The 246,580-nt window shown below is 48.3% G+C and overlaps 2 protein-coding genes across 3 annotated transcripts; both read right to left on the reverse strand.

The window, feature by feature from the left end:
* Positions 1-18,012: 18,012 nt before the first annotated feature.
* On the reverse strand, positions 18,013-232,446 carry ARHGEF9 (Cdc42 guanine nucleotide exchange factor 9). Of its 2 annotated transcripts, XM_068408402.1 has the most exons (13): positions 232,162-232,446; positions 205,943-208,674; positions 197,498-197,645; positions 192,572-192,672; positions 81,508-81,687; positions 71,990-72,181; positions 64,783-64,962; positions 62,114-62,346; positions 57,370-57,499; positions 48,954-49,085; positions 33,396-33,639; positions 32,630-32,698; positions 18,013-21,846 (listed from the first exon to the last, which is right to left on the reverse strand). In XM_068408402.1, the coding sequence occupies exons 2-13, from the start codon at positions 208,604-208,606 to the stop codon at positions 21,665-21,667; spliced, it is 4,455 nt and encodes a 1,484-aa protein (XP_068264503.1). In that variant the 5' UTR covers positions 208,607-208,674; positions 232,162-232,446; the 3' UTR covers positions 18,013-21,664. The 2 variants fall into 2 exon arrangements, with proteins under 2 accessions (XP_068264503.1, XP_068264504.1); XM_068408403.1 differs by lacking the exon at positions 48,954-49,085.
* On the reverse strand, positions 131,520-131,699 carry LOC137667664 (uncharacterized). The gene has a single exon (XM_068408649.1). It carries the CDS (start codon positions 131,697-131,699, stop codon positions 131,520-131,522), a length of 180 nt encoding a protein of 59 aa, XP_068264750.1.
* Positions 232,447-246,580: the final 14,134 nt, after the last annotated feature.

A 246,580-nucleotide genomic window follows, 5' to 3' on the forward strand; every position in this document is an offset into this window, starting at 1 on the left:
TTGGAGATCAGATGAAATGAAAGACCTGAAAATTCCCATTAGGGAGGTCTTTGGTTTGCTGAGGGATGGATATTGAGGGGACAGGGTGAACCCTACAGCAGGGAGGGAGGGGTGTCTACAGCTCTTTATTTAGGTGTCTGTCCTGGGTGTAGCCATATGCTACCCACCTCTGCTGAGTACAAAGCACGGAAAGAAACACCTTTCTTCAGACACAGTGTGAGCCTCAGCTTATCCCTAACGGAGCTACAAGGATGCATGGGAACTCTGCATTGCAGGAAAAGATGGAAAGCCAAGTCTCTAAGAAAGCCATGGAGCAAAACTCAGCTCTTCTGGTGTGGAGAATAGCCTGGGGCAGCATGGGTGCTGTACCCAGACCTGCGTGTGCTGGAAATGCCGGAGAAAGGTTCCCCTGCTGACTGCAGGGCTTGATCTTGCCAAAGTCTGTACAAACTACTTGGTGCTCCATGGCAGGGCTGGTCCTAAAGAAAATACCACAAGCTAAAACCATCCAAGGCTGGAGAGCAGAGTGAGAGCAGCTCGTTGGAGTCGAGAGCCGCATCTCCTAAATGTTAAGGGGCATCTCACAGGAGATGCTTAACAGACGCAAAAGGTCACCGCTGCCCAAGCTTTCAGTAAAACAAAGGCCAACTATTTTTAACTTCATTTCAAGTGGGAAGCCTAAAGCCATAAGCTGGCCTGGTTGCAGAAGGCCTACACTTGTGTGATAATCAGAGCTGTATGCCTAATGTGAGCCTGTGACTGCATTCGCTGCAAGCTGTGTCCAAAACCTGTTCTGACCTCTGCTAACGCCGTGACACCCGCAGCTGCACGTGGGGCCTGACCTCGTGAAGTCCTGCAAGCACTGCACTGAAAATCTGCTCCTGTCTTGGAGAGTTACTGTAAGAGAAGGCGAGGTCATGAACCAAAGGTGGGGGTTAACAGAGAGAGATGTAAATAATTTGCGTTACTTAGTAGTGCCCCATCTTCAGCTGTCCCCTAGAAATGAGTGAAAAAGCAAGAGACCGATTGCCAGGCAAAGGGGACAGATGCCATAAGATCCACAGCAAAGGGATCTTGTGTTCTGCTTGGAGAATCCAGGGCTGCTTAGACATGTCCTCTACAGGACATGAAGCTTTGACTCCAAGGCTATTTTCAAAAATAAATATACATATTTTCTTTTTAAGACAGATTTACAGAGACCATGTTAATGTACCTGCTGGCAGGAGTATAAGCATTGACAGGAGAAAGTCTGCATCTCTCTTTTGTATGGCTCTCTTAGCCTGGTGTTAGAGGCAAGAGAAGCCAAGTTCTGGTCCTGGATCATTTCCTGACGTTTCTCAGTGCTGCTGTAGAAGGCGGGACTGCAGATGTAGGTCTCTGTTCATACTTGTTTATGGTATTGAATAAAAGCTACCGTGACTTCTTGGTGAACTTCATGAACCCAGCAGACTCTGAACATCATCTTGGATGGGTAAGCAGCGCCAAAGTTGCACCACCCTGTCTGAAAGTTCAGCTTGTCGTCCTTCTGGTGTGACAAAGCTGTGTCAAGAAGAAAAAAATGCAAGTTTGGGCCTGCCTTATTCTTCCTGAAATAGTGCTGCACACCTCCAGCATAGTCCTCTCTTTAGCACTCTGCATTACTGCCACACGCTCTTGAGGAAACCAGCATGTGCCCAGGTTATCAAAAGTGTACTGAGAACACACATACACATTTTCATCTCATCTGTAGGACTCTGTCCCCCAGCTGTTGCAGGTGCTGTGGAGGTCGATGAGCAGGTATTGCTTACGCTTGCCTAGAAATTCCTGTTGAAGAACAGTGACGCTTTGGGAATCTCAGTACAGGACCAGCTGTTTGGGGATCCCAAACTGCATCACGATGGAGGTATTGCCCTCATTTTTCTATCAAGGCACAGAGATGTTACGTGGTTTGTTAGAAGTCATTATAGAGCTCTCAATGTGGGAGGCTCCTGGTCTTACTCTTTCAGAGTGAGGCTTAGATCTGCAGTGAGGTATTTCTGATAAGGCCCTTGGACAAATTGCTGAGAACAAGATCCAGTCAATAATCAGTTTTAATTGTTTCCCAGGCTGATTTATGTACTTGTTTCATGTGCACACACACAAACCCTGATACATTTGATGTTGTACTTGTGGTTGTCTTGCAGTGAAGACTCAACATTTTCTGTATTCAACACAGATTAAATATTTAATATTTTTCTTCAAAACTTTGCAGTGAGAGTGAAATTAATATTTCTCACCTCAACTTCAGAGCAAGCAACCAAACCTCTCAGGGTCCATATCCCAGAGCGTGCAGATCAGCCTAACCGCAGCAACGGCAGTGGAGTTGCAGGAGTGATGCACCCTTGCTTTTTCCACCAAACCCACAAGAAAAGACAGATCAAATACTTCCTCCTCCAGGTTTGCAAGGACCAAGACCTATCCATGGCTATACCCTCATGTGGAGCCTTTCCTGTATTTTGCCCTGTCCATCATAAAGCACCACACTAGGTGTTTGTACCTAACAACCTCCCTCTGCTCTTTGGCAGAACAACCTCACAAACCAAAACCAAGCTGCATTTCCATAGCGTCCTGCAGCGCACCCTCACTGGGCGTTTTCCAGGGCTGGCCATTACAATTAATAATAATTAAAAGCAGTACAGAGCAGCAAGGGGATAAACGCCTGTCTAAGTTAGTTTCAAAGCTGTTGCAGATTGCACGCTCCAAATCACAGAAGGGAGCTGATGCCACGGGTGAGGAGCAATGGTTAAAAAAGCTCTGGCTGCTTCCCAGAGAGCTGAAGTACTAATTAGGGCCATGGACAGTCAGCTAATTCAGACCTTAATGAGCCCTCAGGGACTGCGAGATAACAAAAGCTCAGATGGGTGCCCCACTGCGCAGCCTTGAAGCAGGGCTGTTTTAGTAATAAGAGCCTTGACAATAGAAGTAGCATCAACGGGGTACATGCAACGGGGAGGAAACTGTGGCAAAGGAGCCTGTGAAATGTGGACAGTGGAGGCAGGCCCAGCCTCCTCTAATGGCAGATTTCACCCGTTGAAAAGCCAGATGCACATCAGCAAGATTTGAGGTCTGTAGTGAAAGCCCAGAGAGTTGTGAAATCGGGTTTAGTCCTGCGGTTGCAAAAGGAATTAAACCTGTCCAAAGCAGGACCAAAGTCTTCCTCTTGCTTTGAGGACTTCAGAGTGGGTCCTAAATTTCTTATTTAGGAAGTTACTTTTTGATTTTATTTTGAATTAAAAAAAAAAAGCCACGGTGCCTTTCGTATCCTTCATTTTCTTGGAAAGCATCTTTTGTACGGGCATAGCAAGGATCTGTGTGTGCACCCACAGAGGGGCATGTGATCTGCCCTTGTCACGTGTGTGGGAACATGGATAACATCTAACACAGGACGCTTCCGTGCCTCTAGGGTAGAAACCAGATGTAAGGCAAAAAAAAAAAAACCTGCCTGTGTGCAAAGGTGTTCCCCCCTAGTCCTCCCTCTGGCAGTGAAGGGCAGGATCTGGCCTTTAATCACAGGTTTCCACAAGGGCTTGTGCCTGTCTGGACGTAGCACCAATTATCTCCACATATAGCCTACCAAGAAGTTAGGGGTAATTGACACAATTTTGCCTCAGAGCTCATTTATAATGAATTAACTTTCAACTTAATTAACTATTTCTCACATTTTTATCCTTTCTGTCTCCTTAGTAAGCTAAAATGCTAATTGTGGAGCAGATGAGCATAACGTGAAGCTAGTTTTCAAAGAGGGTAATGGAGAGGAGGAAATCTCTGTACATGCGATGGGTCCTCCCTGACGAAGGAGCATTAGGTCTCATCTAAGTTCCTTTCCCTCCCCATTGGTCCTATTTTTATATACATGGGTTACATTATACGCATGTGGGAATCTTCCTGAGGTTGTTGCAATTCTTTCTGTAAAAAAAAAAAAAAAGGCCTTTTTTGCAGACTGCTTCAAACCTGGTCTTTCTGGGAGCCCGGGAGCCCCTTCCCCGATGTGTAGCTGCTGCTCCCTGGTCGCTGAGGTGCTGAGTCCATCCCATTCGGCACTAATCCTTTCAAAATATTGTATACAATTTTCTTTTTATTTTCTATTACATGTATCAAAGTAGGTCTGTGCTAAACCTCTGAGTATCAAGACCCTGCAAGAGAGAGAGCAAGAAGTTAGGTGTTCGCTCACCTGGAAAGGTCAATCTGGCCAAGGGTAAGAAAGGTTAATTTGGTTTCCCTGCTAAAATTAAGGATGGTGCCTTGCTCCTTGCCCTTGTTTACGCAGCTCAGGAACAGCTCCCTGCTCCGTAAGTCAGGGTCACACCCTTCCTCTCATTGCCGAAGTGTTTCCTGAGAAAGTACAACCTGTCCCCTCCCTCCGCCGCGGTGATCAGAATAGCTGGGGGAAGCTCTGCTCCCCTGTGCCCGTGCGGGAAGCATCACTCAAAGCTGTGACTGCAGGTGGTCAACAGGTCCCCCCCGAGCCACACAACAGCCTTCCTATCTTCTGAAACCTGATTAAATGAGATCTTTATTTCATTAGATCCATATTTTGCTATTTATAGCGATCTTTGTAGCTACGTTCTGTCTTTTGCATCACATCAGCATTAACAGCTTTCACCCCTTCAATATCCCAGCCAGGCAGATGCGTTGTTTGCTGCTACCCTCTGCTCTGCTTCCATCCTCCTCCTGTGCTGCAAAGCGCAATGTGTCCCTCCCACCCACATTAAACCTCTAGTGTTTACCTCATGGGCAGTTTCTTTCCGATGCTCTGGCTTTTTGTGCTACTGCAAGTACAAATGGCTGCAGCATTGCCAGGAAAAAAGTGCTTATTTTTGGCCTACTGAACTTAGTACCGCAAAATAATGGGGTATGTTGCAAATTGTGACCTTTTAATCATTATTTCTGGCATGAAATCCTGAGGTTGTTTTTGCTAATATTCTTGATATATGAACCTTTGAAATTTCATTTTGCAATCTAAGATCCTAAGAAGAACATAAAATAGTACAAGGTTGGTAGGAGCTGGGGGACCTGCAAGACAAATGCAGATGTTTTCCTTGTCATGTAGCGAGTCTGTCTCATTTGCAGAGCTTTTGCTTTAGGAACTATTTTTAGACCAGATATTGCTTACTCGCTAACCTGTTTGCTACAATAACATAAGGGTATTTGGTTTTCTCGTTGTTGTTTTGAGTGAAACGTGCTATGTCATGCAGATTTGTCAATCAGAATTCCCCAGTGACTGTTCTCCTGAGACACCACCTTTCAGGAAGTAGCTATTGGAAGTCTCTTCTCCCCCATTCCCAGCTTCCAAACAATTTAGAAGAACTGTGATAGAAACTACAAGAGTCTTAATCAGAGATGAAGAAATTAAACACCACTGAACACCACTCACTCCCCTTTTCCCCTTCCCACAGCTCTACCTCCTACCTCTCCCATATCAGCTCCTGTCTCCCTCTGAGTTTAGCACGCAGCAAAAATGGGGACCTAAGGGTAATGCCTGGATGGAGAAGGGAATTCACACACTTTTATGCCTGTGTGTACTCTGATCCTTGACTCTGGGATGGACAAGGTATTGTGTTACTGCTGTAAGAGTACGTGCTTATTCTGGAGGTCTCTGCAGCTGCTTGGCCATTGACTCTTGGCAGTATCTTACTCAATGCCATAGAGAGAATGATACTTCCATCTGTATGGTAGATATGATGTATGTGTCCACTGAAATGAAAATAATATTATGTGATGAAATCCCTCTGGATTCTCTGCATCTTACTTCCAGCTGAAATACAACATTTGTGGATGCTCCACTGGATGAGTTTGATCAGGGTATCTAGGTGGAAACAACGCTCTTTTAAGCATTGAAATAGGTTTTTTTTTTTTTAATATAAAATCATAAATATGAGAAGACAAAAGACGCCCACAAACCCCAAAGCCGCATGTCTGTAAGAACCATGAAGCAATAACCTTCTGGTTAAGTCAGGCTTCCTGGCTCCCCCCTAGCAGTGAAATACATGGAGGGAGGCTGAGGAGTCAAATGGAAAGTGAAGGGAAATAGGAGTCACCAGATATTTTGCAGCCTTGTCATTAGAAAACTGAGTAGGTGGAAGAGGTGGGTTTGGATTAGGAATTCTTCATCCCTCCCTGTGCTGAGCTCCCTGCTCCCTTTTCACCTCTGACTTACTCAGTGTAGAATTCATTACTATGACAGTGATACATTAGGCCAGCGCTGGACAGATATTTTGCCTCTCCTCCCAAGCCAGTCCTCCTTCCTTCCCTCCTGCTCCTCAGCTGCTTTCTTTGGCAGTGTCCTTCTTGCCATGTTTTGGGCAATAACAGGGCCCAGAAGGTCTTTGGTATATTGGTTCCCAAGTGGCACCCCTTTTCCTTGGGTTTCGCCAAGTGTCTCATACACGTGGTGAACAAGCCCTACTCTGTGTTTTCCCTCCTCACCACTGTTTGATGGCCATTTCCTGGGACAACAACAGAAGAAAAATAATTAGCAAAGCTCACAGCAATAACAAACAATGAAAATCTTTGCCCTCCAATCCGACTCTTTGGCATTATCAAGGAGAAGAAATGGGAAATGGTAACACTCTTTAATTCATTAATGTGTTAATTGATTTCACAACAGTTGTTTGCAGCCACTTAAAGTAGTCTCTCTCCTCTGCTTTTTACAAACTGCGAGTACAAAGCATAAGTATGGAAGACAGGGCTGCCACTTGCCCAAATAAATGAAAATACTGATATAGCGTAAGTTGCCTGAAAGCAAAAAATCAAATTCTTTCCTGTTCTGCTGAATTTGGTATGCATCACAAATACCAATTTTCTGCATTTCCAGTACTCTGTGAAGAAGAAAAGGGCAATCTTTTTTCCCCAGTAATAACAAACACCTAAGGGGCAATCAGAACAGAACAACAGGCAGCAGCCCAACTCGGTGAATTTACTTTTTTGTCAGAAAAAAACCCTCATCAATCTGTTGTCATAGATGAATGGTAGTGAGAGAATTGGGACTCAGAAATGCAATGGAGTTGTTGTCATACCGAGTGTGTCTCCTTTCAAAAACACTTCCAATGGTATTTATTTTTTGTATTGATTTCAAGAAGCTCTGGCTACAATACAGGTCCTCTTTTGGCACGAATACTTCTCTTGGGAATATTTTCCAGGTGTCTTTTCTGAATGCAGATGTATTGTTGAGAAATCCAATCAGCAATGCAGCAGACAAAGGGAATGGCTTCAAAGGTTAACCCATTGTAACAGCTTGGCATTACTTTCTTGGCATCTTTGCCTGGCCATCCTAAGCCAAAGATGCTATTGCTCTCGGGAGAGAAGAACCCTTCTTCCCCCGCTTTCTCTCTAAAAGTCTAACGCACATCCAGAAGATAAGAATGAGGCTCCTAGAGAGAGAAAAGAGAGTGCTGATTGCTCAATTTGAAAGAAAACAAATATGAAAGAAAACAAATTTTATTTGAAGTGGAGATGGGCTTCAATAAAAAAGGGAAGGGACGTGTCCTCCCTTAGTTCTGATGGAGACAAGGCTGGGTGAGCAGGCACAGCACTGACTGGCAAGGGGTGTTTCCCTCACTGAAATGAAATCTAAATTTGCCTTTCATGGGTGGTCTCCCCTCCACATCCCCCCAGGTATTTTTTGCTGAACAGCTGTCAACGAGCTGGCCAGTTTGGGTCATCTCCTTTGGTTTTGAAAAGCAGTTTGAGGCTGAAAGGGGGCTGCATTCAGGGCATTAAGGGTCTTTCTAGCTGAGCATGAACCATGGACCATGGACCAAGGTTGTTTCTTCCCGTCGCTTTCCAACGTGTTTCTCTGAGCAGTGTCAGAGAATAACCTGCGTTGACGAGGATGGAAGGACTATGAAGTACTGACACTTGTGATTATTGCTACTGTGAGGCTTCCAACTATTTAGGGTTTAGGAGGAGTTCAGACATCTGAAAATGCATTATCTTAACATTTGGCAAGATGAGAATTTGGAGGAGAGAGTATTAAAAATTTGCCTTTCATTAACACAAGCTAATTAAATCATTTAGCTAGCACTTTCAGTACTGAGAGCATGCAGCCACGGACTATTTTGAGGTTTCACTTGTTTTTCTGCCAAGTTCTAGTCTCCATTTTTGAGTGGGAACTAAGGGCTTTTGGACAATGATGTCAAGCATCATCCACTGGATCTGCTAATTTGTGGCTAGATTGTGCAACTCTTACCCAGCCAATGCGACTAATTTTAGCTGTGCCTCGCAGGGTGAGTGAGGGACGGCTTTGCTTAAGCACAGGCTGGAGGAACAGCCCCAAGCACCAGGATTAATTGTTTAAGAATTTAGTACAATCATGAGTAAGGCTCATATGATGTAGCCCTTTCTTTTAATTCTGTCTTGGTAATGTGAACTTTGCTGTAATCAAGGGTTTCCTGAGAATATTATTTATAATACACTCAGTTCCTAAAAACGTTTTATTTCTCAGTAGCAGAACCTCACCCCTTCTGTGGTTTCAGCACACAGTCTGGGAAAAGGGGCTTCCTCCTGGTTTGTTGTGGAGTCCTCTCTTCTTTGCCATTATCCTTCTCACATCTTTGTTGGATGTAGACTTTGTTTTCCTTTAATAAACTTATTTTTAGCTCTATAAAGAAGAGAGCTTGGTGAAAGGGAAGAGAGAAACCTGCAACAAAATCTGAGAGGACACTTAGTACTTCGTGCAGAAGTCAAAAAAATGAAAGCAGAGTTTATACTATGAACAAGAGTGTTGAGACTAGATCCTGATGTTTGCCTGATTAATTCCGAGGAAAATCCCCCATAGACGTCAGTGCGCTTTGCAGGAGGCTCTTCCTGCGCCGCTGCTGCCAGGTTTGGTTCAGTTCATCTTCAGTGGGGCTTGGCCTGGTGAGAATAAAGCCACAACCCTCACAGCTACGGCCCGCAAGGCACACAGTTTAACACACGGTATTGCTCTCTGACCGCAGGACCCTAGAGCTGGGGTGCAGTATTGCTAACAGAGACCTTTGCGTGGAAGAAATATGGGGGGAAACCATTGTTGCAGCCCAGGGAATGGGCAGAGGTGGGCCAGGGACATGGATTTGATCTGAAAGGTCTTTTCCAACCTGAATGGTTCTATGATTTGTGCTGATTCTCAGCAGCTCATGAGAGGAGGTTTGCTCAGTCTCATCCCTTCCATTAAAACCGTTATCCCGAAGGGAGTCCCATCCTAAGGGAGTCCCATCCTAAGAGAGTTCCCATCCTAAGGGAGTTCCCACCCCAAGGGAGTTCCCACCCTAAGGGATTTCTCATCCTAAGGGAGTTCCCGCTTGCTATGTACTTTGAGATGCAATTTTCCCTCACTGCTGTCATTTTCTTGTCATAGCTCCTAACTGATTGCTCAGTGCTGTTCACACATAACACCAGAGCTCAGGTTTTATTCCTGTGAGCAGGAGCTTACAAAGGTCTTTCGCAAAGTGCCACGTGCGTCAGCAGCTCGGTACCGCCACGTCCATCGCTCCTGGAAATGGTGCCTTTTCCCACCATCAGCAACAGCAGTTTTATCCTCTCTGCCTGGCTCACTGCTAATTTATAGAACTCATAACACGTCTATGCCTGCCCAGGATGGCTTGATGGAAACTCAGCTACAGTGAGAGGCAGAGTGAGAGAAAAATGCTGAGGAGGAAAAGTGGGAGAGAGAAGAGCCCCTGTACCATAGCGAGAGATGGTTTTTAAGGAGGGGGCTCTGCAGATGTTTATGGAACCCTGCCCCAGGTCTGGAAGGACGTGCACAGACAAACGCTTGAGCAGGGGATGCGAGGAGGCACCATGGTCCAGTTGGAAATGGAGAAGGACAGTGATTAATGCAGGACACGAGATGATGGCTAGCAGGGAGTGGGCTGGAAAGGAGCCAGCGAGGGGAAGCCAAGAGCCCTGCAAACCAAAGGGCCCCTTATCGCGCTGCTTTCTCCAGCGAGAGGAGGTGAAGTGAGCAGGGCTGGCACTGCCTGGCCAGGGCGGTACAGGGCTCTCTGCACCTGCTGGCTGCTGGCACGACGATGAAAACAATGGCAACCACGAAGAGGAATTATTAAACGCAAAGAGAAATTATTAAAACCAACAACAGCTGAGAAAGGGCTGCTGTGCTCCTGCCTTGGCCATTGCTCCCAAGACATTTCAGAGATGTCCTGTCTAGCTGGCATCCAGGCCCCATCAGACTAATTTTGACTTTAAAAGAGCTCTAATTATGCCATTTACTGCCCTCTCAATTGCATTTGAATAAATCCACAGGACCCAAACAACTAAAGGTAGGGGTGTCCGTAACCCTTGCTTCAGCTTGAACCTTAACAGCTTGTACTCCAGCACCTGGGCAGCGGGTAAGGTGAGGAGAGGTCTGGGGGGGAAGGAGAGGTGAAGCAACGAGTTGCAGTGTGTCCCCTGTGCCGGGCAGCGTCAGGACACCCCTCACGTCTTGGGGTGCTGATTTTTCTCATCACTAAAATGAAGCGGGGGGGCACGTGTGCATGCGCACGGAGCCCAGGCACAGAGCTTTCCCAGTCTGTGCTGGGCTTCTAGGCACCGTTACACGAATAGCAAGGAATAATGTCACTGGAGGAAATGCTGCTGTTTAAATTACTCGCTCGTGGCTTTGTTTCAGCCCTTACAACATTGCAGAACTAATGGCCAGTCACTAACATTACAGCAACGGCCTTGTCATAAATGAATGCACATGCTGAGCTTTGTTTCTGTAATGTCATCGTGCTGGCAGATAATGAGAAAGAAGAATTTTTGCCTGTACATTGGAGCACATGTTAAAAATCAGAAGTAGAAAGCAGAGGAGCTTGTGAATCACCTCCCTGATGGAGGATTTACAACTCTCAGCACTGGTCAGAGCAGGGAAACACAGGGCGATGACACAAGTCTGCATTTTCTGAACAAGCTGTACTAGGAAGATGTGTCTGGGAAGCGAGAAGGCAATGAATTAAATACAGAAGGAAATAAAAAAAAGCAAAAGGGAAAGGAAAGAGAGGAAGGAGAGGAAGGAAAATGAGAGAGAGGGAGGAAAAGAAAGGAAGGACGGGCTGGGGACAGGCGGCTTTGTGCAGTTTGTAAGCCCTCGACCTTTCTGTTCCCTTCAAATACTGCTGAGATTTCTTAACACTGGCATGTGGAAATGGTGTCCCCTAATACACCACCTTAGTCTTCCAGGCTAATCATTCACCAGCTTTAGTGATGAACTCGGGAGCCAAATAATAACAACGCTTCTTCCAGAGCAGCTTTAAGTTGATACGAGCCGTAAGTCAAGGGGAACAATTTTTTAAAAAAAAAAAGAAAAAAAAAATCGATATATATTACTTAGACGAGTGTTACTATGTCATTAATACCGCCTTCATCTGCTAAGTCTTTTTACAGCCCACTTACTCTGCAATCTGCCTGCTGAGCGCTCTGCTAGACCGGACAGGGACAGTAACTGTGTTTTTATGATTTTTATAAAAACGGTGTTTTTATGCTTAGTTCCACTTGAAGGGTCTCTGCCGCAATGTTTGGATAGAAACACTGCAGAGACAGGGTTATTTATTTAAACCATCTGGTTCCATTGCACGAAGAGAGCCCATCACAGTATTCCTGTTGGTCTTCAAACTCTTGGCACACCTGGCAGTGGCTGGACAGGTTGGCAGATGCAGAGCAGATCCTGCGGGTCCAGACAGCTCGTGCCGGTTTGGTGCAGGTATAAATAATGCCCATCACTGAGGGCAATATACCCTTCTTCTGCTGCCCTCTCCGAATTTCTCATCCTCCAGCCTGGGAATAGCACAGGAGTTACAACCGGAGGGGGTGGAATTCAAACTGGCATTTCTACAGCAGTTTATATCAGCTTTTCTCTTCCAGCAAAAGCTTTTTGCTTGTGTTTGGTGCAGGATAAATGTGGTCTTTAACCCTCTACATGACTGGATATTACTGACATGCCTTTTCATGAAAAGCCAAGAGAATTACAGAGCCAGAGCAGAAACGAGTGCTGATCAGCCTGCACAGCACTCTCCCTCGAGGTTGTTATCGCTGGCTTCTTGGGGAGCTGCTATTCCTGACTGTGAAACATCCCCATTAGCTCCTGACCCTGCTTCTGGTCTCTAACTCAGAATGGGTCTGTCTGGGGAGCGTGAAGGAACACTTTACCAGTGAACGGGGGCTTTGGTGGGTGCTGCCTCTTGGGTATGTGCGCTGATTTCTTTGTCACCCTTCCCCTCTGCAGGAGAAAACGTGACCACAGTCCCTGCTCCCTGAAATGATGCAGTCCAGTTTCCCACGTGTGGGTAAATCAGCAGGGTCAGCACGCCCAAGGTGCCAGAAGGGGATGGGGAAACCCAGCCGCCTGCTTCCCTTTGCCAGGTAATTGTCACCCCCCCCGCTCCAGCACAAAACCACATCGTATCTGCACACACCGACTTGCTCCTGCCTGTCCGGGGATGTCCTTAACGGAGCCCCTGGGTAGCACTAAATTATGTGCGAGGTTGAAACCACTCATCTGTAATCAGGCAACGAAATCAAACTTGTTTAATGGTGCATCCAGACAGTAAAAATAAGGCCCGTGTAAGTGCGCCAGCAACACCGATAACACCAGCAGGACACATCCTCGAGCAGTCTGGCTGCGTGCTCGCGTCCCCGGCCAGCACGGCCTGCGGTGGGCAGGCCACACGCCGTAGGCAGCCCCTTCCTTCTCTGCAGCACGCACAAAACTTTCTTGCTTTTCTCCATCGGTTTCCTTTTGCCCCCGGCACTCCTCCCGGCGCCTGCCGAGCGGGCTGCGAGTACCGCAGCGGGGATCTGGGCTGGGGCAGGTGCTGGATACGGACCTGGCGTGGCAGACCCCCTTTAGCATCATCTTTGCAGTCAGCGGCAAACAGCAGGTGCCTCGAGGCAGCACTTTGGCAGGACCAAGCGCGGTGGCTTTGCGGGGAGCCTGCACGCTCGCAGTCCTTAGAGAACGGGCACGAACCATCCTGGGAGCAGAACCAGAGACCACGGCACCCGTCTCGGCTCTCACCACAGCTACGAGTATTTATTGTATTTGCTCCTATTTTCTTTTCCTGGTCCAAAGACTCTGGATTTCCTTTGTATAGCGTGAAACCACCGCAGCAGCAGGGCTGGCCAGGAACTCCGCTCTTGCTGCCCTGTATCTGTGGGGGAAACTTTGAGGAAATCAGTGCGTTGGACACATATTCCCTCAAAAAGCAGCCTGTAGGATAAGGGCTCTGTCAAGGCAGGTGGCAACAGGGTTACAGCTCCCCTTGACCGGACGAGAGAATAACCTTCCCTGTTCCTGACTCACCTTGTGCGTACACACAGCACCCACCACGTAACGGGCACCGGTGCTTTTGCCTGTTGGAGTCGGGCTCTTGGTGGCTGCCACAGGCTTCTGTGTCACTGGGGTGTCCCCTGGGAGTGCGAGGGCACTCCGCAGCTGGCCAGGGACACCAACACACCTTGGCTTCAGCCAAACCAGAAAATAAATTGTCAAATGATGTGGTTTAGGTCGGATAAGGCAGCAAGTGACAGATTTTTTTTACAACTGCGCTATTAGTGTGATTTGCACTGGGGAGTAACTGATGGTGGAAGAGCTGTCAAATGTCCAGGTCAGCCAGCAGCGAATGGACATTAAACCGACCTGGGCAATAGGGCTCAACAAGGCTCTGCTCAGACTGCTCATCTGGACAGCCCAGCTCTCGCCCAGGATGGAGAAACAGCCCGTGACAAAGGACTCTGAGACAGCGGCTCCCACTTCTGTACGTGCCTGCCTTGTTCAAACCTGCTGCTCTCTTCACACTTCTGCGGGGTTTTTGCAGTGAATGTGGGATGGTATCACCCCAGCCACACAAAACCTGCCTGAAAAATTGCTGTCCTTAGGAGGAAGAGGCATTTCCTCTTAAGCAGCTGAGCTAAACTCTTTCCAAGCATTTCCAGGCTGTATCAGCCCAGCCACTAAACCCATGGATCAAGTACAGCTTTCAGTTACACCTGCAATAAGCAGGTCATGGGGGTTGGTCCGATTTATACCAGTTTAGAAAAAGAGTCATGAGTGAGATTTTTTTTTTTTTTTTTTTAACCTCACACAGTTCTAGGGAAAAATCCCACTGATTCAAAGGAGGCTCTGGATGGCTGTCGTAGGGGTGAGTGGAGCCCTGGCCCTGCTGGCATGGGTGATGGCTGTCACAGGGCAAACTGGGCTGTGGGCAAGGGCCACCTTCTTCCTGGTGTCCTATGAACCTGCAAAGGCTTGAATGCACACATACACCCCTCTATTTGCTTCATGAAGCAAAGCTTCATAGCTTTTGTAAAAAAGAGAAGCAAATATACCAATATATCCTCTTAATGCTTCTCCGGATGGAAAAAAAAAAAAAGAGAATAGAACTTCTCTTCTGAAGTAGTTAACTTCCACTGACTTCCAGGACCAGGCAGGAAGACACTGCTGAGTCTCTTGGGGCCTGAATTCTCAGAGGTTATTTATAAGTCAATTTAGTACTATGGTTTGTTCTGAAAAAATCCAGATCCTAGCAAAAGTGTGCGTCTGTTCCCCTCCAGCTGTACAATGGGTATAAAAGCCAGACAGGCTCTAGCTGTGTTCGTTACGGCTCTCTGCTGTTATAGCAACAGGGCAAGACTGCGTGTGTGTATGAGGGTACAGCCCTCATCACCCCTCGAGATGCCATCACCAGCCCTTGTCCCCAGCTGGGAGCTGCAGAGGTGGCCAGAGGTGACACACGCTTGACAAGCCCCAGACCACAGCACTTTTTCAAGCACTGATGGTTTCTTTATGAGGTAAATATTTCTGCAAGGGTTTAACTTTTTAATATATTCTCCTACATGAAAAATTAAAAAAAAAAAACCAAACAAAACACAGTGTTTCTGTCTTGGAGATTTTTTTTTTGTTGCTGCTGTACTGAAAGAAGAGGGAAGCACTCTGTGTCTCTCGGACAATGCACGTGCCACCAGATGGGCTTTGGCTGGTGTGTCGACAGCAGAGCTGCTGGAGGGAGGTTTGGAAAATAGGGCTGGGGGGAACATTTTTGAGCCATTGCTGCTGCACGGCTCAGGCAGGGGGAAAGGGCTGAGCACAGAGACCCTGCCAAATAGGTAACAAATTACTGTGGCTCTGAAAGGGGAAGGTGCAAAGCTTCACCTGGATGCATTTTTACCTGGAGAGAGCTGGAAAAAAAAAAGGGCTGTGAACATTAAAAGCATTTAAGAAATACCATGTCTCTCTTTTCCATAGCAAAGGTAAGAGATTCAGACAAATAAACAGAGTTTTACAGTTTGTACCTGCAGTTTTGGGGAGACTGTATTTGCAGTTAAACAGCTCGTGTCCTTCCTTTGCAGGGAAGGATTGCAGCACTTCGAAAGGCTCTCGAAAACACCAGTTATTCCCGCTGCACCCCCAGCAATGCCAGGTCCAGTTTGCTCTTTAATAACCCGGCACAGCTGGTGCAGCACATGCTTTGGAGGATGCTGACCTGCTACTGCACTTAGTGCAAAACCTAGTGCTGCTTCTTAGCTACAGAATAACAAGACAATTTATTGTTTGGGCTAGATTGGGATCTGTAATCCCAGCACCAGCCATCAGATTGAAAGGCTGAGGCCTTAAAAAGGAAAAGCTCAGCTGTAAGGCCATGGATATACACACACGGATAAACCAGAGCTGGCTTTGACGTACAGAGTCCTTCACACAACATTCCCGTCATGTCACAAACAGATCAGCCTAAAAGCTTTACCCATTCTGTTACAGCTCCTGAGGAGCCAAGGCCTGGCTCTGCCCACAGAGCTGCCAGCTCTACACACCATCCCACGTACTGACGTGCCCTCGGCCACGTGGCTCCATACCTGCATGGGCAAGTCCCACGTACTGACGTGCCCTCGGCCACGTGGCTCCATACCTGCATGGGCAAGTGAAGGAGTGTGATGGACCATCAAACCAGGCGGAGCCAACACGGATGGTCATTTTAAGGTCATTTCCCTACTGCTCATCGTTCATTCTGAGGGCTCAATTCTGTACTTGGACACGTACATAAGAAAAGCTTTGGTGCCAAATGGTGGCCTTCGGCATGTGTGCCAGTGACTGTCTGCCTCAAGGCCTCAGCCATCAGCTGGCTCCATCTCTCCTGGTGTCCCTGCTGCTACCTTGGAGGGGCGGGGTGGGCTGTTACCCAGAAATGTGGCCTAATGCATCTAGTACCCCGCAAGACAAAGGAACTTTAAACTGGGTTTCTTTGGTTTTTGTTTTTGTTTTATGCAACCAAAAAGTTCATCATCGTAGCTGGCTGAATGCCGGGTGGCTGGAGAAAGCTAAAAACAAACACATACTGTCACTAAATGCAGTGCCTAAGTTGACTATCACTGCAGGCTCAGGGTGTTCCCGGCTGCGGAGGGCTCGTCTCTCCGGCCGCCGCCAGGAAAGCTGGGGTGGGCACACATTGCAGGGCCATGGAGGGCATTTATGGCTTCTGAGAAAGCTTTGGCAGCGCTCTTACTCCCAGCAGACATGCTGGGTGACTGGGTTCCTTCCCCATTCCCTCTTTGTCGGGGTTTTTTTTGTACATTACACACCTTGGGCAATGCCTACTGCTCGTGCTCTCCCTGCCTGCCCTCTCCTTCCTCACAGCTCATGTTTGCAAAGGCAGAGGGGAGTGCAAAATTCTGGCAAATAACTTCTTTGGTGTGAAAAGACAGCAGTGTGGGTAGGAGAGCGGTTCTTCAAGGCGGGGTTTGCATGTAACTGCATTTTGGGTTTGCTCTCCCCAGCAGCATGTGCGGAACTGGCGCTGTGCCAACCCTCGGTGACGCGCCGCAAGAGAAATGGGAGCATCTGGACAAGCGAACCCCAGCACGGCACCAACGGCCTCTTCACTGAAAGCAATAATGTAAGCAAGAGGAAAAAAAGCTTGGCTTGGGGGATTGCTGAAGCAGTAGGCAGATGTGAAGCTGTGATGTTTGAGGGCTGGGTGAGCCTGCTCCTGAACCTGCTCAAGCTCTGGCCCCACAGCAGCCTTCGGGCTCGTGGCTTTGCCTCTAGCCTCTCTCTCTCTTTCTCCCAGAGCAAAGCTGCTTGGGTTTCGCATTTTTTTTTTGTTTAATTCCCTTGTCTGACTGGTTGCCTGAGATAAGTGGGCTGGAGACGCGGTCAGTCCGTGTGCCAGCAAAGCGGCCATCACTCACCCAGACGGGCACCCGCAGGACAGACAGGGAAGAGCACGAAGTCAGCGTGGGCACTGACAGCGTCGCTCTCAGGCCGCAGTTATTCACAGCCCCTCTGGGCCTGCGTGTTTCTCCACGTGCCAACAGGCATCGCTCCCAAGCACCACTGCCTCTGGCTGCCGTGGTGCGATAACCCCAGGGCCCTTGGCTGTAGCTGCACTTTAGGGCTATCTACAAACAGCTGCCTTACCTGTCAAATGCCACCGGGTGCCCAGAGCGAGCGCTTGGCCTGTCAGGGGTGACGCACCCGCTTCCTTCTCCGGGTGGGCACTTGCTCCCTCCTCGCCACGGGAAAACCAAGGCAGGGACCTGCTCATCCCCTCTGCAGCGCGTGGCCAGGCTCCCTCCCCTTGAAAACCCACCCCCTGCTCTACTTCCCCGTGCTCCGAAACGTGGCTCACAACATACTTGTGATTAGATGTCTGGCTGGAGAATTCGGCTGTCCAGGCTTGGGCTGGAGCTGAGCAAAGTTCAGGAACAGAAAGCAGTTTAAACCCACGTTTCGCAGAAGACTTGAGCCGAGCTCCACTTAGAGCAACCCCTGCCAGCACTTGCAAGGTGGTATTTTGTCAGCGTTGAACCTCCAGTTCCTCGTGAATCATTTCACTCAGGTCAGATGGAGGACACAAAGCAAGGGGGAGGTGGGAGATTTCCAGAACAAACCTATTTTTTGGTTACGCACGAATGTCTCGGTGTTGACAAGCTGGAGCCCCACCCCAGCGATCTGTGCTCAGCCTTTGGGACAAGAGGGAGACCGCTCTGAGGAAAATGATTTAAAATGCCTTCAGATGCCTTTTCACTTCTTTTTATTTAATTCCATAAATATTTTCATAAGGCTCAGTGTCTTTACAACACTTTTTTTTAAACACTTTTTTTTGTTTTATACACACAACTTTGACACTTGTTTGACAGGGTCAAACAGTCCAATATAAACAAAATAATAAAACTGGCAAGTGCGGATCAGCTGGGTTACCAAAATCCTTTTTTTTTTTTTTTTTTTTGCTCTTACTGTTAAAACCCCAAAAGCACTAAAATATCAGTATTTGGCTTCAAACTAGAATTTTAAAAACCTTTTTTTTTTTTTTTTTTAAATTCTCTGCTACAAGTCCCTGTCATCATAGTGCCTTTAAGTTCCTACAGACTCTTCTTTTCTTCTTAAGGAAAAATAAGCTTGGTGATGCCATGCAGAACTTACAATAGCTACTAAATATACATGTTCCCTGAAATGTAGCTGCAATGAAAAGATGACAGAGCATAAAGAGAACAAAACCAGAAACCCAAAGCACCACAGTGTACTATCAATAACATTGCAATGGATGGCCGGTGACCATCCAGAAACTGAAACAAATTTCAAATATATTTCTCTATGTATTATTTTTCTATTTACAACTGTTAGATGCACCTAGGTTGGTTCTTGTTTGATCTTTTTGGAGAGGGTGGGGAGGCGAAAGTCTTGATTTTAGATCCTCTGTTCTAGGGTCAGGGTCAAGGGGTAATGCATGTCATTTACCTAGGGAAGAGGGTACTTTTATTTTTTATATATATATATAGATTCAGCCAGAGAAATACCGTAAACATGTAAGTTTGTTACAACTCTCTTGTTTCTGCATATGGAATGTAAGTGGGTTCCTCCTGTCTGGCCTCGAGCTGGAAGGCTGCATCAGATGCTCAGTCAACATCCCCCCAGCGTGACCGCGGCCGCGCTGCTCCCCACGCGCCGGCCCGGCCCTGCTCCCTATCAGCGGTGGGGAAAGTGGGGCCCAGTGCTGGTTCTTCTTTGTGACAAGGCTCCATCTCTTGCAGCGCCTCGGCAATTGACGGAGGGGAAGAGCTTTCCGGAGCGCCGTGCCCCAGAGCCACGGCCCCCTCCCCTCCGGCGCAAAGGCCTGCGCGCGCTCTGCCTGCCGCCCGCTTCGGCGCGCGCCGGCCGCGCTGGCGGGGCTCGGCTTTCCGGTTAAGAAAGAAGCTGCGAGTCCAACAAGTGGCCTTGTCAGATCAAGCGAGTCTTGGTTTATGATGCAAATAATGGTGTGGCGGTGGTGTTTCTTTTTTTCCTAGTGCTGAATACTTAGGAAGCATCTTCTCATAAAAATTATGGATGTCTCATTCTCACTCTCTGAGGCACAAAACAGTAAATGAACAGGCTTAACTAATGTGCTTGTTATTTTTTTCCCCTAAGCAATTAAAAAGGCAAAGGAATAAGTGAAATTTTCATCATGTTGACAGCAGTTTGTAATCGCTCGTTCTTTCTCTCTCTCTCTCTCTGCATCTCTCCAGCCATTCAGAAATAATAAAGCATTTCAGTTTAACTTCTGAGAATCCATCTCATTCACTTCTTTAAATACCCATTCTGTTAGAGAAACAAAACAATATTTGCTACATATTCAATATTCAAATCTGACCATAAAAATGCAAAGATACAAAAGAGCATAAAAAGAAGTTCTGATATAAAACTGGGTTGCCTCCTATTGGGGATTCCCGGTGTCACAGAGGGGCCACTCCTCCTCTCCAAAACATGCATCTGGCTTTGCTGTTTATTGATAGTTTCTAGATTACTGCCACTGCCTTGTAATATGCCCTGAAATAAAACAGGCTCCATGGAAATACTGAAATCACACTCTCTGCTCTTCCCATTCGCTTGTATTTCTTAGGGGAGAAAAAAAAAAATGTATGTTCACTTTCGTTGGCCTGGGGTGCTTATGTGGTGTATCAGATTGAAAAGAAAATGATAAATACCGTGATCAATCACTTCATCCCACATTTTCAAAGCAGCTTGCAGAATAGCTCTGCAACGTTTTTAAGTTCATCTAAATCTGGTTAAACAGTCTCATTTGCCCTAGGAAAAAAAACCATCCTAGTGCACAATGATTTGTTTTACAAGCTTAAACATAAGCTTTTGCGCTTGCAAACAAATGTACTTAAGGCTGAAATTGTCGGAATTGTCTTTGAAAATGGAGCTATGAATCTCCAGAGGGAGAAAAAGAGAGAGAAAGAGCCCTGGAGAGTTGAGCTAATCCCTCCAGAGCCCACGGGCACCGATACACCTCTGCTGACCCACTGGAGCCAGGTAGGTTAAACTGATGGCTGGTTTAGATTAGGTCACGGTCAAAGGGCTAAACTTCTCAGGTCACAACCATCTCCTTCCTGAAAGGCAGTTCTCAACTCTGCTGCAGCACGGGTGCATTAAATGTCAGGGAAATACTGGCAATTAGGGAGGCACCGACCCTCCGCTAACGGGTCACTCGGGCACCTCGGGCTCTGCTCGGGAGGTCAGTGCCCACGGGGATCTTATGGGCAAGAGAGCAGGGCAGGCAGTGGAGCTTGTGGGATCCCTGCTCCTGCAAATGGCAATTAGCGGGTCATTAACAGTACTGGGCAGGCGTGAGCGTGGTGACAGGATGGGACCTTAGTTCCTGAAGAAAGAAAACTGGCCATTTGTGGGAGCCTAATAGCCAATTTTCCTCTAGCTGGGATGGAGGGCGTGGAGCCGTCAGTTTTAAAGCTTTTATCTTTGCGTGGAAAACAAAGATAGGAGCGGGCTTTTCAGAGTCTCAGCTTAAAAAGAAAATAAATCAAAGATAACCCCACAGAAATAAAACTAAATGCAAAAGAAATAAAAGCCTCCTGATGTTCTTTTCTCAGTGTTACTCCAAGTGTGAACAAATCACACTGAATTGAGAAAAAGACAGCGCTTAAAAAAAAAGAAAAACGCAAAAAAAATAACTGAGGAAAACCCATCTCTCGCTTCCTAAGTAGCTGATAGCCCTTCTGCTGATTTTCACCTGCCCACAACAAAACAGTTAAAGCCAGAGAAATACTGCGCAGCAGAGCATGGTGCACAGGGGAGCACATCCAGACAGGCACGAGTCAGACCAGAGGATGCAGGACAGGGACGGGGTCGATGCTCTTCATTGAAATGATCACTCCGGGGACAGCCAAGGAAGGGACGGAGAGGGAGGGAGAGGGAGCAGAGACCTCCCGGCACTCCAAAAAACAAACAACCCCCCCCCCATAAATAAAATAAAATAAAATATACACCAATGTAGTCCATGAGGAACTTCGATGACGAATTCACACAAGCGAGAAAGCATTCTGGGATGCCAATGACGACTTGAATGAAAATGAAGAAGAAAAGAAAAAACAAACAAAAAAATGTCCGACCAATGGAATAAAATAAAATAGGTCACATGGTTAGAAATCATTGGTGCTTCCTAGTGTCTAGTAGCAGATTGCTTCCCAAAAACAACAAAAAAAGTTTTTGGTCCTTCTATATATATACATATATGTATATATATTATTATTTTTAAAATGTGTGTATATATATATACGTATATATATTTAGTTGCAACAGTGCTTCTCCGAAAAAAGGTCCATCTATAAATATAATTTTGCTTCTCTTTATTTTTTAATTTTAGTTCTTTTAAGTTAGAATTCTCCATCTCTCTAGGTATTATTTTTTGAATGGTGTTAACCTGCTGAAGTTTTGCCAGAATGGTGCCTGGCTGCGTCTGGGTTCGGTGAACTCGAAGACCTGGGGCTGGGATATGCCATCTGTCACCATGTATTGTCCCTGATTTAATGGATCCTGGGGTGGTGGGTAGGCTGGAGGAACCGACTTGGAGTAGCTCACACCTGCATCGATGATTGGGGGGAAAAAGAAACAGATCAGTCAAAGTGCAATCGGGTCAATAGTCTTTCTTCGTCATGCTCTCGCTTCTTATCGCTTAATTACCAGGGTCCCAAACAACAGGGAGGCGGGCTAGAGACGGCAAATCTACGGAGGAACGCAGCGGCCGCCTAAACTCTCGGCTCGGAGGCTACCTGCACTTGACCACGAGCTGAAGATTTGGGAAAGATCCATCACTTCTGTATCGGCAGAGTTCTGCCTGCCCTCATGGAAAAGTCCTCTGCGATCCAACGAGGTGCAAGCGTGGCCAGGCCACACGCAGGATCAGTCTGCTCCGACGACGGCACACAACCGCATCGGTCAACCCGCTGGCAAATTTAACACTTGCTGTTTCCAAGCTCGGTTTCACCCTCCCTCCCAGCTGCCTATCCAAAGGGCAACTCGTTATTTGCTTTAGGAAAGTTTGTAGGACTTTTCCATAGGGTTAGTTTTTAATTTACCAGCCTGGTTTCAGCCAGAAACGGCTGAACGCAAGGCAGAAAGGGCTGATTCTGCTCCATCCAAACTGGCAGCGATGGACGGACCGGCAAAGCTACGCTTTCGGGCTCTAGAGGCGTAATTCCCGCATGGGTGTCACAGCTCCTGTGCAGGAACGGGGTGAGGGGACGCTGCCCTTGCAGCTTGCCCACGGAAAGGGGGAGCTTCAGCACGCTGGGACCTACGCAACCTGTCGTGAAGGATGGTGTGGGAAGGGCGGCTCTGGGTGAGTGGGACAGAAGGGAGGCATGTCACCACCACTGTGTAGGCTACAGGGAATGGTAATATGGCTACTTCTGTATTGCCTTCCCCGCAACACCACTGATGAGGGACAACCCCTCCTTCAGCCTCAGGGTAGCGTGATCGGCTGGAAACCATCACTCCAGAGAAGGGCAGGAAGGGGGGAGGAGCAGGGCTCGGCAGGAGGCTGCTGTAAGCTCTGGCCATCTCTGGATCCCCCCTGCTGCATGCAGAACTGCTCTTCCTTCTGCGGGGAGGGCAGCCCCGGCCGCAGGACGGGTGGAGGCTTCGCGAGGGCCATCTCAAGGCCATTGCCTCCCCTGGTACCCAAGTAGATCAGTGTCCTCATCTGGAAAGCGGGATGGCATCACCCACCTACCTCACACGAGGGCTGTGAAGCTAAATTAATTAATGTTTGTAAAACACTTTGAGATCCTCAGCTGGGAAGGTGCTAGAGAAGGCAAAATATGGTGATTAGCACCCAGGTACCACAGCAACGTGTGTAAAAGAAATGCGACTCTTTGCATTCGGTTAGCGGTCCCTGCCCACACCCAAACACATGCTCTGCGGGACCAGCGCCGGCCAGCCCGGGCACAGGAAGGCTGCACACACTCGGGTGCTTACAGACGAAGGGAAAAGCCTCACAAAGTGCACTCACAGAGCTCCTCAGACAACTTTTATACGTTGCCGCATTATAATTCAGGACCTCTTTTAGATACAAAGCTATAGCTTTAGGAAAGAGAATTAATTCGCTTCCCCTTGCTATAGAATTTACCAGTCAAGGGTTGTTAAAATCCTCAAAAGGTTCAGACCAAATGGAGGTATCATCTTGACTATGTCTAACTGATTTCTCCTGCTTTACAGCAAATACCATCAAATCATGGAGCTCTCTGTCCACTGCAGGGAGTAACCAAGATCTTTCGTTTCAGTGGACAAAAACTGCTCCATGATTCATACTTATTAACCTTTAACAACTTCATCACAGTTAATATTTCAAACTTGGTTGACAAGAACAACTGGGAGATGTTCTGCATTCGTATCTGCGTGCTGGAATATAGTTACTCATCCACGAGCCTCCTACGCTGTCCTTCCCAAGCTCTTCTCTCCCACAGAAAGCCTGCAGAGCAGAGTGCAACCCTAGAGCCCTTGCTGTCCTGCGGTCAAACCTGGACACCGTCATTTCTAGGCTACCTGAGACAACTTCTGTACCATCCTTGTTGGCAGGGCCCAACTGTCAATGTGAATTTACCACACTATGTGACTTAAGCCAATGACATCCCATAAGGGCAGAGCGTGGGCTTGAGCTCATCTCTGCCCTACCTCTTCCATCCCTTCTTCTACCACTGTCCTGCTCCAAGTTGCCTTGGTCAATGTGTGGGCAGTGTAACCAACTGCAAAGTCTGCTCTGGAGGGCAACTCTAGCCCTGAACCCATACAAGAGTGTAGACATTCTCCTGGAGGCCACCAGCCTTTAGTGCCTTGGCCACTTTCCCCAGCAGAGACTGGTGAGGAATTTTAGGATCTGTGGGAAGGTTAGGATCTGGTACAGGTCCCTTACATGGCGAGAGTCGGGAAATATATCTTCTTCTGTCTTTGACTGACCCAAAGAACCAGGAATTACTTCAAAGGCAAGTAGTCCTTGTGCCACCAAGATTACTAACCAATGTTCTACAACACAAAAGAGCTGCGAATCTAAAGCTGCTACTAAGGGACATACAGCAGTTGTTTCTGGCTTTGGAAGACCTTAAAACCACATTGCTTTAATGACATGGCCCAATGTCTTTTGCATCCTGTGGCTGCAGAGTAGCAGTCAGCCTTGGGATGCATCCGGTCTGCCAGGCTGAGCTGGGCTGAGCTCTTTACTGTCTCTAAACCAATTTGTGGAGGGTGAACTAATGTATTTTAATCATGATACAGAAATGCTAAGAAATCTCCTGGATCAGCAAAATGTTATGCACTTGGAAGGCTGAAGAGTAGAGAAAGGACAGTCTGGCTGAAGTCCACTGATGTTGATGGAGTTACACTGCAAAGAATGTAATCCATAGTCTGTCTTCTCCAAAGAGAAAAAGGCAGACTCCCCTGGCCAGATCACTACCAAACCCCATTCAGTTCTTTCCCAAAATAGCCTTTTTGGTCCAAACTCTTGAAAAATGTCTATCCTTGCTTGAAACCTACCCATGCACACACTGCCACCTCCCTCAGTAAAGCAGCTCAGACCCACACTCCCAAAGCTGTTTGCGTGGCCCTGCTCGAGGATCTAGGCTATTGGCATTAACATCTAAGCTGGATGAACGTCAAAAGCTCCTGGCTGGTTCTACTTGAATAAGCAGCCGAAGGTTTGCATATTTATCATATTTCTCAAATGGCCTCCATGGCCTGAATGATCAAGACTGCGGATCTCAAAGGCATGCATAATTACCATGTGTTTGTGGGCAAATAAAAACATCTCTGCTCTGCCAAGTCAGGCTGACAATTCCGTACGAATACATTTTCTTGTGGAACTGTGATACAGCACTTTGCTTGAGGTGCCCCAAGAACGGCTTTTTTGGGACATACCCACATTCTTGACAAGGGGGAATGCAGGAACTGGGGAGGGGAAGGAAGGAGATTCACCTGATCTGCACATCTTCAAATCCTGAGAAAGAGCAATTCTGGGGAAAAGCATGACAGGTTGGTATGTTTCTGTTCAGCTCTGAAGCCGTTTGCTCCCCCATCAGAACTTGGGGCTGTCGTGCAAAATTGCCTCGAGGGAGTTTTTTTTTTTTAATATGCAAAGCCATAACTCCACAGCAATTCAACAGAAAGAAATGAGTAAAGCTCTTTTCCAATACAATTCTGGGCTGAACAGAATTCAAAGCGCAAAGGGAAAGAATCAATAGATCAGTCATGATTTCTAGACCCGGCTGCTGCGCTGCCTTTCCAAGGCGTAAGAAAGCAGCTCGACACCAATGACCAGCCTTGGAGCTCCTTCTGCTGGTTCATGCATAATTCTGCACTGTAGCACAATCTAGAGGCTGCAGCTGCACAGCGAGATCGTTCAGCAGGGTGGGGGTTGTGGAAATCTGCTCAGAATGAGAAAAAGAAAACTCGAGGGTTTATAATTTGGCTAGACAAAACTGGTAAAGAGAGATGCTGCGCTGTCAGCTGAAATCAGGTCTTTTTTTAGCACTAGGCAACGTCACTTGGAATCTTTTGGATTTCTCAGCTCAGAAGAAAACAAATAAAAAGATTAAAAACTGTCTCTTTTTTCCCTTCTAGCTCTTTTTTTTTTTGCAGTGTCTCTTCTATTGAGGTTACAACCCGACTTCAGTAGCGCTTGACGATGGAGGAGCATGCAATTAACTCACAGGCAATGCACATGGACACGTGCAGACAGACCCAGGGACGGTATCGCAGGACAGCTACATTACATTGCACCTTTCCAGAGTTAACACAAAACACACACAGAATACACTCAGGTTTGCCTATATATAACCACGGAAACTTGCCTTACAAGCTGTTTATTCCATCCTCAACCTTTAAGATTTTAGCTTATGCTTTGATCAGGAGCTATTGCACAGGCTTTTTTCCTACCTAGCTGTCTAGACGTCACGCTGTTCGTTAGCCAGAGCTGAGTGGCAGACAACAAAACATCAACATCACCTTTCTCCGCTGGCTGAGTAGAGGCTGCTGGTAGGGAAGGAAGCAGGGCTGCGCTAAGGAACCTACATCTCCCTCTGATCCCCAACAGCGGCTGAGCCAACTTGAATCTTTCGGGAGCTGTGCTCAAAAAAACCCCATATATTCCATTTCCTCCTGAATACTATAACCCATACGCAACATGGGGTAGCCAGGAACACACCTCAAGAACAGTAACTGCTGTACGGTTAATTACTCCTGCAATAGAAACAAATTTAATTAAAGAAATAAGCAGTAATGGCTGAATGGGTACAACCCTTTGCCCTTCTTCAGCACGTTTCAACAGAGGATCTCAAAGCACTTCACCACCATTCCCCTGGTTGCTGTTACGTTCAGAGTTAGCAAACTATGCTGTGTCTGGTATTAGTTCTGCTCCCTGATTGCAGACCTAGTTTTTACAGCAAGAGGTGTGGATGGCAGCTGTGACCAGGGAACGTCTGCCTCCGAAGGACTTCACTGGTTTACACTCCCATGCTGAACTACCCGACTCAAATTGTGTCACACTCGCCCAGCTCAAGAGGAATTTAAGTGGTGCATTAGCCTTGGCTCTTCACACAGCCAGGGATTTTACTCAGCGGCCTGGCAGAGGTAGATATCACCAGGGATGGTACCGGTGAGGAGGACGTGCCTTAGCTCCCTTTTCTAACCACTAGCCCAACTTCTCTGTTTTGGAGGAAGAGGGAGGGAAAAGGGCCAACTCCAGGTTGAGAGATGCAACAAAGACTAATCTTGTGTCCTGGCTGTTCCACAGCCAGCCACAGTATCTACAAACACTGAGGTAACCTGACCTTCTTGAGTCTATTATCAAGTCTGTTACTGCAACCCGATGTCATTAGACTAGACATTAAGATAACGATTCCTTATGTGATAAGCAAAAGCTAAGCGAGGCAAGATGGAATAAATGATACTAGGACTTTATCAATTGGAGCCAGGTGAAAACTAATTTATCCCATCGTGTATTTATATAGCATCGCTCTCTTCCAGCATTCTGTATGCTGATAGCAAAGATCACCCTGTCTGTTTTGTTGATAGAAAGAGATCAGTTCATCCATCACTGCCCTGAAATGCAGCCTCTTCTGGGGAGCTACACTGCCCCTTACCTAGAACACCTCACCAAACCGAAAGTGCAGGAGTATCTGGGCTGACAAACTCATTTCAGTTGGAATCTCAACGTGACATTGATGTCAACGTCTTGGCTCTTCAAATGAGGGCCAATGGAAAACCCAAGAGGCCCATTTCACATCTCACCAAAACACTCCCCTGGAGAATTTGCTCAGAACCATGTGCCCGTTGCCGAGTCACCGGCACCATCCTTAGAGGTCTCACAGCCAAGGATTTGTTCATGATTTGCCTTAGCTTGTGTATCTGACTGGATCTCAGATGATACCACTGACACCAGCTGGGTTACGAATGCCTGGAGTGAGAAGCCATCTATCTGTACTATCATCAATGAGACCAGTGCTTGTGGACCCAAAGCACGAAGCGCTGGGGCCAGCCGCAGATGGGCACGGCGTAACGCTTGCGTTCTGGAGGCTGTGGGTAGGGTCTGTATTTTACAAGCGATGGGATAAGCTCTGTGATTTCTCTGAATCTGTGGGGAAATACCACTGAGAACGTGATTAGCTCCATTCTTTCACCTATGCTGTGGGAAGCTCTGTGAAAAAAGGGAAGTGACCCTGATTATCCAAAAATGCAAATGCCCCTCTTTGTTTTGAAGTGTTTTAAAGTCTCTGTGTTGCTCAGACTCCTTCAATCCCCCCGAGGCTATGCCTACATGTGTGAAGAGGATGGGGAAACATGTCAGGGCCACGTCAATCTTGGCAGCAACGAAGATGCAATAAAACAGGCTTAAACACTCAGGAGAACCACAGGAGGTACCTGCAGACCCTGTTACCTGGTAATGCCAGGCCTCGGCAGCTGGACGGAGCCAGCACACGTACGCTAACACGCAGCCATCTCGCTCTGCTACGGGACTTGCTGGGGAGAGCTTGAAGCGCAGAAGTGTGAGAAGTCAGAGAAAAGCTGTTGGGTGTGTGGGTCAGGGTTTTTACGACATAGTTCACCATGAGCTCAAGTGATCAGAAAGGAAGAAATTAGCAGGAAAATTCTGTGACTCAGGGTGTTTTACTGCAGGCCAAAGCACTTCATGCTGGCTGGTCGTTTAACCCCTGCTGGGTTTGCATAGCTGAGTATTTATGGGCAGATTTAATGCCAGCATCCTTCTAAGCTCAGGGCTAGGGGTGGTGGTGATTGAATATATGTTGAATATATGTTTCCCTCCTTCCCCAAGTCCCAGACCACCTTGGGGGGCTAAAGACTTGTCTGGGGTGAGGGCATCTGCTTTGGTGAAGCTGTGGCACAGTGCAGAGGAGAACACACAGGACAGAGAGAAGGGCATGAAGGAGCTGGCTCATAGCATGGGTCTGAAGAAACCCTCCCACCCTGCACTAAGGTCACTTCTTTAAATTTGAACAGACATTTCATTTTCCGAAATGGAAACACTAGTGGGAAACAGTGCTTTAAGAATGGGGTCTGCTTCCTGGGCACTGGAACCTCTAATCCCCCCGACACCCTGGCTGACAGCTTCGAGGAACAGGAGCAAAACCCCCTTACGTGTACACGCTGTCTGGCATGGGGACAGGCGTGGAAAAAGCTGGGGATCAGAAAAGTAACCGAATGTTTCTGAAAGCTGCAAACATTTGTGGAGGGGAGATTAGAAGTGACCAGTGGCACAGAAGTCATCGATGGACAGAGGCACTAAAGGAGCCTTCTGTTTTCAGATGCTTAGAACTGGCAAAAGTACCCTGCCTAATCCTGTGCCTATGTTAAGGATGGACTGGAGAGCCACAAGGGATCCATTTCCAAGGGAACTTTAGACTTGTTTCCACAGCTCTAGTCAATAACGGGCACAATTCTGGAAGCGCAACTCGTTGCAGTGTCAGTGCAGGCAGCAAAGGTCCTCAGTGGCACCTGGACTCATCTGCAGAAAAGCTGCACACTTGACTTGTGGCTTAAAAAGGGCTGTGGGGTTTTTTGTTGTTTTTGTAAGTCAAGACAAAGAAATTTCTCTGTTACTTTACTATTTCCAGGAGACACCACACTGAATTCTATTCCCAGTTACCACACTGACATTGAAAGAAGCTAAAGGGCAGTAACCGAGAGGGCAAAATCTTGAACAATCAATGCAAAAAGAAAAAACCAACACCGAACAGCCCTGTTCTCTCTCTGTTGGTAGGGAGCAGAGCCAACACTACCCATTTACTTTATGTCTAATGGACTTAAAGAAGGCCAAAGATTGGTTTAATGCTGTCTTAAGGCATCTGGTCTAATATCATTACGTTTTGCCCAATCCAATAAGTAGTGCAAATCCCAGTATATTGCTGAGATCTGACCTCGCGCCTCATTAAATCGATTTGGGAGGGAGCCCGGCACCGCACGCCTGCGCAGGAGGGGGCTGCTGCCGGGGGGCTGTCTAGTGCCCCGAGAGGACCCTCATCTTGGGACCAAAACCTTCTCAAAACACTGCGAGTTGTGGTCTCTCTTAACCACCTGGATAAAGTTTCCATTAGTTTAAAAATCAGAGTTTTAAGGTTTCTTCTGCTACCAGCATCTCTCCCTCGCCTGTGGTAGTTTAAACGCTTCCTTATCCACACACGCCAGCCAGTGCTGGAGTGATGCTTCTGGGCGGTGTGGTACAACAAGGCATGAAATAAGTGGCAGTTTATACTATTTGAAAAATGTTTTTCTGCTTCACCTCTAACAAAGTTGATTGCGTTTTCCATTTCACCTCCTTCACGGCTTTTCTCTCTTCCTTAAGTATTCTGTGACAGGGAAATTACCACGGTTTCCCATTTAGGAGGTGGATGGAACAACTGAGATAATCTAGAAACAAGTCTGTAATAGGCATCCGCTGACACAGGAGCAGGGCTCTCGACACGGCAGGTCGGGCCACTGAGCTGTCAAGCCCTGTTGTAGCCACCGAGACCTGTCCTGCAAAGTCCGTAAATTCAAATGAATAAATAGCTCAGTTGAACGAGGTGGAACTATTCCTACTCCTAAAGGGCTTCACTGCTTTCCAGGTATAACTGATGCTCCAAAACCAACTTAAAGCCCCTTCCACTGCTCCTGGCATGCTGTGGGAGGCTGCGTGGGGAGGGCAAAAGCAGCGACCTCCTGGCAGAGGCAGACCCGTCTGCCTGCTCCCAGCCCCAAGGGCTGCACCTCAGACTCAGCCACGCAGCCCCGAGTACCTGCCAAGGTCTCTGGCAAAAAAATCATTGGCAATATATGTAAAATGCGTATGACAAGGTTCAAACAATCAGTCACTAAAAGCCAACTCTCAGAAATTTCCTCCTACCTCCCTCTTCTGAGCAATGCCACCAGCTCCCTGCTCCAGCAGCCCTGTGCCTCTCTTTGGGTCTTGGGCACGAGACAAACCACAGAGTAAGAAAACTAAGAGTTTTCAGCAAAATATTCAGTGCTGGTACTTAATTAATCTGAGACTGGGCTATGATTTCCACAATGTAGGACAAAAGAAACAGAGCTACTAGTTTAATGCCCCTATTTGTTGCTTTTCAGATTTCATGTCTTAATAAGAAAACCAACCAGGCTTCTCTTGACGCTCGGGGTCTGCTGAACTGAATTTCTGTCTGACTCGAGGGCTTCATCTCATAAAAAGAACTGCCAGTGTTACAGCATAAGCTCATTCTTCTTAAAAGAAATGCTGACTGGTGTTTTAGGAGCTGATTAATTTTATAGTCAGAGAAGTCTAAGATAGTAGCCCCTCCTTTTTCATCTCAGAGAGAAAGAGAGAGAAAGAGAAAGAGCGAAAACAAGAGAGTAATTGCCGTGTAAGAGGTGATTACGGTCAGGCATGTTGTATTTGTCAGGATGCAAGTCCAGTGACTGAAGTGGGAACACCGGTAGGCATGCTCAGGCACCTTTGAACTGTGTCACTGAATGACCGAACAATACAATTATTAATTAATTAATGCCTTAATTAATTAATAATATGATTAACTGAACAGCAAATAATAATCTAAATTGTTTTTGTCATGGCCACCATGCAAGTCAGATTCTCTGATTTTCCAGTTGCCACCATCTCCGCGGTCGCTCCCGTGCCGAGGGACAAGCATGCTGGTGGTGAGGGGTGACCGAAACCGAGCTCGTGACAGCGGCCGCTACTGCCTCAACTACGTGTACCTTGTGTAAGAGACGTGTCCCTGGGCCCGTTGTTGGGTGTGTGCATACTTTGAGCTTAGAAAATCTGGCCAGGAGAGTTTTTAGAGAACATCTTAGAAGACAACATAGGAAGTTAGTAGAGAGGAGAAGACTAATGACAATGGAGAGACGCAGCAAACCAAGGAGTTTACAGTTGGCCTAGCAAACCACTACTGGACCAGCAAAGCCAGTAGACAGCAAACAGGTGAGGCAGAAAGCAAAGAGCTCCTTCAGCTTTTGCAAAAAACAACCCAGTGCCTGTACAGAGCGGGGACAAATCTGCCTGGAACTGACCACAGCCCAGAAGTGAGGAGTTCTCTCAAAGCCCGTTTATAGGCCTGGCTGCACCGTGGTACTTTGGTAATGAATCGATACGTCTACGACTTTGTGAAGCTTTGGAAAACTTGAAAAATGACCTCTCTGACCTTCCCTCCGTATTTAGTATTTCAAAACCTGTAGCTGCAAGAGTTATTGCGAGAGATAATTAACGCTGGCTGTTTTGCCAGTTGAGACTCTGTTTAATATCCAGCATGGCATTTATTAATTGGCTGTAGCTTGCCTGGGTGGGGAAATGAACCTGACATTAGAGAGATGTAATGTCTTTACTAAGATACTTTATTTCCTAGAGCTGATGCTACTGTGCTGTTCTTTAAAAGTTATAGGTAGCCCCAGGAAAGATGAGCGGCCCCTTTCCAAAAGCAGGAAAGGGGTAGATCCCTCACCATCTCTGGTATTTTAGCCATCTTTCTTTGCTAATGGGAGACTTTGGGAATTAGCAGAACCCCTACACATCTCCGCACTCACTCCCATTTCAGCCTGAGATAAACAACTGAGAGAGATTTCTGCCCCCAGGGACAGCTTCTGGACATCAGACTGGAGACACGAGATCAAATTCATCTCTGGTGAAATCCCACTGGCTTCAACCACATTAGACCAGAGATTAATTTGGTCCACAGATACATTAAGAAAGGATACAAAGCACAAACGGTATTTTATAAAAAAAGAGAAAGGGGAGGGGGAAATTCAAGGGGGACGCTGGATCCTAACCCGGCAGGATTCAGCCCAGCCCGCTCCACCCTCACATCACCAGGCACAGTGCATGTTGCCGGTTACCTTTTTGCTTACTGACTTTCTTTACTGTCATTGCCGCTTGCCGCTTTTGATTCTCAGAAATTTCAAAGCCTGGAAAAGGGAACACGGCAAACACAATTCAGAAGATTGCTTACAAAGCCTCTCTGTCATTTGGGGAGGGGGAATGTTCTGCACTGTTTGGCAAACACGGACCGCCCTGGGTGGCAAAGCATCACCCACGGGCAGGTATTTTACTGAAAAGCAAATCTTCCTTGAAAGGGCAGGCCTCTCTATAATCTCACTTGTGCAGGGGCTGCGTGAAAAGTAAGATTAGACCCGTTATTATTTATACAGTATCATAAATATGCCCAGTGCTTTACAGCTCAGCGACACAAACTGAGCCTGAACTGACGCTGGTTACAGCCAATTTATGGGCTGACGCTGAGGGAAGGGCACGGCTGGTAAGTCACTGACTTCACCGCCCTCCCACCCTGCGTGAGACATGCTTAACCAGAGCAGAAATGATGTAGCCTGGAGACTCTGAAGTCAGATGGCCAAAGACTTCCTTCTCCCACAATACTCACAGAGGTCCAGGCTTCAAGCTAGGGGCAGAATTTGTTCATTGAGGGCCAAAAATACCAGTAACTGAATTGGAAAGAGACCTATTTATGACTGTGAGAGCAACCAAGGACATTTGAACAAGGTTGAACTGTAATTCTACTACAAAAAAATGTGGGCTTCTCCAACAGTTGGGGCTAAATTAAGCATTACCAACAATCACCTTTCAGATTCATTTCATATTCCTCACCTATCTTTTCATCTTCCTTTACCATCTTCCTTTCTTCTCTGAAAGCTCTAAGCCATCGTAACTTCTCCTCCAGTTTCTTGGCAAAGAATAAGTGCATTTCCTCAGTCTCCTTGTTATGAAGTTTGAAGGCATTCTTCATGCTGACATTGAAGTCATCATCTCTCCCGTCTTCTATATCCACCACTTCATATTTATCCATGTCTATGCGACCTTTGTAATACAGAATATCTCTTCGTATCAGATCCTACAGAGAGAAAAGGAGAGATGGGTTGATCGTAAGATACCTACAGAGCCTGAACTCAGCAGGGAATTCATGGGAGAGCTGAAGAAAAGGAAGAAGTGATGGTGAAACCCCGTCAGATTCTTCAAGCCACATCTGCTGTGAACACATTTGTTGCTGGCTAAACAAACAGGATAGATCACAGGCATAAAAGAACAAAATACAAATCCTCATGCTGCAAAATTTTGCTTGTAGGCATGAAGAAATGCCTTTGAGTAGGTAACATACTTCCATCACTTTTCATGATGGGAAGGTCTGTTCCATAGGATGAGAAACTGGACAATACAGGCCACTGGCCTGAGGGGATTCCTGTGCTGCGAACGAGGCTGTGGACAAGCATAAATCTTGAGAAATCAGCTCGGGCATGTTTAGCAGTGCAGACTGAGTAGTGCAGATCTCTCCTTTCCGAACACATGCTCAGGGTCAGGAGAGATGGGTCTCTGCCCCTTCTCCTTGGAACCCATTTCCCATTCATACACAACCCATTGGCGAGTGAATCACCCTGATTCTCAGTTCAAAGAACTCCTAACTCTGTCCCATTACACCCTGGTTTTAACCTCTTGATCCAGCTTAAATTTTTTTGTTTTCCCTCCTTGATGTTTACAACCTTTACAACCAAACCTGTCCATCCTCAGCTCCTTTCTATGTTGATTATTCCTGCCCCTCATTCTTCAGCAACAGCTCATTTCTCGGTGTTGGGAGGGGAGAAGAAAAATAGTCGTCAATTAATTTTTGAGAACACCCGCAGCTCCGTGGCTGTCGGACGTGCCCAGTGCAACCTCCACCCGTGCTGGGAGCAGCCGTGCAGCGGTGCTGGGTGTGGGCTACCATGGTCCCCGCTGCCGGACCACAGGGGGCACGTGTTCACGGCAGCTGGGAGGCAGCAGGAGGTGGAGGCGGCACTAAAAAAAGGTGTTTTGAGATCTGTTGTGTCAGCTGCTCAATCACAGATGTGAAACTGTGAATGCTGATAAAGTGTAGTAAAAACCAGATTATTTCCTGGTTTTCTCCTTACCCTCTTCATACTTATTTTGGCTTTGCCCATGAAATTTTGTACTGCCTTTACTAGAAACTATTCCTGATTTATCCTGGTGTAAGAGGAGCATTGGCCCCACATCTCTATGTCTTTATAGGAACAGGTAACAAAAAATGAGCATCGTAAAACAGAACGTTAATTATATAGTCATGACCACATAAGGTGATTCAAGTGACAAGGCATTTAAAAAGCCAAATTTAGCAACACACAATCAAGATTTCCTTCCTCTATCCACTCTCAAAACCCCATATTTAGGTGTATTATATTAACTTAAATACTTTTTGATTTTTGAGAGTGCCCTAAAGATAAACGCTATATCAAAGGATTTAAGAGGAAAAATAAAATCAATGTACAGCATTTATTTACTCAAATAAGATTTAGTAGCGAGGTTTTTTTAAAGAGAAGCAGTAGGTATTATTTTAAACAAATCATTCATCTCAGAAAATAAATTGTAGATGATAATTTTTTAGCAAACTTGCTCATAGATATGCCAGACAGTATTAACGATCATGAGACAGGGCACTGTCCAGCAGCTCGTAGTCTTTAAAACCTGGCTCCTTCCTCTGGCATGCTCTAGGGGTGGAAAAAATCCACTAATGTATTGTACCAATATCTTCCTCTAGTACGTAGGCTTTGAGCACTGATGCTGTCCAAAACATAAGAAAAGGATATTTTAGGCTGAATATGACATAGAAAATATTTTCTGTTTTGTCCCAACTCGGAAAATTGCTTCTTTCCTCCCCCTCTGCGCCCAGTGAAGTGCTGAGAAAAGGCTGTGAGCATCACGCTGAAGTTGTTCCATTAAATCAATACTGTGCACTGTGTTTAAGTTTGAGGCTTGGACTAGTTCTTAGAAATAGCATTTATCTTCACCACATTCTCAAAAAACTTGACAACAAATCTCACAGGAAAAAAGATGTGCTCCTTAAATGAGCTATACCAGCCACGGTTCTTCTTCCCAGGGAGAACCGACTCGCTGCTGATGAAAACTTCCAAAACACAACACCGAACAGACTGTCCTCGCGAGTGAGACGGGTGAAGGGGGATCAAACGTACTTTTCTATGCAATATTCATGACTATGTAGAGATTTGTTCATAAAAGGTCTTACAAGAATAAACAATCACAAGCCTCCTTCTCACCTGGCTCTGAAAATACAAGGCACTGTGCATCAGCTTTTTTCTTACACGTCCTAAATACATTTTTTCCTCTCTCATCTCTCTAATTCTGATCTAGAAAACATTACAAGCTACCTTTAATAGCTAATGCTAAGTCATACAGAATCATTCAGGTTGGAAGAGCCCTCTGGGATCATCGAGGCCAACCATTGCCCTGACACCACCATGGCAACTAGACCAGGGCACTAAGTGCTATGTCCAGGCTTTTCTTAAACCCCTCCAGAGATGGTGACTCCACCACCTCCCTGGGCAGCCCCTTCCAATGGCTAATGACCCTTGCTGAGAAGAAATGCTTCCTAATGTCCAACCTGAACCTCCCCTGGCGAAGCTTGAGGCTGTGTCCAACGCTAGTTGCCTGGGAGAAGAGGCCAACTCCCACTGCACTACAACCTCCCTACAGGTAGTTGTAGACTGCACTAAGGTCACCTCTGAGCCTCCTCTTCTCCAGGCTAAACACCCCCAGCTCCCTCAGCCGTTCCTCGTAGGTCAGACCCTCCAGACCCTTCACCAGCTTGGCCGCCCTCCTCTGGACTCGCTCCAACACCTCAACATCTTTCTTGAAGTGTGGGGCCCAGAACTGGACACAGGATTCAAGTGTATGTTTTAACAGCTTTGTGCTCTCATTATACTTCCAGAGGACAATCCATCGGGTCTGGACATGTCTGACTGAGCTGCTCCACACATTTCCCCTCCGAGGCTGCAGCAGGAACGATCGCTGCCTCCCGCAAGTTCAGTCGCCATAGCAGATTAATAACTGGAACTGGGTAATTTCATTTTTAATGGGTGAGGCATTTCCTACTACCACATCTCCTTTCTTCTCTCTTCTTGCCAACACTCAATAAATGGATATTATTTCCCAACCAACTAAGTTTTAACACCCATAGTTTGGGAAGCATAATAATTATTTTATCACACATGTTCCTACAGCTCTTAAAGAATCACATATATTACTTAAATCCTTAGTGAAGCATGGGCATCTTCACATGCACTTGGCTTACACTGTAATTGATTTCAATAAAATTTAGGAATTAATCCAGGCTACATGAGAGATGTATAGCAAACAAGGCCAAACCCCGTTTTTTTTAAGGAGCTTTTTATGCATGTGGACAAGAAAATAAAAGTTCAGGGAACATGCAGGCAGCGAAAGCAACACTGGCCGCTGGGACAGGCTGCTGCTGCTACTCCTCATTATCCCAGGGATAACATACGAAACATTTAGGAAGAAATTATTAAGCTATAGAATTTACCTTCTTTTATATGCTGGCTCTATTAGTACAGGATTATATATTACCCTGTCCATATTTAAGGCAGGATGACGACTAGCTGCTTTACACTGTCCAGTTTTGAATGGCATACAAAATTATTTTTTGTAGTTAAATCAAGAGCAAGAAAACAGAAAAGGACAAAAAAAGACTCTCAAAACCTGATCAGTGGGGAAAGGCCAAAGAAATGGAGCTGTTTAATCTAGACAGGACATAAATAAAAGGGAATGTGCTATTGGTATTGCAATAAGTGAAAGCTGCTTCTCTTCTAAGGAGGCTACCGATCAATTATTCTCCATTTTGACTGTGGCTTGGCTTAATTTACCACAAGGGAGAACAGGATTAGATACTTGCAAAAAAATCCTTCTAGCTATAAGAGTAATTAAACACTAGGACAGACAAAATAGGGAAGTCTTGGGACAGCAGGCCTTGGAGATCTTCAGAAATAAGGTTAGACAAACATCCATCAACGATGATCTGAGGATACTTAATCCTGCAAAGGGAATAGCTGATCTCCTGGGGTCCCTCCCAGCTCTGCATTTTGATGGTATCTAAGAGAAAGGTGACAGATGGAGGAGAAAACGGGATGAGAGCAGGTGGGATTTGTAGGGATTTTGTGGGGGTTTGGGAGAAGCCCTGAGGCGCAGAGCGGGACAGCAGGCACGAGGAGCGGTGACATGAACCCGCGGTCCCTGCAGCCAGCACCCAGGTTGCCTTGCGTGGCTCTTAAGGAAATTGATGCATCTGGGTCGTTTGCACTTATTTGTCTAAATATGATCTTTTTTTACCCTACAGCTTCTATGATTTGCTTTTCTTTCCCTAGCTGAGGTTAATTAAGCTCTTCTGAATAATGCTCTGCAGTCTGTTCACGTAATATGTACGAAGGATTCACAAGAAAAAGATGAAGCTAAAAAAAGTAACAGTTGATGGGAGCACAAACCAAAGTTTTGACACATTATGTAAACCTACCACAATTCTGCTCTGCATTCGCCTCGGCGGAGGTTTGCAGCTGCAGTGCTTGTGCCCGAGGTAGCGCCTGCGCTCAGGGGACGTACCTGCCTGCGTGCCCTGCTCGGGCCATGTTCTCCTGCTCTCACTCCCAACATCCCCATTTCACTGTCCCCTCTCTGCAGCGGGGAGGTGACTTTCTCTAACTGTGCTTGAAAGAAAAAGATCTCATTTGTGACCATCGTAAGGAAACCAAGGCTGAACTTCTACTGGAAAACCTGAAGATCTGAAGCTGGGATGGGGCTTCCACGATGAATTATGCACCTACCCCCACCTCACCGCAGTGGATATAGATATCTGTAGGAAGGATTGCACCTGTAAATCAGACTGTTCAATAACTCTTACTATTAAATTGACTTGTCTTCAGTACTGCTTTCTCCTCCTGCTCTCTAGCTTTAATCACTTTTTTTCTGCCACGAGTACCCCAGGCCGTAGCTACGTGTGCCAGGCACTGCCTTTGCATGCTGGGGTTGTGCAAGACCCCGTAAGAGTCAAACCCTCCCGTGATGCTGCGGAGGAAATATAATATTAATCACAAGGAGGGGAATCTGCCTGTGCAGTCGATTGCTAGTGCAACATGGCATTAGAATTAAAAGGTATTCAATGGCTTAAGTGGCACACAGCAGATGAGGAGGACATTTTCCCCTCCGTCAGAGGGCCCGGCTGAGCACCTGAGAGGACGTGGCCCAGTGTGTGTGTCCCAGGTGATTTGCTCCTGTTAGCTTCGTGTGCAGCCACCTTCATGCATTTGAGAAACTACTATTTATTTCTTAAAGGGTGGCGTGGCAAGGATGGATGGGGAGGTCTTAAACAAGGGTTATGATTTTAGGATGGCACATTTTTTTCAAGTGCTATGGTTTACTCTGTGTCACACTCTACTTCTCATGCATAAAACAAATCATCTGTAAAACACAAGTGGAGAAAGAGCCATTTCCAGCCATGAGTCATTAGATCCCTCTTATGAGCTGACAATATAAAAGATGCCAACCACAGAACAATCCGTTACAAGTTTCTCATTGCACATGTAGGTTATTGGTCCTCCTGGTTATCAGAATCCTGCATATTCCAGTGGCAAAGTGGTTTCAAAACGACTCGGGGAGGAATTACGCGCTCTGAGTACGTGGATGCAGCCAGGTCTTGTGAGCGCAGCTCCCGAGGCTGGCAGACTGGCTGCGGGCTTTCGGGTGCAATGCAATTCCTCCCTCAGTCCTTCCCCAGCTCTGTAATGGGATCATGATATTTGCTTATTTTACAGGGCAGCTGGGAGCTGTAAATAAGTAATCTGGGAAAGACACACTGAAAGCCTTTGATGGTGGATCTTTAGCAGCCCAAAGCCTTGTGAGAACAGCTCAGCGTTACTCATGCTCCAGGGCTCGTGGCTGGCAGCCCGCGGGGAGGCAGGGGGAGGCTCTGGCAGATGCAGCCCACGGGTGGCAGATGTGACATTGCGCAGTTCCCTCTGTCCCTCCTGCCAGGCAAAGGGTGGCCTGAGCGCTGCGGGGAGGTGACATGCAACAGGGTGGCTCTTCTGCTGGGGATCATCGCTCCATCCCCACCCCAGCTTTACAGAAGATTACCCCAGTAGAGGACTTCTGAGGTATTTTCCTCTTGCACTGAGCATGGGTGACAGCGCAAAGTCGCATGAGGGGCTTCTCCCCTCACTCCTCCCTACCTAGGATCACAGAATCACAGAATCAATCAGGTTGGAAGAGCCCTCTGGGATCGAGTCCAACCATTGCCCTGACACCACCATGGCAACTAGACCATGGCACTAAGTGCCATGTCCAGGCTTTTCTTAAACCCCTCCAGAGATGGTGACTCCACCACCTCCCTGGGCAGCCCCTTCCAATGGCTAATGACCCTTGCTGAGATCATGGCTTGGAGTGAGGAGTGTCACTGGTAAAGCAACAGCCCTTGCAAGCGCTTGTGGGGCTGGAAGGCCGAGAGCATCACACTGCATACACACAGATAAAGCAAAGCCAGGGCTCGCCTGAAATGACTAATAACTGAAACATAACACAGACAAGGTAGCAGCGTGCTCAGTGCAAAAAGCAGCGAGCCCTGCAGACTATTTTTGCCCAGAAGATGATGTGGTCTTCAGGTACCAAAGGAGAATGGGAATCCAAGGATGAGGCTGAAGAGAGACCCGCCTACAGGCAAGCTCTACAACTTGGTGAAGAGTTGATGTTGAAACAGTTGATGAATAGTGAATAATTGATGCTGAAATTGGGAAAAGACTAAACCAGGGTCCACAATAACTGCCCCCAAACTCCAACCCATGACTTGGAAAAGGCAGAGGTTTGGAAAAGGCTGAGTTGGCTTTCGCACTAAGGTGCAGGTCTCGGAGCCCTCTCTGATGATTTCTCCGTGACCTGGGCAGTGACTGCAGAGCAGAATGGAAGAAGCAAAGGGAGCGAGCAGAGTTTTTCCATTTACTCCTGAAATTTGTCCTGATTTTCCTGCCTGCCTGCTCTCCGCCTTCACCCTGCCCAGCCTGCCGTGAGCAATGACAGCATGGCACGCTGCCACTTCGCCATGTCTTTGGGTCTCTTTAGTCATACGGGCTTTCAATGTTCTTTGGCTTTTTTAAAAAGATTCAGAGCCTACATTTTAAAAATCTAATCTACCTTAAAGCGACCCTTTGAAGAAAGGAGCCCAGCCTGCTTTTCATGAACAGCAAAGGGACAGTTTTCTGTAGCATTTGTTCATTTAAGTCAACCTTACTGTGGGCTGGATTTTAAGATAGGACACTTACACACCATTCCCATAGACCTCCCCGGAGCTGAGCACATTGCAAAACTGGGCATCTCTTCTGACCAAAGGAGACCCTAAAACTCAGTGAAGCCTTTTGAAGGGTCTGGAGGGTATGACCTACAAGGAACGGCTAAGGGAGCTGGGGTAGTTTAGCCAGGAGAAGAGGAGGCTCAGAGGTGATCTTAGTGCAGTCTACAACTACCTGAAGGGAGGTTGTAGCACAGTGGGAGTCGGCCTCTTCTCCCAGGCAACTAGCGATAGGACAAGAGGACACAGCCTCAAGCTTCACCAGGGGAGGGTCAGGTTGGACATTAGGAAGCATTTCTTCTCAGCAAGGGTCATTAGCCATTGGAAGGGGCTGCCCAGGGAGGTGGTGGAGTCACCATCTCTGGAGGGGTTTAAGAAAAGACTGGACATGGCACTTAATGCCATGGTCTAGTTGACATGGTGGTGTCAGGGCAATGGTTGGACTCGACGATCCCAGAGGGCTCTTCCAACCTGCTTGATTGATTGATTGTTTGAATATTCTTGATATCAGAAAATAAATCTAAGCCCTGCTAGGCGGTTGGATGCCAGAGACCGGGAGCTTTGCTGTCATGCTATCGGACACAGTGGCTTGGGCTGAGCCAGCCTTTCAGAGCAGGGAAATGGGGTCTGCACCTGAAAATGCGATGAGGGACGGATCGCATTAGAAACGGGGGGACGTAACACCACCTCCTCGACACAACCTCGGCCGCTCGCTTCCTACCACAAACTTCCTAGAATGGGCCAAGTTGTTACAAGTTTCCCCAGGGCTGCCATGGGCAGAGAAGAGCCGAAGCCTCTGCAACATCACTTCACATCGCTCCTCCTCGCACAGGGACAGCTGGGCTGGGGAGGTTGGCACGTTCCTGCCAAGTTACTCATCAGTGTCTGTCTCCTGAGTTTGGAAAGAGACGTTTGATTCATCCTTGTCAGCTCCAGGAAGCTGCAGTGTGGGATCCGAGTGGGGGAGGACTGAAGCTGAGAGCGTTTATGTGGAAATGCTATTTTTGTTTAACGTATTTAGTGGAACATCAGTGGCATTTTGATGCCGTGTTCCACCTCAAGCCCAGTCACATCGGCTGCGAAGCAGTGAGGCGAGGGCGAGCGCACTTCCAAACAACTAATAACAGGAAGGGACGGGAAACCCTTCTGCAGACACGTCACTTGGCTTGTCTGGTCTCTCCAGTTTGGTCCCAGGGGCTTAAAATTGTGCTGCTGAAAGGCCACAGCAGGAGAGGGTTAGATTTTCAGCTCTTGTGGGCCAAATTTACACCCACTTCACTTATGAGAGCGATAAATTAGGCACAGAGTATATTGTATAGCATCTGGCATATCTGTGTGGCTGGATGAGTAGGCTAAACCTGCTCCCTACCCAGAAAAGAAATCCGACTGCGAAGGACTCTAAATTCAGCCTGTTCTGGATTTTACCATTGAATTAACAACTCACAACCTAAAGCCCTCTCCCGCCCTCCTCCAGCTGGCTCCTCCAGCTCACCCTGATGTTTTTCTCCCGACCCCTCCTGCGTCCCAGGACCCCTCTGCAGCCTGCCCTTCCCTCCCTGCTGTCGCCCACCGAGCAGATCCCTGCAAAAGGGTCACCCAGCAAAGGCATTCAGGGCTATTCTGACTATTAAAAGTAGTTTTCTTTTAATGAATATGTTATATCTGAAAGCTGAAGTACTTTTTCATAACGTTTTAATACGTATCCTGTCAATTGCTGGAATTCATCCTTCGTGTTCAGCCAAGGAGACTGACAGGAGGATCAAACTTCCTTGCCATGCTCTACAGTCTGGAGCCACAGAAACCTCTTGTCTGCAGACAGCACCGACCGATCAGCTGGGCGTGAACGTGGGGCTGTGGAAACTTAAGCTGTTCCTTAAAAACGTCATCTTACGCTTTGCTTTGGGGCTGTGTGTTTTCTTTGGTCACCTTCATGCCCACCTTACACTCTCTTACCAGCTCAAAGCACACCTTGCTGCCAGTGCAGACATCACCGAGGCTCTACCAACCCTCTGTCTGAAAACAGCGAGACCCAGCCCGAGCCACCGTCCCACCCTGCTGCAGGCTGGACCCAGGCCTGGCCCGCAACACAGCGCTTCATGGAGATCTGCGCTACTGAGAGGAAAAGAGAAGGGGTGGGAGGTGCTGCGAAAGTCACACTGTGTTCCTTGTGGGTCAAAAAACCCACTTGAAGTAATTAGAATTGTCCCCGTGCTGCTCTGTGTTTGCAAACAAGACCTTCGGCTGGCCCTGTGAGACCTATTCAGCCTGTAATAAAAGCAGGGCCGTTGTTTTGGTGCAAAGATTACCTCAAGGTTTTAACAGAAGCGAGATGGGAACTAGACCTTCTTATACCAAAAGGGCTCAGAAATGTCTCTTTTATCTTCCCATTTAGAAACTTGAACTGCAATGGGGTTTGACAGGATTATTTCATTTACTCTATCTCCTATAGCACAGCTATTTCTGGCTGACTGTCTGGCTATTGCTATTAAACTGGTCTCATTTTGCTTCTCATCCAACCTGCTTTGCTCCGAGAGCTCAAGGGAAGACAGCAACAGCAATAAACCACAAGCTCCAGTTTGCGTTGCCTCTTGATTACAAGCGACACATAAAGTGCAAATGAAAACTCAATGTGTTTCGTGCAGTCACTGATCTGTCTGTGCTGTCAGAAAGCAGTAAACACGGAGCCCCATCAAGGACTGTTCGACTATTGGTAAAAGAAAAGCATAATTTGGTGGAGAAGCTCTGTTAACCCTTCACACTTCATACCATCATTTCCAGCCTAATGCCACTGCGCTCTCGAGGCCGCAGGGGAAATCCAAACCATTACCCAGCACAGAGAAAAGAAGAACCTCATCTCTTATGTGATGAGCACCTCGAGCATCCCCCAACATAACAAACTATGATCATTATTAATACTGTGTGTCACAGTCCTGGATGGTAAGTACTATGATTTGCAAATTTAAAGCATCTCTATGTCAAACTCTCTCAGCTTCAGGGTGGTAAGAAAAGTAGACCCTGTGCCTTTAAGGCAACATCTTTTAATGCTACCATCATCAAGGATTGACTTCATTTAATAGGTAATTATGGTTAGCATACTAGAATATGTATTCTTCTTTCCTGATTATAGACATATGGTAGTTCAAACTGAGGCCAGTGCTTGCTTCCTACATGGTTTATTCCCTCCTTCCTTTCCAAAAGGCATTTTTGCATTAGGGCAACCAACCGGCAGCCTCTTGGGAAGAAAGCACCACTCTGTCCTCATGCACACTGCCATGACCCAGCCTCTGGTTCAGGAAACACAGGCAGAAAATTCAGTAGGAGAGTTTGACATTAATCCAGTAGCTGAAAGTTACCCAGCTTTGCAAAGAAAATCTAAACAGTGAGCAATCCCAGGGGCTCTTTATCAGGAGCTGTAGACATCCAAACTACCCAGTGCTCCCCTTTTGACACAGGCTCTGGAGATGTTCTGCAGTACCTACCTACATCCACTGGTATTTCAGTATTCAGTTTATTGAACACTGCACGGCCATTTCACCTGATTAAACTGCTCACTTCCTAGCACCAGAAAATAATTCAGTGGTGATATCAGGAAGTGACCAGTACTGGCCGTGATGGCAAAATCTAAGCCACAAGAGATTGATTTGTAAAGCTTGGAAACCAATGTTATTTGTGAAAATTTCCCCACACAAGTTGCTTTGCAAGATGTTTGCCAGAAAGGAAAGCTGGCTGCCGTAGCGTCAGCTGCCCACCTGCTGCTACTGCTCGTGTTCATGCAGCCCTCGCAAATCTTAGGGCAAGTTTCCTGCTTGGAAGAAAGGCTTAAATATACCCACACGGGCAGAGATAACATCTGTCAAGCGCATTTGAATGCAGCCGTTTGTAATTACTCATTTTCACAAACTAGGTCTCTGTCTGAAGCCCTGTCAGTTATCCCCGACGTGGTGGTCATGGAAATGTATTTGGGATTTCCCAGTCTGAGGCAGTGGCAACCAGGGAAGGGTTGAAGCTTTGTCCCTGGATGTGACCAGTGCCATCGCTCCTTTCCTGACAGCTGAACTATATTAATGACTAGTTCATTATAGTTATATTAATATAGTCATACAGTTCAATATAGTCATATTCATGACTATACTAATATCTGGTTCCTTGCAAACAAAGCATCACCCAGGTAATCACCCAGCTGCCCATATGCCCATTTGCAAAGACAGACCCTTGGCTCAGCTCACACTGCAAAAAGCCCTTGGAAAAGTTCTCAGAGCTGCAGCCAGTGGGAAGACAACAAGGACGTTCACGTTCAAGGAGCTGCTCCCACCGGCAGCTCTCAGTTCATCCCACCCACCTGCTGAGCAGCAGATCACCTTTATGAGACGAGTGAGCAATAGGATGCAAGGGGGTGATTCCACCCTGCAGAGATCTGTGGACACCCACGATTTCAAAAGGCCAGGCAGATGCTGAAACCTTGCTTGAAATGCTTGGGAACAACTAATAAATACAGTCAGTGTTGATCAGTAAGCCCCTGTCTGTCACATCCCTGATGATCTGCTGCAGGCGTATCAGGCAGGGGAACAGCTAGGTGATAATCTCATGAAGAATCACCCTGAGAGTTATCTTCCCTCACAGAAATGTCTTGGCCAGATGTCCAACAAAAAAAGGCCCCATAACCTTGAAACATTTTCAGACATCAACAGAAAGGGATGGCAAAGCTTCCGGAAAGCAGACAGGGTTTTCTTTGGAAATGTGTTAACTGCCACTGAAAGCAGATAGCTGGATACTAGAAATATCACCACAGCCAACAGACCTTATTCCTTAGGCACAGGCAACACTGGAGGGATCAGCAGGAAAAAGAAACACGGTAATTCTTGGTAGCATACGACAGGAGTCCTGCTGAAACCCTCCTAGGCCATCTGCCTGTATAGCTGATGGAACAAACGTCATCCAACATATGAAAAAAAGAGATGTTTTCTGAGACTGAGGATTGTGCCTTGTCTTTAGAGCCACATAGGAATTATTTCATCTTCCACTGCACGAACCAGCAAGCAGGAACCTGCCAGTCTTTGCAATGTGAGCCCACTGCCCAACAAGTTTTGCAAACAATGGAGTTCAAAGGGAATGACAGAGAATATCAACATCTGCAACTGTCACAGAGCTTGTGATACCGAACTGTATCTGGTCCATCACGTATCAGCATCTGTCAAACCACAGAATCCACGTGCATTACTAGGGGATTCAAGAGCACAGAGCTGTTGCAGCTGCAAACATGTACCAGATAACTGCAATGGAGATCTGGAGGAGTGGGAGATCTTGTTTGAAATACATGCATGTCTCCTAGAGCCTCTCAGGATATCGAGCATGCTTTTGTCAGACTAAAGTATCTGTGATATATTTAAATACAGAATTGGTTTTAGTTCCTTATTTCTATTAAAAATCTCTTTTGACCAATAAAGAGGTAAAATTCAACCATTATAATTCAAAAATAAATGTATTCTCAAATAGATTGTGTCATGATTAAGGATGTATCATACCTACTAATTTATTACATCTGAAGAAAACCCACATGTACAGATTTCCTGAAGAGGAAGATTCACTGAGATGTGCCATCCTAAGTGGTACCAAAGCTGAAAATTTTGAGCAGGCTCACTGACTGAACAAACTTCATGCAAAACATAGGTCAGGCTGTGCACGAATTTTCTCATTGCCTGTGTCTGGACTAAGAGGGGTGCTGTTCAATCTGCTGCTTTGGAAACCTCTAAACCTCCCTTCTGGACTCAGACAATGCCAGTTCCCTGAGGGTTTGTTCAAGTAGGACACGAAAGCATACCGTGAGCTCACACCACTCTCAAGCACTTTTAATTCCCATGACTGGACCAGGCTGTGCTGCAGATGACCCCAGGACACGGTGCTCTGCCCACCCCTGGCCAGGTGGAGCTGGAGCACAGACCTGCTGTCTTCTCCCTGCTCCTGGGGATGTGTGGGTCATACTTCATCTCCCTCAGAGAACAATTTTAAAGTATAGGGTGAAGAAGGCTGGCCCCAGCTTCCCACACCTTCACATAACTGGTGCTTCACTAAGAAAGCCCCAGGATATAGCGCTCTGGCTCTAAAGCAGGTTATCCTCCTAGATGGTTGCTTCTTGGGATCTGTAGCAGCAAAGCCTGACACAAGGGTCAAGACAACACAGGCTATAAATCATTCAGATTCATTTTATATCGGATGCGTGGTCCCAAAATGTGAGCTAACACGCCTCTGAATTCCATACTCAGACAATCTTTCTTAACAATGTTCAAGGAAAACATTGTCAAGATGGGAGAGTCCAGCTGCAACCCCATCTCCCCTCATACCCCAACACTCTGAATAACAACTGCAGTTTGATGCTGGAAAAAGAGACGCAGAAGGAGAACCTACAACGAGGTATGAGCCCTGTGCCCGTGACATCAGGCTCACCAGATGAGTTATCACCCTCTGCCCTGTCCCCTTAAAGCTCAGTGGGGACACTGTCCCACAAGACCTCGGCTAGTGGCACAAGAGCCTGCCAGATCCTGACATGAAGCCAATCTCTCTGCCAGGAAGACCCAGACCACCGTGCTCTCTCCGAGACAGCCAAAATCTGCTCATCCTGATGACCATGAAATCCCAGCTCTGATTTTCCCGGGAGTTAGGGGAACACTCGATACCTCTCTGGACCAGACCCAGCTCAAGCCAGACTGGATGCTGCCTTATGAATCGGAAATTCAGGGTCACTACCAAAGTGTAGGAGGCCAAGATCAAAAATTAAGCCCAGCTGCACACTTCCAGGCTCATTTTGACAGTTCTCTGAACATCTGACTTTGTTATTGTTGCTTTATGATTTTTTTTTTTTACGGAGCCGGGAAAGAAGTAAACAGCACAGCAACAAGGAGGGGAAAAACAAGCACAAACATTCCAGAAGGCAAAATTTCAGTCAACCATGACTCAGGAGAAGAAAGTGCCACCCACTGCACAGGCCGCAGCTCCATGTACCTTGGCAGCGGGCAGTGATGCCGCCGTGAGTCAGGAGCCACCCACGCCGCTCCCTGCGGCAGGGCACCCCTCGAGGGCTGCCACGTGGCGTGGGTCACGTCTCACTCAGCCTTTCCTTAGCGTATGAGGTGTGACAGGAACACAGCCCTGCTGTGTTTGGCCAGAGAGGTCTGCAGCTCGCCCTTGCTCCCACGTGAAGCCGGTGCAGGGGACTCCCTCCGCACTGTGGAGCTGCACTGAAAACGTCAGTGAATCCCTGTCTGTCAGCAGACAGAGGCACCCAGGACTTATGTGCTCTGTCACTTCACTTCCCACAGCTGTGAAGGTAACAAGCTGGGATCACCTTCGCGGGATGCAGCAACACAGCTATGATGCTGCTGCTGAACACAGGCGCTCCGAAACACAGCTCACCTGCTGCTATTAACACCCCACCACGTCAGCACCAGCATTCTTCGCTACCTTCTTCCGCCTTCACAGTGGGTTTCATGGCAGAGATACGCCTTATAAAAACCAGAACAGCAGCTACATGAGGATGAGGCTTAAAAAGCATTTCACCAAGTGACAGCACATACACCCTGCCACAGACCAGGCTGCTGCCTGCTATTTCTTCAAGAGGCAGCGAACATCGTTTTAATGCAGTAATTGAGTTGTCTGCCCAGGTGCCAGGCTTCACAGTTCATACAGAAATTCTAGGGCTATCTGATCCCAGCTCACACGCTGCAGCCAAAACCCAAAAGCAGAAGTGAGGCAACAAGCCAAACGAGGGTACATGAGAAAAAGGCACGAAAGGAACGAGTGGAGGCTGGGTTTGCTACGAGCATAAAAATCTCTCTATCCTGGTATACTCACCACCCTCTAATTCAGTATTTCTAGCACGTGGCTTGCCCTTCCTCAGTGCTATCCATGTCCTCTTCTGCATGTGTAGCAAACAGCCACCTTGCCCTAAAAAACACTTTGGACTGGAAAGCCTGTCCGCAGCATGTCCTTAGCCATGCTGCTCTCTCCCTGGATGTCCTTACCTTCTTGCAGAGAACCATCTGGTGATCAAAGAGAAAGAAAACACGCTGCTGGTTCCGTCCATAAGGGTGGTAAATCCAGGACATCTCTCCCGTGTAGATCAGCTCTGAGCTGCGGTCCAAGATATCGTCTCCCTAGAGGGCACAGAGAACGAGGCCGAGTGAACCGCCGCTCCCAGACAGGGCACTGGATATGGTTCTCTTTGCAGGACAGGGAGGAGCAACAATTAAATCAGATTTTGGCCTTTCTGCAGCTCTCAAAGCCACCCTGTCTGACTTCAGACCAGAAACTGGAGATAGGGGATAATTCTGAAGGAAGGGAGATAAATGACGTAAAAGTGTGGGCACTCGAGGCATGGTCAGCGCGGTTCGCATTGCAAGGGCAAAAGAAACAGCAGAACTGCTGCTCCAGCCACCATCCCTGTTCCCCCCTCTCCAGGTGCCACCAGACCCCGGATCTCACTGCAGGTGCCGGTGGCATCCTGAGAGCGAAGCCCCTTCCCCCTGCCCACAGCAGAGCCACTTTGTATTCAGGGTAGCAAATTCCCTGGCACCCCCTCCCTTTAAAATAGCATCCCAACGCACATCCCCTCCTGAGATCTCAGACCAAAGTCATCTACACTGGGGTATCAATTCCCCCACCCGTGAGGCTGCCAAAACTCACCCCTCCAGACTGCTGCCTCTCTTCCCACTCAGTCAGGCAATTACAATCCCTTCTCCCACAGCTCATTAGAGCTCCCCATCTCCAAGAAGCTGTCAGGACCACCCCGGCTCCTCTGGCAGCCCTCAGCCCCCCCAGCTGGCTGCCAGAATGCCCTCACCCTTTCTCTGCCTCCGGCTAACGCTTGTTTTCCTCTTCTATTTTTTTTTAAGGATTCATGAGCAGATGGTCTTGAAAACAGAGCGCTCGCTCTCCCACTCTCCGAGAGAACAAACGCAGTCACCCTCCGCTAATTGGGATGAGCTGGACTTTTTAAAAAGTTAATTAAAATCTATTTATTAAAAATGGGTGAATTCACCACCACCTGCCCTGTGGGCATCTCAGTGTATCTCACTGGAACACGCAGAAGGAACCAGGATGACTTCAGCTAAAAGGTGAGGAGCAGGGTTCAGGAGCAAGGGAGAGCAAAGCTTTGGGGTTTTTTTTCTTTTGGCTCTGAAACGAGTGCAGCTCTGGCTTTGATGCCAAACTAGAACCAATTTCTAGGACAAGACCACCACAAAATCTCAGCAAACAGCTTGCAAAGGTTCAGCTGGCCTTGGGGGGCATCTAGATAGGACACGCTTCTCTGGTACCGCTTACACTCGTAGGTGCCAAAGCCAACAGTCATCCCCACTCCTAATTTCATGGTGAGGATTTCAGACTGCTGTTCAGGTAAATGTGTAATTAACCTCTCAGCATTGATTGGAAGCGACTGCCTGAGTCCCTGGGCCCTGTGACAACAGCAACTTCATTAAGTCACTGCATCATCATGCTGCAGCACAGACTTTCAAATCGCCTTAGCAGGTATTTATCCACCTCTCCATCTCACTTGTGTGGCTGCGGGAGCTGAAGGTCTAATTAGGGGTAACTTCCCGGGAACACAGAGGGTCGTTCCCCGGAGGGATGGGCTGCGCATCGTGGAACGTCTCAGGAGTGTGGTGTCAGGGTCCGATCTCAGCCGTGGTGCCTCCTGGCCAGAAACCAGGGACCAGGCGCTGCTGTGACAGCTCAGGTACACACAAGCCCTTGAACAAGAAGCCTCTGAAGAAACCACACTGGCTCCAGAAATCGTGGGCTTTCCTGGCTAAACAGGAGCTTATATGAAGAAGATTCATACAAGCCTATGGAAGGGAGCTTTTATGAGAGGGGGCGAGCCTAGAAGAGGCTGGCTGCTAAAAATAGAAAGCCAGTTTTGTCTTTTACTCCTGTGGTAGCATCTCAAGCCGGAGGACACACAGAGGACTCTGTAAACACTTCTACTTGATTAGCTGAATCCAAACTGTGTGGTCCCTGCAAGCAATATAAACCAAAAAAATGCAGATCTGAAATGATAGGATTTGTACTGCATTTTTTATGTTGGGAAAACAATTTATATATACAGTCTATAGGCTAGAAATAGATGATTTCCAACGCCAGGTTAGCAAATTTGGGAGTACATATCACAAATAGTTTTGGACTAGCACAGGCTGGCCAGCCTTCAGCCCCCAAGAGCAGCATCTCCATGGCCCTGCCTGTTCCTCAAGCCCTCAGCTGCCACAGCAACACACCAGCGTGGTGCAACGAACCTTGAAAGGCATTTTTCCCTGACACGGTTCCACCACCCCTCTTTGAACAGCATGAACTGTCTTCTGCTCGTGGAGCAGCCCTACCAGGGGGCTCACGGAGTCACTTGCAGGGTGGCAGGCAAGGAGAGAAGCATTTGTTTTTCTGCTCCACTGCTAATGACTGCCCCGACATGCCTCGATACTTGGTCCTCACTTGAGGTGGGCTTGCCACAATGCCTCTCCCAGTCCTTCTCTAAAGCCAGCCCTAGGCCTGGATCCCTTCATTCCTACACAAAACTAAGAAAAAAATTTCTTTTCCATTTTTTTCCAAGCAAGTCCTGGAGAGGCTGGATCATCCATATCCTTCTGTAAGTTAAGAGAAATACTGCTTAAAAAGGAAAAGGCTGGACTTCTAGTTACTCTGAACTGGCAGATGTCCTCCTGCCTTCAGCAGAGCACAGCAGCAAATGGCCAAGAGAAGACTCGATGACCTCCTGAGGTCTCTTCCAACCCCAGTTATCCTATAAGCCTACAACAGAAAACCTCAGCCCTCCCAGCCTGCATCAAGGGTTGCACTGTGCATCCTGCTATGTACAAAGGGCAGCAAAAAGCAAGCTGACCCCTCTTTTCTTCGTGCAGCCACAGGCAGAGTCCAACTACTTTGCGCACAGTAATGGGAGCAGAAGGTCACCCAGATCTAGGTGGACGTGTGCTTCACGCTCCCTCGAGCTTGCCAGCGCTAGAAGGACATGTGTAGTCCTAGGGCTAACCCTGACTGTTGCAGCAGAGGGTCAGCTCTTCTGCTGCTGTGGAAAGATGTCGATCATCAGCTCCCCAACTAGGCTACAGGTGACCACCACTTTCTGTGATGAGGAAATGGGAGGAATCAAGGGGTTTTCACTAGTGTCATGAAAGAAATGCTGTTGGGAGTCCCAACGTAACAAGGGCAGGCACAGCGCCGTGAGCTGCAGCGTGTCACCCCTCCCAGTCCGCCCCACTCCTCCTTCCCACAAGCAATCCCTGAGCAGACACTGTCCCAAGCTCAGAAATGCTCATCAGCCCGTGGGACCCGCTCCCCTGCGCCCGAGCCTACCTCCCGACACGGCTCCTTGCTGTCACTGCTGGGCACAAATCCCCTCTACTAGTTAACATGCAGCGAGCAGGGCTCTCTTCTGCCTGACACTGCTGTTCTTTAATTAGAGACTGACAGGCTGATTAGCACTCTGGGCTACAGAAAGATCAGAAAAAGGAAAGTGAGAGAAGCGTTGTCCTTTTCATCAGGCTCATTTTTTGATACCTTCTGTTGCCGGGTGGGGGGGGCAGGGAAATAGAAGAAGAAAAAAAAAGAAGGATCAGTTTCAGTCCCTGATGTGATTTTTTTCCCACGAGGATTTCTCATCCGGCTGTCCTCACTTTGAAAACACTACGTTTGTTGCACGCAGCGTTTTTTTTAAGTCATTCTTGGATTCAATAACGTAGTATTAGGCTGAGGCCAACTATTGTATATTACATAACGAAGGGCACCAAGTCTTGATTTAAAGGACCCGTAAATAACAAGAATGGGAAGATGTTTAAAAGGACAGTGTTCATTATATTTCTCCATTATATGTATTTTTCCCTTCATGTAAATTTAATACTCTTGAAACCTGCCAAAGTGAGAACCCATGGGAATCTTTGGTAGAAACATCTAAATACCTCCCTAAACCAATCTGTTTAAATAGCAAGTGAAAATTAACCCAGGCTGATGAGCAAGGCTCACTCCTGTGCCAAACATCCCACCACTGGCTCGGGGACCTCCACAGATCCCCTCCCAGGGAACGGGTACCACATCACCTCCCTCCTCCAAGAGGAACCTGCTCTGAAAGGGGGGAAAGCGCTGCTGGCAGCTGCCACGAGGGCTGGAGAGGGAGCCTGAGATGCTGCAGGGATTGCTGCTTCATTTTGGTTTGACTTGGTTCAGGCACAGAACAGACTGAGGTCTGCCCAAGCCCAGAGCTGGTTTCTGTCTATGTGGGCACTCAGCACGGGTGCAGCTGCACCCCAGGCTGCGGTGGGCACCGCAGTCATGCCCGAGCAAAGGGCCAGCAGGTCCCTCCATGCAGGAGCCATGAGGACAGGAGAGCGGGGGCCATGCTCCTGCGATGGCCGTCCAGCAAAGCCTTCGCAGGAGCAGCCAGAGCACGGCAGGCGGGGAGGCACCGCTCCTGCGCTCCCACCGCCTCAGCGCTGTGCCTGGACACACAGCACTGCCCAAAGCGGGGCTTGCAGGGACACAGAAACGATGGGCTTTGTGGAAATAAACTCTGCATAGTACTGGGGGGTGTGTGCATATATCTAGATATTACCCACTAACCGCCGAGATGTGTAACTCAGAGGGCAAGAGCACGAGAAGGGGCTGAGCATGTAAAGGCTGCCCAGGATGGGCTCCGTCTGGCCCCTCTGAAGTCTGATCCAGAGGAGACTTCGCAGGCTGTGCTGAACCTGCTCCAGCTGACTCTGTGTGCTGGTTTTTCCTGCCTGCCTTTAAATGTCACCGTTTTGATCTGAGGGCATTTAACTACGAGTAAGGGGATGACGCTGAGTGAAGGGAAATAGAGGTTGAACATCAGGGAAGACTTCATAAGGACGAGAGCTCTCAGACATCGAAAGGGCTCGGCAGGAGGGGGTGGAAGCCCTACATTCTGCGCCATTAACAACTGAAGGGACAAAAGGCACTAGAAAATTTGGTGTAGGCAGGGGCAGCACCTCTCGAGGGCTGTTTATATATTGGAAATTCAGGTTATAAAATAAAGAAGTGAGTCATACATGGCACCAGTCCAATCCAGGCTCTTCGGTCAAGACCACGTTCCTACGAATTATACAGGAACACATCTCAAAGTGATTGGGATTATTTCTAATTTACAGCAGTCAGTGAGATCAGAATCTTCCCTTAAGATTCTGCTCGGTCATTACTTGTATAAAGCTGCCAATAATTCCTTAAGACTTCACGCCCTGGCTGCCACAGCACAGTTATCTGCTGCCACTAGAGCCAGGTCACCCCTTCTTGGTCCCATTCACGATTTAAACCATCAGACCCTGCTTATGTGACTTCTTGGAAAAAAAAATGTGCTTAACTCAAGGATATTTGCATTTTTCAAATGCTGACCCTGAAAAATTCATCTTCATGGGGCCACGCAGAAAATCTTGAGGGATAAAAATGGTTCCTGAAACACACAGGCACAACTCCATGGGATTCAGTAAAAACCCTTCTGCTTAAATTAGCCAGGAGATTTCCCCTACTTTTTCTATTTGTATACATTCCATATAACACCCTCTCCTTGCAAGAAAATGTGTACACACACTTCATATACAAGAACATTTCAAATATTCACTCACTAAATATTTTGTGTTTCGTTTGGATTTTTTCTTCTGCTTTAAAAATCTTTTTCCAACATCTCATTGCAAAACATGGGTAAATTTAGAAATGAAAATGCAATTTCAAATTAGAGTCAACATTGTTAGTCTAGAGATGTTGAGGAAAATCAGATATTTCTCCAAAAGAAAGATTTCAATGTACTTAAACTTTTATCCTTGGTTGCTGACAAAATAATTCGCCAAGTGCGACATACAGTGGAAACTGGGGATTATCCGTGCCGGCTGAAGAGCTCAGGAAGCCACTGTGACACACGGAGGGACAGCAAGGGGCTGCTGGGGGGCACAGGCTCTGATCAGAGCAGGAACAGGGCCACAGAAAGATGGGAAGGGGATGCTGTGGGCTCCTGTCTCTTTCAGTGAGCACTTGATATAAACTGCATAAGCATTTGTAGAAGCACAGAGGTGACAGCAGGTCACACTCTCAGTAGAGTGTTCTCCACCGAAGATGCACTGGGAGTCGTGGTCTTCTGCTCTGACCCAGATAAGAAATGCATGTTCCTCACAGACTGGAAGAGGCGAGGGAGACATACCAGGAAACCCCTCTTCTACTCCATAACACCTACGTGGAGAAGATGAGGGTCTGAACCGCCACAGGCTGGGTAGGAAATCAACCCTGAAGGCCTGTGTCCTGGGAGACATGTCCTATAGACAGACGTCAGCTGAGTGGGGTTTTGGAGGTTAGCAGCTTGGGTTTGCAATGCCTGAAGAGGGTATCTGCACAGATCTAGGACAGATCTAACCATCTGGCACTGCTTTTGCTTTCTCCTGCTCTCTTCCTGCATTATACTATAGTTAACTTCTGAGTGTTTTGGGGTTTTGTGCATCCTTCTGCCCATTACATGGACATCTGTGAAGTCAGAGCTGGATCTGATGATTCAGAAGTTACTTTAGAGGAAAGAATCGAGCAGTGAAGTCCTCTGTTGGATCTAGCTCTCATCCTCTAGTGTTCTCATCACAACTCTAGGCCTCTTCTTGAGCCAAAATACAGAATAAAAATGGCAAGAAAGGTGTTTTCCTTTGAATGGGGGCAGTAGCTGTATTCCCATCGGATCTCTGAGCGGTAGCAACAGCAGGTTTTGCTGTACTATGAGAAGCTGAAGGATGTTGCTGCAATATTGTGCTTAAAATTTGGAAGAGTTGAAAAAAGCCTGGAAGAATGATTTGGTAAGTTCCTGAGGACAGGATGGAGATAAAGAACAGGTACTGCTAAGCAGGAATTAATTATGAAGGATACGGCTAAAGCTAAGCAGGAATGAATTATCAAGGATATGGCTAAATAAAAATGAATTATCAACTGAGCTAATGGAAGAGAAAAAGACACTGCTATTCCATAGATCCTCTGTGGAGGTCACCTTGGCTTTACTCTGACACATGAATATTCACTGGCTTGGAATTGATCCGTCCTTAATCTAGATTTATTTACAATGAGGGTCTGTGCATTTCTTACAAATGACACCCATTAGCTCATCACATGGAATATACTGAAGGCTGAAGATATATCGGATGGTCCTGTGCCTCCTTGAGAGCAGTTTTCTAATTCTGAAAATGACTCTGCGTGTCAGTGAGAGAGAGGTTTCTTCACCATAAACAACAATAAAACAATCAAGCAAATAATCTGCATTCTCTGCTCTCACAGCCAGTCATAATTTAAGGACCAGCGATAATTGCTGCATTTATGTTTTGTCAAGAGAGCCAGGGTAGAATCCAACCTTCATTACAGCAATGAAACTAATTCCATCACGAAAGATACACAACAAGGTGAGGCACCTGTATTTCTCTCCCTCTCCTCCCAGCTCTCCTAGATCTTTACCAGAAAAAAAAATAATTAAAGGATTAATACAACTTTCCCATATACTAATTTACATAGTATGATCTCATTGACTTGAATGTGGAGTTATTCCAGATCTTCATGACTGTGAGGAACAAAAAGGCTGCTCCATCACTCTAACTATCCACTTGCTAAACACGTGGATCGATGACAACACAGAGAGGGATTTAAAAAAACATTTGTCCTTGGTCTGCTTCAAAAATCCTATTTGCAGGTTACATTCACACAATGATTTTTAAAAAATCGAACGAAAAGAAAAGGAGAACATAATTTTAGTATGGCTTTTTTTTTTAAACATATGGCAAAAATGTAGGAGACTGAAGGCCTGCTAGTGAGGAACCCCTCTGCTCACTTTGCCTTGCCTGTGTTTCTCAGCTCCTTAATTATACCATCACTACAGGGTTGGTTCAGAAATACCTTTAAGTGGGTACTCATTGTAAATGTGCAAATAGCATCTCTAACCTCAGCTTAATGTAACCTAATCATGAAGCAACCACCAGAAGAGTTTTCTCCATTTTCTTAACCTGTCACCATCTCCAGGGCTTTTTCCTCCCTCTTTCCCTAACTTCTTCCCCAACGACAAAGCACAGAGCCAGAATGCACATAAGAGTTTGATCCAGATCTCACTTACTCCCAGGACAACAGCACTGCAATGGCAAAGGTTACTCCAGATTCCTATTGATGGAATTGGAACTGGACCCTAGATTTTCTTCAGAGTACCATTAACATTTTACACCGTTAGTACCATCTCCAAAGTCTGTAAATATGTCTTCTCCCAAGTTGAATCCCAGTTCTGGGGTCTTATCCAACATATATCCAGACCATGTTGTGTGAAATGAACTACATGGTCTAGGATAATTCCAACAACTGCAAGGAATTTACTTTTTCCAGGTTTATAGCACTTAAATGAGGGCCAAGCAGGTGCTGTACCTCCCATTCCAGAACGGAGGCCTGCCACTGAGCTATCTTGTCGATGTTCTCCAGTCTCCGCTTCCGCTCGTTGATCTGCAGAGTCACGTTCCTCATGACGGCGAGAGCAGCAGCCACATATCTGTAGTCACTGTCAAACACAAAAGGAAAGTCCATGAAACGGAGCCTGATGCGCAGTGGAAATGCACAGGAGTCTATTGTTAGCAGCAGCACAATCTCACCATCCTTTTAGAAAGAAATGCAGGTAAGACTTCCCACTCACTATTACGATACCATATTTTTTCCATCCGCAATGTCCTTCTGGATCATCACAAAAGAGCAGCTTGCTTGAAACTGAAATGGCACGTGTATGAGACAGAGAAACCAGCCAGCTCCTCCGCTGGTTTGCAGGAGGGGAGCCCAACTGAGCACAGGCTAGCCTCTACCAACCCAACACACACCAGCTGTGGATACTGCTCTTTCAAGGCTTAAGGTGCTCAGCACAGAACATCTTAAAGGAAACTGAGTATTTTTATAGCCTATGTCTTTGGGTCTGGATTTTTCCATTTTTAAAATGGATATTAGAAAATATTTTTCTGTCAGACACAAGGCCGGAGCCCCTTCCAAGCCGTAAGGTGACTCCAAAAGTGCCACAGAGCATTTATCCCGTGGCATTCACTCTTACTGCAGATTTCAGGTGAGCGAATCAAAGTGATTCTGGTTTGTTTTTTTTTTTTCCTGGATGGGCCTGTGAGTGTAATAACGCAGAGTGAAAACAGCTTCCTGCCAGGGCCAGCAAAGATGATGATCAGTCTTTTCAAAAAGTGATGCTGAAATCAATGCTATTGATTCCTGCCTTGTGCCTTCTTTTCCATTCCAAGGAACCTTAATGTTCATTTCAATCAGGAAGACAGACAAGGCCAGCTGCCATAATGCCACCATAATATATTATTAACTTAAGGGTTGATATTGATTGCTGACTAATGAGAAAAACTGCGATCTTGGGCAGCTGCAGGGGGAACAGTTTTATTGATTATTGCTAAGAATTGCACTGGTGACAGCCAAAATAGGGGTGAATGCTGTGAATTAGATCCATTTCCCCATGTGATCCAAACAGGATAAATATTAAGAAACAATCACAATATGATATACAACAGAATATTATTTGTTATTTTGCCATCCTTTCTTGGATGAAATCTTGAGATGCGTTTTCAATTTTTATTTAATTCCTACGTCAAAATTCTAGCTAAGGTTAAAAAAAAAATCCTACAAATTCCAGAACATCAGGACTGGTCCTTCAACAAAGTAAAGGAGAACAGAGGATGGGCTGTCTGACATATCCATCATGATACACAATGAAGAATTTCTTGTGCCTTCCTTTGTGGGGCCATCTGTATGAAGTGAGCACCTGGTTGTGTAAGGGAGGAATGGAGCTAGGCCAGAGAGACATTAGTCTGGGCTTCAAACCGTCTGTGAGTTCTTGTAGGGAAATAGGTAAGTCACTGTGGCCAGAAAGGATCTGCAGAGGCAGAGAGAGGTGTAGGGTTTTGAGACAGTCACTAATAATCTCCCAGCAATTATGCTTATGCAAAGAAGGGAGGCTGATGTCAGTCCATCCATTCACACAGTCTCCTTTCTCACGTAACATGTTCATACGCTCTTAACTCCAGCTCAGTTCTGCAGCAGGAATCCTCAGGGCACCAGCAAGTTGCATGTAGCACCTTCATATATTTCATATTAAGCTGGAGTAAATCCTTAAGAGGTGAACAGATGTGGCTTTGTGAAAAACTCAAATGAACCAGTCTCAAAACAAGAAGCAACTGAAGGGAGCCAGGCTCTGAAGACACCCCCATGCCTGCCTCCGTGCGGAGTGGGCCGGTGCCAGTCAAGATGGGTTTTATCTTGGTAATGCTGATTCACTGATTCTAATGTTCTGTTCGAAGAGAAAACCCCATGCATATTTTTCCTTCACGCAGTAATGAAGAAAGAGTCATGACTGAACTTTTTGGGCTCCTAGCCCATGTCTGTGGCAGAGCTGGCAAAAACTTAGAAGAAAAATAACAGAATCAAAGCATTTGGCCAGTGAAATAATAACAGGATAGCATTAACTATGAAATTAAGGTAAATAAATTGTTTGTCAATTATACTGGGGCTGCAATGACCTCTTTTCCAGTGCTCAATCAGAATTTTGCCAAATATCACAGGCTAACTTGGGGGAGAGTGGTCACGTTTCTGGTTTCAGCTCTGTTGTCCTGACCTGGTTACAGGGAAGATCCACAGCTCTACAAGTACGATATTAGTGAAGAGGAAGGCGGGGGGGGGGAGAAAAAAGAACAGAATGTCCCCTGTTAGATGAAGCCAACATATTTGCTTTCACTGGGACTCCTGGTCCTTTCTGAGTTTTGCCTTACCCTGTAAATGCTTCAATTGATTTTAACAGTATTTTCTACATATTAAATTCTAATCACAGTGCCTAAGAGACTCCTAATCCATCCAACGATGAGCCTGATCTCATTATGAGTATTAGTCCACTCTATAATTTTCTAGCTCCTGTTTCAGACTCGCAATCCAATTGCGAGCACTGTCGAACTGCAAGTGCACGAGGACAACTCGCCGCCTGATTAATGGGCCCAGCTGAAGCTCCCCAGTTGGCTTCTCAGCTTCTCTTCTTCATAGCTGACCCCGACGGTATCCCAGCCTGCAGGTATCTGGCTTTTCCCTGCATCTGATACTGTCACAATATGACATTCCCCAAAGATTATTTGCTTTTCTGATCTCAGGCTTTGCTCATCTCAGCCCTGATCCCAAAGCCAGAATTATACGAGCAAAAAACATTTGTATTTCAAGCAGGCGGCCAGGGCAGCCTGGGTTTTCGGCACAGCCCCAGTGCAGAATCATCTGGTGGTGAGGAAGACACGCTCTCTGTGCCTCACTTTCCCCACTGGTGGCATTAAGCTTGTCTGGGATGGGAGCTGGGTTGCCTGGAGGATCGGTCCCTCCCAGGGTCTTTGAACGCTTGAATTGGGGGAGCTAGAGCACGGGGAGGTGTGGTAAAACCCACCCCATTTCTGCGTTACACCACCATTCCTCCGTGAGTCAGTAAGCTCTCCAGGGCATGCCTACACCATCAGAAGCATGCCAAGATCCAGGGCTGAGCTAAGGCACTGCTCTTTTGCTGGCTCTCTGTGCAGGCACGAGCTTCCTATATGCACTGTGTTACAGCTGCAGGGGGCTTACTCTTCACTGATGCAACACAAGCAAATATAATCCTGCTTTCCCTTTTCAGAAAATGAAGAAACGAGAGAAACGAAGTGTCCACGGCCATGTCCTATCACTGACACAATCCAATAAAAGAGCTCTCAGTCTGAATCTACTAATTATTGCTTAACCACAGGAAAGGTCCAAGTCTCCTCAGAGTACGACTATATCTGATTACTTAACAACATGTTGATTTTAAAGCAACCCAAAGGAAAAAGGAATGTACTCCCCAAAATAATTCAACCCTGGTGTAATCATGCTGTCCACATCCCCTTTGGTATTGCTACCAAATAGCTCAGAGAAGGTCACTTTAAACACAGACCTCTTCTCTCTGAGGCTGCTCGTGTCTTCCCATCATAAAGCCGCATCCGAATTCACACTGTAAGTAGTGTGGGGACAACCCATGGCTGGTAAGGAAAAAAAGCCACAACAGTTGGGATCCTAGAGCTGGTTTCTGATACCCTAACGTTCCCATGAGTCCACTCCAAGTTTGATTCGGTCTCGTTATGAAGGGAAAACCAGAAATTGGATCTGGAGCCAGATGCATGTCCAAATCAGTGATTTTGAACTGGGCATTCAGCTAGTATGAATCAAACTCGTGAATCAGGTCAAAGCACATCAATGCATCTCTCTGCTCATATCACGTCCCTCTGCACTTCTAGAGCTGGGTTTGGGGAAAAACAAAAAATCAAACACTTGCAGAAGTTTCTGAAACATCTGTGGTCTTTTTGTTCTCTGAAGCGCTTCCTTTTAAATGGGTTTTGGAAAAAGAAAACTGGCAAGGCAGGAGAAAATCTGCTCTTAGGGGGCCTCATTCTTCTTTCATCTTATTTTTATAGCAGTATATCACAAGTGATACCATAGGTACTATTCTTGATTTACACTAGGTCAGGGAGTCAGGTTGATTGCCCTCATCAGCAGATGAGATCTCAAAAGACATCCTGGAAATTTTGGGGAGTAACCAAACTGCTGGATGCTCCTCTGAACCTAAACCCAATGGCAAAATGGGATGGAATCAGGCTGAAAAGCAGAGCAGGTTCTGAATCCTCCCCAAATGTGACATGGTGGTGTCAGGGCAACGGCTGGACTCGATCCCTGAGGTCTCTTCCAACCTAGTTGATTCTGTGATTCTGTGTGATATTCAAGTTTGAGTTGCGGATCCTGGCCCTCTACTTGCTACGTGCTGAGGTCCTCTCCAGGATACAGGAATGAGCCTTTCTGACCACTGAATGCTAATTAGGTAATTTTTCTAGTGTAACCGGTAGCATCAGAAAGTACATCCAAGGGTAATTAGTTCACATGTCTGATTATAGCAGAGATGAGTTTGGCTCCGTTGAGAATCAGCGCTTTGAGAAGCTTTCTAACTGTCTGCTGAACCTTTGCCCTGCTTCAATTTATACAAGATGTCATGAAGAGAAGAGCTGGACAGAAAAAAACCCGACCCCTACGTGTGTGCAGAGGCCATGTAAAGCAAAAACCCTCCCCACGTAACGAGAGCCGGGCGTACCTGTGGTCCTGCGCCGTGTACTTCAGTAGCTCCGCGAGCTGCAGCGGGTATTTGCAGATCTTCTGCACCGGTGTCAGAAGGAAACCGTCTATGGCAATGTCAATCATCTGCTGCAAGAGGCGACACGCTTCAAAGAAATGCTGGTACCTGCTGTCTTTCATCAGCTTGGAAAGCTCCATGCACGCATCCAAATGGTTGTTACAGTACTCCGAATAGATCCAGAAGCCGTCTTGCTGTGGGAGGCAGGAGAAAAGGGATGCACACGTCAGACCAGGCCTGCGAGCAGTCCACCACCCAACTTGCCAACAAGAACACATGACAACTAAAGGAGAAAGAATATCCCAATGAGCAGGAGGGGGAAGGACTGATCCCGAAGCACTTTTCCTGCTTGGAGGAGGTGCTCCGTGGTCACTCTGGGGGAAAAGGGAGGCAGAGAGGGACCCGCATGCTGACACATCGCTGAGGTCTCTGTAGGTACAGGCTGTGTTGAAGTGAAGCTCTGCACAGGGTTGTGGGTGTTCTCAGTTTCTAATTGTGCAGTGGGGTTTTCTTTATAAAAGGTAAAGGTAGAACCAAGCAGAGCTCTGGCCTTTGGTAATACAAGAAGACAACCTTGTTATTTCTAGAGCTCTTTCCCTGAAAGTTCATGAAGCACCTGGCAAGTGTTTAGGTGCTGGGTACATGTGAAATTCTCCTAACCAACAGGGACCCCAAGGCACCAACCACTGTGTGGTTTTCCCCAGGACCAGAGAGAGCCAGAAAACACCAAAGACTGGAAAAACAAAGAAAAATCCCTCACACATGTGCCCACCCTCCCTTTGCACTGGTCTGACAAGTCTTTTTGTGCGAATTTTGTTGGAATCTCCTTTTTCTGCCTTCACTGACCACAGATGGGGCCATGGCAGTTTGTCACCATTAACTCAGGCTTGATTCATCTGGGCCACGCAGACAAGGCAGTAGGAAGGTCAAAGACAGATTACACTGGAAGGGAGAGACAGACACCAACTGACTGCCCAACATCATGTATTAAGACTGTAGTTGAGATATAAGCCCAGATGTAAGCCCAGGTGTTGCAGGTCAACAGCCCGAGATGCTACATCAGGTTGTGGCCAATGCCTTACAAACTACAGAAAGGACAGATTCTTTTTTTTTAAAAATACACTTGACCAGTAATTCTTATTTCTCAGTCCCATAAGGGCCCAAATAACCTGCCTTTTGGGGAACAGGGGAGCCTGGGACCAAGAGCCAAGCACTGACACCTCCCTTCCTAAAGCAGATGAGGAACAAAGTGCTTTGCAGACTCATATAACAGGAGCTTAATGTCCTCATCCCTCAGTTTCCCCAAATGGCTACACAGGGATAATTTACCAGGAGTTTATTAGCCAGCTTTCAGCCCCTGCCTGATGACAGATAAGTGTCAGATATTCCTCTGAATAACAGCAGTAATTCGTACTATTGTCACTATAAATGAATTGACAGCACAGCCTCAAGACATGAAGTTTTAGCTACTGATTCTCACCAAGATTTCTTCCATCTTTTTAGCACAGAGCTGGAATATGATGCTGCTTTGGAAGCAAGCAGCAGAGATAGCAGGCTCTGATAAAAACGAGCAACGTTAACGCCGTCATGGATCTTCTCAGAAAGAAACCTGCTTTTCAATTAGGAGACCAATGATGCTTATGAGACGCTGTGAACCTTTTCAGGGATGCCCTGCTGAAGTTTCCTGAAGGTCTATCACGAATTTCTCTCATAAGAAGTGAACTGTTGCCAGCTCAGCCCTGACTGTCAGTAACGAGGTAACAGTACAGATCTGCATCCCGGGCTGGAGTACCTCATACGTAAGCTCTGATACAGCATTTCACTCTCCCTAAAGGAAAGCCTACAACTGCAGGACTATAATTTTCTTGACGTTTCCTGACATATTTACAACACTGGCCAATTTACCAGCTCCTGTAATACGTGGCTTATGTAACAGTACGATGGGCTGGGCAAAAGCCTCCAGGACTGTATCGTCAGCTAAAACGTCCTGTTCAGTGTGCACTGAGTGTGAGCAAGTATCTGCTGCCCTGTTGCCACCTGGGCAGCAAGGAGCACAAGCTGGCACCTCCCCACCCTGCCCAACGCCTCCGCAGGGGAAGGCAAATGAAGCTGCGTGGGTTTTTCATCCCTTGCAAATCCGTCTCAGTGCCACAGCCAACAGCCCAGGCATTTGCTCTCCTCTACATTTTTTGTGTAACACACAACTAAGGCCTCTTTTTACTTCTCTGGACTCTCTTACCTCTTCCAACCTTCTGGTCATCCATGACCTGATTAGGATGGCCTGGGAGTGGGTTTAATTCATATTCTGAAGAGCCAAATAAGGTGGGGAGTAGGTGAGGGGCATTATACCTACATAACGTAAGGGTGGATGTGAAAAGGTGTTGGGATTCCAACGTACTGGGGGAGTTATCCAACTATATGCTTCACTTTGAATTCTCCCTGCACTTACATCTCAGGAAGCAAAAGGAAGGCCATGGGGTATTCTGTGATGTGTAACTAGAACAGTACTGATGTACACAAGTTATTCTGAGCAGTTCTTGCCTCCTGACTTTCTCTGCTATTGCTCTCCCATCCCCCTCCCCAAGAAAACAACCCTAAAACTCGCAAACAAAAATGCCAAATGAACTTACGTGTTCAAGGAAACATGGTCCAATTTCACTGAGATGGGGGTCCTCGTTGTTGTACTGTTTCTCCAAGTCCCGGACAAAACCCATCTGAAATCTGTAGATATCTTCGATGTTACCAAAGATGATCTTTAGCTGTTCATCACTGAACATATCCCTCCTCTTCCGGCACTGCTTTAAGTAACCCTGTAAGAAGTAAGACAGAACAATCCATAAAACAACCCAAACACTTATACTGAGGCTGCTCCCAGATTTTTCTTGATGAAGGAGCAAGTAAACACAAAATCCACTTGTTACAACCTAACAGTCTCCATCAACTCCTGTCTATGAGTAAATAGACAACAGGCAATACGCAACACATGCCTTGAAACGCTACACGTCCTTTTTTGACAGACAACATCTCATTTGCAACGATGCTCCCACTGCATCCTACAGCAGACCCACAGCACCTCGCTTGCTCAGAACACACCAGATGCAGCAAGCACAGGGCTTCACAGCCTGCCCCAGGAGATGCTGGAGACAGCGTGTGTACAGCGCGTTGGGAGGACGGTGCTGGCTTCTGCTTCAATGTCCTTCAGCATTTTGCATGAATCGGTTTTGCAAAGGAAAGGTTCCCCAGAGATGTCAACCAGCACAGCCTGAAAGAGCTCTGTCCCTACCTGTGCTGCAGGGAACTGCAAAATTTGGCTGATAGCTCCAAAAGAGGTGTTACAGCGTTGTATGCCTGTTCCTTCAAAAACCACTGCCTTGCAATACCCCAGATCCTGGGTACCTCCTACAAACATGTTTCCGTGTCCTCCTCAGTGGCACGTGGCATTACAGAGCGCTGCGAGGGGCTGTTTGCTCATCTGCCCACCCTGATTTCTCCTTTTAGCCATGGTAATCAAGACGGGGAAGCTGATAATCATGATGAGAAATACTCTGTTACTGTGTGGTTGCATGCCCTTGTCTAGGAAGGGGGTATGGGGGGTGTGACCATCCTAGTTGTATCAGCACCAAGTGAAATGTTGAAGGAAAACACCCTTCAAGCGCTCCCTGACTCGGGAGGCAGCGTGGTTTATCCCCCCAATTATTCATCTTCCTGAGTCTGAGACAAAAGCGGGAGGGCTGGGAGTGTCATGGCAGGGCACCCCAAAGGCGACGCAGTGGGTTGGGCAGGTGTCTTGGCTTGCCCGAGCAAGGCAGCCACAGTGGGGGCAGCCTGAGCTGCTGATCATCCATTCCATCAGCACAAACACGCTATTCCAAACAGTATAAAACAAGGGAGATTTTGTTCTCCTGTTTTCTCAGCTACCATCTTTCATTGCTTTTCTTCCTTTTTTTAAGTGGGACCAGAGGAAAAGGCTTTGTACCCTTCTCTGTACGAACATCAGGCTCCCTCACTGAGTCTATAGACAGTAAAGTCAAACGGAGAAAGAGAGAGGAAGAACTAGGACGGAGAGGGTTTAAGAAAATTCTCCACCATCACAGAATGAATCTGCAGTAGATTTGGAAACAATTCAGATCTCCTGTATCTCGGTCCAGTGCAATAACAAAAAGATCCTCCTTGCTTATTCTTCATCTGCCCATGATACCCATCAGTGCAAGCACTTCTCTGAAGACCTCCTGACCTAAAAAGACCGAGTGGATCAATATTCTGGCACGAAGCATAACACACCAAGTCCTGTCTGCCTCCCTGTTCTGCTGACCCTGCCTTGTCCATGAACTCGCCATCCTGGTTTCAGCTGAAGCACGAGGACGTCTTCAAAAATGCTTGCCTGAAGCACATGTGGTCCAGGGGACGAGGTGACACACGGAGGCTCTGGGGGCCTGGGCTGAATTTCTGGCTGTGCCACCAACCTGTGTGACATTGAGCAAATCACTCCATCCCCCCTGTGCTTTGCCTGTCTGGACAATTTAGACTAGAAACTTTGCAAGGCCAAGTATCAGAGGCTATGCTGGCCTGGTCTGGACTGCCACCCCTTGACTGAAAAGAAATAACATGGAGGTCACCATGAGATGACTTTGCCTACCTTTATTATATAGGAAGGGAAAAAAATCAAGGGAAAAACTGCCAACAGCTCCAGCTGAACGGCTAAATTTGGGAGCTCTAGATGCTTAGTCACACAGACGAACCGCCAGCTGGTGACACGCAGCTGCTGGTCCACAATGCAAACTATTGGAATGCTGTAATAAACTGTCCTTCAGCCTCGCCATGTGGTTCCTGGGAGGGAGAACTTCAAGCAGATGAATGATAAATGCAACTTTGGCCAACCTGGCAAAGCACCAACCTCTGCGATGTCCAGCTTAGCTAGAAGGATGCTGTACCCTGAATTTGCTGGCTCTTTCAGCTGGGAAGCCTGGGTTATGGAATACCTTCTGCATTTACTAAATCTAGGTCTCTCTTCTTCCAGGAGCTCCTTGATGACTCACTTCCCTGGGTTTCCCTCTCTCATTTTTCAAGGCCAGGAGGAATGGGAGCAGGCTGGTTCCCACGTTGCAGGGCAAATATAAATTCAAACTAGCAGGAATAATGCAGAATATCTTCCCATGCTGCTTTTCATGTTTACCTGCTTATTTGAGAACCGCTTTCAAAAAAAAAAAAAGAAAAAAAAAGATGTGCACCTGCCCACGAGGTCAGGCTCTTCTTGGTGCTAGCAGTGCTGAATGACTGCCGCAAGCCGTCTGCGTTAGGACCTCTGCACGCTGCAGGCTGTCTGCGAGCCAGCCTCCCCTCTCGCATACTGCTCTGTGAGATCAGTCACTGGATGATTTATGTGAACATCTTTCAGCCCTGGGGTTGCTATTGGCTGCGACTACTGTCTTGAATATTCCCCGTCCTCCTTGTGCTGGTTCATCACTTTGCCTGAGTGACATGTTTCAGGGAAGCTGAAGCAGCACATTTCTGTACAGGCACCTATAAAACCACGGGGGAAATAGAAGAACGCACGGAGTCCCCAAGCCTCACTCTCTGTCCAGCTTGGGCGTTTGGATGGTCGGTTTCCAGCACAAGCCAGCAAAGGGGGGACTCAAGATCTACATATAACACGCAGCAAGAGCCAGCTAGAAAGCTGCTGCATCATTTTTCCAGTAAATTTACTTCTGTTACATAAAACAATGTCATCTTCCTTCTGCTCATCCTGTCAGGTTTGCTCAGAGAAGAGAGAGCTGATTGATGAGCAGATGTTGGAGAGTGTTTTGCTCAATGAATACCTAAAAATAGCTGTCAAACTGTCTCTCTTTAAAGTACTTTTCCATGTAGTCCCTGAAGTATAGGCCAAACTCAGAAAGTAATTGCAGGAGGTTAAGTGCTAAGTTTTCTCCACCCCAGAATGGGTTTAGAGACAGTCAGGAGAGGTGGTCAGTCCATCCATCCTTCTCCTTGTCCAGCTGAGAGCAAGGTGAAGGAGAGAACAAGGAGATGACAGCCGCTGCAGGCTGTAACTTCAAGGGCAATCGTGATGATATTCCAGTTTCTCTCCATGTCTGAGCCAGTCTGGGGGAGACACTGTCCTGTAGACCATCACCAGCACTGGTGGCCCAGCGCCATTTGAACTATCAAAATACTGTTCTCTAGAGCAGTGCTCACAGCATCCAGGTGAGCGTTGTGTTGATCTGCACATACTGAGGATAAGCACAAGATCAAAGTTGACAATGTTTGAATTGAAAAGGCAAACTAGAGCCATGATGTGTGGTCCCAGGCAGTCAGGACTCTAAAGCACTCACTGAAATACAACAAGTACTGAATGTCAGGCACTGTGATGGCACTGGAGCCCACGAAATAAAGTCCTGCAGGAACACAAGCCTGTTCCTCAAAAGGGCAAGAGGCACCCAGCTCCAAAACAGAAGAACAAGGTGTGCACAAGCAGGCTGTGACAGACAACTACAAACCGCGTGCTGGGGGATACGTGTGTGTAGTACATATATCCCGACTGATCCAAAGAGCTTTCTGCAGAGCCACCCTCCAGTCTGGTATCCCCGCATGAGAAACATCACACAAAGGGGCCAGCAGCTCCTCAGATGTGGTCCTCTGAAGGAGAGTCACATTGCTGCTGAGAAGGTTTTATGCTACTTCGCTCTGAGGCAGCACAAAAAAGTGTTTTTTCTCTGTCGCCGAGTCAGGCTAACGCCATGCAGACCACGTGAAAGCTTGTCCCATCAGCTCTGCACAACAGACTCAGCTTGACACGCTAAGATGCAATGAGGATGTTTTCCACGCAGCATTCAGAGCTGTCCTGGCACCAAAGCAAAGCTTAGGTGGAATCCAGTCAACATCATTAAAAAATAAATTCAAAGTGAAATTACTTGGAAAAGAGCAAAACACAGCACTGGAAGTTGGCTGGCCTTTCTGACCTCCCACCCCCACATTACTCATAACACGGAGGTTTCCTTTCATCTCCCAGTTGCCTCACTGTTGCCGTCCAAGCTCTGTCACCGCTCCCTCCAACACCTCCTTAAATTTAGCCTTGTCTTCCTAACCCACGTGCAGGTCCGAATCCTGCTCGTTTCTCAAGGCACCCTGCTCTTTGTAGCCCTCCTGTGCCTTGCTCTTCCACCAGCACTGCCCACCGCACGCCGCAGCTCCAACCACCCACTCATCGCAGTAGCTGTCCTGACCGAGCACCTCGGCTGCTCTGCCGGTGTCCCCAGTGCCACATCACGGACAGACCCTGTGCCCTCCTAGGATCAAACCCCAGGCACAGGGGGACATCTTTGCAAGCCCAGAGATGGCCATGGGTACACGTGGTGCTTTACAGGACAGTGAGTGAGCAGCACTGCCTGCCAGTCAGGCTGGCTATTGCTACCCAGTATAGAAGTCTAGTTTTCAGTAGCTTATTATTTTTCTAAGCTTTAACTGCTAAGCCTGAAATTCCTATTGCTGCCTATTTCCTTAAGGCTAAATTAATTTTTCTTTCTTTTCCCCTTGGTGATATTTCAGAATAATGATCCATCCACTCCTGATCATGCAGTCCAGGGAAAACTCCACATTTTACCCCTAATAAAAGTCTTCACAAAAGTGTTTCACCAAGCAGCGGTCAAGTCCTTCATACTCTAAGCAAGGGCCCAGCAGCAGTAGTCGTCAGGACAGTCTGGCTTTGCTGTGATGAGGAATTTCCCCTCCAAGCCAGCTGCTTCACGCAGGTCTTGGCTTCTGCAGGTGATTTTCATTCTGGTGCTGGCTAGCTTGTGAGCTCCTGCCTTGGCAGGCCTAGTGCCATGGGTATTATGAATAATAACACGGTGTATAATAATATAGTAGCAGGTAGTGGAAATGCATCCTGAAGCAGAAAAGAGCAATTGGAGAGCTCTAGATCACCTAGCAGGGGCTACGGTCCTCTGATACCAGCCACACATCCTAAGGTGCCTCACTGGTACGAGGGTTTGCTATTCATTACAGCTCAGCAACAAGAGTATAACAACACACTGCTAAACTCAGTACTAAATCAGGCTCAACCTTCGCCACCCAGCCAGAACTCCTCTTTCATCCACTCCAATATGTCATATTGCTGCTGTTTGTCCTGACACCTTAAAATAAAGAGCAAAGGGAAGAGGGGCATTTGCCACTGTCAACAGCACTTCTGCATCTCAGCAGCAGTTGTCTCGTGTCTACTTGTTCTTCGGCACAAATAACACCCCTGTACAAAGTCATCCAGTAGCACTGGGAGGAGCTCAAGCTGGCCCACATCTCTCCATCTCCAGCCCCCCTCCTCTTACGCACAGAGTCACGGCACTGGGATGACCAAGCTGCCTCCGAGCCTTCTCAGGGCAAACGGATCGCTCCGATGTAACCGAGCACGAGGGAGCACGAGGAGGCTCTCTCCAGCAAGGGACAGCCCATCCTTCTGCAGGTGAGAATGCCCATTTCAGTCCTCCTCCTTCTTTAAGAGAGGCAGCTGAATCACTTCCTAGTGCTCTACCTGGAGGTAAGATTTATCCCCTCATCATATAGAGCAAGACAAGAGCCTTAGAGATCTCTTTCATATCTGGGATGTATCATGAGGTGCTGTAAATCAATGTTACCCCACAGATGTCACTGAAGCTGTACCTATCTGCACCTCCTGAGCATCTCATTTGGCAAAAGCATGGTGACATGGCTGGGAAATGCAAGTTAAGGTTTATTTAGTTTTTCAACAGAAAAGTGCAAATGCAGGAAAAGAAATGATATGTGGAAGAGTTCCTACAGTTCTCCCCTTCTTCAACACAAAGCCCTCTGACTGAAATAGCACAGTAAAATTAAGCTCATTTGTTTCCAAATTGAAATCCCAAGACTCTTCCATATTTGAAAAGCGTCACAGATGCTTTTTGGATGGCTGCTTTGCCTTGTCAATAGACAAGTAGCAAGTATGAAGGGAGGAAGACATTTTCCTAAGCAGAATTCACAAGGGCTTCAGCACATTGACTCTGCAAAGACTGGGCACAGGCTCGCTAAATCCTGAACACTCAGAGGAATGAGCTGAAAGCCATGGACTTTGATTTTAGTGCTAACAAACTTCTGCATCTTAGCGATAAGTATACGCTCTATACACAAGGCCCAAGTTGTCCTGCAACGCTCTCCGGCGCAGCCGTGCATTCTCCTTCTCAAACACCCAGCACCACGTCCACTGCACTTTGGGCTTAGCTTGTGCCACTAATTCTGTGTGCTGCAGGACAGCAAGGGGCTGTAGGGGTTAATCTTAACATAATGAAGAACCACCAAGTTGAGGATGCAAGGGGTCAGTCACCAAAGTTCATTTGCTTGCCGGTTCCCTTACATCAGATAAATGTAACGTACTTCCCATGGCGAAAACACTTTGCTCTCAGTCTCATGGTAAGAAAAGGCAAATGGGGGCCGTCCTGAGCCAGGGGAAATTGTGAACCCAGTGCGAAAGACACAGATGAAAGGGATAACTGATTGGTTTAATTACAACCTAATTTCCTCAATCACAAGTTCAAAAGTCGATGGCATTGGATTTTAATTGAGGACTGCTTGAAGGATCTCAACCTCATCATTTTTTAGTCAAAGAGGCATGGAAAAAAGGTCAGAAAATTGTGCTTTTAGTCAATACAAACTAAAGGTAATTATCAGATCCAGCAGAAAATTCTCACAAGTATCAATACTTATTGACAGACGCCGCTCCTCTATCAGACACGCCACTCAAACACACTGCATCTTTTTCCCCCATCACCCAAGGACAAACCCAGTCCTCAGCTCTCAACAGCCCATCCCATGTCCCACTGCAGCACCCCCATGTACCTCACAAATGTCCTTGAGGTGCTTGATGTAGTGGCGCTCTGTGCTCATGATTTCATTGATGACGTTGGCTCTCATCTGGTCTCGGTTCTGAACGGTCCTGCCGAGACAGAGGCAGTCGGCACTGGGATCCAAATGGCCATTCTGCACATCGCTGGTTCCCTCCTCCACTCCATCTTCTTGGTTTACCCATAGCTGCGAGGAGAAGAGGAGAGAGCAACAGGCTTATTCATAAAAGCATCAGGAAGCCAATGAGTGAAAGAATTTCTTCTCAGGAAGGGTCATTAGCCATTGGAAGGGGCTGCCCAGGGAGGTGGTGGAGTCACCATCTCTGGAGGGGTTTAAGAAAAGACTGGACATGGCACTTAGTGCCATGGTCTACTTGACATGGCGGTGTCAGGGCAATGGTTGGACTCGATGATCCCAGAGGGCTCTTCCAACCTGGTTGATTCTGTGATTCTGTGGTTTTGCAACTTCAGCTCTCAAATCCTCTGTGCTGAGAAGGAGCTGGGCTGCGTTGGGGCAAGGGAAGGCTGCACCGAAAGTGTTAATTGTGTCCTCTGACCCAACACCACCACTCCGAGACAGATCCTCTCTGCTTCACTGATCTGCTCGCTCCAACCGCAATGACGGTGTGCTGCAGGCGACAGTAAGGTGGGAGAGGCAAACTGGGGATGACACTGTTTTTTCCCAGTAACTTATTAAATGTCATATTTAGTTGATTTAGACAATGCTGCCAAAGGTCTTATTTTAGCCCAGTCCACAGTCCCCTGTAAGTAGGGTGTTCACTACGTTTTAGGACACACGTGACTCCCAAAAACGCTCTCCTGCCTGAAATGCTCGACCTCCGTTGCTGCGGATAACAGCTGAGATACTACTAATGGAAAAAGGGCTCTCTCCTCCCCAGCTTTTCCAACCCGCACTGGACACAAATGCACAGATGTACCTCCCTCCCAGAGCAAACATATATATTTTTTTTTTATAAAAGAAACTTCAAAACTCTCATTTTCCCCAGTTTCACCTCATCTCCCCAGTCTTCCCTGCTCAGGATGGGTGGCTGCCACCCCTGTGAAGCTCCTGGGGGGCTTTCCACAGAGCAGAGAGGGGACTTCAGTTCCCCGGCAGCTTGTCCGCTCTGCTGCTCACTTGGATTTCCAGAAGTCTCTCTAGGCTCCTGTCCTGTCCTCCTCAGCAATTAGGGGCTGTGGCTTGGCACGGACGGGGGTTTGGGATACCAGCCTGAATTACTTCATCCAATCCCACTTTTTTTCAAAGACTAAACAACAGCAGCTGTTCAGCAATCATCAACAACCCTACAATAATAAATCAGCCTCCAGTGCCTTTTTAAACACCTCTGCAATGCAAAAAAAAGCATGAGCTCTGAAATAATACGGCACTGTGTGGGTCTGCCCCACACCATTAGAGAGGTGGAGGGTGCCAAACAAGGAAGCCTGCCCTGAGAACCATTTCAAACCCTTTGTGTTAAGAATTAATTAAAAGAAACCAAGAAAAACTACAGGGAGAAAAAAATTAAGTTGCATAATGCTAGTCCAAAGTGATGTTTCACGCTGAAAGGCCACCCTACATGTGGAGAAGAACAGGCTTATCAGGAGGCTCACAGTCCTATTTCAAAATTCAACCCTAATTAGGAAGTCATGACCAGCTCCTGCATAACATAATAATTTGTAGAGGCAGATAAAAGTAGAATAGTCAAATAAAAAAGCCCCTTTTGCCTAAGGACTCAGTCCTGGGAGCCACAGAGAGCTGATCATTTCATTGTGCTAGTTAATATTATATGTGATTTATATAAAATCTGTAGAAATGTGATGTATCAATTTGCAGCTATACCCAAATGGTGCATAAAATCACCAAATGGCACCGTTCCAACATTAGCTGACCTGTAATTATTATATATTTAGACTGCTGAATGCACACACTGTATATAGAGGACATTTTACTTGAATAGGCACTGAGGGCTGATAGTCTCATAATAATCAGAAAGCGTGATAAAACAAACATCTTACCAGCCATCTGGATTATTAATCTCCTTCCATTGGATTTCACAAGGACAAAACTAGCAGATAATGTGTCATCCTGGATTCTATCTCACTATTAAATAATGTGGCGGATTAATGACTCGGGCAGACCCTTCCAGCGAGCTGTTGCCGTTCCGCTGAGTCTCTGCTCACCAGCGACTTTATAACAGACACCAGCGTGAGCAGCCCAACCTTCACCAAAATCTGGTACCAGACAGTGGTATTACAGTGTCGTTAGCCCTGTGACAACGGCCAGGGAGTGCAGGAGACTCCAATAACCCTACAGAAAGGTGTAGCGAGGTGGGGTCGGTCTCTTCTCCCAGGTAACAAGTGACAGGACAAGAGGAAACAGCCTCAAGTTGCCCCAGGGGAGGTTTAGATTGGAGATCAGGGACAATTTCTTCCCCGAAAGGGTTGTCAAGTGTTGGAACAGGCTGCCCAGGGCAGTGGTGGAGTCCCCATCCCCGAGGGGATTTAAAAGCCGTGTAGATGTGGTGCTGAGGGCCATGGGTTAGTGGTGGGCTTGGCAGTGCTGGGGTAACGGTTGGACTCGATGGTCTTAAAGGTCCTTCCCAACCCAAACCATTCTGTGATTCTGTGACTGTTTTACCCACCTTGCCCTGGTGCTGCTCAGCGAGCCGCAGGGTTTGCCCCCTCTCCCTTCCTCCCCAAGCTGGAGGTTAGCTGGTGCCGTGCCCTTGTTTCCAGCCACACGCACTGCATTGTGTGCATGCTCTGTTGGCCTCTACACTGGATTAAAAAGATCACTTGCTTATTTGCAATGAAGCAGGGGTCGTGGTGCAGAGCTTTGCATAAGTAAACCAGCGTCAGTCTCTGCGTGTCAATGCAGTGATCCGGGCACAGCCTCTCTCTGCCCTCAGGAGGAAGCACAAGCTGTCCTGGGCTCTCCCAGGAGCAGACGCTTCTCCCTTCCCTGCCTTCAGAGAGGAGGGGAGGACCTGGCAGGGGGGAAGAGGCGCAGGGATGCTGCCTGTCCTCCCAGCAGCTGCCCCACTCAGCCCCGGCCCCGTTGCCCTTCTGCGGGCAGGCTGCAGGCACAGGGTAAGCGTGGGACTGTGGCTGGGATGCTGCTCGCTGGGAAACAAAGAATCACAGAATCAACCAGGTTGGAAGAGCCCTCTGGGATCATCGAGTCCAACCGTTGCCCTGACACCACCATGTCAACTAGACCAGGGCACTAAGTGCCATGTCAAGTCTTTAAACACAGACTATCTTCTCTCTGTATCCTCTTCCAGGACAAGGAACAGGCCATTTGGCAGTAGAAGGAAAGGCAGTTGAAGCAAGTTGGTTTTCCCCCCTGTGGTCCTACCACTATTTTCTCCCACAGTCTGAATCTTCCCTTCTGTAATCTGGTTCCAGCCTCACTGTCCTTCGCTTCGCTCCGGTTCACGGGCTCATTGATACCTTCTCCCTCCCTCCTGCAACTCCCCAGCTTCAGCAAACCCACTTCCAGCTCTTCCTTCCCCTCTAAAACTCTCCATTCCCAGCCTCAGAAGTTCCCTTTACCCAAGGTGAGAAATACTCTTCACTTATTTCTGGAAAAGGAGAAAACAGCGTACTCTATAGGGACAGCTTCAGACCCTGTATCCATGAGAGGTGAACAAAAATGGCTCCAAAGAACTTGCCCTGTGCTCCTTCCCTCTGTTTCCTGCAGACTCCCATGGGCTGGAGCTCCACCACGTAGCGTGTAGCAGAAGCTGCGTGGACACTGTAGTAAACTGGATGGGCTGCACTATACCCACCAAAATGCTGTGAGTTAGGGCTCAGCCCTCCCCACCTCCTAAGAGCCGAAAGCCCCCGGTGCGTGGTGCTACGTGTGACGCACAACAGGGAAGAGCGACAGCTCAGCTGCTCCGGCAGCTCATTGCAGGAACCCTGCCACTGCGTCCTTCAGGGGAAGGCTCTTTCCTCACCACCGGTTTGGCAGAGCACAGGGAAAGGGCTGCCAAGATTTGTGCCTAGTTTGCCTCATCCAAAGAATGGCCTCAAACCACTGGTTTTGCACCTGCAAGCCAGCTTGTACGGGGAAGGGCCCAAGCTCTGGCATTCAAACCGTTGGGGATCTGAGGGGTGCTGAGCTGAGTGGCACGAGTTGTCACCATAATGGCAGCTGCAATTAGCACAGGCAGCATTCGGATGCTAAAATGCCGCTTGACTTAAAAAAAAAACCCAACTAACCCACAGTTTGTCTGCAGTGCACCCTGTCACTGTGGAGTGCTGCTCACGCTGCATGCGATACCTCTACCAGAAGCTATTTTTATGCTGGATTTGCCCCAGGAGAATAAAATCTCCTTTACAAGGCACTGACTGCAGCAGCCACTGCAGCACACACCGTTGGTTGTCCAACAGGTGAACGCTACTTCATTTTCCCCAGAAAATCTCACGTGGGTGCCACTGCGATTGGCGCTGAGTAAACACAAACGCAGTGGCTGCAGCGGATGGAAAAGCAGGCGAGGGATGTGCTGTTGTATCAAGGTCCCTACACACACAATGAGATTTTAAAGGAGGGGGAAAAAAGCAGCCAGGGCAGTAAGATGTGGCTGGCTCTTGGCACAACACCTGCAACAGAGAGCCCAGTCACAACTCCTCCGAACAGAAGCCGAGCCCACCTACCCAAGGAAGTGTACGAGCTGCTGGGCACTCAGGCATTTAGAGCCTCCTACCCAACAGTGCCTTAAAAGCTTACACCGATTTATCTAGCGCTTCTCCTTCAGCAGCAGAAAATAAAGTGGGTCAAAGGCAGCTTTTCAGCAGGAAAATGAATCTAAAATTACAACACTTGGGGGAACCTGGGCAATGATGAGAGAGAACCAGGAGCCCTGCCACACCGATCCACCCCTGCGTTTTCTCCTATGTAAGAGGTACAGACCTCAAAGCATTTACACACCATCTTTGCTCAGGCCTTTGGAGGACCGTTACCCCTCATTTCTGCACAACTCAACAGTCACCGGGCACTACGAGAAGTTGTGGTAAAACCTCCTCAACCCCAGATCTGCTCTTTAGCTTAGCTTAGTAAACGGAAGGAAGAAAGAGTCATCACTGTTGAGGTGAGAAGAAATGTTTTCTGGAAACTCAGTCTGCCTCTTGGCGTCCAAAGAGATTAAGGAGAGCTTTATAACAAAATAAATCCCCTTCTCTGCCCAGGATGGCTGCATTCTGCCGTGTCTCTTTGGAAAGGTTTCACAGCACTAAATATCCATAAGCTTTCATTTTTTTATTTCTTTTTGAGTGGAAATATGTCAGAGCCCAACACGATGCCATTTGATCGCCTGTGTTTGGAGTGTTTGAATCTCACATGGGCCATTTTGGAGACTTGATGTTGGGCTCTGCGATCAAAACTTTGTTTTGAGACTTACTGTGTTTTCTGAGGGAGACCTTAGGGTACGACAATTGATCCATTTGCAGTACTGGAGTATTATTGTGTGCTGTAAATCCCTCCCTACAAACACTAAGCCTATTTTTTTGTGCAGATGTGGACACTGGATGTGCTGGTATGCAAAAACTAATTCGTACCACGTCATGTAAAGACAGCCCAAGGCTCTGCCATCTACACAGGAGAGAGGAGAAACAAGTAGCACTACAAGTATATGAAATCCTATTTAAAAGTCCTGCTATTTTTTTCCAATTGTACCTCCCACCCTCTCAGACCCCTAAAAGTTGACAGGATATTCAAAGACACTGTGCAGCTAATCACAAGGCTGATGGTTGCACCCTGGGCTTGTCCAGCATGCTCACTTGATAACGTGAGCTAAAATACAACATAGATACCTTCCTCTGTCCTAAACCCAGCTCATCATTCACCTTTAAACCTCATTCTGGAGCTTCCACCTGCCTCTCTAATGACTTCGGGGTTTTCATAACTTTCTCCCTGAGTGCAGCAGCTTCCTGCAGCAAACCATTCACCATTGCTTACTAGCTCCAAATTTTACTTCTCTTATGTTGTGCTTTTTCTCTTCCCCAAAAAGCATCGTTTTATCATCCAGTTTCTCCTCGAAAGTTCCTGTGCTCCCAAAACTCTACATCTTTCCTCTCCCCACCCTTCCTCTAGACAAGTCTCAAGCTACTAAGAGGATAACAGCAGGTGTTATGCATGGAGACACCAATTCCTGTACGTGCAGGCAATTCAAGTGCAGATTTTGTTTGCAATCCCCCCCAACTATGCATGTAAAAAAGGCCAAGGGAATCAGCAGGTGACTGTCTTCCTCTGCACTTGCAAATGTGAATTTTTCCTGCTATGAGATTCTGTGAGTGCCAAAAGCTTTGCCAAAGACTTTCATATGATCTGGCTGGAGAGCAAGAAGTGTCAGACGTCTCATTGTAAACTAGGTTTCCAGTCCAGTTTTGTCCTCAGAAGTGATCCAAATGACTTCTAGAGGAATCTGACTTTGCAGTGATCTGCTGCTGCACCCCCTGTTAGTACCTACAAGAGACCTGCAGTCTAAAATATCCTGGAATTAATCCTGTTGGGTTTTATACCTGTCTGGTCTGTCCCATCATCCCTTACTTGAACTGCTTTTCATCCTCTGCTATGCAACATGTTGTTCCCTTTTCCTCATGTACTTGCATAAGAGAAATAAAGATATAAAGGAAAGCAATTATTTTGCAAGTAAAACTAGAACCACCCAGGCTAAATCAGGCAGTTTTCTGGCATCATCTTAAAAAAGCAGGGCTCAAAGTACAACAGAGAAAAAAACAGCCTCCTCATTATGGAATAGTGATCAGCTGCATAAGAAATACAAGATAAAAAATGGAGAGGAGAGCAAAGTGAAAAGCGTTCAGGTTAAACGGTCCTTGACAGGACCCTGAAGGAGCATAAACCTGCCGCAATGGTTCTGCAAGCAGAAGAGGGGTTACGGGCCCCTTCTCTAAAGGCCCCAAAGGCTTTGCAGGCATCTGGTTCAGATTACTTACCGAGAGAGACAGAGAACGAAGGGGGCGGCGGGGAATAGGCAAGAATAGAAACGAAGAGGCAAGCAAGCGACCTCAGCCAAGAGAGGAGAGGAGAACATGTCAGCCCAAATGGCAGCTGTTTTCTCAGCGCAGGCCGAGCGGCGAGTGGGCTGCCCCGCGGCCCCGCACCGCGAAGGGCTGCGCGGAGAAGGCAGCTCTGCTTTGTAAACCCGAGCGGGGCATCTTCCCCTTCAGCCTCCCTTGCAGAGCTGCGGGCAAACTGTGCCAGAACTCCGCTTGCATATTTTTTGAAATGCCTGGTACTTATTTTTAAATATTAATTATCATTCATGGAAGCAAACCCATGCAGTTTCCCCCCTTGGGAGCGCATCATTTGGGCCCAGGGCAGGTGTCTGGTCCCAGCCCGTGCTGAACAAGTGTCTCACAGATGGAATAACCAAGCCGGCCCCTCGCAGAGCTGATGGAAGGATTGATTTAGTTGGAATAAAGTCAAGCTGTGGGGTTATGACGTCAGACAGAATGGGCAAGAAGCTTGCCTGGTAAGGCCATCACGATCCTAAGCACCAAGGATGTTGTTCAGACATTTGTGTACAACAGTCTGACATTCATTGATTCCTCTCCTTTTGTTTTTCCCAGTTTCTAAAATAATCCTCCCAGCCTTTGAAAAGCGTAGGGAGAGATGGAAAGTTCAGCCAAGTTAAATGATCCACGGTTTTGGGCCTTAGAGTAAATGGGCTTGTTTGTTTCATTGTTTGGTGGGTTTTTTTTAGAGAACAGGATAGCACAAAACAAAACTGTTATTAAACCTGCCGTGAACAGTATGTTTACAACATCACACAAAAAGGATATTGAAACTTTTCCCCTGAATCACAAAACAAAACAGCACTGGTCAACACACCAAAAAGTTAAACTGGCCCAGAATATTTCTGTCTTCAAATTAAGGAAAAATAATCAGACAGATTTTTCTAATTCAGCCTTTCCAGCCAGTGACACAGATGAGATGTGCTAGCGACACAGGTGAGAACGTTTGCTGCAATAAGATCATCATCTTGATCACACCTGATGCAAATCACAGAATCACAGAAAATCCATTTTCCAAACTCGTTATCTCCCATGGCTGCAGGGTCAGACTCACTGTGTCCTATTCAACAAAGCACTAAACACTACTTGGTATTCTGGGCCAGAATAACAGCATAAGCTTTTTCATGTAGGCAGCCCAGGCTCCAGTTCCAGTCACTGATCTCTTGCTCTTAGCGCTGGTCAGACCTGGGAGAGACAGAAGAGCTGCATCATGTGTCCCACAGAGGAAAAAAACTGTGCACTGGGTAGGCAGAAGCAAGAAAAGGTCTGAGTTCCCTTAGTGGTGGCCATTGTACAGCATGAGGAAACATCAGGTCATGCATTTAAACGCAATTTTCCTAAACCATATGGTTATTTCTCTGGATGAAGTGATGTAATCAAACGGGGGTGCTGATGATGCAGGGTTGTCCAAAAGAACGAGGGTTCAGAGGGAGAGCAAGACTGGCAGAGCACCAAAGCAAACGTTGCATCTCCTTGGGATGCAGCATGGTCTTCAGCGTGCGTTTCAGAGACAACAGTCTTCCCCTTGACTGCCACGGAGCTTGTCAAATTGCCTGGGAGGCTCAAAGGAAAGGGCCATCTTTCACACAATTTTACAAGGCAAAAGAAATCTTCATTTCTTGAACCATATCCCCTAAGCTTCTAAAACCATTAAATCTCTGATCCTGCCTATCGAACCCTGCGCAGAAGGGAGAGGAGAAGGAAGCGCACGAGGTCAAAGCCGACGTCTTGACTCCCTGAGGAAGGCTTGAGAGCACCCAAATAATGTGGCAGGAGCTGACGACAGCAAAATGGGCATCTTCTTGTCCCTTTGCTTTCTTAATACATACTGAGCAAAGAAATTAAGTGCTCAAATCCTTCTTATTTGTGAAAGGCCAGATCGCCAGTGGAGGTGGCTGGGTACAGCAAAACCTGCTGCAGCAGGAAAACAGAAACAAGCAAAACGGTTCCTTGTGCCCTTAAAAAAATAACCAGAGCTGGTCACAGACTAATTAGTGAAGTAATTTTACATGCGCTGAAGAGTCAAAACGAAGCACTGCTTTTGGGAAGAGGGGGGCTGAGACCTCCCGGTGTGACACGCAGACCAGAAAGCTCTTCCGAATGTGGGTTGCTTGTAGCTGGCGTCAACTTTTAGGCCCCACCAAACCATCTCCTCACAGCCTGCACAATACTTAACCGGTTTTCCAAAGAACTGCTTAAGGAGAGAAGCTACAACATGTTGAGAAACACAGCAAAGGCCACTCCATATCCCAGGAGAATAAAAAGCAGAGCCAATACCTATTCCAGCCTCCCTCTACCCCACTCTCATTTCTTTTGAAACCTTCTTCGCACCCCTTTTTTTCAGACAGAAAACAGACCCCCTGGAAATAAGCATCAATGATAACAACCACAGTAACCAGTTCAGTTCATTGACCGTTCTGAGCAGCGCCAGCAGGGATTGATGGTAGCAGTAAAAAGAAGAAAGTCACTCACCCTCACAAAGCTGGCGGGAAACCATCCTTCTTCATCATCGATCTGACCCCACCACCAGTCCTTGTTGGAAGCATCCAGGACCTTGATAACGTCTCCTGCTTTAAATGCCAACTCCCGGTTGGCCATGGTGACGTGATCCCATACTGCCTCAGCACTTACAATAGAACCACCACTGATCAGCTTTAAGAACAGAAAAGGAGCAGTCAATAACAGCTCAGGTCCCCAACGCAAGCACATGCACAGCAGCAGCACAGAAAAAAGCACTCAGCCAAAGCAAACCAATTCTCCTCCATTCCAATCCATAACAATTTCACCCTCACGGGGTGTAATGCAGTCTGTGACCATCCCCACAGAACGTTCTGCTCCTAACGCAAGGGACCTTCAGCACCCCTCAGGTCCTACACTGGGAAAAGTGACCCCTCGCCTCTCACGCCACGCTGATGAGCATGCACATCTACCACAGTACATGGCTTTCAGGTACAATTCCGTTAACATAACATATAGCTGGGAGCTCTCAAAAATGGCAGAACCAAGCGACTGTGTCCTGCAAAGGAATTGTTGTTTCACAGTAAGTTTGCTCAGTTAAAAGATCAAACGTCAGCTCGAGACTCAGAAGGCTTTCCATGCAAATCCAAGCAAAGCTTGCAAACATATTTAGAAGACTTTTTTTTTAAAAAAAATCCAGAGTTCAGTATCAGTTTAGTGCTGGTGATGTACTGACATCCCTTCCTTTTGAAATTTTCAAGCTACCCAGCAGATAAGAAGGGCGCCGTGGCACCCCACTGACCCGGAGCACAGCCCAGCTCCACGGCACATCCGACCCTCGCTCTGCCCACAGGAGACCTGCTGTGACAGCCTTCGGGGTGCAGGTACCTGCCCACTAGAAACTGGACTGAGGTCAAGCTGGTGTCCGGCAGGACCTACCGAATGTCCCCCCACGTGGAGCACACGGCTACCATGGACCTCACCCCTTCCCATTTTCATTGCGAGCCACCTAGTTTTTTATATATACAACTGCTGCTCAACGCTTGCAGAAAGGACTCATCCGAACACTGATGCTTGTGCATCCACAAGACAAACCATCCATCCATGCCTAGGACACCCGCTGCTCCTCAGAATGACAGTCATGTATTTTTTAACAGAATGATAAATTGTGTTTATGTTTCGCCCACTGCAGGAATTCTGCACTGAACTGTAAGACTGCCCGAACAAATACAGGCTTTACCTATATGCTTATTAGCTTGTCAGAGCCATCCTGAACCTTGTTCATTAATTCTGCTGAAAACGCGCTGAATTTGCACTTGGGTTCGCCTTCAAAACAGAATTTCAGCTCACAAAGAAAGAGCTCAGTGCCACAACCACTACAGACCTTCCACATGGTCAGCCTTTAGCAGCCACAGATACCCTTTCCATTGAGGCAAGCCATACAAAGCGTAAAGACAACAACCCGTCGCAGCGGTTACGTAAGTGCAGAAGCACTAGGAATGGTTAAGAGTGCTCTCAGGGCTCTTTTGGGAGTTTGGCTTACCAAAATGCCTAATAACTAACTATTAGTTATAATTAATATCAACTATATAGTTATTAACTATATAACTACCTAATAACTACCTGCACAGTAAGAACGTGCAGCAAACCTTCTAGCACTGCTGCAGGGTTCTCAGCATAAATGTGTAAGAGCATCCAACTCCCTACAGGCAATTCAGTCAACAGATTAAAGGATCTGATTTACCATTTTCCTTGAACTGACTTTAAGAAATCAAGCTCCTTAGGTTTATGACAATTACAGTTGCAGTTTCAGCTCTTCAATTATTAGTCAGTTGTACAAAAAGCAGGAAGATCTAAGAGAGTCTAACTTGACACTTAGTGCCTCTCATCCTCAAAGCCAAGGCATACCTAGTCAGCAGACCTCTTGTTCCTGCAGTAGATAAAGTAAAACAATGTTCCTCCTACTTGCATTTTGACAAATCATCCTTTCTAACTCAAAATCAGCTGTAAAGAAACACGGCTGCTTTGTATATCATATAGGGTACCTCTACGCACGAGCCTCACAAGATCACCTGAGAGCAGGCAGAGGACAAAGGCACGGGTTAAGAACAAGCTCTCACTGAAGAGCCAAGCAGTGGACCTAATCCATGTGCTGAACTTATCGCAGAGGGCATCTACTGTGTTAGCGTGGATTTATCTCACGTTTGGGCTTTTGATACAGAGCTGCAGGGAGCTGGGCACCGGAGGATCCCATCTAAACTAGTGGTAGCTGAAGCCAGATGGTGTAGGACCCTCCGTTCACCCCAGCTCTGGGCCCTCACTTAGCATAAAGGCAGCTACATCCGGAAAAATAACAGTGATAAAGATTGATTTCTGATTCCAGTGCAACAACTAAACGTTCAACCCAGATAGTGACATGTTTCAGTGCTTCCTCACACTTTGTGTCACACCAAGTCAAGGCTTCTAGATGCTTTCATAAGTATGAATCAGTTCAAACCACAAAGAACCCCAAGACATCTGGAAGGAAAGAAGGCTTCACAGATGAAGACAACCTCCTCAATATATTCAAGACCAGTTCACAGTCATCTGTTCTTCTGCAGGACTGAGCTCTTCACCATCACTAGTGTTCCCCTCCTCTGCTGTATTTATGGACACTGTCCCTCCTCGCCCCAGCCTGTGGTTTCCCAGGTTAAGCAAACTCTGCTCTTTCAGCCTTGTCTTGGCAGACAGCTCTTCCTTCCCCTGAGCATTTCACCAGCCCCGTTAGGTACCTAGGTATTTTGCCTGCATCTTTCTTGAACACAGATGACCAGAACTGTAAATACTATTCCCAAAGAGACCTTACCAGAGGTTTGTGAAACAGCATGAAATATTCATTACAGTGTCACAGAAATCTTGCAGTAATACATAACATCTCCCCCTTTCTCCTATGGCTGCCTCCCACCAGTGGCTCATTGTGATCTTGCATTTAGCTTGTCTAAATAAATGAAGTAGAGTACGTTCTCCTTGTCTAGAAAATGCATTTTCTTGTCAAAAAATAAATCAGGCTGGCCTGACACTCGTTTGTTTTGTTAATGCCATCGGGTATTTTAGTCCCTTTTTCACTGATGACGAACCAGGAACGGAGCTATTACGCAGAAGCCGCGTTTCTGCTTTTTCTGCTTCAGCTGCCATAGATGCTGTCACCTCACACACAGGCAGTTCGGGGCACAAACTGCCACAGAAACGTCACCAAAACCAAACTTCAGAGGGATTGTGCTTTAGAGCCTCCCAGCCTCCTTCGCAAAAGGTGCATTTCCAAGCCTGAGGCACAACATCCCAGCTCCGAGGAGCACGGCTTGGCCAGTGGCAAGGGCTGGTCGGGACTTGCAGAGGGCCAGGAAAGCAGGGGGGTCTGCTCGGCCTTTTTCTGCCATCAACGCAAAGATCTGGAAGGTGCTTTCAGTGGATGTCAGGAGCTGAGGTGGCTTTGCAAGGTATTTCTTGATACTCAAGGATAAAGGCTGTAAGTTCTTGGTTTTCACTTAGTGCCACCAGACAGAATAAAGGCCCCCTTAGCTTGTCCTTTCCAGCCCCTGGTCCATATTGTTAGCCCAGGAAAAGGATCCACATGCCAGAAGCAAGCAAGCCTTGGCCTTCCAAAATACAAATACAGTTCAGCCCGTGAAAAAAGGACAGCAGCAGGATGGCAGAATTCGAGTTCCAGCCATCGCACATGCTGGGTCCATTGCGAGAACGTCAGAGCCTAGAATTAAAAGATCCAGTTTAATTTATTTTTGCAAGACATCTTGCTGCATCTGTGGAGCCAACTGACTTTCAGGGCAGGGTTACAGAGACAGAACCTGACATCTGCAGCAGCAAGAGATGATGAACTAGAGAAAGGTCAGGATAAAATATTATTTTTCTGAGAGAATTCAACATAGGAGCTCTTCACTCCAGAAAGTTCATGTCTCTCAGTTTAAATCTAGGTCTTAGCACTGCGGTCAGGCACACTCAGCCAAAGACCTTGAAAGGGACTTATCTCCTGAAATTTTAGATGTCTACCACACAGCATCTGAGACAGTCATCTGGACTCCTTTATAACCAGTGAAGAGAAAGAGACACATCTGGAGGGTGATTCATCTCGGCTATTTCAGTTGCCTACCTTTGAGTGAGGTGAATCATGCCCTAGAAATTACTATTTCTCTGTTTAATTGGGTGATGCAGAAGTTTCCGTTTCCAACAACTTACGTTCACCCCATCTACAGTTTGGCCATCGCTAAAAAGGGGTAACAAAGAACTGGATTTAACAATGATCACAACAGGAATAGTCAAATATTCAGTCACACTCTCCCAGACACAGCAGTTTCTCAGTAAGCAAGGGTTGTTGTAAATAAAATCATGTTCTCTGTGCCCACCAAAAGAATTTACAAAATCTCAGCCTTGTAAATTTACAATAATGAGGATTTAGATATTCGGGGAAAGCGCCCTACTCATAAGAAGAGGGAGGCAGCTAGGAGAAATGCAATAGGTGATAATGTACATTTGGCTTTGACATACCCTGGAAACTGCTTGTCCTCCAGGTGAAAGTCCTAGATCCCACTAAAATCAATTATTCTTGTCAGTTGGTTGTTCAAACTAGAGTCCAAAGAGAAAAGTTCCTCAACGCTTTCACCATGTAACATCAGTGCAGGAGAAATGCCCAAGAGCATTTCTTAACAACAGACCTGAGAACAATTTTTACTGTTTTACGGGAGACTTCAGAGCACTGCCAGCCACTCGCTGTCTGGGGTGAAGAATAAATCTTCTCAGTGGGCAGAAGATCAGATTAACTACTGGGATGTTGAGCATAGTTTAGGAACCAGAGTCACTGTTCATCATGGGTCCCTCTTCACCTCCTAGTAAACACCTGGTCATGGCCAAAGGTAAGTACCAGGCCAGACAAATGAGGGACCATTTCTATGTCCCAGCATCACAAATAAATTTACTTAATGAGGAAAAGAAAAAGGGAATAAAGACAATGCTCTCTCTAATCACATGCACAGCTGACATTTCTGGAACACACACAAAGAACAAGAACATGGGGTGTTACCACTGTATCGCCAGGATGGCATCAGCCTTTCCAGGGATTTTCACTACAGGTTTCCAAAGCACTCTGTAAATCTCCAATAATTCAGCCACAAACCCTCACTCTGAAGACGCTCGTTTAAGACACTCCTAACACCCAGGTACAACAGGTGAACGCTTCCACAACAGCAAGTGAAGTCAGCGGAAAGGAATTAAATCATTCCTACTTATGTCCATGTGGATTTTCCTGTCTCTTCTACTCTGGTGTTATTTCCAGGATGGAACGTGGCCACTGGAAATACTGAATTACGTTAGAGGTGCTGCCAAAATAAAATGACAACAACAACAAACAGTAAAAAAAGGCTTTCGGAGGCCTCTGCAAGTCATGACCTCCGGGATGCAGTGCCGTCAGCACGTGCCAGCTGAGAGCTCCTGGCCCTGGCACGCCACAGCAGGGATGCTGAAGGCTGTACCACAGCAAACACATCGCGGGGCATCATTGCAAAACCTCTGCTGAGCTCACCTAGCTCTGACTGTCCTCACTCATGTCAGGAAAGCTCAGAAATGTCTATCCGGTGAACGATCCCCACTGTCTCCTCCTTCCCTCCTGCCTTCCAAAGGCCTCAGCCAAAGGGGAGGGATTGTCGTTAATGCCACGGGGGCAGCTTCCAAGGAAAATAAGAGAGGAGCTCAAATGTGGTAGTTCGACTCTAGAATTCAAGGCTTTTTCCTGGCCATGGCTTTGTGGTACTGCTATCAAGACAAAATAACTCTCCCTGCCAAAGTAAGCAGGAAAATAAAAATAGAAGGAATAACAGGAACAACACGCTGTTACGTGACAGGGCAGAATCGCTCTGCCTAACCCCACTACCAGAGCAAGTCCGCATGACCCAAAGGAGAGGAGGGGACGGGGGATGCCAGGAAAGACCATCCTGTGGCAGCAGGTCCCACACACCTTGTCAGCCCCTATCTCACGGTCTGCATCTATAGCACACCCTGATCAAAAAGCCCAGGATCACCGCCTAGGATGTTCTCCTAAAGTACATTCCAGAAAGTGACCTCTCAACCAAGGTTTGCAACTTCTTCCAGGCTACTGCAGGGTTTCAAACTATCAGCCATGATCCAGCTGTGTCACTGCAAAGGGACTTTGCTCCAGCTCTACAAGATGGGGCAGCTTGGAAGAAGAGTTGGGGAATGGGTGAGCCTCTGCCTCTGATCCATCTGGTGCATTCTCCCTGACTTTGCTCACTTCCAAAGCCATGATGCACAGGTGGAGGCCAATATCTGCTCCTTCAGCAACTGCCCGCAGTGAGGCGGCCGAGTACAAAACACGTTTTAGTGAAATCAGCCCCTATTGCAAAATTTTGCTAAGTATTCCCAACTAATCAACACTTACTGGCTTCTTAGGGGCCAACCTGAAAAAGAAATCAGGGACTTATGGTTCCTGCAGACTGAAACGGGCACAAAACAGCAGAAGTCTTTTCAGGGGGATGATTTGGTTTGAGGCTAGGCCACACAAATCACTAGTATGTATCCATACTTCTTCCAGGGATAATTGTCATTAGATGACAAGATTCTGCCTTGAGTTTCCAGCACAGAGTTTCTCACTAGTCCAAAATTCACTTAATGAAGAGCCACCTTCCTCCAAAAAAACAAAGAAATCTACCACAGATCACCATCTCCTTAGAAAATTCTAAGAACCTACAGAGTTTCTAGGACCACGGCCTCTGGGTAATACGAATAATCTTAAGGCAGGGATATACTTCTCTATTAGATCGTTTATGAGTGCATTAATAGAGTTATAATAGTTAAAAAAAAAAGCTCTGGGTAGTTCCCTTTCAAATCAGCATTACATAAACTATGTACTCCTCCACAGCAGGAACAGGGAGCAGGCTGTGAGGGGGAGATGGAGAAACGTGGTGAGACTATGCCATTTCTTCAAATTGCTCTCGTACCGACATGCCCTTTATTCAGGCAACATAAAAGCACTGTAAAGTAACAACAGCATTTCCCATTGTATTCAACAGGCCCTTCCACAACGGCAGCAGCCAAAACATCTTCAAACAAGAACATACTGGAGCTGGCATTCAGAGCAAAGAAATCAACGCTCAAAGTAACCCCAGTAGAACAGGAGATGCAAACGACGCGCAGACCCCCACCCAAACGAGAACAGCACTTTGCTTCCTGTGTTCCCAGAAGAATGGCACCTTGCACCGCTTTACCCTCTTGAGGTTCAGGTTGGACATTAGGAAGCATTTCTTCTCAGCAAGGGTCATTAGCCGTTGGAAGGGGCTGCCCAGGGAGGTGGTGGAGTCACCATCTCTGGAGGGGTTTAAGAAAAGCCTGGACATGGCACTTAGTGCCATGGTCTAGTTGACAGGGTGGTGTCAGGGCAATGGTTGGACTTGATGATCCCAGAGGTCTCTTCCAACCTCATTGATCCTGTGATTCTGTGTCTCAATTGCATCGCTCCCTCACGAGCAGTAACGCTTACAACACGCATCGACAGGGCTGTTGATCATGGAGCCATTTATTGCAACAGCAACGCCATCAGCTTAAAGATTTCCCAAGGAGGGCATTTATAGCTCGCTGAGACCCACTCGTACGTCCCCCCCCATGAAAACCACGTATAGGGTACGAGCACGGGAGCGGTTTGATGGGGTGCTCACCTGAGCTGCGCAGACAACAGAAGCTGCAGCCCATGTTTCGGTCCCACATTTCGCTGGTTTTCACAACCAGGGCAGGTTCGCTCCGTTGACGGAGCAGACAAAAAGGAGGCATACAAGAAAATGTCACCCCATGCCATCATGTTGTACTTCTGCTCTTGTATCATCTCCCAATAGTCCCTTTGATTGTGCATTTATTTTTAAACCTCTCGTCAGAAGTTATACAAACTGAGTAACGCCAAATCATAGTGAATTCGCCGCATGGCTCATTCACAAAACAAACAGGAGGGCATCTCCACTTGATTTGCTTATTCTCTGAAGAGGTGCAATCACACCAAGGTTAAGCACGAGGCAAAGAATTTCCCTTTCTGCTTTCAAGCCCTTTGATGAATTTGACTAATGGCTGGATTTCAGCTGAAAGAGGCTGATGGGCGTGAGCGAGCCTCCGATATCCCCATATTCTGGAAAGACCGTCACACCTGGTTGGAAGCTTTATATATGTATCTAATGGTGGAGAATCAGTACAGACTTACAGGTTCATTAGGACCGGGTTATTATATTTTTCAGTGATTTAAATTTTCTTGAAAAGATATCACCTGGCACACGTGAAATCACCTGACCTCATACAGGGTACAGCAGTAGACTCCAGGGTATGGTATTAGTGTTATTTTCCACCTTAGTATGGTTATTGTCCGTGTCATTCCTATTAATTATAATAGCTGCAACACAGAGCAGCGTACGGCAACTGGAGAGCTGCGAGTGCCTACAAAACCAAGGCAGCAATGAGGAAAAGGCCCAGTAACAAGACAGAGTTACCCCAATAAAGCACTGCCCATGCAGTGTTTAATTGGCTCCGGAGCACTGACATATGTCACCGTAATTGCTTTCCAATCCCTTTTGCATACTGGGCACATTAAGCCTCCCCTTGCCTGATGACCTATCTTTCACACAGAGTAATTACAAATAACCACTAACCATAATCTTTTAACTCAGATAAATGATGAGATCAGTTCTGGGACTCAAAAGTTTAAACTGCTCCGGGGAAAACAGCCCCTTTCGTCAAATAGAGCCAGAGCAGCTCACGGTGCCGGACTCACTCGGGGCCAACACAGGCCGGCAGCGGGAATCCCTCAGTACAGCACATGAAAACCAATGTGTAAATGCTCTTCAAGATCTGAACCTAAAACACCCATGCAAATCCTGGTCTCCTGATCCCAGAAGGGACTCCTCACGTTCCTAAACCAAGGCCATAACTGCCTCAAAGACCTAGAGTTGTACTGGAAACCCTTCCCGTGATCAGAGGGCCAAAGCTGGGCTTTGGTTTATGCCCAGTTTAACCTGCCTGGGCTGAGATCGCCGTGTGCTGTGCGGGTGGGGGAAGCAGGCAGGATCCCCAGCCCAGCCCCGCCGCAAACACCAGGCCAGATAACATCGGAGCGTTGTGTACAGACTCGGGGAAGGACTGATACAGTTCTGTCAGTTACCCAAGGTGCAGAATAACGCAGATATGCAAAACGGATATTATGAAATATGTATAAACTAGGCTCTGGGAGTGTACAGCGAGGGGCCAGAGGCTGCTGGGGAGCCCTGAGCTAAGGGACCAGCGAAGAGGTGCAGCACAGAGCGCTCAGCTGCACGGGATCATCAGAGCATCCCTATGCCCGGGGTGTAGCTAATCCACACCTCAAAACCCATTCACGGATAACCAAGACTTGACTGGAAATGTCAGGAATGCCACATCTAGGCTCACTGTACCCAAGAAGCCTGTCCTTATTGAAACTGGAAAGCAAAGGACTTCTCTCCCACGGAGCGGACTGGCTGACTGTAGGCAAACCGAGTTCATCTGAGCAACAGAATAGTTCTTGCAGTGAGGGAAGATAAAATTCTAATTGCTCTGAGGAAGGCAAGAGCACTTGATGGTTAAGAGATTATCTATTTTAAAACGTACCCACCTGTTACTGTGGGGCATGGGAGTTTCCAAAGCAAAAAGGAATTAAGGAGCAAATTACACAAATTACTCCCAGGGGATTGCATTATTCAGCACAACACAGCTACCCACAAAGGCACACAGATCTGCTCATCCCAGACGTGGGGTCTTTACCCCTGAAGCTGCAGGAGAATTGCCGTCAGCCACCACGAAGCTGGTGACGCACAGCTAAGCCGTCCCAGCTCTGCTTAGCGGGGGGCAACGGCACACAGACAGGCACATACACCGTGTGTGGCAACTTCTCTTATCTAGAATCAGGCATTCAGAGTGAAATGAATAAAGTGACAGCCCCAGAACTAATGAAACTATAAGTAGACACTTTGTGCTACAAAAGCTGACACAGTTGGCCAGGGTCTAAAAATCGTGAAAGGAAATTAATTCAAATGTAGGGCTGTTAATACAAACCAGAAACATTATTCCTGGATGGCCAAGTACAACGAACAAGCAGCAAGAGCCCCTTCGTGATATTAATCACTGCAATGTGTTTTAAAACACCTTCTAAAAATGAAGCAGATGCCTGGATTACGTCACGTTAGCCCACAACGTATTAAAACACATCTTCACTAATAGACTTAATAATGCATAATTCCCATATATTGGTATTGTAGTATGAAGCCAAAATGATAACATTTAAAAGAAAAAAAGAGATTTTTAGTAAGTGATGAGAACTTGGAATTTAAAAGTAGTGGCTGTTATTAGTGCAAATCAGTGCCCAGGCTGGATTAAAGTCCAGATTAATGTATTACACTGATTACATTCACCACTCAGGCTCCTTGTTTGCTGCTCTGATCTCTTGATTTCTTACTGTAAGTCACTGCAGCTCACGTCTAATGCAGGCAAGGAGTGGCTTGTTGGCAGATGAGCACAAAGAGGGGGATGCCATCTACAAATTGTTTTGCAGACCTGATCTTACAGAAAAGTTTAATTAAATGCAATCTCAAAGCGAGCAATGGCTGGAGAAACAACACATGACCCTCAGAAACCACCCCTGGCTTCAGGTGACTTTGCAGGGGTACTAACAGCCCTGGCTCAGCCGGCCGACTGCCAGTCGAGCCAGCAGAAAGCGGAGCCTGTCCAGCCGCTCTTGTGCAAACCAAGAGCCATCCAGTGAAAATCCCATTGCTGCTGTCTCAGGCAGCAAGAGGAAAAACCAGGATGAGCACCCAGAATAAGAAATGGCCAGACAAAGCCTCTGGCCCCTAAGTTATGATCTTCAAGAGAATTATTCCAGCAAAAATGCAAGTCTTCCTCGCATCTTTCAATATTAGAGCACCTGGACCAAAAAGCAGCAAGAGGTATCCTGAGCTCAACAGAAACACCCGGGAAACCAGCCTCTGCTGGCCCCAACCCCACACGTGCAATCGATAACATGCAGTAAGACAGAGCTCGAGTCGTTATAGCAACCACATCCTGCATCTACACCTCACCTTTCATCCGTGTCAACTCCCGAGAGGGCAAACAGGCAGGACTCAAAAGTAAGCGACGTAAAGCAGCTTCTCCCCTTGAGACGCTTGTTGAGCCAAACCCCGTGGTGTCCTCTGGCTCTCCAAGCCCTGGGCTCGCAGCCTGGGGTCGGCACAGCGCCCTGGCTTGGCCTCGCCTTCCCAGGCCGAGCATCTCTTGCTACACGCACTGCATCACTCTCAGATTTCAAAAGCATTGGATATACTTAGTGCAAAGCCTGCCGTGACCACTGCTTTTGGGGAAGCGGCTCACAGGGCGATGGAAGGCTGAGGAGTGGCACAGCGGGGTGTGTATCACAGCAGGTACCTTTGCTCCCTTGGTTTCAACAGGGAGACACCAGGTACCTCACACGATGTTCTTACTCCCATCTAATTGACTTTGCATGACGGTAGTTTTTTCCCACTAGAAGCTCAACGGACAATCCTGGATGTAAAGGCTGCCTCGTCAGGAAGGTAATAAATTGATGCTCGTTAAATGTGCGCAGCTCTTGCAGATTGTCATCAGACCCTGTAAGCCTATTACATGGATTGGCCAGATCAGTACGGGGATACGCAGCCTTCCACCTCTAAGCTCCTTTTCTCCATTCAGGTTAGGAATGAGCCAAAGTCACTGGCTGATGGCTTCTCAGATTTTATGGAAAACTGCCACGGCCAAAACCTCCTCTTCAAAGGAGTAGTTCAAAGCAGACAATGCCACAACCCTCTCCCTCAACTGGACAGCAGCTTGGATCTACACTTCTCAGTCTCTAATTAGAACAGGGTAGAAAGCCCCTAATACCAGGTCTTTGTGCAAGTTATCAACACCCATTCTGAAACATGAGTTATCGCCACGGCCTCCTGGGCTGCGCAGGGACACGGCAGCTCTCCCCGTGGCACAGCGAGAGAGCAGCCACGAGCATCAACGTGCTCCCTCGCCGCCCACCTCCCATCGCCGCAGCCACGCACGCCCAAAGCGCCCCGCACCGCACCCAAACCCCCGTGCAGGGGGGGCAGGAGCTACGGAAGCCCTGGAGCAGGTAACACGAGCTTTGCCCAAGCACCCGTTAAGAGCGAGTCAAGCCATTGCCATGTTGTTTCTTATTCTAGTTTGTCCAAAATGCTGCTGCCAAAGCACAGCGGAGAGCAAGGCGCGACGTGCGGTTGGCTCCACCGCGTCAAACTGGTGTCTTCTCTCCGTTGTTGTATAACCAGCCCCTTCCCCTCTCTCCAGGTCACGCTGCACAAGACACCTGGAGTCCCCCCCTCTCTGTTCCACCTATCCTGTTCATAAAAGGCCACATTTGCTCTCTAGTGTAACAAAATTATCACCTGGATGGTGCTGAAGGAAACGGTTACGTACCAAGATAATTCTATCCAAAGCCTAGAGGGCAAAGTTGTCACAGATGAAATATCCTTGTCTATTATCTGTTGGCAAACGCAGCACATAATGGCAGCCACTCAACTTAATGGCTTACATTCCAACTCCTTCAAATGAGCCCATCACCGCTGTATGTAATCACAGTATGTATTTAAAAGTATAATTTCCATCCAAAAAGACCATAGCTGGAGCAATATGACTCATACGGTTCCCTGCGCATCAGAAAGCATGTCATGAAGACGGGGAATTTGTGAGCCAGTTGCCATCTGTGTACAAATGGGGCCACGGACACGGTTCTTCAAACCGGTCAATGGCAAACTCCCCCCGACATCAACGGCAGTTTTGAGGCTGCTGAGACCCGAAAGCCAGGCCCTTTGCCTCTGCACCCAAGAGAACAGAACCGTTCCCTGAAGCTCTGAAGTTTGTGAAGTAAAGGGATACAAATATCAGAGAGAAACGCAATGGAATTAAAAGGCTTCTCTCCCCATATACCTATTCCAGCCCTTCATAGCTGAACAGTTATAGCTGCAAACTCGGTTTCATTTCTGCCATAATAAAATCATCTCCGCAGCGTAACTAGTGTGTTCACGTTAAAACGGGTCCAAATGCATGGGAAGAGGCACCCACACATGATTTGTTTTTCAAGACAATGTGATGTTTTCCCTGGCTAATAGATTCGATTCATTAAGGAACAACAAGAGCCAAGCAAACTCCCTGCAGCAAACGTTTGCTGATTTTAGCAGCCTTTCCTCCTTGGTGAATTACCCCTGAACAGACTGCTTTTCACATTGGTTTTTTTTACCTGCTATGATTTGACAACCTTTTTTAATCCGAGCTGGCTATACATTGCTTACAAACTACCTGTTCTGTAACTACTGCTTAAAATAGTGATTATTCCTAATTTCCTTAATGGATCAATTAAGTCACCTGGCACTATTCTGTTCCTGGACTGGAGGACTATCACATTCACACACAATTTTGAAGATAGCTGGATTGAACATTCATGTGAGCAGATATTTGCACTAGGATTTGCAACACTATCTTAAGGCAAACATCTGAGTTGTCTGAAGGGGTTTTGAATGAATAATTTTCTGCATTATTCACCTACCTCTAGAAAGAACGCTCCATCTGTTCATGGAACGGTTCCTTTTTCTTACTTAGGTAAAATGAAGGTCACACAAGTGAAAGAAAAATTTGCACATCCCCAGCACCCTACAACCATATACATCTCCACAAACGCACGCGTACCTGGTCAAGGTCATTAACCAGTCGAAGAAATACATACAGCTGTCAGGTTAAGCGGAGTGAGTAATCACCTAGTGCATCATTGCTGCGACAAGCACCCCAGGACACAGGCTGGAGTCAGAACATGTCCTTCGCAATTAATCATTAATCAGGACGTGTTACGACAAAGTCGTCAAGCGGCAACTCTAAAGGTGAACCAAAATGTTACTTTTAAAACACCTACGCTTAAAACAAAAAAAGTCAACTCTCAAATCGGAGAGGAAAGGCAAATGGAGTGTATATAAAATCCCTACCAGCCTCTGGGTGGAAAACATCCAGCTCATACCAGGACATGATTCACCCCAGAAAAACCAGCAGCAATACAGCTCATGTGAAGCTAATCCCTGGCTGCGTGGGCTTTGCTGGTGTGGAAGATCTCCCCTTTCCCTGGCCTGTCCTGTTTCATTGACCTGGGGCCTGGAGTGAGCACTGGTTGCTTTGTATGAAAATAACAGGGCACTGCTTGTGCTGGTCCTCCCTGGGTCCCCGCCCAGAGCGCCTGCTTGGGCTGGAATCCCTGTCCCCTGCATGCTTGGGGTGACCATTAGAAACAGAGTCACTTATAGCAGCCAGATAACCCTCAACCCACGTGCTGAGCACTTACGGTCATGGTTAGTACTTGAGGGAGCACGTTAAATGCAAGTCCTGCTCTGGCTTCAGAGTTCAGAAAGGGTACTCAGGAGCACAGGAGGATCACGGACACCCAGGCTCATACTCTGAAGAAAAGCAAACTACTTCTCGGTGCACATCTTCAAAGCAATCTAAACTTTTCTTATTTCCCCATAATACTCTTCTGCCTAATTGTGTGTTGAGCACAACCAGCCTCGTTCATCCTGTAAGGCTCTGTCCTTACTCAAGCAAAAAGTGACACCAAAGTCAAAATATGAGTGACAGTCCAGGGAGGTTGCTACACAGGTACAGACAGATGTGAGGGTGCATGATGACAGCCCAACTTGGATTTGGATTGAAACTTGCCCAAATGGAGTTGTTGTGGTTGAGGTTGTTAAGAGTCCGTTAGCCCAGATGAATTCTCATCCAAGGATCTGCTCAGGCTCAGCTTCAGCTATACTATGTATTATTTGCCTGGTAAGCAATCTACACTCAATTACATCCACTATATAATTATTATTCATTTCAGAAATAGGTTTTTCTGACTCAGAACACTTAAAGGATGCATTAAAGGATTGTTACTTCTAGAACAGAAATTTTCAGAAAAGAGACCATAGAATGAGGGTGGGAGATTCTGACCCAATGGAAAATCTCCAACCCTTCTCACAGTGATTTTTTTTTTTTCAGCTAAAGAAACAGGAGTCAAGTGTCTGGACTTCTCCCAGACATACTGCATGGTGGGCAGCTCGTAGCAATTGCATCATGGAGCAGGCAAGCATGGCAAGGTGATAACAGTGATGGGGAACGATGACTACACATAGGGAAGACGCGTTGTCTAAACCTACACGAAGCAATGACGCTACTCCTAGAAAGGTGGTGAGCAAACAGGCAAAACGTAAATGCACAGGCATGGGCTACAAGGGGTCTGGGATCCACCCGGGGAATTCACAGGGTTTTTGCAATTAACAGGGCCACATGAGATAACATTAATTGGTAGTGAACTATGCTCACATCTCTGGAAGAAAAAAACTTCAGCTAAAGCTGTTTTGACTAATTGCTGAACACAAGAGCATGTACCCCTCACTGCTCTGCAGCCCCTTTAATTTCTCTTTCCATCACTGGAGCAACTTCCAAATATTCCCAAGGCTTTAAAAAATGCTATGGCAAGCCCTGTCTGCACTATCTAATCTAGCATCATTAAGAATTGATACCGCTTGTTAAAAGTATCCAAGATGTTCTCTTTGGGAAAGTACTCGGTGAGTACCCTCTTGAAGACATCTGGTAAGGAATTTTTACTACTGGCCTAGATATGTACTCCACCTAGAAGAATTAAGTGGTTCTAAGGAGCTTTTAGTCTAAGTAAATCCTCATTTAAACAAGCCCTGTGAAAATGGATAGGAGCTCCGATTGCCTGATTTGTTTTTGTTTTATGGTCCACTCAGAAAGAAACAGGAAAGATGTAACGTGATGTGTCTCTCACAGGTTTCCATTGCTGCTGCATACCTCACATCTCATTGCTTTTCCCTCCCATAGCATTGTCATGGAAATAATAAATTATCCTACTCCCACAAATTTTCACATTACTACTCATGGCCAGCATTGCTCAAGATGGCAGCTGCCTTCATTCAAAACTGGAACAGCCAGAAAGTGTATCCAAAGGGACTGACCATGGTGGCAATACATAGAATCACAGAATCACAGAATCAACCAGGTTGGAAGAGACCTCTGGGATCATTGAGTCCAACCGTTGCCTTGACACCACCATGTCAACTAGACCATGGCTCTAAGTGCCATGTCCAGTCTTTTCTTAAACCCCTCCAGAGACGGTGACTCCACCACCTCCCTGGGCAGCCCATTCCAATGTCTAATGACCCTTTCTGAAAAGAAATTCTTCCTAATGTCCAACCTGAACCTCCCCTGGCGAAGCTTGAGGCTGTGTCCTCTTGTCCTATCCTACATATGGCCAAAGGGTGCGATGTGCAACAGTGCAAGTGGCACAGCAGTCAAGTACAATGGGAAAAAAAAACCTTCTCCTTGCTATTTCCTCCGTAATAGGTGGAATCAGGGAGAACCTGGACATCTCAAAACCATAGAGATTTTCCTTGGGTTTATGTTTGGACAAGGAGAGAAACTGAGACAAAGCTCAGGTCCAGCTCAGAGGAGTTTGGCTTTGAGGTTGTGGTTCAGCTGCACACGGAGACAGGAGCCCTCTCTCATCAGCTCCCCACTCCAGGGACTTTGCTGTTTCCTTGCCAGTGAAGCATCTCAGCTGGTGGGAGCTCAAACAGTAACAGCACCAACGTAGGAAGATGAATTCAGGTTGAGAGACTTACAAACAGGCAGGAGGTGGCTGGTACAAACCCAACTCTAGAGCAGGTCAGAAATCTCAAAGGTGTGCTGGGTGGTTTCACAGCTCAGGTCCTGTTTTTTTTCAGACCTAATACCTGATAGCAGAGCCTGCCCAAAGTCTGTTACCGCCTCATAGGAAAGTATGTCATTGCTACAGTGACACGATGGAAAAAAAAATCATTTCCCCTCCAGACCAGTCGCAGTCCTTGATAGCCTGGATCACAGACTGAGTTTGCTGCCACAGAGGCTTAGGGATCCTGCGCTGTAGCGCAAAGCAAGAAAAACCAAGGGCAAGAAACTAGAAACGGGGCCAAATATTTGCTGCAGTCTTTGATACCTTTACGTCTTCACTGCAATGTGGAAGACATTATATTATTCACTAACATTCCCTGATGATATCTAAGAGGAAAACCTCGCAAATATATCTGAGAACTGAGAAATAAAGCTAATAAACAGGAGGCAAACTTATTCCAAACCCATATTCAATGGAAGAGATGCTCACAGGGCAAGGAATCACAGGAGCAACAGCGGCAGGAAATCAAAGAGGAGTTTGAAACGCACTGAAATGAGAGCAAGATCTGTAAGAAGCTGTAACAGTCCCTCCTCCCATGGCGTGTTCTGCACGAAGCAACTAATTTCAGAAAGATATTGACAGCGTGGGAGGGATTCAGTGAAAAGCAACAAATTTTATCAGAGGTTCTGGAAGGATTAATAGCCAGAAAGAGAGTAAACCTGTTAGAAGCTCAGCTAAACTACCATTTCAGAGCCTGTGCTAACACAGTTTAAATAGTTCCAGGAGAGGTATTATTTATCTATAACAGGGAGAGCTCAGAGTTCAGTTCCTTCCATTTTCGGGTGATGACATGGGATGGAATAGTAGGATCCTCTCCATAAATGCCTGGCTACGGGACTGGTGCTACAGGCAGGGCTTTGGCTCCTTTGATAATGGCTGGTTTTATAAGACACCAGAGCTGACAGTAATACATGGGAAAGGTTTATGTCGTAGGGGCAAAAGGGTTCTGGGATAGGAATTAGCAGGGCTCATTCGGAGAGCTTTAAACTAGATTCGAAGGGGGATGGGGTTGTAGCTGGCCTTGCACCACCGGGGCAACGCTCTAGTGTTGAGGTAGACCAGGGATCTTTATCCCTAACACTCTGTGAGTCTGAGATGGAGAAAGGCTCCATTTTAACCGTCTAAAACCCACACACCAACAAAGGATTTAAAACAAAGGATCTACAAGGTGAAGAAGCCTTTGACCAAAGAATAAATTGAACAACTTTACCCCAAAGGAGGAAGCAGCACCGGAGCTGCAGGAGGGCAGGAGGGCAGCAGGCACAAGCGTAGCCCTGCGAGTCTGCAGCAGTAGCCAAAGAGCGGGGCAGGATGGAGGAAAGCCTCTCTGCTGTTGCCTCTACAGCCTGCGGGAGACCTGAACCTCTCCCAGCCATGAAGAACTTTGGGTGTGGATGTCTAATAGAAAAAATTTCCCAAATGCAAGATTCGCAGAAGGGGACCGTGGATGTAGCCCGACGGTGCCAGCAGCTATGTCCAGCTGAGAGCTATTGCACGATGGGCTCAGCAGATGAACGGGCTCTTTTACGACTCTGCAGTCCAAGGACAGACCACTGACAGTCTCCTTGGTGATGTAAGGCAAGGACCAAAATCAACCCTGATGTTTACAGTGGGTCCCGTGGTGGTCTAAATAACGCACTGATATACTCAATGCCATCTCTATGGCACCGGCGCTGTCATTAACTGGGCTGTGACAGCACGAAGACAGTGTTATTGCAGCCCAACAGCAGCACTGCCACAGCATTAATATCTGTTCACACATTTCAAATAAGAAAACACTCTCAGAGTGCCCAGTTCTCCAGATGCGCTCTCAAATCTGTCTGATTTTAGAGAACCCAAATATTCTTCCTTTGTGAACTGCACCACATGGAGCAAGGCAGGAAGCCTCACTCCTCTGACCCCAGCACACTGACCCCCCAGGGCCAGGTCTGCCTCGCTGCAGTGGCAGTGGAGATGCCACCACCTCGGAGACCTGCACCCCTCCCACCGCAGCCCCAGCCGCCTTCCTGGAAGTACCATGGTGCTGCTGAGAGCTCGGGGCAATCTGCCACAGTAACTCCCTCCAATTCTTCCACCTTGCTGGGCTGAAGGGCCTGTGGCTTTTTGGGTGTGCAGCCTCCCCTTTTCCACCCTTCTGAGAACCTACTTTTCCTAAAGGTATCTAAGTACTCGGACACATTCTCTTTCTCTCCTTAAAAAGGCAAAAATAATCCCATCTCCATTATTATTTATACTCCTTGGAAATGCAGCTCCTCAAGCAACTCAAGTCAGCAGCCAATTAAGTCCAGAGATTTGTGGCTGTTTCAAAGCAGGTCATTTCAATACCCAAACCAGCCTTAATTAAATAAGAGTAGATATAAATACTACAGAATATCTCAATGAAGGTGTCTGCACTACCACTAGTGTCTACTTACGGTGTTGTTTACACTATATAAAGCCCCCCCATGTCCCTCCTCTTTGGGTCACCTGGTGTTAGAGGGGGAACTGCGAACATTTTTTGCACCGAAATTGAGCTGGGGGAATTAAAAGACAGATCGTGTGCTGGTGTCAGGTTTTGACAGGTTTGCTTTGAGTTAGCAGTAGCTATCTAGGGGGAAGGGAAGGTGTGCCTTGATGCAACATGCCTGGTTCACAGGGGCAATCACGTGAAGAGAAAACAAAAGTGCTTACTTTTCTGGGAGGTTTGGACACTGGGAACACCTTTTCAAGAAGCTCACGTGTCCATGCAAAGCCGTTGGCATGGCTGCACGCAGGCTTGGGGGACCTGTGGGCATCCAATGGACCTGCGCACGTTGTCATCTGGGCAAATGTGCGTAAGGACAGTTTTCCCAGGGGAGCACAGATCTGTCACCGAGAAAGGCACAACCCTGCAGTGCCCAGGCGCTGCCGGAAAGCAGAAGAGGTCGAGATGTCATGACAGAATCTCTTCCAATCTTTCACCCTGTCCACCGTTCTGTAAAATGAGGGGAAAGGCAAATGCCTCGGGGCTGCTCGGGATGGCAGGATCCCACGGTGCCCTGGCCACTGTCCCTGCTCAGTCACAGAATCACAGAATCAACCAGGTTGGAAGAGACCTCTGGGATCATCGAGTCCAACCATTGCCCTGACACCACCCTGTCAATTAGACCATGGCACTAAGTGCCATGTCCAGTCTTTTCTTAAACCCCTCCAGAGATGGTGACTCCACCAGTCCTCTGCTCCGCCAGCCAAGGGTACGCACCACAGCAGGCAAAGCCACAATTTCCCCCAAAACTGCCCCCCCGTTGATAACCCCAGCAGCTGAGCAACGCCCCAAGCGTTCCTGCCGATAGACCCGGCTGCACTGGGGTTTAAAAGCCCCAAGTGGCAGCAGTCAGAGAGCCCAGGACCTCTCGGTGATGAAGGCAGCAGAGTGTTTGGATGGGCTGGGCAAAGGACAAGCCTGGCAGTACCACACAGCAGTCGAATCCTCTGGACCTTGCACCCGCCTCCATCCCAGGGCTGCTCCTGAGCAGCCACGGAGACCAAGAGCAGCAAGACTGCGCAACCTTCCACCTCTCTGCTCCCTTCTCCACCAACACAGGCACTAAGGCAGCCTTTCACCGCTCCCCCAGCCCTGGGAGGTGCCATCCAGCAAACTCAAGACCCTGCCAGTTTGCAGGCTCTGGCCGGGGGTACAGCGGATTCCCAGGGCGCAGGGAGCTGGTTAGCAGCGTGGTGCCCTCACTGCCAAAAGTGAAGTCATTAAACAGCACCTAAAATACACTCATTATTTCCCTAACACTAGTTTTCCGTGTAACAATCGCTGCAGTCACAACAGGACGGGAGATACTCGCAAGATCGCTGGTAGGATGATAAGTCTCCACCAAACTCCCTGTTAGGTTGTGGTCCACGCAGTGCAGAAGTTCGTGAGCCACTGCTCCATCTAGTTAAAACTGCAGGAGGGGAGGATTCAGGAAGGCTGAGTACAATTATCCAAGTAAGAATTTAGCCACGACACTGTGACTTAACCCATTACCTTGTGCACAAAGTGCTAAAGGAGTTTAATTGCCGCCACTGATGGGAATCTACATCCGTGACTCATCTCCAACACATCAGAAAGTTGCTGGTTTTCTCACTCCTGATTTACTTTTACTGATGTGCTGCCAAGGCCACCGCTTCGGTGGTCAGGACCACGCTGCGAAGCTGCATTTGGTTCTCTTTCAAATTTCAAAACAATCTATGGTTTCATTTGGGCCAGTCTCTTAACAGCTCCTGCCCATCTCCCATGTGTGCTGCTGGGGGAATCAGAGCAAGAAAGAGCAGAGTGGGTTGAAATTTGGGAGGAATTATGAGGAATTGGGTTTCTTTCTGACATAAACTAATATAGTTTTAAATGTAAATTTTCTGATTCTTTCATGCATTTAACTTCTTAATTCACTCAGCTTTTATTTAATCTTTCAAACATCAAAAAAATGAGTTAAAATGTCTTACCGGAAAAAAAGGAACAAAAAAGCACAACCATTAGAGTTATGCTCTTAAGACATTTTTGGGGATAATTTTTTTCCTTCTGAAATGCAAAACCCTTTCCGAATGGTGAGAAAGATTTCAGTGTGAATGCTGCAAGGTCAGAATAACCGAGACTTCTTTTTCTTTTTCCCAGTTATTCTCCTTACAAGCACCGAGCGTGCTCACACCCCTGCTATACACCTTCAGAGGGTCTATTCAGAACTCTTCTTACCATAACAATCTTGTCAAATTAATTCATCATTAAGGACAGATTTTTTTCCCCTCACTATTGTGCATTAATTAGCAAAAGGGTTGCCATGGAAACCCAGCAACGGGAGTTAACACCACAGAATTTACCACGTTGGTAAAACGTGGACTAGAGCCCTGCAACAGGTGCCACAACAAGCACCAGTGCCTGGGGTACATGTTGAAGCCAGATTTGCTCCTTTGATGGAGTCTTTGACATCTCTTTATGCAATAAAAGGTGCAAAAACCCCTACAGACCTGGACATTAGGACTAGTTATTCCGTGTACGAGTCTGAGGGCAAGCTCCCATTTTCCTGCTGTTTTAGCAATACAGTTTTAGGACACTGGTAGGAACCAAAGCGAAGCAAAAGAGGTTGAGCTGAGCAAGTATGAAAAAGTTAGGGCATGTGATCAGATCCAGGCACTCATTTTCAATAGTTATCAATAAGCCATGGCCAGCTTAAAGCCTGTGGCCACTAACTGCTCACAGCAGCTATGAGCCATGGTGGTAGTGGGGCTGCACTGGAGGGGTCCCAAACACACCCTCCAGTTGCCATGACTCTGCCTGGAGGGATCTCCGCTCTCGAGCCTCCATCCTTCTGGGTTTTTACCCCTGTGACACCCTAAGGGAGGCTGCTCCACCACCACCTTCCCGCCTGATGCTCAGAAACCACCTTCTAACTAAGAGCCTGCATTTTGCTGTGATCACCCAATACCTTCTCATTCTTTCACCCTTCATCTAGGCAGCTCTGCCCAGTAAATCTTTGTCCTTAGAGCATTTGTAGAGACCAGCTACGCTCCTGCTCAGTCACCACTTTGCCAGGCTAGACAAGGCGCTCTGCAGCTCCCCCTTAACAGACAGATCCTCCATTCCCCCGATTGTCCTTGTCCCTGTTCCAGTTTGAATTCATTTTTGTTGAATATTGGCAATCAAACAGTCTAGTCCAAGTGAGGTTGCACCACTGTCTGGTACAGCAGCATTAATCTCTACTGGAAACTCATCTTCTAATACATCCTTGGATCCTACCTTGCTTTTTTATGGCCACATCCCACTGTCAGCTCTTTGATTACCCTGATACAGCTCAGTTTCCTTCCTGCACGCACGACAGAAGGCTGCAGCAGGCACTGCTCTTCCTGGGAGCCACATACTGCTCTCTGTTGTCGTGTGCTGCTGGTAACCTCCAATCTGCTGTCTGGTGATTCGGTTACCCTGGTAATATTCCATATCCTTCTCCGCTAATATAAGAAGCAGAAAAATTCAAGGCTTAAACCATCTCTTTAAATAGTCAGTTTTCACTCTCTGGGTAAAATTAGACCCACATCTCAGCACCAGACCAAAGAAAGTATTTCAGAAGCAGAACAAAATCACAGCTTCCCCCAGCAAACAAAACCTGCAATAAAAGCCGGGATTTGTCCACACCTTGCTGAGCCAGCTCCCGAGGAATGCAAGACCAGGCACGTACCAGCAGGTCCCCTCAGTGTGTCAAACCAAGGCAAATTCCCCCTCCCACACTTACTGGAAGAGAAACAGTTTTGGCCATTCCAGCCTCTAACATACCAGAGACCAGGCAGAGCCCGGCCGCTCAGAGCCACCCCGCTGAATGCACCATGCTGAGCACGGCCACCTCCCCACTCCCCCTACAAGTGCTTCACTAGGAAGGAGGTAGCCAGATATGGCTTTTTTTAAACCTTTTTCATCTTCTTTCGCTCCAGAGGGATGCACATGGCTCATGCCAAAGCTGCCTGGACAGAGAACAGGGAACCTGCCCTGAACCTGCTTCTACAGAAAGTCCTCTTGCTTCACACAGAAGCAGTAAGAGGTGTACTGGAGCTGTGGTGTCCCACTAGTGATGCACAACAATCCCACCTCAAAACACCTCCTCCAACTCCAGGACAGGAGTTGTTCCCTGTCTCTGTTTAGCCCGCACCCAGGGCTAAACAATAACCAGTTGTTCCATCACACAATCTCCCCTCCCCAGATGAGAAAGGGAACTGGGAAAAGGAGGGAGACTCTCGGGTTGAAATTTAAACAGATTTAATAAAATAAGAAAACCAATACTGATACTAATACAAAAGACACGAAGTTATACTTAGCTCCTAGAGTGGTGGCAAGTTCCTCCAGAGATAGTAACCGTTGAGAAGAGAGGAGGAAGAAAGCAGAGCAAAGAGCCCCCAACCCCAGCAGCTTCCCCATTTATAGTGAACGTGACGTTAATGCTATAGAACACACCTGTGGGCCAGCCTGGGGCAGCTGTCCTGGATTTACCTGCTGATGGCCTTGATCACCAGCCCACAGCTGGCCACAACTGAAACCAAACCTAACAGAAAATTGATTCTGTAATTTCATCCCCATGAAACCAGGACGTTCCCACACCGGCAGATCCTTTCCTACTCACACCTCAGCTTCAGCAGTTGCTACAGCTCAGCACATCTGTGCAACAAGCACTATACCTGTAACATCTCTGTATTTGAAAAAAAAAAAAAAGAAAGGGACGTTCAGGTTCACAAGAGCAGGATACGTGAGGAAGTTCAGCCTCTCCATGAGTATCCACATTAACAAAAGTGAATTTGACAAAACCATTGAAGAAATCAAGCTGAAAAAGACACCCGCTGCCACGTTTCTCCATCCCTCCCCATCATTTTAGCAATCCACCCGCAGAAATTTTTTCTCATCTTGAATAAATAGTTATTTTTGCATTTAAGGAAAGACGGAAACATTTTCCATACTTTCAAACTTTCTCTGGCATCCCCATCAAGCTCAAACCCTCCTCAAAATACCCTTCAAACTCCAGGGAAAAACATTTGTGGCTTGTGCTAAAAGCTCCAGAAACCTTCTTTCACAGGCTGATGTTTCTTCAGCGACTCACTTTCCTGTGAAATAATTCAAGGACCCCATAAAGGCATAAACATAGCGAGGAACAGAAACCAAGGTTGGTCTCTGAAGCCCAAGTGAAGGGAAAACCTGAAACGAGAGAGACTCAGCTTCCAGAAAGACAATCTTTTGTCAGAAGAAACAGTCAACGGGACCTCCCAAGCCCCAGTGCACATTGGTCTACCTTAGGTCAGAAGAACACGAAGCTTTCATGTTGCATAGTCAAAGTGAAGAGAGCTTTCCTCCAACTGAGGGCACTAGGCTGATTTTATGTTGAGGAAGGCTTAAGGTCAACACATCCCCATCAAGCTCAAATTGCTGTTTCCTGAATTAATAGTTCTCAGTCCAGTTTCAAGTAGACAGGAATCCAGAAACCACCAGAAGAGTTGGGAAATCAATGTCAAGGCACTAGATTTCCCAATCTCCAATAGATTTTATTCTTGGTTTATATTGAGTGTGAATGAGATCAGGATTGGGTCTTCTTGTCCCAGGGTAGGATTGGGTTACCTACTCCTGCAAGACTTCTGGTAAAGGGAAGAATATTAGGGGGAGACCACGAATAAAGGGAAACGAAGAAGGTAGACAGGTCATCCAAATTTGGAGAAGGTACAACTATACTTGGATAATTCCCAGACATTTCTGTGATTACCCAAGCCAAATTTGATTCTCCCCTTACCGAATAAAAGAATAAAAGCCACGTGCAGTATTCCATACTGAAAAAAGGAGCAATAAATAATAAACATGCACAGGCAGCAAGGTCCACGTACATGCACTACAAATCCTATACACTCCCATGCAAACATATAGGTACACACCCACAGACACACACTTATGCAGTCAGCTCTATCCAGATGTTTTAGACTATATAATCTCCATAAGCGATGCTTATGGACTTTCTAACACAGACAGTACCAATGATCTTTTATAAAATTCTCTAACTTTGCTTAGCGGTTTGTGCAGGTGTGTGGTTCTGCCTCTCAAACCCAACGCTGGGTTAACCCAGGGCTGACAGTATCCACCAGCAAAACTTTGCTCTAGACATACTCCACCGCCTGCTTTGGAGCCAGTTCTGTGTCGCATCCACCGAGCAGCTACCCCAGATTGAACTGCTGTGATTGAGGCCAGGACCTGGCCCAAAGGAAGGGGCAGGGAAAGACAGGCAAAGGTTAAAGCAGAGAAACAAAATGTGAAGAGGAAAGCAGAAGCTAGAGGGGCCTTCAACTGCAGTTCAACACTGGTTGGGATCAAGCGACCTGACACATCACAGCTGGTTTGGTTCCTCAGCAGGGATTTGAGGATCTGCATCCAAAGAGAAATCCTCTTCCCTTGGGTAACCAATGAGAAGCTGGTCAGTTGATGGATCAGCTTGGGCCTCTGCAGGCTCTGGAACACATTTAAATGGGGAAAGGCCTATGGCCTGTCATCCTCTTCTAGAGGAGTGATTTTTGCTCGTGCCTCTAACCTGAAAACGTTAAATATCACCAAAACCAACCAGCCCTAGGAGACAAAGCACATGCCCGGGGAGAGAGCACCAAAACACAGATGAAGGTAACGCAGTGCAGCAAAACCAGCCATGTGCCCCAAATAACCTCCCTTCAGCCCTCCTCAGCGCTGCCTTAACGATTACTTCTGCTTCTGTGTCTTTTTGAGATTTATTGAGCGTGCCTATCAACCTCCAGGTGCCTGCGCTGCAAACGTCCGGGATAAGAGATGAAAAACCCTCCTGATCCTTCCTCCAGGATTTAATCCCTCTTCATTTTGGCCAGATTGGATGCTCTGCCAGTTTATTCTCCCCCAAAGCCCCCAGTCTCAGGCAGGCACAGGCAGAGCGCAGACGTGATACCACCCCAGCTCCAAGCAGCAGCTCAGCTGCGTGCCAACAGCTCTGCAGCTCAGACACTCTCCTTATCTCCCCTCTCCGCTTAGTGCTCTTCCTACGAGTCTTTTCTCCAGCAGCTTTAATTTAAGCACTGCCTTGCACCCGAAGATGTGGCACTCTTATTGACAGAGCTTTATTGGGAACGCAGATTTGTACTTCTGCATGCAAATGATTCAAGCGTGCAGAAACTTGCTTCGGACACTGCTCTGCGAGGCTGCTCTGAAAATGTCACTGGAGAGGATCTAAACTGGCTAACTCCACCAGCTCCTCCCTCCCTAACGCTACCAAGGTGTGTGCAATGCTACTTTCACCTCGATGAAAACACTCGCAAAACAGTACATCCATCCCAAAGATTTCCAGTCTCGAGGCAAATGCCCCAGTGCTAAGCCATGAGGCAGCAGCACCGTGGCTGCCTCTGGCCTCCCTGGGGCAGCTCAGAGCAGGGCTGCAAAGCATCACTCGGCATCACTTGTCTACAGTTTCCCCCAAAAAAACCCCCAAATTTCTCTGTGGTGCCTAAAGGGCGATGCAGGGGTCCGTACACGGCGCGCTGGGATCTCAGACTACCGACCTTAGTGCTTCTACACACTTTACAGCATCTCATCCCAAATTCCTTGCTTCAACCAGGACAGGAACTCCTTTTCCCTAACAGCATGGATTTTTAATAGAAATTAAGCTCAACACAATGTAACCTGCCCCCCACACCCTCTAACTTGCCCTTCTCATACTGCAAATCCAGTACAGCAGGATTTAGGAGCACAGGGCAATCCTAAGAACGCTAAAGGAAAATAAAGAAACTGAAGAAAAACTAAAGAAACTAAAGAGAAATGAAAACGAAAACTGGATTCCCCCAGGTGGACAATAAGGAAAGCACCTGCTGTCCATGGGGAAAACTGCACGTGCAGTTCCTTCCGCTGCAGCGCCCGAGGCAGTAACAGGGGCTTTTAAATCACTGTTATCTCAACCATCCCCTTTTTATTTGTGCCTTGTAGAAGGGAGGTTTCTTTCTGTTATTTTTAAACGCTGCTGCTCGATACCTTAAAGATTACAACCCTTGCAAACAAGCTGGCAGACCTAGGGCTCCCCACCAGCTGGAGCTGCTGGCTGGGCAGGCGCAGGAGCTGTGCCCGATGCCAGCTCCCAGGGCCGCCCGAGCCAGTCCTCCTGCGGCACAGCTCAACGGCTCCTCCTGGAAAGGTGCTGCCTTTGCTGCAGCTCCACTTCTCATCCTCAGCGCTGGAAATAACACCAGACTGAGAGGGACCCAAGGGATATTTTGCAGAGAAAACCGTGGGCAGCTGATACGTCAGGGTAATTCTTGAACTGAAACCTGGAGGGACTTGCCGCTGCCTTTGCTTTTTTGAGTGTTTTTTTTTCATGACCTGCATGAAATTCTGTTTCTTTCAGTGGTGTTTTCTGGAAAATTAGCAACAGAGCTTTGCTCTGAGCTTTTAAGCGTGTGTTGATTCCATTAACTTGCAAACACTAAGAATTTTTTTGCGCGTGTGCGTGTACACAGGCACCAGTGCACGTCCCTTGTTTCTGAAAGACTGCAAGCGGGATGAAGATACCACGACAGTAATTACTCAGTCATCATCCATTCACTATTTAAGTTTACGTAGAATATAACGAGGGCCCCAAAGGAACGGTGCACACCCCCCAAAACCTCTCTGCCACCAAGATCAAACACCTCAGTTGCTTTCTTTCTCTGTGTTCATGTCACAGAAAGGCAACCACCTTTTTTCTGCAGCAACTGTAGGTATTAGCCACATGCCTGGCAAGTGGGACTAGTGCAGCCTGGCAGGAGGATTAGCATATTAATGAACCCAGAGCAAGCCAAGCTCAAACTCAGCTGGGGGAGGAGGAAGGACAAGGAGACAGCTGGGATGGACAGTCGGCTTGGTTGTCTGCCAAAAATGTTAGTCTTGCGGTGGCTCTGGTGAGTGACACGCCAGCCTGCGAGCACACATCCTCCGTGAGAGAGGAACAGAAAGCACCTTGATCAGGGCTAACTGCAGTGTCAGACCGATCTTTCCCATTCTCCATCACCCACAAGACCTCACAGGGTGGTTTGCCACACTCTGATGGGAAAAGCAGCTCTCCTGGCTGCTCAGTCGCCTTTGCTCCCCAAACAACCTGGCCAGCAGATTTTGCCTGGTTGGTTGGGTTTTTCAAAAGCGTAATTTAATCCCTGCTTTCAACCAAAGATAATCGTGCAGGAGCACAGCTCCCTGGGACAATCTGGGATTGGGCCACTGGTTCCAGTGCACGCCGATAAATCCCACGGCCAGCGCAGATGAGTTAACCTGTCGGTGAGGAAGGACACGGGGGTTTGCGCAGTGCCAGCATCCCCTCCTAGCCTGACACATCCTTTTCTCTCAGGAATGCATTTCTGCCCTAAACAAGCTTCAGCCCAAGCCACTTGTTTTGACGCTATCTTCCAAACACCTTGACATAAAGGCTCATGGATGTCAGGAGAGGATGTTATCTTAACTTACAGGTAATGTGAGCGGTGCCACTGCGTTTCCTACCCACGTCCTTCTGCAGGCAGCCTCACGGCGTTACTGACAATACCACCACCCGCCCAAGCAGCTGCAGCTTCAAGATAACCATATGTCAGACCTGAGGTGGAAGTCACTCTCCCTTCTTACGTATATCAAGATACCTCTTGAATTTCTTTGGTTTAAACATGCACCAGTCCTGAGCTGTCATTAGAGGTTGAAGGCTGCCTACTCTCTGGCTTTGCAAGGGATGAGCCTCAGGGACGAAGGGGTTGGAGGACGAAAGTAGAGTTATTAGTTCTCAGTTCAGGCTCAACTCATCAGTAAGGCACTATTAAAAAGAGGGAGATGCTGTGTGACCCCAAAAGAAACTCACCGTTCTGCACTGAACAGCAAAGAGTTATTTATCAATGAGAGAAAGGTTAAAAGACTGAACGCTCCTGTAGCACCCTACTCTCCAGCCTCTCTAAAAGCTCACTTGAGCTTCGTGCAGGAGAAAGGCATCCACGTTCTCATTTCATCTTAGGAAAAACGATGTATTAAAGAAATGCAGTAATATTGATTCCGGTTGCTCTTCCAAAGTGCCACTGACATATGTACGTACGAGGACTGGTGCTCACCCTGCAAACACGCAGAGCTTTAGCAGCAGAAGGCACAAAGCAGGACAGAGTGCAGGAAACTGAGGATTCCACTTGCAGATGCCATAGTAGCAGCATCCCCTGCCTGGGGCGGCAAACTGGGCAGATTTAATTTGAAAACAAGATAAAAGACAAACCTGGCATCCCGGAGAAGGAAAAATCACAGTGCCACAGAACTCTGCTGCGGACTATTTCTTAAACAAATCAGTTCTTCTGATTTTCAGACATAAAGCATTAAAAATTCCAGCTATAGAAAAACATCTCTACTGCTGGATTTCAGGCTTGCAGCTGACATGCTTTGGACTTGGTCTTCACTTTAGGTCTGGTGCAAACACACTGCCACCCCCGAGATGTCAGGTAACACCAGCTGGCAAACAACGGGTATGTCTCCTCTTTATCCACAGGGTTTTGTATGCCCTGAGACTCCCAAATAACAGTGTGTTTTGGTATAACGGCCAAAAATAGCCTTGAAAATACGCAAAGACGGACAATTTCTGACCTTCTACAAAATATTGTAGTTACGACATTTCACTTTGTTATTCCAGCCATGGACAAATGGTTCTGATAAAATATCTGTCACAAACTAGTCCCTTATGCTCAGACCACAACAATCTCTTTCTTAGCAACTAAAAGGTTCAGTCAGACCATTATGAACTTCACTCTAGCCAGAAAAGAAACGGAAGAGCTGGAGCACCGAGGCAGCAGCTATTCTTGTTAAATTGGCCTCAGTTTTTCAAGTATCCTGTTGAACATTATAGAGGTCATACCCCTACGCTACTATGAAAAAGTAAGAACTCTCTAAAACCCGTAGAGCTTAGGAAGGAATGCTCTATTCCCAAATCACCTCAAATGTTTTAACGGAGTGTTATGACTTTCACAGTTTTACAGGTCCAAAATACTAACCAAATAAAAAGTCTATTTCTTCCAGATTTTTAAGCTGCAATTTTTACAAGGCCAGAAGCACACACACAGCTCCTGTGAACCAGGGAAGCCTCAGCCATTATTAGCTTTTATCAAAGATCCAGCCGTCATTCCCAGCTGTCGGGTTTTGCGCTTCCTACGCACAAGACTCCACCGTTTCCCGTATTTACTTAGTGCCATCTACTTTTTTCTGCTTTCCTACTGTTCTAAGCCCTTTGTATTCTTGAGATAAAACCTGTCCCGAAAAGCTAAAATAACCCATCGCGGGACCCTTCAAACTTGACAGCAACAGTTGACAAACCTTAGCATCAGGTGTGATCATGCTTCCTGCTTTCCCTTGTCTTTATATTTTCCATAAATCTCCTACATGCATGTAGGTTCATATATCCTGTGAAGCGTGCTCTGAATTGGTCAAAGTCATAGAATCATGGAATCGTTTGGGTTGGAAAGGACCTTTAAGATCATCAAGTCCAACCGTGACCCCAGCACTGCCAAGCCCACCACCAACCCATGTCCCTCAGCACCACATCTACACGTCTTCGAAATCCCTCCAGGGATGGTGACTCCACCACTGCGCTGGGCAGCCTGTTCTAATGCTTGACAACCCTTTCAGTGAAGAAATTTGTCCTGAGATCCAATCTAACCCCCGCCCCCAGCACAACCTGAGGCTGTTTCCTCCCGTCCTGTCATTTGTTACTTGGGAGAAGAGACCAAGGAAGTGTTCAACCTTTCCTTCTTCTCCCTCTTCCTGCCCTTATGGACACGCTGTTGTTTCGCTGACAGATTGAAGTCCTGCGACACGCACACAACATACTGTGCCTGCAGCAGCCCAAGGTTGTGCCACACCAATTTACTGATAGATCACACACAGAATCACACACAGAATCAATCAGGTTGGAAGAGCCCTCTGGGATCATTGAGTCCAACCATTGCCCTGACACCACCATGTCAACTAGACCACAACAGGCAACCTCTTGGGCTCAAGGCAGCTCAGTCTTTGGCCTTGACAACTATATCTTCAAACAGGGACATGAATTATGGTAATGGTGGTGGTGGTGTGAGTATCTGTTTGGTCAGACTGAAGCTGCAACATTCCTTGGGGTCAAACAGCAATGCTTTCCAGACACCACCAGCCAGGGCTGGATTTACACTTCTCATCTACTGTGTGTTAGGGCTGTAAAATTTCATCTTTCTTTCCGTGCTGCCCTTCCCTTCCAGATTAATTTTATTAACAGCTCTTTTTACGGGCACTATAAAACACTGTTCCACATTGGGGCCTCTTTGAAGAGGACAAATTTCTACACAGATCTTCTGTAATCCGAGGGTCACTCTTCAAGCACACTCCTCATTTCCCTTGGTTTTTCTCACTGGACATGCATCCTCTCTTTGTCCCCTTCAAAGGAGGTCCAAGCAATGACACAACTAGTCAAGTATTGAAATATCCCAGCTGGTTTCTCTGAGGTGCACATATTGCACCTGATTACTCCCCAAATGTAAGCAAGGATGCTGAGGAGCCGTGGCCTGCAGGTCCCTCGTGTTAGCTCAAATCACCTGCTGGAAAACCTAAGCGAATGCTGCTTTTTTGTCATTTATACATTACTTTCTCCACTCACGTTCCACAAATAAAAACCAATGTCTTATTTTCCACTGAATGACAGCACTGCTGTTCAGCAAATTAATAAAATAACTCACTGGCTCTGTACGTTGATTACTCCCTCTCTCTTATTATGAAAGAAAATGTCAAATCCTCAGACCATTAATTTGAATCTTTCAGAAGCATTTGAGCAGTTTAGGAGCAGTTTCTCACCTCTGAAACAACGGGCTCGCACGGGCTGCTCCACACACAACCCCAGATCTAATTTCCGATTTCATCACAGCTGCAAACCAAATCCCACAGGCTGACTCCCAGCACAGCCTGGTTTCAAGCAGCGAGGCCGAATCTCCGCTGTCTGGGACTGAAATTGCTGGAGAACACGCTATCAGATACAGAGACTTTTAGGCTTGATTTTCATCTCGATGCTGCACCGCGAGTACCTAGCCGTCCTAAGCCTCAGCAGCGAGCCCTCCGCTCGCACCACCGCTATCTAGCAGCCCCCCGCTAAGGTGCTTAGGAGGCGGCCAGCCCTGCGGTGCCGAGGTGGCAAATACCGTGGTTAGGATTAACGTGTCGGCGCAGGGCAGCCCTAAGCCCCCGCACCGCTACCTGGGCTCTCCTCTGCAGCTGCTTCTCCGCTAACAGCAAAGGCACTCGGCCATTTTTGCTCTCTTTGATCTGCTCTGGTCCACTCTGCTCCTCTCCCCGGCACTGGCTGTACACAGCCCTGGCTCTCTGGCTGAACACATTAATGAACTTTCCACGGAGTGCTTGAATCCTGCCAAGTCAAAGAGGACGCTTTACAGAGAGCAAAGCGAGACCACGCTGGTGGCCAGGGGCTGTGTGGCACCGTCCTGGTGCCCAGCCCCGCTGGCTCCATCCACCCTGTGCCACAGCTCCTCCCAGAGAAGCCCATCCTCTAGGGAGAATTTTACACGAATAAAACGCTTCTCTTCTTGCTTTCCAAGCGCTCTGCTTCACTAAGGCACTGCACATTTTCTCCAAACCGCATACGTGCACACTGCTACATGTTTAGCATCTCGCTCCCTCCTCCTCTCCCTCTCCCTCTGAATTTTTCCTACCTTGTTTTAGCCAATCGTACAGGGGAAAATTCTAGCCTGAGCTTCATTAGTGTAAGATATAAAAATAGAAGTACATTATCTCCTGTAGCTCTCTCATCAGCGGCATGAAGGTAAAATAATTAAATGTTTGTCTAGTGAAAAAAAAACCACGAGAGACTGAGTTTGTGCTTTTCTTGAACCCGAGCACGGAGATTTAGGGTCTCTTGTGGTACCCAGACTTTGCCCTCCCCCCTCTCCCTAGCTATAAAAATGCCTGATGATGATATCTCCCCTCCTTCCCTCCTCCTCAGTTCAAAAATAAACACATGAGGAGACTTCAATTTCAGGAGAAGCTGGCAAAATGTCTCTGCTGCAAAGCACAAACCTCCAGCAAATCCCCTTCAAAACTTTTACTCAGATCTCCCCAAATCCTGCCTGGCAATTCTCGCAGCACCTCCCAAAGCTCTCCAGAGACAGGAGAGCCGGAGGAGCAGGCGTGTGCCTGCGTGGACCAAGGTCAACACAGGAGATGTTCAAAAAACATTAGTGAGTTGACTTGATCCTTCATCAAAATACTTTTTTGCTTTCCTTCCTAACACTTCACTGCCCACGACATGGCAGGCTGAGCCGATGTGACAAACTGTCGAAACACATTTTTTTTTTAACAGAAAAAATTAAACCTAGACTTCAAAGGTAAGACTGGCCCCTTTGAGTCCCTCTATCATATGTGACATTCCTGCTGGAAAAACCAAAGGGCTCTGAGAGCAACTTGCTCAGAACAGGCTGCAACGAACTGGTTAGAGCTCCAGCTGCGGCGACACGACTAGCAGCAGCGATCTCCTGGGTTCACGTTGTCTTTTAAGCCCACGTTAGTTAATAAAAGTAACCACAGAGATGCAAAAGCACCTGAGCATTTGTCAATCCCCAGACACAAACCTATGATAAGATGCTGTTTATTGATTCCGTAAACAAGCAAATATTACCTAAATCGTTCTGCTGGCACTAGAAATAATATCTGCTACCAGGGAAAAAGGACCACAAACACCATCATTTCTAACTCTCTAAATTCTACATTGTGGTTTATCACTGCTATTGTATTAGTAATGACCTATTTACCACAAGGCTGTTGAGGGTGTCAAAGCCAAAACGCCTTCATGTTCCCTGCTGGCGTCTGAGATTGCTATTGATGAGCTTCGTGACTTGATGTAAAGGAAATGAGCCGAGTTTAAGGCTACTGGCACAGTTTGGAAAAATGCCAGGGAATTTTTTAGAGAGAGTCTTCAAAGCAACAATGAAATACCATGGATCTGAGTCGGAGTGGGCAGGCATCTCCCGGGTAAATCTGTGAGCAGCAGAGGTCTGTCGCTGTACATGCAATAACCGTACACATAAGACACTACGTAAGAATCCCACGTGTCCAAGTTCACATGCAGTAATGTGTATATAGTCGGTTCTCTGCAGCTGCACACAACTCAAGATGTCTGGTGTGCACAGGGAGTCACCTTTACATGGCTCTGTAGGTGCATGATTACACGTCCACACAACCACAACGTCTGTGTGGGTGATTTCTGATGTGTGTAGCTGCAAGTCAATGCCTTGTTGCACACTACGTGTGTTTGCGAGCACGCAACAGCCAATAAGCATTTTATATTCTTTGCTTTTAATTATATAAGGTAGTAAAAAATAGCCTTTCCTTGGGTTGGATGGGTAGTGAGTATGTGTAGAAAGCACCTTCCAAACACCCTGGGAACACACAAATGCCTGGCCATATTCATTAACACAAACTCCAAAGAGACTAAACCTTTATGTTTCTCTCCAGAAACTGCTGCATATTTACCATTATTTAGAAATGATTCTCCTGAAAGTAGAGTGGATAGGTTTACATTATTGATATCTTATTTCAATACATGATAGTCTAAGATGAAAAATTAAAATCTGATAGCAACAAGAATCTTGTGGCTTCTTAACAAATTACGAAAGCTCACAAGCTTTAGTTGACCGAGAATCTGGTTCGTGGTTTTGAAGGTCTTGGGGCCCACTTCCAGACTCCCAGAATCCCTCCCTGGTGTTTTCCCCCATTAGGTCCATCAGGATTAGCAAGAACCCTGGAGTTTCAACTCACAGTTCTTAAATGGCTGGTGCTGCTGCAGGTAAAGAAAACACGGAAAAAACGTCTGTTCTGTATTTATGCATCAGCGTAAACTAGGGAGAGTTTATGAATAAGCAGCACAGGATGGGACAGGATTATTTAAGAACTAAGGCTTTTTTTGTGTTAGAAGAAGAACCCAACGCTCTTGGTAATGAATATAGGAACCTTTTTAAAAATAAGATATTGAGGCTGCTGGAGACAGATAAGACTCTACAGCCCTGTCTCTGTAGCATCCCGGCTCACCAAATACTGCCTGTGCTTTCTAAGGTCATCCATAAATCCAGAGGACTTCTGACTACACTACAGAGATCAGGAAGGGTTGGAATAAGCTATTGAACTGCCAAGATAAATCCTTTTCTTACAGCCAAATCCGGCTCTATCAATCTTTCAAAAGCAGTAATCAAAACACTGATTCCAGCATATGAAATATCTCACTTACTTGTTTCTCCTTCTTTAGGATCGGTGCCAAAATCAAGACTTATTTGCAACATAAGCTCCTAGCACCTACAACCACAGCCTAGGCTGGCCTCACCACCAAACCAAACCTCGACCTTTCACTTAACCAGTCTTTTCAGGTTCACAAAGGTGGACACAGGACCCCGTAGCCAGAGTGGTGGATGGGACTGACCGGCTTGCGAGTCTCCAACGCCCAGCTTTCTAGCACACTCAAACTGGCAAATCCTACCATCTGCTTAAAGCTTGAATCCACTCCAGCTAATAATAATAAAATAGTCCCTTCCTCTCTGCTTCAGTGTTACCAACAGCCCATTTCCAGAGCCCTACTTGTGAATCCATCTGTCCTTGGGAGGTCTCCTGCTCCTCTCTGCAGTTATCATTAGAATAAACTCTATTTTGTGCAAATCCTGCTGGTGCCGCCCCTTCATTAAGCCTTGCTGCCCAGACCTGCCTGCGGTGTGAGGGAATATATTTGCAATTCAGGGGGCTCTTGTGCTCAAAAAAACCAGATTTGAATCACCTGTTCTGCTCAAAGCCAAGAAAGACTGTTCCCTTGAGTACCTGTTTCTCCAATCTCATGAGAACTTCCCACGTGAAGGTACTTCAGTTATTTCCAGCAACACAAATCCACGGCCTGGTGTGTTACATTTTCTGCATGTTCTAATTTGTCTTGTCTCCAGCCCCAGTTTCCCTTTTTAACACCATTCCTGTATACGTAGTTTTACCTCCTGCGTTGTATCCTTCTCCCTCTTCCATTTGCACTCTCTCCATTTGGAAAAGCCTGTATCTCCCCTTCCCTCACCTCCTTCTCAGACTACGGACGGTTTCTCTGCAATACAATCTCTTCAGATTCATCCCAACTTGGTAAATCTACAGCAAACCCTCCTTCTATTTCCCTCTGTTGCTCAAAGCCAGTAATTTAAACATGAATGCATTTAATACCCTGTCAGCAGAAAACAAGGCCTAGAGACCGCATCTATCACTAATGCGAAAAGACTCACTGGCCAACCCACGCTGCACTGTCCCACGAGGGAAATCTCCTCCTTGCCCCAGCAGGGAGGTCAGCGTAGCTCCTGCTAAGTCACAGCGTGCAGCACCATCATTCCCCACATGGGATGGAGCGGTGACAGATACGTTTCCTCTGGGCATGAAAGGACAGTCCCAGAGAGACAAGGCGAGGGGGACACACTTGGAAGTGAGGAGGGAGGTCAGAGGAGATATTGCATATCTCGAGTCGATTGCTTATGTTTCGGGCTATTCTGTTGAGAAATCTTTCTAAGAGTCTGGCTGTCAGGGAGATCTCTAATTTCCTTGGATTTCTGTCTCAGACCCTCGCCTGTCTGTAAACCTGATTTCCAACAGATTGCCTGACCTTTGAGGAGCCCAGTTTGCCTCCTGGATTGCTTCTTGCCCCACCACTTGAGTCCAGCTCCCAGGACTGCACCCCAGGCAGCACAAGAGGCAGGAGGAGACCAAGTCTAAAGGGACGTTCTGGAAGCAGCCAGCGAGTGGTTAGCTCCTCGAGTCCCCGACACACAAAGCAGAGGCACTTAATCTGCACAACTGAGAGCCAAATTGTGAGCCTGGGTAAGCAAGAGCTCACAAAAGCCCATGGCAGTCAGCGTGAAGCAGAGCCTACCTCCCAGGAGGAGTGGGATGCTTGTCCCATGCGACAGGGTGGCTTGGCAGCAGAGCCCAACTCTGCATGGACACACGGCTGCTTTAGTCTCAGCATGGCACTTGCCAAGAACTGGATTCAATGCAAATCACTGTCAGCAGCCCTGAACGCTCAAGATGGACAAGAAACAAGATAAAACCTCCTTCACAAATGCCATCAAATACAAGAGAAAGGTCAGGTGCACCACGCTGGCCTTTCAGGAGACTGCTGGGAATGACACTGATGGCATCTGTTAGATTCAGGACGTATTTCTGCCAAGACAAACGTACCACACCCAGGCTGAGAGTATATATGGTGAAAGAGAAATACAGACGCTTAGGCAGCTCCAATGCCTACGCTGTACAACCTGATCTAATGTATTTAAAGAGGTGAACAGAGTAAATAGCACAGCATGGCCCCAGCCCTATCGCTCACACAGAAGTATTGTCCAGGGCAAACAGGAGTTCCCGGTGTGTGGGCAACAGTCCATCCTGACCACCTCAGTCTAGCCTAGAAGATATAGCATGGTCCTCTCCAAAGCGGGGTTATCCTACAGAGACCCTGGCACTTCCATCTTCCAAACCCCCGTGCTCCCCAGTACAACCACCTCACGGTGCTTCTCAGGAGACAAGAGGGAACATTCAGAGCAGAGAGCCCCAGGACACCCCACTTACTGCCCCACCTGCCACACAACCGGAGGGCAGTTTTCCCATGGCCGCTCCAAGGAAGAAGGATTCAAATAAACTGTGGAAGGAAGCTGAAAATAACAATCCAGAAAGCTACAAACATCTGGAAGACCAACGCTTTGCTCTACAATCTGAACTGATTTCTTGCCTCAAATAGATTTCTAGATGGATTGCAATTAAAATGAATTATACAATGCTGTCAAAATGTTACTCGTTTCCGTTTCAGATTTTATTTTTGCATCTTTGCTTTCTAGATCCTTTCGCATTTCAACAGCCACTCCTTGGATTTTAACTATCTTTTTCTTTCCACTCTTCTTCTGACCAAATTGCTCTGCATCCATTTTTATGTTTTATAACTCCAAGGATTATGCTATTGGTGGCTTACGCAGCCTCGTAACATTTCCCTATGAATAGCTGGTCAGTGGTGAAAATACCCACCCTGAGCAGACTGCAGCTGCTGAGAAAACTCACGGAGACCTCTGAGCGTTTCTCAGAGGCAATTGTTTTGTGAACCCTCAGGATACCCTTGTCGCATGCCTCCAGGACATAAATTTCCATCTGTTGTCCTGATTCCTGCTCATAAGCCACAGAGAGGGAGGAAAATGGTGAGGAAGGAAGGACTACAGGAAAACAGCTTTGCTTTTCTGAAAAGCTTGTAAACCAAGTCCAGCTACCGCTGAAAAGGGCAGTGCTACCATTAGCCCCACTCCAGCCATTTGCTGGCCATTGCTGCACAGGGATGGACATGAAAACAGAAAGATAGAACATGGGATTTCCAGCCAGGCCAGCAGTAGGAACGTCAGACATCAAGCCCAGCCCTCAAGAGCATCAGGGTTGAGTTTTACAGATGCACTGGGCTCGTACCAGCAGAGCAGTCCCTTTGCACTTACGCTATACAACCTTATCTTGTGGGGATAATACACAAAACTGCCAGTAGTCCCAAGCCTTTGATCTTCGTTTGACTTTTGAGGGTTTTCAGGCACCCATTTCCACTTTAAAATAGAAAAAGTGCTTGAGTATTTACATAGCAGAAAGGCTTTTAAGTAACCCAGCTTCAGAAAATATTGTTAAGATGCCGGAATTAAGAGTGTCAAGTATTATTATTATTATTGCTTGAATTTCATCCTGAGCTGGGAAAAAACCCACAAAGGTAAAGCTGTCTGCAGTAGAAACAGAAAAGAAAAAAAAAAGGGGCAATAAAAGAAACCCCAAACCCCTGCTAGTGCCGGTGAGATGTTTTCAGCTGTAGGGGAACTGTTCAAAGGAACAAGTGCAAGTCTTTCACGACCATCTGAGACTAACCCCGACAGACATCTCCTGCCAGGTTTGACAAAACAGGAGGCAACGTGCCCCAGGGAACAACCTTCCTTTGGGGAGAGGACGGCCAAACACAGAAGCTCTAAAAGGAGAGATGTGGGAAGCACGAGGTGAGCTCACGTCACTCAGACAGCACTTCCAGGGGGATCCCACCACCCCGAGCAGGGCCGGGCTGCCTCGGCTGGCTTCTGTGCCGTCCCTCCGTGCACCGTGAGCCTCTCCTGTGCCTTATTCCCGGCGATGAGGCGAGGATTATCGGTTACCCTGAATGGTTCTGCCCTGGAGCTCACGCCATGAAAGATGGAAAAGCTACTACTCCAAAGCTACTGGTTTTACTTCGTTATTTCTACTTAATGCAGATTAATTTCTTAACTGCACATAAACACCACAAAAGGCTTAGAGGAACAAAAAAGCCTAATTTGGATCAATTAATAACAGAGAGCAACTGTATTATTAATGAGTAACGATTGAAGGCTGTAAAGAGGTATAGAGACCTTATCTAGCTGAATGCTGTTTAAAACAGTGAAAATAATAAGGATGCAATCGGATGTCGCATATGCAACATATTTGAGGCCAAATTAATCTTTGGTGGAACCCTGCTGACCTCATTTGGCATCTCATCTCTATTGGGAACTCAGGTGGAATTCAAGATGTTGCTTTTAACTAAAGGAGGGAGCAGCCTGGGTGGGAGCTCTGGTCTGCCAGTGGCCTCCTGCAAAGCCTACCTCTTCCTCTCCCCTCTGCCTGCCAAGGGCAGAGTGAGTTTTCCAGCAATCCTCGGTCTGCTATAATCCCACCTGCTTCAAATACAGTACTTTTCATCCTCAGCTGTCACAGGAAAGGGCAATTTCCTTCTGCACATTTTACAGAAAGAGAAACAAAGATGTAGGAAGATGAAATGGCCTCTGCAGCATCAGCCATGGGGCTGCAGAGGGGCTGGAAGTGGGGGGCAGTTCCCCCAGCCCCGGGAGCACCCTATCATTCCCCAACTGCCCCAAGCACTGGGCACACACCCAGAGCTCAAACCAGGCTTTTGAATAAAATACAAAGAGCTCTGATGGGTGGTGGACTGAAGAGCACATCCCCTCTGCTGAGCTCATGAGAATTTCCTGGTTATAGCAGAGATTTTTGTGGTTTTAAAAATACAGAAGATTTAAATTCTCTTGTCTCCAAGCATCTGAAACCCACGAGCTAATGGGGGTGAAGACACAGTGCTCTGGATAAACAGGTTATTCTGTCACCATCAATTATTGTGTCTCTCTCAATTTTCTCTACAGCGTGTGCCTCAGACACTGTCCCAGACAGGGCACGGAGCTACTTGCACTCCTGTTTCAGCCAGCATGCAATTCACTGCCTCCTTGGGAAGGCTTTGATATTTTAAAACCACAACAGAGCTTTCTCTTTGCTTGAAAGGCAACCACTAGCTTAGCCCCAGCAGAAGTGTTTGCAGTGCCCTGGGAGATGAAAGCAGTTCAAAACCTTTCGTTTTTATTGGGCAAATTAAAAATAAACAAACAAGTCCTTTTCTTTTATTCCTTTAACTCTGGTAGTGCCCAGTCCCCTCCTAGGCTCATCCTTCAGAAATGCAGGGATTCAACTGAACAGCCTGGAATGAAGCCTGGCATTAGAGATGGAGAAACTGAGCCACGGCCCTGTTGGGAGGCCAGGAGCACCCAACCGCCGCGCTCTGCTCGCTGCCCCGCTGCCGCCTGTCCCCCACGTGTGCTGTGACACACAGCACCCGCTGTAGCCCAGCATGTAGGATTCACACCCTGACGTTACTGCTGGCTGACGTGAGCCAGACCCATCTTACTTGGTTTTTTGTTTGTGCTCCTTGGTCTCTCAGTAATCCATGATGCTCCCCCACTCCTGTGAGGCTTAGTGAACAAGAAGAAAACTGCGTGTCCTCTCTCGTCCCCTTACGTTAAGGCATATGATAGCACGACCACCTATGGGACCAGACAAGTGCTCTTAGGGCTGCAGAAGGCGTTAAAATGGTGTTCAACCCTCTCCGAACTCCACCCGCTGCGCCTACGGCAGGCACAGCCACCCCAGAGCCGTGCCAGAGCAGCAGACGGGGCTAAAAGTGGATGTTGACTTCACTCTCCCAGTTGGGTGTAGGCGGTGGAGGTGGGCGGCCGTGAGCAGAGGGGAGGCGGAGGGGGCAACGTTTATTTCCAGCTGCACTCATGCGTGGTTGCTCTCAGCGCCGAGATTTTATAGAAAACAGCAGGAGGTGGGGAGTGGGGGGAACCAGAAAGGAAAATCGCGGCGTCTTTGCAGGAAACATGTTAAGGAAGAGGAGAAAAGTCATTATCATCATCACAGCCCTGAGACTCTGCTATTGTTACTGTGGCATTTAAAAACATAACAAAACCCAAGGCTACTGGGACTACAGTTCTGCATCAGACCCAACCGTGTACGAAGGAAATCAGGCCACTTGACCGAGAGGCACGCACCGACGCGCGGTACCAAAATGATGTTAAAGCTGCTGCTCGCAGAGAGCCTGCCTTCCAACAACTTGCAAGGTTCTCTTCGCTCCCAGAGATTATGTAACATGTTCCTGCCTGCTGCTGACTCATATTTTCCAAAATATATCTAGGAAGGAAAACATATGCACATGTGTTTTAATCTATACGTTTCCCTGTATATGTAAAAAGAACTATACACGAAGATGCACAAATGCCTGCACACGCATGCACACGTGTGCACGCTGCCGTGTGCGAGGATGAGAGAGAGGGACAGCCTGGCATCTGCTCTCAAAGCACACGCTGGAGAGAGATTAAACCATCACCATTTTCTGGGGCAAAACGCGGCAACTGTTTAACACAGGGAGTGGAGGAGGAGAACAAGAAACCAGGAAGCTACAGGGGGAGATGGCAAAGAAAGAACCACCAGGAAGGTGCTGCCTACAACCTCCAGCCAAACCCGGGCATATTTGTTCCCAGCCTGCAGGTTTGTGAGGTTTAGTTTCTTTGCTCTGCGTGCCTGTGTACTTTTAATTCTTTAGGAGAGACTTTGAGAGGCTTCTGCAAAACCCTCGGCGTCCAGGAGATGGGATCGATCTGCTGCTGGGCATCAGATGAGATTCATCTACCCTGGACCAGAGGAGACTGAAAATCTATCCAGATGTCAACTCCTGATCACAAAATCAAGGCAGACGCTCTCCCCTGATGACAGCTGACTTTGCATGTGTGCAACACTAGAGTAATACAATCCTAATTTAATACCTAAAACTACACCAGAGTCAACTGCCATTTAAAGGATGCTCTTTCTTATTTTACAGAAACTTTAAAACATTTCATTTGGATTCAAAACCTCTTCTATAATTGTTACTTTTTAATTTAGTTCTCACAGAACTTCACAAAAGACCAAATATCCAGCGTGCTTAAAAGGCTTTGGAATAAACCTTAAAAACAAACATTAAAGATTGATAGCCCTTTTCCAAGATTACACTAAAACTGACTGAAGCTCAACTAGATAAGGAAAGACAGTTGCATAAAATTAATCAGCACCTTATCAAGCCAGGAAGAAAGAATTTTAGATAACAAGTCTTCTCTAAATTTGGTATCAGAACAGAAACTGCAGTGCACAAGCTATTAAGAAAACCTTGTCAGATATACTGAATACAATACAGGAGAGCAGAAGCACCAGAAATAACGCAGGGAACGTGGTCCACAGAAATCCTTTGAAAAAAACTGTTTTCTGATAATGCCAGCAAAAGCCTGATGGTTTTTTTTGAACGGAACAATTTTACTTGACAAAACTTTTCTACAGATGTGCCCAGCAAATGAGCCCACTGCTTATTGGGGTAAAAGGTTGATCCTCAGGGTATTTCTCTAAATTTCTACTTGTGGGGCTGAGGCCAGACTGCATTTTTTCAATCATAAGAGACCCCCCACACACAGTTAGGGTCTTTGCTACTTGAAGATCCTCATAGTTCGGCTGATTCCTCTCCCGGCACCTTTCCAGTGTGAGCTGCAACCGCTCTCACAGCCACGAGCTGCAGCTCACAGATCCCAGGACTGGCAACAGCCAAGCTTAACCCTTTAGAGACAGACACCCTTGGGGCAAACATCCCGAGAGCTGAGGGGGAACTGATGCAAACCAACCCACCAGCAACATCCAGGGAATTTTACTTGAGGACTGGTGAGGCCGAGTCTGCTTGCTGGTGGTGCGGGGCACAGCCAGGATGCTCAGGTACGTCCCTGCCCGTGTTGCAAACCCGGTGACGATTATCCTCATCGTTCCAGGCAGGACGTGCTCTGCAAAGGTCACCACAGGAGGCCGTCGGGGAAGCAGATGTGGGGACAGAGGCCGTGGTCTTGAGAGGCAATAGGACAGTCGGGCACGCTGCTTTCCCCACCAGAAGCAAGTGGGAAGGACCACTCCATCTCTAGTCCCCCACAGGCCCCGTGGCAAAAACAGAGACTCCCCAGGGCACGCGTGGCACGGCAGCAACGCGGCGTGGTGGCTTAGCTCGAGATGGAAAGGATGCCGCAGCACACACTGCCTGCGCTGGTGGTGGGGCAGGAAGATCATCTAGTAACAATAAATGACTCGGAAATTAACTTTGGGGTTTATACAGAAAAAAAAAAAAGGAAGAAAAAAAAAAGACAGGCTGTGAGGTGGGGCTGCCCTACCCCGGGCGGTGGCAATGGGGTGATGCCATCTACTGAGATGCTTCACCCCTGTGGTCGGCTGCCTGCTCTCACCCCAGCACCCAACGGGGCCACGACTGTCTGGGGTGCCAGCCCTGGGCAGGTCCTAGAGGAAAGCAGCAGGGCCAGAGAAACAGCTCATCCCTCGGAGACTGACACAAGATCGCGAAGCGGCTTGCAGTGCAGCCCCTGCTTTACTCAGCCGGAGACGCTGCCTAAGACAGAAACCCCGTCACTGCCAGCAGTCTGTACGTTATATGTGTCTCAGCTGATGCGAAAGAAGGGGCAGGTGCTAAACCACACGGGACCTTCCACACGGGCACGGACAGACCTGTCTGCTACGCTGGGAGCTCCAAAATCCCCTACAAGAGATCCTTCAGCAGACTGCGAGCAGCTCCCTCCACGGCTCCCAGCCCAAGCCTGTCCCTCTGACACCACCCAAGGTTCAGACAAAACCTGCCTGCCCACGCTGCCTCGCCGAGGAGTACCAGGAGGCAGCACAGCCAAGCAGGCAGAGCGACCCGTGGGCCCCCGAGCTTTGCTCCGGCTCCCAGCTCCGCTACTAACCCCCACCCCGCCACACGCCATTCTCCGACCACCACGTGCCTCAGTTTCCCCGGCTCCGTGCGGGGAGCAGGGGTAGCTCCCGAAAGTAGCACACTCCTGTAAAATTTTCTGTATGAATAAACCAGAGCCAGTTGAAATCCAGATCTAATTCTTTAAACACCTTCATGCAGGTGCTTCTTCACTCCCTAAGGCCCTCTTTAATTTGGGTGGTAAAACTTTCAGGCCTGCCCAGCACGTTCATCAACAGGAGGGCTCTGAGGGCTTCTTGCCTTGAGCTCAGATGTTCTAGCGAGCACGCTCTCACCATGGTGTTTCCGACAGCGCGGGAGCAATACTCCACAAAAACTGGAAATAAGCAGTCGAGGCTGCATGGTCCTTCGCTGGTGAGGAGGACAGCAGGGTTAGGGACAACCTGGCCATCTGTGAGCACTTTCACATTAACACTCATTTCCACTCAGGAAAGAAATTCAACCATAACTGATAAAATGAAAAAAAAAAAAATGATGGTTCCTCCAGCAGCTCTTCATCCAGGAGTGTCTATTTTTAGCGAGAAGCATAAATCACTACAGCTTGCCGTCTACAACAGTTCCAACAGGCAAAATCCAGCTACACACTGTTGGGCCAACATGGGCACACACGCACGTCGTCCCCCTGTACTGCCAGACCCCACCACTGGACCAGAACGACAGGACCTACAGCTACAGGACGCTGCAGAAAGGGAAGAAATAGGAGTTGATCTGTCTTGGCTATGCCTCTGTAATGGGTGATGTTCCTCTTCTACAACTGGGGAAGAGGAGCTGCAAGGTGGCGAAGGAACGTGCCCAAGGTCGTACAGTGAATCAGTGGACCCAGCAGAACCACCCTCTGCCACCGCTGTAACCCCTGAACAAACATCCTCTTCCCAACAGGACAATTATTACATAATTATTAACATGAGGGAGTTTTCCTCAAGCTTCCTAACTTCTGGTCATTGGAGATTCCACATAGAATATCAAAACAGCTCTCATAACATTTTGCTGGGAAATACACATCGAACACCATCCTCACACCCACTCCAGGAAGATAAACATTGAGAATGGCAAATCTAGAACCCCCCTCCTCAGCACAGATGCATCATTAACAACACAGAGCACACACCGATACAACACAGGCACGACACGTACTTCCATGCAAGCAAGCACTGTACACAGAGCACCACACCTCCCATCCCAACCAGCATTCACTAAATACAGAAATCAAAGAATGACAACAAAATGAAGGGAACAATACAGAAGAGGCGTTCTAGTCACAAATTAAAACAAAACAAAACAAACTTACATGGATTTTTGGCAATTTTCCTTCAGACATTACACACAGCAGCTGGGCTGTGTACTGAATACCTGATCCAAAAAGAAATACAACCACATGATGCAAACAGATGGGGGCAGGAGGCAGGTGAACATGCAGCTCTGAACAGCACTCGTCTACGGGGTGAGGAAGCACCTCTGTATTCCCCCAGGAGGGCTCCAATCTGGGCAGATCTTCACTCACTACAAAGCAGAAGCAAGTGCTGCGCTGCTGCCATCCCGGGGGCAAATCCAAATGGCAGGACAGAAAAGAGCCATCACGTCAGAGACCTCTGAGCTGTCCCGTCCCCCTTTTAACTTGTCATGTGAGGTTTAAAACAGAGGTGGGAAGTATCCAGGGTGGGGGAGGAAGCCTTTAAAAAACCAAAAGGAAGCCCTCTTATCAGCCTTAAAGAGAGAGCACGAGAAACACGGTGAACGCAGGACGAGCAGGGATCATCCTGACACGTATGCTTTTCCTGAAGCACCCGAAGAGGGCGAAATGCCCCCTTCCCCAGGGCGAGAAGGGTGCCTGAATCTTTAAGACGGCGGATTGCTGCTCAGGAGGAACGGACTTTTTATGGACTGTGTGAAACGGGGTTGCTATGATACAGTCAGAGGCATTTTCATGAATCCTGTGGCAAATAACATTGAATCCTGCTTAAGCAGACAAACAGCAAGGCAGGTCTCCCATCACCCGGCCTCAGCAAATACACAGGAGCAATCACTGAAAGAGATTTTATGCATTATAAATATGCTATTTGCATACAAATGAGTATTGTTCCTTTGGGGCCGTATTTTCCAGAGGGTCAGTGCTTTGATTTATTTAAAGGAATGATCCCTCTTCCCCAGCCCTGGGCTTGAGCATCCTCACAAACATGAAGAACCCCAGGTCCACAAACAGGGGGGGGGTTACAGGGCCAAGCTCCCCCCAGGAACCCAACTGTGACCAGCCATACGCGTGACCCGACTCGTCCCACGGAGCTTAAGGAGAAGGGAAGCTCCACTACACGTAGATATTTTACAGTGTGCAAATCACACCCTGAATTTTGCAAGCACACTCACTTACGAGCACAGGGGGTCTCCTGCAAGCGACTAGGAACGTCACCCCATAAAGCTGCTAACGCAGACTGTCATGGATTGAGCCGCTCCTGAAAAGTACGGCAAGACGGAGTTTAACTAATTGCTCCTGCACACCAGGCAGTTGGAGGCTCCACTGCAGGCTTGGAAAATGCAAAACTGCAGGTGCAAAGCTACAAAAACGGGGTTGAGGCAGGTGGCTCAAGGTCTGTTTGAAAAGGTGGCCACTGAGGACTGGGGGGGGAAACGGGGATTAAACTAAACAACCAGAAGCCCCAGCCCTTGCTCACTTTTTAGGCTCATTTCCCCTCTTTCCCCCACAAGTCCAGCAGGAAACCCGATATAACAGAAACGGCGTTGCTACAATAACAAAGTTTTCTGCTCCCAACTTTCACGCTCGTATTGCTCTGCGTAAACCTGCTTTCTTCGACTCCACCAGCCTTTGGCAGAATAACAGGCAAGAAAGTTGTAATAAAATTACATTAATTCTCTCAAGTACGTTCCGTGATGGAAAAAAATAAGCTCCCAGCGCTGACTCCCCCAGTAGCTGAGAGTGCTCAAGACCCTCGTCCTCCCCAGGCACCCACCAGCCGAGATCCCCCAGCAACACCCAACTCCACCGACGGAACCGGCAGCAGCAGGAATTAGCACCGGGGCACGGCAGCTCCCGACACATGCGATAACGACGCCGTCGCGTACCCGCACGCCTCCCGAATACCACTCGACGGGGACGAGCTCTGGATCAAGGAATGCACTTTGCACGCACTAAAAAACCACGTTAGGTACCAAGCATTCCTCGTAGAAATCTTATTGAAAGGCAAACCTTCACGCCAGAGCGCTAACCTTGAGGAATATAAACATTCAGACACACTTCCATCCCATTTTTAACTTGCTGGTTTGGTTTGGGGTTTTTTTTTCTCCTTTTTCCACCCTTACTCCTCCAAATCACTACATCGCTTATAACTCTTTCACTGAAAGGATTATTTTGGCTGCTGTTTGATTGATTCCCCTTTCCGTGGTGATCTTTGCTCGCTTATGATATCTTCAGGAGATTCTGCAACCTAGAAAACTAATGGCATATGACAGCTAAGAGGAAAATAAAGCAAATTTGAGCTGTTTAACAACCCAAACCATCCTCAGCATCTTTTGTTGTTGTTGTTGTTAAAGAAGATTCACTCAGTCTCTTACGAAGCGAATCCGACACCTCTTGCACAGACAGCTACAAGTGCAGAGGGGGAAACAGAGCCAGCAGGCACCAGAGCATCTTTGCTGGGCTTGTATCACTGGCTCTTGGCTTTTCTACCCACCAAAATGGGCTACTGCCACTAAACACTTCTTGTCAGCTTTGGGGGCCGACTGCTACCACCCAGGGAAAATTTTTTTTCTCTTTTATTTACAGCTAAAGCCACTTTGAAAGTGACAGATTTGTAGCATTTAATTCAATTTCCAACCATGCTGGCGTGATTGGAAAAGACCAGCCAAAAAGAAATCAGCTCCTCAGCTCAGCTATGCCTTTAACTTGCAGCAGACTCCCATGGAAATAACTATACGTCTCCATCTATAAGCTCCAGCTATGTCTTTATGGATAACTTATATGATTTTTTTTTTTTTTTTTTGCAACTAGTAGAGGATATCAGATAAATAACAGACAGCTGGAATTAGCACAAACTAGTTAAATTATCAAGGCAATATAATTCCAGTGAACATCAGCAAGAGATGTCAACGTTTTCAAACTGTGATTTTTTTTTTTTTTTGGTTTGAGCAATTCTTGTTTTTCCAGAGGGGGAAATAATATATAAAAAATCCTTAACATTTCTAACAGAAACACAGTACAGCGACATACTCGCAAGAGGAAAAGACGTTACTCTTTTCAGACATTCCTTCCATATTCTCTCTAAACTTCACGCACTGACGCTGGAACCCCCCCCGCCAGCTCTGCTTCCAAGCTGTAAACATTGCAATTTTGGTCTAGACATCTTTCAACGGCAGGACCTCTAACTAGCAGACACTTTTTCAGCAAGCCTATAATATACAACTTAGCACTTCATTTTCAAGAAAATCAATGTAAATAAAGTCATGCAAAACAACCCATCTCAAAATCGTGTTATCCTTGAGGTGGGCAAAGATTTTTCTTGCATACATTACCAAAAATTTTATATATATATACACACACACACATATGAAAGAAAAGAAAGCTGAAATAAAATTTCTAGAGAAATCAAAGCAAAACCCAGCTCCTCCGTATCTGTTGCTTTAGCAAAGAAAAACAAAGCATGCATTCCCCTTTTTCTCTTTGATCCCTCCTTCCCAATTTGCAGAGACATAAACCACATACAAGCAGAAAAAAGCCCAGCAGGTTATGTTTCAGTCCCTCTCACATCCTTAAAGAAAGGAGCTAGGCTACATCAGTGTGGACGTAGAATTTGGAGGCTTTTGGGCTGAATATTGAGAAATCAAGTCAAATCATCAAGGCAACACAGATAAATAAAGTAGAATTTCTCTCCTTTTTTTTTGTGGCTGAATGTTACTTTAGCAAAGATTTAATCCTTTAATAGGATTTCTCATCCCCCCCCTTAAAAACGTCCAGAGCTCGATTCAATTGCACACACCACCACCTCTCACCTGGCAGCTACACGGTTACTCTCACAGACATCGCACATTAACTGCTTGCTAGAAATTTCACACAAAATGACTTATTATTAACTGGAGTCTCTATTTTAAAGGCAGCAAAACAACACAGGCAGTGCTTACCGCAGAAAGATATTTTCACTCTGCTTCTAACTAAATATGTATCGCTCTATCTGGCTAGCACAGAACGATATATGAATGGATTACTATTATTTATCACATTTAAAACCCAGGCAAAAGCAGCTACACTTACAGGCATACTTAAAAGACAAGACATGACAAAAGATTTAGGGAGAGATAATATACCAACGTCATACATATCACAGCGAGGCCATGTTGAAGCTCAACGCGTTTCCCCCCTCAGTAAGAAATCTCTCTCTCTCTTTCTCTCTCTCTCGCCTTTCTCTCTCTCTCTCTCTCGCTCGTGCTCTCTTGTTGAATTGCTAGTGGTAGTAGTAGCCCCCAACAGCTCAGGAGAAAAAATCCATTTAACGAGTGCCCAGGAAGAACATGAGTATGACATTCACAAGCAATAGCACCACAATCACTGCAAAAACGACCACCGTTTGAACATCCAAGGTCATGGTGCAATGCAGAACACTGTAGTGTTCGAGATGTGGGGCTGGCAGATTTGGAGAAGTCAACCTCTGCTCTGTAAGACTGTCCATACATCCACCATGCTAGAATAGAGGAGAAAACTGTTCCTGGTTTTGGTTTTGCTCGGAATGCTTTGTGGTCTGCTTTGAGTTTATCCCCTATCTGCTGTCTCTAGCTCATTCTGGAGCCCGCTAAGTGAAGCATCGTCACAACCAGTGAGCACTTAAGATGCAAAATCCTTCCTTTAGGAAAAGAAAGCGAGCGCTGTCTGCAAGCTTCTCTCTGTCTCTCTTCCCCCCTCTCTCTCCCGGTCTCTCTCTTGCTGGCTGGCTTGCTTTTTAATTCGTCAAGCCAGTGCAGATAAGAAGCCTGTGTGAGTGTGACAGCTCTGCAAGCTGCTGCGGCTGCATCTCTCGGTGCGAGGCGGACCCTTGCGCATACTAATCAGCTCCGGTGACCAGGCAGCGAAGGGATCCTGGCTGTCAGTCAAACGCAAAAGGAAGCGCTGGCTCCATAAATACGCGACTCTTCCGCCCGCCGTGACAGCGAGCGCCAGGCAGGCATGTTTTTCCCCTCTACTTTTGCTGCAGTTCGGAAAACAGAGCTGTGCGGGGGGCCGGGAAGTCGGCGTCGCGGTCGGATGCCAACGCTGAGCTCCAGGAAGGTGTCTCCGGGCTTTCTGTGCGACGCAGACCCCGTTCCTCGCTGCCTTTGTACGGCGGGGACGCGTCCGCCCCGCTGTACCGCCTGCGCTAAGCTTCAGATGGAAACGTTAAACGCCAGCAAAACGAGCCAGTGCTGCTAGGAGCCTGCTCAGACCAGGTAGGGGAGCAGGAGAAAGAGCGGGGAAGAAAAGCAGGCAAAATAACAAAAAGGCAACCCTTGGTAACCTGGAAATTCATTGCGAGCCTGTAACGTGGGAATTTTGTAGGGGGAATCCCTTTTTAGCGCTGTACAATACTATGCACATCATCCCATCACAAATGTATCGCGTAGCCTCTCTCCTCAGCACTGCACTGCGTTTCTCCATGCTAAGAGTTAAATTGAATTCTGATTCTACAGATAGAGATGTACAAAGGGGGGTGGGGGAGAGGACAGGATGGGGCATCTTTATTCCTGCTACAGCAGCCAGAAAAGCTCGTTCCTACATTAAATTCACATACACACTCAGGGTTTATGGTCCAGGTGCTACCCCAAACCTCACTCTTAGATCCCAGAACCAGCAGTTACCTTAGAGAGGCATCACACACACACAAAAAGATGTGCTCAGCTGGAAAAAGCAAATGATTTACAGACAAAGACAAATACAGAAATGTTGCCAATGCATATGCATTACCACTAAAATCTGCATACGGGGGCTGATCGTCAGCACCTTCCAGGAAACCTGCTCCTTCGAACACACCCGGGACATTCACACACAGACACGAGGCCAACCTGCACCAAACAAGCACTTATTTTGCTCTCCAGTAGCAAACAAGAAGAGTTCAGGAGGACTTTAATGTTTAAACCTGAACAGACAGGGCCTGGAGTCGGCTCGTGCCAACCACAGGCAGCCTTTCTTCCCACCGCACATCCTTCCAGGGCAGGTATTTTTTGCCACCAGTATTTGGGGAAGGGGCAGGTGGGATTATGCTCCTACCCCACCGTACCGTTCAAACGGACACTAAACCCCAGCTGTCTACTGCAAGGCTTATTTATTTCCTCCCCGTGCTGTCTGGCTTGCCAGAAGGCTCCCTCGAAAGGAGCAAGCTTTTTCTATATCCGCCCCCAAAGACCATCAAAGCAGAGACCGCGTTGGGTGGGCGAGGACTGAGTCTCCCCAGTGCCCCTCCCTCCTCGGCCTCCGCTGGAGACCCAGTGGTTCGAGCAAGACCCCCGCTCGCCCAACACACCATCCTCCTCGCCTCCGACCAGCCTGGCAGCATGTGTGGGCCGTGATGTGTTTGCAGACGCAGAGGGTGGGTTGTATTGAGCGGCATTAGAAATAAGAACGGTTTGGGTTAATCAGGTGGTTTCTTTCCCTCTGTTTTTTTTTCCTTTTGTGTGGTAACTAAAAGCCAGAGGCTGTCTCCAGCGACTGAGATCCCCTGCTCTGTTTCAAGCAGAGAATTTCTCATTCAGGAGCACAGTGAAAGGCGATTTTTCACCTGCATATTTACAAGAAGCTGCTTTAAACCTGCCCCAGGCAGGCAGCCCGGCAGCCCCATTAGCACACGCGTCAAGCTGATGGATCTGCCTCATCGCCAGCTTCCAGACCTGCGTTTCCTATCAGTTATGCATTTTTAGGATAAGTCAATCTGTCTGATGCAATTTTAGACTCATCAGAATAGCAAACATATAATAGATGTGGAGTATTTATTATTGTTACTGAACTCCCACAAACACCCAGGAAAGTCCAGTTTCAGTCCCGGCAATAACAGCGACCTCTCCAACACATACAACGGGCCCAAATTTAGAGGCATCTTTACAGCCAGTTCATCTTTTCCTCTAAACTGCCAGGAGCACAGAGGGGAGCCTGGGTCTAGCCCCAGCCTCAGATCCAGCCTTACTTTTGCAGGAAGCCCAGCGGAGATGTTTTACCTGTCCCCAGCAGCCCCGCGGGCCTGCCGACACCTCCGCAGACACAGCCCACCCCTCGCCTCGTCCTGCGCGGTTTGTGTCCTCCCAAGGCCAAGAACGGGGAGCGCCCGGCAGGGTTTCAAGGCAGACTCCCCTGTGCCTTTGCATATAGACAGGGGGAGCAAAAACTGGGCAGGTAGAAGCAGCAGAGGCCTAGGAAATATCCAGAAAGAAGGTGCAGTAGCTATCACACATGCTCAATAGCTACTTCCGTAGCTGGAAAAAAAAACAGATTTCATTCCGAGCGATGTGCCTGGCAGTCATTCCGTGTCTCAGGCAGTCATTCTGCAAGAGCTGAGCCAGTCACAACACAGGGGAGGGCACAGGTTATAAATAGAGGCACCGAAGCCAGCCCCCCGCCTGGAACCGCCTGCCAGCGGCAGGCGGGAGGTCCCCGCTGCCCGCTCCCCGCGTACAGCTTGTGCGTCACGGGCAGCCACAGACCGCGGGGCGATCGCTGCCGAGACCCCACAGCCGTCCTCCCTGCCTGGAGGGGCAGTGAGCTGCAGCCTGGGAGGCTCCGGCTGCAGCATCCGTCCCCCCCAGGTCACACTCCAGAGCAAAGATCAGGCAGAAAAGCACCAGGTGCCTCACCACATGTGGATTGTGAATATTGGGCTCCAGTGAAAGCTCTGTGTGTAACAGTTACCACGAGTGACCAGCACGCACAGATTTACTGCATAGAAGCTTCTATTTAAATTATATTCACAGTATTCCCCATAGCACTTGCTGCTTTAATATAATTCCCATGCCTTCTGCATGTACTAAATGTTAATTTTACTACGAAATGGATACTTTCTCTTAGAAGCCTTACTGAAAAAGAACCCCTACACATCAGGGGTTTATATAAAACCACCGCAAAGTTTAACTCATGCAATGCTTTCTGAAAAGTTTAGTCTAACCGTCTGTTATAGAGCTAAACTGGAGGAACAAGAAGAAAAGATTTTTAATAGTTATGTAAAATACCACCTCCTCTTACAGCACAGCACATGCCCTGACACTATCAGGAGCTTTCAGGAGCACAATTTGTAATGCCAGATCAGCGATGGCTTCTTCTGTCTGCGAAGGCATGCTTTGAACTCCAGCACCTCTCCACAACATATCAATTAAGGAATGGAGCCAGGGCTTCCACTAATACGTCACACACATACATCTATATGTATACACAAACCTGTATAATATACATATAGAGAGGGAGATAGTGTATTCTGGACTCCCAAATAACACACACATCAGAAGGGGCCCTACAATAACACTAATTACACTATGGTAATTTTGAGGCAAGCCTCTGAAGCGGTAATGCCAAGCCTTCATTCCTATGTGCGTAACACACTGGGCTCAGCCACGTGAGCACGAGTCCCTCCAATGGATGTCTCCAGCAATCAGCACAAACCCACTACTTCCAGCTAAACAACAAGCTCTAACTCAGGAGCGAGGATTTATAATTGAATGCTCAGAGTCCTCTGTTCCACTCCCACTGCCAGGTACTCTCTCTGCATGAGCGGCAGGATAGCCCAGGGGCGTGCGGCAGTACAGGGCTTCAGCTCCGATTCCTGTTCTGCCACAGATCCCCTGTGCAGATTAACAGCCCTCACTGCAGCAATCTCTTGGACATGCAGAGGCATCTAGTCTTCCTAACACATCAGCTCCACTTTCCATTAACCACAGAAATGAAGCAAACCGTAACCCCAACGCAGACCACCGAATCCTGGTAATGCCGCTGCAGGAAGGAGTCTGGCTGAGCTCTGGGATTGCCATGAGGACCTCAACTCTGCCAGGCCAGCAAAACCTGCTCGTCCGTCAGCCAAAGGAGGTAAATCTTTGGGGAATTTGGGAAAGTTTCAAACAAACCTTCCGTGCTTCTGATTCTGAGTGGGAATAAAACTATGGTTGTGTTGGTCTAGACTGGAGGAAACCCATGGCCTAGGGGAAAAAATCTGCTGGCAATCATCAGTCTGGAGCTGCTTCGGTTCTTCTGTATTCCCTCCTTGAGCACAAGCCCCATCTCAGACCTATATGGCACCATCAGAGAAGTTTAGACTTTTATTTGAATGAATACTGCCCCCAAAGAGGAACAACCAGCATTGGTGGCCGGGGATGTGGGCAGGAGATGGGCAACTGCTCTTCCATTCCCAGTCTCCTCTCTGGGCACTTACTGGCTGCTGCCTGCCACGTCAGGCACCGACGTGGGCTTTGAGTCACGGACTCCACTAGAGATTAAGAAAAGACCATCAAATTAATTATTTTGTTCTAAATCTAGCCAGGAATCAAGCTCAGGGTTTCAGAGATTAAAGGCCAGTGGGATTATGATTTGCCTATAGTTTCCAAAAAAGAGATTTTCCTAAACTGGAGTTGCCTCTTTTCCTTTCTCTTCACAGTAAGTCAAGGACACAGCCCCTTCTCCCACCCTTCTCCCACTGGGCAGGTGCCCGCCTACGAGCTGCAGAGCTGCTGCAAAGGGCAGGTTTTTCCTCAAGAATCTCTGTAATTTTGTACATTTATGACTGCTTCACAGGAAGCTTTGAAAATCCCCAAACGCCTAAAATTCCTTACCCAAACTAAGGAGCATGCAAAATGAAGGAATATCCGTAAAGACTTGGACCCAGGGGGCTGATTTTAGCTGTCAAAAATTATCTTTCCACCCGCTGTTCCTTGCCTGCCCTCTCCATCCTTCAAATGCAAAGCTTCCTCACTGTCCACATGAACTTGGGACTGTTCTTCAGTAAATTCCTCTACTTCTTTCTTTTGTCCTTCTTCCTTTTCCTTCGCTCTACACATTTCCCTTCGAAGCTTTCATTCCCCCTCACCCTCTGCCCCAAGCCCTCCCTCCCAAGCAGCTCAAGTGTCCTCTATCAGAGAGACAAACAAGAAAACGAAGCGGGTGGGGTGGCTGCAACGAGAGCAGCTGCCCCAGCACCTTCCATATTAACTGCACAACACGTTCTAGCACATTCACAGCCACAGCTAGAGAAGCAAAGAATTCATTTACAGAACTAACATAAAATACAACTACAGGAAGACAAAGGGAATGGAAGGAGAGGTGGCAAGGATAAGGTGATGATCTCAAAAGCAGGTGAGGCATAAACAGAATTTAGAGGAAGAACTGCATAAGAAAAGGCTGCGCTGAGAGCCTACAAAGCAATGACTGGGAGAGAAGGTGGATGGCAAAGAGAGCAGAGCAAGACCCCATGAAGCAAGGTGCTCATGAAGCAAGCTGCTCTGTAGCAAGGCTAAGAGTGCTGGAAAAGAGAATAAGTGAAATTTTTAAGCCCACTTTTGCAATGTTTAGAGAAACCAGGGCACTCTGGAGGTTGAGTTTGCTGTGCTGTTTTAACCCGAATGACCAACTGCCAAGAGCATTATACAAAGCTCAGAGGCTATGGGGACGGACCTGAGCGTCTCTGGGTCACTGCTCTAAGTATTCCATGAAAATGAAAAATGAGAATTTCACCAGAAGATGGGAAGCATCACACTGACCTCCACAGCTTGACCCTTGGTAGACGTACTAGATACAAAGACGCACAGAGCTCAGGTAAGCTGTAGTCGGTGAACTCTTCCCATTCTTCACCAGTTCTAATTTTATCTCAGAAAACAAGAAGTGACACACAACAGAATTATGTCCCCAGTGTAGAGGTTGACTTATTTATAACCATTTCATTTAATACTAGCAGCCAGACAACAATCAAAGGTAGGCCAGGGAAGCTGCGATATACTTGTGCACCAGCCTCTTGAAAACTAACCAAGCTCCAGATGAACAGGTCTTAACCCCTTGAGCAAAGGGCAGTAGTGACATGTCAGACACTAACCAAGGCTGGCCTTGGACCACATCTGGAGACCTCAATTAATCCTGGTTCCTTCTACAAACAGAGACAGCATCTCAGCAGATGCTGCTCTTTCCTCTGTTAACGAAATTAAAGCACTTGCATGATGCTGTGAAGGGGACCCAAGCCTTGTCACTGTTGTCTTATAAGGTGCTGAGACGCTTCTTCCAGAGCACCCTGACCAGATGTTGTCTGCATCCTGGCTCGGCTCAGTGCATCCCTGCTAACACCTGCCCTCAGCTGCTGTGCTGTGCCACACATTCACAACCACAACAAGGCTCTGCCCAGCCGCGGCCTGCACTACAAGGAGTGATGTACCCACGTAATCACTGTTCGTAGCTTTAGTAACACGATACAAATCACGCTGAAATGGCACGGCGTGCGAGCCGGTCTGCGGGTTGATTCCATTGTGCTTGTCTGGATTGCAGTGAGAACAACAAAACTTCTATTTTTAAGTTTATTTGAACTTAAAGCATTAAGTCAGACTAAAATCTCATGCCGCTGGCAGTCATGTTGCAAGTGCGTTCTCTTTTCCTTGCAACGGCTCCACGCCCCAGCCTGTACTCTAGAAGCATCCCCAAACTCCCAATTTTGAAAAAGAAAAGAAAAAAAACCTCAAATCCAGCAGAAATCAGATGTGGTAACATCAGTTACCCTGGTCACAGAGAAAGATTTCACGGATCAAGAAAGTTCAGTTTAAAAGATGACCCATCAATTCAGGTGTTCATTTTAACCTTACGTAAGCTCTTTTTGTCTGAAAAAAAAAATGGCCTAAAAAAATAAACAGATATTTATGTCTTAATTTTACTTCTCAGGCTTCTGGTCTTGAGTCTGGAAACAAGTAAAAAAAGCACAGCCCAAACTGCAGAGAAATCCAAGACAATCCCTCCAGGCACTCCAGTGCTTCTGGCTCTCATTTCTGACATTAAATTGCAGAGATCTTCACATCAACACATGCCTGGACAAAGCAGTAAGTGAAAATAAAACGATCATCCACTAGAAACTACCTTACTGAATCCAGGGTCAGTGTCCCCAGTGTGGTCCCTGAGAAATACAGCTGCACAGACCACAGAGAGAGAAAGCTCTTCGCCGTGAAATCAAAGGGTGTCTTATCAGCTTTGCCACAACACAGGAAGGTCCTTTCAAATCCAATGCATCACATTTCCTATGCAGCTAAAAGCAAATGTAATAGAGTATTTTCATCTGCCTAAGCCTGCGGAGGTCCAGCAATAAGCAGTGTGAGTGTGAGATGCTGGGCAGAATGGAAACGGCGCGATCCACGATGCTGAACAGCAACGGCAGAAACTACACTGAGGAAAAAGCAGAAGAGAAAAGTTTCTGGTTCTGCTTTGTGCCTTTAGTGGCTGACCTTGCAGAAAGTGTGGGTTTTTTAACGAGCAGCTCTCCTGCACGAGGACTCTCCCCTCTCCACCCAACAGACTATCACCAGCTCTGCTGCTGGGCATGGCCAGACCAGGCCCTGCCCCGGGGCACCATGAGAAATAACATGGGCTTATGACTCTGAAGGTCCTGCTGCAACTCCTCGGGACTTGTTATTCAACCTCTTACTGCTGCGCTCGCAGCCTGAGCTACTCTGAGGGAAATAAGAAATTATCCACCATGTATATATTAGGAAAGCTGAGCCCAGGCACAGGTCCCATGACCTCCTGAGAGTCATGACACAACGCTGTGGCAGGTGGGAGCAGAAGCCACGGCCCTGCTTCACGCAAGAAGGATAAGGATGGAAAGAAATCTCCTGCAGCTCCTCGCAGCCCTCCTCATACCCCTTCTGCGGACACTGTTGACTTTGGCTTTGCTGGATTTCTACTGTTAAGATATTGAATAAAGAAAAAACATGTTATTAAGAAGCTGACCCATGGGTCTCATGTTCTTCACACAAATTAACCTAGAGAATGAGATGCATTTCATACAAATCATTTCTCCCCCCTCTCTCTGCCTCCCATAAAAAGGAGAGGGAACAGCCTATTGAATCCGGCACTCTTTTAATGAAGGAAATTATGCAAGACAACCTAACGAAGTAGGAATTCCAGCTGTATATCAGTAGATGTAGAATAGAACACAAAACACTCGTTTTTATCAGCCATAATATCAGCATTAAAAGAAAGAATCAGTTTACAGCTTTATTCCTTCTCCAAATGAGGCAAATGAATGCCAGTAGGCTTCATCTCCTCTTGCACTCCGACCCGGTGGGATCGCTTGCTGTGGGAGCTAGCCCAGGCTGCGTGTCTCCCTCTGATGCCACACAACAGCCTTGCGGGAAGGACCAGCGCTGCCCTCCTGCCGACCGCTCGTGACAGCGTGCGACTGCAGCGAGCCAAAGGGACACCCGCTGTGCGGATCAAACGGACACACCGGTCTGCTGGAGGACACGGGTTCAACACAACCGGCACAGAGAAGAGCCTGGTGTCGCCTTGGCTTCTTCAAGAAGCACAAATTGCACTTCTGCATCATTGCTCAGCCAAGCCAACGTAGAAATTCAGTGGGACGGAGCTGAGGTTCGCTTGTGCTAGCCAAACACGGCGTTCCAGGAGTTCTGAGTGCTTCAGTCTGCAACTGAGAACACCTACAGCAGAGATGGTGCGGTGTAATTTACTGCATGCCCGACATCATCTTGGGTTAAACCCAAGGAATGCTGTAGCATGGTATAGGCAGGGTGACAGCGGTTTGGACTCCCTCTGAACAGAGCACTTCTACACATGAATACACCTCTCTGGGTTCAGTGGGACGCACCAGAGCTCCAGACCAGGCAACTGGACTTCACTCTCACCCCACACCCTCTACTAGACCGAGTTAGAGATTTCACAGCTGAAAGCAGCTCTCCAGATACGACACTCCTGCCATTCTCTACAATACTCAGCTTTCCTTTCCCTGCCCACATTACATAACAGGCAACTTTATATTTTTTTTTTCGTAAGACATCTTTTCACAACCATAGAAACTATTGGAGACCGAGATAACTTGATTGAATTTTCGCTATTATCTAAGAGCTTAGTCACTCCTGGGGAATAGTCCCCCCCATGTTCCAAAATAACAGCCAGGCTCAAAGAGATTCAGAGCCAACCGTTCTGGAGCAGCAGCAGCTAATGTCATAAATACATTAAGATGTTAGCTTGAAGCATTTCGGAGACTTTTCAAGAAGTGTTTAAAAAAAGAAAAACCCTTTGACTAGATACAAGGAAATCAGGTTCTTAGCAGTTAAAAAACCACCACGGTTTACAAAGGCCTGCTGTGCTCAGACACGGAAACCCCTGCACACAGGAGGGACAGATGGACTTTGTGAGCACACAGCACGTGTGGTTTCCCCGCGAGTGCGTCCTGCTCGATGCTCTACGAAATACTGCTTCGCATTTCTACGGCACCCTCCAAGCAACGGTCTCAAAGGGTTTTCCAGACATCCCTGATGTATCATCAAGACACATCTCAGATGATAGAGATGTTATCAGCATGTCTGTTATCCAGCAGGTAGAAACTGGGGCACAAGGCCACGGTTTGCCCGTGGGACTAGAGCCAGGCCTCCTCCTAGCCACACCTGGGATTGACCCCAGGGCAATCGTCAGCATGGATCAGGTATTGATCCAAATATTTTTATTTACCATAACATCAACTCTTTCTTAACCTGGATGTTTATTGTGTGCTCTTATAGCAACACTAGTAGGAGGTTACAACTGAAAGATTAAAGAAACTCCAAACTGGGAGTGAAATGGAAAACAGAATAGAAACCATGTGGGTGAGAAAAATCTCACCAAGAAATGCATTTGGGTAGGGCTGACTTAAGGCTTTGGGAGCTCCACGGCATTGCAGCACGCACAGAATTCTCCAGTGCGTGCAGAGCTCGTTCAACCCAAGTGTCAACCTCCAGTGACAACAGATCCCCGGATGAGCAGGATCAAACTTGCAATAAGCCACTTTTCTGTGGAAAAAGGCCCTCCTTGCTGAGGCTGCAGGGTACGGAGATGACAGACCAAAGAGCATCCTCTGCACGACACCCAAACTGTTCAGCAGGTCACTGCAGCTTCCCTGGGTGCTTCACAGCAATGTGCTGGAACAGGCTGCCCAAGGGTGGGGGGGAGTCCTCCTTCTCTGGAGATATTCAAAACCCGCCTGGACGCAACCCTGTGCAACATGCTCTAGGTGAACCTGCTTTGGCAGGGCTTGGACTAGATGATCTCCAGAGGTCCCTTCCCACCCTTAACCATTCTGTGATTCTGTGCTCCATCAGCCACGAGCCGAGTGCTCTCTGTTCCCTTTGATCTCTGTGGGAGTTCAGGGGGCTCTGGGCCTCTTACGTCCCATTTTTCCCTAATGCCTGGATACTGCAAGATCCTTTTTCCATCCCATCCCTGCCTGGCTTCTCACCACCAACTGCATTTGCTTATCCAAACTTTCAAAAGTGAAAATCGGATCAAAACTGCTTTCTTCCTCTTCTCTTTTCCTGGCTTCACGTTGAGCTTTTTAGGATTATGGAGTGCAAAGAGTCTTTGTACTTTTAAATGCCCCATGAGTTGCGGACTGACAATTGGAGAAGAATCAGTAAGAAAAAACGTAGGAAAGTTTTCTGGCTGCTGAGCTGCCTTGCTCATGAACATCTCCACCACTTGCAGTATTCGGCCCTCTCATTCACTGAATTCCTTTTCAATACACTTTACGTTGTGATGATTTACAATGGCTCACTTTTTGTTTACGACAGCGATGTAAACTATCACCAGATTGACTTTAAATATTTGAACAACACGCACTGTAAAAATATGGCTATATATGCCTACCAAAAAAAAAAAAGAAGACTGGGACTCTGTATCTATCGAAGCTAATGGCTGCGCTCCCGTTGACTTTCACAGGCACTACGTGAAGCCCAGAGTCAGACCCTAGGTGAGGAAACACCACGGAAGATGCCTGCTTGTCTTTCCTGTAAAAGGGAGAAACTCTGTCCTTGTCAGATAAAAAACTCTTCCAGAAAAGGCTGTATTATGGCATGATTTAAACCAACTCAAGTGATTATCATGCTGGATCAATATTCTCTGTGAAGAATGCCTAACCAAATAATCATCGTGCTTACAACGCCGACCAGATGTGTAGATTTATTCTCATTACTACCAGTGACAATTAGTTTCATCTTTCTGGGTTAGAAACAGATACCAGCAGAGTTTAGCAACGTAGTACCAATGAAGCATGTAAAACACCCTCATGGGATGCTAGCATAATTGGCAAAAGATTAATTGTTTAAAAAACAGAAAGCAGCACATGCAAAGGAGAAAAAAAAAGAAGCCCCAACAGCTTAATATTATGGAATAATAGCTAGGTTTAAGGGGCTGATTAAAGAGCCACCTGCCATGAGAACAAAAGGTACTATCACTTGTAAAATATTAGTGACATGCTTCTTAGAGATGACTAACTCTGAAAGGGAGGGGGTCTGATTCTTCAACTCAACCCAGCGCTGAGAACGACACAAAATAGCACTTTCCATGTATGAGTGCTGTGCAGAACTTCTGAGAAATCAGCCCAAAATCCAGGTTTAGACCAATGTGCCTGAGCAGAACAAAGTCCAGGGATGCTCTCCAAAATAATTTTCTATTGCTGCTCTTTAGTAGATACACAGAAAATAATATCAGAGTAAAAAAAAAGACACCTGAAAGTCCCTAATAGAGGCTCAGTGCTCCTGGAAATGGTTCCAGTGTTGCTCTAGATGAAAGGCTAAGGTTCTCCACCGTATGGTAGGCAGCTTAACGTGTGTGAATGGATCAGCCAACCTTCGCTTAGGAGTAAACTGAGCCAATTTTATATTTTTGTAGCACATTTTAGCCAGTAGACTGAGATGATAATATTCACACTGACTTGCTGAAATGCAGCTACTTCTGGTGTGGAATAACTCACTTGTTCAGCAGAGTACACCAATACGATCCAACACTCTACACACTAAAAATCAAAGTAACTTACCAATGGGAAGAGCAGGCAAAATCTGCACTGGATGGGACAGAGCTATCTGTACTGGCATTTGGCCGGGACATCTGGACCAATATGCCTTGTCTTGCAAAAAGAGAGCAGAATTAGTCCGGACCAAGCGTCACCAGGACCTTGGCTCCGCACCGTAAGCGCGCTCCCAGCAGCCCAGCACCTCCGAGCGCAGGAGTGCTGCTCGCCCGTCGAATCCCCTGGACCACAGCCACCCGTCCCCAGGGAACCAGGCTCCTCGCTCGTAAGTGACTGCCAAGATCTCTGCTGGCTTCATCTTGTTTGGTTCAGTTTTGCTTTGCTGTTTTGTAATCGTTTTTTACCTTATTTTCAGATGATCTAGAGATACATGGAGTATCTTCAAATACTGCTGAGGTTGTTAAAATGCTGCATAAAATACAGAAACCACAGCCCTCTCCTTTATTATTTCCCTTATTAAAAGGGGCAATATTGGGAAATTCCTGGGTAGAACCTGCTTCAAAATCAATCACTGGAGTTTCACTTTCCCCAAAAAATATTTTAGATTACAGACTATTCAGCAACCACTATAATTTCTCTCTAAGAGAAAGCAAAGATTAGACTAATCAGAACAAAACAGCAAAGTCTCCCTTATTGCCAGCAGCAAGAAAGGAAGCTGGAAAGATAAGAGGGCGAGAAAGTGTCAAGCCTTGTGCTATGTCAATTAGAAAAGCAGTTTGCCCTACACCACATCCCCTCCCCACCAGAGCTCAGCGGTCACCCGGGAGGAAAGGAAAAAGGATGAAAGAGCCACATCCAGCTTCCCATCACCACTCCTCTTTCAGGGTAGTAATCTCTGCAAATGAAAATCGGCAAACGGGGGAAAGGCGATTTGTGTTGCTTAGACACCAGCGGAGAGGGGAGAAGTGCCGTGCGGCGTGCACGCGGGGTGGCAGAGGGGAAGGAGAAGCCTGGATGCTCCGAGGGTGGGAGGAGGCAGCAAATCCCCCAAACTGTTGCTGGGTGGTAGACAAGCCTTAAACAGGACCCTAAACAAATGTGCTGTCTGCCGCAGGCTGCTGCCTACACCCCCACGCTCCGCTTCCAGCACCGGAGTCTTGCCGAAGCACAAACCACTCCGCTCCTGTTTGTACAAGTATCTCGGAGGGGATGGAGGGCAGGAGCTGGGTGTCACGGAGCTGGTGGCCAGGCATCAGAAGAGAAGGGGCAGTGATTTCTGCGCTGGCTCCAAAATCAACCCCGCTGCCAGTAACATCTGCCGGGTGCCCCCAACAGAGGGGACAGGCAGGGGCTGAGCCAGGTGACGCCAGCCACCCGGAGCGGGTCTGTGCCCCAGGACCAGCCCCGCAGGGACCCCCCGAGATGGAAAGCACCCAGGGAAGGGCAAAACAAAAAACCCCTGCAAAACCCAGCGCAGCGCAGAGAGGGGAGAGCAGAGGGAAATGCTATTGCAAAGCAAAGCCGTGTGAGGAGGGAGAGCTGGGGAGGAGGAGGAGTATCTCAATAGCAACCACAGCTCTTCCCAGGGAAGTTTCTGAATGAGAAGCAGAGACCCTTGCCAAGCTGGGGGAACTTCCCCGCTGTCCCTCCTGGCAGACACAGCCCCTCAGAGCTGTACTCCAGGCACAGCGAGGGCACCTGCAAATTAGCAGGATTTTTTTTTACTATTATTAAGCAGAGCTGTCACTGTTCAAACCGCTTTTCTGAAGCCTCTGCACTTCAGAGGAGTGTTCTACAGTCTGATGCAAACAAAGGCAGGGACGCTCCGGCTCAGCAGCACATTCAGGCTCCCCCTGCACCGCAACTCATCATCCTCAGAAGGGGCAGATCTGACAGGTCCCGGTGGCGGCGAGGCTGCCGCCAGCCAGCATCCCCGTTTCCACACTCCTCTCCTTCCACTCCTCTCCCCCAGCTGTTACACCACACACCCCACACACAAGAGCCTGGAAAATCCTTTGCTTTCCCCCACAAACCCACCAGTTCACCCTCCCGAAACCCCCCTCCCCAGCCCCTGCCAAGCGCCGCTCCCCCCCTCCCACGCCCCAATGCATGCACCCCCTCCCTTCCTTGCTTTTAATTTCTTCTTTTGCTCAGCAGTTTGGGAATGCAGAGTCCATAAAATGGCTACAGAGTGATCAATGCTTTCAAGGACAGGGAGTAAAGGAGGAGTCAGGAGATAGGACGGAGGCTTATTTTCCCATCAAAGTACTGCAATAAGAGGAAAAGAGAAAGACATAGCTACCTGAACTCACCATTCCTGATCCATCCCTTAGCCACTGCATCTTGCTTCTGATGATGTCCTTATTATCAGGGAGGGGAAAAAAAAAATCCCTACTGCCTGGCGAGAGCTGGCAGGGAAAAAAAAGAAGCCCCCCGCCCCCACCCTAGCCCAGAGCTTTCAGTCAGCCATCCCTCAGCCCGGCAATCCCGTGCCTGTCAAGAACACGTTATTAGCTGCCTCCTCACTACCTGGGATCCGAGTTATTTATTTCAGTCACAGACCGAGGGATTTGAGGGGAGGGGGATGTCCTTTTTTTCCCCTTGCCACGCTTTGAAACTCGGCAGGAGGGGAGTGGAGGGGGGACCTATGAGAACTTCGGGAGGGTCCCCGAGGCGCCCAGCACCCCTGCCCTCCTGCCGCTGGCCAGTCGCCCCCGCCCCGGCACTACGGGGCTCCCAGATCTGCAGAGCCAGCACGTGCCTCCGCGCTCAGCACGGGGCTGGGGATTTTGCTGACGTTTGAAGGGCACGAAGTTCTCCCTCTGCTCTCCGCATGCAGGATAAGTCCCCTTCCCACCGAAACAAAACCTCCCAGCCCAGCGAAGTGCTGCATCTGCCCAGGGTTATCCTGCCCCCAGCACCTGCGCTCTGCTCCCCACTAAGGGTTTTAATCCCCTGCCCACTCCCCTTGCTTCTTCCTGACTTTCTGGTCAGAGCAAGGAAACGACAGCCCCCTGCACAGTTAGAAATGACAAGATGCTCATGGAGCGTTCATCATCAATACGGCCACCCACCACGCCGGGGTAGATGAGATCAGTCTGTCTGGCGCTGCTTAGAGAGGCGGCGATGGCATATGGGATGCGCACAGCCCACTGGAAACAGGATTGAATCCTCCCGATTCCTCCAGCTGGGACACGTATGTCGACATGGTTCTCCCCATTTCACAGAGGAGACGTGGAGGTCGAAAGGAGTTGGCCAAGGCCGTTCAAAGAGGCTGCCACAGCCCTCTGCCATCCTCCCGGAGCTGACTGCCCACTGGAAGGGGCAGCCCGGCGCAAGGACTGACACACACCTGAATACAGTCAAAATACCCCACCAATATCCCCCATATCTCTTCAACAGCTGAGGAAGTCTGCAGCTAGCTTCAGAGGCAGGAGAGGGCAGGTCCAAATCGGGGAGACAGTGGGGGAAACGGCTGACGTCCTGCTCTGGGTGCAGAAGCCCGTAGCCATGCACTGGGTACGCTGGATAGACTGGATCCATACACAGGATATACTGCAAAACCCACAGACAAGCTACAACCTCCTCTGTTACATTTGCAGAGGATTTAGGGTTGTGTTTGAATGGGCTTTTTTTCCACGCACTCCTGCCTGAAGGGCAGAAGGGCACGTGAATCTCCTGCTCCTGACCTCTGGAAGAGTCAACATTTTTCCTGCAGCTGGAGATTTTGAGTCAGGGAACATCACGCAGCTCCTCGTGACTGTCACTCTCTGCTAGCCCTGCGCCATTCAGCGGGATGCGCGAGGGATCCCAGCCTAGGTGTCTTCACTTATTTATTTAAATAGGACAGAGCAAAAGCACAGGCAGGAGTGAAGGGATTGCTGCCCAGCAGCTTTGCATTGCTCGGGCCCCACGTAGCTTGCTCTAGTTCCATCAAGCCATATTCCATCACCTTTTACATCGGCACCGACAGCCATCATTATTCCCAGAGACAGTTGACAAAAGGAAGAGTCAGGAGGCAAACACAGACATCCAGACTCTGGAATTCTGCCTAGGTTTCCTATGTTAAGTGACAGAAAGTTATTTACATCCAAAGGAGGACTCTGGTCTGAAAATCCAGTCTCTGAAAACCATTCTGGAACATAAGTGTTGTCAGTCTGGGTCTGCTCCCCACCATCCTCACCAGAGAGAGCCCAACCTCCTACTGCACGCGACGGCCACGGCTCTGTGCAGCCCTGGGTTTCACAGAACTCACACGTACATCATCTGTGTGGGATGTCAGTCAGATCCAGCGCAACTTCACCAACTGATTCAGAAGCTGCAGGGGTTGGGGAGAGCTGGCACAGGAGAACTGACAGACAGACAGAATGCATGGGCATTGTTTCCTTCAGAAAATTGGACTAAAAATGAAAGCGATGACCAAGTTATCTGTAATTGAAGGTCAAATGTTTGTCCTACAAGGAAATATTAACTGAGAGGTCTGCATTATTGTCAAGCACACACCCAAGTAACACAAGAAAGACCCTCGTAAGCACAAGATCATCTGCATCATCCCAGTAACTCCCCTAACTTCAGTCAGTTACACCCACCTTAACCTTGGCAGTGCAAATGGAGGGAGAGGTTGTCTGGCACATCCCACCCTGTTGCTCTAATTGGTAAAGTGGATCTGGAGGAGGAGGAGGACAATTTTTGTTGAGGCTTGTTACACACAAGCAGAAATTATACCCATTTCTCTCCTCCTGCTGTCAGCTGTTGGTCAGGCCTGTCAACAAGGCCAATATTCCACTGTTTCACCTCCTATCCCTTGTTTGCGCTAAGCTGATTTGAGCAGCAAACCAAAGGTTGCCAGGTTAATTCCTGCTCCCTGCAAAGGTGACAAAAGGCAACAAGGGCCAGAGATTAGCCAAAGCCCTGAACCGGCACCAGGCTGCACACAAATCCAAGCTTGCCCGGATCAGTGGGGCAGCGATTCTGGCACGTGTGATCCCAGACAGAACCCAGCTGCATTTCCCCTGCCAAGAAAAGGCACCTCTGTCGCCTCACTCTCTACGCAAAGCATTTTGCAGCCAGCCAGCGGGCAGGGGCCCATCCCCAGAGCCCCTGCCAGAGCACAAGGCGCAATAGGAAGAGCCACCCATGAGCTTTTCCACTGGAGCAACCCCACAACGGAGGGAAGTACCTGCCTTTCAGGAAAGGGCACCACATCCCAGCTCCTCTGCCAGGACTGGGTACACTGGGTAGCCCTACCAGCACACGCCGGACACGTAGTATTTCAAACGATGCACCAGAGCTGAGTCACACAGAGCACTACAGAGTAGTGCTACGGGCACTGCACTGGTAGTAAAATCCATATTGCCTAAGGGGAAACAGAGGCGACTTTCTGAGTGTAGTATTTGGGCACGGAGTGCAGTGCCCTGTGATTCAGCTGACAAAAAAAGTGACTCCTACTACCAATGACAGCGAATAATTCAATATTGCTTGAAATAATTTGAGGAAATCCCTCTATTTCTAGAAAGGCCCTGAAGATGTAGGCAATAGAAGGTCCTTTTAGTAATCCCTTCCCCACCACTCCATTGGCCACGGAGGGTGGGGATGCGTCACAGCCGCACGTCAGCACATTCAGCGTACTTCTGCAGAGGTTCCCATCAGCTGGAGGGCTGCCAGGGCTGCCGCAGAGTCCCCGGGGGGAACTCGCACACCTGAGACACACAAAGCAGCACCAAGTCCCGCAGGGGAGGCAGGGAGGAGATTTTGCTTAGGTGAGCAGAGCGGGTCCTTGGTTTGTCTGGGGGATCGCTCCAGAGTAAGTCCCCTGTTAGAACACGTACATTTCTCCTCGATAACACAATGTCTCGTTCATTCTCAGCAGAACTGTGGTCTGGTAACATTTTACCTGTCACAGACTCTAGAAGTCTCTTTCCCTACAGAATAAGGACCAAAACCAGCTGGTGCCTTTCAGCCTCTGATAGGTGCCTCTGGATCCCCATTGCCTGCACAATTCCTTTTACCACGCTCTTGGTCTGGATCAACCAACTTTTGGGATAATCCAGCCACTTGGTCTAAATCGGTACAGACTAATAAAACTTCTTGCAGCATGGAGCATCTTTCCAAACCCCCCGAGGGCTGGGGGAAACTGCTCCCAGACCACCGCTGGGTCCTGCTTTCACACTCAGCCCTGAAAGTCTCCACAGCCAAGCACCTGACCTGCACTGGTGCTGCAGCAGCAGGTAGAGCACAGCCCCGGACCGCACGCCCTGTGCCTCCAGCCTGAGCAGACCATCCCATGCACCTTCATCTGCAGGAGCTGCCTACAGAGAAGGTAACGCCAAATCACAGGCACACCTTCCCTTCGACAGTCCAGTCCAGTTTGGGGTCTACTCCTGACTGCCAAGTGACTGACATTCATAATGGGGAATAACCTCACAGGTGAGTAGGGATGTGAAGGCAGGGACAAGGTTTACCTGGGAACCGCTCTGTCGCAGCAGTTGTGACTGATGTAAGGACCATAATTATTACATTAATGCCACTTTTCCTTGAGTAACTTTTTTCTCCTAATTACTTGCAGCTGGAGAGTGATTCGAAAGCAAAGCAAATGGGTATGAGCAGAAGGACTCTTATCACACTGTTGAAAAAGCAAAAAGTAATCTCCATCCTTGTACCTCATCCAATACATCTGGAGTGGTGTAAGCGACACACGAGACACTAACAACATTCCCACTGCAATCCGCTGTCTGATCCAATATATGCAGACACCCACCCTGCTCTCCCACCGTCACATACCATTATGCTGCGCACCACAGGGCAGCATTTGGGTGCAGATCCCTACTTTGAGACAGATCCAAACCACAACACTGGGACCCCAAACTTGATGGTTGATTTTGCTTGCAACTTGCAAGAGCAGTAAAGGAAGCACAGCAGAATCACAGGATTTTTCCTGCCTCTAATCTCTTTTCTTCACTATATTATCACATCACCACTGAAATCTCCTTTAGATCTTCAAGGCCTCCTTTCTTTAATCTCACCATAAGAATGACTGCTATAAACTGCTCTCTGGATGTGGAAACTTTTTCCAACATGCTTCTCTCCCTCCCCTGCTGCTGCCTTCACAAAGGGATTTCCCTTCCTTTGCTTTTCACCCACTCGCTCCTTCCTCCCCAACTACAACGTTCACTGGAGGCGTCGCAGAACATCCCCCAGCAAACACCTCCCCATGGAAATTCCAGCCCTGAATCGCCTCATTCAAGTGGGAGCCCACCAGTGCTCTTCGGAGAGCCCTGCCACACAATGCTTATGTCAGCGCTGCAGAAGGCAGATGTTCTTCATTACATATCGGAGAGCACAAATATGTTCTCGCGGCCATTGTCTCTATTGAACTGCAAAGGAAAAGCATCAAATCCTACAGGTTCATTAATGAGAAAGGAGGGGGATTTGTCTAACCTCTACTAGGAATTATCCAGCCTGGCTTTACAAACCAATCAGCCACGCTGCACAGCTATGAAACATGTACCTTCCTTCAGGAAAAAACCCCAGACCCTACGGAATACTTTCATAATGGCCCAGTGCCTTTCAGATGAGCGCAGCAATAACACAGCGCTTCAGGCTCTTGCAAAGTATTATTATTATTTATGGTACATTACAAGACAGTTTGTTCTTTAATAGGAGATGACATACTCAGAAGCCCCAGATACAAGTGTCCTCCTGAACTAACTGACACAAAGATAGTTTTAGTCATAAATTATAGGACTTGAACAAGTGCATAAAAATAATTTGCTCTGACGTAAGCGATCGGGATCTTGCTGTTTACCACAGAAAGGGAAAAGATTATCACAGAATCACAGAATGTTGGGGATTGGAAGGGACCTCGAAAGATCATCTAGTCCAATCCCCCTGCCGGAGCAGGATTACCCAGATCTGGTCACACAGGAACGCGTCCAGGCGGGTTTTGAATGTCTCCAGAGAAGGAGACTCCACAACCTCTCTGGGCAGCCTGTGCCAGTGTTCAGTCACCCTCACCGTAAAGAAGTTTCTCCTCATATTTATGTGGAACCTCCTGTGTTCCAGTTTGCACCCATTGCCCCTTGTCCTGTCAATGGATGTCACTGAGAAGAGCCTGGCTCCATCCTCATGACACTTGCCCTTTACATATTTATAACATTAATGAGGTCACCCCTCAGTCTCCTCTTCTCCAAGCTAAAGAGACCCAGCTCCCTCAGCCTCTCCTCATAAGGGAGATGTTCCCCTCCCTTAATTATCTTCATGGCTCAACCATCTCCCTCTTGCAGCTGCAAACCAGGGACATAAGGTTTTCCCTTGACTTGCCCACGGTCACGCATCAAAACAGCGGCAGGGACAGACAGGGGAGCCCAAACCTGTCTCTCTCTGCTCCAAACCACTTCTCCAGTCCAGATTGGCTACGTGTACGTACATTCTGTGTGCTGGCACAAACTAGAGTTAGTTCTAGTTTAATTATGCATATTTAGCATTATTAATTATTCGGTATATTTATATTTAGCAGTCACAGTGCAAACAGACACCAGTCTACCTCCAGGCAGAAGTGCACATCACACCCAGCTTGACCCTAGGGTAAAGGAGGTAAACGATGGACTGGGCCACAGCCACGCTGCCCACGGACTCTCCTGAAAGGACTTTTTGTTTGATTTTAGTAACCAAATGACAGCTTCGGTTTTCGAGGGGATGAAAACAAACTGTAACTTTTATGAAACCCTAGTGGAAAACCACAGTTTGGAAACCTGTTTTTAAAAAGCGATTTTTTTACGAGGTAAACTGCCCAGTTCACAGCCCAACACCTCCCAGCCACGCAGCCGTCCCCCCCGGGGCAGGCAGTCCCGTACCTGCCTCCTTCCCAGACCCGCTCCTTTGCCAAGCTGCCTCCACAGTTTGCATCTTGTTTACTATTCCTTTTTCCTTGTCACCCCCGTCTGACTGACAAGACGCCTCATGCCTCAGCCCATTTGATTTGCTAATATCTTTCAACTTTCTCCAACAGTGGCATTTTTAAAACTCCCACACCTGCTTTAATTAAACCACGGCCGTCTGTTGCCAAGGAACGCGCTCTGTTGCTAAGACCTCTGCTTTAGAGGCGAAAATTAATAACCTGCAGTCAAATTAAACTCTTACCGTGATAAGGAAAGCACCCCACTTCAGATCCCCCAGCCCGTTAAATGTCTCTCTAGCATCCAAGTCTTCTTTATGTCCATCTGTTACTAGCACTGCCCTAGTTCTGCTTATTTGGGAAAATCCTATGGAGATTAAAAAAAAGGGAATAAACTAAATTTGAAAAAGAAAGGGCTTTACAAGTAGCACAATGCTCATATATAAATTGATTTAGTTTGTGTACTTACTCGATCTGCAGCCAAAAAAGAATTTTTTAAAGAAAGCTAGAGCTTAATATTACTATTTATGAGAAGATCTACAGGGAAACAATAGATGCTCCCCCAGGTCATGAATTTTAAGGTCAGAAGGGACTGGCAGAGCCACGTACCCTGCAACCGTGCTCCTCCCACTTGCCTGCAGAGATGTTCCCTTGCAGGACAGAGCCTCCAGGGCCCACAGCATGGCCATGCCCCATGGCCTAGGGGCTCTTACAGCCCTCCCCGGTCACAACGTGGAAAGCTAGATCCACACCCCAGCTCCTGTCTGTCCCCTCTCCCCCACCCAAGCCCAACAGGGATCTCCCTGGCGCTGGGTGTCTTCAGACAAGGCTTTTCAACCTGGTCCTACACCCACAAATATATACTAAACCCTGGAACAGAAATGCTTTTCCCATTGAGATATCTGCACGGGCGGAAATCACCGTGGTGAGATGGTACGGAGTGATCCAGCCGAGGCAGAGCTCCCACTGAAGTCCACGGGATTACTGCTTGAATAACAATTTTACAGCTTGGCTCTCAATAAACAAAGCTATTGTACAGAAGGCAAGTAGATTGGTCTCCCAAGACCTCGCATCCCCATCAGGCAGGTGAAGGCGTAACGAGCAGGTCATATTTATAAGGTCATGGCCACAGGTCATCAAAATGCACAGAGCGATGCGGAGAAGTCTTTCATATTCACTCATCGCTCTTCTAGCTCTATTATTTAATACAAGCCGTGACCTGTGGCCCTGGATGCTGAGCTTAAGCAACTCAGTTCACGGCCACGTTTTCATGGCTTCAGTTGGTCTGAGTTACAAGTACGTGGTAAGAGATCCTCAGCCGAGGAGAGAGGAGCGTACACTGGGGTCGGGAGGGCTCCCGGAGCAGCCGAGCCTCAGCCCCACAGGCATGGGATGTCCAGTGAGAGACACCCAGGACAACGAGGAGTCTTCTGACCGTCTTCTCTAGGATGATGTATATTTAGTCCTTACATGCGCATTTTTCTAACGTGCCTGGGCCAGGTCAATCTCAAGGTTTCTAGTGCCTGCCTGCACATTTCCCTCTCTGCTTCCTCGTGCCTGCCATCAGCTGCGCCAGCCAGGGCACAGCTGGGCAAGCGAAACAGGCAGGGAAAGGAGCAGCTGGGATCAGCCCCGACCTCACCAGAACTTCTTGTGCTGGAGCATCATCTGCAGCTCCAATCAGCATAAGGAAACCACTTTGCTGACTCCCTCTATTAATGGGAACTGTTGACTTTCAGAGTCAGGAAAATTACCCAGAGATGCTCTCCTTCAACACTTCAGGCTGCTAAAGCACCATGAGGTTTCCCTTCTGAGAGCACTGCCTTGAGTCACCCACTGGAGTCAAAAGAAAGGACAGAGACTCTCTCTTCCCCACCCACCATCTGCAGAGGGATGTAAATTCACCTGATAAATAGCAGTGCACACCGAAGGTCGCAGCTCTTCAAACCCACTGAGCATGCTGCTTTCATCCCAGGCTACTTTTCAAGACCCAAGTCCCACAGTCCCCTCATCAGACTTTCACTGACACAGTCAGGCCATGGGTCTTCCCCACTGAGCTCAATCTGCAAAGGAAAGTGTCAATCTTGGTTCATTTTCAAAAGTATAAAAAATTCACTTTCTGTCATTGCCCTTCTTCAAACTTCTATCCCTATTCCCCTCCCTAAACCTACAACTCCTTGCTGGTGTCCTTTGAAATTGTTAAAACTCATGTGCCTACAATAATTACTAACTCAATGGTTTAATTCCAAATGAAATGAGATCCCTTTTGGGCTTGTTTTATTATTGCAGAGGAAACAGGCCAGAGGCTCAAAGAGTCTCTGGCTTGCCAGGAAGACAGCAGTAGGAAGGGGTATTGCTCTCCTGCTGTTCCCATGCCTTTCATTTCTGCCTTGCCACGCCGTATGTTCCGCCGTAGCAGTGCAGCGGGGTGTGCAGTAACACGAGGAGACAGGCAGATCCAGGAGGATCCAAAGGTTTCCCCATGGAAGCCATTTCACAGCAGGGATGCTCGACAGCAAATACAGGGTGTAAAACACGGACAAGGATCTTCTAACATCTTCCAGGGCATTCACAATTTTAGGTCATAAACTAACAGCAGCCTGCAGAGGTCACATCTCGGGAGCAGTTATAAAACTGCAGTCAGATAACTAAAGGGGTTAAAACCAGCTACAGTACTGCCTGGAAAGCCTTTCTGTAGAAAAGCAACTCCTTTATTAAACGCACATCCCCACACGCATACGAAGCCATAAATATGTAGCATTCTCTCCCTCTAGTGGCTGGAGGCTTGGAAATTAAGAGGATGGAAAACGATCCTGCAATTCCCGGAAACAAATGGAGTTATCCCAATCTGCCTGCCCCCCAAAACCCCCAGGGAGCCAGCAATCACCCCAGCAGGTACTAAGCCCAGGAAAGGTATTACATCCTTTGCAACAGTCGCTCCCCATCAGCCCTATGCAGAACAGGGCCAACACCTAAAATTCACCCTGCTTTCACTAGGTGCCTACGGGTTATTGTGCCAGAGCCGCTTACCCACGTGCTTTGCCTGCGTGCGTTTGTTTTTCTTCTCCACAATGTTCCACTTTATCAGACTAGTAGTTGTTAATGCACCGTTGCCAAGAACATACAAGAGCCGCTCCGTGCTTATTCTCACCGTATCATCCCACCCCAGCCAGTCTGCCAGGTCTGCTCACACCTTACAATGTCAGCGCGCTTGTAGTAAAGCACAAGGCACAAAAAAAAGTCACCCTGAGATGGTCTGACAGCACGACGAGAGCACTAGTGAGACAAACCAAGTGTATAACTTGAGATGATATAATACAAAAAGCTCCACAATGAACTGTTTCTGAATACACTTATCTTAGCGTTAATATTGCTCAAGGATTTTAAAGATCACAAAATACCGAGCTCTGTACCACACTTTAGGTTCCCAGATTTGGTTACGTGGCTTCTCTATTTATAGGAGTATTGGGACTTGTTTTCACATAAGCCATCTGCCGCTCAACCCATCCTCTAAGGACAACTAGCATGGTCTATGACCTTCATTTTAAATAAACGTAGCACTGTTTAGCGTTCTTGAAGGAAGACAACACAGCAATACCAGATCAAGACAGCTCCTTGCCACTAACTGCAATAAAACTCTACCATTTCATTTATTTTAGCTTCAAAAAAACAAGTCACACTCAATAAGAGGTATGATTACATCAGCACAAAATATATGTGTGTGGGTATGAATGCTGGGTGAATGTTCCCAACAGCAGCAAAACCGTCCTTATAAAAGGCTAGAGAAAAAAAGGAAGAAAGAGGTGAGGATGCCATCCAAGTGAGTTGGTGGTTTTGATTCAAAGATAACACTTGCAAATATTCTTTGCAGTTTTTCCAGGCTTGCACGCCAATCAGAAGCATATCTGAGTCTGTTCTACAGCCTTGGGAAAAGAGGGTGGGTTCAAAGTGGGAAGGTCTCAAGCTTCGCACAGATTTGCACAACCAGGAAAAAAACATCCAGAAGGAAAACCTGTTTTGAAGTCGCCTGGGAGAGGTTAGCAGAGCTGCCCACAACCCCTCTGGCCATTATCTCAGCCACTGCTCTCCCACTGCCCCTAAGGACATGTACTGCCACACGCCTGGCAGGGGCTTTTGTGAGATCAGTCTCGTTGTGTGACCATAATCACTTAAGTGTTGATTTTTGAAGAAGTGGATGCAAACCAGACTATGTTCACCCAAGTGGATGCCTGTAAGAATCAATGAGGCAGGCACGTGGTAAAAACCACATTTATGCCAAAATCCCATTAAACTGTCCTGGCCTTTTCCTGCACCTGCTTCCCAGCTACTCATGAGAGTCGGGTCCACCCTTTGCCTTCCAAAAGCGTCCTTCGCCATTTGGTACTTGGGCAGTGAAGCTTACAGTGAGGTCCCAAATGTGCCACAACATCACTGCTGAGTACAGGGGATCATACAGAGGTAAAGACTTTAAGAGCCCATGTGATGTGAAGCCAGAACACCATCTATCGCCTTCTGGAGTGCTAAATATACCCATATTTTACTATATACTTGTCTACTTAGCTACCTCAAGAGCAGTCTCTCTCAGTCCCTAAAGAAGGCAGTTTGCTATTTATATATAATGTGCTTAGTAATTTTTGTCACTAAAGTTGCATAGATGTATCCTACATGGGGCTTTTCATCCCTATAAACTTCAACATGGAAAAAATCTACGCTACAAACTAATCTTCACAGGTCCTTAAGAGAGGGATGTTGTCAGGTGGGATGAGTGTCCTCATGCCTCCGAGAGCGTAATTCCTGTAAACTGACAATTTTAACAATGTTTAGAATATGGCATGAGAAATAAGTTGTACAGGCAGCCATTGAAAAATTTGCTGTATTCCAGCTACAAGAATAGTAATTTTTGTGTTTTACCCTAGATTTTCACAAAATAAAGATGTACATAGAGGCCCTCAAGAAAGAAATATGCAAGGTTACTTGCAGAAGCCAGGTAAGAGTGCAAGATCATCTTTTCAAATTTTTCCCCTAACCAAAAGCTTCTGGAAACACAACAAGCAGACGCATTGGCTCACATGGCTAAAGACAATCACTGAGACGCCTTAAAATCTCTACTGTGAAAGAACAACAGAGAATCAAAGGCACAGTGCTAAATTAAACACCGGGTGTGTGGCCCTTGCTTAAACTCTCTGCCAGACAGGACCTATAATGGCATTTGAAATACATGAAATGCACGACGTGGTTCAACCAAGCTGCACCAGAGGCTATAAATGCAGCCAGAAAACTCCTCTTGAGGGTGCTGAACCAAGCAGTCCGCTTGCCATTGACCACCTGGATCTTGCTGGGGTATTTTTTTTGAAGGGGACAGGTTTAAAATGTACAAGATTGTTTATAAAACACAATTTTTCTTAATTAAGCCATATTGTGAAAATACAAAAATAGCTTTTTGGGGATAGCAGATAAACTGTACAGGTATCACAAAAATATTCCTATGTGAAGTGAAAAGGTGTGAAGCACATGTTCTTAAAAAGAAATGTGTGGCTTATGTTTTACTCTGCTTCCACTCTGCAGCCATATGTTGGCTGCTGTGTTGCATTAATAAGCTCAGTGCTCTGTCATTATCCCATTTTGTGTCTGGATAAGCATGACTGGTGCACAATTTTGGGTCCATAAATACTTAATGCTGATACCTTCAATGGATAGTAACGCTCAGGTGTCAGCTCTGTCACAAAGAGAATTTGATTAAGTCTCCCGCGAACCGCTGCACTGAGAACACGCTGCTCCCACGCCACTCACAAAGAACCACAGAATCAATGAGGTTGGAAGAGCCCTCTGGGATCATCGAGTCCAACCATTGCCCTGACACCACCATGGCAACTAGACCAGGGCACTAAGTGCCATGGCCAGGCTTTTCTTAAACCCCTCCAGAGATGGTGACGCCACCACCTCCCTGGGCAGCCCCTTCCAATGGCTAATGACCCTTGCTGAGAAGAAATGCTTCCTAATGGCCAACCTGAACCTCCCCTGGCAAAGCTTGAGGCTGTGTCCTCTTGTCCTATCGCTGGTTGCCTGGGAGAAGAGGTCGACTCCCACTTCACTACAACCTCCCTTCAGGTAGTTGTAGACTGCACTAAGGTCACCTCTTAAGAAGGGAGGGGCTTCTTCTGTGTCTCTAATCCCTCACTGATATATGAGCCTTTTCATTACAAACACACATAAAAACCACACAGGATTTCCTCCAGCTTTGAATCGTAGCCACATCTTGGGTAGAACGTCCCAGCTCCTTGGCACAAAGCAACGCGAACACGGAAAGTAACAGCGCACCTGAGAGATGCATCTCCTTGGCCAGCAGCAGCTAGTGACTCACGTACTAGGCACTGCATAATCACTTCAGCCATTTCCTCTCTCAAAGTAAAATATCCACGTTAGATGGCAGCTCACTGCTAAAGTTTCTGGCACCAAGATGCTTTTGCTTACAGCTGCATAACCTTAGTTACTTCAGTCGTACATCAAAAATGCCACCAGTGGATCAATATCATACAGGAACTCAGTAGGCAAAGAGGTTTTGCAAAATTTTCATATCTTCTTTGGGACTAACTGTATTTAAAAGCCGTCTTCACAGCACTCTGACATACCCAGGCTAGTTATAAACTCACCGAGTGGGAAGCGGAGAGGCATCAGCAAGGAGTTCTCTGCTGCCTGCCTGCAGAGGTGAGGTGGATTTTCATGGGGGAACTGCTCAAAAACACTGACCACGGTGGTTTAAGGCTAGTTTGAGAGTGTGCTGCAGTCCTGGCGAGTGCATTCTCCCAGCAATGGCAAAACCTTGTGTCACTGGGGGAGTGTTATCTATTTACCCAAAGTCTGGGGCTGTGGTCTAGTTTTACCTAAATATATATATACTCTTTACATGGAGATACAATGCATATTGCTTGAAGTCACTACAGGATGATATAAATTGCTGGTTATTGGTTGATAATTTTTCTTTGGCGTTAAAACAATCAGCCTCTTCTTCATGTCCAGTCACGACACATGTTGGAGAGAATGAGACTTATTACAAAAGGTGGAGAATTGAACAGAGATATTGATATGCCACGAGAACCCTGTGTGCACGCTTGTGTCTGGGGGGCACAAGAGATGCTTGATCCTTTCTTGGATGAAATATACTGAATAACTTTGATTTCTCTCCTGTGCCCTCTGAAAATGACAACACACCTGTGCCAACCAGGACCAGCAAGGGCAGAATGCTGCCATAACATCCTTCTAATCACACTTTTCATGACCAAGCGAGATGACTTTGTCCTAGGCTAGAAACAAAATCGTTACCTTCTACAAGGGGAAAAATTTTGTTTAATCCAAAGAGGAAAGAGTGAGTAGGTAGACAGTTCTCTAGCCATGTTCTGATCACACCAGCAACTCTAACTGATGCTCAGGTTTATTTGCTTACATTTCCTTCGAAACATTTCCCGAGTTTTTTGAGCTTGCAAAACTTTACTGGAAACCAAAGAAAAATTGGATTTTGACAAAGATTCCTAAAATTGCTGCTCATTAGAGACCATTTTTGTTAAACGATTTGCTTTGATACCTACAGAAAACCATTTTGCTGAGTACTTCAGCAACAGGAAGGCCACGTTTGCGGGAGGGACCCAGCCCTGAGTGCTTATGCATCAGGAGTCTTATCTTTTCTCCAAAGTCCCCAGCAGTAACCTAGACTTTCCCCCCTGACTTTGAGGCTTTAAAAGAAAAACAATGGGAAACCTCTTTCAAAAATCAATTAACTCCACAAAAAAACACCACCAAAAAAAGGAATAAGCACTTCTTGCCCTGTATGCATCCCATTCAGAACAGCAAGCCTGGATTTCACGTATTTAGGCACCACAGTATATCTGCTCAATCTTTCTGGTCTGCCAGTTGTTGTTCCATTCATAGCTCACACTCATTTCTTACATGATGCTCAGGCTCTGTTTTCTGATGATACATAAACCTCCCGGTATCATTTGGGCCCTGGTGGCTATGAAAACTGCATGAAGAGAGAAAATGGCTCATTATGATCTCTCCTCCCACCCAAGTTTTTTCTTTTTCTTTTCTCTCCACCCCACCTTTTTCTTGTTATTTCAATGTTATTTTTAACATCTAATAACAGCTCTGATCCCCCATGCCAGAAGGGGCCAACTCCTGCGATACCCCAGGCGTTCTCTGCTCCCACTGACTTCGAGCCTACGTAAAACAGACCGAGCAATAGAGCTGAGCTCTAGCGGCTCTTAAGTATTCACTTTTTTGTAATATTCTTAATGCTGAATCTTGTAAGGCCTCAAATAACTCCTCATTTACAGGAATTATATACAATATTCACCTTCTCTGTCACCGAAATGGAGCTCGTTGTTGCAGGCAGCCATTATGTGACAGCCCACAGAAATACCACACAATAGATTAAGCCCCGGAGTAAAGAACACTCAAATGCACACTGTACCATGGCCATCATGGAGCTGATCAGAAAATTGTGGCTTCTGCACAAAACGCTCACAGATATTAAAACAGGCTTAGGCTGGGGAGGGTTTATGTTTGGTTTTCATTTTTTTTTTAAACAAGCTTTCTGAAGAAAATTTTCAGCTTCAGCTAAAAGCTAAGTGTGTCGACAGAGACACTTGGTTACGGTTCAGAGCCTTAAAACTTTCCCATTTTTCTTAGTTGAGCCTTCACCCTCAAAAAGAAGGGAAAAAATTCCAGGTAGCAGAACGAACAAAAAAATTGGTTGTAAAGCTAGTTTTCTGACCAAAACCCACAATCTCAATGGAAAACATTCAAGCAGCCCTTAATGAAACTGTTCGGCATAAGCCTGGGTGCACACTGGTCCATCATGGCTGCGTTGGTCATGATAAATAATCAGGAGACAGTGGGGAAATGTCTTATGGGACATTGCAGTCCTACGGGTTCCAACGGGAGTTTTACATCTGGATTTATTGCAAAACCCCAAAATGTTATATTGCTGTTGTGCTCATTCAGTGGCTCTTGGTTTAACACCACAGGATGGGCAGTGGTGCTGGCAGGGCCATTCCCCAGGGGAATACACATAAGCAGGACTCAAAAATCCCTGGCAATCTCACACAGCTCTGCAGTTAGCATGTGGGAGCTTCATGCTGGCCCCATTTCTCTTGGAGGTCTCAAGTAACTCAACCAAGCCTAGATGCACCACAGGACTGCAAGGGAAATTGGAAACTAGACCCTGTTTGACCATCCTGGATGCGATGCACAATCCCGGTCCATTCCTGCCTACTGCTCTGCCAGGGACAGGCACCAGGGAGCTGCTATTCACTTCAAACACCCTTAATTTCAAAACCTTTCCCCGAGCACGAGGATGAGAGCACGCCAGGCTGAGAAACAACAAAGTGCCGCAAGCTTTGGCAGCCCTGCAGTGTCCTCACTGGGAAGCAGCTCCTCCTGCAAGCTTTCCCTATAAAGCGTACAGGTTTTGGTAATACCTTCAAATACCTACAGAGCTCATTGACAAGGAGTTATCCTTGGTGATCACAGGAGGATTGGGGGTCTGACCTGCCTGGGGAAGCCAAAGTACACTGCAAAAGCTCCATCAGAAACAGCTAATGCTCTACAACTAGAGCTGTTTGTGAGCATGTTGGTAGGAACAACAGGGCAATTTGTCCTTGATGAAATTACCTTTTTTTTTTTTGTCCACTTGCTTTATTTGTTCCCTCAAGGAGATTAGTGCTTTCTTGCATTTAGGAAGACTATTGAACCCTGAAAAATCAGTGTACGTCAAGCTAGCTGGAAAACTACCTCTGGTATGTTCACACTGTACACTACATTGATTATGTTGCATACACAGTCTTTCAGCACATTAAATTGCTTCTCCCTGAAAGCTCTTCTCCCACTGAGTTTGCTAATTGTTTCTGCTTTAAAAAGTTATTACTGAATTTAGAGTTGGGTATCGATGCTGGTTTAATAACCCTCGAGACTCCAAAACAGGTATCGGATAAGCACTAGCAACAGAAGCCTCGCTGCACCATTCATTAAACGTGACTTAGAGAGACCACCCCCCCAAAAAGAGGACAGCATCCATCCATTCCTCATCCTCCCATGACACTGCCATAAGGCCAACTTCTGCCCCAAGGTAGGACCTCATCCAGCTCCTCCCGTGAGCAAACCAGCTTCTCACTACATGGGAACACCATGTACAGTGCTCCTGGACATGGAGATAGACAAGTCTGTACCTTCAAAGCACTTTCAGTTACCATCTGTGCACAGACATTGGTACCTGGGGATTGGACAGCAGGTCCCCATCACAGAGGGGTGATGCTCCCCAACACTAATGCTCCCCATCACAGAGGAATTGCCAAAAAAGGCACAGTTCCCTGTCGGCTTTCCCTCCTCAGCAGCAAGTTGGGCAGGACAGACAGCAGTTTAGAATGAACCCATTGCTCGGCACAAGCCCCCTGAGCCATCTGTCCCACTCATGCCACCCCCACTTACTGTTTCCAAGAATAAATCATCATTTCTTTACCCTTTTAGAAGCACATTTTTCTTTAGCAGCGTGATGATCAGCACACCCCATTCCCCACCTGCCCAAGCTGCAGCAATTGTGCGACACCAAGCTGGAAGCTGCTGCTTCCTTTTCTTTATAGTGTAGAGTGGGAAGATCTGACTTTGACTCCTCGCCTAGACCCCTTGCTCTCTTCTCCAAAGTCATTCAGCAGAAGCTGAACATTTAGTGTCAACTTTCAATGTCACAACAGTGCTTTCAGGCTGAAAACACATCCCACAATATCACTTCCAGACTCTGAGACAAGCTTTGGGAAGCCCAAATCATCCCTGGGCTCACATTGCTTCTCCCGCTCTTGTCTGTCTTCTCAAGCTGCTCTTTCAGAGACAAAAGATGCTGTTCCCTCTAACAAGGCACATTCTAACAAATCAACAACCACTTTTCCTTCAACAAGGCTCTTGTTATTCCCAGATGAGCATTCATGTACATCTCCTGCCTGCTTTGGAAATCCCATTTGAAACTGCACACCAGAACATTTTTAAAACTCATGAACTGATACGGTGGGAGAGGACAAAAAAAGGAAGCTGCCTGAATGTCTTTGAGATGATGAAACAGCAGGACAAATACCCTCAAATGCAAATATTTCTCCAGTTCAAACAATAATTGAAAAATATTTAACAGTTCCTTCATGCCAACTGCTACTGGGCACTCCACACAGTGACTCAAGGTAGTGGTTCTCAGTTGGGTTAGCTGCGAAACCCCAGGCAGATGAACAACCAACCACCCAGACCTCCAGAGAGCCGGCAGTAAGGTCAGGAGCCAGAGAAGGGATATGAACTCTCACACTTCTTCTACACTAACCTTCAGCTCTTCTGTACAAGGATGTAAGCCAACGTGAAAAGCATTTCATCCCAACACACTTACATCCCTGTAAGCACCGGACAGAGGGCACTGGCAGCAAAAGGGCACTGGGGGAAGCTGGCCGTGGTTTGCCTGTTTGGCTCACACAGTACATGACAGCATTTCTGAAAAGGAAGGCTTTGACTTTTAAAACCAGCCTCTATTTTTTATAGAAGTAATTTCATTTAAATACAGCCACAGTGTCCTTCTATTCCAGAAAGCCAAACGCAGGCCAAGCTCAGCCTGAAACGCCGTGTCCACACGATGGAAACCCACGCAAGTCTGAAGCAGCAGCAGCCTGTGGTTTAGCCATGGGGTGAGCAGGAGGCATACGGGAAAGGCTATCCCTCAGTTTGCTGCTGAGGACAAGGCTCAGACACCTCCTGAATGAGAATCCCACATTGCAAAGAAAATACCTTAATTTCAAACCAAAGGGGCTCTAAAAGGTGTCACATCTTTCACTTCAGATTATTTTTCCAGACATCAGTGATTTCTAAAGATCTGCACTGCTGAAGAGCGAACTCATTTCATTTTGAGCCCTGAACTGGGAGCTCTGGCCGTGCGCATGCCGTGCTCCCTCCAGGTGGTGCCTCGGGCCTTGCTGAGCACCCAACGCAACGGCAGCACACAGCAAGTTCATTGGCAAGACCAGAGAAAGGAGTCTCCAACTGGCAAACGTCAGCAGATCTCCCACCACGTGCAGTAAGCGGTGAAGAACGATTCTCAGATGTTTGCATACCTCCTCCAAGATGATTAAAAATGTGTCCCATACCTCATTATTCGGGGCAGGGGAGGGGGAAGCATGAGCAGAAGGGTTGACTGAATCAGGCCCCGGGGGGTGTTTTGTACTGACATTTCCTTCATGCATAATATCAGCAGCCACCTTCCTAAAAGCCACGGCACTGATACACCCTCACACAGAAAGGAAAGCAGGTAAACAAAGGAACATGTGCGGGCATTTCCCTCTGCTAGTCATGTCTTTCATCTGCCCACCCTGAGCTAAGTTCAATTACTTTTTTTTAGTATCAAATAATTAATTCAACGGAACCGACTCTAAGTTAAAATGATACACAAAACATGAAAGCCATACAATTCTTCCCAAAGATCCTTTTGCCCTCTCATTTTGCTTTCCATGTAGTCTCTCGTGTCTCGATTAGGCCCATCTCACCGTGTTCGCTGTTGAAATCAGACTGCCAGATCCTCAGAGCAAGCGCAGGGGCTCTTTTAAACGGCCAAAGATTTTGTGGCATTTAGCTGGATGGTTTTGGTATTCATGGCGTTACGGCCAATCCAGTAAAGCAGACTTCAAAGTGTTCAACACTTAAAATCAAACACACGCTTTAGAACTCTGGGTTTGGGGCCTGTGTACTCGATGTAATACTAATGCTGGCAACACCCCTCAATTACTGATATGTGAAGACATATTGCTAACATTAAGAGAATCGATGCCAGCACAACAAGTGCAAGGAAATAATTAGCATTTAATATTTCATCAAAATATTTAATTTTTAAACATTGAAGTTGTCAGGTTTTTTTATTCTTAGTTTTAATTATTTAACTGGTTTTACAGCATCGTTGAGGATTTCTCTCAGTGCCTCAGATGGCTCCGATGCCAACTGCTCACCAAATGATGCCACACACGTTGTGTTTCAAGATGGCCACTATCAGCAAGCTTTTTAATTAAAAACTCTGGTCCTAACTCCCACTCATGTTTCATTCATGAGGAGAAGCATCTTCCCCTGAGCTCACACACTCCTGGAAGAGACCAAGCCCTTCTTCCAGGTGTCTCAAGGCAGTGCTGAGGGAGATGCAGCTCTTGCACACCTGACCCGGCCTTCACTGACACTTTGGGTTTGACGCCTCTCCGCAAACAGGCAGTGGTCACCTAAACATTCAAGCACTGTTGCCAGCAAAGAAGCATCCTCATGGACCACACAGCCAGCCCGGGTGGAGAGACATGCCCAGCTCTGGTGCTCCGGTCCCACCAGTCCCTCTGCAACCAAGGGCAGCCCCAGTCACACCCCATGAGCTCTGGGGCAACTGAGACATCATGCCTTGCTTTCATTCCCTTAACCCAAGGACAACCTGGCCCTCCTTCCACAGAGGTTGCCATGTCTTCCTCCACCTCACCAACGGCCAGAGGAAAGCAGAGGCAAAGCACCGCTTGCTCCTCTCATTCCCCAGCGCCATCACAGCTTTGGGGGAACGGCGCAGAGCTGATTTTGCCCTGTGTCTCACTGGCAAAATCACCAGCTAAAGGCTTTTTTAAACCGGTGATGTCAAAATGTAGGAGCACACTTGTGTGCCAGGCCCCAGGTGGAGTTGCACAGTGGCAGTTAGAAGGATCATCCTTTCCCTGTAATTGGAGCAACACTTATGGATGTCACTCAGGGAATAAACATGAACCTCTGCAATCCACTTTTGCACTCACTTCCCCGTCTCTAATCCAGCCTTAAGCATCCTGAATACAACGGGATGCAAAGCATTAGGACAAGACACACTGTCAAATCCTGGATAAACATCCTGGCAAAATTCTGACTTTTAGAATCGAGCCTCTACCGAAGCCACCTCAGGACCTGCTTTTTTACAGCAAACTGAAGCAAGCATGTTCCATGACTGTCTGTATCATGCCCCAGAAAAGCACAGCAAGTAGCTCCCAAATGGTCTGTCGCTAAGATTAAATACATTGCTGAATATTTTTAATCCCTCTCACGCTGCCGCTTCCATAACCACCTATTTCAACGCCTCCCCACACCAAGGGCTGGTGATGCAAGAGCTCATCAGGGTTTTCAGAGCCAACTGTACAGACCAGTCATCAGTTCACCTGGAAACAAGGACATTCAATTGGATTTTTGTTTTCCCCGCTTCTAAGAAATAGAAGGGGGAGCTAATATTAGCTCTTCCAGGAATAGTTAGGTGGCTAAAAAGAGAACAAAGGTGATAAAATACTGTCTGCAGCAGCTGCAGGAGAGGTTTTATTCCTCCAGCCTGTCTGTTGTTATTCTCAACAGCCTCTACCTTTTGTTGTCACTTGATGGAAGACCTGGATAAGACCCTTGGGTCAGCTCTGCGACACCCACTGTCAAAGGGGGATAGAATTAAATGCACATCAGCTAAAACTGATTGTGCTGGTAGGTTTGGGCCTTCTGAAAATATACGTCAGTTGATAAGGAAGGAATAACCTCCGGCCAGCTCAAGCAGCTCTTCCTATCTGCTTTATTAAAGACCATACATCACCGCACACCCAGGTGGTGAACCATAACGTGAAAGCCCTCACTGTAAAACCCCAAGAGGCTTCAGAGAACGGAACACGTATTTTGCAGATTCCCTACTGGGAGACGCTAGCCAAAGAGACAAAGGCAGTTCTGACCCAAATCACAGTAGACCACACACACAGCTGGAGTGGGACCCTGAGCTCCAGTGTCATCTCTGTGCAACCAGGGCATGTTTATCACACACTGAGGCTCCTGCCATCCCCTTTTCCTCATTTCTGATCCCACCACACAGTACTGAACATGGGATCCCTGGGATCAAATGAATGCCACCCTTTCTGTGCATCAATATTCCCAATCTCATTCAAATAAAACTTTTTAAATGCTAAATCACCTGGTGGCTCAATGTTCACTCTTTGTTCACCGTGGCCAGGAGAGAGAAAGACCCTACTCTGCAACAAATGGAAATGAAGTGGGTTAACTCCTGCCTTGCAAAAGCCCTGCTACAACTAAGTTAGAGCATCAAAAGCCACGAGTTAAAATTCCTGGTAGATGTTTCACTTTCAACGACTTGGATAACAGTGGGGAACTGCATAATTTGTTTCCATTTTTGTGACTGCATTCTGCCTTTTTGGGCCACCACCAGGCCTGGCTTTAATGGCTTGCAAATTACACACAGAAACAGTCATAAACTGTACTGAAGGACCTTTTTTCCCCCCTTCTCAGAAATAAAGGCTTGACATGTTGCTGCCTTATTAAGCCTATCGTGAATGTGCCTGCTTGGATGACTATAATTACAGAAATTTTGTAGGGTCTTTTGTTTTGCTTTATAAGCTAAAAAAAACAGGGAGCTGGAAGAAATGGAAAATAAAAGACCATTGGACACAAAAAAGTTTTCCAGTTACCACATGAGAGAGCACGAAGAATTGCTGTTTGTGGAAACACATGTTCTGGATGGGGTTAACAGTGCTGGACAGTCATTAAGCACAGAACACCCAACAAGTAAGAGGGCTACAAGGAAGATGCCTGGGAACCACTTTAAGTCCTGTAGCCTCTTCAATGGGGTACCTTGCTTTGAGCTCACGGGAAGGTAAGGTACTGACAGATCCCAGAGACAGACCCAGAGCACCTCTGCCCTGGGCTCCAACATGCCTAGAGCACGATTTTCCCAGCAATGTCATCCAGAGTCACCTTTGACTCCCATCAAGTAACATCCTTCCAGTGCTTGGTGAGCCAAGAACAAACCCACCGAATCCATGCTGGGTGAAGGTGGCAGCTGAATTGAACTGTGCCTTTAGAAGCACTCCACTGCCTGCTGTGCAAATCTCAGCTTGGAGGTGTGCTCTGGGGGCTGTGTCTTGGGCCACGGCAGAATCCATCCACTTGTTTGCAGAGGTGGTAACTCAGCCCAGCAGTGGACATGCTCTACCCTATATGCGTGCTCACACAGGGTACCACGAGAGGAAGGTCTACACTACTGTGACAAGGTGGACTTACTCCATAGCACAGACTGAATTTCTGAAGGTCCTCAACAGGAGACCTCAATGCTGTGTCCCTTTCCCCCAAAAACAACCAAGGAAGGCAACACCCCAGAGCAGAACGCGGATACCACCTTCCAAAAAACCTACCAACAACCACAGAAGCAGCTTCCAGTGCCTCATCGTTCATTTATTTAGTGTAACCAGAACATCAGCTGTGATGCGGTCCTGACACCAGCCACAAGAAGAGCAGAGAGGCTGTGGCAAACTGCACAGTTCTGCAACGGAAGGACACAGATTTTCCCACGTGAGGCCCAAAACTCAAAAGCCAGCCCCTGCCGCAACTTCTGCACGACCATCACACGCAGACAAGGAACGTCTGCCTGCACAGGTATAAAAGCTAACAGCTATTACAGAATAAAACAGCTTCTTGAGCTGTATTTTTTCCTTGCCAATTTGGACAGCCGAGAGCAAATAATGGCTTGTCACCACTGTATTTTCCCTGCAATGGGAGCAGGCCTGGGAATCCCACAAGGAACGTGTGGATCTGATCCTGCGATGAGCGTCTGTTTTGGACCAGCAACCAGCAAGGTACCTCGGTGCGCTGTGTGCGCACAGCTCCTCCAGACAACCCTCTGCATCTATTAGCAGCATCTGCTGCTAATAAACAAGGAGAAGCCAAGCAACCAGCTCGCTCCTATTTTTGGATTAGAAGCCTGTTTTGAAAGCAAAGGAAATTTCCAGCTTTCACAAAGGCCTTTAACCTTCTTTATGTGGGAAACTACCTGCTGTATATTCCCACCAGGCATATCCTCACATCCAGATTCTTTAAATTACCTGAAATGCTATTAGCTTAATTTCCAAATCAGAAGCTAAGGCACACTGCCAGAAGATAGAAAAGAGGTTTATAAATTAACATTACCCACAAGTGTAACATAAACCCAATTCTGTGCTGCTGAGCCAGTGAGACAGACGAGCCATCAGTCGTTCGTACAGAAGGGCGCTGAGCAGTGCAGGAAGATCCCTTTACCTGGGCCACCAGAGGCTCTCGGAGCTAAGCCACACGCTCTCAAGATCTGGGCAAGGAGCATTCGCACAGTCCATGCCATGATCGTCCTGTGGAAGCATAAGCTCAGAAAGGCAGCAGTGCTAAGGGTCAAAAAACCTGACATCTTACTTCTTTACAGACAGATTTAGAAGAAAACAATGAGCTCTCTTCCCACTGCAAGATATCACATAGCGTAACACCAAAATAAGCACTTCTGTCGCAATCCTCAGGGTCAGAAAAAAAAAAATCATTGCAGATTGAAGCTGAAGGAAGGCAGTGGGATTATTCCTGTGACGAACACGGCACCTTGAGTTGTATTGCAACTAGCCCTGACCCTTCTCTCTAATCCGTATAACAGATATAAATGGGCCTCAAGCAAAACCACAGATCCTTAGTAACTCTTTGCTTCAAAATCGAGAGCTCGGTTTGGTTACTCAAGCCTTTTATTAGCAATGGGTGTTCCCAGCAGAATTCTGCCAGCACTCAAATCTCTGGCATGTGGATCCCAAGGTAGGAAGGGTTTTGAAGTCTGGTTCAAGTCACAGATCACCTAAAAGACACAGATTTCATCAAATGCTGATTTTTAATTCCTTTGTATCAAGTGCCAGCAGCCTGCACATGCCCAGTGCAAGCAAAACTGGAGGCAGAGGAGCACGGGACTGAGACACGTGAGCCAAACGCAATCCAAAAGCCGCAGCTCAAAGGCCACTTTAAAGAAAGATCCCAAAACTAACATGTTCCTTTTATTTCAATTCGAAACAAAGATGCAATTTTTCCCATCAGTGTTATAATTTGGGGGTAGGTGGTGAGGACTGACTCAGGACTTGTGAATGCTTCGGGCTGGCAGTGCCTCAAGGCCGGGGGAAACCACCACTAAATGTCCTTTCTTCTCAACCCTGGAGAAAATTACTGCAATCAGAGAACAAAAGGGCTGCAATAACAGCAAGGGACCAACCTAGAGGGGTTCTCCAGTGACATTTTGCTGCTTGCCCTCACACACACAAGCCCGAACTCTCCCGCCTGCTCCAGTGCTCCCCTTGCCCTCCCTCCTCCTGTGCCTTTGCCGCATTGTGTACAATCTGGAGCCCTGAATATTCACCCTACTCCAAAACCATCCCGGCTCTGATTAGGGAACGAAAAATGCGTCACTGTATCTGCACATCAAAGACCTCACAGCCGCAGCATCTACAGGGATGGGGAAAGGGAAGGAGCAGAACAGAGGTGATGGTAGGGACTGATTTTGCGTAGGTGGAGCTCCCCATTGAGGTTTTTGTCAGTGTATGTAAAGATCTGGGAGGCTGCAGTTCCTCTGAGCTTTCATAACTCCTGCTCAGCGCAAACCAACAAACCGATTCCTGCTCAGCTCCACCAACCCTCCTCCCTCCCCTCGCAACCCTTCCCAGTATCCAAACAAAGTGTCAGCTAGAGACTGATGTCAGACTGAAATCTGCTGGCGAGAAGTTGTTGTTTTCGCATTTTTGTTTTTCCACTTAAGTCTGCATTATCCACAGCGACTTGAATATTCAGATAGCTCAGATAACAGAAACCGATGTCTCCAGTATGTGCTAAAAGGAGACTGTCAGAAAAGAGAAGTCAGTCTCTTTCAAATGTGCTGAGATGCTCAAATCTTTTTTGCTTTCCCTGCACAGCCAAGTCCCTTTTTCCCCCCTCTTCCCTCTTCTTTGATATAACTACCAAAAAAAAAAATTCATCTTCAGTTACTAGTGACAGAATTTGCAAACACTGAGATGCTGCAGCTCCGTGATGAACACCCAATCCCACCTTCTTTATATTTCTGCAGAAAACTTTCAACCACTCATACCTCGGCGGATCTGACGGCACATGGAGTTCTGCAGAAGCAGTGCTGAAGGGAGGGTGCAGAGAGGTGATGGGCCTACCTCCGCCCTGCCCAAGCAGCCAGCAGCACATCCCCAGCCTCCTAACTCCCTGCCAAAGCCTTCAGACCATGGCACAAGACAGTGCTCTCTAATGAGATGATTTACATGACTAACCAACACAGTGTGAACTGTACGTGTCAGCTAGTGCGGTCTAAACCATGGTTCAGATTTCCCTTTGGGAGAATCCTCCTGCTTTAGAGATTGATATTTATTTTTTAATGAACACCCGACTACGGGTATTCATGTGGATACAGGCACAGATCAGAGAAGGAGTGGGCACACGCTTTAATCATCACTTCAATCTGGTTTCTAATATTTTGTCCATTTTTCCTATCCTTTTCACAGCTCCAACAAAGAATAAGCCATTAGCTGAACTCAAAAATAAACCCTAACAGCTTCAAGCTATAAATAACCAAGTCAGATACGCAGGATTCTGTAAACTCCTATTTTCACCGTGCAAGGGCAAGAAAACAGGAAAGGCAAGGAGAAAGGGTGGGGTTAGATCCACCTTTATTTTTTTTTTTACAGCATATTGCTGTAACAACAGAGAATGCTTATACACAAATGCTGTACAGATTGTCAGAGCCAGAGACACACACATGAGCTGTGGAATCGTAAACCACCACGTTGGCCGAGTCTGTCCAGGTGCCTCCGACCAGCCCACAGCCACGAGAGAGAATGGGATGAGCTCAAGGCTCACAGCAGGAAAGCCACAGCACACGTAGAGCCGTGCAATAGGAAGCCTGACCCTGCCAGCTCCTTTCTTGCATTAGAAAGGCCTGATTTCCCCCAACCACCTTTTTCAGGACTTGAAGAGGGTTGTGAAAGTGCAAAGTGCTGTGACTGGAGCAATGGTAGAGAGGAGAGGAAAGAGAGGGAATTTAAAAAGAAAACCCATGCACTGCAACACTGACGTGATCACCTGTCTCCGAAAACCCCAGAATTATGTGCCCCACTAAGTTTGCCAAGTCCACAAAAACTGAGGATTACCTCCTGTCCACCTCATCTCTTCCCGTAATTTCTAACAGGCTGGCAAACACCATAAGCCAGTGACTGCAGCCACCGTATAGCCGCACCACTCCAGCCCCTCAGAAAGAGGTCACGGAAGCCCCCCGAGGATGTTTAGGTGTCCCACTCACAGGAAAACATCTCTGTGACCACTCTGGATGGACCCATTTGGATGGGTGGAATTTGGTCAACCCCAGCACCACTGAGGCATCTAGATGAAGCGAGTCACTAGATGCTGAGGATGCCCCAGGTCAGGGATGCTCAGCACCTCTCTTTGGCCAAGCAGGCTACAGGCTTTCTGTCCTGGCATCTCAGCAGTAGTTCTCCATGCTCAAATGCCCTGTAGTATCCTAAGTATCCCTTAAAAAACACAGTACTTTTCTCCCAATTCATTCCTATCCCCGTCTCTTAATAAGAGCTTGCAAACCTCATTTTTAAAATGATGGTTCTCATCATATTCAGGCATAACTATTTTTGTTTACAGATGGAGCAAAGAAATGGTATAAATTATGCTTAAGAAAACGCTCTGGCATTTTAACAGGCATTGGAAAGAACCAATTTCAGAATAGTGTCTTATAATGGGTGTCTCCATGGATACCTCTTTGTCAGCACCTCATTACATAAGAGCTGAGACGTGTATGACACTTCTGCATTTCAGAAGGTACCTCAAAAACACTAATTATGCAAATCTCCACCCTCTAACTGATGGATACTTGTGAGTTCAGGTGACAAAATGGATAAGGTGAGCCGTGCTGGAAAAGGAAGGCAAGATATTTCATTCAGAGTCTCTTACAATTGCTGACACTTTGACAATTACCAGAGACTGAGGAACCCCTTTAGGCTGCAAAATTGCTTTTTTCCCCCCACCTCTTTTCTTTTTAACAGCAAAAAGATAGAAAGGAATAGACAAATGGAGAGGCAGAATTCAGAGAGCAGCATCTGGGCCACCTGTGGTGTTTGAAAGAAAGCAGAAGAGTCTGCGTGGCAGAACCATCACCAGGACTAGCCAGGACCTGGTAGCTGGAGAGACACAGCCCAGAGGAGTTAAGATGAGCACTCTTTCTAGATACTCCATTAATTAGTCTCCATAAGGACAAATACTTCAATTAAAACAAAAATCCAGCTCAGGTAGAAACACAGGAACCACAAAGCTAGCTGGACTTTCAGGACAGTATCAATGGCACTAGAAAGACAAAGACAGCATTGAGAGACCCCTGTTACCTGTAAGCCAGACACAGTTAACAACCACCTCAGAAACAAGGCGAATTGGGGGAGATGGGTCCCAATGGGACCTCCGATTTCTTCTTTCATTGCTGAGCACAGCACACGTTATAAATGCTGCAGTCTCCTACCCCTGAAGCAGCTGGGAGCCCGCTCAGATCCCAGCATGGCTTAGAGCCGCTGCAGGGAAGGGGGGTTCTCTACCCCTGGGCAGTCCTGTAAGTCACTAATTCACAGGGGAAACCCTTTGGACTGCTCTCAGTTATGTTGACGTGCAACAGCCCCACGGGACTATCTACCCACTGGGGATTGCTGGTGTGCTGCTTCTTGGCTGCGCTGCCTTCCTTGCTTCCCAGGTGGGAGCAGAGAAACAGGGAGCTCCATAACAGGGGAAAATCTCCTACCACCAGCCAAATGGGTGTTCGAGCCCGTTCCCATGACACGGCTCAAGACTGAACCTACAGGGATGACCTCCAAGTAGAACAAACTCTTACTGAACTCTTAGAGGGATAATCCAAGATAAGAGTTGCCTATTGGAAGTCATTTTTACTGGAGACCTTCCTGTGAGGTGTTTCTATTTCAGACATGCTGCTTTCAAAGCTCAGGAACAAAGTGGAGCCCTGCCAGGTTTCTCACATCCAGAACAAAGATAGCTCACCTGGGAAGCTGCCACTGCAATGCTTTACACATAAATCCAGGTTCAGTCTTAGGACTGGGAAGTTTGGATAAGGCAGAAAGTTGGATCTGCACAGCAGGTTTGTACAGGTAAAAAGTCAGAGCCTGGGAGCGCTGCTGTGTCCCCAGCCCAGTTCTGACTGGCACCAGCTCAGATCCAGCATAAACCTGGGTTCAGACTAAGAGAGGTGGATAGGAATATTGAGAACTGTCCAGGAAGTACAAAATGCTGTCTGCAATTAAAGCTGAGGGATACGCAGAGATATGGTTTATTGGGAAGGGTTGCCGAGTTAGAAGCAGTTACCCTACGAGCATCATCTTGCTGGCAACTCACACTCAGACAAATGGCTTGCTCACACCCTTCTCCAAAGTTCATACAAAATCCAGCTTACTGTCTCAACTTAAAAATTAAAGGTCAATTCTGAGTGTTCCCATCATCCATGTCTAGATAAGGATACCAGCACTTCACCATTCCCACAGGAAAGGTGCGGCAGCCTGTATCAGGCGGACACCACCAAGAGACACTGCACACCCCTTACACCACCAGCTTAGCACGCTTTGTCCTTGATGGTTGTTTCATTAAAGTTCCTCTGCTGTTTATTTGCAAAAGCCTTCTTCAGTCCCTGTGAAATTCAGAGTGCTGATGCGAGAGATGCACCAGAGCAAGTCAGTCTCCTTGTTTTCTCTAATCAGTCCACACCAGTGCTCTCCACCACCTAGATCGCTGCGGCCGCCTGACCCACAGCCCTCCTGCCTTCCACACCTGGCTGAAGCCGTCCTCAGCTCCCACCGCGCCGACATTTCACCCTAAGGCACGCCAACACTGGGCACGGTAATTGCAAACTCTTCTTTCTCTTCCTGCCACATAATTTTTGACTGAGCAGTGACTGTCCCCCCACCGAGCAGACCGAATACTTCCGTTTCATCTGTCACACAAACACCAGTGGGTTTAATTATGCAAGAATTGGCTCCCTTGTGGCCCATCTTCATTATTAGTCCTTTACCTGAGGCTGTGTGAGCAGAAATATTTTGAGTTTTTCTAATGACAATTACTTGTATTTATATAGTGCCTGTCATCCCAAAGAATCCCCCAGCACTGTAAAAGCAGGGAAGCACTTCTCCTCGAATCGTGACTACCTCAACAGCGCAACGTGGCAGCTCTTTAACGCACAGTGATCTGGGCACGGAAGGAGGAAAGTTTCCCCAATTTATGACAAGAAGGCAAAAGAAAAAAATCTGTACACAGCGAGTTTCTCAGCACTGAGACCTTTAGCACAGTCTTACCAAATCAGTCGGTCCCCTCAGGACAGTGCCACGCAGACACAGGGGCGGCTCTTCAGACACACAAAGAGCACAGAAGCTTTCATGCTCTCATCATGTTGAAAACAGATATTTTTGGTTAGACCTTCAGGCTGGAGACAGTGGAGATAATGGCACTGAGTCAGGGACCCTAAAGTAAACACCGACGTCCTGCAGCTTGTGGAGAGCTCAGAGGAGGTTCAGGCACTTCTCAACCACCGGAAGGAAACAGTGCGATTCACAGAGCACGAGAGCACTTCAGAGTCTCAATGCCACTGATTTTTTTAAAGGGCAGACTTATGTAAACGCGAATTTTGAGCGTTTTTCCTCCCAACTGTTTTCTCTAGGAACCCCTCTCATACAACAAAGCCTCGTTGTGCAGAAGGAAGAAGAAACATCCACTCCTTCCCTATGTAAGGAAAATTCACTAAAAACTTCCCAGCTCTCACCTCCTCTCCACTCTCCCAAGAGCGGCAAGCCAGGGCTTCCAGCTACCAACCAAGCACCATTAAACTGTGATTTCCTGAAGATTCAATCAGAACAATTATTATTGTTCCGATTTCACTCTCTTCTACATGTGAAGAGAGTGAATGGCTACGGTTAACCAAAGCTTGGTTCTCGATAATGAATACGCCATCAGAAAGTTCGGCCGATGAATAAAAAGGATTGTAACCCATACAGAGGTCAGGGAGCCACGAGCAGTTAGTTCATTTCCACCACAGCTGTCCCCCATGACCTGGAGGAAATCATATGGCTTTTCTGAGTTCCATTTGCCTATTCAGCCGCACATGAACGACAGCTCAGAGCCACTGTGGTGATCAGAGGAAAGCACTCTGATAGCAGACGTGCCAGCTACCCTCCGTGTACGCTTCTGCGATACGACAACCTTTTTGTCAGAGGACTTCTTTTTATTCTTCACAAATTTCCTCAATAACTACAACTTTCAGAATACATTTTAAGACAAAGACATGCTTGAATATTAATGCTATCGAAAAATAATGGGAGTTGAAAGTATGTCCTTGATCATGTCTAGACAGAACCAGATATAATGGATTTCTAGTATCTAGGTAGTAGATATAAATAGATTAATATTACTCAAAGACCTGGAACATCTCTATGCATTATCCAGAGAGGAGTGATCCTATAGCACAAGCCCTTAACAAATATCTATTGTCTAACGAAGAGCGCACCATTCAGCTCCTGAATCGCTACCTGCAAAGTACCTGGAGGAAAATGGTCAAGGGTTGCTGAGGAGTTGCTCACAGTCCACTCGCCAATCTCTTCTCCTCTGGTAAAGGGAGTGACAAACTCCATCAGAACCAGCAACAAAACTGAAGCTGAGTTAACTTTAAAGATCAGGAAACTGCATCCCAAGACTGCAGGCAAAGTGCCCTACCAGCCTCTGAGTTCAGATAGGAATGTCAGTGTTCAAGTCAAACAACTGGCCAAGGAAACATGAACAGCAGATGTGAGGTCAAACGCGGGTCTGAACTCCATGACTGTGTTTCAGAACCCTCAAAGACATCAGATGAATTCCCAACTCTAAGCTCTTAAGAAATTCATACTCCCACCCTGTTACAGCCAGCAGCCCAGAAAAGGCATGAACTCAATTCCTGCAGCACCTTACACAGCCACAGCGGAGGCCGTTGTGACCAGATGCCCAGGCCCCTCTCACTGTTCAGCAGAGGTCTATCGACAGCACAGTCCCAAAGAGGGATTTGGCCCCAGGTGCATCAAAACTAGTACTGGTAGAGATAGCATCAAAACTTTATCTGATCACTGTTTCTTGCACTCTTTCACAGATAGGAATAGTTTTGATTGCGAAACTCGTACAGCACAGTGTGACCGTAATGCTGCCCCTGCAGACTATCCCCACTTCTTCCTTTTGGAAGGGACAACGTGACTCCCATGAATGCGCCCCAAATTTCTCCTGCATCCACTCCTCACCAGCAGCTAGCTGTGATCCTTGGCAGCCTTGCATTAAGCTCACTATGCTAGGCTTCCAGTTTCTTCTTTCTTTGAGAAAAAGCCACCATCAGGAACTGACAGACTTTTCTGGGGAGGCTTAGCTGGCTTTGAGCCATGGACCACCACCAAGGCTTGAGTCTTGGTACTGTTGAGTACCCCAAATGTTAGTATTTGCAGTAGCAAACAGGGCATCTCACACAGACCTAGCTGCTGAGGAGCAAAAACATGCAAGAGTTGAGCATCCCTGCCTGTGTTTCAGACAAGCCCTATTCCCATGGCTTATGTCCACAAATTTGTTTCCCCAAGGGTAGTACAGAAATGCTTATTTGGGCCCAGAGCTCGTTTGGTAAAAAGTAGCAGAGTGTGGGTACAGGAAGGATTCACACTTAGGCAGGAGTTCAGCGACATGAAGACCTTTGTCAAGAAAGGGAGAAAAAAATGAGAAAGAGAAAAAAAAAAAAAAGAGAGCAGGAGCAGGTTCATCTATGAGTTAAGGCTGTTCTAGGTGCAAGCCTGGGGGAATTAACTTTAACATTGCATTTCAGCTTCTTTTTCCCTTTCTCTTTTGCACAAACTTGCATCTCTCTCCTGTCAGACTTTGATGGCTTTATGTAACTGTTTAAAAATTGAACAAGCTTCTTAACTTAGGTTTAGCAGAACACACTTTTTTGCCTCTCTCTCTCTCGAATGCACATTAAGAATACATATTTCCGGAGAAAACAAGACCTTTTCCATCCTCTGACATCAGCCACTGTAGTACACAAAGCCACATCCTTGAGGACTCTATTTTTTTGTACATTCTGTTCCAGCACAAGCTGACACATCTGCAGCCCCAGTGGGCTTTACAACTGGTAGCTGGACAGACAGACTCATCCCAGAGAAAATACACAGGTTCACCACCACAGAAGCATTCACAGTGCAACGCTTCAACAGCGGGGAGAATCCTAGAAAGCAGTAATGAAGAAAGCAACCCGAAAACCTTGGCAGTAAGGGATGGCGGTGAAAGCCCCGAGTGGCAGGCAGGGGCTCGCCCCACATTACGGCCTGAGTAACAGGCTGCTATCATGAGAATAATTTTTCTTTTTTTTTTTTTAATACAAGCTGAAAAAGTTTCTGCTCTGTGTGACTAGATGAAAAAGCTTGAGAAGAAACTCCCTCAAGGCTCAGAAAACAGAGGCAAATAACCCCCACCCTTTTCTGTGTGTTTGTGTTGCTTAATTACATCAGTTTCTAAGCCAGAACCGTATTTGTTGATGCTTCAGGTTGGCAATGCTGGTGGAAGAGGCTTTCGGGAAACCCAGTAAAAACATTCAACGGCAAGATTTGCAATTAAAGCCCTTCTCTTCTTTTGCTCTGTCTATTAGAAAGTGTCTGTCTGTGTTTGCATTGTGGGCTCTTCAGGGCAAACACTGCTGCTCACTGTTTGCACAAGCTCAGAACAACAGACTCGGTCCCCACCCGGGGCCACGAGCTCTAGTCAACAACAAACCCACAGCACGGGCATCTCTCGCTCGAGCTGTTTTGCTCCCAGCTTGGAGCCAAACTGCAGGGCTTGCGGCAGCAGGCTGGGCCTGCGAAAGGCACCCGCCGCAGACTTCGCCCAGCTCCAGTTTTGGGAGACCACGAGCCAAGTACACCCAAGTTCTGCTCCTGCCCATCACTGCACGACCCCGGGCAGCCCCGCTGCCATCTGGCACATCGGGGCCATCCTCTGCTCCCAGGCACTGGGCAGCTCCACAGGCCATCCTGCGGCAGCCACTTTCTGCTCATTAACCCTGAGCATCCCCGGACACAGCGAGCCCAGAGTTCGTGCTGCACACCAACACTGCTGGCCTTCCCACAGAATCACAGAATCAATGAGGTTGGAAGAACCCTCTGGGATCATCGAGTCCAACCATTGCCCTGACACCACCATGGCAACTAGACCATGGCACTAAGTGCCATGTCCAGGCTTTTCTTAAACCCCTCCAGAGACTCCACCACCTCCCTGGGCAGCCCCTTCCAATGGCTAATGACCCTTGCTGAGAAGAAATGCTTCCTAATGTCCAACCTGACCCTCCCCTGGCAAAGCTTGAGGCTGTGTCCTCTTGTCCTATCACTAGTTGCCTGGGAGAAGAGGCTGACTCCCACTGCACCACAACCTCCCTTCAGGTAGTTGTAGACTGCAATAAAACAGTCTACAACTGTAGACAATTCCCCCAGCACAACAGTGCTGTACTTCCCCTAAGTCACAAAAAAAATCCCAAGGGACACAACCGCATCGAGCACCGCAATCCCAGCAGCGTAAAACCAACTTAAACATTTTGATACCCAACGTCTCTTGCATCCAAACAACCGGGACGTGGTCGTCTCACAACGCTGCTGCACAGAGGCCAGCGCTACGCTGCCCTTCCAGGGATGGGAATGCCCAAGTATGGCAAAAGCTACGAGTTTACCATCATCACACAGTGAGTCAGGAAGATGATATTAAAGAATAGGTCAACTTACTGCCATTACCTGCTGTTTATCTCATGGCTGTATGGAAACTCTAATCCATTCCTGCCTACACCCTCAGCAGCATGTGGGGTGGGCTGTTAAAGATGGCAAATGAGCTACTAAAAAGACTGCCAGTCATGAGCACTGTCGTTTTTTCTCCTCTGCTGCTTTTGCCTGCCACATTCCCAAGCCAAGTTTGGCACGTCCCCAGGCTGATGCTGTCCCTGGAAGAGGTACCCTCGACACCCACGTAACCCCATGTGCTGCTGGTTATGGGGTGTCGCATCCGTGCTCCCGCGTCAGTTCGTGGTGCATGTGGACAGTCATGCTGGTGTGTCACCATCCCACGGTGGGCAGGAACCTGCTTTGGGGCCATATGTGGTACAGATCTGCCTTAGGGACTGTCCAGGCACAGAACAGAAAGTCCAAAGTATAGACCCAAAATTTACACTGCAAGTGGGACCTTAGAGTCTAAAAGCTGGATGAAGGAGCCACTAGAGCATGAGTCCAGAAAACAGGGCAGTGTCTCAGGGAAAATCAACACATTTTTAGAGCCCTGACCAAAAGATTGCAGCTTCACAAGGTTTTTGAATGTGGCCTGCTTAGGCATCTGCACTGTGCATGCAGAGTTTAGCATGTGGATCTAACAGGACAGCAGAAGCGTCATCAGCAAAAGGAATGTCTAATGCAGAGTTGCAGAACAGTGCCACGTGTTGCAGCCACATCAGGCAAAACGTAAATAATGAAATAATAATTGGAAGGCGATCCTGACCCTGCCTCAGAGGCTGCACAGCTCTACAGCACAAGTGGAGGGGCTGACAGGGTGCAAAGGGAGTACGTGTTCCCCGCACGTGGGCTCATCCTTGCCAGGACGCTGCTCCCCAGCACGTCACAGGCGGCTGCAGAACGGAGCGCGACGCCTGCCTTCCTGACCAGAGCTTAGAATTACACAAAGCCTGCCCCTAAACCAGGCACAACCGCTCTCTGCCACCCCCATTTCCTTACCCTTTCTGTACAAAGCCACGAGGGATCACCGCCCGCCCCTGTGACTCCTGCAGCGGCGGCTGCACCATGCTCCGCACCACAGAGGTGACTGGACCTGCTCTGCCCTATATGCAGCACGTTATATAAGCTACACGGGAAGCAAATCCTTTCGCACCACCACCAGTTACCTGGTTAACCCCAAACTCGCAGCAGACCCACGGCTGCCTACAACAGCACTGCTCATCTTAATTGCTCAGTGTCAAGGAAGAGTTATCCACTGCCAAACTTCTGACCTACTTCTGTGTTGTTTCTCCCCCTCCCTGCTCCTGCCCTCAGTCCCCAATTAAATCTGTGTGAGATTTCCTCAATTATCCTCTTCCTGCTAATAGATGTGGAAAGAGGATGCCATAACAATGTATTCCCCTGGCAATGGTTCAAAATAACTCTCAGAATTAATGTCAAAGAGTGCAGGATGTAGGAAGATTTTAATTAAACATAATGTATAGAAACAAGCAGCTACATTTAAGAAAGCTGATCTTTTGCTGTCACCAGAATACTTAACCTCTCAGCCATGCAGTGAGAATCCTAGTGCTCTTATTTAATTGACAGGCCAATAAATCAGCACTAATCTCCCCTTTCTGTGTAGCTGTGCATGCTGCTGTTCAGCTGAGGTCAGCTATTTTGGAATACAGCAATACTCAGCTGGCACAACCTAAACAGCAACCTGCATGGGAATGCTGTTTGAAAAACAGTTTGGAAGAGGCAAAACATCCTAATGCTTGAAGAGACATACCTATAAAAAATCTGTGTTTGGAAATTTTTGCAGGAGAAGTTTACATATGCCTTTGGAAAGAGGAGGAACAGGAATAGAGAACTCCTATTTGAATACATTAAGTAAGATATTCTGATAGGCACTCCCAATTCTGGATGAATATAGAGATAATTGTGAACATGATTTTTAATTGAGACAAAAAAGTCTGTGCGGAATAGTCAATGAACAGCGCCTGGGAATCACTTTGCCCATTACAGGAGACGGCAAGCCTTTGTTCAACTGTATAGGTCCCTTTCGACTCATCCCAGAAAAGTATGGTGAGGAAAGAAATTGCAAGTTTTCATAAAAAGGAGGCTTTAATCCAATCGAAGCTACATCTGCACACCTACGAGCTGCATTTTCCATACCCGAGTTCCTGCTTTACCTTCTCTATTTATCCAAAACTGTATCTTGGGCCAGAAATGCTATACGATCTCCTAACATCTAGATAACAAATTGCAATTAAACACATCACTGTGAAGGGAGCTCAGTGTAGCAATATCACAGAACAAAGGAAAAAAGTTTATTTTAAGCCTGGTAGAGAGTAACACGCAGCATATTAAAGGAAGCCAGACCACAACCCTGCTGCAAATACCCAGTACACTTAACAGGCAGTATGTCCATAAGCACGCAGCAAATAGCTGGTAGGGTGATCTTAAAATTATTTAGGGCACTGCAGTGCTGGATGAGGCTGAAATGAAAACAGATGAAGACTTAAGCCAAGGCAGCAAAGGAAACGTCTCCACGACGAGATGCGAAATCATCTCCCACAGCAAGGGACCGACGGGCAATCTAAGAATCACAGACACTGCAGAAACAAACAGGCTTTCGCTGTGCTGGAGATGGACTGAGTAGAGGAAGAAAAGGAAAGAAAACATTTTTTAACTATTCTCCAGTATTTCTTTATGCTCTGTGTGGGACCCGAATGTTAAAAACTATTAACACCGCTGGGAACAGAGTGCTCGCTCTCAAAACCCTACTCCCCTTTCTTTATAAGAAAGGCAGCGACTCCTATCCCACTGAAATTATAAGCAGCAATTCTCTGCTCATCTCTGGAAAACACACTCCTCCTGAGAGGCTCTAAACAAAAAGCTGCAGCTTCCCCTCCTGCCTCCCTCCCATCGCTGTTTGCTGAACGTACACCGAAGGCCTTAGTTTCCACCTTAATGCACATGTACTGAAGCTATTTTTGGCCAAGAGTGACGTGGCTTTGTTTGCATAACTGGGTTCCCACCTCATGATCTGCCGCTCTAATAGATTGCAAAATAATAGCTGGAAAATGTCCGATTCCCAAAGAAGCGCCTGTAAAGTTCAGTTTGCCTTGATCTTAAGGCCAAAAAAAAAAAAAAAGGAAAAAAAGGAAGAAAAAAGTCTTTCTGCAGAAGCACTTATAAAATGCTTCAGCAAGATGTAAACCAAATTATTTAGTGATGAGCAGCTGGGATGCAGGGATTTAATTCTGCTCTGGTTTGGGTGAAAGAGTATCAGAACAGAAAAGGCAAAACAAAACTCACACAAGAAGATAACCGTTTTACTCAGTGGAGTTTTAAACGCTACAGCCAGATCCACACTGCAGACCTGATTTGTAACAACTCATGTCAACCCAAAATATCACGCACAGGAAACTTATCACTGAGGGTTAAAAACAAAAGCAGAGCTCAAAACAGCAGCATTGCAGATGAAGCGAATAGTTTGGTTGGACTATTCTCAACTGTCAAAACTGACCTGTAATCACAGATCTCTCTCGAGGAATATTTGACATTTGTCCAGTGTTACAAATAAAAGTGAGATACCTTAGAAGAGAAAGAGATGGCCCTAATAAGGAATGCAGAGAAATAACTCGTGTGTACAAAAAGATCCAACTACTGGTTCTTCTTGTCCAGTTCCCAAATACTGGCAAGAGACAGACAAAATCCATTTCTAGAACAACTGCAAAATGCTGTAGAGGTGGGACTGAACATTTTCCTAATCCACACAGCTGACTGAGCCAGGAGAACGGACCACTTTTGTTTTAGCACATCCTTGTTTTGAAAGTACCAGTGCTTCAGGTTCTTACTTCACTCCCAGCCAAAGCTTTGCCTCCCAGGATGGTGTTGCCTGAGCAAGAACTTCACAGTTGGGCAGGATTAGCGCTCAGTTTATACTTGAGACATCTCCCTACACTATTTTCCTCCTTCACCCATCACCCTTACCCACCTCTGCACCCAACATTAAAAGGGCTTGAGGCATTTCACTTTACATACTCATTGGCTCCAGTGAAGTCACACAGATAAAGGAATAACACAAGACCACAAGCAGGTCAATCCCTTTACCCTGGCCACAGTAAAGAGAAGGGACAGAGACTGTGGTGGGGAACTGCTCTCCCTCCTCATCTCTAGGAAGAAATTTCTCACCTGCGCAACCACTGAGCTGCCAGAGATGGAAGGAGAGGCTAAAAACATCTTTTTTACCCTGCACTGAAACAACACATCCTGGGAGCTTGGCTCACAGCGTCAGCTGGCCGATTGTGCTGTGTTCTGTTTCAGCAGGGGAATTACACAGCAAGCACCACACAGAGCCATTACAGGGGAAACACCTGACAGCACACTGTTCAGCAGGCTCGACGGAGACAAAATAACATATCTGTTTGCAAAAGACCGCATTAGCTTCTTAACCATTTCATGGAGCCGCTGTGGAGCTGAAAGCCTCCCAGTGCAGAGCCCGGGTCTGTCCTGCTGCAAAGACAGTGGAAATCTCCCGGACGTGCTCAAGCCAGCAGTGGCCCACACAGCCCAACATCTGGGAGTCAACATGCACAAGACAAAGGCAATCCCACAGACAGCTTCTGTCAGCATCGCCCTGTGCAACTCCAGGAACAGAGACACCATTGCCAAGACACCCGAGTGCATCAGTGCTATGGTGAAGTCTTGAAAAGCTTTAATTCACCTTTTTCTCTTTGTTTTCCCACTTTCTAGAGGGTATCACCTGACTGCAGCCCATTTAAGTGCCCGAAAGACAACTGCAACAAGGCAGCCTTGTCCCTGCTTGGCAACATGCCGCTCACTATTTAGCTCAGTCCCCTCCCCAGCATTATGCTGACACTGATCTGACATACCCACTTCCACATCTAAATAGCTCAGAGACACCAAGTACCCCTACGGCACAGCAAGTCCCCTGGAAAAGACAGTCACGAATCATCACCTGGCTGCAGTGGGACCTGCTTGTTTCTCCAGGCAAGGCTAAATTCACCTAAAACTTTGGAAGCGTGTCAAGAGACAGAGAGCTAAGGAGCACCCGTCATACAAAGGGCAGTGGTGGAGTTATTTCTGCTTTTAGATATGTAAGATCTGGTATGAGGAGGAGTGTAAAGGGGAATCATTCAGTACTGACTCATCTCTCTCGGGGGAATCTGCTGCTTGGGCATCCCACTCCAGCTGTGGTTTACAGCAGGCCTTTACTGGCTTGCAGCAATTATTTTGCTTTCCTTTCTCTCACTTATGAAATCATATACAGCACGACTGGGGAGAAACCCTCCCTTTGACACCACCACACAAAGCAAGAGCAGACAAGCAGAACTCAGAAGACAACACTTTGTTAGCATGTAGATTTGCAGGAAAACACGCCTTGACTTGGGAAGCGACCAGTGCCCAGCAGCTCTCCACGTTCAGCATAAGTCAAATCCACTGCTGAGGGTGAGAGTGGTTCAAGGCCAGTGGCCAAAGACCCCTCCGAAGGTGGTCCCCAACGGCCACAGGCTCTGTGCTGCGTCCCTGACGAGGGGGTGGTTTCTCTGATGCTGGCTCATGGTGGTTCAGGCTCTGCAGCCTCCCCCACCCTTCAAAGGGTGCAGAGTCTGTCTGGGTATTGTGATGGCAAATGGCGTTTAATACTGGTGACAGCGGTACTGCAACCAGCTACTATTCCACCTTTTTCCCAGCTGCACAGGAGTGCAACCACTGACCCAATCACACCAGACAGAGCTAACATGCAATGTCTTTTCTTGTTCAGAAAAGACTGATCTCTCAAGGGTTTTGGACAACAGGATAATATATTTCCCTAGATACTAGAGACGGAAAGAGATTTATTAGGGGAATTATTCTCTATATTCTGTGCAGTCCATTAAGAGGTGAAGTTTTCCCTGATTCATTGAGAAGCTCATTGCAGGCCACGTGATTTCACTAATATAATACCCATGTTCCCTTTGCAGCTTCTCATCCTGTTAATTTTATACTCCTCATTCTCCAAGTACAATCACAGTGTTGGGTTAATGTCCCACGTTTAATTCAGGTATGAAAACCGCTACAATTCTGTAGGACAAAACCAGGGACAAAATCAGACCCTTTATTCCTACCTGTGGTACTAGGTAGCAGCAGCTTGTTACCCAAACCCTACTTCAGCTTCTTGATTTCAAAACACAAAATCCAGCCAAAGCAACTGCACTTTCCCTGCAAGCCCCAGATTTTCACATGCCAAAGCATCACAGCAGCGTGGCTAGGTGCGCTGTATTTGTTTTTTATTAATGTATCCCCTCCACATCACATGAGTATCATCAGATTAAAACAGCTTGGGGAAAGGAGCAGAGGGGATGGTCCCAGATCTTCCTTCCAGGGCGCCAATGGAAACAAATCAAGAGCTCTGGACACAGTATGGTATTGCACACAGCTCACACCACCGCAGGAGGAGGACAGCCCTCCCACCTCCACACTGCAGCTCTCCATCACAGGAGCCGGAGGGGAATTGCCCTTGGCCGTGTCAGTCTGATGATGGAGTGAAGCGCTTCGGACCTCATCTCCGAGAGTTCAGGGAGCCACACACATGGTAACCGCTTCTCCTTCACCTCCTGACAAGTTTCTGGATGTATTCACCTAGCTAACGACCAGTGGCTTCAGCAGCACTTTTGTATGGAAGATGCACCTCAGAATCACATGTCAGCAGCTACAGAAAAGATTTTGAAGCTATGACGAGTGCTTTCGCCTTTCCCTCCCAAATTTAGCTCCTTTTCAGCTAAATACTGGTGACGCTGCAGTGGCCTTGACTCACAAATGCAGCCAGAGCTTAGGAAGCACTACAAAAGCATTTGTTCCAATATTTACTCAGAGATTTTTCATGCTACACCTACCACAGACTTTACATTATTGAGAACATAGAGCACTGGGGAAGGGCAAACGGCACAGAGTGTATACTGCTGCCAAGCAAAATGTCATTAAGGTTTTAGCAATGCAACACAAATTGAGTTTACATTAAAGCTTCTTTTGTAAAAACCATATCCCAGAGTGAAATACAGTGACAGAGCTGAGTAATGAGTTGAAGCAGAGCAATCAAGGTGGAACTACTGAGCAACAGGGAAAAGGATCCACTCCAAGCTGATATTTGAGGATAGAGAGCTCAGTTTGAACTACAGAAGAGGTGATTATGTACAGTCACCATTATACACACATTTAATACTATGTAGGACGCAGCACCTACCACCTGCAGTTGCACAGAAAACACCCCAAGGTCCAATTGCACTATAAAGACCGTCACAAACTGGAAGCTGAGATTATTCTTAATATAGGCTTACATGTAACCTTTACACAGCTGAGAACCTCTTCTACGTCTGGAACTTCAAATCTCTCCCTTGTGCTACCCAGAGCAGAACCCCACAACTCAAAGTTCACCATTTTGTCATTTCAAACTTCTCCTCCCTGTAAGGATTCATGCTCACTAAAGCCCTGTCTGTCCCCACGTGTGGTGGAGAAAAACCTGTGTTATAGCACTGCTGGAGTAACACAGTAATCAAGGCTTATGTCCCCCCAGCACTGCTCTGTACACAAACCCAGCACTGGTAAATGTTATTTCTAAGCAAGACAAAATAACCAGAGCACAGTAAGTTTGTAAGTACTGTTCACTTCTGGTACTAGGAATCCTAAAGTGTATTTTGCACTAATATTCATCACAGTCACTGGGGAGCAAGTCCAAAGCCCAGCTCACTCATGTGAAATGGATGCAAATGGGTTTAGGGATGACCTAGAGTTCACTGGAGACTACACACATTCATTCAGTGTTCTCCGTGCTCTGACCAGTTCATAAACTAAATCGGATTAGACACATCCGTGCCTAGACCTCAAATGCTTCAAAGGCTGCCCCTGCTGCAAACCCCACTAATTCAGAGAGCCGTGCTGAGCACCCTTCACACAGACAGACAGGGACCACATAACAGCACCAGGGAGTCACGAGGCTCTGAGACAGGGGCATCAGGATCTGTCAGCCTGGACTGAATCGCTGTTTCCTCCTTGAATGAGCAACCCAATTTTTATTTATTTTTTTTTTAACAATACTGCACACACAGAGTTTTTTAGAACTTGCAAAAAACATTTATAAATGCCTAAGAGTGGCTTCACAGAAGAAAGCGATGGAAAAAAAATCATATAAAGATTGCAGAGCACTGCGAAATAGAGCAGCGTAATAAGTTTAGAAGATACAAAACAAACCCCCCAAAAATATACAGGTAAGACATACCCTGCCAGGAGAAGTACTGAATTGTTTAAAATGAGGGAAAAGAGATCCAAAGAGGATGTATTTTCCTGGCAGCAGTTTATACGTGCATATAAACCTCTCGTAACCCACACACCGATATTTAAACCAATTAGCACCAGGAAAGCCATGGGACTATGCCCTTCTATCAGCCTGTTCCCATGGGCAGAAGGACTAAAAACCAACTACGATTACATCCAGCTCACGTATCAGAATGCAGCAGTCCCCGATCCCTGCCACCCCCCTTCCTCCTGAAGCAGCAAGGCAAGAGAAACATGTTGCAGGGCACATTTCAAACAGGAAAAAAAAATAACCCCACTAAACAAAATGCTCACTCAGCGTTATGCTAGAAGATAAAAATAGAAAGCAGGAGAGCTGGTCCTGAATATGAAGCAGCATTCCCTATACATTGCAGCACAGCATGAGCAAGAGAGAACCCAAATCAACTTTCCCTTCACTCTGTTCTTTTGGAGGCTGCACGTTGTTTGAATTTCCTACTCCTCATAAACACGCCAGTGGGGAATTAGCTCTGGGGAGCTGAGGACTTGCACATCCACCACCACTGCAACGGCAACCCCCCACCGGCCTCTGAAAATAGCTCGTGCCTTCGAGAGGAGAAAGGACAGGCTGGGTTGGGGGGTTTTGTGAATATTCAACACCTTTGCACAGCAGGCCTGCCTATTATTAGTAGAGGGGATGTCAAAGCTGGCTCTCATGCAAAGTTTCATTCTAACTAATTAGACAGCGGCTTCCTCCAGCATATAAATCTGCAGTCCCTTGTACACAGGACACGAAGTGGGAAAAGGAGCAGAGAACAGGAATGTTTGCAGTCATCTTTGCAAAGTTAAAGGCTAAAAATTACATCTCTAGTTACAGGTAAGATAGAGAGAAGCAACACACACATGCCTCCACACACTGAGAGGATGGTGCCGATTTTAGGATGGGCTGAATATCCCCTCTGGAGTACGTCCCCACAGCATGTCTATGGATAGAGCTGACACAACTTAGACTGGACAACTAACTAGAAGCAACAAGTTGCTTCATAAACAGCAGCAGAGGCCAGTGATTGGGGTCAGAATGAAGCCAGTCCAGGATGGGACTGTCATCCTCTTCTTCTGCCATCCAGACCGTAAAACACTTCCCAGAATTGCTCTGGGGCTGAAGAAAGTAACTCATTTCTCCCCTTGTCCACCGTCCCCAGGGATCAGCCACGTCCCAGCTGGCAGGACCTGCCTGAGGGGAAATCACAGAGGCATAATAGGTGCCGAGGGCCCCATCAGTGCTAGGGCAGCCTTTCAGGTTACTCTTTGGCATTTCAGATGTCTGCTGCAGCAAAGCCTGCAGTTCTGGGCACCTTGAGGTCCTGTGCAAGTTGGTCTTGATTGTGCTAAACTGCTCCCATAAAAGCAAAGGCTCTAAAAGTGACCTAAGTGCTAAAACAAAATGCTTTGCCCATAAACTGTTTCAATTCAGAGTTTTCTCCAGGCTACGAAGTGTATTTCTGAAAAAAAAAATTAAAAAATACTGAAATCTTTTAAAACTCAGCTCAGTTTGACCCTATTTACTTTTTTCCTGCTTCTTGAAATGAGGAAAGAAATAAAAACATTATTGCATGGCTCTACATGTACCACCCTCTAGTGCTTCAGTTTTCTTATTCCCACTCACAAAGTGGGAACAATAAACCTTACCTACTCCATAGAAAAGTTCTAAATCTTGTGCCCAGACTTGCAGACAGTCACTTAGCACAGCTTGGGCATGACTGATAGAAGAGAGCCATGAGCAGCAAGAAAAAACACAGGTTTGTGCATGCACATGTGCACTCCTAGGATGAAGAAGAGATGGAGCACAGGAGCAGACTGACTTCCCCTTCAAGATGGGAATCAGGCATGGTTTCTGCAGAAGCCTGGCCTCTGGTTTGGAAGTATAAATCACTCCTTTCTGTGCTAGCTCTGCCACCTGACCGGTTGTCAGCTGTCAATGAATGCACCTGACAAGAGATACCCAAGCCCACAAATCTTACCTCAAATTTATAAATCTTGCCAACGAAGAAATTTCTTTCTGGCAAAAAGGTGATTTACAGACCCATAGATCTTCACTCAGCTTGGGGCAGAGGCGACAGACGAATTTTCCAGCACTGCTATTGTGAACCACGCTTACATATTCTACTCTTGCAGCACATACACAGTACCTCTGGTTTATAAACCCCAGCAGAGGTTTCACACCTGCCTGCTCACCATAATTCAGGCTGAGCAACAAGCTGCCTAATGGCAGTGCTGAACAAGTCTCCGAGGGCATCTTGATCAGCACCCAAAACCAATTCTCTGTCCCAGTGATGCATGGGTCTTTGGCACGCCCATGCCTGAGCCAAACATCACACACAGGTCTCTGTGCTCATGAGAAGCCTTCCGTGGCTGAAAGAAGCAGTTTATGTCTGGGAAGCAAGGTAGGACCCAAAGGGAAGGGAGAGAAAAGGAAGGGCTGAACTCCTTGTCTGTCTGTGCTCTGGCTTGTATCTCAGCTACAAAAAAAAAATCAGGAAAGAAACCAGAAGTGATGCAAGATGGCATTCTAGAGAGTCACAAGTGACTGAAATACCAGTGGTCCATCCCTGCACGTGTTCCCTGGAAGCCAACACCCAACAAAAGCAGGCTGGAGAAGTCAGTCGCATTTACTGCCAACTTACTGCTTCTATGATGGAAAAATCGACACAGAGGCCAGGTCCTCCCCAGAAATCACATTTCAGGAAGGCAGCTCAGATATCAACGGGAAAATGGATACAATAAAGAATCGGTAAGGAAGAACACTGACAGGGAGGGAAAGCGCCACAGAGACACAACTGCAGAAGGTCGGCTCCCCCTCCTGATTCCAGCAGGGAAATTCCTGGCTCCCAGATCATCCTTTGTTTGTCTGCCCTAGAGGAACAACAAGGGCTAAATCTCTTCTGCCCTATTCACTAGAAAACTCTCCTTGCATCACCTTAGTTGCCCGCTACCAGATCTACTGGTTTTTGGACAACCCAGAGTCTTATATGTTGGGTACCAGTGAAATCAGACTCAAAAATAATACAAATCGGAAACAAGACCATGGAATAACCAAAGTCTCCAGACTTCAAACACATGGCACGGCACAGATGAAAAACATACCCCTACCCAAGCACGGAAACATATCAGACAAATGGTACAATTTTGGCCATCTTTTCTGAATTTTTCCCAGAGAAAGACATGGACATCCCCAGGCCCACACAGCTTTTACTTCCCCCACTAGAAACATGCTTCACAGAAAAAGAACAAAGTGGATTGTGCCTATATTTGCGAAACACTTTGGGAAAGAATCAGTGACATGAATTTGCCAGCAAGGTGGTGCTGGTAGCAGTATGATACCCAAAGGACACACGGTTAAAAAAGGAAGGAAAAAAAATAAAATCATCAAAACCACAGAGCAAATCGACAGGCGATCTGAAACGTCACAGTTCCCTCCACCTCCAAGGAACACTCAGCCAAAGAAATGGGAGGCCCAATGCCTCCGTTAGACCATAAAGCCTCCGATACACATTGAAGGGAAATTAATTGGGGGGAAAAGGATAATGCACCTGTTCTTTCATTGCTACAAAATAACTCTAACAACAAAAAAATCCCCATCTGCGGCTAAAGGAACCACAGATTCAGGAAGCTGTTAGCAAAGCATATTGTTAGTTTCTGAGGCTAAACATGCGGCAGGTAAATACCACCCTGAAGCAGGCAGAGGCATATTTCAAACACCACCTTACCCTACTCGTTTCCAGCTTCTCGGCTCCCGGCTTGAAGAGGTTCCATCGACGTCCACCGTTCCCGCAGTTCCCGCGCACCTTTGAAGCCTGTTCGTTCTCAGCTGCCAGGGTAAAATCCACAGGAAAGAAAAAAAAAAGAATGACAAAAGATAAATGCTGTGCTTTAGCTCAGGCTGGGGGCGGAGGCTGTTCTTTTAAATGAAAGAAACAAAATTGTTTGCAAGAGACTCATTCAACCTCTTCTTTAGAAAAAGAGAGCAGAGGGTATATTTAGGTGCTTTATTCAGCGCTCTTGGGATACAAGAAAAATAGCGCAGCTTGGATACTACAAAACCGCAGGCACAAACTAAGAACCGAGAGCCAAATTCAGAGGTGGTGTAAGCAGGTGGGGTCAGGCAAGCTGGGTGTGAAGCCAGAATGCTCTCCCAGGAGCACCGGACGGCACAAGAGCCTCATCTGCGTGCACCAGTATTAAAAGTGCAACAGCTCCTTGGGTCATACCTGCTAACAGCACCTCTGCAGTTGGGATCTGCAGAAATCCCAGCTTTACAATCGTTGTGGTCCATACGACTCGATGCTTTGAAAAAGAAACAGCTCCTTGAATTTATGCAGAAAACAAAAATGGAAAAGTCCATAAAAGCTGTTTTTCAAAGGAACTGGGCTACTTCTCACCCCCAGCATTTCAGGCCAGTCCCTCACAGACGCAATCCCGATCCAGCTTTAAGCGAGCTACACCATTTACACCAAATCTCAGCCTGGCCTTACAGATGTACTCTGTTCAGTTCTGGGCCCCGCACTTCAAGAAAGATGTTGAGGTGTTGGAGCAAGTCCAGAGGAGGGTGACCAAGCTGGTGAAGGGTCTGGAGGGTCTGACCTCCGAGGAACGGCTGATGGAGCTGGGGGTGTTTAGCGTGGAGAAGAGGAGGCTCAGAGGTGACCTTAGTGCAGTCTACAACTACCTGAAGGAAGGTTGTAGTGAAGTGGGAGTCGGCCTCTTCCCCCAGGCAACCAGCGATAGGACAAGAGGGCACAGCCTCAAGCTTCGCCAGGGGAGGGTCAGGTTGGACATTAGGAAGCATTTCTTCTCAGCAAGGGTCATTAGCCATTGGAAGGGGCTGCCCAGGGAGGTGGTGGAGTCCCCATCTCTGGAGGGGTTTAAGACAAGACTGGACATGGCACTTAGTGCCCTGGTCTAGTTGCCATGGTGGTGTCAGGGCAACGGTTGGACTCGATGATCCCTGAGGTCTCTTCCAACCTGGTTGATTCTGTGATTCTATGGTATGTACCCAAGCACAAAACAGCTTGTAAAGAAGAGGCAAATGGTGGAGGAGGGCTGGCAACTCACCTTTCAAAATTAAGCTCTGCTTTTCTAATCAACCCAAATTTTCAGCTCCCCATCTTATCCCTCTCTTTTTGGGGTGAAGCTACCATTCTGTGTGAGACCGGGGTTTCTCCCTCCCACATTTGGCAAGGTTAGGTTTTTATCCCTTCCTCCACCCAACTCTTCACATCCCCTAGCCTGGAGTGACAACCACTGGGAGGAAGGAAACAGCGCTGAGCACCGCTCGTGTCCCCACAGCAGCTGCCAGCACAGGCTCCTGTCAGGAGGTGCATGTGGTCCAGGCAGCACACATACATACATACATGTGCCTGTGCATGCATACACACACCCACGGGTGTTCCCATCCCTGAGAGGCTTGTCAGCCCGCTCATGGAGAAAGGCATCTACAGAAAACAGCCAAAGTCTGCAATTCTTCCCTGAAAGATGCACACTAATTTTCTCTTTCCTGATGCACCTCTAACCCAGGCAGAGGTTTCACACTGTGTCGGTCCTGAGGGGTTTAAAGCCGGAGAACAAAGGGTAAATGGTCCCAGGCTTTGGCAGAGTGGAGATCCACACCCCTGCTCCTGGGGTTCAGGTCACCTTTACCTTCCAGGGCCAGAACACACACCCATTACATGCTCCCTGCCCCCAAATCCAGTAGGTGGGGACTCTGCTCTGCCCAGGACAGCAGCGCAGGGTGCAGCAGAGCCGGGCCCCTGCCGCAGCCCTGGCATGGCTGGGTGGGCAGCAACCCTGATTTTCTTCCAGCGTTGCTGGGAGAGAGATTGCAGCGAGACCCATTTCCTAAGCGCGATGCTGACGCAGGCAGCCTGCTGTTATTTTTAGCAACACGCATTTCACTTTCTAGACTCACAGAAAATCAAGCTGCAGCGCGAGTGCCCAGTATAGCAAGAGGCTGCTCCCAGGCTCCAGAGGCAACGTGCCGATATAGTAACACTCAGGAGCAACGTGCAAACACAGTAATGCTCACACAGAGAGATGGATGCCTTATTCCCCATGCGCCAGAAACGGTGTGCGTCCCGCCAGAAGAGCCGTCAGTTGGAGAGGGAAGCCACTTTGCCTTTTCCTTCCTAGTTCTTAACCCTGCTGTGCTGCCACCATCCACTAGCTGCTCAGGTTCCCAGTGTTCTCCCTAGCGACGCCAGCGCGGTCTGGCACCACCACGCCCGTGCTTGCCCCTTGTTACATCACAGGGTTCTTGGTGTTAGCAGAATCCCCTCAGGAAATCATTTCCTTACTCAAATTATCAATCTTTTTAATTAGAGGTTCAAAAAATAATGTCATCTATTCAACTATCAACCTATTTACCTGCCAACACAAGACCCTTCCAGCAATTACAGAATCACAGAATCAATGAGGTTGGAAGAGCCCTCTGGGATCATCGAGTCCAACCATTGCCCTGACACCACCATGGCAACTAGACCAGGGCACTAAGTGCCATGGCCAGGCTTTTCTTAAACCCCTCCAGAGATGGTGACTCCACCACTTCCCTGGGCAGCCCCTTCCAATGGCTAATGACCCTTGCTGAGAAGAAATGCTTCCTAATGTCCAACCTGACCCTCCCCTGGCGAAGCTTGAGGCTGTGTCCTCTTGTCCTATCGCTGGTTGCCTGGGAGAAGAGGCCGACTCCCACTCCACTACAACCTCCCTTCAGGTAGTTGTAGACTGCACTAAGGTCACCTCTGAGCCTCCTCTTCTCCAGGCTAAACACCCCCAGCTCCCTCAGCCGTTCCTTGGAGGTCAGACCCTCCAGACCCTTCACCAGCTTGGTCGCCCTCCTTTGGACTCGCTCCAACACCTCAACATCCTTCTTCAAGTGCGGGGCCCAGAACTGGACACAGGATTCAAGGTGCGGCCTCACCAGTGCCGAGTACAGAGGGACGATCACTTCCCCAGACCGGCTGGCCACACTATTCCCAATAGAGGCCAGGATGCCATTGGCCTTCTTGGCCACCTGGGCACACTGCTGGCTTATGTTTAGCCGGCTGTCGATCAGCACCCCCAGGTCTCTTTCCGCCGGGCCGCTTTCTAACCACTCTTCCCCTAGCCTGTAGCGCTGCATGGGGTTGTTGTGGCCGAAGTGTAAGACCCGGCACTTGTTCTTGTTGAACCTCACGCCGTTGGTCTCGGCCCATCTATCTAACCTGTCCAGATCCCTGTGCAGGGCCTTCCTACCCTCCAGCAGGTCGACACTCCCACCCAGCTTGGTGTCATCTGCAAATTTGCTGAGGGTGCACTCAATCCCTACGTCCAGATCATCTATAAAGATATTGAACAGCACCGGCCCCAGAACTGAGCCCTGGGGAACACCGCTAGTGACCGGCCGCCAGTTGGACTTTGCCCCATTCACCACCACTCTCTGGGCTCGGCCATCCAGCCAGTTTTTAACCCATCGAAGAGTCCACCCATCCAAGCCCCGGGCAGCCAGTTTGTCTAGGAGGACGCTGTGGGAGACAGTGTCGAATGCCTTACTGAAATCTAGATAGACTACATCCACAGCCCTGCCCTCATCTACTAAGCGGGTCACTTGGTCATAGGAGATCAGGTTGGTCAAGCAGGACCTGCCTTTCATGAATCCATGTTGGCTGGCCCCGATGCCCCGATTGTCCTGCATGTGCCGTGTAATGGCACTCAGGATGATCTGTTCCATCACCTTGCCTGGCACCGAGGTCAGGCTGACAGGCCTGTCGTTCCCTGGATCATCCTTCCGGCCCTTCTTGTAGATGGGCGTTACATTTGCTAACTTCCAGTCAGCTGGAACTTCTCCAGTTAACCAGGACTGCTGGTAGATAATAGAGTGTGGTTTGGCAAGTTCATTTGCCAGTTCCTTCATTACTCTGGGGTGAATCCCATCCAGGTCCATAGCCTTGTGGGTGTCCAACTGGCACAGCAGGTCACTAACCATCTCCTCCTGGATTACGGGAGGTTCACACAGCCCCCCGTCCCTAACTTCAGGCTCTACAGAATTCATTCTGTAGTGCTTTCTCTAGCGTCGTTTTGAGCAGGACAAATGCAGAGGACAGCTCATCATAGTCTTTGGCTCATGAGATTCTCTTCTTGATCAGGAAGAGTACCCAAGCACAGGAGGAAAAAAAAAAAACCCTCACTTCTTGCTGTGTTTCCAAACAAACATCAGACTTGAGTTGTGATCTCAGGTTCCATCACCACTTGCCACCTCCAAATAGCAAGTACTCACAACAGAGGCTGGTAAGAGGACAGAAAGCCAAGAGGAAACTACCAAATGAAAACTCACACAAACTGCTGAACAGCTTCTACACCTTCTGTGCCTATCTGCTCATTCATCTTCTCGTAACCAAATTATAGGGACTGTGTTCAGAGACATTAAAGAGAGGAAATAGCCTTGTTTCATAAATACGCTGTATACAAAAAGACCTTATTAGCTAGCAAGAAACTCCTTAGCATGTGGCTATCAGAGCTCCCTCACCTGGCTCCAGCACTGCAACAAGCACAGATGCAAGCCACATTTCTGACTTCTCAACCCATACTGCCTTTGGCTTGCTCTGCAGGATGGCTGAGACCAAAAAACAGACCTGGGAGAAAACCACCGCAAAGCTACTCACCGCGTCTTCTGAGCAAGTGCTGCATACGCCCTCCCACCTGGTCCAGCCCCATCGGGGTGCTCTGGGAGAGGGGCTCAGAGCGACATCTCTCCACGAGGACTTTGAAGGGTGGTGCTTGTGGTGATGGTTGAGAAGGGAGAGACATCGGCTGGCAAGAAAAGGGTCGGAGAAGAATTTTACCAATACGTGTCAAACCCCAGACAAAGCAATCACAGAGCGTACAATAATACATACAATTTTCAAGACAGTGCCACACATCTTAGACTTTCTCACTGCAATCTGCACCCGCTTCATTTTCTTGACTGAAAGATTAAGACTTGCTGTCTCTGGTGTTGGGAGTGCCCCAACTCCCATCGCACGGGGCTCGCACCTTGAACACAGCTCCCTCTGGTTTAATCCAAACAACCTCCAGAGGCACTTAGCCTCCGAGGCACTTCTGAGAGCAACACGTGATGAAGCTGTCTGCTCTCTGCACAGCATTTTGTCTACTCTCACGTTACCAAGTCCCAGCAACAGCACACACAGGGAGTGAATTGGCTGGTGCTGAGGACCCAGTACTAGCTGAAACGCTTCGGGTTGGCTTCACAACATGCAGCGAGGGCTGGCTGCTTTCTAAGGGACAGCAAAGCAGCAGCCAAAGAGATAACTTGGCTGGCAGGATGGGGCCTCACCCACCAGCCCCATGCCACAGTGCCCAAGCAAGGGACCAAGCCAGGTCTGGAGATGGTGGCGAGGGTCAGGTAGACTTCAGATCATCAGGCACATTCATGGTGATGAAGCAGGTGAGTCAGTTTACAGATCAGGGTCAGACAAAGCCCCATGATTGTTGGGCAGGTCCAGGGTGGCAAGGCAGCTCCAAGGTCAAGCCAGGAAATCAGGCCCCAGGTTAGTGTCCAGCCCAGCAGGGCCCATGGCCAGGCAAAGGCACAACTGTGGCAGAGCTGGAGACCAGCACTCCTCCCACATGGCTCAAGGAAGGACTAAGCACCCAGGGCAGAGCTTAAATGGGCTGCCAGGCCCATGGGTATGGTGTGGAGACCCCAGGTAAGACTGCTTAGGGTCATTAAGAGCAATTAGTGCATTCAAAGCACAGTAAGGGTAGACAATTGGGAGGTCTGCTTCAATGGGCACTCTTGAATTGACCTAGGAGATGCATCCTTTGGTGGCCTACAGCAAACAGAAGACTTAATTTCTAGATTTTTTGCCAGGTTACAGCTCTCAATCACCGTTGGTCTCCATGTACGGCCATGCTCAAGAGACATGTGAGTAAGAAGTGGAAAATGGAACAAGAGGATTTTTCAGAAAGATCTCCAGCCCTTGAAAGAAATAGTCATGGAGTAGAGCAACGAGTTTGCAATGGTGAGGTTTAGGAGAACAGTCTGTTTACGTAGGTGCTCACCCAGCAGCACTAATAATAGGATCTGCCCATACTATTATAAAACTAAAAGTTACAAGTTCTTAGAATAAAGCTGTGATACCCATCAAGAACTACCCCGCAAAACTCAGTCTTCCTGATAACATCCATCTAAAAGTGAATTAAATTAGTAACAGGATGTCATTTTCCTCATTCCCAAAAATCTTAACAAAACACTCCCTTCCAGGCATTTCCAGAGGTCATATAAGGTCTTTTCCAATCCCATAAACAGAAGCCTACAGATGGTCTATGAAGAGGACAGGAGGTGAATAAACATAACGGCATTGCTATTATTGCTGTGCTGCTGGAGTCATCGGGAGGGTACAGAAAGCCTTCGGGGGAGAGAAAGGATTCTTCCCGTGTGGACAGACTTGAATCACTTTGGTGGAATACTTAACTGCAACAGAACATATCAGACCCATGGACTGTGCTCCTTCAACAGCCAAGTCTTATATCACTTAGCTGCTAACAAAGGTCTAATAAAAATGCACTGGCCCTCCTGCAATCCTGTATCTGTAAAATCAAGTCTCCTCATAAGCACAGCTGCTTTTCTTTCAAGCTACTTCCTACCCACCCTATATCTTCTCCTGGTGTCTTCTGGTGTGACTGGGGAGATGTACACAGCTGCTTGCAAATGGCCTGGCCTTTCTCCATACCAAATCCACCAAGGACCATCAGCTTCAGACCATGCTTCAGCCCTTTGTGTTACCCTTATGAATTTTTCTAGGTCTTTTGCCAAAATATTGGATTTTAGCTTATTGTAGGACTGATAACAACTGCTAACAAGAACGTCCTCTGTATCAATAGCCTACGAAACATCACCTGAAACAGTAAGATACTTGCAGTTGATTGAAGCACCCAAAAAGTGGTCAAATACTCCAGTTATACCGTAACATTTGGTAACAATCCAAAGAATGAATTAGCATTATAGCTAACTGGAGAAAAACATTGGGGTTTCCCTCACTTTCGGGTGACTCCAGCTTTCATTATTCTATTTCAGGAGGAAAGGATCCCTAAAGAGACAACTTGTACAGTGATATTTTGCAGAATGGAATTTTCTTTCAAAAAAAAAAAAAAATCACAATTCATACTCCTACTTTTCATTTTATTCTCTGTGACATGTGACACTGTGGAAGTCTTGTGTATAATCTTAGAGTCAAGAAATCAGCAGAAAAATCAGTTTACAAAGGTCAGGAGAAGAAAATAGGAAGTGCTCCACACTGGGGGGCTTCTAGCCTCAATTAGAGACAGATCTGTCATACTTCCACGGCCCTGCTAATAACTGGGTGCCTCATATGGTTTAGTGCATCTGTCCTCCAGACTCCAGCAGCCCCAGTTTTCACTGACGTGCTATCATCTTTATTTACAGATGATGAACGAAGCAGACAGGCTATAATTACCCCAAAGGCACAGTGGGAATCTGTGGATGAATTGAGGCTTGATCTCCCATTCCCTGCTCCCAGCACCAGCACCACATCCAGTGACCCAGGATGCTTCTCTTGACTGGATTATAGCTGGGAGGAGGTAAAAGCCAAAGACAACCTTCCACCCAGAGAAGTTTTGGACACACAGTCCATTTAGCACATAGGCCAGCAAAGCCCAGAGGTCCCCGTTCATATCACTGCTCTGATGGCACCAAGGATGGCAGGAGGTGGCCTGTTGTGACTTTGAGGCTGGGAACTAGATGAACGCAAGACCCAACAAGTATCTTAAATAAACATGTGGAAATCTGAATTATCCATGTGTTCGGTGGCTGGTTATATATACATGTAAAGCCTATCAGCTTTGCAAACTCAACCTGCCTTTCCCTGACAATGCTAAAAATATATTTCCCAAAAAACCCCTACCCCACTATAGATAGCACTAAATATAGGCTTTAATTCAACATTTTGCTAGCACCTTGTGGTTATTAAAAATACAAAAATCTGAACAGCTTGGAGACAGGCTTTAGAGGTTTTGTCTCCTCTAAAAATAAGATGATTGTCAAACATAATTATATTAAAAGCCATAAATACACAGAATCTTCATTCTGCAACTAAATCGTACCTCACTACAGACAGGAGTATAGTGCTCTTTTGGCAACAGCAGGATTTAGAAAGCAAAGTACTATTTCTTAATTTGGAAGGACTACGAAGTCTTTTGTAAGCACAACTACTAGCAGGAGGCTGAGACTCAACCCAGTTTGCTGCCAATAACGAGGAGATGAAGAGACCTCTGAAGATCAACTCTCAGAAATACCCATTTCCTGGTTAGTGTCATTCAACAGGGCAGGGAAGAAGACAAATCAACTCAGCAGCTGCTCCCAAAATGTTCTGCAGCAGAGACAAGAAAACAATCTCAAGCTAAAGGTCACTACGAGAACTTGTTGCACATCACTTGCAATTTCTCATCAAACACAGAAAAATAAAGCTGCCGTATCTTCCTCACGCGAAAAGGCACTTGCAGCTGCTGCACTAAAGTAAAACTCCAAACCTGTGGGAGGATCTGAGATGTGCCCCAGCTATCAGATCGCAGATCTGCAAGCGCATCCCCTGGCATGAGCACACTCAGGCAAATTGGTAATCCTGCGCTTCCAGTTCGACCCACCGCGCTGGGAGAGTCTCTGCTTTTCCCACACGGAGCAACGCAGCGCGCAGCTATCGCACAGAGCTCACAAACCTCCCAACGCCGTGACAGCGCCGATCCTGCGCCATCAGTACCGGCCGCTCGGCAACAGGGAGGGCCTTTGTGGCACCTGGACGGGCTGGCTCCTCAGTCCGGGACTCAGAGGAACAAACTCAATGGCTGCTCAAGAGAAACATCTGCAACCGTCTGCTGTGGTGCTGAGAAGTGAGTTTGACCAGACAACCCCTTACAGGGCTCTGAAACCAAACTGGCTGGGAAACCCTGGGGCATCCTCCCTCGGCCTGGCACCTCACCTTTTGCCAGGTTGACAAGCCCACAGAAATCTCATTTTCACCCTTCTGGCAATCATAATTCCCCCAGAAAATGGCATCACAAAACCAACGGGTGCCTATGTGCACCACAAACCTTTTGGAGATAAAATTCAGAACCCTAGGGGAAAAAGAGAAGGTTTTCTGTTCTGTAAAACTAAACTCTTATTCCGCACAGAAGCCAGCAGAGGGCACAGAAAGACTGCACTGAACACCCCCTGCTCCTTCCCTGCAAGAGAGACACGAGCCCAAATGCTCTGCAGTGCCCAGTCCCCGTGAGTGCCCCTGAGGCGAGCAGGGAGGCTCTCTCTGCCAGCAATAAGCCTGAATCAAGTTTCTGGGTCATAAAAACTCTAAAATGATGCCTGAAATATGACATCAGATGCATATTTTGCAGTCTTGCCTCCTGTCACTCCCAAAGGAGGTTATCAAATCCCCAAAAACCCTATCCAAGGACACATTAGGTGGTTTGAAACCTCAATGGAAATGCCGCCACCACAAAGTAGGTAGTCTACAGGGTATCAGAGCTTCCTTCCACCTAAGCATCATCTCAAGCTACTGGAAGTGGTCAAATACAACTCCTGGGGCTATGCCTGACTCCCTGCAGAGCATTCTCCCTGTTGGGATGCTGTGGTGTTTTTAGAGGTGAAATGAGGATAATTCACTCCAGTGGGGACATGGAAAATGGCCCTCACTTGCAATTATAAAAGTTCCCAAAATCTAGTAAAACCTCCATGTCTTCTTTCAGTTCATTTCTCACCCCTATCTCTCAAAATAAGGCAGGCACTTTCACTCTGGAGTTGCAGCCGTGTGAATAGTGAAATCAGGAATTCATTTCCCATTGACAATCTATTTTGACCTTTACCGTTCCTTCAGTTCTTCAAAATATTTTTATCTCCACTGTTTCATAAGTTCCCAGAACAAATGAGAATTTGGGATGGGGTCCTGAAAGCAACTAGGCCGGGGGACACTTTGAGAAGTGGTTTTCTACCTTTCTACAGCTACTCTTCTTACTAAATGCTGCTGCAATGCTATTTCCTTTCCAGCATTAAGATCAAACCCTATTGAGCTGTTATTTGCCTATAACATCACTCAGCTCCTGCCCAAAGAGATTAAAATTTTAAAAGGCAAGACCAGGAAAGCGAGAAACGGGGGCATTAATTGCAGGAGAGTGCAGCTGAACAGATTTGCTGTACTGCTAGGACCAACGCTCAGGTCCCCGAAATCCTACTCCAGCATCCTTTGTGCTACACCAGCCTCCATCTCTTACACCACCTCCTAACAGGTTTGGGCAGGGAGCCTCAGTGCGAACCAGCGCTTCTGTGCTTTTTGTGGGACAGTATGTAGGTTGTTTTGAAAATATTTGCTGGAGCTCTTTCTGCTCTACACTGTTAGCACACTTAAAAACTGCTGGAGCACTTGCTTACAGCAGCTGAGCAAGCCAAGCCACCCCATCCTGGCAGCACCTTCTCCCTACTCGTGGTTGAGCATTTCACTTGAAATACAAATCCTTCAGTTAATGCAGAGCAGCCTGGAGTGGAGGCAGGAGGGCCAACAACTGCCCCGGGAACAGGTGCCAGCAAGGAGCTGGATTTAGCCCTAAAACAATAAGAGGTCGGAGTTTGCTGCTACTGTCATGCTCAGGGTGAAGTTATTCCTCTTGCATGTTTATTTTTGGTAAAACGTTTCCGAGTGCCACTCCCTGATGAGAGATAGGCAAGCAAATCCCTCGGGCGTCTCAGGACATTTGCTACTGGAGCTGCTGGCAGACTCTCTAGGTCTGTTCCTACCCAAGAGTATCCCTCCTTTAGCCTCGCTCTTGACTGCTCGGGGTTTGATGCTGCCGCCAGATCGCCGTGCGTTTCTAAACCTCCAGTCCGAGGTTCTGGGAGGCAGCGGGTGTGCACAAACCACCGCGGGCCGTATGCCTTCCCTTCCACCCCGCTGCTGCTTCCACCCAGGCCTGCCGCGAAGGCGGAAGCCACAGCAGTCCGGAGGTCGTACTGCTATCGCCACGCTCGCCGGCAACTCGGGGGAGGTTTCCTGTCCAGTTATCTCAAGCACCATATTTAAGCTTCTTGGTAATGTTTGTAAGCTGCAACAGCTGAGCTGGGAAATCACTCAGATTTTGCCCCAAGAGCTCTGCAATTAGGCATGCAGCCATTGCCCTCAGCTAGCAGAGAAAAGAGTGCCAATATTTTCCTCTGCTCCACTCAATCCTTTCGTGTCTCTCTCATCTTGCTCCTGCCCAGAACACTTTCAGCTTGGTCCCTGTGAAGGGATATCAAACCACAGCCCTCTCCTTCAAGCTCCTCCTAAAAACGTTTCTTCTAGACACCACAAGACGTGACTAACCACTATTCACCCCACTTCCTAAGTGCCTGGAATTACACAGCGAGCTGTCTTTATTTTTTTCTATTGCACAAAACAGAGCAGAAAAACAAATCCAGGAATAACCAACAATGGTAATAATGCCCGTTTTAGCTGGGAGTCAGAAGTTGAGATTTTTTTTCCTCCGGCATTTCTAATCTGCTGCCAATTTTCAAACACTTCCCCTCTTGGCTCAGAAGTTACAGTGACCCCTTTTCCAATAGGGAGCAATGTCATCACCTCTGTAACATCTCTGGTCTCTCCAAGCCCAAAGGAAAGGAGAAAGTTTTGTCACAAATTGACCCAATTTCCCTACCTGGAACCTTAAAAAAAAAAAAAGTCAGCATTTCAGCCTCAGCTAATCAGCAGGGACCCAAAAGAAAAGAGCTGGGCTTCACACTGGGATCTCCCATAGTCTGTCCACAAACCCGTACCGATTCCACAACTGGCATGGAGCGACGTGAGCCTCAGTTGACCCTTCCATGGCTAAGCAGGGCACAAAACTGCCTCTCCTGTGAGACACAAGGCTGGAGCATGCTGGCAAGTGACCTGGCACAGCTGATATTGACTGCCACTGCCCACAGATTTCTGCTCCACACACAGAGATACGTGCACAGGTGCTCCAGCGATGGGCTGAGAGTTACTGGGGGAGTCTGTCAGCTTCAGGAGGCCTTTTCTCATCCTGTAGGTACAACTCCCTTATCCATGGGACTTCTGCGGTTTCCTAGTGTTAAGCTGGACAATACAGATTTGTAATACCCAGAACCTGGTCCAAAATGCAATGTCCACTTAAACGGTTTGACAATTTTAAGGGCTTTGAAAGACTTGCTTATAACAAACAGGAATGCACTGCCATAGTTAGAGCCACCGCCATCACCCACCTTTCACTTAGGGCTGGGTACTGAACGTCCCATGAAAGGCCATGTCATTTTGTGTAGAAACAAATGCAAGGCAGCTCAGCCCTGACCAGACCTCCACTTGGCAAGTAGCCACATCAGGAAGGCATTCTGCTCACATTAGGCACCCAGCCCCTTAGCAGGGCTTTCACAGGCTCAGCACCAAACTACCGAGGCCACACAACTTCTGACAGGTTTGGAGCAGGGAGAGAGCTCATTTAGATCTGCCAGAGAAATGATCTGATGAGCTCTACAAGACATGGGCTGCCTTTTTTTGTTTGTTTTCTGTTCTTGCACTGTGTGCCAGGACTCCGATGGGTATTCTAGACGCTGCGTTGTAATCGGTATTGACTAATAAAAATCAACTACCACCACCTCTACTACTACTCTACACGAGGGCCACAGTGCAATTGCTGAACGCCATTTGTCCACAGCATTCACCAACCTCTAAATTTGTCGAAAGCACTCTTCTCACAAGTTTCTACTTCAAATGAGCCGAACGCAAAGAGGAAAAAAATTAAAGGTAGTGCCTAGAAATACATAAACTTCTGCTGTAGCCCTCTTCTAGAGGCACTGATACAAACAAATGGCCAAAGGGTAAGAGGAGGAGCAGCTCTGGAGGTTTACACTGGTAGCTCAGGGATATGCCAGTTAACTGACTCCTCTTTGACTGATAGAAAAGCTGTGTCTACTGCCATCATTCATGTGACAGTCTACTTAACTGAAAATCCCAATGATGGACATATAAAAATGCTTTCAAGTGCAAACCATCTTCCTAAGATGTATAACACTACGGTCTTATTGAAAACATTATAGTAAAAGTTACTCATACCTTTCCATTTTTGAGCCGTCCGGAGGAGACGATTCTAGAGACGTGCACTTGGAACGGTCGGCACTCATCGTTACAGCTAAACTGTTCCTCTCCGTCCATTATCTCTACAGAGTTTTGTTCTACAAATGAAGTGGTTCCATGCTTTTTAATATGGCAAGCAGCCTGCTCGAAAACCTGTCCTTTAACTGGCGCACATTTTAAAAAAGTCACTACAGAAAAGTCAATATCAGCAACTGGAGAACAGCCCAGGTCCACAGCATCCAGATTATTCACATGAAGATCTCGAGAACGTGGCAGGTCCCTGCCCATGACCTGTGTCTTCTCCAGAGTACTGCCAGTGTCTTGAATCTCTTTATGCAGGGTCGCCTGTGGAAGGTGGATCAGAGCCTCAGTCACTGCAGAAAAGTCACCATCTACAGCTGGAGAACAGCCCAAGTCCACAGCATCCAGATTATTCACAGGAAGATCTTGAGAATGTGGTGGGTCCCTGCCCACGACCTGTGTCTTCTCTGGAGTACCACCCAAGTCCTGAATCCCCAGCTCACCTCCAGACAAGTCTTGCAAAGACAGCTCAGGATTTCTCAAGTCCTGCATATCCAGTTCTGTCTTTGAAAGCTCCTGAGCCGCTGTTGAAGACGGATCCATGTCTTTAGCAACCACTGGAGCACAAGCCACTTCCTCAGTATCAAGCTTAGTCAGGGTCATCTTTGGAAGGTGATTCAGAGCCTCAGTTGCTGCAGAAAAGTCACCACCAGCAGCTGGAGAACAGCCCAGGTCCGCAGCATCCAGATTATTCACAGGAAGATCTTGAGAATGTGGCAGGAACCTGCCCACGACCTGGGTCTTCTCCAGAGTACAGCCAGTGTCTTGCATCCCCAGCTCACCTCCAGACAAGTCTTGCAAAAACAGCTCAGGATTTCTCAAGTCCTGCATATCCAGTTCTGTCTTTGAAAGCTCCTGAGCTGCTGCTGGAGACGGATCCATGTCTTTAGCAACCACTGGAGCACAAGCCATATCCTCAGTATCAAGTTTAGTCAGGGTTGTCTGTGGAAGGTGGATAAGAGCCTCAGTCACTGCAGAAAAGTCACCATCTGCAGCTGAAGAATGGCCCAGGTCTGCAGCATCCAGATTATTCACAGGAAGATCTTGAGAATGTGGCAGGAACTTGCTCACGACCTGGGTCTTCTCTGATGTACTGCCTGAGTCCTGAATCTGTTCAGTTAGAGTTGTCTGTGGAAAGTCGATCAGATCCTCAGAGGGGTCTTTAGTATTTAGCTCAGTGAAAGAGTCATCTGCGAGCTCTGGCAGGTGGGAGACGCGTGGTTCTGGCCCAAAGGGAGAAAGTGATGTTTCATTAAATCTATCATTCTCACTGCCCAGGGCAGAGGAACCAACGTCTTGCAACACTTCTGTGATTTTGCAATGCTGCATGGGCTCCTTCCCCACCAAACTCTCAAAGCTCAGATTGTCCCATGTGCCTGAAACTGGGGGCTGCAGACACACTCCCACCATGAAGAAGGCCCTTGTACTCTTGTTTTCGATAACCAAGCCCTCTTTGTGGGACGTATCATCCTGCCTCCAGCTTCGGAAACTCCGCTGAGGCTTTTTCTCATCAGGTGAAAATGCCCTTGAGGAGCCTCGCAGCCTCCGAGCTGCCTCAGCCACGCTGGTGAAGAACCTCACAACACCCCCAAAGTGAGTGGCTTTGGTTGCACTGTTCGATTTTTTCCACTGGCTGAGATTTTCCTCACATCTTGTATCAAAGACAAAATAAGAATTAGAGTCATCAGTTATATTTTCTAAGTTCTGGAAATTGGTTTCAGCCCTTTGATCTGGAAGCTTTGAATTATCTTTGCTAGTTAATGAAATTCCTTTCAGATAGCTCCAGACATCAGAGCTTCTTCCTCTTCTGCTCTCCTGTGGGAGCACGATACACCTCTTTTGATTGTCCCCTTCTGTAATTGGAGGACTCTTAAAGTTTTCAAAATTCAAAGACGTGCTCTTCCTAGCTGGTATTCTATGGCAGTTACTATCATTATCTTCACTGTGTAATCTGGCACTAATATCCCCGAGACATTTATTTTCATTGGCATCAGTTTCAGGAATGCTGGTATTCAGGTCTATGTCTTCACAAGAAGAATCCAAATCATCGATGTACCCTGCATACGAGTGGCGGGAGGGCCTCCGACTGTCACCCAGTTTCTTAACCCTGTAGACTGCTTTTTGCTCGCTGGCATGATGGTCCTCCTCAGGGTCACAAGCAACCTGGACTCTGGATGCTCTCAAATCTGCATTCTTAGGCATCCTGGAGGTTCTTCCCTTTTTTAACAGCCTTACCCTGTCCATGAAGGATGGTTTTTTTAATTCTGAGACCTCAGAGGCAACTCCCAGCAGGATCATGGACTGAGGTCTTTCTTTATTCATAGAGAGTCCTTTCCTTCTTCTAACAAAATTCCAGATCCGGTTGCCCTTGGTTGTCTTCTTATACCTGGGTGCTTCCTCCTGTTCATTCAGGATTGCATCGCTGGAGGTGCAATGCTCAGCACCACAGACCTCCAAAGCATCAGTATTCCCTTCGTCCATGTTTGCTTGGAAAATCCTGTTTGCATATCCATTCGGAGCTGTCACAGAACCACTAGGACGGTGGCCCTCTATAAATTCCATCGCCCCAACTTGCAAGCTGGTATCAGAGGTCACAGATGCATTGTCTTCAGATTGTTTTCTTCACAAGACTGAAGGAAAAAAAGAACAAAGGAATGCAATTAGGAGCAGAAAGCTTGTTTAGAAGACACACTTGTTAAAGCATCACAGGTCAATTCTTATCCCAGTGGCAGTGGTGGTTTTGCCAGTGATTTCAGTGAGGCTGAAATTCTGTTCCCAAACTGTATAAATTTTAAAGCAACTTAGACCTGACTTAAATGACTGAAGATTTAGCGACCGCAAATAAACTTCCTGCATTAATAAAGTTACCACAAAGTATACGCAGAATACCATAAATCACATCTTCGTTTTGCAAATCGCTAGGACTCTATAAATATGTCAGAGTACATGACAGGGAGGAAAAGAGGAAATTACAGTAAAGCGTCCCTGCACATGTCACTGTCATCTTTGCCAGCCCCATCTGCCAGGAACCAGCAATGCATTCCTGACAAGCTCAGTCTCTTCGGGCAGACATTCAAAGAAAAGTCAGGCTGAGCCTCATCCTGGAACCAATGCAATTCTGAAATACTACAATATCAGAAAAGTCATGGAATATCCAAGCCAGGTTTTTCCTACTATAGCTATGGCACCAGTGTGGGAATCCCTCGCTGGAACTCGACTGCTGAATGAAAGCTGCTTGGCCACCACTCAACGCTACACAAAACACATATGTTCCCCTGAAGTGAGTTCCACTCTAAGTAAACAGGATTAAAACTACAAGTACGCCACATGCAACAGCAATGGAAACCACTTCAAACCCTTTGTGGGAATACATTTGAACTCCTGCTCATACAGATCCTAAAGCTTCCCTTCCACTGGTGTATCTCTGCCCTGTCTCGCTGCTACAGCTTCATAAGGTGGCCCTGGGTTTGCTGTCTACCTTTGCGACCTGCAGAGCTACATGCCAGGCACTAAACGGCGTTAAATTCCCTCAATTCCCAGTCCTACTCTCAGGAGAAAGAAGGAAGCAAGAGTAGGAACAAGAAGGGGTACAGCCCGAGACATGGGTTTGACAATGGAAAAACTCCATTTTGCCCCGGGCAGAGGGAGAAGAGGCAGTCACACTGCAGCGCTCCGACACAAAGGCATGAAGCTCGCTCCTGCTCTTGTCCATTTTACTCTTTCTGCTCTATGAACAGTCCCCATATCTATAAAAAACCGTTACACTCACTGTTTCTATTAAAATGAAGGTTATTAATGCAGCAGTTACTGCCCTGGACACCTCATGGACAAGGAAAGGCCCACCCTTTCATTCAGTCAAATACTCCAGTTTCTACCTTGCCACCACATCTGTCTTCAATAAGTGATAACCCGTGAGACCTCCACGGATGGCAGAGGCACCAAGGAACCAGAGCACAGCCAAGTGAGGTCGAAAATCTTATCAGAAATGACTACTGCCCTGCTTTTTTATGAACAACAGTCATCTGGCTTTCACTATGGCCATGACACAGGGCTTGTGCCAAGTATTTTTTGCACCAACGGTACCTAGGGTAGCAAAAATGAATGTTTGTTACTGTGGTGGGTTGACTGTGACCAGCTGCCAGATGTCCACCCCACCACACTACCACTCCCCCCTCTCCAGACAGGACAGGAGGAAAAAGTAAAATGCATATAAAGATATGGAGATCCCTTACCAGTTACTGTCACAGGCAAAACAGACTCAACTTGAGGAAAATTAATTTGATTTATTGCCAATTAAAATTGATTTGGATAACGAGAAACAAAGATAAAACTAACACAGCACCTTACCCCCATCCACCCCCTTTTTCCTATGGCTCAAAGTCCCTCCTTCACCCTGATGGCTCTACCTCCACCCCCGAGGGGCACTGGGGGACAGGGAATTGAGAGAGGGACGGCCAGGACAGAACAGTTCCTCTGCCGCTCCCTCCTCCTCCTCACGCTTTTCCCCTGCTCCTGCGTGGGGCCTCCACAGGCTGCAATTCCTGTCAGGGAATAGGCTCCTGCTCCAGCACCTCCTCCCCATCATCTTCACTGACCTCGGGGTTCACGGTGTTGTTTCTCACTTTATTTTATCCCCCCTCTCTCCTCTCTGGTGTTTTTGCCCTTCCTTAAATGTGTTTCTAGAGAGGTTCTCCTCTGGGCTGTGATGCGGTTGCTATGGAAGCGGCCATGCCCGGGCCCGGGGCAATCCCACCTTTCCTCACAGTGGCCCCGTTTACCAACGCCTCGCCAAACACACCCCAGTTACACAGCCTGACTGGGCCAAACACACCCCACACAGCCTAACCATACAGCAGTTATCTTCCACGCACGCCGCCTCGCTCTGCTTTGGCTGTTCCTCTACACAGCCCCACGCACCACGATGTAGGTTTTAAGAGAGAACCTCCTTCCCCGGGCAAAGGCCTGTCCTGTGCCTCGGCACCGCCTGCCACCACTTAAACCCTGTCGCACAAATTCACACAGGAGCTGCGTTGCCCTGGGTCTGTACGGAGACCAAAAAAAGCTTCTGCTTCCAAAAAAAAAACAGGGTTTAGCAAGACTGTTCCTCCATGTGGTGCTTGAGAAGGAGACCAGCTCCTTATTACCAAGGGCTGTCGCTCTGGGTCTGCAAGTTATTCACAGACATCCCCGCTGCAATTTAAAGAGTAACACATTGGAATGGATTTGAAGGAATGAAAAAAAAAAAAAAAGAGCACTTGAGTAGTTTCAAGTTGTGCAGCCAACTGGCAGCAAAAGGCAAAAATCACAAAAGGTCCCTATTTTTTTTGTTTTCTCTTTCCAGCTTTGTGTTTTATTGTTTTTGGCTGGGTGGATCCTGCATGAGGAAAGAAGATTCAAAGGGAACAGGCTTGTTGGTGAAGTCTTTGGAGGGATGCTAGCACAGAGAGAAGAGAGGCTGTTTTTCATGTGTCGAGCAAAAGAGAGCCTGTAACAGGAGACAGATCCTGCAGGGCGCTCCCCACAGAAGCAACAGAACCCAGAAAGACAGGACGCAAGGGCAGCTTTAAAAAAAAAATAAATATATATTTAATTTTTTTTAAAGCAGCTTTAAACCAGACAAAAATTAGAGCCACCACCACAAAGCCAGACCTGAGCAGTCTAAGCCGCCAGGGCACGGGTGAGCACCACTGCTGGGTGGCTCCTCTCCACCTTCCCTTCCACTGCAGTCCCACCTGAACCTCTCTGCAAATTCTCTGCATTTGAACAAATTTCAGCCAGCTTCGCCCAGTCTTCCCCGACCGGGTGCCGAAATCTGCTACGCTCCATGAGCTGGTACAGCCACCAAAATTAGCGTCCACCACTGTGCAAAACACACAACAGCAGCATGCTTGTGGGAAACCTGTGCTTTAAATAAGCCAAACAGAGACAAGGTGGCCTTATCAACCAAACCACACAGGCTCAGGGGCATTAAGGCCCATAACAAAATAAAATTTGAGTATAGAGAAGAAAGGCCACGAGAGTATCTGATAAACCACTACTCCTCTTTCTGGGGCACAGGAGAAGAAGGTTTTGAAGAAACGCTTTGGACGTATTTTTGAGAACACCTATTAGCCAGAAAACCACTACAGTTAGTCAACCGCCTTTTTATTTTTCCCCTCCTTGAGCTGCAGGCGCAGTTGCAGATGTCAAGTCGTAGCAAGTTGCTGCCTAGCAGCTAAGCTGTGACTACCACCTCTGCGTGCGGGACATTAACCACAGAGAACGTGAGGTAATGCAATTACCCTACACCTCTTCCACTACCCTCTGAACTACCTCGAGCCCAAAGAGTGTGGCTCAGCCAGGCAGCTGTGGCTGGTGTGTTTGGTCTGCAAAACACACAACATCTCGCCTGATGTGGAGAACGGTTTCATAAAACCACAGTGTCTCTGTTTAGCCTGCACCCAGGGCTAAACAATAACCAGTCGTTCTATCCCCTCCTCAACCAAGAAGGGGAATTGGGAAAAGCAGGGAGACTCGTGGGTTGAAATTTAAACAGATTTAATAAAATAAGAAAACCAATATCAACACTAATAGAAAAGACACAAAGTTATACTCAGCCCATAGAGCAGTGGCAAGTCCCTCCAGGGATCACAACCATTGAGAAGAGAGCAGAGCAAAGAGTCCCCATGCCCACAAGCTTCCCCATTTATAGTGACCCTGAGGTTAATGATATAGAACACACCTGTGGGCCAGCCTGGGGCAGCGGCCCTGGATTTAACTGCTCATGGCCTTGATCACCATCCCACAGCTGGCCACAAACTGAAACAAAATGTCACAGAAAAGTGATTCTATAAATTTTATCCCTGCAAAGCAAAGACACACAGCTATCAATCAAACCCTGAAAACTGCTCCAGCTGACAGGAGCTACGCAGGTCCCTGCACAAGACCCTGTTCTCATCACACAAGCAGTAGCCCTTCGTTCTGAAAATTCACCTTCCTTTTCCAGGTCACTGAGGTGGACAAATAAGTTAGGACTGCACAAAATCCCAAGCAAATGGCACCAGGTGTGTTACACAAACATCTGTATCTACAGCCATGATTCCTCCTCCAAATTCTTTCCATTTTTTTTTGGCATTACCCAAATCTTTAAGAAAGAACTAGGTACTTTGTATCTTATTCGTGATTGCATAACATCTCCTTGGCAACAAGGCTTTTCTTGCATGATGCAGGTGGGAGTAATAGCAATTTTGCTCCTTTTAAGTGTGATTTAGCAGACGGATACAAGAGCAGGAATAACACCACAGGCCCAGGTAACACCCACTGAAGTTAACAGTCCTCACAGACTTAAAGGACACCGAATCACGCCCAAGCAACCAGGGCTGCCACAAGCCACCATTCAGGGACTGACACTTTTCTTGGGCAGTCTTCTTGTTCTGCTCTGGCCCTTAGTAAATTTACAGGAGTTATCCACAACCATAGCAAAATAAGGGTGTCCACATGCCTGCCAAAGGCAAGAGGGTAGCGAGACCAGCTAGCAAGGAATCATCAATTAAGAAAGGTCTGATCCAGGCTGAGATGAGTTTTCTCAAGAGATGCCAATGATGGAAAGAAACTACTTATTTAACACTGCACGGTTCAGGCTGCTCACAAGGCTGGCAGCACACAATTCCTGAAATCCACTTCAGATCACTGCAGTTTTGGAGCAACTAGCAGAAGTAATTTTTTTTAAATATTTAGTGCTGTAAAGCTGCTCCCTACCTAGAAAAAACACCAAAAATGCTGGGCAGCTGGAACCTCTGTCAGGGGAGAGGACCTACAATGGGGTTTCAGGCTTTAAATATTTTGGAAGGACTCTCTCAGCCATGACAACATTAAAACACAACTGAACCACAGCCCCTCAGAGGAAAATACAAGGGAACGCAGCAGATGTTTTGGGAAACATCTTTGCAGAGGATTAATTTCACGCGTACTCAGACCCAGCACACAACTGTAAATCCGAGCTATTCCAGAGATATTCCATGCCATACAACGTCATGCTCAGCAATAAAAATGGAAAAGAGGGGGTTTAGAGAGGGAAAAGAGGGGGTTTAGAGAGGGAAAAGAGGGGGTTTAGAGAGGTTAGCCATCTTTTGCTCAGGAACTGGCCAGGCACTGGTCTACCCCTGGGAGGTGGTGAGGGATTTGCATTGCTTGTTTTTTCTTTCCTTCTTCTTCCACTTCTCCTTTGTTTAGTAAACATTTTTTATCCCAACCCACAACTTTTCTTGCTTTTAATCTTCCTTCCCTCTTCCCCCATCCCACTGGGGGCTGGGGCGGGCAGGGCAGTGAGCAAGCAGCCATGTGGTGCTTAGCGGCCTACCAGGGTTAACCCACCACCTCTCTGGCACCCACCACGGGGCTCAAGGGGTTCAAGAGAATAACAGATGTGACTGGTGTGTGCTAGATTAAACTTGTAGCTGTTACACCTGTTTAGTTCGTTGATGGGCTGCTCTGGATGGTGACGCTGGCTTATTTACTTTGGGAGCTGCCATACGCATTTCCTCACACGTTCCAGGGCTTGATCCCTTTTTTACTGTACAATAAACTCCAAGAATTGTTAACGACTGTTTTCAATTTTTGCTGTTTGCTGTGTTGTCTGCCACTTTGCTTTGCTTTGCCTGGGAGAGCTATAATAAAAGCACTGGCCTTGAGCCTAATTTAGTATTTGGGTCCTACCTTGCTGCTGTCCCAGTACTCTGAGGATCATCTCATGGAGAAAATCAGCAATTACACCCTTTTCTCCTGACGTACACTTTGTGGAGAGAGGAAAGAATGGCACCTACCCCTTCCTCTCCTCCACGACAGGTCTTCATAGCCTTGTTGTAAGGGCCTTTCAGTTCCTCGCATATCCTTGTGTAATCAGACTGTTTGCACTGGTGTGTGTTGTGAGCCCGATTTTGATTATTGTTCATAAGGTTAAACAACTAATTGGGAATGCCGCACTAGAACGTGCTCCCAGGCGATCAATCTCTGGGGAGCAGGGTGTACATCCCCATAGATGTGCTCAATAAAACAACACCTGTGTCCCCAGCAGTCAGCAAAAGGAAACCCAGGCATCCCTAGGCGTTGTGGGATTCTGGAGGACGCACATTCCAGGTTACAGCCAACTTGTAAATCCCCTCTATCAAGTGACCTGAAAGAGGAACTATTTCGACTGGGACCCTGAGGAGCAGCAAGGCTTTGAAGACATCAAAGAGGAAATTCGTGGTGAGGTAGCCCTTGGGCCAGTCTGGAGAGGATCACATGTGAGAAATGTGCTCTCCACCACAGAGCCTCTGGCAGAAAGCTCCTGGAGAGACCCAAGTCTGACCCCAAGGGTTTTGGAGGTGGGGGCACAGAGGGTCTGAGACTCACTACACCCCGACTGCAAAGGAGATACTAGCAGCGTATGAGGCAGTTCAAGCCACATCAGAAATAGCTGGTATAAAAGCCCAGCTCCTCTTGGCATCGTGACTACCTGTGCTGAGCTGGACATCCAAAGGACAGGATCTGCTCTTGCTGCGGAGCAATGACTCGAGACACCCCTCCGAGGCTCGCCATCCCCCTTCTCTCACCTCTCAGCAGCACTAAATTTGCTTGGAAACCCACTGGCCGCCCCCAGCATCGCACAGCACTGCCGATTTGCACTAAAGGCCTCGGGACAGCGCAGCGAAGGCGCCGGCAGCCTTGCGAGGCGGCAGCCGGAGCTGGAATGCACCGAGGGCCCCCAGGGACACAATCTTCCACTCGGCTCTTCCTCTGTAGGATCCAAAATAACAAACAAGAAGGAGCCTTTGGCCATTGTTTTTCGGGGAAGGGGGGTGATGGGGAGAGGGCACGCGGCGCAGCCTGCCAGAAGGCATGGCTGAGCTAAGGAAGTCCTGCTTGGGCTTCGGTGTATCCGCTCCTCTCCAGGAGGGGCGGGGGCAGGCAGGAAGGAGAGAAAATAGAGAACAAATGATCATATAACCCTTGAGAAAAACCTGTCTGCTCTCGGAGAGCGTATTTAGCCCAAGCATGCAGCGCCTCTCGCTATACAAAAGAAAAAGAGGAAAGAAAACCCCGCCAGTTCTTCCGTTACCATGTTCTACCACCGAAAAAAAATGGGAGGAAACAGATGTTAAGCTCTCCAGCGTCAGGAAATTATCTCTTTCATGAGGGTACAGTTACTTCAGTGTATTTAGGTCAAACAAATAGGGAGAGAATCGTGACTTCACCCCCTTTCTGTTTATGTCTCCGCAGACGTTTCAGCCTCTCTCAGTGCCGCTCCGAAGGACCGGCCGCAAAGCCGCACTCACGCTTTCGCTGCGCGCTCCCAGATGCCGCAGGCAGGAGCCAGCCACGCTCAAGCCCCTGCCCGCCCGGCAGATCCCCACCAGCAGATCCCCACCAGCAGATCCCCAGCTCACAGCCGCCCGCACCACGAATTGCTGCAGCCCCCGCAGAAATTCAGCAACTCTTGTTTGCGGGACAAGAAGGACAGTTTGCTGCTGAGCTTTGGCCTGGCATGGCAGTACTGCAGCTGGCGTATTAATTTTTTTAATTAGAGGTGGAAGGAGCATGGAGAAGAGACTTGGGTGAAACATCTGCAAAAGGGATCTCCAGGCCATCAGCACGCGCAGTTACGGCTTTCCGGTGCTGGGCTCCCCGAGGAGCGCTGAGCAAGTGCCCATAGGAAGCGACCATAGAATTTAACCAGCATTTTACATGCTCTGCAAAATACGTTACACAGGAAGCTAAACCCCCTCAATTAGGGGCAGGAGGCAGACAGAAGAGCAGACTGAATCCCTCTCCAGTCGGGAGTGGACAGACCTTGCTGAAACACTGAGTTTTCAGTGGCAGAAGGGAATCTGCAGCCGTGGTCTCACTCCAGCACCGAGGGCGACCTACCAGACAAGCCAACACTAGGCAAACACGCCGCTCTCCCTGTGGCAGCGCGCATCTGCCCCACACGGTTTTCACTGGTTTAAGCCAAAGCTTTTACAGTCCTGGAGCTGCGTTTGTGTTTCTGTTAATTCCGTATTCACCGGGCAGACGGATGGATGCACAGACAGATAGCTCCATCCCTGTATTCATAAGGACGGAACTCAAAACTTTGGGTTGAGTAAATCCGCTCACTCGTGTATAATTTAAACATTACTTCCTTCCCATTTCGGGGAGCTTTAGAGTTTGTGTGACGGCTTAAACACAATGAAATTAGAGCAGGAGACTCGTTTTGCCTGCGGCCAAGGGAGAGACAGAGCTGCTCAGCTGCATGGCAGATAAACCAGACTTGTCCTGGTGCTACCAGGGGAGGGACCAGCTCACCGCAAACACAAGCAGCTCCACACTCCGGGCTTGGGGGGCCTGATGAAATGGTGTGACGGTGCAGAGGTGCCAGGCAGCTTACCAGGGTACCAGCCCTTGGCTCTGCATCACGCTGAGCCCTAAAGCCCCCCTGCCAAGCCAGCAACAGCTTTATATACACAGTGCCTGCAGAGAAAAGGGGAGAGAGCCATCATCTAGCTCCTCATGCAAAGCTGAGCGGGAGAAACTCAAGAAGAAAACACAGAGGTGTAAAAGCCCGTGTTAACTGGAATCAAAAGATGAAGATGTAACAGATTAGTTCCTAGTGAAGCTGAATTTCAGAGCAAGGCTCTGCACAGAGCCCAGAAGACTTTGGCATTGTACCTGAGCTGAATGTTCCTCCAGACTCGCACAGCTGGCCCACGAACTGCAGATGAGAATACACCCTTTGCCCATTTGACCAGCATTGTTTGTGGTAGCATTATTCCCCGCACACTCCTTCACATCTTCATAAGCCCTTTTTTGCAATTCTAAATTCTTTTGCTATACAGAAAATAAAACTACGGTGAGCACCAAATAGATCCAGAAGGATGCTTTCGCTATTGACACCCAGGATGCACAGGGACCCTCAACAAAATGAGGGAGCCTTTCAAAGGGGTCATCTTCCAGAAAAAGGTTATGTTTTGATGCACAACAGCTGCTTTTCCAGTCTTCCCAGGTATTTGGCACCAACTATCACCATTATCATATAGAAATATCTGCCGTTACATGTAGATTATTTAAGCTGTTCAGTAGTCAGTTGAAAGTAGTTAATTATATGCAAGAACAGTTAATTACTATCCAGTAGCAGATGTAGGTACACTAATACCACAGTGATGAGCTAAAACGCAACAGTACAGACAGATTCAGGGGTCTACACCCATACACGCCCCGTTAACGTCAGCTGAACAACATCAAGCCACTGCCATCCTTCGCGAGGATGCTGGGAGGCGATGACTTCGCGATGCTTGTGACGTTACTTTGCATTCCCAGTTAGTCAATTTAGTAGAGATGCCTCAGGAACTTTACAGCTATGACATTTCTCTGCTATGAACCCCTTAAAAATCCTTTCCTTCTCCAAAAATCCTTAAGTAAAAAAGCATGGCTGCCCGTCGTCTGAGCATAAGAACAGAAATCAGCAGCCAGCATTTAATTGTTTATATCTTGAGACAAAGATAGTGTCTAAATAATTGTCTATTGTATCCCAGAGACAGTACAGGAAAGCTCTTCCCCTAGCAGGGAGCCTACAGGTCACACATGCTTCTGCCATAACATTTGCTATAAATAATCTTCGGTTGAGCAAAGGTTTGTGCTAGTTACAAAGCAGAGTAAGGCAGGCACTGGGCTCCTATCAGTTTCAGCCATTAGCTCTCCCCAGAGAGTGCATATCCTACCTTATTGTTCCTGCTCAAATGTTTGAAAGAATTATTTTTTCCTTGCTTCTTTTGTTTGAGGAGTTCATTTATATTTCCTCTTTGACATGGAATTACTAGTAGAAAAAAATAAGTGCCATCTTCCAAGGGAGCTCACCGATGCCAATGCTGAAGTTAGGTGCGGAGGGTCACGTCTGTGGATGCGTCGCCGTAGTTACAGACCTCACAATCGGTGCTTCTGTGTTAACGTACATTCAGCGCATTCAGCTCAGGATCAGAAACAAAGAGCTGAGTGCCAACGACAGCCCCAAATTCACATGCAAAGGCCGGGAGCACATGCAGCAACCGGTTCTGCTCAAACATTTCCAAGAATTATTTCAGTGTATTACTCAGCAAGTCCCTTACATTGCCCCGGTGATGTCAAAGGGCATCTCACACGTACTTAACTGCCTCCCTCTGAGTCCTCTTTCTCGCTCCAGACAGATACCAAGCGACCTGTTCCTTTTAGGCAGCTATATGGGTGGGATTTCCCCCATACCCTTTTTCCTTACAGCACTTTGAACAGGAACCATCACTTCTTTCAGGTTTCTCCACCAAACACATCACCATGTCACAGGAGGGCTTTGGCTGGGCTGCTCCCAGCTCTCAAACAACCTGCTAGGAACGAACCTGCTGCACAGCCCTGCTTTACAGCACAGCAAACCACAACGACCAACACCTCCTTTAAACACAAACACAACAGCCTAGGACTCAACAGTTGGCTGCCGGTTTGCTCTCAATTCCCCAAGCACCACGTCACAGAAAACCGTGCTCTGAAACGGGTGGCGATGCTCAGATTGGAGCCCAAGGTATCAGGTGTACAAGTGCCTTTGCCTTCAACACCGAACAATTGCTTTAGGAGTCTTCTGCACTGCTTTTGAGTAAAATCAACCCGATTTCTGGGTATTTGGAGGTGTGATATTCCAAACAGGCCAACGACACCTGCTGTGCATTCAGCTGCTGCTGCATTCCGGGATATCCAACTTGGGAAGGCACGTGGCCTTGCACAAAATTGCTTTCAGGCATGTGAAAAACCTAATCTTGTGCTTCTAGAAAAGCACCGTGACTGCGGGGTGCCTGGCCTGCTCTCTGGCTGGGGCTTTTCACCCCAGAGGCACAGAGTTTTTAGGGGTCAGACACTCACCTGCACCTTACTTTTCCCTCACAAGGCAGGTGTTTCATCAGATCCAGGCATGCCCACCCCACGCCCAGAACCCTGAAAAGTCACAAGGTGCCTCCTAGACATGCAGACACCTTTCTCCTGCCTTCCCCCCTCAACACCAACAAGAAAAAATAAGCCTTATTTGCATCCAGAGCCATTACCCATGAGCCAGGACCACGCGGTTAGCCCAGGCTGGTGCACGCAGTGGTTGCTTTGCAGGAACTATCGGTGGGTGGGTGGTGTTTGGAGCCCCGTTTTGATGGCAACGCTGCCGCTGCTGTAGGCGTCATCCTGCATTCATGCAGTCCAGCTCGGCCAGAGCTGGTCCTCACACCCACATCTTATAACCCAAGACTTCAAAACCTTCGGTTTGTCCACACAAACCTGCCCTCCCGACCCAACAGGGATACTAAACCAAACAAGCAGCTTTTAAGCAGGCACTGCGAGCGCATCCCCTGTCTGGACCTCTGCACGGTCTCACCGACGTGGCTTTTCCCTGCAAAAGGGGCTGTCAGCTCGCATTCCTCACGCACCGGGGCCCCGCTCGAGCCAGCCACACTCCGCTGGGCGACGGCGGCAGCGGCCGGCTCTGAACACAGGGAAGCAACATCGGATTCAATTAGCATCATTACCGATGAGCTTTTTCATCTTTCGGCTGTGCCTCCGCCACGCACCCCGGCTGCTGGGATGGGGCTGTGCACGCACAGGTCGTGTCTCCTCTGCCTTCCCACCCTGCCCTCCTCAAGGATACACTTACCCCTTTTTTAGGGTTAAAAAACCCAGCTGAAGGTTCCCTTTATCACCATCTATGGAACAAAGCCTGAATCTTTTTTACAAGGATTTTGTTCCAAGCATTAGGCATCTTTTTATTTCACCCTTTTTTATATCCTGTTAAGTCTCTCCAATAACGCCTTTTCAAGAGCAAGTGAATTTATTACTATGGGTGGCAAGGGACAAAAGAAAAACCATGAGCAGGAAAGGACAGGACCAGTCCTGCCCGTCGTATCCACTCTGAAGGCACATCTCCCCATCACCAAGGATGAGCCCAGCACATCTACAACTTCACCCATGCTTTCAAAGCACAAACAGCTCGGGAACACACACAGGCCACATCTAGTTTTTGCAGGAAATTGCACGGCATGGATCTACAAACACTGCTATCATGCAAAAAAACAACACACTGATTTGCCACGTGTCACACAAACCTCAATCCTTTATATGCTACGGGGTTTAGCTAACACCGAGCAGCAGCGATACCCTTGGCCACAGCTCTGAAAAGCCCTGGACCTTCACAGCAGCAGTGTATACATTTCTCCAAGGACATGCACCCTGTTGGAGGCACAGGACCAGCCCACAGCACGTCGAGACGCACTAGCTCATGTTTTCTCCGTGATTAGGGTCAAACCCTGCTCAGCCAGTGCAGGAGCTGCAGGAACTCCCACGCCGGCGCTCGACCTGCCCGCACAGGCATGGCCGGGCCGGCACCAGCTCACCAGCACTGCCAGCGTTTGCAACATCTGCAGAGTCCTCTGGATGTTATTCCAGCACTGTGTCTTTTATCTGGCTGGAACTAGCGCTCAGTACCGAGGCGAAATCACCTTCGGCTTACAGGGCATATGCTGGATCTTTGCTACGTGCTGACACGTTTCCTTCCTGTAGTAAAATGAACGGGCTCTCCCATATATAGGCTATATCACTCCCTTGAAAGGAAAATTCTTTAAGGAGTCAATCCTTCCTGTCCATCCCACTTGAGAAGCATCGAAAGAGCACTCTGAACTGTGGTCATACCCAAATATCTGGCACACAGGCTGCAAAACGCCTGAGGACATCAGGGTGAAGATGGCAAATGTTGCGACAGGTTACTGGTCCCAGTCACAGCACCTTCCCACGGCAGCTGTGAGTCAATGTTCACGTCAGCGGTGTGGAAAAAGTGACCCCTTCTTCCTTCAAGGGAGACAAAAGAAGCGCTTAGGAAAAAGTGTTCAAAATATGGGTTTGTCCAGCAGAAAACCTGAGCAAAACTCAATTCCCACAGAAGCCAGAAGGATCTTCCAGGGACTTCAATCACTCTTGGGTTTTTTCTTGTCTGTCTTTAAACACACGCTCCCTCCTCCCCATCACAGCGTGCAAACGAGAGCGAGGGCCGCGGCGGCTGGCAGGGAAGCCATCGCTGGCATTAGCAGAACAGCTGCTATTTCACAACTACTCGCAGCAAGAAAATCAAGAAACCCGACGCAGGCAGCGTGCCAAAAATAATCTCCCCGAAAGACGCAGCAATTGGGAAGGGTTGCAAAGAGCTACCCCTGGCACAAGGGCAGGCAGATGCTTCGGTCCCGACTTCCCTGGCTCAATGGCAGTCGGATGCAATAGCAGAGAAGGGGCAAAGGAAGAGAGAAATGAATTAAGCATCTAATTTCAGAGTTGGGTTATATGCTGAATATGAAGCTCTGACCCACCACTACAGCAATGCGGCTCCACGGCCTCCAGGCCAAATCTGGCTGATGTTTACCCAGCTCAGACATGGTGTCCCCGTACCTCACAGCTAGAAACCACAACTGAAGCCACGTGAGGCTGAACCCCAGCAGAAAGAAACAGCAGGATAACACAGAGCTCCAAAGGGTACTTCGCTGGACTCTTTGCGGAAGGTCTTGTCCCAGATTGCTACTTCTCTAGAAACCCTCCTGCACGCTCAGAAATGCCCAGGGCCCGTCCCTCTCGCAGACACCCCTACCCACAGCCCCTGCACAGCCGTGTCCCAACTGCCAGGGGTGGGGAGAGCTGCAGCTTTAGCGTAAAAATCAGATTTCCCACTTACACGCTCAAACACGCCTCAACCAAACTCAAATTAGGGATCTTGATTTTCATTCTTGCAACATATTTATCGTCATGCAGCAGAGCATATACAAAGACTGGGGAAACGTAGCACAGAGGGGTTTCTCCAACACCAGGATTAAGACAGACCTGGTCTCCAAAGACAACATTACACCTAAATCAGTGACTCCTTCCTGCTCCCAGCAGAAGTTGCACCTCCTTTCGTGAGTGTGTCCGAAGGAAGACAGGCAATGCTTTTGCTTTTCTGAACAGCGCCCCAGGGAGTATCTAGCAATCGGGTCCACATCCCCTGGCTCTAGCACGGCACAGATCCATGGAGTGGTCCTGCAGCATCCTGCAGTAAAGCTCTTTCCCCAAAACTTCGTTTTTTCAACTCTAGCCGTAAATAAAGGCAAAACTTTCCAGGAATCAAAGCAACGTGCCTGGAAAGATATATAGAGTAATTATCACTCAGAAAGCTCAAGCCTGAAACTATAATAAATATAGGGAGTCTATTCATAGGGACAGTTACGTGGCATTGCCCTAATTCTTTATGGGTGCAAAACCCACTGATTACAATCAGAGGAGTACAAACACACCAGCCTGGATCACGCAAGGCTTCCGTGTAACCCACCGCTTCCTCCTATGCTCTGGACAAGGGCAAATGCTTCAGAAGAAGGAGGCAAGAGCTTCATTAATGAGCAGTTATGGAATAACCTGTGCCTTGGAGAAAATTGCTTCTAGCTGTGTCAAACACAGGTTGGCTTATGCCCTGAAATGCATTTATTTACTTCCCTTTTATACAAATATTTCTACCTAATGCAACTCATTATCTTCATAAAAGTTTATTGAAACACTTGGCTTTAACTTATTACAGCAAGTAGTTGCAGGGACGAATTACAGACCAGAGAGTCCAGAAAGGCAATGCCTGCCCGTGGGGGTTATTCCAGGCACTGCTGCAGCATCCCAGAGTGAGAAAACACCAACCACTGAAGAGTCAGAAGCAAAGATTTGGCTGTTGCTCCAGCAGATCCCTTCCGCAGGACCCCTCTTCGCCAGCACCAACTTACTTTCCACAGTTCGCAGCATTAGGCCTGGGCAGAAGGTCCCATGGGGTAGCCCAGCTGAGGAATTCACCTCCCTTCCTGCTTGCAAAACAACTCGCACGCTCCATGTTTGCTTGTTTACACCAGGCTTGCGCGGGCCCCTTTTCTCTCGCCTCCCCAAGGCGCTGCCTTTGCTGCCGGCAGCGGGAAGCGCTCTGCGTGACCCGGGCACGAAGCATCGCTCACGGCAGAGGCTGCGGCGAGGCTAACGAGGCGAGGGGAAGAGCACGAGACCAGTAACTTCGTTGTGGTGCACCGTAACTAGACAACAGAGCTGCTCTGCAGCCAAGTGCTGCTTACAGGAGCCCCAAACATGGGGCGGTTTGCAGCACCGCCGTTTTGCTCCCTCGTGGCGACCGCCCCGGAGACACTGCTCCAGGCACACATCCACCCCACACCCTGCTCTCCATGGGCGACAAGGTGACCCGCAGTGCCACAGGACCGCCTGCCGCCCCTGCTCCGAAGGACACCACCTCACCCTCGCGACTTTTCTCCTGTTTTCCCTTCCTCCCAGCAGCCTGCTCTCAGGAGTGGAGCCTGTTCGCTGCAGTTGAACTGTTCAGCGGCGGCGGAGCCCTCCCAGCTCCAGCGCTGTGTTTGCGATCGGGAAACATGAAACGATTTCCTCATCGTAAGCAATCGTGGCTGATCCCGCGCCGCCTGCCACAGGCCCGCGCTGGAACCCAGCAAACCTGCTGGTGGCTCTGCTTTAGGCTCAGCTCGTTCCCTCCAAAGGAATTAAAAACCAGGCAGAAGGCATTTTAAGATCCATCTTCATTCCCGTTAGAATATTTAAGGCTTGGCCTTAAAAACCTTCCTTTGCAGGAGTGGAAACCTACACACAGCAGCATTTCTGTCACAAGGGTGTTTCCTTGCTGTGAAGCTGACAGCTCCCCATGCAAATCGCTCCCCCAGCCTGTAGAGCTTTCCAGCTATTGAAATTCCATGCCATTTTCCTAATTCTGCCAGAATTAGGTGGGAAAAGGGAGGTACTTTACTTTCCGGAGAGCATGAGGTGTCCGTGCAGCCCTCTGGCTGGAGCAGGGCACCGCTGGGTCCCGTTCAGCACCAGGAAACAAAGCGGTGTGGCAACGTGAAACATCAGCTGAAGCCACCAGGTCTGAGCTGGGGAAGTGACAAGACTTGTGGCACTCGCCCAGCTCCAGTCCAGGCCCAAGCAAAGGTCCACGTTGTCTCAGCTTCCACTTCAATATAATTTAACACAAGCCTTGTCTTCAAGGCCAAGGTCTTTGCCATCCGTAACTGCCTCCTGGGGCAACTGAAGAGATAACTCACGGGTGATATCACCTAAAATGAACCTGATCCATTTGGTTGTGGAAAGACCCTACACAGACTACACTCAGATGTTCCTTTTATCATTTAACTAAATGCAACTTTGAAATTTAGCTAAACGACTGAGGAAAAGTCACCCTGGGAACTGCTGCTTAAAGCTCCCAGCTCGGAGCAGGAAAGCCCCTGGGAGAAACCAGCTCCCTGTAAAGGGCTCTTATCGCTCTGCTAAGACTGGAAGAGCAATAACAGGAAGAAATTGTTTTGGCAAGACTTACACCACATGAAGTAAACTCACCGGCTGCTGTTGTATAAAATCAGATAGTTGCTGTTGTATAAAATCAGGTGTGCTCCCACACACCCGCCCCGGCCGCGCTCAGCCTGCCGGCGTTGCCCACACCGCGGAGCCATGCACGGCACCATGTGAAATGCTTCGAGGCCACCACCTCGAGCCCTGCTGCTCTCCTGGCTTTCCCCGTTATCTACAAGCAGATGCTCCGGGCGTGATCGCAGAGGGTCACCGAGGGACACGGGGTGTGTTGCTCCCTTGCTCTTGCTGCTGCCAGTGTCTTCTTCAGCTCTGGCACGGTGTGGAAATCAGAGAGCAGAGCAGAAGTTTCAGATGTGCTCTGCACCCAGGAACACTGTCAAACTCCCTACAGCAGAAGGGAGGGATGGGAAGATGGTAACGGGCTCTGGGGCTGGTGCCTTTGCTCGCCGGGAAGTGCCCTTCCAGTGCAAACCCAACTCCTTGCGCTGCTCAGAAACCCGGTGGATGCTCTCCTCCTCCTCCTCGCTCTCCGCTGCGCTGCCCGAGCTCAGGCAGGACCCTGGTGCCATCCTCCAGCCACCCAGCCGACAGCATCCTCTACACCAGTGCGGGCAGAGGAGGCCCGGCACCGCCATGGTGCCGCGGTGAAGCCCAACACCAGTTGCTTGGCTAAAGCTGAGAGTCCGGAGGCTCCGCGACCACGCTGCTCCAGCGAGACGTGTGACTTCATACCACTTCAGCTGAACAATTCCAGCGTCGAGGGCAGGCGCTCACATCGGCAGCATTGTTTTTACACACAATAGGCATTTTTTATACCCGCGAGTGAAACGGGGCAGTTTTAAACTGATTAATGGTTCTCTCAAACAAGTCTCCAAGTGTACGGGAGGCCTCTGGCAGACAATGTTGACCCAGTTTCAGCGGGACAGCATCAGCTGCTGCCCTGCGCCAGCCCCGCGTGAGAGAGCAGCAAGAGAGGAGGGGCTACAACCGCTCCCAGTGTGGCTTGTTCTGATGAGGGATGCAGGACAGCTACTGCCAGGCTCCCCATCCCTCTGCCAGGCACGTGCTTTGCTCCGCTCCTCACCGCAGCGTCACAGAAGCCTTTTGGTTCGCTTTCTCAGGCCAGCACACAGCGGCATCAGCCACCCTGCTTCCACGAACCCAGCCGAGCCCTCGAACTGAAGCTGGTGTCTACTAAAGTGAAGATACCAGCAGTTTGCTGCAGCAGCGAAGGAGCCAGCGTGCATCTCGTGCTGCCTCCCCAGCAGGGCGATGACACCCTCACCAGCCGGTGCTGCATCCAAGGGGCTCACCTCACGGCATCCAGACCGAGACAAGCCTCCAGCAGCAAATTCACTCCCAGAGCAGGGCAGGCTGCTGGCAGCTCCGTGCAGCCCGTGCACGGAGGGGCTGCTGCCTCCAGGCTCTCCGGGGGCAGCAAAAGCTCAGCTCTTGGGGACGTGGAGTTTGGAAAAGCCCTGGGAACTTCCACGCTTAATTCTGCCCCGGCGTGCGGCGGTGGAGGAATGTCACACACGCAGCTTCACTCTTTACACCTGCCCCGGTTTGGTGTTTTCCCTCTTTTCAGATGTCAAAGTAGAACGAAAAACCCAGCGAGAGGGAGCAGAGAGCCTGGGCAGGCAGCCCGAGGGGTGAGCAACCATCCCCGCAGCGAGGGGCAGGGCAATTCGGACAGCAAAGCTTTCAAACCCTCTTGCTTCTGCCGGTGGGCAGAACATGACACGTAGCCCTGCACGAGAGGACCTGCGGCTCGCGCGGGCGAGGAGCGGTGTTTTGCAACTTGGATAGCACAGCCTGGGAAACACGGCTATCGCTGCCAACCATCTAAGCCACAAAGATTAGTGAAGGGAAAAAACCCAAAGTGAAAGCAAACACAGGCAGCGCAGCCTTCGCTCCAGCGCTCAGATAAGAAACTGAGGCACAGACAGGTTAACCGGCGTCCTCGGTCACGCCACGAGACTGCGGCGGATGAAAACAGAGCCTGCCACGTGCTGTACCTGCCTGGTTATGCCCGTGCGATCCAGGCCACGTGTTCTGGCATCTCAAAGGCAGGGTTTGACGGGTTTCTGTATCCCCCGCACACACTGGGCATCACGCAGCTGCTACGTGTCACCCGCAAGCAGGAGCCGGCTAAGCAGCAAGAAGCTGCAAACTGTGATGAGGTACCACGCTCTGACTCTAGTTTCACCTCAAGTTTTCCTTAACCCTGAGGATTCCCATGAAAAACCCGAGTGGCGAGTTTGAGCAGAGCCGCAGGGATCTGGGCTGAGCGTGAACTCTGCGTAAAACCAGCTCCGAGCTTTGCCGCTCCGCCGGCAGCCCTGGGCACCCTGCAACATCCTTTTAACGCAGCGAGACGCTTTAGGATGTGAGCAAGACCGAATCCTGCTCTTGCCCCAAACAATAGGCTCTGCAATAATGGTGTAACCAGAATTTCCTGTGCGGCAGCGCGCGCCAGCTCCCGGGAGAAAACACCACGGGAAAGCGCTGCCACGAGAAAAGCCGCCGTGCAGTGCATCGGGGCAACTCCTCGAGGCTCCCGGGGACACTTTTTGCGACAAGCAAAGCACCCCGACCAAGTCCAGGCCAGGAAGCAGGCAAAACCACACCAGCGCCTCGAAACAGAAGCCATCCAGCTTGGGAAGGGCTGTGGATAATCCATTATCGCACCGAGCCTTTTGCAGCATCTGGACGCAGCTTTCTCTCACGGGTATTTCCCTACCCTGCAGCCCTCGTGAAAACATCACGTCGGAGCGGGCTGTGACTTGGAAGGCTTCAATCTCAGCTCGGCTGGGGTGAACCTCAACAACATCGGTGCTCTCGTGGCGCAGGAAGCTCGGGAGCGGGGCTGGCCCGGTGCATCTCTCACGGTAAGGCAACTGGTCCACAGACAGCACCAGTCCCGGCAAGAAAAGAGCAACTGTTGGCACCGCATCAGACACCGAGGGGCAGCAATTGCGTTCAGAATGCTCCAGTGTTGACCTGATGGAGCTTCTACTGAGAATGAGGGACCAAAATGGACTGAAGTCCCAAACACAAAGAAAAGCAAATGAACAACTCCCACAGCAAAACAGGAACTGGGTATTGCACAGCTCTGCCAGGCTCGAGGATTTGAGGAGAGACGGGGAGAATTATTAGTGAAACAGGAAAGGACTAAACCAGCGTGCCCAACACAGGCACCACCAGCGCCCTGCTCCAAGCTCAAGAGCTTTTTGCTTTTCCACCTGACAGCACGACGCAAGAGCTACGGGCTTGAAGCTGCAAACGTCACACACCTGGGCTCTGCTGCCATCCCCTCCCCAGGGCAGGGACTTCCGACTCTCCTCGGCTGCAGGAGATGCAACGTTCAGCATGCAACACAGGGTGCAGGACCACCCGCGCACACTCAACATCTCATCCTTACCATCTCTCTAGCTCTACCTATGACACGCCATCAGATGTTGGTGTCATTCCTTTTTTTTGGCCCTAAAGTTATTCACCTGCCTAAAAGTATTGTAGCAGGTTTGTGTGGCAAGGTTTGGGTAGCCGGTGGGCTACAGGGGTGGCTTCTGTGAGAAGGGGGAAGAGCGTGAGGAGGAAGAAGCGGCAGAGACGACGCGTGACGAACTGACCACAAGAAAACCAACCCCCAGAGCCCCAGCAAAGCTCCTTGGCGTTTCCACAGTGAAGCACTGGCTTTACTGGCCATTCACACAATGCCCCAAAATTCATTCACTCGCTGTAGGTGCACAGTCATTTTGCTGTACCATTTAGGCACCGGGGAACTCCTCACCAAGACGCTGTGGTTTCCAAACACGCACCACTGCCTGCTTAATTATCAAGCCAAGCTCACCCTGCCCATCTCCCCTGCTACTGAAATCCTTTATGCTGTTTGCAAAATGCCCCCTTCTGGCAAATTATAACTCAGGGGCTTGGGTCATACTGTGTAGATGAAAAAAAACCTCCAATAAATCTGTCATTTAACGGAAAATTAATGCTGCATCCTAATGTCAGCACCACACACAGAAATAACCTCTTTTCCGTAGCCAGCTATTGAGCGTTTGACGTAAGAAGGCCAAATACAACAAACCTCAAACTAAAAAAGCCCCACAAAAATCAAAGTTGGTGATGCTTATGCCCTGAAACACAGCTGGCAAGAGGCCACGGGGCAAGACATGTGCTCAGATCCCTGGCTCGTGGTGCTGGCAGGAACCTGGCCCGTGGTGGGAGCAGCCACGCGGCAGCAGTCAGTGCTCCTTTCGCATTTCATTTGCTGCTCCTATTTCTCTTCTTTTTTACCCATTTTATTTATGGGAGGCTTTTTTTTTTTTTTTTTAAGCAAGGCAGAGTAATTCTATTAAATCACCTAATATTTTTGCAAAAATTGGGGAAGTCTTTGAGATCACGAGACACAAACAGCCGGGTAAACACAGGCAGAAATAACTGCTCCAAGCGTAACCAGGTTGCAATAATTAGCTGGGTGGTTTTCAGCTCCCAGCCTCAGATCCTCCGGATTCCCAAGACTATTTCTGAGAGGTCTTAGTAAGATAAGACCAAAAGCAAAGCCATTCTCACACTTCACCTGGAAGTTTCACAGGAGCCTGCAAGCTGAAAAGAATAAAAAACCCCCAAACAGGATGGTTGGGAGCAATTAGCGCTCAGGAAAACGAGGCAGTGGGAGAAGGCAGGAGCCTCCGGTGCTTGGGGAACCAGGCTGGAAAGAATTAACATTTACAACAGGTATGAGACAAACCAAGAATGGAGCAAAGGGCCAGAAAACCAACCTATTGCACCCATGACTCTTAGTACCCAGGAGCAGGAACTGTGGTTTCCAGACTCATCTTCTCAAGGCAGACCCTTCCCCAGCGCTTCCAGCCTAACTCAGCAGGAGGCTCCCCGGACAGAGAGGATGCGTTTTCCCTTCCCTTGCTTGCCCACGTATGTGCGATGCACCTGCTTCTTCCTCCTCCCACGAGCAGCTTCCCCCTCGGACCACCGGCTCCCCTTGCCAAAGGGCTCACGTCCCCCCTGCACCAGCGATGGCCACCGCCCAGAGCTCTGGTTTGAGCGCCCCGCCAGCAGCCAGCCGAGCTCCTGGGCTCTGGGACGGGTTTTCTTTTGCAGGAGGAGAGCACGGCAGCAAGCTCGCTGTGACTTCTCCAAACAACAGAGCCCATCCAGAGGCCACGCAGCCGCCCGTCCTGCCCCGCATCCCCAGCGCCGCCGGTGACACAGGAGGACATGAGGTTTTGCTCCAAGCGGCTCCTGTCACATAACCTCCCTGGGAATATGGATGCCAGGCAGCAGAGCACACCCCTCTCCAGCCTCGACACGACCCCTCAGTCAGTTCTCCTTACAGGAACACATAGAAATCAAATTAATTAATCACAGAATCACAGAATCAACCAGGTTGGAAGAGACCTCTGGGATCATCGAGTCCAACCGTATCCCAGCTGTGCGTGAGGGTGCAAACAGCACTCACACCACAGCAGGGAAACGAGATGGCACAGCAGAAATTCGTCACTCCCAGTCCCTATCCAGTCACTTGTTCAATCAGGGACCGAACGCCGCTCGCGTGAGCCGTCCTGCCAGCGCCAGGCACCCTCGGCACACAAGCCGGGCAGCCCAGACGCCCCTGTGCGGGGTCTCCAGCAAAGCACCCACCTGGGCCGGGACAAGTTAACTTACAAATACACACAAATTCGGCACTTTCACTTCCCCCTAAAGCCAGTCAGTGAAGATACCATGGAGGGAGTGAGCAGCATTCCATAAATATTTGATTTGAACAGTTACAGTACATTTAGATCCAGCTCGCTGCATCACAGACTGAGGTTTTAATAACCTGTAACCAACACAACCGCTAAGCCCCGTGCGATACGGCTGCTGCACCGCAGCCTGGTTTAAAAATGGAGCTGGTGCTGGCTTTGCCACGAGCTGTCGTCACCCCGGGGGGAAAGTGTCGTGCCTTGTCTGATAATAAAACGTGAGGGAGAAGCAGGGAGGTTGTATTATCTATTAAACCTTGTGTTTTGAAATATCCCATCTAATAAATGTTAAGGTGTAAAACAAAACCGCAGAGGTGGAGATCTGAACACAGCATCCAACAGGAACCCTCCAGCCAGGCTCTGTAAACACATGACTAAGACTTTCTCGCTGAGGTTGCCCCATCAGCTTCCCTGGGACTCCTAAAACCGGTAAGGACTCAACCCTCCCAGCCAAAAAACATTCACTGAAGCCAACAGAAATACTCTCCTGGACTCAAACGTACTTTGAATCAGCCTGGGTGAGTAATGACCCAGTTCTCGGGTAGTTCACACGAGCGTAAACCAGGCATAAACCACTGAAATCTGACATAAAGCAGAAAATAAACCCATGCTGCGGTCAGGATCGGGCCCACGGCAGTAACTGCCCAGCTCTACTTCGAGCTGGTATTTCCTCGGTAGCTCAAACAAAACCAAAACCAACTTAAAAAGGGATTTCCATCCTATGTTATATGGTTGGTTTTTTTTTTCCAGAACTACCCTGAACTTTGCGGCTTTGTGCTCACACCGGGCGTAGGGGGCTCAGCCCTGCAGGCACCTGCGCAGGGGGGTGACACCTCCTCATCAGCACACAAGGACAACTGATGCGACCCCTCCCCGGGAGCCCCGGCTCCGGGGGCGCCCCCGCCCCAGCCCCGCGCAGGCACCGGGACCGGGGTCGCTGCAGCGGAGCCGCGGTCGCGGTCGGGGCCCCGCTCTTACCTCACCGCATGGCCTCGGCGCCGCACGCCAACACGATCCCGGGAAATACCTGCAACTCTCCGCGGGCGTCTTGAAGTTGAAATGTTTAAAAAAGAATAAAAAATTAAAAAATAAAATTTAAAAAGCGACTAATGGTGCGAGAAAAAAATAAAATCAAACACAAAAGCTGGGAGAGGGGGTGTCCGTGCCATGCGCGGCCCCGTCCGCCGGGCCGCCCCCGGGACCTGCCTCCCGCCGCCCTGCCCGGGGAGCGCTCCCCGCCTGCCCCGGGACCGGCCCGGGACCCCCGGCCCCAGCACCGGCCCCGGCAGAGCGCTCAGAGCGCGGCGGCGCGGCCCGCCCCGGGCCGGGCGAGGGCAGCCCCGGGGGCCGGCGGCCGCCCGCGGGCAGCGGGGCGCGGGGGGCGCCCGCCGAGGCCCGGCGCGGGCCGCGCCGCTCCGCCGCCGCCGCGCATCCCCCGCAGCCCCGTCCCGTCGGGGCCCGCCCGGCCCCGGCCGGTGCTCGCCGCGCCCGGGCGCTGCCCGAAAACAATAATAATAATAAAAATAAAATTTTAAAAAAACTATTATTCTTGAAGAAGGTCCCGGGCCTGGATGCGAGCGGGAGCCCGGAGGGAAACTTTGTGCAGCCGGTGCGGTGAGGAGCCGGCGTGTCCCCCGCCCGCCGGCAGCCTGCGCGGCACCGCCCGCCGCCCTGCGCTCCGCGGGCGCGGGGGAAGCGCGGGGGAGGCTCCGCGCCCGCCGGCAGCGCTGAGGGGTGGCGCGGGCTGCGCCGGGTGGCGATGGCCCGAGGGGAAGCTGTGGGGGGAAGATGCTTTTGGGGGGTCGCTGGCCCCGCTCACCGCCGCCCCCGGGGGTGTCTGTGTCCCCCCCCCGCCATAAGAACAATCGGAGGAAGCGCGGCCGCGGCTGCCCCCGCCGTGCTGGGCACACCGGGGTCACGGCCCGGCCCGCTCGCGGCCGCCCCCGGCACCCACCAGCCCTCACGCGTGGGGAAACCGAGGCACGGGAACGGGGCGCTGGGGACCCGCCGGCCTGCATAAGGACATTGATAAAACTACCTCCATTTTCTCCAGGCTCCTCATTCCTGAATGGGGTTGCCATCATGGGCTGGCCTCACTGTTGACTTCCTTCCAGCTTCTTTTGTCTCCCTCTCTGGGAGGAAGACCACTTCTTCGGAGAGAAGACCTTTTACACGGCCACAAGCCCACCTGGGCAAAGCCAGATCATTTGGGTTCAACCAGGTGCTGCAAACTACTCATTTGACAACCCACAGACACCTGGTGCAACAGCACAAAGCTTTACCAGCCCGTTCCCCAGCCCCGACACAACACAAGTAGAAGCTCAGCTTCTTATTTCCACCCTGGAAAAACACCCTTGGAGAAAATTAACTTCTGAGCAGCACTGCCCGAAAGCTTCTAAGGGCCCGAGCCACTCAATCCCACCAGCTCTCTGTAGAGCCCCTGCAAACCCAGCAGTGATTTCCATCAGCGCCTGGGCTGGAGGCATTCCTGCACGGATAAAGAGGAGATCACACAAATAAAAGAATTGCTTTTGTTTTAAGAAACAGCCTTTATAACGTTAAAAATATTGGAGGGAAGTGAAATCATTAAGCCTTGCTTAAATAGTGGATTTAATTGCTGCTTTTCCAATGCATGTAATTGGTGTTTTAAGTTATATTAGTGGTGTTTCCCATGGAGTGGCAGGTGTGTGCTGCAAAAGGAGGGTGTTATTAATAGGATAACCACAATTAAGTGTAATTGGGATCATCATATCAATCACTCCATGGTGCAGCACAAGCTCAGAGTTTTCCACCTGCTTTTCTGATTGTTTCGGTGATGAATCAAATTGCAGAACGCTTTCTCTGGCTTTGGGCACAGGCAGCAAAAAGCCCCTTAACTTTTTACGCCATCGACCCGTTCATGCAGAGTTAACCCGAAGGACAGAACTCCACCCAGTTGCTCCAGCGCTTCTCCAGACATTCAATGGAGCAATGCCCTTGTGCAAACCGTCCCCACAGGCCATTCATCGCTGCATTACCTCCGTCCCGCTTTCCTCAGTGTCCCCAGCACTGTCCCTGCTGCACCCCAAAACAGGCCAGGCCTGGGCAGCTCGTGGTTCTTCCACGCTGCGGTTCCCACTGGAGGATTTAAGCTCGCGCTTAAGCGCGCGGCGTAACCCGGAGCCATTGCAGCCAGCGGCATCTGGCTGCATCACCAAAATACCAAGCAGGTGGCACCCGCTTCCAGAGCGCCACCGCACCGGGCAAGGACCACGTTGCCTTTCTGCTCTGAGAAGGAGGAGATGGGTCATCCCTGATGTTTGACTCCCAGCGGCTTAATTAATTTGATGAGCCCCCGGTGGCTCAGCTGGGGCCACAGGCGATGAGGCAGCCTCCCCGTCACTGTCCCTTCCCTCCCTCCTCACCTCTCCCCCAGTAGACACAGAATCACAGAATCAAGGAGGTTGGAAGAGCCCTCTGGAATCATCAAGTCCAGCCATTGCCCTGACACCACCATGGCAACTAGACCAGGGCACTAAAAGTGCCATGGCCAGTCTTTTCTTAAACCCCTCCAGAGATGGGGACTCCACCACCTCCCTGGGCAGCCCCTTCCAATGGCTAATGACCCTTGCTGAGAAGAAATGCTTCCTAATGTCCAACCTGAACCTCCCCTGGTGAAGCTTGAGGCTGTGTCCTCTTGTCCTATCACTAGTTGCCTGGGAGAAGAGGCCGACTCCCACTGCGCTACAGCCTCCCTTCAGGTAGTTGCAGACTGCACTAAGGTCACCTCTGAGCCTCCTCTTCTCCAGGCTAAACACCCCCAGCTCCCTCAGCCGTTCCTCGTAGGTCAGACCCTCCAGACCCTTCACCAGCTTGGTCGCCCTCCTCTGGACTCGCTCCAACAAGAGACACCTCGCTTCAAATACCATCAAGGACATAACTGCCCCAGGGCCACCTAAACACAGCTCCTTCGATCCCTGAAGTGAGAAAAAAAAAAAAACAAAAGCCATAAGGGATTAACAGCTTCTTGGAAACCCAAACAAAGTTCTGTAGCGATGCGGGCATCAGAAATTGTGCTGCTATAATTCAGGGAGCCCAACTGCTTCCTGCTGGGATGCCTACGGGGAGCTCAGCCCTACAGCAATGCACAAGCAGCTCGGGAACCTCCGCTGCTGCCTTGTAAAGGAGACCTCAAGCATCTGCAGGGGGTCAGATTTACAGCTGGGCCTTGTGGAGTGGGTTGGGTTGGGGGTGGGTTGCAAAAGCCCCTGTTTGCAAAGCAATGGGTCACGTCAGCAGTCTCTTCCAGTAGGTGCCCAGTCACCGCGGTGTTACCCCATCCCATAACCTAAAGCCCTTTCCACTCTCCGTAGCCAGCCCGCTGTCGGTCTCATACCTCTTCACACATGATGTGTGCACTGAAATCAATGAAAACACGAGATCATAGAATCATAGATCCTCATTTTTTAATTCAGACACCTTGACCAGGTGTTACAGGCTCCTTCCTGCCTCCAGAAGAGTTAAGTGCTTCCATACTCCTAATTTATTCCTTATCATTTATCTTTGTAAAGATCCAGCAGCCTCTGGTTCCTTGTCTCCTTTCATTCTCTGTTACATCAGATGGCCCTGATGAGCTCGGGGGCATGGACAGGGACAGCTTCCACACAGCCACCACCAGCGTGATGCTGAGTTAAGGACGGTGGGCTGGAAGATGCAGCCTGGCACCCATCAGCAGCGTTTATTCCACCTTTTAAATAAAGCACAGCCCTGCGGTTTCGGCCACACCGGCGTGGGGTGCAGCGGCAGGAGGTGACCCCTCTGCGTGCCAGCCAGGCGGATGAATGCCCTCACACCGGAGCAGGCACCCCATCACCAGAGGGTTTGATTTTCTTTCAGGGTCCAGCTGCACATCCAAGGTAAGGCAGTCCACTGAGAGCAGGAGATCAGAGGCTTTTTTTTTTCCCCCGTTTAAAGTTTTAATGGCTGGAGGATGGGGCAGAGAAATGTTCTGCTCTTGGGCACATCACCAAACCACACTCGTTAACTCCTGATTCATGCTATAATGAGGGATCATTTGTGCTCCTTGTCCCCCTTTAACCAACCCAGGCAACGTGCTGGGTTCATTCACAGCTCGCTCCCATTCTTGCCCTGGTCCTTGCTTATTCCTCATCTGCAAGTGTAATTTTTTAGAGACGGGAAAGAGAGCCTGGGAGTACGTTCCTGGACCAGCTCAGAAGCCCTCAGAGCACTGCCCGCACCCCGAGAACCTGGGGGTGGCAAACCACAGCGGGAAGCAAATTAGGGATGGGAAACCTGGAGGAGAGGCATTTCAGCCCAGCGAGAGCTGGGCACGGGGCACGTCGCCGAGTGGCTCTGCTTCCGCGGGAACTCAGGTGGTTTTAGTAAATCTTTCCCTGCTGCAATCCCCGGCCGATTCTCCGTAACTCAGCAGAAAGTTTGCAACACTTAATTCTTGCCATCTCCACTCCGCTGGTCGGTGTGTCCTGCAACACCGCTGCTTCGCTGCTCCGCTCATAGAGGTTGGCGTGTGTGGTACTTGCTCGAGCACCCGCTGGACAGGTCTCCTTGCACCCCCATTTCTGCCCCGCCAGAGCACGGCATAGACTTCAGCTCTGCACGCTATGGCCCTGCCCTGCAGCAGGCTCAGCTCCACGCAGGGAACACGTTAAGGAGGATCTTGTCTTGACAAGAAACCAGCTGGCAGAGGAGCAAACAACAAACAACAGGAGTTAGCACATACGCCGGTTGCCGCTGCTCGGTGCCCCAAAGCCCCCCCACAGAGTTCTCTCGCCCTCTCGAAGGCAGACAGGCCCCTTTGACAGCAGCCCACAACGTGCACCTCGGTAGGGTTTGGGGTTTGCAGGCGAAGCTGCTTTTCCAGTCCCCAGCTACCACAGAGCTCTCGCACGGGACTGGCAAGGAACAACGCTGCCCCAAAATCGAGAAGCAAGGGTGCCCTCTCTCCCCTTCACCCCAAAGGAACAGCCCCCTGAACCCCTCTCCCTCTTTCTCAGCAGCTCAGACATGCCTTAACAGTCCTTTGCTCCCTCGCCATCCCCAAAATCCTTATTCTTCAACACTTTTCCCCAAACTGGGCTCTCCCAGAGCTGCCATCCAGCCCCTGAGCTGGGCGAGAGGGGCAGGGAGCAGCAGGCAGGCCCCCGAGCACCAAGTGGGAAAACAAGGAAACATTTCCACGTATTAACTTCATTTCCTTCGTTTCCTCCAGCCCCGCTGGCGGGTTATTAATAGCCCATCGCAGACGAGCGCCGGGGCCGGCCCGGGCTCCAGCCTCCCAGCGCCCGCCCCGACGGCCACCGCTCCCAGCACCCCTCCGTGCCCGGGAGGGGACGATGCCAGCAGGACCCACTCGCTAAACACACAGAAAACCCACGTCCCCGACAGCCGCCCTGCAAATGCCTCGCAGGAAAATAACATTGAGGAAAGATCTGGGAAACACCCGAGTTTTCGCTGCTTCCCCAACTTGGGATGCTGGAAACTGCATTTTTAACATGAAACCTGCTGCAGTCTCGTTATTTTCTGTTTGTGGAGGAGGAAACTCTGGTCTCCCGCCTTTGCAAAGCAAATGCCGTTGGGATCCGGTGCAGCAGAAAGAGCGGAGGGGAGGCAGCCAAAGGCCAGGCTGCTGCCCAAGGTGGGACCGTGCCCCGGCAGCACCCGCAAAAGCAAAAACCCCCGATAGCTCCATCACACACAGCACAGACACGAGCATTTGCAGGCTGCTTAAAGCACATTATTCTAACTCGAGAGGCGGCCTTTTGAGCGAGCAGTGGACAAGATAGAACAAAGCTGGCTGCCTGCAAGTCAGGCAGGGAGGTTTTGGGTCCTGTCTGACGGGTGCTTCGTCCCGGCATCACCTTTGGGATTTTTCTGCTTTGATGTGCTGGGGAGGGGAGGGGGGACCCTTCTGGGACCCGTCAGCCACACGGCCAGGACCAAAAGCCCTGTTTCCCCACCAGCTTCTGGCTGAACCACCTTGTTGTCTGTCCTTTGCTGCTCCCACACGATGGCCTGCGAGGAGATGTTTCTTCAGCATTGTACTCCCACTCAGCCTGCAGCCACATGCCTCTAGCGAGGGGGGAGGCATTTGGGAGACCACCATCCTCAGCCACGCTGGGGATGAGAGCCCAAACCAGTAGGGAGAGCCGGAGCGGGCGGGGGGGAGGTGGGCAGGAGCCTCTGGGTCTCTCCCCAGGGAGAGGAGCGATGCTCTCGCCCCAGCCCAGCCCCCCCATCACAGGGGTGCCGAACCATTACCCAGTTACAGCAGCTCTGCCTGAACCAGTCCGAACGTGCACGCTGGAGATGGGCACGATCTCCCAACGCAGGAGCAGCGCCAGGGAGATTTCTGCAGCGTGACTCACACTCGCCCAGCCCCAGAGCAGCGCGGGGACCTGGGCAAAGCCACCTGCAGCCCAGAGGGGCTGGAGCCCAGCGGAGCTGCCAGCCTGCCCTCGCCACCGGGATGGCTCCTGCTCGGCAGCGGTCACACTGGTGGGCTCAGGATGAGGGCACAGCCAAACTTCAGTGAAGCTGCAGACGAGGTGGAAAACAGAGGAGTGCTGGCAGAGAATCTTTTCATCTCTGGATGCTCCAGAAGTAACCCCAAGGACCCGTCTCCTTGGTAGGCTCTGCAGTATTGCTGCTTCAGCAGGGAAAAGGAAATGAGAACGGAGGGCCCCAGCACCCGGGCAGAATACTGTGGTTGATTTTAAGCCTGGAAGAAATCATTTTATTTATCCAGCCTTCCCTGAGTCCCCTGGGCCATGGAGTTTCACCTACTGATGGCTGCTGACCTGGAGATGCTGCTGGAAGGAAAACCCACATTGGAGAAAACACCTACTTTGAAGCAAAAGCCCCAGCGAGGTGTTTGCAGCCCTTGCAAGCAGCTCCCACTGGCACTGCGCTCCTGGCTGGGCTGGCACGGGCACGGAGATGACATTATGCATCATTAGCAGCACCATCGCCCTCCTGATCACCCGTCGGGAGAAGATTTCAGAAGAGAGGGGCTGGAGAAACCCAAGGTGTGGAGAGCCAGCCTTGCAACGAGAGAAAGACACATGGAGCAGCGTGGCTGTCCCGGCAAAGGCTGAGACGTACCTGGGCTGCAGGCAAGTACTTACGCAGGGAGAGCAGCCAGCGAAGGGTCCTGCAGGCAAAGGGCTCCAGGGCTGTCAGTCCTCATCCTGGGAAACCAGGACTTGCTGTCACAGTCGCAGGAGGGTCAGTAAAATGGGGGTACAGCTCCCGGGGCTGGCTTGGAGCGCTGCCCTCCTCCCCACTCAGCCGGAGACCCTCGTAGCCCAAAACCAGCTGGCTGTTGACTCTGAAAAGCTGCATATGTAACCAGGCAAGTCATACGCAACAGTGTCAGTCTCACTTCAAACAAGCATTAATTCTGGGGCCAAAAGCTGGTGATTTGTCAGGCTCTGTTAATTTACCTGGCTCACCACAGAAGCACTCAGCCAGCTCCATTTCCTACAGGCTCCAGCTCAGCTGCCACATCCGTTGCCTCGGATAAAATTGCTATTATTTACTTTTTTAAAAAAATTTAAACAATCCTTCCATACACCTGATTGCACCAGCAATCAGGTCGCTCTCCTTTCTGGGGGAGGTCAGGCAATGCCAGGACCAGCATCCCTGCGCATCCACATGGCACCGACAATGTCGGCTCAGCCCCGCGTGGGAAACGGCTCCGGCAAAAGCAGAAGCGGGTTCGGTGGTTTCAGCTGGAAAAAATTCCCTGCCGATTCCTCAGTGGAGAAAAAGCGATGGCTTTGCACAAGCCTCTCTGGGGTGGGCTGCCAAGTGTGCGACACTGTGGCCACGGTGCAGATGCTGAGGTCGCTTTATCCCAGGTTTAATTCCAGTCCCCAAAAAAATGCCTGTTCGTGGCCAGTTTTGCCTCAGTTAGGTGGTGCCTGGGTCACCGCCGCTCTCCTGCTTTGAGGAGTTAAGCGTCTCTCCTAGATCCAGATGCCAGCGTCTCTCCTAGATCCAGATGCCAGCGTCTCTCCTAGATCCAGATGCCAGCGTCTCTCCTAGATGCTAGAAAATTGTAGGACTGGTTTTGTTGTGTTTAATGGAGAACCAGAGGTGACCCTCTCCCTGGGCAAGCCTGAGCTAACAGATCTACCAGCTCCTCTCATCCTGGGAGTCCCATTGCACCCCCCTTTCCTCTTTGGCACAGGTCTCTCATGAGCCTCAAAACCCCCAAACAAGGAGCTGAGGGTGCTGAGCGGCAACCAAAAATATTCCCAGGGGGGGTCAATGTTATAGAAGGATTCAAGAGGAGGAAAAAAGGCCCTAAATAAGGGCTGGCAGTTGACATGTTGCAATAAACCACCAAGAACAGTGCCCAAACCCACCCTGCTCACTGATGCTTCGTTACTCACTGACCCAGCTTTGCTCCGAGCACTCAAACCTTAGCTGGTCGTGTCACACTAATGAACAATCTATAGGCACACGTCAGGGAGTTTTTTTTACACTGGTTCATAGGGTTTTTTGGAAGAAACAATAGCAGAAAACAGCACTCCTCCCTCCCCGGGCCTGGCTCAGTTCCAGATTTCACTTTTTCCCCCGCCTAGTTTCACGCCAAGAGGCACTTTATTACTGCAAACAAATGGTTTATCCAAAGAGGAATCGGAGCCCGTAGAAGATAACAGCACATCCTTGGCACGATGTTAATATGCGCATGGAATCTAACTTCCCCACGTTGCAAAAAAACCACGGGGAAAGACGTGGCAGAGCGCGGCGGGGAGGTGGGAGATCGCATCAAACAGGTGGGATCAAACAGATCAAAGCCAGCACGACTTCACGTGTTGCCATTCAACGGCAGCGACCCGGGAAGCCTCAGACTCGCTGGGAACGCGGGCAGGCGCCAACACGCGAGGTCCTGCCTTCTCTCACCGGGCCTTGGGTGAGGAAGCACCGTTTCTTCCCCCCACCGAGCCCTCCGCACCGACACGCGGGCAGGATTGGCCCCGGGAGGAAGGCAGGGCACAGCGCCCATGGGTGGAAAGGCATCGACCAAGGCTCCTACACGGAGGGGTGAGACAAAGCCCCACTGTGCTGCGTGGGGTATTGCCGAGGAAAAAATCAGGGTGGAGCTGAGCACGTGAAAAGTGAGTGAAGGAGAAGCCACCCAGGGAACGGAGATGAGCAGGCAAAGGGAGGCAGCAAATCCCCACCTCTTGCATCGCTGGAAGGGGATTAACCGAGGCACAAGCAGAAGGTATGGAGTGAGTGCAGAGGAGGGCGACCAAGCTGGTGAAGGGTCTGGAGGGTCTGACCTCCGAGGAACGGCTGAGGGAGCTGGGGATGTTTAGCCTGGAGAAGAGGAAGCTCAGAGGTGACCTTAGTGCAGTCTACAACTACCTGAAGGGAGGTTGTAGTGAAGTGGGAGTCGGTCTCTTCTCCCAGGCAACTAGGGATAGGACAAGAGGACACAGCATCAAGCTTCGCCAGGGGAGGTTCAGTTTGGACATTAGGAAGCATTTCTTGTCAGCAGGGGTCATTAGACATTGGAAGGGGCTGCCCAGGGAGGTGGGGGAGTCACCATCTCTGGAGGGGTTTAAGAAAAGCCTGGACATGGCACTTAGTGCCATGGTCTAGTTGCCATGGTGGTGTCAGGGCAATGGTTGGACTCGATGACCCCAGAGGGCTCTTCCAACCTGATTGATTCGGTGAATTGGCAGCGCCCTGAGCTGGAGCTGCCTGGGCTGGGGGTCAGCACGCAGCCCGGGTGGTCATGGAGGAGCCCAGCTCTCCACCACCATCACCCCGACAGCAGGAGGAACCTCTGCGGGGCTGGCTGAAGCAGCGCAGCCTCGCTGCCCCATCTGCACCCACCCTTTGGGGACGCTGAGCAATGCCCTGGAAACCTTCCTGCACGCTTCCGAAGCGCGGGGAGGAGAAGGGAGCCTTCCTCAGCCAGTCCTTGGCACGAGAACAAACACAGCCAGCCTCGCATGGCTGCATAAAGGATCGGTTTGTTTATATATTGGCGGTTCTCTGGCTTCCCACCCTTTTGGCATCCCTTCTCCAAACACAGCAGCTCTTCCCTGGCCCCAGAGCACCCTTTTGAGGTCTTTAGGGACATTTGAGGTCAGCAGCAATGACACCAACTGCACCAGCCAGGCCAGGAGCGATAACCCAGCTGGCAGGGCAGCAGCCAGCCCCACGGTACCTGAGCAAGGTGAGCAGGACACAGATGGTGGGCAAGGCCACCCCGGCACATTCATGGTGACAAGGCAGCTCCATGGTCAGGCTGGGAAGTCAACCCATGCATCAGGATCTGGATCATTGCGGGCCATGGCCAGGGATGGGACAGGACCAAGCCCTGCACCCCTGCAAGACAGCCCAGGGAGGCTGGGGGAGCCTGGGCTGAGCTTAAATGGGCTCCTGGGCCCGTGGGTGTGGGTCCCAGGTGAGGCTGCTCAGGGCTATTAGTGCCCTCAGGGCCCCAGCAGCCTGGCTCCAAAGCTGTCCCGGGGGCAAGCAGGAAGAGAGAGATGCCACGTCCAAAAAGGATGAGTTGCTGGAACAGGAGCTGGGGCTCAGGGAGAGCCCAGCCATCGCCAGGGCCCTCATGGCTCTCAGCAGCCCCTATGGGGATGACACAAGGAGGGGCACATGGAGGTTACAGGTCTTAAGTGAACATGACCTTCATTTTAGTGGCATCTCCGGCCCCAGAAAGCAAGGAGAGAAGTTCATGGCTGCCTCCAGCTCTGGGACCATTACTCCAAAGCTGGAGCAGCCCCTTGAGGAGTCTTGACTGGTGTGAAACGCAGCTTGGCTTCTCCCCCAAGTGACTTCTCTCCCAGGGCAGCGGCAGGGCTTGGTCTCGTTGGTCCCTCTGCCGAAAACACTTTCTGGGAAGGAGAAGGATGCAGGGAGGGACGAAATCTGGCTGCTTGGTACTGGCAGCTCCCAGCGAGCGAAGCGAGGTGATAATTGGATTTATAATATAACAGGATCCTTCAGGCTCCACCTTATGGTGTCTGGAAAGCCCTTACTCATACCCACCCTCCGAAAGCGTGGCCGGGGAGGCAGTTTGCAGGGTTGGAGGGTTGGAGCAGAGGGGAACGGCATCCTGCACCCTCAGACCCCACGCTTGCCGGCGCGCGATGCAACCAGCTCCGCTTAGCACAGTGTGTAGGACGTCCTCTGCTCCCACCCTCTGCTCCCACCATCTACAAAACTCAAAAGAAGGAAAAAAACCCCACTACTCTACAGAACAGGTAGCTAAAATAACCATATTGTGTACATCTTGCTGATGGGAAGCTGGCTTTTAAAAACAGGATGTGTTTTCAGGCTGTCTGACCAAAGGGGATGACCGAAAGCCACTGCCTCCCCAGTGCCTGGGGCAGAGCCCACTGGTCCCACTGGTGGCGCTGGGCTGAGCAGGTCCTGGATGCCCTCTTGTGCCCGAGCATGCTGTGGTGGTGGCTTTGCCCGCCCGGGTCCCACTCAGCTGTGAAGCCACAAAGATTTGGCACCCAGGGCCCCCCACACCGTGCGCGGGAGCTGCGACCATGCCAACCCTCTGCTGCTGCCAGCGCCTGTAGCCACCTCACGCACAGTCACCCTGCAACTTCGGATGGCACCGAAGCCACCGAACCCCTCCGCGGTCCCCAGTCCTCTCCCCAGCCCTCCTTCAAAGCTAGACATGAACCATCAAGAAGCTCCCAGGGCTCTTGGGGGTTTTTTCCTCCTGTTTTTTTTTGTGGCTTTGATGAGGGACAGTGGCAATGCCGATGTGTGTGGCTTTGAGTTGACAGCAGCACTGCTGCGTTCATCCCAGGTGTGCGGCGCACGGCCACCGCCGCGTCCCCATGAGAGCAGCACTCATCATCTAAACCAGACCCCTCGGTGCCCCAAATCCCCCCACGCTCTTGTCTGATCACTCGGTGGAAAAATAGAGGGGGAGAAATAGGGAAAAACGGAGAAACCCCTAAGGAGGGCCAGGTGGGGTGGGGTGGGTGCACACAGGGGTGGGCGTCCAGCTGATGGTTTGTGTTCTCCCAGCGCGACGGGGCCTGGCTGTAGGGTATTGTATAGGGCCCTGCACACCTCGCCGTGGGGCTGTGACTCGGGGCTGCTGCTGCTGAAGGTGCAGGGGACCAAGGGAGGCCAGACCGAGGGAATGTGAAAGGGAGCTGGCTCCGGTCCCCCCACTGTGTCCCCAGAAAGCGCCCTGAGCCCCCGAGCTGCCTCTGGGGCTTTGGGGGAGGCGTTTGGGGCGGCCTTTGGGAGAGGCCTTTGAGGGAGGCCTTTGGGGGGAGACCTTTGGGGGGAGACATTTTGGGGGGGAGGCCTTTTTGGGGGAGGCCTTTGGGGGAGGCCTTTGGGGAGGCCCGGCGCAGCATCGCTCCAGCCCCATCCCTGCAATAACTGAGCTCTCCCTTAGAGGTCAGCCCAGCATCAAAACTGGCCCAAAAAACCCGCACAGCCAGATGCAAATCCTGCCAAGAGCTGGAATGGGGTTAAAAAGGCCTTTTTAGGGGGCAGGGGATGGTCCCCAACACCTCAGCCCCTCGCCTTGCCCTTGCAGAGGAGCATTCCCAAAGCCGAGCTCTCCCACCCGCTCTCCGGCTCCTTCCCACGCTCCGGCCGCGCTGAACGCCGTGTCCTCCCTGCAAGGGGAAAGCCCGGCCGGCCCCAGCGGGTGGGTTTGGGGGAGCAGGGGGGCTGGGGGCTGCTCTTGCTGCTGCTGCGGTATTTTCCATGCCCAAAGCAGCCAGCTTTCCCTTTTGGCTTCATTCCCCCCTTCCCTTCTTCTCCTTTCTAACAAATACAACTCAACAAAAATACCCACCACCCCCAAAAAAAGCCTTCGCTGACAGCTCATGTGTCAGAAAGAAAATAGCTCTTTTTTTTCCTCTTTTTTCCCCAAATCCCTCCAGTATAAAACAGATCTCAGCATCCTACTAAAAATACCTTAAAACTAAACCTCCAGCATCAAGCCCCCGTGAATGGCACCTGGGGCTGGCGGCCGCCCTGGCAATGGCAGCAGGACATGGGGGCTGAGCCGTGGCGGGTCCCAGAGCCCCGCGGTGACACCAGAAACCCCCAAATTGCTGGGGCGGTGCCGGGGCATCGCTCTGTACCCAGAACAGGTACCCCGGGACTGTCCCTGCTGTGCTGACCCAGCGGGAGCCACTGGCTGGGGACGGCTGGCTCCCGGCCCCGTAATGTCAGGCAGGGCAGGACGGGATATGATACACTCCACTTGAGCTGGAGGGGGAAGAGGCTGGGGACATAGGGAAGAACTTAAATCACCTGTCCTAGGAATGGCAGCAAACCACTTGCAGGGCCTGAGGTGGAGCAGAAGGTGGAGACGAGTGCTGCCACCGAGCTGCAGGTGACACCAAGGCCACCCCACCACTCCCCTTCGGACCAGAGGGGTGCGGAGCGTCGCTGTATCGCTCAGGGGCTGCTGCAAAGGACTGCTCCAGGCTGTCTGGGGCACCCGCAGCCCCTCGCTGGGGGAGGAGGCGGCAGCCCTGCGGCAATAAAAAATGTTTCTATGAATACATCAGCAACAAGAGGAGGGCCAAGGAGAACCTCCACCCGTTATTGGATGTGGGGGGAGACATAGTGACAAAGGATGAGGAAAAGGCTGAGGTGCTTAATGCCACCTTTGCCTCAGTCTTTAGTAGTAAGAGAAGTTGTTCTCCAGGCACCCAGCCCCGTGAGCTGGAGGACAGGGACGGGGAGCAGAGTGAAGCCCCCATAATCCATGGGGAAATGGTTAGTGACCTGCTACGCCACTTAGACACGCACAAGTCTCTGGGGCTGGATGGAATCCACCCAAAGGTGCTGAGGGAGCTGGCAGCAGTGTTCATCAAGCCACTTCCCAACATTTACCAGCAGTCCTGGCTAACTGGGGAGCTCCCAGGGAACTGGGGGTTAGCAAACGTGATGCCCATCTACAAGGGCCATAAGGAGGATCCGGGGAACGACAGGCCTGTGAGCCTGACCTCGGTGCCGCGAAAGGTTACGGAGCAGATCATCCTGAGTGCCATCAGGACAACCAGGGATCAGGCCCAGTCAGCGTGGGTTTAGGAAAGGCAGGTCCTGCTTGACTCACCTGATCTCCGCCTATGACAAGCTGACCCGCTCACGGGAGGGGACGGCTGGGGATGTTGGCTGCCTGCACTTTAGTAAAGCCTCGGACTTCGCTGGTTTTCCTGCTCCCATGGATGCCACTGAAATCCCTCCCTTGTTATAAATTTCGCTAAAAAGCGACGGCAGAGGATAAGAAACGAGGAGGGAAAATCTGACTCTGAGGGCTGGTGCCTTACACGATGGATATTTTGCAGGGTTCATTTGAGGGCACGGGGTTTGACCGAGGAATGTGTGCTGCACTCTC

Source organism: Nyctibius grandis, chromosome 10 (assembly GCF_013368605.1).
Source record: "Nyctibius grandis isolate bNycGra1 chromosome 10, bNycGra1.pri, whole genome shotgun sequence".
NCBI lineage: Eukaryota > Metazoa > Chordata > Aves > Nyctibiiformes > Nyctibiidae > Nyctibius > Nyctibius grandis.

Coding starts and splice junctions, on each gene's coding strand:
- LOC137667664 (XM_068408649.1), bottom strand. CDS start 131,699: ATGGACAGTCTTACAGAGCAGAGGTTGACTTCTCCAAATCTGCCAGCC.
- ARHGEF9 (XM_068408402.1), bottom strand. CDS start 208,606: ATGGAATTTATAGAGGGCCACCGTCCTAGTGGTTCTGTGACAGCTCCG. Junction 197,646..205,942: donor GACGGCTCAAAAATGGAAAG/GTATGAGTAACT, acceptor TTTTCTTGCCAG/CCGATGTCTCTCCCTTCTCA. Junction 64,963..71,989: donor ACCTCAAGGACATTTGTGAG/GTACATGGGGGT, acceptor TACTTCTTACAG/GGTTACTTAAAGCAGTGCCG.